The sequence below is a fragment of the Carettochelys insculpta genome, chromosome 1, assembly GCF_033958435.1.
Source record: "Carettochelys insculpta isolate YL-2023 chromosome 1, ASM3395843v1, whole genome shotgun sequence".
Classification (NCBI taxonomy): Eukaryota; Metazoa; Chordata; order Testudines; family Carettochelyidae; genus Carettochelys; species Carettochelys insculpta.
In genome coordinates this window covers 251,556,652-251,792,900 of record NC_134137.1, presented here as the reverse complement: position 1 = coordinate 251,792,900, position 236,249 = coordinate 251,556,652, and the positions used below count along the sequence as shown (strand labels likewise).

At 45.2% G+C, this 236,249-nt stretch overlaps 2 protein-coding genes across 3 annotated transcripts; both read left to right on the top strand.

Moving 5' to 3' along the window:
- The first annotated feature begins 28,745 nt into the window (after window positions 1-28,745).
- On the top strand, window positions 28,746-173,136 carry ABCC9 (ATP binding cassette subfamily C member 9). Of its 2 annotated transcripts, XM_075004625.1 has the most exons (40): window positions 28,749-28,993; window positions 32,518-32,744; window positions 42,469-42,641; window positions 45,407-45,548; window positions 48,601-48,722; window positions 50,274-50,440; window positions 51,746-51,988; window positions 62,602-62,799; window positions 71,970-72,128; window positions 73,107-73,262; window positions 76,968-77,102; window positions 79,531-79,693; window positions 80,414-80,454; window positions 81,552-81,694; window positions 88,301-88,409; window positions 89,525-89,635; window positions 90,642-90,714; window positions 92,155-92,260; window positions 109,704-109,805; window positions 112,049-112,133; window positions 113,361-113,441; window positions 115,017-115,154; window positions 115,761-115,886; window positions 118,106-118,202; window positions 122,273-122,520; window positions 123,571-123,719; window positions 124,465-124,534; window positions 127,857-128,014; window positions 134,542-134,634; window positions 140,134-140,236; window positions 143,608-143,709; window positions 148,709-148,829; window positions 149,930-150,060; window positions 151,583-151,661; window positions 156,139-156,247; window positions 156,490-156,593; window positions 165,470-165,603; window positions 165,964-166,026; window positions 168,925-169,071; window positions 171,233-171,371. In XM_075004625.1, the coding sequence occupies exons 3-39, from the start codon at window positions 42,497-42,499 to the stop codon at window positions 169,060-169,062; spliced, it is 4,644 nt and encodes a 1,547-aa protein (XP_074860726.1). In that variant the 5' UTR covers window positions 28,749-28,993; window positions 32,518-32,744; window positions 42,469-42,496; the 3' UTR covers window positions 169,063-169,071; window positions 171,233-171,371. The 2 variants fall into 2 exon arrangements, with proteins under 2 accessions (XP_074860731.1, XP_074860726.1); XM_075004630.1 differs by lacking the exon at window positions 168,925-169,071 and having other exon boundaries at window positions 28,746-28,993; window positions 171,233-173,136.
- Window positions 173,137-204,965: 31,829 nt separating this feature from the next.
- KCNJ8 (potassium inwardly rectifying channel subfamily J member 8) lies at window positions 204,966-215,531 on the top strand. The gene is made up of 3 exons (XM_074983722.1): window positions 204,966-205,502; window positions 207,020-207,468; window positions 212,786-215,531. The coding sequence occupies exons 2-3, from the start codon at window positions 207,104-207,106 to the stop codon at window positions 213,684-213,686; spliced, it is 1,266 nt and encodes a 421-aa protein (XP_074839823.1). The 5' UTR covers window positions 204,966-205,502; window positions 207,020-207,103; the 3' UTR covers window positions 213,687-215,531.
- Window positions 215,532-236,249: the final 20,718 nt, after the last annotated feature.

Sequence of the window (236,249 nt, the reverse complement as noted above, 5' to 3'; positions counted from 1 at the left end):
CCAGGCCCTCGGCCAGTTGAGCGAATGCTTCTGTGTGCCGCCGGTTGCTCCCCATCACGTGGAGCTCCTCCTCTTCCCCTCAGAGTCCCAGCTGGTCTCAGAGCTCGGCCTCCATCCAGGAGGGACCCCACCACTTTTTGGCCCCCCATTTGGCTAGAGGGGGTCCCTGGGTCCCCTTGAGGGGAAGCTCTGGGGGTGCTCTGGGGGCTGGCTGGATGCCGTGGCACTGGGTGGACGGGTCAGGGTCCATGGAGGGCATGCAGGGCTGGCACATGCGTGTGCTGTTGCCTGCACGCTCTCGGCTTCCTGCAACAGGAAATCTGGGTCTGTGGTGCTTTACGGGCTGCTGTGTACAGTGATCACAGAGCCCCGCAGGGGCTGGACAGTGCGTCTCAGCCTCTCAGCTGATTGCTGCCCTGGAGGACCCTGCTATTTTGAAGTAGCGGGACGCAGATTGTCTACACTGAACGTCAACATAGGGTGCTATTCCCATCTTTGGATAGGAATAGCGATTTCAACGTCTCACTGCCTAACGTTGATTTCAAGGTTGAAGTAGCACACGGCATGTGTAGACGTAACACGTGCTATTTTGATGTTGTGCTGGCTACTTCGAAGTAGCCGGCAAGTGTAGATGTGGCCTAACTCATTTTTACTCACTACAGGTTGTCAGGCAGCCATTTGCAGTCACTGCTGACGGAGAGGTATCTGCAGACCCTGTTAATTTTTTTATACTTTACAGTATATACCTTTCTCTGCTTAAGCTGCATGTGATTTCTCATCCTTCTAGTGAGGTAATTTAAGGACAGTCAGGTGGGCAGTACAGTCTTCCCCTGCCTTGTGAGGGTAATTCATCCCTGAAAAACCCCTCTTAGGGTGAATTCTCATAAGTCAAAAATGTAATTACCATTAATTTCAATGTGAAAAAATGTTATGCGTTCCTGGGCCCCAAAATTTACACCCATTTATGCTAAAACAACACCAAATTCATTAAAATGAACACAATTACTTCAATAGTTAACATTAGTTATCATAACACAACCTAACAAGGCATTTTCCCTTCATTAATTACTCTACAATATGGCTGTTTACCTGCTTTCGGTGGGCAGTCCCAGGTGCAGAGACAGGGCTGCGAGGGGAATGTAAATCGAAGAGCGCCTGGGAAGTGGGCGCAAAGTCAGGTAGCTGCCCGTGGCTGCAGAACTGGGGCCGGTGCAAGTGGGTGGGCAGGGCAGTGCAGGGCATGGGGAGGCAGCCTGGCCTGAGCGCAGCTTAGGTTAAGTGAGGAGGGGGCAGTGCCAGGGGGCTGGCTGCGTGAGGAGCTACGCAGGCACAGGGGACTCCCGGCTGGCAAGGGGTGATGCCTCACTTGTACGGGGCTCCGTGGCGGAGAGGCCCCGCCAGCGGTGGCCAAGGCAGCAGCGGCAGGCAAGCCAGGTACTAAATGGCATGTAATGCCGCAGGCGGCGAGCGGCGTGATCTACTGTCAGGACTCGGACAAGTCTACCACCCCACACCGCGCCGCCACCCCCCTGCACGGCCTCTTCATCAAGACCGATGTGGCTGACTCCATCCCCTTGGTGCTCGCCTACCAGAGCCGCCAGCCTCCGCTCAGCCCTGGCCTGCACTTCCAGCAGCACAGGGAGCCCGTGGCTACCGGCCAGTCCGAGGTGTGTCTCTACCGCAACGCTGAGGTGGAGACCCAGACCAGACATAGCAGTATCAAGGTAAAGGCGGACTGAGGTGCCCGGGGCAGCGGCTCCGCAGGTGGGCACTGTTCCCTCGTCTCCTGGCTCCAGAGGTGGGCTGCCGCTATGGCTGGCTGGGGGCTCCAGGAAACCGCCACCGGGCGCTGTGGAGAGATGCACCAGGAGGGCAGCAGCTGCGGGCAGCCGTTGCCTAGAGCTGCAGCCTTTCTCCTGCTGCAGGGTGGCCGCATCCCACTGAGGTGTGCAAAATCCAGATCAGTCCTCGTAAACACGAAGGAATGCCTCATACGCGGAAGTAGGGGTATTAAATGAAACTCCTTGTAAAGTCGAATTCTCATAACCTGAATGGGCATATCTCGGGGTATGACTATCTCTTCAAGTGAAATGACTTAGTTGTGCATTCACGTGATTCTGCTCCTTTTCCATGTAACCCCCCTACCCTATTTAAGCCTCAGGATGGATGGGAAAAGAATACAATAAAGTGCTGTTGTTTGGACTGGTTCCTATTTCCGATCTCATCCTCAGCTGACGACCCAGAGAGCAAGCTCTAGATAAAAAGCACATGCATACACAGAGTGTGGTTTTGCAGGGTCAGATACGTAACCCTCTTCAGTGCTTCACTACGAACATGTGAATCCCTACAGACTGCAAAAGAACAGAAGAGGTTTATATTCTCCTGATACCTTTGTAAAGCACTCTGTGGAGAAAACAACTGTCTTCTCCTCTGCCCCCATCCCCTCGCCCCCACCTCCCTGCTTTGGCAGTGGCCAGTCACATCTAAAAGTTCCCTCTTCCAGTGTTTAGCTTTCTCAACCTCAAGCTGTTTTGTATCATTTTGCTGAGGGGTTACACTCATTGAGACAGCTGCTGTGTATTAATAAAGTGGAATACGAAATTTACATCTGCACACGCAATCTTCCCATTTCATTCCTAAGGAAATTTAGCAAAAGTGGTTCTCACACTAGAACTGATGGTATCAAAACAAAAAGCAGTCAAGTAGCACTTTAAAGACCAGCAAAATAGTTTATTAGGTGAGCTATCGTGGGACAGACCCTCTTCTTCAGACCGTGGGTCTGTCCCATGAAAGCCCACCAAATAAACTATTTTGCTAGTCTTTAAAGTGCTACTTGACTGCTTTCTGTTTTGATAGTGTATAGAATAGCACGGCTTCCTCTCTGTCGCTATAGAACTGATGGTGTTAGAGGAGACAGCTTTGGAATGAGTCACAAAGGAAAGGTGTTGCTTGCCACTAGTGTTTGCAGTGTTGTATTAGTTATATTGGTCTCAGGATATGAGAGACAAGGTGAGTGAGGTAATATCTTTTATTGCACCAACTTCTGTTGGTGGAAGAGGCTAGCCTCCCAGGGCTGCGAAGTCACTAGCTGTCCATGAAAGTGGAACAGATTGGGAAGCACAATAGTTAACTCCATTGCTAGGAACCATTCAGAATGAAGTGGGCCATTTACACCTTTGCACTCATGCAAAAAAGACAATGAGGATCAACCAGTCCAACAACACCATAACGCTTGGAGGGGATGACCTGGAAGACGTGAAACAGCTCACTTACATGGGGAGTATTGCGGGCAGAGATGGAGAAGCAGACAAGGATATCAGTGTTAAAATAAGGAAAGCAACAGCTGCATTCAAGACTCTTCGTCCCATATGGGACAAATAGCATCTACGAAGACAAAACTGTGGGTCTGCAACACAAATGTGAAGAGTGTGCTCTTGTATGGATGCGAGACCTGGTGTATTGAAAAGTCTTCAAATCACAGGCTGCAGACATTCATACACAGATGCCAGAGGTACATCCTTCACATCAAATGGCAAGACTTGGTCACAAATGAGAAGCTTTGGAACAGAGCAGGATAAGAATTACTCGATGTTCAAATCAAGAGAAGAAAGTGGGGGGGTGACTAGGCCACACTCTCAGAAAACCATCCTCCAGCATAATTCATCAAGCTCTCAAATGAAACCTGCAAGGACAATGCAAAAGAGGAAGACCTCAGACAAAGTAGCGATCTACTGAGATTGAAGGACAAAAACTGGGATACTCCTGGGGTCAGTTAGAAGTTCTGTCCCGAGACAGAGTGAAGTGGAGGAGATTTGTAGACAACCTACACTCCACCTGGGGTGTATGGGGTGTCCAGGGAGGGGTAGCACCTCTGGTGTGGGGACTTGTCGTGTCTCTTCGGGGACAGTTCATGCACCTTTGGTCCCCACTGGGAACCCATCTCTCATCTGTGGCTCCAAGAAGCTTCACCCTGATAAACTACTTCGACAGAAGGGCTGAACCAGGTGAGGGTAGTGGGCAGGTCTGAAACCTGAGCTGAGATAAGGAATTGCCTATCCCGGCATGCAAAGTCAGCCCCGGCAGATTGGACGGATGAGATCAACAGCAAGATCCAACAACCAGGAAGGACAAGAGCAACAAAGCTGACTGTGGAAATTACTGGGGCATCTCCCTTCTCTGTACAGCTGGGAGGATCTTGGCTTGAGTCATCCTCAACTGTCTGATCACCAGCATCTCAGAGGAGAACCTACCAGAGGCACAGTGTGGTTTTCGCCCAGGCCGCAGCACCATTGATATGATATTTGCTGTTCTTCAGGTCCAGGAAAAGTGCACAGAGCAGAACTTGGATCTGTACGCTGTCTTTATAGACCTGACCAAGGCGTTTGACACCGTCAACAGAGAAGCCCTGTGGATTATCCAGTCAAAACTTGGCTGCCTGAGAAGATTTGTTAGCCTCAGACGCCTGTTCCACGATGACATGACTGGCTTTGTTCTTTCAAATGGCGAGTCCTCAGATTCATTTGAGATATCCAATGGTGTGAAGCAAGGGTGCGTGCTGGTCCCAGTGTTATTTGATCTCTTTTTCACGTGTGTCCTCAGCCACGCAGTTAGGGACCTGGACCATGGAGTCTACATTAAAAAAAGAGACTTGATGGGTCACTTTTCAACCTCCATCATCTGGATGCTAAAACCAAGACGTTTGAGAGGCTCATCCTTGAAGCCCTTTTTGCTGACGACTGGGCACTTATGGCACACAAGGAATCTCATCTCCAGCTCATTGTTAACAAGTTTGCTGATCCCACTCACCTCTTTGGTTTGACCATTAGCCTAGGAAAGACCGAGGTGCTGTTTCAACCTGCTCCAGGATCTGCTGTTCTCCCCGCTCCAATCTTTATTGAAGGAACAGAGTTAAAAACAGTAGAGGAGTTCAAGTACCCTGGCGGTGTGATAGCCAATGATGGCTCCCTTGACAGAGAAATCAATGCCAGAATCTGCCAGGCCAGCCGGGCACTAGGACGTCTGAGAGTCTGAGTGTTGAATCAACACGATATCCGACAGTCCACTAAACTGAAAGTGTACAAGGCTGTAGTCCTGACCAGTCTCCTGTATGGCTGTGAAACCTGGACCTTGTTCAGAAAACATATAAAGCTGCTGGAGCGCTTCCACACACGCAGCCTGAGGTCAATACTGCACATTTGATGGCAGGACAGAGTTACAAACCTGGAAGTCCTGGACAGAGGAGGACGCACAAGCATCAAAGCCATGATTCTGAAAGCCCAGCTTCGCTGGACAGGGCATGTCATATGAACGGAGGAGTCAAGAATCCCTAAGCAACTCCTCTATGGTGAACTCTCCCAGGGCAAAAGGAATCGAGGTCGGCCTCGCAAGAGGTATAAAGACTGCGTGAAGGCCAACATTGCTCATGCTGGTTTAAAACCAGATCAGCTAGAGCAGCATGCAAAAGACCGAACAGGCTGGCGTGCTCTCGTACGACACGCGTGTGACAACTTTGAAGAGCAGCAACGCGTACGCCTCATTGATTCTCGTGAGAGGAAGAGAACAGCAGCAGCAGCCGCACCAACAGAGCCAGGACAATTCCCTTGCCCCCGCTGTGAACACACATGTCGTTCAGAGCTTGGAGTCCTCAGCCACATACAAGTCCACAACTGATGAGCCTGTGCAAGCTCGAGACATCATCATTGGACACCACGGACTACTTACAATACACACTCCACCTGGAGCATACGAGCTTAAGTCAAGTCAAGTCACTCATGGAACAAAGCAGGTTTAGTGGATTATAAACTGTTGTAAAGAAATATAAAACCTTATCTCTACTGAGTCCATGATTTTTTATGTCTAGCAAGATTATGAATTTAAATTCCTATGTTCATCTTTTGAAAATGTTGTGCAGGTTGCCTTTGAGGAAGACGACCGAAAGGTCAGATGTACAGGGATCATTTTGTGACAGTGTTTGTCCACAGGAAAACACTGGCTGAAGAATTCTCAAAGGCATTGGCAATTTTCTTTAGGGCTTTTGGCGTTTGGAAGAGACAGAAAAAGGGTAAATATAGCATTTTTCAATAGAAAGTGAAATAAGGACAACTCAAGGAATTACAGATGTCACCTTAACTTCAGTACCCAAAAAATAATGGAGCACATAATCAATCAATTAGTGAGCACCTAGATAAAGAGGTGGTAGCTATCAATTTGGATGTGTCATTAACAAATCTTAAGCTACCCTAATATCCTTCTTTGACAAAATAACACATCTTGTGAAAGAGGGAAGCAGTAGATGTGATATAGCTTGACTTTAGGAAGGCTTTCAGTACTGTCTCACAAGATCATCTTGTAAATAAACTAAGGAAATATATCAGAACAAAAAAGCAGTAGAGTAGCACTTGAAAGACTAACAAAATAATTTATTAGGTGAGCTTTTGTGGGACAGACCCACTTCTTCAGACCATAGTCATACCAGAACAGACTCAATGTTTAAGGCCCAGAGAACCAAAAATAGTAATCAAGGTTGACAAATCAGAAAAAAAAATTATCAAGGTGAGCAAATCAGAGGGTAAAGGGGCGGGGGAGAGGGGAGCCAAGTATGCAAAAGAGCCCCTATAATGACCCAGAAAATTCACATCCCAGTTCAGACCACGTTAATGTGTTGAATTTGAATATAAAAGAGAGTTCAGCAGCCTCTCCTTCCAAAGTAGTGTGAAAATTCCTCTTCAGTAAGACGCAAGCTCTTCAGTCATTAACAGAATGGCCCACTCCATTAAAATGTCTGCTGACCGATTTGTGGATCAGGAGTGTTTTTGTGTCTGTTTTGTGCCCATTAACTCTTTGTCTAAGAGAGTTTGAAGTCTGTCCAATATACAAAGCATCTGGGCATTGTTGGCACATGATGGCATATATGATGTTAGCTGAGGAACAAGAGAATGTGCCTGTGATTCTGTGACTAACCTGGTTAGGTCCAGAGATGGTATCCCCAGAATAGATATGTGGGCAAAGCTGGCAGCAGGCTTTGTTGCAAGGAAAAGTCCCAGTACTGGTGTTCCTGTGGTATAGACTGTGGCTGTTGATGAGAATCCTCATAAAGTTGTGAGGTTGTCTGTAGGAGAGAACAGGCCTGTCACCCAGGGCCTTCTGGAGTGTGGAATCCTGATTAAGGAAAGGTCGTAGGTCTTTAATAATGTGTTGCAGTGGTTTGTGTTGGGGGCTGTAGGTAATGACCAGTGGTGTTCTGTTCTTGGCTTTTTTGGGACTAGCTTGGAGTAGCTGAATAATTGGCCCACAATTATTTCCGATTTGGCGACAATTTATACCTCTAGATTCGTGGAACTGCTATGGGCAACTGCATGGCCCCACAATATGCTAATATATTTATGGCTGACCTGGAACAGTGATTCCTCAGCTCTCATCCCCTATTACCCCTCCTCTACTTAAGATACATTGATGACATCTTTATGATTTGGACCCATGGTATAGAGACTCTAGAAGAATTCCACAGAGACTTTAACAATCTGCACCCCACCATCAACTTATGCCTCGATTACTCCACATGAGAGATACATTTCCTGGACACTACAGTACAAATCAAGGATGGCCTGATTGGCACCACACTCTACCAGAAACCCACTGATCACTATACTTACCTACATGCTTCTAGCTTCCATCCTGCACATATAACTAGATCCATTGTTTACAGTCAAGCCCTTAGGTACAATCACATTTGCTCTGATCCTACTGACAGAGACCAAAAGCTGCAAGATCTTTACCAAATGTTCATAAACCTGAATTACCCACCATGAGAAATAAAAAAACAAATTGACAGGGCCAGATGAATACCCAGAGACCAGCTACTTCAAGATAGACCTCCCCCTCTGCCCCTCTACTCTCTGATTTGCTCACCTTGATAATTTTTTTTCTGACTTGTCAACCTTGATTACTATGTTTGGTTCTCTGTGCCTTAAATATTGAGTTTGTTCTGGTATGGCTGTGGTCTGAAGAAGTGGGCCTGTCCCACATAATCTCACCTAATACATTATTTTGTTAGTCTTTGGCCGTGTCTACACGAGCCCCAAACTTCGAAATGGCCACGCAAATGGCCATTTCGAAGTTTACTAATGAAGCGCTGAAATGCATGTTCAGCGCTTCATTAGCATGCGGGCGGCCGCAGCACTTTGAAATTGACGTAGCTCGCAGCCGCGCGGCTCGTCCCGACGGGGCTCCTTTTTGAAAGGACCCTGCCTACTTCGAAGTCCCCCTATTCCCATGAGCTGATGGGAATAGGGGGACTTCGAAGTAGGTGGGGTCCTTTCGAAAAGGAGCCGCGCGGCTGCGAGCCGCGTCAATTTCGAAGTGCCGCGGCCGCCCTCATGCTAATGAAGCGCTGAACATGCATTTCAGCGCTTCCTTAGTAAACTTCGAAATGGCCATTTGCGTGGCCATTTCGAAGTTTGGGGCTAGTGTAGACGTAGCCTTTAAGTGCTATTTGACTGCTTTTTTGTTTTGATAGTATATTGTCTACCACGGCTTTCTCTCTGTCACTAAGGAAATATATAGGAACCTAGTATAAATTGAATGCACAGCTGATTGGAAAACCATGTTCAGAGAATAGTTATAAATGGTTCATGGTCAAGCTGGATGGACATTCCAAGTGGGATGCCATAGTGATCTGTCCTGGATGCACTTCTATTCATTGTCTTCTGAAATTTATTTTGACGATGGCTCAGAGAATACATTTATAAAGTTTGTGGACAGTACCATGCTGGGATTGGTTGTAAGCTCTTTGGAGGACAGGATTAGAATTCAAGGCAATCTTGATAAACTGGAAAAATGATCTGAAAGAAATACAACGAAACTCACTAAGGACAAATGCTAGTACTATACTTTGGAAGAAATAATCAATTGCACAAATACAAAATGGGAAATAACTATCTAGAAAGGAGTATTGCAGAAAAGATTCTGAGAGTTTAGTGGATTACAAACTAAATATGAGTCAACGATGTAATATTGAAGCAAAATAGGGAATACTGTTCTTGGGTATATTAGCAGGAGTGTTGTACGCAAGGCTAAAGATGTCATTCTTCCATGTTGCTCAGCATTAATAAGGCCTAAACTAGAGTCCCATGACAAGTTCTGGGCACCATCTTTGGGGAAAGAAGTGTTCACATTGGAGATGGCCCAGAGGACAACAACAAGGTCTTGAAAACCTATGGCCTATGAGGAAAGACTGAAGAGAAACTAGGTTTGCTTAGTCTGGAGAAGAAGATGTGGTATGAGGCATAATAATAGTCTTCAAATATGTGAAGATTGTTGTAGAACAGAGGGTGATAAATTATTCTCCTTAAACATGAAGGAGAAAATAAGAAATTACTTAGATTTTTTTGTGGAAACTCCACCATTGGAAGGTTTTTAAGAACAGATTAGGCAAACGCTTGGCAGGGATAGTCAATACTTAGCCCTGCCTCATTGCAGGGGAGTGGAATGGATTTATCAAGTCCTCTGGTCCTTCATTTCTAATATTCTATGATTCTTTGTTGGGAACACTTGGCCCATCAGTGAAATACAGAGCAAACATTTCCCAACAACGCTATACAGGGCAAGAAATCAAGAAAAATATAAAACTCAATTGAAAATGAAATTGTAAATGTAGGGAAACAAAGAACATAATTAACTTCATTGCATTTTGGCCAAGATACACGGACAATTAATAATCCCACTCCGTCACAAAATCTTTAAAGACTAGGCGTGGCCAAGACTTAGACCTCAGTTCCGCAAATCTGAAAGATGATAATTCCAGCATCTTCTATCCAGCACAATGCTAATTTACCCTAGTCACTGTCAAATTATGGTTCAACAATATAAATGATATTCCACTCCTTTAACACATAATTCAATGATATACAAAAATTCTAGCCTGCAATGCTGCTTCTGACAAACACAGAAAAGAAATAGTTATTGTTGGAGTGAGCACATCTGTAGGGCAGTCCTAAGTAAAGTGATGTACAATCTCTCTCTCTCTCTCTCTCTCACTTTCTCCCCTTTTGTTCTTTTTCGGCTCTTATAGTGCAACCAGCACAATATTTGAGCACCACATTCCCACATGGACATGGTCTGATTGTGTGGGTGGCCATGTGTCTGACATTTGGGGACCCTGAAGTGAATGCTCCTAACTCCTCTGGAATCTGGACAGTGTTCCCACCCTTGTTCCACCCCAAGTCCTACTCCCTGTCACCACCCACTGCCTGCTGCTCACCATTCTTGCTCATTCCTTTCCTCTGCCATGAAGGAGAGGAGTGAGCAGGAGGGCCTCAGGGGTGGACGAGAGGAGTGACATAATGTGCAGTGGGTGGTGTGGCCTCTGAGATGGGGGTGTGGAGCAAAGGAGCAATGTGGCAGGGGCTTTAGTTGATGGGGGAGAGGAGTGACTCAGTGAGAAGGGAAGGCCTTGGGGGAAGGGCAGAACTGGGTCAGGAAGAGGAGCAGCATATGCAGGAGGAAGGAGGACGAGCTGGAGCAGGGTGTTGGGGCAGAGCACAGGTTGGGCCATGATCCAGGCAGCTACACTCCCAAAGATGGTGGGTCAGTGGTTGTTTGGGGAGACTTGGCCACCCTTGACCCCTTGTACCCACAGCCTATGTCTGTTAGTTTGCTGTAATGCGCCCTGGCAATCAATGATAAAGACTGATAAAAATACATGTAAATAAGTTAAAGTAGATAAAGATAAAATGGGAACCAAGCCTCCGGTTCTGAGCACCAACTGAAGCTTCGTTTGTTTCAAATCCAGATATGAATTTTACGGACTGAATCCATCTTCGATTCCAGCTGGGCTGGTAGACGATGAACGGCTGAACACACACTACACATGCCACAATCTGCTTCTGGCTCTTCCGAGACTGTTTGGAGGAGGTATCAACTCACAGACTGATGCAGCATGATGTGCAATGGTCTCATGAACTGGCTTCCATACAAAAAACAGGGCCAAATGGATTTCTTCCATGCTCTCCGGACTGCGTCTTACTAAGCAGGACAGTGTTTCAAATGTAATGAAGAGGTGATTCTATTTTTCTGTTCATTCCCTTAATGATGAGATAGTATTGTCAGCCCAACCCAGAATTACGCCGATGGGACAAGACAAAGGGTCAGTACTGACGTAAGTATACTTAGTTTTCCATTACATTTCTTATAACCTCTCCTTTCTGATAGCACAGATGATGTCAATCTCTCTGTAAGCGTGTGACTAAACCTTAGATGACTGCCAACAGTCTGCCTTGGAACACTGTTAGATTCACTTTGGCTACATATACACTACAGCGATCTGTTGACAGAAGGTATTGTCAGAAGGGATTTCCCCGATATAACTTCTGTCCACGGATTGTCTCTACACTCAAAAGTGGCTCACTCTGTCAGTTTCTAGATGCGCAAGAAGACCTTCCTGGAGCTCTGCACCTGGCTCACCGCCACCTTCTGATGACAGGACGCTCCCTTGTGGCCCACCATCCGCCTCGAGAAGCAGGTCACCCTCCTGTGGAAGGTGGCCAGCCCCGACAGCTACCATTCCATGGGCAACCAATTTGGTGTTGGGAGGTTCACCACTGGGGCTGTGCTCATGCATGTAAGACACACACAGGCTGCAGGCTCTGCACAGTGGTGTGAGGGGAAGGGCAGAGGGGACAGGGTGGGGAGTCTCACCCAAGGGAGAGCCTTGTGAGGTGGGGTCGGGATGCAAGGGCAGCAGGGCTGAGGGGAAGCCCATCCCCAGGGGACTGTACTGCCCCACCCTCACATAGTCCTGCTACTGGGGCAGTGGGGGGCTTCCCGGGGTGGCTCAGAGAGAGCTTGGAGCAGGGAGAGGACAGGAGCTGGCAGGGGAGCCTGGCAGGGCCCAGGACGCGCTCTGTCCCTCAGCCTCTCACACGTGTGTCTCATCTCTTCCCTTCGCAGGTAGTACAGGCCATTAACACGCTCCTGCTCCGCAGACTAGTGCACATCACTGACCTGGATGCCATCGTGGCTGGCTTCAGTGCCCTTGGCTTCCCCAGTTGCTTCAGGATGAAAGACAGGACCCACATCCCATCAGGGCCCTGGACCACAGCAAAGCACAGTACGTAAATCAGAAGGGCTATTAGTCCCTTGTGCTGCAGGTCCTGGTGGACCACCGCACACAGTTCCTGGACATCTACGTTGGATGGATGGGCTGAACCCACAACGCCAGGGTGTTCTGCAACTCTGGCGTGTGCCAGAGGATGGAGGCAGGCACCTACGTCCCCCACCAGGAGCTGGATATCAGGGACGTGAACCTTCCTTTGTGCAGGGTGGGGGATGCAGCAGGACAGGGGGCCTGGGGAGCAGGCAGGGCCTGGGGGCAGGGGTGCTGGCCATGGCCATTGCCCACTGCAGGGCCTGCAGCACCACCTGAGACATGGGGTCAGGAGAGTCAGGGTCAGGAGGGGGAGCAACAGCGGCAGTGGAAGGGGGTTGGCAGGGGCTTTGGCTGGGCTGCCCTGGCTTCCCAGGTGGTGAGGAGGTGGTCAATCCTGGCCGACCACTGGTCCAAGCCCTGCACCCGCTCCCATTGCACTCCTGGTTCTCCTGCAGCCATTGCTCCAGAAGGTCATCTTGCCAATGGAGGGCAGCCACGAGCGCCTGCAGGGCCTTGTCGTCGTGTCAGTGATGGCCCCTCCGGCTGTGGCCCCTTCCTGGAGGTGGTGAGGTGCTGCTCCTGTGGGGCGCCACTCCCAGGCTGTCTAGCTCCAGGATCAGGATGGGACTGGCTGGCCCTCAGACAGTGCTGCTGTAAGGAGACGGGGGAGACAGTGAGTCCTTCCAACAGCACAGCCCCCAAGGCCCTGCCCCCACGCCCTATAAGCAGCAGCCCCCATCCCTGGGCTGTGGGACGGGGCTGTCCTGGGAGTGAGTGCCTGTGCCCCCTACATGGTAGGGCCTGCCACCAGGGGGCCCCATGGTGTCTTGGGGACCAGCCTGCTACGCTCGCCTCACCGCCCTGCCCCACAGGCTAGTGGCCTGGGGGGGTGTGTCCAGCCACAAAGGGTCCCCTCATGAGTGACAGGCAAGCTGGGTGCAGCCTGGCGCTCCCTGGGGCCTCCCCCCATGCTTGCGACCTGCAGTGCTGTCCATAGGGGTGAGTGCTGCCTGTTGCCTGTGGGCCAAGAGCCGCACCCCTCCATGGTGTGTCTGGGGTCAAGTCATCAACTGTGCTGCTGACCTGCTCCCAGCCATGGCAGAAGCAGGTGCCCCCGCCGCCCCCGAGTCATGGGGCTCATGCAGCCTCCTGTGGCACTGGCACTGGCACTGTGCTAGCGCTGATGCGCAGGGCTGCCTGCTGAGTGCAATTGGGACACACCAAAGTGCACATGGCTGCATGTGCTTGGCCCACGGTGTGGGTTCCAACCCAAAAGGGCTAGGTGAGGCTCGCGGCATGCCCCAGCTGCACTCCCCACAGCCTGGGGTGTGCGATCCATGGGGTACGCACCAGATTGTCCCCCAAAGAGGTCCAGAGAGAGCCTGCATGTTGCCTCATTGAAGGGCCCCAAGTCCAGGGCAATGGCCAGGGTCCCTTGGCTGCTCTCAGGGTCTAATAGTGGCTCTTGCTGGAGCTCCGGCAGTGTTCTCTGCCCCTCCAGGTCTGGCTGTGTTGTGGGCCTCCTCCACCATGCTCACAGTCTCTCAGCTGTGGGCTCTGTCCTCACCCCTGTGACAGGACGGGGCTTCTGGGCACAGCTAGAGAAATCACTCCAGGGTATCTTTGCTTAAAATCTGGGCTACTAGTAGCCCCAGTCTGGGATTTCCTTCTTACAAAGGCAGATCCAACCCACCACCACAGCCCCTCTGCCAGCCAGAAGCCACACAAGCAAACCCACAAACTTTTCAGCTGCTCTACCAGCCCAGACCAGCAATGCTCAGCTTTAGGTGTGAGGCTCTTAAGCCCGTTTCACCAAACACCACACAGATTCTTCCAGACCCCGGTCAAGATGTCCTTGGATCTTACCCGAACAACACGCTCACCAATTCCTTAGATCTAATCTCTAAGGGTTTATTAACACCAAAGAAAGAACAGGGTTAGAGAGAAGAATTGTTAAAGCAATACTTTACATTCATCAGTCATAACTACTGATGCAGGCCAGCGATGTTATTTGCTGATTTTTTGAGAGTCTCTGAAAGTTCATTTCAGGTTACATAGACTCAATCATTGGAGCATTTTAGATCCTGACCCGCTGGGGTCCACATGCTGGGACATGGACCCTTGGAGACCACAAGGCAAAAGATCCAAGATGGACACTGCTAAATCCACATCATCCCTCTGAGGGATGGGCCCCCAGTCCAGACAGGCTTAACTCATGAAGACTGAAGAACTCAGAAAGTACCTGCCAGGGCCCATCTTGTAGGCTTTCATATGCGGAGGGAAAATTCCATTCTTCTCCAGAGGTCTTGGCTTACCACCTGACCAGGTGGGTCAATGTGCTGAGTTTCCATTTGTGGCAGTCCCAGTAGGAAAACCCCACCATCACAAAATGGGTGTTGGCCTTCTTGGACTTTGCTCAGTCTATTGTCCTGGCTGTGTTGGAGCACCACCTCTTTGTGAACCTCAGCACTGAAACATTTCTCACACAGCTGCAGAGCTAAAACTCTATAATGTTACCTACACACGATACAGACACACAAGTAGCATACACAGATTCAGGGTGTCATTAGATTTCATTTGTCACCTCACTTGGCACCCCAGCACAACATTTGGGGCCAATAGCTACACTGGGCATATAAAATGGTTTCCAGATGCAATATAAAAAGTCCAGCCACGTGACAGCCCCCCCAGGAGCTTGTTGTAATAGTGGAATGTGTCTGTCCTTACCCCCAACCACCACCATGTGGCCCAGGCCCACATGTAGCCCCGGCAGAGCTTCTTCACTTCAGTCTACATCTGCTCCAGGGTGCGGATGGGATGGCCATGCTTACCCAGGGGTGTGGCAAAGCAGGCATACCCCGGGGCATTCCAACGCCTGGCCGTGGGGTTGAGGAGGATGGTCTCTTCGCCCCAGAAGGGCAGCAGGTCCCAGAGCTCCAACCCAGACCAGGAGGGGGCCCACTTCTTTGCCCCCTGGGGTGGGTCCTGGAACCCTTCTTCCCCCCACCCCCAACATATCCTGTGAGGGACCGGGGGGTCTTGGGCAGCATCACTCATTTTTCTCTGTTCAGGGAGAGGCTGTGAGGGCATGGAGTTGGCAGTGCCCTGGCCCTGCTGCTTGCACGTTCTCTGCTTCCTGCCGTGGGGTTTCAGGGTCTCCCTGTGCCTTTAAAAGTGCCCGGAGGCAGACAGCATAGAGCTCTGATTGTGGTGGACAGGGCACCTCCTAGGTCCAGCTGGCCGGCGCCATGGAGGACCTCTCTGTCGATAAAAGGGCCCCACAGAGCGTCTACATGGCTTTTTTGTCAACAGAAACTGTCGACAAAGGTGCTTTTCCTCATCCCAAAGAGGCAGAATGCTGTCGGCGGACGTGCTGAGTTTTGTTGACAGACTGTTGGCAAAACACATTTTGTCAACAAAAGCCTCTCGTGTAGACGTAGCCTTTACGTTTCTCCCTCCCCTCTTCCTAATGCATTACTGGAATAGTTATTTCCTCCTGGCTCGGGTATGGTTTTTTTCTAATCACTTATGCTGAACAGTATGACATTAAGATGATTTGTAATTGTACCATTTGTACTGTAATCCCACCTTCAGTCTCTCCATCCCTATATGAATCCCATAACGATATGGCCTGACTGCTCTCTCCAGGTAAGTAGATTCATCGTTTCCCAGGCCAAGAGAGACAATTGTGCTCATCTTGTCTGAGTTCCAATCAGTGCACTCTGTAAGATGAGCATTTGGGCAGCTGCACAGGAGAGACTCAGGTGCTGCCCAGCTGATTAGCAGAGTACCCATAGTGGTGCACATAAAAAAATTTATTCTGACCATGGATAGAAAAAATTAGAGGGAACTCTGCTTCCAGTGCAACTCAGGCCATAGAGCTTCCCCCGGACAATCCCGAGAGTTGATCTTTTCGACAAAACTTCCAATCTTCATTTAAAAATTGCCAGTGATGGAAACTCACAACCCTTGGTAAATTGTTCCAATGGTTAGTTCCCCTCACTGTTAAAATGTGTCTGCCTCATTTCCAGGCTGAATTTGTCTGCCTATGCTAGACTGAAGAGTGCATTATCAAATATTTTATTTCCCTTGTAGGTACTTACAGACAGTAATCAAGTAAACAGACTCAGGAGTTCAATCTACCATTCTAAATTGTGTTTTCTAATCCTTTAATAACTCCTGTGTCTCTTCTCTGAACTCTTTCCAATTCATTAACATCCTTGAACTGTGGACACCAGAACAGGACACAGTGTTCCAGCAGGCGTCACTGCAATGCCAAATATAGAGGTAAAATAGCCTCTCTACTGCTGCTTGAGAGCCCACAGCATGGCAGTGGGAGCTCACGTTCAGCTGATTGGCCACCAAACTCACATATCCTTTTCAGAGTCAATGGTTCCCAGAGTATAGTCCCCAATTCTATCAGCATGGCCTTTGCTCTTTGTCCCTAGATGTAAGGATTTACATTTAGCTCTATTACAACACTTAGGCAGTGGCCACACTACCCCTCCCTTTCAGAAGGGGCATGTTAATGAGGCAGTTTGGCAGATGCTAATCAGGTGCTGACATGAATATGCAGCACATCATTAGCATAATAGTGGCCGCCCACAATTTGAAAGTGCCGCTTTCTGAACACACACCGCCTGTATAGACGGGGGCCTTTTGAAAGGACAACTCCCCGGGACTTTGAAACCTCCTTCTTCCTGAAACCAAATAGGAGGAAGGGGCTTTCGAAGTCAGGGGGTCCTTTCAAAAGCCTCCCATCTACATGGGGGGGTGTGCGTTCCAAAAGCGGCACTTTTGAATAGCGCATGGCCTCTATTATGCTAATGAGGCGCTGCATATTCATGTCAGTTCCTCATTACCATCTTCCAAACTGCCCCATTAACATGCCCCGTCTCAAAGGGAGGGGTAGTGTGGACATACTCTTACTGTCTGTGCCCAGTTTGCAATGCAATCCTCTTGCTCCTGTGTCTTTCCAAAGCAAAAAACGCTTGGAGACCTCCTTGCAGTCAAACACCTCATGCAATTTATTTACCAAGTTGTCCCCAGTTGTCCCTTTACAAACTTGTGCATCTCTGTTTTGACAAGTCTACAGTCCTTAGCTCACTCAGCTAAGGAGAAGGGAAACAGGAGGTCTCTTCCCTCTAAAATATCTCATTTGACTCTCAAAAAAAGCCAGGCAGAGTATCACTCACCTAAGCATTTACTTCCTACGTCTTTTCTACTTTCTGGGCGGCTTAGCCTTGCTCTCCTCAGCCCATCCCCCTCCTTCAAGTAGGTACAGCTTGCCCCCTCAGGTTTATTCCAGGGCAACTTAATTGGTGATCACGTGATGAGTGTGCTGGGTACGGTTGCTGGTGGCCAGCACTCTCTCAAACAACTCAGTGAGGCTTCGAGACTCATCCGGGCCAGTAAGGAGTTCAGTCGCCACCCACTTTGCACTGGGAGCCTAGCATACTATGCTGCAGAGACTCACAGCCCCGACACCACAGCCGGCAAACAAACCTGCAGACCTCACCTGGGCTTTCATCCCCTAGACAGTTTTTCAGGGCAACCTCAGTGATTCTTCCAGCCTCAAGTTCTCCCCCAAAACCTCTTTCTACGGTGTCCAGTCCTTTTCACTTGAATGCTTGCAATACCATATTATGTTTGCTGCTTTTTCAAAAAAGAAAATACTATACTACTGTTAATTTGGTTGAAGAGTTTACTCTTCTGTTTGAAAAACTGTATTGGGATGGTTGCATGATCAGTTTATTTACACAGAGGAGATATGTAAGTGATACCAAGGAGAAGGAATTGGGATACAAACAAAAGTGAAAATACATTTAAGACTCAAGTCCGACCTAACAAACTAGAGTCTTGTTTTCAAGAAGGTCTCTCACCTATATTCAGTTTCCAGAGACTTTCAACCACCTTGAAAGTTCTGCATTTCTCAGATGTAGGGGAGCTCTGGCTTCTTGAATCTGCCCGGTAATGGATGCCAAAATGGTTTCTGTCCTTGCTAGGATTTTCCAAGATTCAGCATCCTTGCTTCAGAAAGCAGAAAGGCTTCTGTGGGTTCTATAGTCCACTGAAAGTGTTAAATAACTAATCTCCAGTTCACCAGTCTGAGGCACTTGAGCATGTTAAGTGATCTCCCCCATTTTGGTTTGTCTGATGGCTTTGCCTACAAAATTACCTTTGCATACTAATGTAATTTCATGGTCTCTTCTAGCTTAGTGTGCACTGGAGAAACATTTAAGCTAGGAGAACCACGGTACTTTATCTTGTCCAGGGTGATTTAAGTCATGTCTGCCAAACACTTTTAAGAGCGTATTTACCACACATATTCATAATTCTTCATATAACACTTTTGAGGCTCTGCTCCTGTGTGTTGTGTCAACATCAACGGGCCCAAAACCCCCAAATAAATCCATCTTACTCTTTATAAAAAGTTTTACACAGGAAAAGCTCATACAGTTTGTCTACTTTATCAGTGAAAGAGAGATATGCACAACTGTTGTTTCTCCCAGGTAACAGTCATTTACAATTGGGTTTGATAATAAACAAAAGTGATTTTATTCTTCTAGAAAGGTAGATTTAAGTGGTTGCAAGTGATGACAGAATAAGTTACTAAGCGGCAATAAAAAAAAATACGCCAACTAAACCCGATACACTAAGGCTACAGGTACACTAGCAAGTTTTGCCAACAACACTCCAGTTGTGTTGACAAATTGGTGGAACATCCACACACAAAATGCATTTTGTAGACAGTTGGTTGATAAAACTCAGCACTTTTGCTGTCAGCGTTCTGCATCTCAGCCATGAGGCATAATGCTGCTGTCTACAGATCCTGTTGACAAAAAAGTTGTATGGACTCTCTGAGAGGGGCAGTCTTCTGACAGACAAGGCATTCAGAACAATGGGGAGCCTTGTCTGCTGTGCTTCTAGGTGCCTGTTTTGTCAAGAGAGCAGCCGGGCAGTCCTGCCACTCTGTCAACGGAGCCAAGCGCTCTTCAGGTTGGCTTTTGTGTGTGACTGCACTCTGCGGCTGGAAGTTTTGACAGGAATTCTGTTCTGACAGTGACTTCTGTTGACAGAGTGCTGTAGTGTAACCGTAGCCTAAGAGAAATAGTTAGAAATCATAATTTCTTACCCAGGTCCTTATTTCAGATAAAGTTCTTCAGGCCAGCACTGATCTTTTCCTGACCTGGGCCCAGGTGCTTTCCTTCCTCCCCATCCATAAGAGTTCTTTGTTTCCTGGTTTCTTTGTGTCCCCTTGGGATGGAAAGCAGTTCTGAAGCCAGATGAATACTGTCATTGCTTGCTTTCCATCCCTTAAACAGAATTTCCCCAGGATGGGAACTCTTTGCACTCATCCCTCACTATGTGAGCACAGTTGGTTCCCAACTTTCTGCTCGTGGGCAAAAACTTGTAAGAGGGACACTAAATTACCATTAAAATACACATTAAAGTCTCTGATTGGTTCCTAGTGCTCCTAACTCAGGGAAGGAGTGGCAGCATGTGGCTCTGCTTTTGAAAGGTGAGTGAACCTTGGGTTTGGGGGCAGGGGTTAGAGAGAGTTAAAGGCTGGGGGGCAGTTTGGGACCATGAGTGGGAGGGAGGGTTAAAACCTGGTGGTGGCTCCAGTGGAGCAGGTGGCAGCTTGTTCTTCTAGGCTGCAGCAGCGGTACCTGTGAGGGATGCGGCGCGCCTGGGGGTTCAGAGACTGGGCCGGGGTGGGTGTTGGGAACGGGCCGAGGACTGCGTGGGGAGTTGTGGACCGAGGGAGTGTTGGGAGCTGGCTGGGCTAGGGCTGCAGATCTCCCCACCCCCCAGCCAGGACCCCACGACTGGCTCAGGTAAGCAGGGGAAGTTCACTCGTTTAGTGAACAAAGGTAGGTGTGTGTGTCCCTCATTTTAGCAAGTACTCATAAGTAAAGTACTCATTAAACGAGGGATGAATATATTCCATTCTGCCCCTCCCTTCCCCCAATGGAAGGGTACAAAATTCAAGATGAATTTCAGCACCACGTGACATTTTTGAGACTGCTCATTTGCACCAAGCAGCCAGCACTAGGGGTGAGTGTAGCACTAGCCAAAGCAAAATAGCATCTTGAGAACTTCCTTCTTAGGGGATCACTAAGGCCATGAGTACAATGAAGGAAAAGCTCAACACTAGAAGGCACCATGGATTGTAGAAGAAAACACAGCAAATGTATATTTAGTTTTGAATTACAGTTGGCATCAGGAATCACTCGGAACATTCTATTCAACTACAGCAGGCAATAGAAATATCTAGCGAGAGGCAGTGTTTTCTAGCAATAGTTGACAACTAGGAACCAAGACTTCTGGGTTCCACTGCTTAAGCCCAGTCATCCCCTGGTGACTCTGCATGTGGATCTTGCCCTTTGATTGTCCAGTTAACTCTTTAGTATTGCCCGCATCCAGTCACTCTCAAAAATACTGGTAAACTCAGGCATCTAAAGCTTGGGAGGGGGATGAGCCAGAAGTGAGCCTGGAGTCATTGGGAAATTAAAACTAAATGAGATCCCTGTCCAAATTCAATCACTGGGTACTGCACAATAAATAAAAGTACTCCTGGCACTCTTGTTTCCCTGACAATGCTACGTCCTCCTGCTCACATGCCATAGTTCCTCCAGAACTCTTTGATGTTGCTTCTTCCATGAGTGCTTACATTCATCAATGACTGCCCAAGGAATCCCTCCACCGCTGAAGGGCTTTCCATAGCATGTAGGGAGAAGTGTGGGCTTTAAAGGGTGATGAAAAGGATGGGAAAATGGATCCCGTCTCCAGAGGAGTTGGGATAAGGCAAGAGCTGTGTATCAGGGTCCTAGTCTGTCAGGGAGTTTTGTGACCTTGGATGGGCACAGCCTAGCATGGAAACCACTTTCAGGGATGAGGTGGTTCCATGGTTAGCTGTTGTTGGTGAAAAATTGGCAGCATAGTCCTCTGAAGCCATTGCAACTGGAGTAGAGGGAAGCAGCTCTCAGCAGCAATATGGAGGTATATCGCCTGAGTATAGGTAGTGCTGGCAACGTGACTTGACAAAAAGCTCCCATTTGACTTGTTCCCTTTTGGGTATTAGTCAACATAGCTCAACTGATTTCAGCAAAATTATGCTGACTTACACCAGCTGATGATCTGGATCACTGACTTCAGAAAGACAGTACTGTGCCCCTATCTGTTTAACTTTGTTTTTGTTAAAAAACAAGAAAATGGTACAAGAAGGCATGTGCAGAGAAATATAAGACATCAACAAAGTCTCTTAAGATCTCCTGGTTTAATACTGTCTGTTTGAAGACGAAACCACTATTCATGGAAATACAAAGAGCAAAGCATGGTGTTTTGGAAAATACATTGTTGAATTTAAGGGCTGATAAATGCCAGTGAATTTCTACATTTCCAATAAAGGAAATTCCCTTACGTTTTAGTGGTTCTACTTTCTTTAACTTTATTCTGCAATAAAATATGACATTGTTGAAATTCTAAACAAGCCGCAAAGTTACAGTCATGAGGGCCGTAGAGTGCATTGGAGCAAGGGTTAGCTGTGTTCTGCCAGTCCTAATAGAAACATGAAGTGTAATCTCAATTACATTCTTGCAATTGTTTCCATTTTTCATCATAGACATACTGGCTGTGTCACTTTACGCAGTAATAGCAGCCAACATTTGTGATACTATCTTGTGTTGTTTATTTTATTTTATTTTATTTTTATTTTTATTTTTATGCCAAGACCAAAATGATATAGGGTAAAATTTGGGGAAGTACCAAAATGACCCAGGAGCCTAAATCTGAAAATGGGAGTTAAAATACTCTGTAATTTAGATGGTTTTGAGGTTTTTTAAAATTCTGTTACATCAATGGGAACAAAAGCAGGGCAAGATTCTGTCTCTGAAAGGTTATTACCTGTTGTTGTCTTTCCAGATAAGGGTAAAATTAGATTTAGAAGGGGCTATTGATTTGCTACTGTAAAAAGAGGACATTGAGGACCTACCATAAATATTGTCCAAGCAATCTAAAAGACACTATCTAGATATGGCAGAGATGAAAAAAAGCAATGCTAGCAGTGCCACAAATGCATTTAAAAGATGCTCAGTGGGTTGTACTAAGTGGCAATTGGATATAATAGGATTTAAAAGAATAGCAATGCATAGTATTTTGGATGAACATTCATATGCTCAGAGGATACCTGAGTCATTTAAAAATTTTTAACGGTTCTTAACATATCTAACTTGAAAAAACTGCAATGTTAAAGGAACATCTGTCATGTTGAAAATCAAATATATGCTGTTGCCTAGCACCTTAGATTTTAAAAGAAATTTAAGCAGCTAATTTATTTTTCAGTATTTATACAGTTTATTTATTTATATTTCTGTCATCTTGGATTCTGAAAACAGACAACTCAATTTCACTTTTGTTTACCGTCACTTTTAAGTAAATTTGATGTTCAGGTATTCATGCATTAGTATAACACTACAATGTTTCAGTTGCAAACACCATAGAATTTTTAAAATCTATTCTTTTGGAATAATTGTATCTTCATATTAGTAGAACAATTTCTATTGATTTTAGGATTTATAAACCACAGTGAGGGATGAAGAGGAAGGAAAGGGATTGTAGGGATGATAGGTCTGCTTAAATTTGTTCTGATTTCAGCCATTGGTGGAAAGCTACTGGTGGTGGTGCACCAATGCAAATTACTAGTGTACAGTAAACCCTTGAGATATGCACAATCTAAGTGTGCGTCTGGTGTTAACATGACTGCAGCCCCTAACATGAGCAGGAAAGTGCTCCCGTAAGGGAATGCAGCTATAGATCAGGCTGCCGCCCCTGACAGGAGCAGTTTCCCACTCCCCACAGTGGTGGGGAGCTGGGAACCAGGCAGAAGCCTGGCACCCGGCTCCCCTCCATTTGTAGAGCTGGGAAACTGAGCAGGGCAGCAGCCCTGGTTAGTTTCCTGGTTCCACGGAGCAGAGGGGAGCTGGGAGCCACGCTGCCCCTGGGTCCTGGCTCCCCGCCACTGGCTGGAGCCAGGAAACTGTACAAGGCTGTTGCCCTGGCCAGTTTCCCCTATCTGCAAGCAGAGTGGAGCTGGGAGGCAGGCTGCTGCCTGATTCCCAGCTCCCCACTGCTTGCAGGACCCGGGAAACTGACCAGCTGGTCAGTTTCCCAGGTCCTGCAAGTGGCAAGCAGTGGGGAGATGGGAACCAGGCTACCCCCTGGCTCCAGGCTCCCTGCCCTCTGGGGGCCAGGAAACAGATCAGTCATGCTGGGCTGGTCAGTTTCCTGGCTCCTGAAAGCCCTGGGGAGCCAGGAACCAGGCTGCATCCTGGTTCTGTCTCCCCTCGACTTGCACAAAAATTCAAGTTATGCAGGGGGTTGCTGGAACACAACCCCAGCATAACTTGAGGGTTTACTGTAGAGGTAAACTGCTATAAGCCACAGTTTTTGCACCCATCTTAAACCCTGGCTAAGATTTAACAACACAAATGTAGGTTGGACCACACTGGTCTTGCACCCTCAGGACCTGACCAGTCATGAACAAGGGAATATGCTGAACCAGGGGACGTCCTCTGCCACAGAACCCCAGCCCAAACTAACACCAATTCTGACCCTAGCCAGCCCCCTAGTATTGGCCCAAGCCCCATTGCTGCCAGCCCTGGCCCTGTGACTGCTGTCTCTGGCCCCCATTGTCACTAGCCCCAGCCAGGCTGCCAGATGACGGACCCAGCCCTGCTACTGACTGCCCTGGCCCCAGCCAAGCTGTGAGATTCTGGCACCACTGCTGCAATCCCTGTACCCAGACAGGCTGCCAGATGCTGGCCCCAGTCTCAGCCCCAATGCAACCAGCTGTGGCCTGGTACTCTCTGGTGCAGGTACATTCATGATGCTACTGGAACATGGATGTTCCCAGACCAGAGAATCCTGGTTTTTAGAGGTACCACCTGTAGCAGCTGAGATGGTTACAGTATGTGTGTCGTTGTGTTCTTATACCATTGACTGATGGCATGGAGACAAATCCTCAACATTAATAAGGTTTTATCTCTTGGTCACTACCAATTCCTTATGGTGACTTCTGAGAAGAGGGATTTTCTCATGATTTTCCTTATTCAGTTCCTCGCTATTTAGACTGTACTTTCCCTTTTACTGCAGACAGCATACTTCCCCAAAATGTTTTCTCCAGAGAAACAATAAATAAATAAATAAGGCTATGGGAAATATTTCAAATTGGATTTTTGCTCTCTCGCTCTGCCAAGATCAGTCCCAATAAATGCTTAAAACAGTGATTCTCCAACAGTGGTTCGTGATACCTCAGGAGGCTGAGAGCCAGTTTCAGAGGCTCTGTGACAACATCCATCTTACTCCTGGGCCTCTGGCCTCTACTCAGTTCACTGGACCCACTTAAGGGCTCGTTGCCTTGCTGGGGTGAGGGGTGGTCTGGGTGGAACCCAGCCTCCACCCACTCATGCCAGATTCTGGCCCAGGGACCCTATGTGACTGCTAGTGGGAAGGTCTGACTCCCTTAGCCCTTGGTGCAACAGCTTTTCCGCCTGGGCCACTTCCCCAGACAATTCCCCCTGCTACCTTCTCCAGGCTGCAGCTGTAACGAGTCCCTCTTTCAATCCGCTGCAGCTCCCCACTCTCCCTCTGCAGTTCCTGGTGTTCCTGTTCCTTTCTTCTGCTCCTCTCCAACTTACTTTCTCTCACTACTCTGGTCTCCTCACCTCTCTCCACCTGCCTCTCACACTCTCTCCTGCCCTTCCCCCTGTGAATGGTTTTTAAAGGCCTCTTATTAGCCCAGTCATGGAGTCAGCTGGCCCCAGTTAGGCTGAGCCATCTCCTGCCCAGCTGCCTGTGATTGTCCTGCAGGCTTCGCTGCTTGTTTGGACTCCCTCTGAGGAGGCCCTCCACCCTGGCCCTGCCACAGCTCCATGAGTCCCAACGTCCCATGGGGCAAAAGTCCCAAGTCCATGGGCAGCTTTGGGTGGGCAGTACCTTATCCAGAGTGAAAAGTCCCAAGGCCAGTCTTGCATTACTCACCTGCTCCTCTCCCTGCTGCCAGGTCAGAGGCAGGAAGCCAGATCTGAGAAATGCAGGGTGGTTGTCTACAGTACAGCAATCTGTTCACAGAAGTAACTGTCAAAAGAGATCTACTGGCAAAACTGTGAACAGATCGCGTCTACACATAAAAGCAGATTGAAAGAGCAGTCCGCTCTGTCGACAGAGAGCAGCCAGACTGTCTGGCCCTCTCTCAACAGAATGGCTGGTGGGAAGCTCTGCATACCAGGCTGCCTGGTGAATTGGAAGCCCTCTTTGTCAACAAAAGGGCCCCAGAGTGTCTATACTGCACTTTTGTTGACAGAACTCTGTCAACAGAAGCATTATTCCTCAATACACACAGAGATAATGCTGTTGGGAGAAGTGTCCTGTTTTGTCGCGACTCTGTTGACAAAACCATTTTTTGTGTAGACACTCCAAGAGTTTTGTTGACAAAAGGCCCCTTTTGTCAACGAAACGGTAAGGTAGATGCAGCCATGCAGTGGGCAGCTGAAGCACTTCCCCATCTCCTGCTGGTGGTGCATGGTGCTGTGGCTGCTCCTCAGCAACTGACTCCCCTGACTGATTGTGTAGCTAGTAAGAGCCTCTTGGGCCAGGGGCCTGGCTCAAGGGCTGTCAGAGCCCTTGGGAAGCAGCAACCATAGAACCGTATCTGTTCTGGATTTGTGACATCTGTCAAAGAAAATAATCCCATAACTGGGACTCACTGCACCATCCACAGGCAAGTCTTGGCTGCTAAGACCCTTCCACATGATCTCTGTAATCTACTGAATTTGGCAATCAAAATTGTGAACTTTGTGAAGAGGAGCACTTTAAACACAAGTGTTTTTGCAGCTCTTTGTGCAGATTTGGGAGCTGATCATAAAGCTCTCTTGTGTCACCTGGCAGTCTGCTGACTCTTGAAAGGAAATATGCCGAGCCCACTCTATGAACTCAAGCATGATGTGTAAATTTTTCTTCAAAATCAGAAAAAAAGAATTGTAGGGTGTTTTCACAGATTAAATGTTTCCACTTTCACTGTGTACCTTGTGGACATTTTTGAGGCTATCAAGAACCGCAGTTTCAAGATGCAAGGAAGAAATGCAAACATCATTGCCCACTCCGATGCAATCAGAGCATTCATGGAGAAAACTCAGCTTTGGAAATGCCGATTTCAAACTTGAAACATTTTCCACACAGAGGTAGCTGTGTTAGTCTGTACCTCCACAAAACAAGAAAGCCGTCCTGTAGCACTTTAAAGAATAACAAAATAATTTATTAGGTGATGAGCTTTCTGATCAGAATTTTCCAGAAGTGAAGAAGTGGGTCTGTCCCATGGAAGCTCATCAATTAATACATTATCTGTTAGTCTTTAAAGTGCTCCAGGACTGCTTCTTTGTTTAATGGAAATCTTTTGTCATGCCCTCATCTCAATGAACCCCGATCTGAAAACAAAGACCTTGATCAGCAATACCAGGACCAAAAGAACAAAACTATGTCTCATCTGGATTGCCTTCCTAAGGAGTTCATGAGATATTTTTCAGATGCCACCTTGAATAATTCTGTTTAGAAACTGGTGTGAAATCCATTTCACATTGATGTGGATTCTGTGCCAGATCCTTTGCAAGAACAAGCCATCCGACTGAAGTGTGATTCAAGTGCAAAGGATAATTTCAAAACAATGGGTCTTGGAGTGTTTTGAGTAAAATACTTCCCCATTTACCACAAAATTGGAGAAGAGTTGCATTTGATCATTCTTCTACTTATCTTTGCAAAGCTGTTTTTTCAGCAATTGGCTGGGAGTGTAAAGTGTCTCGGTTGTGTTCTTTCATCTTTCTGACCTAGAATTTTTGAGCTTGTGAGAAAAAACAGTATCATCCATCTCATTAAATTAATTCAATTCAAATTGCTTTTATTTGCTTACATTTCTGTTTTTTTTAAATTTCTCTTTTATTTTCAAAAGTAAATTGAAAAAAAGTCATTCAGTTAACTGTTAACTACAAGTATGTTGCTGGTTCATTCTGTTTACTGCAGTTTAGTCAAGTTTTAGTGAGTTTTGAAATGGTTTGAATTGGAAGTGTTTTTGTGATATACTATATTATAAGTGTTGATTAAAATATATACACTGACATTATTCTTTGCTCATTTGGAATTTTTCACTAAAATAAAATAATATTTAATGTTTTATGCTGATTTTTCAATCTCCCCCATTTGCACCAGATAACTACGTAAAATAATTATGAGTTAGTTGATCATGAACAATAATATAAATATGAGTCCAAAGGGTTAACTTTATTTCAATCAAATATGGGGGGCATGAGAGTTTAGTGAAAACCAAAAGGGGGGTGTCATGTCAAAAACTTTGGGAGCCATTGATCTCGAGGGAGTCTAAGTGCTTGCCTGCACCAGGAAATTGATCAGCAAAGTTGTAGTGGACCACAGATCTGTCCTGTCCTTTGGATGGCTCAAGACAGCCAACTCAAGCCCTGTGCTTTGTGGGTGAGGGGCGTGTACAGGACCTAGGGATTTGGTGGAGCGGGGGCAGGCACCAGCAGCATAGGTTGGGCCTGGCCTTGCACTCACCAGCGGTGTTGGGAGCTGCAGGAAGCAGAGCAACCCAGCCCCAGGCCGCTCCCGCCAAGTAATGTAGGTGGGAGCTAGGCTTGAAGGAGAGGAGCAGGCTGAGGACATGTTGCTTCACTTCCTGCTGCTACAGTGAACCGGAGTGGCCCAGCTGGGAGATGGCAGAGCAGAGATGGTTCAGGCTGGGTTGCTCTGATTCCCATGGCTCTTGCCACCGCTGGTGAGTGTGAAGGTGAGCCTAGTGGGCCCAACAGCTACTGTGGGCCCTGGGGCATGGGTGGCGGGTGCAGCTCCGGGCCTCCAGAAGGGTGGAAGCATGGAAGGGGTGGGACCAAAAGCAGTCAGCCCTCAGTACTACTCAGGCCACTGCGCTGGGACCCCCCAGAGCCACTCAGAGCAGCAGAACAGCAGTGGCAATGGTCGGAGTTCCTGTCCCTTTCCCCCACCGGCCTCCGTGGGCCTGGGAGGTCCCAATCCCTGCAGCTGGTGCCAGGCCCCGGATCACCTCTTGGGGTCACCTGGCTGGGGGGGAGGGGACGCAGCAGAAGTGGGAAGAGGCGGAGCGAGGTGGGAGCTGCGGGGGGGGGGGTGGGTGTCCTGAGCCCCGCTCCCCCCCAGGGTGCCCCTGGTGGAACAGTCCAGGCGGCTGCAGGTCGGGACTCAGCCGGCGACTCCACCGCGGTCAGCCTGTGCGCACCAGGCGCTCTGGCAGGGCCGCGTTCTCCACCCGACCTGCCCCGTTTGCACCAGCGGCGGGCGGTGGGGGAGGGGGACGACGATCACCTCTGACTATGGCCCATTGACTCCACCCGGAGTGGGTCCCACTGCAATGCACCGTGTCACTCTGAGCTCGGCCTAATGCGCTGCTGGGGGGAGACCCCCGCCACGCTCCCCTCCCTGCGCGGGATGCCAACCCCAGCGCTTTAGGCCCGGGCCCCCTCCGCTCCGGGCGCTCTCGGGCGGGGGCAGCGCGCTCCGGGCTGCCCCCCGCCACCGGGCTGCAGCATCCCGCATCCATCCTCAGGAGAAAGGACCCGCGCGTCTCACCCACCGCCTTCCCACTCCACGCCGCCCGCCCGGGTGCCAGCTGCTGCCGCAGCAGCCGTCCGCCGCGCGCTGGGCCGGCTCTGACTCTTCCCCCGCTGCAGGAGGACACCGCCTCTCCCCCCCCGCCCCCGGCAAGCCCGGAGCCAGGTGCCCGCCCGCACTCCCGCCTGGCCTGCGGTAAGTCCCTGCCGCTGGGGGAGGGGCAGGTGGCTGGAGATGGGAGAATCAGACTGGGGAGGGTCGGGGAGGGGAGACAGGGAGCTGCCCACGAGAGATGGGAGAATGGCAGCTTTTTAACCCATTGGCAGCAGCATTGCATAAGGCAGGTTCAGCGCGCCTGCCCCTAAAACAGCCCCTGGCTTTGGGCAGCTTTAGCTGATCCCCGCTCCCTGCCCCCACCCGGAATCCACGTGTGGGAGCGCATGTTAAACACATGCTTTAAAATGCTCCGCGAATGGGAAACAAGCCCTCAGGTCGTTCCCCTGCAGGAATGGTGCGCCTGCGTGTGGGAGAGTGTTCTGATAGAGATTATTATTGTGATACACTGGGGCTGGGGGAGCCTGGAATTGACGTTCAGAGAGTTGTTTAGGCTCGTTGTTTGTGATAATAGAAAGACAACAATTCCTGCACTGCTTTGGAAGTGAACCCCCATCGCTGAGTATAAAACAAGTAGCACAGACTTTGGCAATGACTGAAGAATACATCACTTTGTTAGAGCTGGGCGGAAGAGGGCTTTCCCGTCCCACCCAAGCGTTTGACCCTCCCAGACACTTGTCCCGTCTGGGGCGCGAGGGAGACCCTGGTGCACATCTATGTTGAGTACGCCAGGTTGCAGCCCCTCTTCTGGCTCCTCCAGAACCTCCTGCTGAGGTTCTGGCTGCACTTCTCCCCACACCTCTTGATCCTGGCACACCCCATCCGTGGCCCCACCAAGTCACGGGACCTCCTCGTCAGCCTCCTCCTGTCTATGGCTAAAGTAGCCATTTATAACACTAGGGAGAGGAGGGTGGCTGAGGAGGAGACCTGTGATTGTGTGGTCTGTTTCCGCTCTGCCCTCTGCTCATGAATCTGAGTGGAGTTCCTCTGGCCCGTGTCAACTGGCTCCCTTGAAGCTTTTGGAGAGCAGTGGGCGCTGTCTGGGGTTCTCTGCTCTGTGTCCCTCTCTGGCTCCCTTGTTTTAAACCTCTGACCTTCACTCCCGTCCCTGTTTTTCTTTTTAGTTGTCCCCCGAATTTATTTGGGGCTATGTCTTTTTAGTGGGTTCCCCCTCATTTTGAGAGAGGCCTTTTAGTCATGGGCGGGCTGTGTCTGCCCACTCCTTGGTTCTCAATAGGACCCAAGTGTTTGACATATCAAGATATTTTCCCTTCCCACTGGTACAAAAAGGCAAAATCTTAGAAATTTTGCAAACTGAAAAAAAAAAAATCAGGGCCAAAATCTCGGTCAAGTCACCCAAAATATTTTGCTTCAGTAAATTTAAACGGTTTCTTTTCAATTCTGACTGTTAAAAAAAAACCCTAATAATTAGCTTAGATTTCAAAACAAAAAGTTGTTTCAAATCAGAAAACTGGAATTTTTAATTTAAAAATTGCCCATATGCAATATTTTTATGATTTTGGAACCTTTTTCAAAGTTTTTTCAAGTTGAAAAAATTGTCCAAAAAAAAAAAAAGAAAGAAAGAAAGAAAAAGAAAGTAAGAAGAAGAAGTTTGGTTTCAACAACCTGGCTTTTCCCCAGAGGGGGCGGGGGAATGCTGCATCAAAAAATTCCAAGCCGGTGCTATACTTCACTTTAGAGAGGTCTGGGGAGGAGGGGTGTTGACTGAAGAATTTTAAAGGACCTATTAAAAGGTTACAGAGGCGGCCATGGAGTTTCTCCACTTCTCATATGTTAAAGTATATCCCCTCTCATAGTCTTAAAATGGCAAATAAGTATACAGGGCAATAAGAACAGATCTGAAGGACTCCCATTTAAACTGAGTGTGAGTTAAGAAATGAAAGATTCAAGCATTTGTGTTGTGCATTAAAATGTGTCTCCATATCATATTAGCTCAGAAGCCGCCCTCCCAAGAAATGTCATGATCACACAGTACTATTTTAAACACTAAGGACAACATTTCTAGATTTTATTTTGATACTGTTAAAGGAAATGTATATACATTCAGAAATCCATGGTACAATCTTTCTTTCAAACACTCTCTGAACTTAAACAATGAAAAAAAGTGAAATAGCAAGGAAATGCCTGGTGGAAAATGATCATAGTAACTCATAGCTGAAGGTTTGATGATCAGTCATAAATAGAGGGAAACTAAGCATAATATCTCCTATGGACCAGAGGTTTCTACTGTCTTCTTCCAAAGTGACAGGGTAACAAAATAATGCCATTTTGTCATTTTTTTTGCCCCAAACCTTCAATGATACTATTACATCAGCGCACAAGCCCTTTTAACATACCCAAACCTTGGAACCTTGGAGTATTTGCCCCGTAAAAACCCAAGTTCAACATCTGGATCCTGCTGGATCTAGCCCAGGGGTGGCCAGTGCGTTTGCCACTTACCACATGTGGTGAATATGACATTGCATTGTAGCAAATACTGCTCTTGAGCCACAAGAGGATCTTGGAACCTTTAAATGTGGCTCCTCCTGAGAAGCGCAAATGGGGAGTACCATCTGCCTGCTCCATGCATGCGTTCCACCACTTGATGGGAGAAGCACATGGTTGTAGAGACCCTGGCTGCTTCCCAGGAGGTAGCTCAGGCAACAGGTCTGGTGAATTGCCAGCATTATTAGAACGTGTGTATGTATGTGTCTGGGGGTGCCTGGTCTGGGGGAGTGGGAGAGCATTTATTTAGAGCGGCAAGCGGTAGGGGGATGTGGCGAATATGGGAAGGTGACAACCACGAGTGTGGCAATCTTTGAATTCCTATTGGACACTGCTGTGCTAGCCAAATTTTGGCTACAAGCTCCCCAGTTCTCATTTCCTAATCAAGAACAAGTATAACCACTCCTACTGCACCGAAATATTCTCAACCGTAATGAATGCTGGCAGCGCTATAAAAAGATCCTGAATCTGACATCAGGGTTCAGCTGGATCTTTCCAAATGTTGGCCCCGAGCTCTACAATTTAAATAGAAAATAAGGATAGTTGCTTTTGCTTTGATGGAAAACTCTGAATCCTGATGCATCCCACTCAGTAGCACTGGAAAAGGTAGTGTATTTTAAACTATTGCAGTAAAACTCACGTAATCCGACACTTGGATAACCAGCATACTCTTTTAACCAGCATCTGCTGGGGCCAGCTGCCAGAGCAGGGCCTGGGCTGGCTGCTGAGGTTGGGGCTAGGGCCAGCAGGGACCGACTGCTAGAGTGGGGCTGAGGCCAGCTGGGGCCCTAGCTGAAACATACATAGCTATGTTCTTTATGAAGAAAATATTAAATTGAAGCCTGTTAATTATTAATACTGTTTCCCAAAGCTGCATTATTTATTGCCTTTTGACATTTGACCATCTTGGGGACATACTGATTATTTTAGAATAATCACCTGATCATCATCTGTGCAGTAGGAAGCAACCCCTGTATGTCTTAGCACTTCAGCCCAAGAAAATGAAAATAAAAACAATCTTGAGGAATCCCGGGGCCCCTGAGATTGGAACTTCAGGGGGTCTAAAAATTAGTCCCTATTGCTTGCTTGTGTTTTCCCAGTTTCCTGCCTTCTGGAATGTGTGAGAAAGACAAGAAAAGTTTGTTCACTTATGAAACTCGATAGGAGGCAGCAGCTGATCTTCCCATCACCGGGCTAAAAATAATCTGCTCCAGGGCTTGGAGCTGCATCACAAAGTGGAGTAGAATCCTGCCATCGGAATGACAGTGTTCACGTAGCACAACCAAAGGAAAACTGGGTTTGATGTGTTGTGTATGTATATATAAAGGTAAGCTACAGAGTTTGATCTAACATTCAGCAAAGAAATAGGGCTTGCAGCAACACCTCCCACTGTTTTCTCCCACTAACCTCCTCCTTCCCCTTTATATCGGTGGGGAAAGATTGCTCCTTACATTTTTCTGGGGATTACCAGTAAAATCTGTTTAACCTTTCCTTCCCAAACCAATATTCTCAGTTTTTAACTTTCTCTGCTGCTGCTGTTTTCTCTGTTGTTTGTGGGTTATGTTTCTTCTTTAACGGATTTCATAGTTGTCCTGTCCTAGTGTCTGAAGTGTAAATGCCAACTTGTTTCACAGCAGACAGTGTAGCATGCTAGCATTTGAGACTGCACAAGTTGCTGTGTTAAGAAGCTTCCAAAAGGAAGCAAACAGGATAATTCTGAGAGAGAGCTGCAAATATTTATGCTTTGTCAGTTTTATGTTTAGCTCAGCTTCAGCAACAGTATAATCCTCCATTTTGCTGAACATTAATATTTTCATAAACATATTATCTGTGCGTATGGGGCCTGATACAAAACCTCTTAAAGTCAGTGAAAATCTTTCCATTGACTTTGAATTTTTGTATATGCCACCAGCTGCTTTGAAAACAGTAGTGTAGCCAGAGTAATTAATTTGTTATGTTAGGCCCAGCATCATCTAAGCTGTGGTAGCGGGTTAGAAAATAGCACCAAATTACTTGCATCTTTTTGAAATAATGAGAAAAATAGAATACACTGAATCAGTTTTTATAGAACAAATAGCTCTCAAACTCTTAAGAACGTTACTTGTAGTCTCAGCAGGATTGAAATCAGAGAATGTATAGCTCAGAAATCTGAATCGTATGTAAAGTCAGGATGTATTTGGGGGAAAGTATTTTAAAAAAGTTTACGTTAGAAAAGAAAAAGGATTCTGGGAAATACTCTGCTCTTTGCAGATCGATCCTATGCACACTGAAATCAATGGGAAAACTCAGGATCAGGTCAACAGATAAATCCATGAAAAGCAATTGATTTCAAGATTTGCCTTTCTTTGTTAGAGCGCACCATAGACTTTTTTCTTCTGCTTTCCCATCACCTTCATATTGAGAAATACCTTAAAGATCTAGCTTTTTTATAAAGCAAAGATCTTGCTTTTTATAATGAATTATCTGGCTTGCAGAAGCAACCATTGAGTACTTTTGTAAACTGCTGCCTGTTATTCTATCCATCATATATAAAATAAAAACCAGAAAATGTACATTATATGTAAGGAAGAAAACAAAGGTTAAACAAACTAGAAAAAAAGCAGTGAGTACTCATGGATATATTTTGATCCTGGCATAAAAACATATTGTCTATTTTGTTAAAGATTAAAAGAAATACAAATGTTGACATAGATGTTCAAAGAATTTGTGCTCCAAGGAACAAGGATCTCTTTAGGGCCACATTTTATACTGTTTTCTCAAGAGTCACAAATGCCTTGAGGTTTATAAAGATCAGAATCACAATCCGGTTAAAATAAGACTTGTGAATCTGGAGAATGATACTCAGCATTTATGTGCACCTTTAAAAAAGCGCCCCCCCCTTTGAAAAGTTTTAGATTTCATAAATGTTGTATAATGCTGTATATTGTTCAGATAGAATTCCAAGGGCTTTTGCACTAATCTTGGTTTGATGTGTGGGCCTTAAATATTATCCACCTTTTCCTCATTGTCATATTCACAATCCTTCATGGAAAAAGATTTTTCAAAGTCTTGGGTGGCAGTCACAAACAGGCAGCCCTCTGAGTCCTGACAGAGACTATGGGGTGAGCAACCAAAGAAGAGGGTGCCTGACTGGGAAAGAACTAATTCTGAGACGTAGCCACAAATAGGTGCCACACTGGTGATTGAGCCCATCATAATTCTTAAGAGTCATCTTTCCATAAGCCTTAAATGAAGCCTGTTTTCAGAGTCACAAAGTTTATTCTTTGCTATGTTACCAAGTTTAGGATAAGAGTGACAGCACATTCATTATTATGTCTTTGTAATGAATAGGCTTTTCGTCCCCTCCTCAGTCTTTTAATTATCATCTGTGGCAACCATATAATCCTGAATCACATCTGTGGCAATTTTTGTTAAAACTATCAATTTTTGTACTTCTATCCAAAAGCAGAGGCCCTTCTTGCCAGCTAGTTTGAGTTTTACAACAAATTCTTGAATGTTTGGTGGCTGCAGGTTTATTTTAGGCACTGCAGGATCTTTCTGCCTCCCAGCTAATTTTCATTAAAGTAAACCAGGTAGGTATCAGATTTCACATTGAATAAAAGGAGAGCTGAAAGCATGTTGTCCCTGAAACCAGCCTGGGTCTGCCCTTTTCATGCTGCTCGCCTCTACCTCTACCTCCACCCTTATTTCCTTTTATCTTTTGAAATATTGCCCATCTGGTCAGCTAAGAGTTGATTGATTCAGTCTGAGCACTTGACCAAGGTAGAGACATAACATGGAACCAACTTCCAAAAATGATTTGTGTGATATGTCTTGCAGATAGAAACATGAGCAATACGGAAACATGGTAAAAGGCAGGGGCCGTACTTTTCCCCTTAAGGAGATTCTGAGTTGCCATGGAATATCCCCCTCAATTGAAAGGAAATTGAAACGTGCTACTGAGGAGTCAGTGGGCTTGACATTGCAAATCATGGAGATTGGGGGGGCATGGATTCTGCAGCCCTACAGAGAAAACTACTCTCTACAAACAGTAGTTGTGTACCTCACCTTCAGGTATGAGGTATAAATTTAGAAAATAACCCAAATAACTGGTTCAATTAAAAGCCCCTACCAGAGTTGGAGTTCTGGGAACGTAGAAGTCAGTTGGAGAAGATTTAAATATATGTGTTGTGTGATCATTGAATACCACACATATGTACCATTGAAGTTAAAAATTGTGCTAATGAATGCCAAAGATAGTTAGGTGTTTTGTGAAATGAACACTTGGGAATTGGGCTGAGCCCCTCAAACTCAGATGTTACAGTTCGTTTTTATTATTCAGCCTTTTTAGTACCATGAGTACCCAATCCATAATCCCAGATTTTCTCTGCCACTTCTTATGAGACGTTCCCTCTCCATGGATGGAACAGAAAACCACTCTCTGAACACTGTGAATGAATGGTTTGTACAAACTTTTGCAAATGATTACTTTCAGAATTTCATATAAAATTTATTCTTTCTCAACAGAGATCTTCTAAACACTACTACCAAATATATAGACTTTTTTTCATGGCCCCACAAATATAAACAGTTTATAAAAGTGATAAACGTTAGCTAGTGCTACAGCTGGGAGAAAATTTGCTGTCAAAACATCTTTTCAATAGAAATTACTTTTTGGAGAAAAGAATATTTTTTTTTCTGAAACGTTTTTGTTTTGGCCAAATGTAGTTTTGTTTCCAACAAAAATATTTTTCAAAAATTTGTTTCATTTCAGCAGGGAACAGGCCAATTCTTGTTCTTCTTTAAAAAAATAATCCACTGGCAAAAAGGGGACAAAAAGAAAAAAAAGATGGGAGGAGGGGAGATGTGCAGTGATCTCACTTTTCAACTGTTTTCTATTTTTCTATAGTGAGAGAAGTATGAGAAATTGTGGTGGGTTCTTTTTTCCTTACATTTTTCTACTTTTGAAAGCAAATGAAAAAATTGAAATGCAAAAATGTTAAAAGCATGCACTAAAACTCTCCAAAATGTATTAAAAAAAACAAAATTTTCAGTATTTTTACTACCTCTACTACTGTTTATTTATGACACTGCTGTTTTCTGGAGGGAACCTGAACTGCTCAACTGAGTAACATGAAAGCCTTGTACAAGTGACAGAAGATCTCAGGCTTTAAATGTCCGAGATTTTGGAGCAGAAGAATCTGAGTTCTATCTCTGTTCCCACCGTGGACAGCCAAATGGCTGTGCCTTGCAGCAGCAACATCATGGTAGGTCTACATGGAGCTGTTCTCCCAGCAGCTCCATGCTAAAGAGCAGCCTCACAATTGCAAATGGGTGCTCATTAGCATGGTGCCGTGGCTAATTAGCATAGCTGCGCAAGAACTTGCTCTCAGCAGAGGGGGATGCCCCTGCAGGCGAAAAGCTCCTCTGTCGCCAGCCCTTTATGCCTGAAAGGGACTGGTGACACAAAGGCTTTTTGCCAGTAGGGACCCATCCACATGGCCTCTTTACTACCAGCACCCTCTCTCTCTCAAGAGTGAGCTCTCGCACAGCCATACTAATCAGCCACAGGACCATGCTAATGAGCAGCCATTTGCAATTGTGAGGCTGCTCATTCGCATGCAGCTGCCGGGAGAGTGGCTCCCTTTTAGACCCAACCTCAGAGAAGCTGGCTGTCAGTTTAATATAACAGTGTTGCAAAATTAGGCTGAGATAGATACGTAGTTTCTTCAATATCATTGGGATATCTTTGTAAGTAATTTGGTGGGGGGTGGGGAGCCACAGCTCCTCCAAGAACTAAAAACAAAACAAACCAGGCAAAAGAGAAAGCAAAGTGAAGAGGCTTAGGGAGAAAGTGTGCTATAGCGGTATTATGGTTATTTTGGATCTTTTTGTGGAAACATCAAGAGTTGGCCACTGTCAGAGGTAACATACGAGGCTATACAAACTGTAGGCAGGTAGATACCCACTAGCTGAGGGAATGTTCACTTCACACAGTTAACATTCCACTCTCTCACAGAAACTTCTGGTCCGAACAGTCCATTTCTTGTCCAATGAAGGAAAAGTCCCCTCCCCCATTAGATTTCTAAGACATGGCTTCTTAGGTCACATTCCGTTTACAGTAAACTCTTTCATATTTCATATTCATATCTTTCATATTTGGTATTCTATCAACTGGAACTCTCAGCTGGCATTTTATCCATAAGTAACTTATAAATATGTTTTCCATAAGTACAGGATAGTGAAGGTAAATACAAATAAAAGCAGCAAATACAGTGGAAGTTTACAATATATAATGCCACTGTTGTTGGTAAAGAAAGTCCTCTCTATACATTTTTGTATGTTTCATAATATCAAATCTTGTTTTTCTTAGTGTTATGCATTGCTACATATACCTCTCTCTTAGCCAGAATATTCGAATATCCAGCAACCTCCCATTCCTGGGGCTGCCAGATATGAAAAAGTTTACTGTGCTTAGTTTTAGAATTGACTGATTGGAGGCCAGGGCCACAATGCTTCAATGAGCATTGGAACCCAGGGTGCTGTTGCTTTCTAGTTTGAAATTAATTAGCATGGCAGCCTTCTCAGCTATGTGAGAATCTAGTCTGTTGCTTGTGGGAAAAAGAAGAAAATTTCCAGCAGAACTCCCATGGAACTTCTGACCCTTCATAAACATTAAGAAATGGTACTTAAGATTTTCTGTAGATTATCCTTATGTTTTTCTTAAAAGGAAACATGCCCAAGTAACCTCTGTAAGTTTAAGAAAAGTCCATGTCTGCTGCTAATAACTCAGTAGATTATTGAAACAGAACATATTGTTAACATTATATTTGTTTTTCATTAACTACATACAGTTTGCATATTGGTTGCACTTTGTTCTTCATTGGCAGAAAAACAACATTGGCCACTGTACACTGTTGAATACACTCATCCCTCGTTAAATGAGTACTTTATTTACGAGTACTCGCTTAAAGGAGGGACACATATACTTACCTTTTGTTCACTGGACGAGTGAACTCCCTCTGCTAATACGAGACTTACCCTTTCCCCGCGGCTCCAACCCTCCGCAGCCTGACCCCCGCCCCGCCCCCACACCCCCCGCCGGCCCTACAGATACCAAACTGCCGAAACCTAAACCTCTCCGCTGGCCCTGCACACACCAAACCACCACAACTGAAAACCCCTCGCCGACACCACACACACCAAACCGCTGCAACCTTCACCTCTCCCCTCCACCAGCCCTGCATACCTAAACCACTTCAGCCTGACACCACCAGCCCCGCAGACCAAAACCGTCACAGCCTTAATTTCTCCCCACCCCCACCCGCTGGTCCTACAGACCCAACCTGCAGCAGCCTGAACCCCGCCTCCCCCCAGACTCAACCCACTGCCATGTTTTAACCCCCTCCTCCCACTAATGTCCCCAAACTGCCCCCAGCCTTTAACCCCCCCTACCCCAGGTTCACCTACCTCTCAAAAGCAGCGCCACCTGCTGCCGCTCCGAGCACTTGGAACCAATCAGAGACTTGTACATGTATTTTCATAGGAATTTAGTGTCCCTCTTACGAGTTTTCACCTATGAACAAAAAGTTGGGAACCAATTGTGCTCGTGTAGCGAGGGATGAGTATATAGGTGGTGGACCAATTTCTTCCATGAAATCTCACTGAAGATTGCGTGAGTATAAATCAGCATTTGATCTTAATCCTGCAACTTTTAAGCACCTGCTTAACTTTTACCATTGAGGGTAGTTCAGTTGATTTAAAAAAGATTACTTGTGTGCACAAAGTTAAGCCCATGCATATGAGTTTGCAGGATCTGGGACTTAATGGCTACGTCTACACGTGAAGCCAACGTCGAAATAGCTTATTTCGATGTAGCAACATCGACGTCTACACGTCCTCCAGGGCTGGCAACGTCGATGTTCAACTTCGACGTTGCGCGGCACCACATCGAAATAGGCGCTGCGAGGGTACGTCTACACGCCAAAGTAGCACACATCGAAATAAGGGTGCCAGGCACAGCTGCAGACAGGGTCACAGGGCGGACTCAACAGCAAGCCGCTCCCTTAAAGGGCCCCTCCCAGACACAGTTGCACTAAACAACACACGATACACAGAGCCGACAACTGGTTGCAGACCCTGTGCCTGCAGCATGGATCCCCAGCTGCCGCAGCAGCAGCCAGAAGCCCTGGGCTAAGGGCTGCTGCCCACGGTGACCATAGAGCCCTGCAGGGGCTGGAGAGAGAGCATCTCTCAACCCCCCAGCTGATGGCCGCCATGGAGGACCCGGCAATTTCGACGTTGCGGGATGCGGATTGTCTACACGGTCCCTACTTCGACGTTCAACGTCGAAGTAGGGCGCTATTCCGATCCCCTCATGAGGTTAGCGACTTCGACGTCTCGCCGCCTAACATCGAAGTTAACTTCGAAATAGCGTGCACGTGTAGACACAGCTAATGTGACCCACAGTCATTCCATTGCTGGCTTCCACTGAGCAGCATATTACCATTGTGTTTGAAAAATCATTATATTTATCAAACCCTTTTCAGAGGAACTCTTAGAAGTTGAATGAAGGGATTTCTTTTCAAATTAAGTTTTGCAAACCCTCCTAGCCCCTTTTTTATTTTTTATTAAACAAATTAAACTACGGATCTCACTGAGATTCACAGTATCCCCTTACACTTGTGAGTACACTTTAGAAACACAATGGCTACGTCTACACATGCAGCCAACATCGAAATAGTCTATTTCGATGAATAACGTCTACACGTCCTCCAAGGCCAGCAACGTCGATGTTCAACTTCGACGTTGCTCAGCCCAACATCGAAATAGGCGCAGCGAGGGAATGTCTACACGTCAAAGTAGCACACATCGAAATAGGGATGCCAGGCACAGCTGCAGACAGGGTCACAGGGCGGACTCAACAGCAAGCCGCTCCCTTAAAGGGCCCCTCCCAGACACAGTTGCACTAAACAACACAAGATCCACAGAGCTGACAACTGGTTGCAGACCCTGTGCCTGCAGCATAGATCCCCAGCTGCCGCAGAAGCAGCCAGAAGCCCTGGGCTAAGGGCTGCTGCCCACGGTGACCATAGAGCCCCGCAGGGGCTGGAGAGAGAGCATCTCTCAACCCCCCAGCTGATGGCAGCCATGGAGGACCCAGCAATTTCGACGTTGCGGGACGCGGATCGTCTACACGGTCCCTACTTCGACATTGAACGTCGAAGTAGGGTGCTATTCCTATCTCCTCATGAGGTTAGCGACTTCGACGTCTCGCTGCCTAACGTCGAAGTTAACTTCAAAATAGCGCCCGACGCGTGTAGATGCGACGGGCGCTATTTCGAAGTTGGTGCCGCTACTTCGAAGTAGCGTGCACGTGTAGACGCAGCTAATGTTTGTAATAATTCTAAGGAGATTCTCGAGCCAAATCTTGTTTGCTTTATTTATACAAATGATTCCATTTGAAGTCAACAGCCCTACTTGTGTGAGTTAGGCAAGCAGGATTGGGCCTGTTGTTAAGCCACCAAACTCAACCAACCTTGTTTTTTCTTACATTTTTTGAAGTCTGAGTAATTTTTTTTTTCGCGCAGATCATCAAGGTACTTGAGAATGTACTTAAGTTCCATTGACTTGAATGGGAATTAGGCATGTGCTTTGCTGATTAGTGATGTATCTATGAGCAAGCAAAAATGCTTTGCTGAATCAGGGACTTGCTGGCTTGTTTCCCCCAATGTCTTCAATTTAAAACAAAACTATTTTAAAAGAATTAGCAAGCGTTCGTGAATAATCCTACAATAACAAATTAGAGTTCACATGTTAGAGGGAAAGAAATCTCTAAGGAAGCATTTCATTTTCAGTCATGTTTGATTCTGTTAAAAAATTGTAATCAGTATCCAGTGCTTTTTGTTTTGTGTACAAAAAGAGGTGCTGGTACTTAGCTGGCTCCCCACAACTCCCCACTCTTGCCCCCTGCCAGCCAGTCCTGTGGCTGGGGCTGCTAAGGTGCCAGTACTCAGTACTGGTAAGTACCTGCACAAAAAAAACACTGATCAGTACTAAGAACCTGAGAGTCTAAGAATAAGTCCTGCTGACAGGGCAGGGGTAAAGGGAACAGCAGCCAAAGCAGAGCCCAAGGCAGTGCACTGCAGAAAGTGCTGGGAGGAGGGAGACGTGATCAATGTGGTGCCAAGGGCCAGCTGTCCAGGCCCTGGTCACTCCAAGTGTGGAGAGCCAGGCCCCCACAAACCTTGCCCAAGGGTCTGGCAAGACTGTTGGCTTGTCTGCTCAGAATTCAAAGGTACAGAGCTCTCATTGTAACTATGGAACAACAGATCACGTGAATGGAGACTGCAGAATATACGGTATGGCCTTTCTGAGACTCCATAGTTCCAATCCAACCAATTTGTGCTTAGCGTTAGGCCAGGGGCTCTTAAACTGGGGTTGAGACCCCTCAAGGGGTCGCAAAGATATGTGGGGGTTATGAGCTGTCAGTCTCCACCCCCTGTACACACCCTGCTTCACCTACAGAATTTAAAATAATGTTAAATTTTAAAAGGTGGTTTTGATTTACAAGGGTGGTGGGGCAGTATGCACTCAGAGGCTTGTAGTGTGAAAGAGGTCACCAATAGAAAAGTATGAGAAGCACTTCCAGGCACATGGAAATTTTTGGTAAAAACTGGAAACAAGATTTTAAAATGTTTGAATTTCCTGACCCTCTGCATGTTCTATTTTGAATATTAAATGTGCGCAATGACCTGTCCATGAATGAGGTGGTGACTCACATTTATTTGCAACATGTGTTCAGTGGATACTTTTACTAGCAAATGAGGCCCTGACCATGGAAACACTTACGCACACTTTAGATTGACTTTCAGCATGTGGATAAGAATTGCTGGATCAGAGTTTAAGTTTGTGTGATAAATTATTCTCTTTGAATTATTTTGTCTGTTCATATATAGGAAAACTTAAGTGTTGCTGTTTCAATTTTGTGTTTTGCTAAAAGAAACATAAGAAAGTCTGGTAATCACATTGCCGATTTTATTTACTGTGTGTCTCTTGTGTTTTGTCTCTAGTTTGTAACAGTCAGGCTGTTTGGAAGCAATGAAAGTCGCATTCTGTGGTAATGATAACACTTCTGCCTATAACGTCAGTGCTGGAGTCCTAAAAAACGTCTGCTTCGTCGATGCCCTCAACCTGGTTCCCCATGTCTTCCTGTTATTTATCACCTTTCCTATATTGTTCATTGGTGAGTAACCCAGCCATAGGCTCCCAATCCTAAAAATAATCATGCATAAGCTTCAAGTCAAGCATGCATACATGTTTGCAGGACTAGGACCTTATTATTTTATAGAACTGGTGCAGTCCATTCTGTTTAGTTATTTACATTACTGTAAGCATCATGAAGAAGAGATGGAAAGGAGATCCGATCAGTAGGGCACATGCTGAGGAGGAATTAATGCAGAGGTGGGCCTGAATTAGAGAGTTAATGTCATCCCTCTTTCATTTATGAGAATTTTGGATACAGGGTCTGAACTTTACAACATGGGCCCACCTTTAAAGGATGAAATGTAACCAGAAAATCAGATCCATATTCTTTCAACTTTGGAAGAGATTGTCTTAAGGCTTGAATTTGGCAGCTTGAGTCTATCTCTATTATTAGAAGACAAGAGTTAGGACAGGAGATCTGTCCTTGAACTTTGATGAAGTTTGGAACCATTACAAAATTTACATCTTGGGTCTGTCTCTATGATAAAGTATGTGAAGCACTGCAAACAGGGTAATTCATTCTCAGGCAAACGTGTAAAAACGAATAAGAGATGATACATTTATCCCTAGAACAATTTTAATAATGCAGTGGCCCTGATTTACATGCTTTTATGTGCACAGTCATTAATAGCTTGATGAGCTTTATCCTTGTAGATTTTATAGCTGTCTTTATAGCAGTGATCATCATTAATGAGGCACTGGAGATTGAAAAAACTTCAGAAGATTGTCAAACAATGATGAAGAAAATACATTGCAGAACATTCATCATAAAAATTGAGAGACTTCAGAACTGCCAAAAAATTAGTCCAAGGTGGAGGTATCTCTTTATCTTCTCCACCATGTAAAACCTTGAAATCAGGAATGGAAGTCTTTTTACAATACACTCATCCCTCATTAAACAAGTACTTTACTTAGAAGTACTTGCTAAAATGAGGGACACATATACCTACCTTTGTTCACTAGACAGGTGAACTCCCCCCTGCTAAAATGAGCCTTGCCCCCTTCCCTGCAGACCCAACCTGCCACAGCCTGACTCCCACACCAGCCCTGCAGAGCCAACCTACCACAGCCTGAAACACCGCTGGCCCTGCAGACCCAATCCGCTGCAGCCTGACCACCCCTCACTGGCCCTGTAGACCCAACCTGCTGCGGCCTGACCCCCCGCATTGGCCCCGCAGACCCAATCTGCTGCAACCTGAAACCCTGGCAGCCCCGCAGACCCAACCCACAGCAGCCTGAAACCCTGCAGGCCTCACAGACCCAACCTGTTGTGACCTTAACCCTCCCCACCCTCCAATGGACCCAGTCTGCAGCAGCCTTAACACGTTGCCCTCCCTGTGGACCCAACCCGCCACAGCTTTAACCTGCCCACTCGCCACACAGACCCAACCCGCTACCAGGTTTTAACTCTTCCTTCCTTTCATGGCCCCAAGTGCCCCCAGTCTTTAACCCTCTCCAATGCCCCGCAAGCCCAAGGTTCACTCACCTTGTAAAAGCAGCACCACATGCTGCCACTCCGTCACCGAGTTACAAGCACTTGGAATGAATCAGAGACTTTTACATGTATTTTAATGGGAATTTGGTGTCCCTCTTACAAGTTTTTGCCTATGCGCAGAGATTTGGGAACCAACTGTGCTCCTATAGTGAGGGATGAGTATATATGCTTTTGTTGAACGACATGTTCTTTGATTTGTTGCGGGAAACACTAGATGAATTTTAACATCCTAGGTTATGCAGAAAGGCTGACTAGATGATCACAGTTGTCCTTTCTGTCTTTAATGTTTGTGAATCATTGTGGTAATTAAATATTTTCTATATCCTCTCACTACATTCCACCAAAAGGCATGAATGCATAAGTTGCCATTTTATGTGTCATTTTTGTATTACCATGAAGAATACAAAGTTGTGTTGTGATCCGGACTAACCAGATCAATATTTTTTTCAAAAATATTTAGGAACTGAAAAAAATGACATTAGCATTTCAGTGAATGATGCTTTTCCTTTTGAGAGGGTATTGAGTCAATACTCTGATTGATTTTACAGAGCATTTGCTGATGGATTTTTACCACATGCTCCCAAAGTCCATATGCTATTTCTTTTTGTCTTCTTCAATGGAAAAGAGAGCGTTGGATAAGGAGAGAGCACTCACAGTGGTTTTGCCTCTCACTTTTATAGTTCAGTTTCCCTTTGAAATTGCATTTTCCCGAGGCCTAACCCTGGATGAAATTTACTGCTGCAACAAGGATGTAGACAAACGCATGGTGATGAAAGAAGGTCTGTGCTGTTGTCTGCTATGATGAAGATCAGTCTAAGTTCCTCCATCTTCCTTGCCAAAGAACATCCACTTGGTAGTCACAATTGGTGACATCTGCGTAAAGCCATCTGCATATCCTTTGTCTATGAGAAACAGATTTATGCAGTCACCAGATGTGTCTGGTAAACACACTTCAGTTGTAATTTCAGTGTATAACCTTATATATAATGTTACTGCACACAGTTTACCATGCTATTATTGACCAGCAAGTTATTAGTTTTCAAATGATATCTCACAATGTATATTCTGTTCAAAGATTATTACAGTGGCATCTAGGGAGTGAATACAGGGGTATGTTCTGTTATCACCTCCCATTGCACTTTTGTGTACATCCCATTCCATTCCCCAGATATGGGAACTAGATGTCTGAACTCCTGGGTTCTACTAATGACTGACTATGATTTTTTTCTTCTTTTAATTTTGTTTTACAGGCTGGGGAAGCCAAAGCTCAAAAGTCCAGATTCATCACAACACATGGCTGCATTTTCCTGGACACAATCTGCGGTGGATTCTGACATTCACCCTTTTGTTTGTACATGTCTGTGAAATAGCAGAGGGCATAGTTTCAGATGCGTAAGTGACTGTCCCTGCTTCCGAGTCTCGAAATTTGCATTAACTGTGTGACACATCTATTAATGAGGTGTAATAGATTATCCTAAAGAGAAGAGACTTTGCTTAATAAGCTTCCCAATTTTTAAAGGTATAAGGTGAATCAGTGTTATTTAATACTTATTGTCTCCCCTGCCCCTTGATATTACAGCATGAAAAAGCTGTCAACAGCTGAAAGTATTGCACATGGATACAGAATATTCTTTGAGGAAGTCATCACTGTGCTTTCAACTAGAGTAGTAGAACCTTTTGAGGGGATGTAGCAACACTCTTTCTTTTCTTTTAGGCATCACAAATGATTATGTCCCCTGCCTTTTTACTTTCCACTTTTTAGGTTTATCCTAGATTATATATTCTAGAACCTTTGTACCTCTCTGATGAAGTGACTCACTGACCGATGTACTGCTTTGTGACCAGGGACAGCAGCATGACGCTGGTTTTTTTGGCCGTGTCTACACTATCCCAAAACTTTGAAATGGCCATGCAAATGGCCATTTCAAAGTTTACTAATGAAGCGCTGAAATACATATTCAGCACCTCATTAGAATGCCGGTGGCTGTGGCACTTCGAAAGGACCCCTGTCTGGATGAGCCGCATGGCGGCAAGCCATGGCAATTTCGAAGTGCCGCGGCCGCCAGCATTCTAATGAGGCACTGAATATGTATTTCAGCGCTTCATTAGTAAACTTCGAAATGGCCATGCAAATGGGATAGTGTAGACGTAGCCTTTATCTTTGTAGTCTGGTAGATTGATTGTACCAGTCCAATGGTGGCCTTCTTTGCCTTGTGGCTTGGCCATCTGGCCAGATCACCTTAGTTTCATCCTTTCCAGGGCAAATGAGTGTTTTAATCTGGTAGTCCCAGAACCACACAACAGGTCAAGGCACAATAGTCCTTCCAATCCTTTGTGTCTTCAGTCTTCACCCCACTTTCCCTAATAATATTTCAGTTTGTCTTTCTGCCATTGGTTCCAGTCCAAGGACCCCTGTAGCACGCTGTTAAGATCTGTCTTGCGCCAGACACTTGCATCTTCCCTGTGCTACTTCCCACATCAGCCTGCCTTCTCCTCAAAAGTCTCACTCTGAAGGGCTACATCAACTGATATGCAGGTCACACCACTGCCTTCCTGCCCTCTGGGATGCCTCACCACCCTCTGTTGCTGGGCCAGAAGCTCTGGTCTCCCCAAGCCAAAGCACAATGTTGGTGTAACACCCCTCCAGCAGGGTAGTGCAGACACTGAAACAGCTCGGGTCTGGGAGAGCTCAGTTATAAGGCCATTGACAGTGTCCAGGAATGCAACTCCCCAGGGGACCAACTCCCCAGATAAATCCATCTTACTCTGTATAAAAATGTACATGGAGAAAGCTTATAAGTTTGCCCTTTTTATCAATGAGAGATTCCACAGTGATTGCCCCCACCACCACCTGCCTGAGTAACAAGTATTTACATTGGGCTTGAGAATAAGCAAAAGTGTTTTATTAAGTATAAAAAATGTAATTTAAGTGATTTCAAGTGAAAACAGATAGACCAAAGTAAATTATTAAGCCAAAATAAACAAAACACACCAATGAACCCTAATATGCTGAGAAAAATTGTTTCAAACTATGTTCCTGATCCTTTGTCCTTGGTTCAAGACAGAATTGTTCTTTCTCTCTGGCCTGGGTTTGCAGATTTTTAGAGTTCTTTAAAGTTCTTTGTTTTCAGGTTTCTTCATGTGTATCCTCTTCAAGTGGGGAGGCAATTTCAAAATGGCAGCTGAAGACAAAAGCCTGATTGCTTTCCATTAATTAAATAGACTAACCTTTTGTTTAGTCTCCCTATTCTCATGGAAAAATACCAGATTCAAGACAGATTCCAGTACCAGGTGGCATGGTGAAAGCTCCTGTTAGGACCAACCACAGTTTAGGCTTGCAGGAAAAAAAAATGTACATATTCGTACCTTGAGTACCAAGCCAGTATTGTTTCCAGTGTATCAGTAATGGCCTTCATTAGCATATTTAGAATTATAAACAGATCCACACTTCATATTTCTAACTTTACATACAAGAGTGATACATGCACAGAAATACAATGTAAACATTCAGCAGATTGTAAGTTTTAAAGTGATTATGTTATATATGGAACATTTTGCCCAAATCATCTTTGAGCTATGCATATTCATAAGCCAATTTTCGTAAAGCATGTGCTGGGGTGACACTCACTTCCTTGGCAGGAGTCAGCTTTGGGTCAAGCCCCAGTCCACAGCAATGAAAAGGACAATAAATTATCAGAAATAAGACAAGTGTCAGACCTTCCGTCCTTCCAGAATATGTCAGCCAAACATTGTATTGTTTTGTGCTCACAGACACATATGTCAGCTGGTTCCCTTTGCTATACTTCTCTCTGGATCCTGAGGATGACACATTGGTCCACCTCCTGACCTTGGGGGCATCTCAACTGTGGGCTGCTCCCTTTTAAGGCTCCATCTGCAAGTCTGGTATGCTTCACAGCTGTTGTGAGGCAGAGCCATCTGAGCCCTCAGCTGCTCTTTAACTCTTTCTTGTATAGCCAGAGATTTTGTAGATCCCATCACACCATCCAGGCAGTTTTGACCCAGAAGAGGGGATGGTGATGATGATGATGATGATTGATTGCTAATGGAACTCATCAAAGATGATTATAACACTTCATATCCTTTTTTTCAAACATTTCTACATTAAAAAAAAATAAAACCACTCCATAGCTGGTCAAACCCCAAAATTAAACAAATAATCAAGCAAAATCAGAACAAAAATGATAAATTTCACCAGATTTTTAATTAATCTTTTTCAATAAAAATTAATTGAAAATTCAAACTTAAAAAAAGTATGTGGCTGTTAAAGAAGTTTGCATGACTTCCACCTATTATGGCCTGGTGCTGTGGATGGAGGACTTCAATCCAGCTGGACACTCAATTCATATCTATTCATAAAAAATGGAAAAGGGGAAAAGACACCAAATCCCATTGCATTCACACTGTATTTCCTGTTTCTTTTCAGACCAATGAGTTCTCGTCACCTGCATCTCTTTTTGCCAGCAATGATGGGATTTGTGGCTGCCACCACAGCTATAGTTTATTACCATAACATTGAAACATCTAATTTTCCGAAGTTACTGCTTGGTAAGTTGCTTTTAGTATTTTGCCGTTTTTCAAGAAGCCACTAGTTTCTTTCATAATTTTTCAAAGTAAAGTTTCTGACCCTAAGAAGATTTATGAATCTCATTAAAAGCCAGTGAGAAATTTTTGGCTTAATTTTTTTCTCTTGGGCTATGTCTACATGGCAGGCACTGTTTCAGGATATGGTAACATCCCAAAATAGCTGCCCACATCTAAGAAACATGCCCATTGTCTTGAAACAGTTTCTGACATCCCACCATCCAGTTTCCAGGGATGCCTTGAAAAAGCACTTTATTTTGGCTTGTGGCGCTGGTTAGAAAGCACCATGTTCTGAAAAAGCTTATTTTGAGGCAATTTCCAAATAGGCTACTCAATTTGCATAGCTCAAATTGCCTAGCTTAGTTTGAGGTTAGGCCGTCATGTAGACACAGCGTTAGGGGCATATTGGCTACATCTACACGTGAAGCCAACATCGAAATAGCTTATTTTGATGTAGCAACATCGAAATAGGCTATTTCGATGAATAACGTCTACACGTCCTCCAGGGCTGGCAACGTCGATGTTCAACTTCGACGTTGCACGGCACCACATCGAAATAGGCGCTGCGAGGGTACGTCTACACGCCAAAGTAGCACACATCGAAATAAGGGTGCCAGGCACAGCTGCAGACAGGGTCACAGGGCGGACTCAACAGCAAGCCGCTCCCTTAAAGGGCCCCTCCCAGACACAGTTGCACTAAACAACACAAGACACACAGAGCTGACAACTGGTTGCAGACCCTGTGCCTGCAACATGGATCCCCAGCTGCCGCAGCAGCAGCCAGAAGCCCTGGGCTAAGGGCTGCTGCCCACGGTGACCATAGAGCCCCGCAGGGGCTGGAGAGAGAGCATCTCTCAACCCCCCAGCTGATGGCTGCCATGGAGGACCCGGCAATTTCGACGTTGCGGGACGCGGATCGTCTACACGGTCCCTACTTCGACATTGAACGTCGAAGTAGGGTGCTATTCCAATCCCCTCATGAGGTTAGCGACTTCGACGTCTCGCCGCCTAACGTCGAAGTTAACTTCGAAATAGCGCCCGACGCGTGTAGCCACGACGGGCGCTATTTCGAAGTTAGTGCTGCTACTTCGAAGTAGCGTGCACGTGTAGACACAGCTATTATTGCATACTGGACTAGGTGGGCTGGAGTATCATGGAAAATTGTCAACTGTGATTTTATCATGAGCTTTACAGTGTGGCTTTTGAATATTGGTCATGATTTCAGAGTCAAAGAAAGAAAAAATGTCTCAGCGAAACAGTGCAGGGCAAGCTTCTCACTCTCCAAATCGTTCCGTCTTGAAAAGCTTCATCACCCAACCACAACCCTTACAAGTTATCAGCCTAGTGGGCTACTGGATTAGGCCCTGTGGCATGACAGCTACAGCTGCAAAGAAGCAACACTCACAGAGTAATCCTAATTTGAGCGGCTGGATACAGATGCGTTAGTCCTGTGGTGCTGGTGTCATTAAAACACAATTCCTTAAAAGGATGTGGGTTTGTTTGTTTGTTTCACAGCTCTGTTTCTTTATTGGATAATGGCATTCATCACAAAAACCATCAAGCTGGTCAGATACTGTGAGGACGGTGTGCCTCTCTCTCAGCTGCGCTTTTGCATCACTGGAATTATGGTCATTCTCTATGGGCTGCTGATGGCTGTGGAGATCAATGTCATTCGAGTTAGGGTATGTATTCATTTATTAGGTTTTGACAGGACAGTCGTCAGTACTGTTTGGGGCAAACATAGGAAGAGAAGTGAATCCTGCATCAGTTACCAAATTTAGCCTCCAGTCCAGCTGAGCACATGTTTAGTTTTAAGCATACTAGTAGTTCTACCAGAGTCAATGCGGCCAATCACTTGATAAAAATTAAACATGCTTGCTGGATCAGAGCTTTACTGTCAGGAATGAATTTCCTCCTCATCCTTGTCTTTTATTCTCCTTCCTCTGGGTTATTGGTTAGGATTTAGAACGCTAATTGTATTGGGAAGCTCATGAGAACCTTGTTTTTTCTCCACTTTTTGTTTTTACTCTTTACTTTTACTCTTTACCTTTTACTCTTTTACTTTCTTCACATCTTTAGCCCATTGGGAAGGTAAGATGACAATGTGTTTATATAGAAAAGATGGGGGAGGTGGTATCTTTTATTGGACCAACTCTGGCTTTCAGGTTTTCGAGCTTTACACACAGCTCCTCTTTAGGTGAGAGTAATTTTCCAGGGCAAAGGAAACTGAGCTCTGTATTATGAAGGGAATGAGTAACTTCCCAAAAATCCTCCTCTTCAGTTGAGCAATGGAATTTTAAGGGTCCATTCATGAAAGTGCTTATGACGAAAAGATTTTTCTGTATTTTGCTTCCAGAGTGTAAGCGAGCTGGTTGAAGATATATGCTTAAAGGGAATTATCACATGGCTACCTCTAACACACATGTACACACACACACATTCTCTGTCTTGGTTATAGAAATAAGGGGATTTCAATGTGTGCCGGGGTCCTTTTGAAGTGCTGTGGCTGCCATTATGCTAATGAGATGTTGCCTATTACTTGCAGCACCTCATTAGCATACCCTGAAGTGTGTCATTAGCATCCCCTTTCGAAAGTTGGGGGGCAGGGTGAAGGCACAGCCTATGGCACACTAGCCTGCTGCTTATGACTGTGCTGTGTAAATTCTGCTACCCACATGAAAAGTTGCATAGTGCATTTTGGTTTACTTCTGTTTCAAACAAAAGTACGTCAGACCACACTATGGAATCTGTAGTGTGTGGTCAGAGGGCTCACACTGCAAGTTAGTATGTGGCGAGCTAATGTCACACAGTCAGATCCTGGCATGCGACACAAGTCTCCCTATTCACATACCTTAAATCAGCGTGGAAATGCCTCCAGCCATGGGGAAATTTCAGAGTTGTGAATCTATCCTAAATAGTTTTACTTTAACTAAAATGGCTGTGAAAGAAGATAATTTTTGATCATGTCATGTTTTTTTCCTGTGCAGAGGTATGTATTTTTTATGAGCCCTCAGAAGGTAAAGCCACCCGAAGACCTACAGGATCTGGGTGTGAGATTTCTTCAGCCATTTGTCAATTTACTGTCAAAGGCAACTTACTGGTGGATGAATACGCTTATTATATCGGCTCACAAGAAACCAATTGACCTGAAGGCAATTGGGAAGCTGCCAATAGCAATGCGAGCACTTACAAACTATGTCTGTCTGAGAGAAGCATATGAAGAGCAAAAGGTAAGCAATGATATGCATGTCAATATACAGCCTTTGTATTGTTAATGTGGTATCTTCACTTCCACCAGGAAACTCTGTTTTTAGGATTTGAAAGAGTTTGTTCCAAGGTGAAACTTGGATTATAATGTTTTGGTCCAAAAGTACTGTTTTTAAGTGAGTTTACGGCTTGGGATAGTTGCCAGCTTGAAACCTTTTGGAACTGGTGGCTTAATGGACAAATCTCTTGCGAGTTTTCATTCTAGAAGTCAAAAACAGTGTTTTAAATTAAACAACATCTTATCCAGTTTCAATGGGGAACGCCCTTTTGTATCTTCTGAACTTCTGTGGTGTATTACTGTGCACTGTGAAACAGCTACTGTCCCCTTTCCTAGATCATAATCATTTTTGACTGGGAGGGACCTTGATAGGACATCCAGTCCAGTCCCCTGCCCTGAGGCAGGTCTGTATATTTTTAGATATGGGCATAATTTGAGTAACTTCTTTCCCTGCTAAAGTATATGTATGGTATAGAAACTCATTTCAGAATTGTTGGGCTAAATTCTAGCTCTTCTGTTCAGACATATACTGAAAGTAAAGCAAAAGGGCTGTTTTGGACAGAAACATTTTGTCCAGGGTGGCCTGAGAGAAGCACTCCCAAAGCAGCACTTCCAAAGTAGCTTCTAATCTCGCTCACTCCAAGTTGCATACCTGCCTTCTGCTTGCTGCAGGACCTGATCGTGCCTGGTCACAGGTGGATATTTCCATGTGCAAATAAGGTGATTGTGAGCCTCACCAGTTTGGTCACACAGGTGGATGCATGTGCATATACAAAGGGGAGAACACACATATTTACAGCCCCTTTTGGAAAATGTCCCCCCATAGAGATCATGTATTGATCAGGGTTACTCACTTTCCTACACCCATTGTGTGAACTACTTGGCCTGCAATGCGGCAGTTGAGAATGGAAAGGCAAAAACAAGTTGGAGAGCAGCAGAAGATCAGTGCTCTCCCCTGTACAGGTTGCACCTTCCTTGTCCGTCATCCTCTGTACCTCAGTGGTCCCAAACAAGGGATATTGCCAGATCAGGGAGGTTTGTGCCCCCCAGTTGCCTCCTGCTGGCCCTCCGGCCATGGCACCCTGGCTTTCTAGCTGCAGCTTCTAGACTTCCCTGCAGCTGGCCCCCAGGCCCCAGCCTGGCACTCCAGCCCTGCAAGGCTGCCGGGGGACACCGATGCTCTGGCCCTGGTCCCCAGCTCCACACAGGGCTGCTGGAGGAAGACAGAGTTCCATCCCTGGTCCCTGCAGAGTTGTCGGGAACACTGCCTCTGGCCCTGGCCTTGCTGCCCCCCATGGGACTGCCAGCTCCTTGCTCTCCTGCTTCAGCTGTTTGATCCAGGAACATTCCTGGTTCTGCTAAGCAAGGGATGTTGCTGGGTCAGAGAGTGTCAGTTTTAGGAGGAGCAGTCTGCAATTGAAATTGCCTTAAAATATGGATATTTTCTCCAGGGGATCTTAGTACAATAGATTATGTTTAATATATTTAAGGCAGCTTTTCTTTAGTGATCTGCGTACTGTGTTTGATTTATCATGAGCCAGAGAGCCAAAATTCTCAGGTTGTGTAAAAGGATAAAACTGTGCTCTGTCAACGAATGGTGCCTATTTGCATCAGCTGAGAAGATTAAACATATCCTAGAACTGGAAGAGGTCATTGAGTCCAGACTCATGGCAGGACCTGTCATAATCCCTCACCTGCTTTTTTTTAATTTTAGGTCTAACCTATCCCAGGCGTTTGAAATGCCCCACAAGGACTGAGCTTACAACCCTGGGTTTGCAGGGCCAATGCTCTAACCACTGAGCTGTCCCTTCACCTGTGCAAATGTGCACATAAATTTTGTGTGTGTAGCAAAGTTGCAGCTTCAGTGTGCCCTGTGATGTCTGCTTGTGGCACTCTAGCAGCAGTGCCCCAGTTTGCATCTTGTGTTCTTTGGCCAAATCTGGCCTTAGGAGAGTGCCAGCCCTCTGGGCAAATCGCCTTCAAGAGTACGACTTCTTTGGGGGACAGTGTTCATGAACTAGTGCAACAGAAATGTAAAGGCCCCTAAATCTTCAGGTCCAGTTGGGCACTACTAGCCATCCTACTCTCTTACGGGTGACCCTGTGCTTTACTGAGGTACCTTTGCATAAGTCCAAGGGCTCCTGTGCCTCACTCCACCCCAGTGTCTCAGTCTGGCACAGTTGCTTCCCAGGGTTCAGGTAGGTCTTTATTCCTCAGTGTTGCCTGATCTTCCCTAAGGGCATGTCTTCACTCCTGGGAAGATCGAACAGGTCAGGGTCAATCTTCCAGAGTTCAGTTTTGCATGTCTGGTAAAGATGTGCAAAATTAATCTCTCTGGGGTCAGCAGTCAAGCCCTGTATTCCATACTATTCTGTGGCATAAAGGAGGTTGGTGGGAGAAACGCTCCCATTGACCTTCCTTAGTAAGAGTAGTCAGGTAAGTCAAATTCTGATACGTTGATTCTAGCTGCACAGTTGCCCTAGCTAGAACTGTGTATCCGAAATCGACTTATTTCCTTAGTATAGACATAGCCTTCAGTCTTCAGGCTCACCTATCTGCCCCTGCAGGCTTCTATCAGGACCCTTTCCAGACAGAGAATAAGCTGTATCCTAACCCTTCCTTTGTTCCCCAACTGACTTATGCTGTCTTCTTTTAAGTCCATGCTCTCTTTAATTCAAATGCAATCAGATAAGCTATTAGCACTCTTGGGCTCCCTTGGTCCTTCTTGTGCCTTGTGCGGAATTTACACCATGTCATCGTTTGCTAGACAGATGTAGACAGATACTTGATATGCATGTACAAATAGATATTTGGATGCTGGGCAGTCACTTAGATGCCTTATAGGTTATCTGTGCACATAAGTACTAAATATATTCATGCACAAACTTGATTTTAAAAATTTATCTTCCTTCACTTCGCTTTTCCTCCTCTTGGGGTCCAGAATTGTTTAAAGTCTATATACTGTCTTAGATTGAACTACCATCATGATGCTATTCCAAACCAGGCTGTGTGACTGGTGGCTCTGGAGCTTAAAACAAAATGGAACTCCGTAGATAACCTTAAAGTAAACCAAAGAGATGTAATCTGAGAAATGGTTTATGGCGATCCGGTAGAATTTAGTGCAGCTTCACTTCCAGAAAGGAAATGTTTTGCTTCTATGTAGACTTGGTTTAGAGAACATCAGCACATTTAGGAAAGTTCTTCAGGTTAAAATATATCACAGCCTGTGATCTAAAAAAATATGTCATTGTTTATGCTGCGATTGTATACTTTGCTGCATGAATTTGGCTATTAATCTTTCCCAGCTGGTGAGAAGAGCCCCTCACATCCATTGGATTAAATTGAGCTGTCCTCTTTACTAAAACTGGATATAGCTGAGCTTGAATGCATTCCAAACCACTGCAGAATGAAGGAGTGTGTTCCTTCCTGTAGCATTTTGTCACACCTTCTTAAAAGAGCCTGAAAATAACACCAGTAATGTTCCTTGTTACAAGGTGTGTGTGTTAAATACCCAGCAACTTGAATCTTTATTTGTATTATTTTTTTCAAGACAGGAATTAAAACCTGCAACGAGTTACTCTTTCCAAATATAAAATTATATAGCTGGCATAGGCTGAATTTTAAACATCCATTTCCCAAAAAACTCTAGCCTCACAACACACATCTCAAGCACTACAGGAGTAGGGATTGTAGGGGCCTGACTGAACATTAGGTTTTCCAGTGTAATGCTGAATGTGATAGAATTACACAAGTGTAAAATTTAAGTGTTGCAGTGACGAACCTTGCCTGTGAACATCAGATGGAGTGTTGTCTTCATCCCGCTGTGATCAGTGGGCCAATTCTTGAAGTCTTACTCCGTTTTTCATTCAGGCAAAATTCACACTGCGCTTTCTAATGGAGAATTTTGCCTAATTAAAGTCTGGGGTAGATATTCTTCATGAAGAATTTGTGTTCACAAAAGTGGGCCCTTTTTGTATTCAGAAATGAGCCTTGAACAAATGTTGGGAATTTCTTCTTGAAATATATTCTTGAATATTTAATAAATAGTTTGTGCAAATGTATTTCTGGCTATGGGAAGACCCCCGTCCCTTAAAATTGCTGCCAGAGTGCTGTGCAGTGCACTCAGGGCAGCACTGTGGAGAGGGGTTGCATGGTGCACCAAAAGAAGAACTGTACCTGGACTCTCCCCGACGGATGTAGTAAGCATCTAGATTTCTGTATACAATGCTTCCGGAGCTGTGCACAGGCTGAAATTATACACAAACAACATCAAATGAAAAACAATCTCAACTGTGCTGAACGCTATGCTGTCCAGAGTCTCAAAAATAACTTGGACAATATAATCAAACTAGCTGACAAAGGGGATGTTGTAATCATCATGAGTAAGTCAGACTATGAAACAGGAGGCAGCCAGACAATTTTCTAACAATACATTTTACAGACCTCTTTCCTCAGATCCCACTTTAGAATTCCAAAAGAAACTACACCATCTGCTTAAAGAATGACCTGCTTCAACCTGGGACCTTATTAACTCAGATATACCATCTGAGCCCCGAACCTGGATTTTTCTATTTTCTTCCTAAAATCCACAAACCTGGAAACCCAGGATGTCCTATCATTTTGGGTATTGGCACCCTTACTACCGGACTGTCCAGCTATGTAGACTCCCTCCTCAAACCCTCCCTCAACACTCCTAGCTATCTCCGAGATACCACTGACTTTCTGAGGAAATTGCAAAACATTGGAAACCTTCCTGTGACAGTTCCATCCTTGCCACTGTGGATGTAGAGGCTCTCTACCCCAAGGCCATGTCTACACTAGCCCAAATCTTCGCAATGGCCATGCAAATGGCCATTTCAAAGATTACTAATGAGGTACTGAAATACATATTCAGTGCCTCATTAGCATGCCGCTAGCTGCAGCACTCTGAAATTGCTGTGGCTTGCTGCTGCACGGCTCGTCCAGACGAGGCTCCTTTTTGAAAGGACCCCGGCAACTTCAAAATCTCCTTATTCCTATGTGCTGTTAGGAATAAGGGGATTTCGAAGTTGCCAGGGTCCTTTAGAAAAGGAGCCCTGTTTGGATGAGCTGTGCGGCAGTGAGCCGCAGCAATTTTGAAGTGTCGCAGCCGGCAGCATGCTAATGAGGCACTGAATATGTATTTCAGCACCTCATTAGTAATCTTTGAAATGGCCATTTGCATGGCCATTTCGAAGATTTGGGCTAGTGTAGACGTAGCCCAAGATTCCACATGAAGATGGACTACAAGCTATCAGGAATCCCATCCCTGATGTTACCATGGCAAATAGGGTGGCTGCCCTATGTAACTTTGTTCTCGCCAACAATTCTTTGCAATCTGGGGACAGTTTATACCTCCAGATTAGTGGCACTGCTATGGGCACCTGCATGGCCCCGTAGTCTGCTAACATTTTTATGGCTGACTTAAAACAATGATTCCTTAGCTCTTGCCCCCTGTTACCTCTCCTTTACTTATGCTACATGGATGACATCTTTATCATTTGGACCCACAGTAAAGAGACTCTGGAAGAATTCCACAGAGATTTTAACAATCTGCACCCTACCATCAATCTTAGCCTTGACTATTCCACACAAGAGATACATTTCCTGGACACCACTGTACAAATCACTGATGGCCACATCAACACCACTCTCTACTGGAAACCCACTGACTGCTACACTTACCTACATGCCTCCAGCTTCCATCCAGCACACACCACATGATCCATCATTTATAGTCAAGTCCTTAGATACATCTGCTCTGATCCTACTGACAGAGACCGAAAACTTCAAGACCTCTACCAAGCATTTATAAAACTTAATTGCCCACCAGGAAAAGTAAAAAAACAGATTGACAGGGCCAGACGAATACCCAGAAACTGGCTACTTCAAGATAGGCCCCAGAAGATCAATAACAGAACACCACTTGTCATCGCCTACAGCCCCCAGCTCAAACCCCTGCAACGCATAATTAAAAACTTACAACCTATTCTGGATCATGATGCCATGCTCCAGAAGGCCCTAGGTGACAGGCCTGTCTTCTTCTATAGACAATCTTCTAACCTAAGAAAGATGCTCACCAGCAATCACAGTAATACTAATCCTGGAACTTTTCCTTGCAACAAACGTTGCTGCCAACTTGGTCCACATATTTATTCTGGGGATACCATCACTGGACCTAACCGTGTTAGTTAGAAGATCAAGGGCTCGTTCTTGTGTACTTTGACCAATTTAATATTGATGCCATTATGTGCCAACAATGCCCTGCCACTATGTGTATTGAACAGACCGGGCAAACTCTTCACCAAAGAATGAATGGACACAGAGCAGACATCAGGAATCTCAATATGCATAAGCTGGTCAGTGAACACTTCAGTGGAGCAGCCATTCTTTTAAAGACCTGAGAATCTGTGTCCTAGAACAAAGAGACTTTAAAACAGATTACATAGAGAAATTTGTGAGTTGGAGTTCATATTCAAAGTCAACACATTAACACTTGGTGTGAACAAAGACAGCAATTACCTCACGCATTGTAAAAACTGTTTCCCTTCCTTTGATGCTCATAATTACCTCAGGCAAGACACTTAATATCCCCCATCCCTCACCTTCCTCCTTCTGTCCTATATATTTGATTTGTCAGTTTCTATTGCAATTTTTTTGGACCTGTGTACTTACAAATGTCAGTCTGTACTGGAAATGCTATTGATCTGATGAACTGGGTCTGTCCCAAGGAAGCTCATCACCAAATAAAGCATTTTGTTAGTCTTTAAAGGGCTACACTTCTGCTGTTTAGTTTTGTTAGAATACAGATTAACACGGCTACCTGTCTGTTACCATGGCTGTGTCTACACTAGCTCCAAACTTCAAAGGGAGCATGACAAGTAGGGTGTCAGGAGATTGTTAATGCAGTGCTGCGGTCCATATGCAGCACTTCTTTAAGTTAATTCTCTCCCGCAGCAACTTCGAAGGGTTAAATTTTGAAGAGCTGGCTTGCATGTAGCTGTGGCTGACCCACTGGTGCTTCGAAGTGCCTGGAGTACTTCAAGGTCCCTTTATTTCTCAAAATTGTGGGTTAGGGAGTAAAGGGACTTCGAAGTAGCCCAGGCACTTCGAAGTACCAGCGGGTTAGCTGCAGCTACACGCAAGCCAGCTCTTCAAAGTTTAACCCTTCGCTGTTGCTGTGGGGGCGAATTAGCTTAAAGAAGTGCTGCATGTGCACCACAGCACCTCATTAATTTCCTGACACCCTAATTACCATTCTCCCTTCAAAGTTGGAAGCTAGTGTAGACACAGCCTTTCTGGGCAGTTCTGAGAGCTGGATGCTCTTGGCTCTGCCCCTTTGTATAGTGTGGAGTGGGCCCCTCTACCCACACACCTTGCCCAGGGGCCTGTGGAAGTTTTCATCTCCCCTGGCTAAGGGCTATTCACTACTGTAGCTATGAGCACTCACTATTTGTAATTCAATATTTGAGTTGTGTAGTTGAGCACCTAAAGCACATGGGATTATTTTGAATTTCCTGACTGTAAAACTTCCATGCTGAAGTTACTGGGTGATATGTTACTAAAAAAGGTAACCAAATACAAAGCTGTGGCTCTGGCTCCTTCCGTTTGAGGGTGCAGCAGTTGTCTTAGATTAACAATAGAAAACATTGATTACTGAGTTTACGTAGGTGCACAGTAGTAAATGTTCTATGTTTTGTTCGTTTTTGCTATTTTAAATAATGCCCCTGATTTTGTCTCCTAAACGTGGAACTTTGTTAGATTATTCCTGCCTCTGTCACCTCCATCACTGTATTGCCCTCTGTATTGTGCCACCCTGGGTGACCATTCAGTTGCTGGATTTGGTGTGGAATTCTGTGGTCTACTTTTAAAGTTATGTTACCTGCTGTGATGCTGTCTGGTTAAAACATGGCCATAAAAACCATTACTGGTACCCCTGTTATATACTTGTATCAAATCTTATACCAAATATGACACATGGCCAGAGAAGGTTAAACATGTGCAGAGCCAGTGGGTAGAGACTTGTTAGTAAAAGTATGTAAATGGTAATTAGATGCATTCAAAACTAGATAGGCTGGAACTTTGAAATTCAAACTTGTGTTATTAGAAGTTAAAAGTAGTACTAATTATGTGTGTTTACTTACAGCTGCTAATCCTGGTTGGCACTCCACCAACACAATTGTCATGATGTGGACATGCCTCCCTGACTTAGTTGCAGCAGTAATTGGATGTTGATTTAAATTTAGATGACTAAACTCTGTAGCATAGACATGCCCTTAGACCAGTGTTTCTTAAGCTTTTTAACACCACAGAGCACGAAACAATATTTTTATGTGAAATTTCCATGGAAATTTTCTTCAAAAAAAGTCAGACCACAAAAAACAAAAAACAGCAAAAAAATCCTATCAACACATACAGCAAAAACAAAATGAAGTAATTTAATCAGGTATCACAGCAATGAAGAAATAACATTGTATCTGCTTTGAATAACAGAAAATATATACCATCAGTGTACAATATCGAAAAAGTGTCAGATACTTGTGGTGCGCCTGCAAGTTGTTCATGAAACACCAGTGTTCCATGGAACATAGTTTAAGAAACACTGCTCTAGATGTCTAAAGGTTCAGAGAGACACCTAAAGGGATTTGCCAGTGCCTCTAGGTAACTAACTCCCAGTGCCTGTAGTGGAAGTTAGGCATTTTTAAAAATCGCAGTAGGTGTCTCTTTGGCTTGGTCCATACTAGGGAACAAAGTTGATCCCAGATACACAATTCTAGCTATGCCATTAGGATTGACTTTGTTCCCTGGTATAGATCAGGGCTCTCTGGCTTGCGCCAATGTCCCTTACTCCACCAACACAGCAAAATCAAACTCCGGCAGATCGACTGTGGTGTGGCAAACACACAGTAAGTATAGACATACCATCTTTGTCTCTAATGTCTAAATATCTTTGAAAATCTGCCCCCTTGCAGCTGAATGCCAAACAAGTTTTCTGCTACAGTTATTACCCTTCCTTATATCAAAATGTAATTATTAATAAGAGGAGCTGAAAATAAACTAATCCTAATGGTAATAAGCATAACTACTTAGTTATACCCCCCTCCTTGAGCTGTATCTCTATCGGTACTGAATTTCTCTTCGTTCCTTTCTAGTTACACTAATCTGGTCACTTTGCATTTAGGCTCCGTTCTTCCAAGTGTTGGCTACCCCTCCTTTTTCAGCATTATCCACACATTATATCATGCTGAATTTGTTCCAAAGAAACACTAAGGGGAAAAAAAAAGACCAAACAAAGTGGCTGTGCACAGTGCCAAGGTGTACATGTTTTTTGTTTGTTTACTAGAGCTAGCTGGAAGTGTAGGAACACGGACAAAAGGCCTGGTCAGGATTACAACATGCAGGTGTCAGTACTGCTAGAAAAATGGCAGGTGCATTTATAGAGAGACAAGGTGCATGTGATAGTATCTTTTACTGAACCAGCTTCTACTGGTAATAGAAACAATTTTTTTTAGCTTACACAGAGCACTTCTTCAGGTCTGGGAAACTTACTGAAAGTTATCACATCTACATACAAGGTGAAACAGATTGATGAGCATAGGCTGTCAACATATTTTTCCAGGGACAATTCAAGGTGAAGTGCCCTGTTAATACACTCCAGTCATATGGAGGAAAGAAAAAGGGAAAGCAACTTGAAGGTTGCATGTGGGATTTGTTAGTAGGTTATAGATACAGTTTAATAAGCCTTTATAGTTCATGAGAAACAACTGCCTAGACCACATAGAAACGCTCTGTCGGGGACAGATCCACTGAATTAAACTCTTCCATAGCTCCAAAGGTCTTCAAATCTGTCTTATTGCCTCACATTGGCCACATAACTGTGTATGAAGATTTGTGCATTAGAACAACGGCTCATAGATTCTTAGAATGTGATGCTAGAAGAGTCCAGATCATCCTATCTGACCTCCTGTATCAGAGCCATTAGATTTCATTCAGTTAACCCTGTATTGAGCCCAGTAACTTGTGTGTGACTCAAGCATCATTTGTGTTAAGCTAAAGAACATCTAAAATGCATCCAGTCTTGAGACGAAGACATCAAGAGAGGGAGACAGTTTGGTGCATTACATATTGAAGAATAGTCATCTGTATTTTTCTGGGCCTGAAGTTGTAAACCCTTACTCACATCAATAATCTCTACTCTTCCAAGTACCATTAGCCTCACATGAGCAAGGGGTTGATGGATTAGACTATCTATGATACATACAAATGACAATGATCAGTAGCAGTCCATGGCGACATCTGAATATTTGTGGACCCAGAATTATGTTATAATTTCGGGAGAGAACTGTAACAAGCAAGACTGATGTGTTGTAGGGTAAGTTTTGTTGTGAAAATTATCTGAAAATCTATCAAATTGTCTATCTTGTCTGCTTACGTAATCTAATTTATATTCTCTCCATAAAACATTTAGACATCCAAAAAGATGTAAGAACAATAAAAAGTAAGTCGCCACAAGCTGACAGTGAGACTAATACTTGGTGCATTGATATCTTTGCTTTCCAGAAAAAGGTGACAAACCAGCCAAATCGGATTCCCTCTATCTGGGTAGCAATGTACAGAGCTTTTGGAAGACCAATACTTCTGAGCAGCACCTTCCGTTACTTGGCTGACCTGCTGGGTTTTGCTGGACCACTCTGCATTTCTGGCATAGTTCATGGCTTCCAAAAAAATACTAGCCAAAATGAAACCACAGTTGAAAAAGTAAGTTGTAAGTGTTGATTAAAAGACTTTGTTTAGCATTGGGTTTATGATGTATGTGAGGCTGCCAGTATTTCCATCTGTGCATTCTTACTGGCACGTGATTACATTTTGTTTCCTTAACTATTTCTTTCAAGTGAAACGACTGTATGTTGAAGGGGTTGCTAGAGTGTCAGGCTTGGAAGTTGATGTGTTTAGTTGTTAAAATATAAACACAGCATAGGCAGGGGCAGAGCAAGCTTCCCTATATCAGTCCACTGATGTCTGGCTCTGTCCGAACTCTTGGATAAGTAGCTGTGGGGCAGTCGCCCGAGGCTTGTAGGAGTAAGTTAGATAAAATGCTTGTAGGACTAGGAGCGGGAAATCCTGCTAGACACACAGGGTTAGACTACAGGACTCTGGAATTCTGCACTGACATGGAAACTCAGAGGGAGTGGGCTGGCTTGGTCAGACAAGACTTCTCATGTCATAGAGGGGAGATGTGCACGTTTTGCTGTGTGCAGACATACAGAGCAATGGTCAGGCAGCAACTCAGTTGTTCCATGAAAGGCCTGCAGAGCTCAACTTGGTCAGCTGGGATCCATGTCCAGATCCTTGCTGTATGAGTGTGGAGCACTCCAAAGGTGCATTGGGGGATGGAGACTGGTGCAGTCGTGTTGAGCAGACTGTGAAAATGAGGTACTTGGTAAACCATGACTCTTGTTAAGGGCTGGTGCATATCCAGTACCCCATTGTTCCATGAATCTCAATGCATGATAAAGGCTTTATCAAGCTGGATAGTTATCTAGCTGCTGTCCGGACCAAGTCCTCAAACGGTATTTTTGGAAAGCACGGATGAGATAAAGATGATTACTAGAGGTAGTCAAACACTGAAAAGAGTTACACCCAACTCTTCTATCACATTTTTAAAAACAATTTTACATTATCTGTGACTTTTTGCTTCTTTTGTACCTTATTTTCACAAATACAGCAGACACCATTTGAGTTTAGGTTCTAATTCTGGCTTTGCCACTCTCTCACTGTGTCACTTTGGGCAAGCAGCTTAGGGACTAATTTTCAAGGTGCTGATTGTCCACATGGGTGTAGGTGATTTAAAAACCAGTCCCATAATGCTTCTGCACCTAATGCTCCCATGGGTAAAAGGGGGATAATAGATATTATCTCATATTATCTTATTTATTATCATAATATCTTGAGGCTTATTTAATTAATGGCTGTGTATTAATGAGATCCTTGGATAGAAGACTCCATGACAGTGCAAAGTACTTTATTATAGCCATTCAAGAGCTATAGAAAAAGGCAAATGTCTGTTTGTTGGCTTCAGATGTGTTCAGGAGTGCTGTACTTGTGTATTATGTAGAACACTTAGGCTATGTCTACACTAGCCAGAAACTTTGAAATGGCATGCAAATGGCCATTTCGAAGTTTACTAATGAAGCGCTGAAATACATATTCAGCGCTTCATTAGCATGTGGGCGGTCACGGCACTTTGAAATTGACGCGGCTCGCCACCACATGGCTCGTCCAGATGGGGCTCCTTTTCGAAAGGACCCCGCCTACTTCCAAGTCCCCTTATTCCCATCTGCTCATAGGAATAAGGGGACTTTGAAGTAGGTGGGGTCCTTTCGAAAAGGAGCCCCATCTGGACGAGCAGCATGGCGGCGAGCCATGTCAATTTCAAAGTGCCACAGCCGCCCGCATGCTAATGAGGCGCTGAATATGCATTTCAGCGCTTCATTAGTAAACTTCGAAATGGCCATTTGCATGGCCATTTCGAAGTTTTTGGCTAGTGTAGACACGGCCTTACTGTCATATACAAGCATCTGTCAAATAGAAACTTGCGGAAAAATAGCGAAAGGTACAAATAGATTTTGTTAAGAAAAGAATTACTTATTAACTAGTTGTAGAAGAGGCAAGAGAAAGAAATGTTCGCACAGTGGGCTTGTAACATGGAAATATCTCCTGTAATGGGGTAGGCAAGCAGACCCCAGCTGGACAGGTGAAAGGCAGCTCAGGACCTAGCCCAGGCTAGGGGAAGAACAAAAACAGCTAACTGAGCACTCAGCTGGAGGCAGTAGGGAGTGGTGGCAGCAGGTAATCGGTGAGGGCCAGCTGACTTCTCTGCCGGAGTGCCCACAGAGCTTAAAAAGCAGTCCCAGCCAGGGGAGCAGGGAGAGAGCAAGTAAGGAGGTGCACAAGGTAGGGAAGTGGAGGAGCTTGAGATAAGAGAGAAGACAGATAGGGAGAACAAACAACATCTATAAGTGGAGGGACAGAGTACAATAAACCTTCAAGATACACCCAACTCAGGTTAGTGCGATTACTGCCCCTTACAGGACCAGGAAACCGCTCCTGACTCTTGCGCCCTGACAGGAGTGGTTTCCTACTCCTGTCAGGGCAGCAGCTTGATTCTCAGCTGCACTTCTGATAGAAGCAGTGTCCTGTCGGGGGGCAGCCATGAGTCAGACTGTCATCCCTGACTGGAATGGGGAAACCACTCCTGTTAGGAGAGGCAGCCTGACTCTCAGCTGCGCCCCTGTAAAGAGCGGTTTCCTGGTTCCTGGAGTGTTGGGGAGCTGGGAACCAGAGGGTAGCCTGGCACCCAGCTCCCCTCCACTTGCAGAGCCAGGAAACTGACCAGGGAAGTGGACTGACCAAGGAGTGGGGGGGAGGGGCTGCCCCTGATTCCTGGTTGCCCTCCAGTGGCTCGAGCCAGGAAACTGACCAAGGCTGCTGCCCTGGTCAGTTTCTCGGCTGTGCAGGGGAAGGGAGCCAGGAACCAGGCTGCCACTTGGTTCTCAGCTCCCTACCCCTTGCGGGACCCGGGAAACTGACCAGCCATGTGCTGGTTAGTTTCCTGGGTCCTGCAAGCAGTGGGGAGACAGGAACCAGGCTGCCCTCTGGTTCCCGGCTCCCCGTCACTCTGAGAGCCAGGACACTGACCAGCCCTGGTGGGCTGCTCAGTTTCACAGCTCCTGCAAGCTGAGGGGAGCCAGGAACCAGGCGGCAGCCTGGTTCCTGTTTCCCCTTGACTTGCTTGAAAATTTGAGTCGTGGGGGTTGCAGAAACGTAACTCCCGCTGACTCGAGTGTTTACTGTTGCCTCGGGCGAGAGTGCCTAGGCTTCCCTCTGCCAGTGAGACTTAAGCCCTGACTGTGGCCAAGTGGGGGGGCAAGAATGGACTGACCAGCCAGCCAGACTGGTAGAGGTGGGCACAGCCTAACTCCACCAGCAGAAGGGAGAGGCATGAGACCTTGGTAAAACCAGGGATACCCTACTGCACTCCACACACTTTTCACAGTTTAGCTATGGCTACACACTGCAGCCCTATATTTCAAAATAAGGTATTTCACAACGGCTATTTTGAAATATCTTATTACAAAATAATGTAACTACGCACAAATGTATTTCAAAATACCAGCCAGCTATTTTGAAATTGTGTTTCCAGACCCTTAGTGCCATTTTGAAATACAGGTTGAACCTCTCTAAACTGGAACTCTCTCATCCAGCAAACTCTGTAATCTGGCATGATTTTAGTTTGTTAGATGATCACTTGTCATGGGTGTGGTCAAGTTTCCTGTGGTCCCACAAAGTTTGTTTGCAGCCACCAGTTCTCAGTGTTCTGTGCAGTTATTTAATGGTAACATACCCCTGAATGGCTTCTAAGAGCCCAGTAAGTAGTGGGAGTGTTGGTAATGTGCTAGACAATATTGACCTCCCATGGTCCAGCAAATTCTCTCATCCAGCAGTGGTCAGGTTCTGAGAGTGCCGGACAAGAGAGGTTCAACTTGTAGTGCCATTGGAGTCCATTATGGCTTTTTTCGAAATAGCACCTATCCATGTCGGAATAGCACCCATTTCAAATACAAATTTCAAAATAGGCATTATTCCTCCTGCACTGATGATTACCAGTTTTGAAATAATGCACCTGCTATTTCAGTTTTATTTTGAAATTGCGTGTGCATGGTCTAGACACTAGCAAAGTTATTTTGAAATAACAGCTGTTATTTTGAAATAACTCTGTAGTGTAGCTGTAGCAAGGAGTAGTAAATGCATCAAAATCTATTAATAAAAAATTAACCTGTTTTGACAGCACTTCAAGAGTTTCCAGGCCACTGTGACCTCTCTGGCAGTGGTGTCAATTCTCCATTTATTATGAGTTCCTCTTAAATTCACGAGGTTCAAAAGGTGTTTGCCCCAGCCAGAGTTAATAAAAACTACAGAAAATTGATACATTGAAAAGCTCGCAGAGGATGAAAACAAACCCATTGTTTTCCAGATTTCAGAGCTAAATGTTATCAATTGCGCAGTGAAACACCTCACTCTTTGGTTGTGCAGTAAAACCAAATTTTAAGATTCTGAGGAAGAAAACATCCTTTGACTTTTGACTCTGTGGCTGTGATCCAATGCTTTAACATTCAGTGATGACAAAGAGCTTTTTCTAGCACTCCCACACTAGCAGTAATTAAATGTAAAACTCAGAGTAGTGGTCAAAAGACATGATCATGATTATACAGGCAAAGTATGAGACAAAGGGATGAGAATCAAACCACTGCCAGAGAAGTCAGATTTGCCTGGAAACTCTTGAAGTGCTTTCAAAACAGGTTAATTTTTTATTATTGGATTTTGATGCATTTACTACTCATTGCCCTAGTCATTTTGTTTCACTTTTAAATTCTCTCCAATTTTAATTAAACTCTTATTTCTCTTTCTCTTATCATGTGACAACATCCTAAGCTTTAATTCATTTATCTACTTAATACCTGTCCGATCCCTGAGGTGGGACTGTATTATTATCCCCATTTACATATCAAAAAAACTTATGTTCCTAAAGATGCAAATGGGATTCTCAAAAGTATATAAGCAGTTAAAGGGCCTAACTATCATTGGCTTCAATGGAACTTAGGTGCCGAATGTGCTTAGATGATTCTGAAAATATCAGAGGCCTTTGGTGGCATCTCTTGATGTCTAAATGCATTTGAAAATCTAGCCCTCTGTAGATTGCTCAAAGTCATATCGGAAGCCTGAGGCAGAGCTGAGAATTGAACCTGCATCTCTTGGGATTCAGTCAGTGGTGTAACCACATAATCAGCTTCCCTTTGGGTGAGATACTGTATATGTCAGAGAAATGGGTATGTGATGAGGCATGGGTAGAAGAAATGAAGTAAGCCAGCCTGCGTGGAGCAGAGTACTTCTTGCCTACAATCTAGTATCAGAGCATAGTAGACATGAATGATGAGAGAATCTTAAAAGGTCTACAGATATGGTCTGGATTCAGACTTTCTAAACCTCTTTCATCTGGAAATCAGGATGGAAATTTCGTGAGAACAGCCTTTTTGTAACAGTTCCAGCATGTCTTGCTTCCAGCTGAATTAGAAATACCACAAGGACAGCTTTTCTCACAGGATTTTGATACATTCACTGCTCTTCCTGGCTGAAACAGCAGCACAGGAAAGTATGAAAATGGGAAAATGCAAACAAAATGAGTTAAAGAAAAGTCTTTTCATCCTCACGAGGCATTCATGTCCCATGCATGGTGAAGGCTCTGCAAACCTATTCTTAAGTTATTCAAAACGGCTCTTCCAACTCTCACAGTCAGATTGTAAGTATAGATTTCCTTTGCTTATTTTATATTCCTGAAAGGAATTTAATTACATAAAATACAAATCATATCTCAGTAACCATTCCAAGATAATAGAAGTTATCTTCTGTCAGCTGTTCTGTGATCTAGGTGAAATGGGTTCCCAAAGTGTCTTCAGCCAAGAAAATAATATCAGACTGCACCAGAGAAGTCAAGGAAAAATGGGCCTGGTGAATAAACTACTCTCTTAACTCTGAGAACGTACATTGGTGGGACAGCTCAAGAAAGCTTGCACTGATGTTTTCCTCTGCTATACCCAAGACTGTCAAATCAACCCCTATGAACATGTTACTCACTTTATGAAGCTCTGTTGTACCTGTTGTGCAGTTATTGTTCCTGATTGGCCCCATTACTGCCAGAAGACACAGTGCTATGTGTTATGCCCAACAGATGTCAGAAACCTTAGTGCTTGTTTGTAAATGGAAGTTGTGTTGGTAATGATTTGAAAAAAAAAATGGTGAAAAATATTCAGCCATCTTTTTGTGCCACAGCATAGCTCTGTGATCCGTGGAGATATTTTTAAAAGAAAAGCTTTCAGTCTGCAGAATCTAAATATGTCACCTCTGCCTGCTACAGTCATCCAGGGGAGAGTGTTTGGCACCACTGATCAAAGGTATGGAACACTTAAACCCAGTTCCAGAGAGGGAAAAATAGCTATTTCCCCCCATTTTTCTTTTTTCGGCTCCAGCCCACAGATTTTTTTCATTGTGACTCTACCTGCCAAACTCAGACCTCCACAGTAAATCCCTCCAAGAGGACCATAGTGTGGTCTGTGGTACATACATGCTCATGAAAGTCAAAAAGCATTGTAAGGTATTGCCTTATGCTCTGCCATGGCCTACCTACTTTGGGATTCCAGTGTAAAGGAGGAGAACAGCAGCCCTCATTCTGACACTACTTCCCTTCCCACAGAAGGGGGCTGGAGACAAGCAGGGTGGGTGAGCCTTGACTCCTCCTTTCCCCAGGGCACCAGACAGAGCAGCTGGATTAATGCCAGGGCTAGGACTAGTGAAAATTATCTCTGCCCTGGAGGAAGGGAAGGGAAGGTGCCGGGCTTTTTTTCTGGACAAGTGGTAATTTAAAATAAGCCCTTAGAAGGAGGTCACAAGCCTCCTAAGCACAGATCCCAGGACCCAGACAGTCCCCTGCTGCAATCCCAGGCAGGAGAGCTCCACCCTGGTTCTCACTAGACCCCGCCCAAGCCTCCTAGTGGGAAGTGGCTGGCGCGGAAGTGTGAGACCAAGGACAAGGCAGTGATGGATGAAAACAAAGTAACTAGTTTATTAAGATAACACTATCAAGTAACAGACTATTTGTACTAAAACTTAACAACAACTACAGACTTACTATATACATCGTTTTCTTGGTGTGTTTCCTGGATAGGTTTACAATTTTTATTTGACCGGAAGGCAAAAACGGTAAATTATTAATAAGGGGAACGTAGAAGGAATGAGGATATTTTTAAATCCCTTCCGAAGACTTAATAGGTGGAGCGGGGGTGCTACTCCCCACTTCCAACTGGGGGCAGAGTGCTAGCCTGCCCCGAAAAATTGGCCCCGGAGCCGGTCGAGGTTACTCCTCTTAATTTGTGAGAGGCCTCCCGTAACTCTCTATGGGGTTCAATAGTAATGTGTTCCCGAGAGGCCCTTTGGCTGTTTACAGGACACAGAGGGTCAACGGAATATGGGAGGCGGGGAGGCTATGCCTTCACCCACAATTATGTGTAGAGAAATATAGGTATAAAGGGTATGGAATAAAACCTTCCTAGTAAAGGAAACTATCACTAGAAATATATGTACTTAATAATAATAATAATAATAATAATAACAACAATAATAATAAAGTTAACTAATTAATAAAATTAAATGTGCCATGTAGTTTGTCTGGGCAAATAGGCCTGGCCCTGAGGGTCAGGCCCTCAGGTCCTGTACTAACCCCGTCGGGTTTAGCACACCGTAGGGGTGCGACCCCTACTCCCCCACTGGGGGCCCCAATGTCCCAGGTGAGTTTTAGTGTATGTGTGCAATGTCAGTCCAGATGGATAAGTTACGTGTCTTGGAGAGAGTTTTGAAGTCCAGTCCGGTGAATGTCGTGTCCAGGTAAGTGAAGTAGCCGGTGGTCGATGTCACTCAAAATGGCGGCGCTGGTGAGGTGATTGCGGAGGTGTTAAAGATGGCGGCCTCTGGGTTTGGCAGCCAGATGCGCAGTACCCACCTTGCAGCGGGCCAGTTCGCCACCTGGCCGCCGCCCCACAGAGACTGCTTGCCGCTTGCGCCGCTTGGGAGTGCTGCTGCTTGAGAGCGCTGGCGGCGCTCGAGCCACTCAGCTCCGCAGTGATTTTACAGCTCAAGATGTGATTCAGCTGTCTTTGCCACTTGGGCTGACCTAAGGGCTCGGCGGATGCCGCAGATATGCAGCCAACACCTCCCTATACAGGGGCACAGAGTCCTTGCCTGTGCTCCCCAGGACCACAGAATGGCCTGAGGCACCTGCTTATATGCAGGGAGTCCATACATAATTCATGAGATGATTTGAATATTCATGATGCTACCTGCAGTTTTCAATTAGGTCCTCTGGGGCTTGGAAGGTGCTAGAAGTTCTCACCTCCGCCCAATCAGAGACCTAGAATTCAAACACTTTGTCATGAATAATTCATGAGTTCAGGTTACCGGGGAAACCAACTGTCAAAAAGTGACCGTTGGTAATGCTGCCAAATGGCAGCCTGTGAGACTTTGGATTTTTCATGTGCCTGTACTGATTTTTCATAGCCAAAGGCGTGTATTCCCTGGCCCACGGGGACGATAATGTCCTTAAATGTTATAAAATCATGACAGAAGGGAAAAGGAGCCACTAGAGCTGGTTGAGAGCATTTCAGATGCTTTGATTTTTCAGTTAAAAATAGAAACACATTTTTGCACAAAAGTCTGAAGAACTAAAGAATTTGAAGACCCTAAGAAAAGCACCAGATGTCCCTGGACTGGTGATAAAAATTTCACTGATTTTGTTTTGAATATGTGGATAGGAGCCTCATCTCCCTGTACCTGTTCTCTTGCCAAAGGAGATCAACAGCCAATTTGCTCAGCCCTAAGGCAGATGGGAATTGCTTCTTCCATGCTCCAACTGTCAGAATCGTGTGCCTTGGTATTCTGGCTTTATCCGTTTGTAGTGGTAGGTATTGTACTGAATTGTCTGTGCCTGTAGTTGAATTGCTGCTTTCAGTTAGGACTCAGAACTGTCTATCAGAGTTTTTGCTCTGCTGAAAGCAACCCTCTGCCATGAGATGTGTTAAATGGGTGCTTTCAGAACAGGAGCATCTGGATTCTATTCCTGTTGTTGCAGAAAATTTTCTGGCTGGTCCTCGCAGGCAACTTAGTCAGAACTGGTAGTTTGGTAGGTAGCTGGGACTTTGCTACAGTATTATTAATCCTAATGTGCCCTTGTGAAAAGAATCTTCTGATTTCCAATGTCCAGAGCGTCTTTCCAACCTATATAGTTGTCTAAAAACTTTTCTTCTTTTTCTTTTTGCTCTCAGGATCCTGCAAATGAATACCTCTCCTCCCAGGATTTTCTCAGAAATGTTTATGTCCTAGCAGTTCTTCTCTTTTTGGCTCTTATCCTGCAGAGGACGTTTCTGCAGGCTTCCTATTATGTTACCATAGAAACCGGCATCAACCTACGAGGTGCCTTACTAGTAAGTGCAGATGTTGTTTCTGAGGTTGGCATGCTGTAAAGTGCTCTAGTAATGGTTCCAAATTTTATTTTTTCACTTATATTGTCTTTTATCTGTGCAATGTTGAACGACAGCGGAGGATTGGTACCACAATATCTTCTGGAGCTTGTAAAGACAGCGGTGGTGGGACAAATTGTTTAGCAGGGATGTCGTGACCCATTGAACCAAACTATAAACCCTGGTTATGATGGAAACCACTTCAAGCCAGGGCATGCAGCAGAACCCCCACTGCCCCTAGTTTCAGCACCTAGGTGCAAAGCTTAGTATAGCTGATCTCTGCTTGTTTTGACTGCCTCTGTTGTAAACTGAAGGCATAACCTTTGTTTTACTCCATACCCTATATTCAGCTTTGGGAGTGCAGTTGCAAAATCTCTCCCAAACTCAGGTTCCTGTTTGTCTATGTGAAATGCTCTTCACCAAGTCACTCTCAGCCTAGCTTGCCTTTACTTATTGTTAACGTCTTGAAAATTTAATCTAAAACATGATAGAAGCTCATTTTATAATTGCAGCGTTTCCATCTACCAGTTACTGTAATTGCTCCTAATTTTAGATTTGTCTGAATTTATGTTAAACCTAAGTTATATTATTTTATCACAAATAAGCTATATTCCCTCTCCTCCCCATATGACACTTGGTTGCCGTCTTTATTATGTTCTTGATTTCATATGAGCACCACGCCTGCAGCCCTCACTCAGAAGAGCAGTCCCATCAGCCAAGTTCATTGCTGCTGAATGAAGTCTGTGTAGTCAGACATGGGAGATGTTTCCAGAATGATTGTGGAAGAAACAAAAAAAAATAGAGGCAATAATTTTAGAGTTTAACTCTACATTTAGAATCTCTGTTTGAAGACTGTGTGAATGGACAATCTCAAATACTGACATTTGCAATGTCTGGGTTTCTGTTGTAACTTTATATTCTGTATTTAATTCTTCCCTACAGGCAATGATATACAATAAGATCCTCAGGCTTTCCACATCCAACTTGTCCATGGGAGAGATGACCTTGGGACAGATCAATAACTTGGTTGCCATAGAAACAAATCAGCTGATGTGGTTCTTGTTTCTGTGTCCCAATCTCTGGGCTATGCCTGTTCAGGTAGAGCATCGAAGTAAGGGCCTAATTTTTAGAAGAAAACCCCATGAAAAAAAAGATTTTTTAACACAATATACAATTTTGAAGATATTTCAGAAGAAAGAAAGTGGAAACTATGGTGTTGGACTGTAGTTACAAATGAAGAGTTCTGGCCAGAAGGAGAACAAAGAATAGAATTGCTGTTCAGTCGTCTTCAATGGCTATAAAGTAGTATCACTACAGGCCAATGCAGTGGTATTTTCTGGGTAATATTTACAAGCCAGGGAAATAATATGTGAAATTTAGAATGGATTACTTGTCTTTCCGGCAGTTCCTATATACATCCTTTGTCTCATATTTGTTTTGCAACTGCCACAAGTAAATCTGTGCAGATGCCAGTGGTGGGACCCCAGGCAGACCAAAATAGTGATGTTTGTGCAGTATTCATTTGCAATTGTTTTATAAGGCATAAGTGAAGAGTGTTAGAACTGAGCCCTTAAGACTGTGACCCTGTATTGTAAAGAAGGTGTGGCATGTCAATGTTATAATGTCAAAACAGAACAATGATTTGGGTGTTGAGAATTCAATACGTACACTAGTTGCCATAAAATTCTAAGTTGTAAATATTTGGTTCTAATCCAGTCTGGACTGTGTAAAGCACAGGGACAGATGACTCAGAAGGAAGGAAAGAAAATGTTAGAGTTGGGGTAGCCAAATTTCAAATGTGAGGAAACAATTTAGGAGCCTAAGTCATATTGACTTTCTATGAGATTGAAGCTCCTAAGATATTTTTGAAAAATTTACTTTTGGCCTTGTAAAAGTGGGGATGAGTAGGTCATAATTTACAGGTATGATTAATAGTGATCACAGAAAAATAAGAGGAATAAAATTCATGGCACCCCTTATAAGTCATCCACTGTTTCTGTGTTTTTAGCCATTTGTTGATTTTTATGCTGATAAAAGAATGTGTGGTGAAAACACAGACTCAAAAGGCTGGTTGGCATAACTCTATTAGTAACTATACAAACATTTTCTCTTGCAAATTACTGCTTCAAATCCAGACTGGTTTGGAATTGTGCAACTTGAGTTACTCTATGAAGGTTTTTTGGTTGGTCTTTTTAATTGAATTGCTGTCACTCTCAAGCCGGTTATGTACAGCTTAAATTATCTCTAGTGTAATGGCCTTCTTTTTATCAGTCTCAGGAAAGTGGCAAGGACTGAATAGTACAGAAATATACCATATACTTGTCAGCTGATAAGAATAAGGGGATTTTGATGTTTACAGGGCACTTTCGAAAATGACCCCCGTGTAGACGAGATGTATGTGAGTGAAACGTGGCACTTTTGAAGTGCCGTGGCCAGCAGCATGCTAATGAGGCGCTGAATATTCATTTCAGCACCTCATGAGTATTCTTCGATTTGGCCATTAGCATGGCCATTTCAAAGTTTTTCCTAAGTGTAGACGTAGCCCAAGAGAGGAGAAACTGCTTTTATAGTTGGCCAACCACTCCCAGTCTCTGTTCAGTCCTTAATTGATGGTGTCAAATTTGGTAATGGATTGCAGTTCTGCAGTTTCTCTTTGGAGTCTGTTTTTGCGGTTGTTTCATTGCAGGATGGCAACTTTTAAATCTGCTACTGACTGTCCAAGGGGATTGAAGTGTTCTCCTACAGGTTTTTGTGTGTTACCATTCCTGTTATCTGATTTGTGTCCATTTATTCTTTTACATAGAGACTGTCCAGTTAGGCCAATGTACATGGCAGAGGAACATTGCTGGCACATGGGGGATATATATTACATTAGTAGATGTGCAGGTGAATGAGCCCCTAATGGTGTGGTTGATGTGGTTATGTCGAGTGATGATGTCGCTGGTGTAGATATGTGGACAGAGTTGGCACCAAGGTTTGTGGCAGGGCTTGGTTCCTGAGTTAGAGTTATTGTTATGTAGTCTGTCGTTGCTGGTGAGGATTTGTTTCAGGTTGGCAGGCTGTCTGTAGGCGAGGACTGGCCTGCCTCCCAAGTTCTGTAAGAGTGAAGGGTCATTGTCCAGGATGGGTTATAGATCACTGATGATGCACTGGAGAAGCTTTAGCTGGGGGCTGTATGTGATGATGAGTGGTGTCCTGTTATTTTCCTTGTTGGGCCTATCTTATAGCAGGTGGCCTGGGTACACATCTGCCTCTGTCAATCTGCCTCTTCACTTCCTTAGGTGGGTGTTGTAGTTTCAGGAAAGCTTGGTAAAGGTCTTGTAGGTGTTTGTCTCTGTCTAAGGGATTGGAGCAAATACAGTTGTACCTCAGTGCTTGGCTGTATACTGTGGATTGTGTAGTGTGCCCTGGATGGAGCTGGAGGCATGTTGGCAAGCAAAGTGTAATTCGTTGGTTAACTGAAAAGGTGAAATAAGTACAGGCAGGGAACCAATCCTGCATGTCCTTTCTGACTTGAGTAGCCCTTATTCCTGTCAGTACCTCCCCTGGCCCTGATTCTCTATTACAGATGACTTACTGTGGCAGGGCAGAGATACCTTAAGTTGAAGGTAAATGTAATTTATACCCACTTTATCACCCCTTTAAGTGGTATGGGAACTTGTGTGCAAATCAGAATTTAGCCAACTGACTTCAGAGTAGTGCTGGCTTAACTATTTCTATATCATTGTGTGCATGACCCTTTGGAGCAGGCACTGTATTTTCATTCTGCTTGTGCAGCACCTAGCACAAGGGTGGCCAACGTGTGGCCCATGGGCCAGAATCTAATCTGTGGAGCCTTTTCATCTGGCCTGTGAAGCCGGCAGCTGTGCCATTTTGAAAGCTGGGTGAGCAGCTCAGAGCTGCATGTGGTTCTTAAGGAGCCATTTGTGGCTCCGGATGCTGCCACTGCTCACTCTTCCTCTGGTTCCCTGCTCTGCTGCATTGAAAGAGTAGAACTTAATTAATTGGCTTAATGGCTGGCAGGAGGGATCTGGCTGTTAAACTAATTAAATTGAGTCCCATTATTTCAGGGTGGCAGGGCAGAGAGCTGCATGCACTGTACGTGGGGGAAGGGAGTAGGAGGACTTGGGGGAGCCACACAGGCACGGTGAGGAGGAGATAGCAGCAGCCAGTGAAGGTGCAGTGTGGAGGGGGGGGCAGCAGCATATGGAGGTCCTGTGTGAGGTAAGGTTGGGCTTGGGGCTGTGAGGGGTTAAGTCTGGGGATGGGGGTGGGGGTGGGGCTGTTTGGGACTGCAGGGGGTTAAACCTGTTGGTGGGGGGTGGTTTGGGTCTGCAAAGGGTTAAGCCTGGGGGTGAGGGGTGGTGGTTTCAGGTTGCCAGGGGTTAAGCCTGGGGCTGGGTTTGGTGCTGCGAGGGGTTAAGCCTGGGGTGGGAAGGGTGGGTTTCGGGCTATTTTGTGTTTGGCCCCCAGAACATGTAAAAAATGGACATGTGGTCCTTAATGAAGAAAGGTTGGTCACCCCTGACCTCACACATTAGAATCCTTGTCCATGGCAAGGGGAGCTAGGTGCTGCCACAATGCCAACAAATAAAGATGATAAAGGTTTGTAGAAACTTTCCCTAGAATCTCAAATATAACTGCCAAAGTAAATTTCAAGTGAGGTTTTATTTAAATTAATGCACATTCTAAGTACTTTTAAACTATGTAGTTTGAGATGTTTGTTTGTTTGTTTGTTTGCCTTGTTGTCTTGCACTATTTCTGAAATTTACTGCCTTTCCTATGTATGTTTTTCCTCCTTAGATCATAATGGGTGTGATCCTCCTCTATAGATTCCTTGGAGGAAGTGCATTGGTTGGTGCTGCTGTTATTGTATTGCTTGCTCCAATACAGTATTTCATAGCTACAAAGCTGGCTGAGGCTCAGAAGAGCACACTCGTAAGTAATTTATTTTAGTGATGCCCGTGGTCCAGTAGTTAAAGTAGAGAATCAGGAATCAGGAGTTCTGGATTCTATTCCTAGTTTTTCAAATAATTTGCTGTGTAAATTTGAGGAAGCCATTTCATCTTTTGTCTCTCAATTTCCGGAGCTTTAAAATAAAGGGAGTAATATTTTCTGACTTCACAAGTTGTTTGCAGTTATTTGGGATCCTAAATGAAAGGTGCTATAGAAGAACAAAGTACAGTGCAAACTTTATTATCTGGCATCCCTGAGAAATCAGGGATGCTGGACAATAAAACATGGCAGTTATTAGAGCCGGGGCTGGCAGGCAGCACCACTCTGCCCCACTTCCTTACCTCTGGCCTAGGCAAGGGGAAACCAGCCCCACTCCACCCTCCCCCTACCCCCTGCCATCAGCTGAGCAGTAGGCAGCTGGCCCTGTGGCAGTGGGATGCCAGCCCCATGGCAGCTGGCCTGGCCTGGCCTGGCCACCAGCCCTGGGCACACCAGTTAACCAAATGTGCCGGTTATCCAAATGCCAGATAACTGGGCTTTTGCTGTATTACTACTAAAAACAAACCAAGAACCATCTTTTGAGAATGATTATTATTAATTAATTCAACCACATAATTAATTTTGATTTTTATGTATCTGTGGGCTGATATCAAATAATTTGAATGTAATAAAATGGTTACTGTACGACGGTAACACTTGCAACTGTCTTGAAGAGGTGCACTAAATGTACTATACACACTTTCATTGGTGTAGTCCAGGAGTGCCCAACCTTTTTTCATCAGGGGACACATGGCAATTTTTTACATGTGCTGGGGGCCAAACACAAAAGAGCTCCAAACCTGCCCCACCCAGCCCCAAGCTTAACACCCCTTGCAGTCCCAAACCACCGCCCCCTGCCCCCAGTTTTAAATCCCTTGCAGCCCCAAACTGCCCCCTTACCCCCAAGCTTAATTTTGCACAGCCACAAACCATCCCCTCTGCCCACAGGCTAAACTCCTCACAGCCACAAACCCAGAATTAATTTACCTTACACAGGAGCTTCTCAGTGTGGCTGTGTGGCTCCCCTAGCCCTGCTACCCCCTCCCCCATCTGCAACGCAGGTAGTTCCCTACCCTGCCACGCTGTAATCGGACTCAATTTAATTGGTTTAAAGGCCTCATCCCTTCTGCTTGCCATTAAACCAGTTACATTGAGTTCTATTCTTTCAGTGCATCAGGGCAGGGAGCTGGAGGAGGTGTGAGTAGCAGCAGTGGCAGGAGCCACAAATGGCTCCTCAAAAAGCCACGTGTGGCTGGTTAGCCAGCTTTAAAAATGGAACCGCTGCTGGCTCGGCAGGCTGGATGAAAAGGCTCCATGGGTTGGATTGTGGCCCACAGGCCAAGTGTTGGCCACCCCTGCTGTAGTCAATACACAGAGTTAGACTCTTCTGATATTCCTGATTACTCCTGAATTCTGATTGTTTATATAGCCTCTTCAGGCATAAGGAGCTGGCGAGAGGGGAGGTTTTAGTTGACAGAGGCATGTCTACATGGCCTGTTTTACTGCCAGCAACAGTCTCTTCCAGGAGGAAGCTCTCATGCAGCTGTGCTAATGAGCTGCATGATTATGCTAATGACCAAACATTTGCAGTTGCAAGACTGCTCACTAGCATCAAACTACTGGCACTAGGGGTCTGTAGACACAGCCACTATGTGAAGCCTCTGTATGCAATCCACAGCTGGTCTTTTTGAGGCAATATCACATTGCATCCTCAACTGTAATATTTTGTCTATCACCAATTGTCTATCTTTTTTCAGTATTATCACTTTCTAAGGTTTATTCTACATTTAGGTACATAGGTTTCAGATTATTTTCCGCAAGATATATTACCTTTTTTCTAAATTCAGAATCCTTTTATTTACTTGCTATGACTGTAAAGTCTCTAAAATCTTCAGAGAACAATGACATTGTATGTAATTTCATGATGGGTGGTGCTTAGGTGTACATATAGGTTGAATCTCTCTCATCCAGCGCTCTCTGTCTGGCAACATCCGTAATCCAGCATGATTTTAGATTCCTGGGGACAAGTTTCCTGTGGTCCCATAAAGTTTGTTTACAGCCACTAGTACTGGCTCTCAGTGTTCTGTGCTGTTTTAGCTGTAATTTACTCGCAAGTGTCTTCAAAGAGCCCAGTGTGCAGTGGAAGTGTTGGTAATGCTGCTAGATAATATAGATCTTTTATGGTCTGGCAAATTCTTTCATTCATCACCGGTCAAGTCCCGACAGTGCCAGACTAGATAGGACCAACCTCTGACCCTTGACAATATTTTGGTTAATTTTAGGACCAACATTATGGATAAAAGCATTCTTAATAAAATAATTTTTAAAATTAATTATGTAATTTTTAATTTCTTATTCTCTTAACGTAAAGGATTATTCTACTGAGAGACTAAAGAAAACAAATGAGATCTTGAAAGGCATTAAGTTGTTAAAGCTGTATGCCTGGGAGCACATATTTTGTACCAGTGTAGAGGAAACAAGAACGAAGGAGCTCATAAGTCTCAAAACCTTTGCGCTTTACACATCTCTTTCCAGTAAGTAATTCTCTTGTGGGAGCAATATTGTTTGCAACATAGCTCTTAGTTATGGGTTTAGCGCTCAACAGTAAATTCCTTTGGATTTCAGCTTAGGCACTATGTGTCTGTACTTATGGCTGTAGCTATTTTGCTATGGAACATGAAGGAAAATAAAAGACATTGCAGTTAAGACAGAGGAAGAAACTTGAAATTGTATGGTGGAGTCTGTTACTATTATTGTTTAACTTGTATAAAGTTTTCTATAACCTTAATTACAAGATTTTACATTTATATGCACTGAGATAACATCAGCAGGTGTGACTGGGAACAAGATAAACTAGGAACTAAAATAAATTTAATTCTTTGTAAAGAGGTGGAGTTGAGGGAACGGGCCCAATGGTTGTGGTAAATTGTTTCAGAGCAAATTTGTGGTTGTGATACACAATTCTGCAAATCTTATGAAAATATTTCAATTTATTGAAATATAGAAGCTATAACATATCTTGGTTTTGTTGTATATTTAAGATCTAAGTCAGTCATGGAAGGAAATTCTTCATGCTGAGGAGTACTCCTTGAGGAGTTTTAACCATTTTTGTTAACCATTTGTGGTTGCAGTCCTCAACTAATGTATTATTTAACAGACTATACTTGGGTTTGCTGTAAAGTATTGCTATTTAAGATTAAGATTATTTTTGCACAGCTCAAATAGTCTAATACATATTGTATTTCTTTCCACAGTTTTTATGAATGCAGCCATCCCTATAGCAGCTGTTCTTGCTGTAAGACATAATTTTTCTTCTTTATCTGAACAGAAATTTAAAAAAAATGCCATTATTTATATATGGCCTGCTTTTCATAGAAATATATGTGAATTAGTATGTTCCTGCTAGCTGCCTAGCAGTATCACACTAAGGCTGCATCTATGCTAGCCAGTTCTTTTGAAAAATTTGGCCCTTTTTTGAAAGAACACGTGGAGCGTCTGCACACAAAATGCACTCTTTCGAGCTGAAATTGAAAGAACATGACTTTTCCTCCGGAAACCCTCTTCTGTTCCTGGATCAGGAAGAGCTCCTTCTTCTGAACGCTTGTTTTGAAATAAAGCATGTGTAGACACTCTGCGGACCCTTTTTTTGAAAGAGCAGTTCTCATGGCACAGGATTTTTCAATCCCTGGCCTTTTCTTTCGAAAGAGTGGGGGTTCTGTGGACACTCTCTATTGAAAGAGCGGATTGCTTTTTTCTTTTGATCCGCTTTTTTGTGTGTGGATGTGCTCTTTCGAAAGAATTTTTTCAGAAGAGATCTTCTGGAAGAACTTCTTTCAAAAGCTCAGTGTAGTGTAGAGGTGGCCTAACAGACCCAATACCCAAATGTGAACTTACCACACGTAAGATGTGGACTTGTGAAAAAGGAAGCAAATAGGGAGCAACATTAATTTCAGTCACCAGCAGAAACCAAACAGGAAATCAAAATTTAATTGAACTGGAAAGGAACAGACTGGATTTGACAATATCTTATCTTGGGCTTTGTGTTTTGAGGTGTTGCTGTACCATTGTCATTGAGTGACATTCATTCCCATACATGGGCACAGTAGAAGGCCCAGATAATTTAAATTCTCAAGATAAGTCATAAAGTTGGACTGAAGAGAGATATGTTTGTACTAGGCCTCTGCACAAAAATAATTTTTTTGACTAATGTGCTTTTACCCTTCATGCTGGGCAGTAAGAAATATTTATGTACCATACACTGAGGTCCTTATTTAGTTTGTACTCAGCCCCTACAAAGGCAAAATATTTTGATAGGTATTTTTCCCTTGTTTAGAGTCGCACAATGTAGCATGATTTTTTTTAATTAATCTTTCTCTTGTTTCACTGTGACAGACCTTTGTGACCTACGAATATCAAAATGTTACAACACCGCAGCCAGCAGATGCCTTTGCGTCACTGTCATTGTTTCACATCCTGGTCACACCACTGTTCCTGCTCTCTACTGTGGTTAGATTTGCAGTCAAGGCCATCATAAGGTAAGCAACATAGCCAAGTTAGTTTCTCCAACAGGATTCAGAAAGCCTTGAACCAATACCTGGCCTCATTCTGTCACGTGGAAGGAAAGACAGCTAGTGGAAAGTCTGCCAAAAAGCCAATGGGGTGACTGGACAATTCAGGTGGAAAAGGAGCGCTCAAGGAAGACAAGGCCGCTGTGGAGCAGCAAAATGTATTCTTTGCCTTGGTCTTCCCTATGGAGGAAGTGAGGGAGATTCCCACATCTGAGCCTTTCTTTTGAGAAGACATACTTGAGAAACTGTCCAAGACTGAAGTGTCATTACTGCAGGTTTTAGAACAAATTGGTTAAACAGAAAAAAATCACCAGGACCAGATGGCATTCAACCAAGAGTTCTGAAGGAACTCAAATATGACACTACAGAACTACGAACTGTGGTATATAACCTATCAATTAAACCAGTTCCTTATCAGATGACTGGAAGATAGCTAATGTGATGCCAATTCTTTTTTTAAAAAAGGGCCCCTGCAGCAATCCTGGCAATTACTGTTTGCTTTGGCCAGCTTCAGTATGAGGCAAATTGGTTAAATGTTAGTAAAGAAAAGAGTGATCAGACACACGCATAAGCATAATTTGTTGGGGAAGAGTCAATAATGAAATCATGCATCATCAATCTATGTAAGCTTGTTGGGGGCTCAACATGTAAACATGTAAAAGGGAGATCCAGTGGATATACTGTGCCTGGACTTTCATAAAGCTGTTGACAGCGTCCCTCAACAAAGGCTTTTAAGCAAAGTACACATTTGTGGGGTAAGAAGGAAGAGTCATGAATGACTAACGGGTGAAAAGACAGGAAAGAAAGGGGAGGAATAAATGTTGAGTTTTCAGAAAGGAAAGAGATAAACAGCAGGGTCCCCCGAGGAACTGTACACTTGAACATATTCATAGATGATCTGGAAAAAGGGGTGAACAGTGAGGTGGCAAGATTTGCAGGTGAGACTACAAGGAGTTACAAAAGAATCTCGCCAAAGTGAGTGACTAGACAAAGAGCTGATGGAATTCAGTGGTGACAAATGCAAATATACATTGGAAAATGTAATGCTAACTGCACATACAAAACAATGGGTCCAAATTACGTGTTGCCACTTGCAAAAAAAATCTTGGAGCCCCTCTGGATAATATGCTGAAAACATCAATCAGTGTGCAACAGCAATAAAAAAAGAAAACAGACCACTACAAACATTAGACAGAAAATGTCAAGCCTCTGTATAAAGCCATGGTATGCCCACACCTGGGATACTGCATGTAGGCCTGGTTTCCACATCTCAAAAATGTGTATTAGAAATGGACAAGGTACGGAGATGGGCAACAAACATGATTAGGGCTTTGGAACAGCTGCCATATGAGGAGAGATTTACAAGACTGGGACTTTTAAGCTTTGAAAAGAGAGGACCAAGAAGTAATATGGTAGAGGTCTATAAAATTACAAGCATTGTAGAGAAAATGAAGAAGGAAGTATAATTTATCCTTTCACATAACACAGGAACCAGGAGTCTCCTGGTGACGTTAATAGGAATTAGGTTTTAAACAACCAAAAGGAAATACAAATAGGTCCACCAGTGGCTATTAGCCAAGATGGGCAGGGATACAACCTCATGCTCTGGCTCTGACTGCCTCTGACTGCCAACTGCTGGGATTGGAACACTGGAGATATTTGAAACAAAAAGCAGTCAAGTAGCACTTTAAAGACTAGCAAAATGGTTTATTAGGTGAGCTTTCGTGGGACAGACCCACTTCTTCAGACTACAGCCAGACCAGAACAGACTCAATATTTAAGGCACAGAGAACCAAAAACAGTAAGCAAGGAGGACAAATCAGAAAAAGATAATCAAGGTGAGCAAATCAGAAAGTGGAGGGGTGGGGGGGGAAGGTCAAGAATTAGATTGAGCCAAGTACGCAGACAAGCCCCTATAGTGTCTCAGAAAGTTCCCATCACGATTTAAACCATGTGTTAATGTGCCGAATTTGAATATAAAAGCCAGCTCAGATGATTCTCTTTCTAAAACGGAGCGATAATTTCTTTTCTGTAACACACATACCTTTAGGTCATTGATAGAATGCCCCATTCCATTAAAATGTTGACTAACTGGTTTGTGGATCTGGAGTGTTTTGATGTCTGTTTTGTGCCCATTGACCCTTTGTCTAAGGGAGTTAGAAGTCTGTCCAATATGCAAAGCATCTGGGCATTGTTGGCACATGATGGCATATATGATGTTAGTAGAGGAGCATGAGAAAGTGCCCATGATTCTGTGAGTAACCTGGTTAGGTCCAGTGATGGTATTTCCAGAGAAGATATGTGGACAAAGCTGGCAGCAGGCTTTGTTGCAGGGAAAGGTTCCAGGGCTGGTATTCCTGGGTTATAGACTGTGGTTGTTAGTGGAGATATTTGCTGTGTTCTGTTCGTTCCTTTTAAGTTTCTGGTATAGGTTGCTGTGAGAAAACTGAGCTAAATGGACCATTGATCTGACCTGGTATGGCCGTGCTTATGTTCTTGTATTGAAGAGATCTCTTTAACAATTGTCTGGGAAAGAGACGGGATTCAGCTTGGTTGTTCAGAATCATGCAAAGGCATAAAGACAACAAATCCATCTTACTGCGTCATATGAGAACATGGAAATGGTCAATGACATTAATAGCTGGAAAAATTATTGTTGGAGCAAATCTTGAAGTCCTGACTGTGGGCCAGACTGTACAGACTTGGGTTGTAGCTCATATTTTCCATCCTAGCTTTACCTGGCATGCTATGGCCAGCGACAATTGCTCCCAGCTGGCTAGCAACAGCAGAAGGAGAAGAGAGGGAGAAGCTGGCAGGTAAACCAAGTAATAGCTTTCTAACAGGTCTGGTCCTTAGCATGAAGGTCAATAGCCTACTTCTGTTTCTCCCCATTGTAAATGGGAATAGCGACTGTAACATGTTATAAGTTCTTAACCATGTTGTCTCCAAACAAGTATGACTCTATGAGCCACTCCTTTTTACAGTTTGTCCCTGTAGCAGCTCATGACTCAGCACCATGACACCTCCTGCTGGCCTGTCTGAGAATTAGCATATCTTTGGCCCCAAAGTGCCCTCTTCTGGACAGTGACTTCCTGTCTTTACTTTCTTCCTGTCTCTACCACTCATTAAGCCTGCATCCCTCCTAGACAGCAATGCCCCTTACCCTGGGCCCTGCCTTCCAGGTGGTAAACACACCCAGATTCGTCACCAAAATCCAGCTTACCTCAGTGACCCACTGCTATTCATCATCTGTCCCCTACCTACCGGAGCAAACTGCAGTCTGAACTGGCCATTTTCTCACTGGCAAGGGCAGGTTTGACCTGCTGCCTCTTCCTACCCTGCTGGCCCTCTGCAGGCCTAGTGCTCTTGCAGGGCCCTGTAACAGGACCTCAGCCTGGGCCGTAGTCTGGTCTGGCTTCCTCAGACTTTCCCATCACTGTTGTGTCCAAGGTATCTCCCTTTAGTAGGCAGCTCAGTCCATTTCCATCCAAAGCTGGAATGAGACTGAGCTCCCTTTGGCCAGCCACCTTTTTATACTGCCCATCTGGGCCCTGCTTAGCTACCTCAAACCCGCTTGTGATTGGCTCCCAGCCTCAGCCCTTTCCCAGAGCTGTTTTAACCCCTTATGTGCCCATTTGGGGTAACCTGCCTGACATAGTCCCTTTGATCTTGTCCTCATTTAGCTGGTGGCCAGTGGAAGAAGGTTCCCTCCTCAGGGTGAGGATTCAAAAGGCTGAGTTCTTGCATAACTGAGCATGGTGGGGGGAGTACTTTTGTAAAGAGTTTCTCCTAGAGATTTCCTGGAAAAACTCCTTAGCTTTAAAAGTTCATTCTTGTCCAGATCATGGTTTCAAATAGTTCTTTGACACTCATAACACTTCTCATTATATTAGTCATGTCCTCTCCCTAGAGACATTACATACGATCCCACAATAATACATAAACTTTTTCCTTTTTCATACAAAGAATGGTTAAACTTAATTTAGTAAGATTTGCCCAGGATATAGGAGGAAATTGCCATCTGTTCTACAGGAAGAACCACTAAAGGAAAACCACAGAAGTCACAAAATCTGGGATTTTATCAAACTTTGCCAAGTGTGACATTTCCCAAAATGTAGAGCCAGACAAAACAACTCCCCCAGTGCTGGCTGACAGACAATTCCTCTCTAGTTTGCTGGTTGTTAGAAACTGAAAGGTATTGCCATCTGTTAACTCCTCAGTGGCCTATGTGAAAGGAATTGCTGTCTCAACATAGTTACTAAGGTGTACGTATCACAACTCCCACATTACTGCCCACGCAGATTGACACCTTTGCTGACAGAAATGCCATCCACTGACAGGATCTGAAGACTGCGCTAAATTTCCCACCCTCATACGTAGCTTCTCCAAGTCACTGTTGAGGCACTCTGGCAAAGCATTGTTGCTGCTGCCTCTGATGGCAGATAACAACAACTATAACAACAGAACATTAATCTTCTCAGCCATCCCATGCCATTCACCAGCAATCAGTTCCCTAATAAACAGCCAGTATTTTGTGTTTCTGAAAGATGTGCAGGGACACCTCAGAGATTTTTCCTGGGTTTAAAATAATTTTTGATGGGTGGAAAGTTTCATGCTCCTTTATACACCACTCTAAGCACCCCAACACTCCTCCTCCCTCTGGGCTATGCTTAGTGCTGTCTTAATATCAAAATGGTGTGTGTTTCACTTGGCTATCCTTAGCCACCCCAAAGGACATTCTTCAGATCCCTATTTGCCACAACAAACCTCGCCTACTGGAAAATTTATGTCCTATCATCTTTCTGCTATGAACCTAGCAACTCCCAAGTGCCAGGGCATGAGGAATGTGTGATTGGCCGCTCCACAGTCCCCACCATCAATCATTTAAATTGATATGATTAAGTGCTTTTCTCTACTATGAGGAAGTGCTTATACTTTGACCAGACCCTTTATTTCACTTTGAGGATCAGCGTAGCTGATTGACTGTGGCTGAAGGAAATGTCTGAGGTAGTAGGTCAATACAGTTGCATGTTCCTATAGTGCATAGGTGCACAAAGTGAGAGGCAGGCCCCCTCGGGAAAGCGTGAAATTTCACAAGAGGGGCACAGCACAGTCAGCTGCTGGGTCTCAGGCTCATCCCTCTCATTACAAATGTTGAAGTAAGTTACTGTTTTTATGTCTGTGTATTCACAGTTGTATGCCCATTAATGTTTTTACATTCTACAGACTTATTTGCTTACATGTGCTGAAAGGGTTTGTTTGGTTTTCTTCATATGAACATAACTGAACTTTCCTTCAGTTTCGATTCCATTAGACAGGTAGGGTGCGGGGGACTGCAAACTGCAAGGACAAAAAGTGGGACCCAGTGTAAAAAGTTTGCTCAGCCCTGCTGTGTTAATCACCGCTGTACATTCACACAGTAAGAGTTACATTTATCAGTGTGCCCATTTCTCATGGTGTTGGTTCAGCTTTCTGCTGCCCACTGATGAAGAGGCCCCTGTAACACTGTGTGGTGATTAACTCTGGATTTGGGTATTCTGTAAGGGGCTTTCACTCTGCTACATGCCCCTGGCATGAAGTGAGGATTGAGGCAGCCTAAAAAGGCTAATGAGTAGCTATACCGATCTTCTTTTTAAAAGAATAGCTTAGCAAAAATAGCACGTGCTATGCAAACCACCTTTGATCCACAGAGCTCTTGCTGGTGGTCTGTAGAGAGCTGGTTGGTACCATGTTGTTGGCTCTTCTCATTTCCAGAAGCTTTCATTGCAATAAAATAAAGTTTTAAAATGCATTGACTACTTTCATATGTTTATTTGCAATGCAAAGGCAGTCCAGACGGGAGTGGAGGTGGTCTATGTCAGGGTTCCGATAACCTTTCCGATAACATGGCACACTTCAGCGAGCCAAACAATTCCACAACACACCCACTTTTTTCATCTGAATTGATTGCTCAAACATCACATTCACTTACATTTACTATGGTTATGGTCTTACTAGCGAGGTTTACAACATAGCAGTGCATACAACGAGCTAAGGAAGGATCAAATGCATTAATGTTTCAAATCCACCACAGAATACATGGTCTTAGACAGTGAGTACAGATACATTTTCAAAATCTGCTCAGTGCCAGGCTAGGGATGGTGAGTAAACCACTGAAAGCAGGCTCTCCTCCCCGCCAGCCCGTTGGAGCCAGGACGCATCGTTTAAACCATGTCCCAGTTCCAGCAGTCTCCCGCTCTCTCTACCACCCCCTTGCGACAGCAGAGGGTGGGGATGGGCTGGTTCAGGCCAGGAAGCAGCATTTCAGCTGCTTCCCGGCATGAACGGGGTCTTGCAGGGTCAGCATTTCCCTTCATGGTGGCTCTACAAAGAGCCACCGGGAGGGGAAACTGACAAAATTTCACAGCACATTTGGACAGTTCTTGCAGCAGCACAGTGTGCCATGGCACGCTGGTTGAAAACCACTGATCTATGCACCCATGAAGTCAGAGTATTCTGATGAGGTGGTGGAGGGCAGATCGTTACCAGTTTACCCACGGAAATCTGACATTCACTCACTGCCTTTTTTTAAAGTGTACAGAAGCTGAATGAATTTCTCCTGAGTGATGAGATTGCAGAGGACAGCTGGAGAAGTGCAGAAAGCTCTGTGACCTATGAATCCTGTAAGAAGCATACGGGACTTGTAAGTTCTGTTTTCTGACATAGCAGCTCAAAAAGGGGGAGGCAGCAGGACCAAAGGGGAGCGCATGGTGCTATGGGACTGAGGAGATCTGTGCTTTAAGCTTGGATTTGCTACTCATCAGCTGTCTGACTCAGGGAAGTCACTTCACCTTGTTATGCTTCAGTTTCTTTCTATCCTTGGCCTGTCCTTGTCTGCTCAGGGTGCGAGCTCCTCAGGATGGGTCTCGCGTTATGTGTTTTTACAGCAGAGCAGATCCCTGCTCTTACATAAGCATTAATAAAAAAGAAAAACTTTAAGAAATTACTTGATTGATGTACTGTTCAGTTGGCCCTCTCAGTTTTAGACTGTTGCTCTAAATATACCATGTCATAGTGTTATACCTTCATAGTGTTTCAAGGGCTGAATTCTTTCTTTCTTTCTTTACTGTGCCATCCAGTGTGTGCCAGATTCGTTCCAGACATTCACGTAGGGGCAGTTACTTCTGCGAGGAGATCAAAGTCTAAAAACAGGCAGGCAAAGATTAGAGTGGGAGTGGCTTAGAAGAAGCAATGTATGGAGAAATCTGGTTGATTATCTGTAAACAGCCTGGCAAAAGTGAGTCTTGACGAGGGACCTGAGATGGGAGGAGCTTTGCGGACTAGCTCAGGAAGGTTGTGCCATGCCTAAGTGGCCATGTGGAAGCAGCTACAGAGGTGACTGCCCAGGAAGCTAAGGTGACAAAAGGGAGGATGAGTCTGGGTAGATTTAGAGGGAACAAGGAGCAACACTGAACTTAACAAAGGAGGATGAGGAGGGATGGGGCAGAATTATGTAGAGAACTGAAGATGATCACAAGAAGTTGAAATTAGTGTAAAACACGGGGAGTATTTTAAAGGACACTGGTGACTTCAGAAGCAGTTGTGAATATTCAGCACTATATGAGAGGCATTTAACTCCTTGCACTATTGTGCATTTGTAACAAACACGTTGATATGCCTGGTTACTATCCACATGTTCTTCTTTGGACCTAGACTGGTAGGAGGGAAGGGAAGGGGCTGTATTAGGGTCAGAGGAACCTGCCTTTTGTCATCTTATGAAAATTTCAACTTCTTTTCTTTCTGTCCTTTTTTATCTAGTGTACCAAAGCCATAAACAGAAAACAGCCCTTACGGCATCAGCTGGATAGCTATGAGCAGCCATCGAGGAGGCAGCCACGCCCCTTGGAGATAGATGATGTTGCAATCAAGGTAGTTTGAATTCATAAGTTCATCCTTCACATGGAGGGGAGCCTCATGACTGTAATAAACTGGTACCAAGTGTCCAGATCGTGCAATCCTTCCAAAAGTAAATCTCTCACTGCAAGACCTGGTTAAAATGTTTAGATAAGAGTGCTTAAAATATGCTTACACCAGACTATTTGCTGGAAATCATCAGGTGCCTTTGATTCCACCAGTTCTTTCAGGAGCAAGTGATACTGTGTTTCTGAAGGAACAAGATCTTCATAATCAAATATACAGAGATTAGTAAAGGTCCTTCTTTCAGTTCCCCCTGCTAGCCCACTTCCAGGCTCAGAGTTTCATTTTCCACAGTCATTGCTGATGTGGATAAAGCTTTTGTTTGACTATTCCCATGGGTTTTAACTAAGTTCATACCAAACAGATGCACATCTTTCAAACATGTCCTTTGGTCCAAGTTCTACTGATGCATGCCTTTCTTGCGTGAAGTAGAATAGCACAGTTAATTTCAAATGGACTGTGCAAATACAAACACAAAATATGGCCCCTAATGTCTGTCTAGGAGCACTTTTTATCCACTGTAAACTTTGGGAGTATCCTGTTTATATTCTGAGTGCTCCATCCTTGATAGACCACAATATCATACGTACGGAACTATCTCTGTTCTGATAAACTGTTGTATCTTACTTAGCACCTGTAGCTGCCATTTCTGGAAATAAATCTCTTCCTTTGATATAGCGCTACATGTGTTTTACTCCAAAAGAGATGATTGGGCCCATGTGTACCTTGAGACTTTAGTAGAGGGATTTTCATACAATATATGCAGGAGTTGTTTTTCTTTTACAATCTTTGATTTCTTTGCCATATCCCATTATTTGACTATCCTTATTTTCACATGACCCTGCTTGAATTTGTTTTATCAAATTTTTACTGACCTTTTCTTTTTTAATCCAGAACAGACTGTTATAAATTATTTATTGAAATGTTTGCACTTCTAATATATAAATTTATTTTGTAGGTTACTAATGGATATTTTTCATGGGGAAGCAGCTTAGCCACACTAACGAATATAAATATTACAATCCCAACAGGTAAGATTAATGTGCATCTTAAATGCTAATCGGGTGAAATCCTTCCATATATAGAGCAAACCACAGAGACACATAAGACAGGAGGGGACCTCAGAGGCCATCAAGTCCAATTTCCTGCTTTCATAGGCAGCTTAACCGTATTCATAAATTTACTAAGCTCCATCTTGTGATGAGTTAGGTTGTTTGCCCCCACTACTCCACCGAAAAATAAATGATCAGACTGGTGTCAAGAAATCTAAAGACAAGGATTTTAAAGAATTCTAGTTCATGTAACAATATCATAGCTCTAAACCACCAAAAGATAATGGATAGAAATAAAAATATCTGCACTAGTTCAGACCAAAGGTCTGTCTAGCCTAGTATCTTGCCTTCTAAGAGTGGCCTATGATAGATGAGTCAAAGGCAATAAATAGACCAGATAAATCAGGTGATCCATTCCCTGTTGTCCAGTCCCAGCAGCTGACAGTCAGAGACATTGGAACATCCAGAGCATGGATTTGCATGCCTGACCGTCTTGACTAATAGATATCGATGGGCCTATATCCATGAAATTCTCTACGTTGTTTTTCAACTCAGTTATAGTTTTGGTCTTCTCAGTATCTGATGGCAATGAGTTCCACAGTATGTGAAGAAACTCTCTACTCCAGCACTCTCTTGTCCAGCAACATACATAGTCCGGCATGATTTTAGTTACCTGGACAACCACATACCATGAGTGTGGCTGAGTTTCCCATGATCCCATAAAGTTTGTTTCCAGCCATCAGTCCTGACTCTCAGTGTGCTGTGCTGTTATTTAGCTGTAAGTTACCCCTACGTGCCTTCTAAGAGCCCAGTAAGCAGTGGAAGTGTTGGTAACATGCTAGAAAATATTGACCTCCCGTGGTCCAAAAAATTCTCTAGTTTGGCACAATCGCATCCTGAGGGTGCTGGTCTAGAGAGGTTCAGCCTGTAACGAAAAATAGCCTATTTGAAAACAATTTGTCTTCTTGGCCATCAGTGCACGTGTATGTCAATAAAACGGGCAACACCATAACTAAGGCCACTACTGAGAGGATTTTTAAACAGACTGATCACAGAAAACAGTACTTATTAAAAAGTGGACAGCGGTGTTAAAGTACCACCCCACCCCCAACTCCATAAACACACACACAATTTGACCAGGCAAACTCACATGGAGAACTGGGGTATTGTTATTTATTTTAATAATTATTACTATAAAATTTTGGTTCCTAAGATCAGTTTCTCAGCAGGGTTGTACAGTACTCTTACATCATGGAGATACTGTATTCCTTGCCAAATTAGCACACAGATGAACGTGGAAAATTGTCATTCACAAAATATGAAGGGTGGCAACAACTGCTGCTAGCTATGTCAAATTTAACCGGATTAGTTTTCGGTCATTTGGTTGTCCTCTCTTTATTTGTTTTCTGATTCTTATAGGTCAGATGACAATGATTGTGGGTCAAGTTGGCTGTGGGAAATCTTCCCTTCTTCTGGCTATTCTTGGCGAGATGCAGACCCTGAAAGGAAGAGTTCACTGGAACAAGTAAGTTTACAATCACTTCTAAGCGCTGTTTTAATTTTAAGTACATGCACCTCATAATAAGAAATATAGGTCATGTTAAATCATCATCCAGAATCCTCCCTGCAAGCTTTCCCATCACACTCACATGAGGTCTTCTACGAGCAGCTGGCAATGTTTTATTTATGACAGGAAGTGAGACCGTGAGCTGGGCACATAATTGATTTTTCAGTTCAACTGCAGTTCTGAAAAAATGATCTTAAAATATTTGGATTGAACCAAATCTGAAATATTTCAGCATTTTTGGTGAATCAACAAACGCCTGTTCCAGAGTGCAAATGTGAATTTAGGCCTCCTATATCCCAGCTGAAAGCTCTCGCAACTGGGGATGATACTGGGGATGCTGGGGAGTGGAGGGAGAGACAGCAACCAGCACCGTCAGCACCACCACTCTTCCTCCTCCAACCACTTTGTGAACAGCTGTTAGCCGATGGTCAGGTGTGATGCCACTATGCCCTTGTATTAATATGAGATTTCAACTGCCAGGGCAGAGCTCACTAGTGACCAGGCTGAGAGCCGCTGAAAAGCAGCTAGGTTCTTTGTTTTGTGTTCGGGCTTGCACAAGGAGGAGTCAGGTTACCATTAATCAATTACTTTGTTTATTTATCTAACAAGTTACTCTCTTACTGTTACAATGTTGCTTTGTTTGTTTACCTAGTGAGTTAAGCTCTTGTGGTTACAATTGTTACAAAGTTTATACTTTGATTACAAATAGCTAGCATACACTCTAATTCATAGATCTATACTTGTTAAATTCATAGATCTATACTTGTTGAATGCGCACAAAAAGGAATGAAAAGTAAAATACCTAGCAGGTCTTATTCTTACCCCTGCATTAGCAACATGGCTTGGCCAGTTTTTCTCTCTCAATCCCTTGGGAAGAAGTCCTTTGTCCCTTTTTTCCAGGAGTCGGGCGTCCCCTCTTTTATACACACTGGGTCATGTAGGCTTCTTCCTTGGTTTAATTGAATTAAACTGTCTGATACTGGTTCTCACAGGGAGTTCAAGGGTGTAGTTCACACCTGTGAGGTAGACAATTGAGGGCATTTGTGTCTTAATGGGCTGGAGATTTTTCCTGGTGTCTGGGACAAGTGTCCTGGCGAATCAACTGATGGTAATTAGCCAAGGGCAGTCTGAGGCCTGGCTGTTAATTAACCTGTTGTTCTTAGCTTTGCTCCAGAGCTTTGGCTAAGATAAGCTGATCTGTGCTCTCCGGCCATATTCAGCGCTTCATTAGCATACGGGCGGCCGCGGCACTTTTGTGCTCTGAAGCACCTAGGGAAGGCAAGATGGAGTAGAGCAAAAGTGGGGGTTCTGTCTGGCTACAACAGCTGAAACTATTTGTATCAGATTCATGAATAGCCTTGGGCTCATCTGATCAGTATTTGTCATCGATTAAGCCCTTAGTCTGAAGAAAAATAATTCACCCAGCCCCAGGGGTTGATCTACAGGGTGGCACTTGAAGGAAGAAATGGAAGGGGAATCTGAATACAATTAAAAGCATTTGAGTAGTTAGTCTTGAATACACTAATCTCATTTTATGACCGAACTGGAAAAGATCAATAACTCAATAACTCTATGGCTATGTCTACAGTAGGCAAAAACTTGGAAATGGCCATGCAAATGGCCATTTCGAAGTTTACTAATGAAGTGCTGAAATACATATTCAGCGCTTCATTAGCATGCGGGCGGCCATGGCACTTCGAAATTGGCGCGGCTCGTCCCGACGGGGTTCCTTTTTGAAAGGACCCCGCCTACTTCGAAGTCCCCTTATTCCCATCTGCTCATAGGAATAAGGGGACTTCGAAGTAGGCGGGGTCTTTCAAAAAAGGAACCCCATCGGGATGAGCCGCACGGCAGTAAGCCGCGTCAATTTTGAAGTGCCGCGGCCGCCCGTATGCTAATGAAGCGCTGAATATGTATTTCAGCGCTTCATTAGTAAACTTCGAAATGGCCATTTGCATGGCCATTTCGAAGTTTTTGGCTAGTGTAGACATGGCCTGAAACGTGCTGTGCAGTGCAGTGTAATGGGGAGAAGTCCTAGTTCCGTCGAAGCCAATGGTTATTTTGCCATTTACTTCGGCGGAGTCAGGACTTTGCCATTCATGTGTGATCTTTTATCTGTTGAGCATTCTTTCCATATCCATTCCATCTCAGACTTACCATGATGCAAATACGTGGCTTTATGATTTGCCTTAGCAAACAGTGACAGCAGTGGCGATAGCATTGCTTCAGACACTTTTAAAAACATCTTTACATTCTTGTGGCTTTGTATGGCTAAAGGCTGACGTGTTTTTTGAAATTTCATATTTCAGTGAAAAAAAATATTTTTTGTCAGCTCTGCTTTTCATACAAGTGTCCTTACCCATTTATTTCTGCATCCTGTGGCTGTTTTGATGCATAGCTTTCTTGCTCCTACACCATTTCTGGGTGTATTTGTTCACCACACTGGAAGTCAGAATAGGTCTTAAGGTGAGTACCACTTACAACTTGAAGCAGATCTGAATAGATGCAAATGGTATAAAAGTTCAAAGACTGATTTGGATCCAAAATTTGTTGATGGCCCTGTCATTTTAAAACAGGCTAATTCAGAATCTTGGATCCAATCATATGCAGATATTGGAAAAGTTTGGAGTGAGCACTCAACACAAATTTTGTGTCTCTGGCCCATCTTTATTTTTAACTAATGCTATAATCAAACATTTACTTATAGTACAGGGTACGCATTTATGTACTGACTGCTGATCTTATCTTCGAACAAGGAGGAAGATGTGAACTGCGGTCATTGTTTGATGCTTTCAAATGACATGGTTTGGAAGTATGTTTCACCAGATGGCTTTGCTGACCAATGATGTTTCACACAGTGCTACTCCAGCCTATGAAATGGTTGTGAAAAAAATTTCTCCATCTCCACCAAAGAAAATGAGGACAAATGAAACAGCTGGGTTATTTAACAAAGATAAAGGAGAAAATCATATTCTTGTTTTGGATTAATCTCTAGACCAGGGGTTCTTAACCTGTGGGGTGCGCCTCCCCAGGGGAGGTGCAGAGTGGATACAGGGGAGGTGTGAGGTGCCTCCCAGAAAATTTATCGCAATTGCTTTCTCACTGTATAAAATTCTGAAGTTTAGAATTCTTCATAATTAACATTATGAATTAAAATTATTAACATTAATTGCTTATTAATTAAATATAGGGGAACTTGGGGTGAGATCGGATACTTAAGAGAATAATGTCTACTTCTTCTTTGAGTGGTCCCCGTGGGTGCTCTACATTAGGTGTCGGGCTTGCCCAGTGCCGCAGATCGGAGATTTCCAAGCTGTATCTCGTCGGGTCGCACATGCGCCAATGCACACCGGTCCTTCGTGCGCTTTCGGTCACATGCGTGATCCGGTCCATGCCAGTTCCTCTCAACTGCCAGTGGCTGCAGATGGAATTCGCTTCGGCTCCAACACCGAAGACAGATAAATATGTTACTAGTACCATTATCAGTTTTCTCGTTAAATTCATTTTCTTACAAAGTGTTTTAAAGTTTTTTCCTGTATATAGTTAAAAAAAAAAGTGGGGAGAAGAGAGAGAAGGGGCAGGCACCTCTGCAGCCTGCTTATCTCTACAGACTGTTGAACTTTATCTGCTTTTAGTAGCTGTTAAGTACCTTGTTAAAGTTGCAAGTTGTTAAGTACTTCTGAGAAGGAGATGTCTCCGCTGGGGTTAAGAAATGGGACTCCTGTGGCAAAGCTATGCCTCTGATGGCCGTAGCAAGTGTATTCACTGCCTGGGAGAGACCCATGCCACACAGAAATGTCCTCACTGTTTTAAGCTGATGGCCAGAGCGAGAAAGAACAGGGAAATGAGGCTGAAAATGATTTTATTTGACAAGGCTCTTCAGCTTGAGCCATCTGAGACATCCTAAGGGGAAGGGCCCTCAGGGCTGCATAAGCGGAAGGCAACCTCTCTGACCTCCTCAGTGCATAAGAAAAAGAAAATATCCCCTACTCGATCCTTGCTGGTACTACTTGCGAGCAGGACGAGTGAGGCACAGGGCCAGGAAGCACTTGCTGTCAAGGGCAGCGCAAAGGCCGCAGAATATAAGATAGTGCCTGGGGCTCAGACTGACAATGAGCTGGCACCAAGGACCCTGCAGGCGCCTAAACAGCAGGCACCGGAGGCTGTGGCACCGAGACTCCCAGCACGGGAGCTAGGCATACCGGCATGGGGTCCGACGGTGCCGGAGGGTGCCATGTTTGTGGAACTGCAGGCAGAAGCATCGGGCATGGCACCAATGGCACCGGCACCCGTACTGAGATCTGAGGCACCGGGCGCATCAGCACCGACTAAGCAACTGCACGAACCGGGCAAGGCAAGGTCTAAGACCTGGCACTGAAGTTCATCACCGGACCTTCTCATCATGCCACTCTTGCCCTGTTCTCCTCCTGAGGTGTGCATCCCAGAGCCGCCGTTAACACTGCCATCCCCCCTCCTTAGGCCCCCATCTCCACTTTTACAACCACGTTCTCCCTGGCTCAGGCACCCCTCACTGGTTGCCTCACAGGAGCTGCATAAACATCTCTGTAGATCCTCTCCTCCAATGTCCACATCATCCGGGAGATCACACTCCTCTTGGAACTATAGATACAGACATCACTCATGTTCTAGATCTTGATCACCAGGTCCATGCCCTTGCTATTACAGTCACTCATATCATCGCAAATATCATGGGCACCAGGGTTCAAGATCAAGGGATAGATCCCCGCTCCAATCTTCGTCAGACAGACATTTCTCACCCCTTCCCTTAAAAAGAGCACATGTCTCTCCACCAGGGATGGGTCCAGAGTCAACCGTAGACCTCCTCCTGGAATCTTTAAGGGAACGGGCACAGGAAGTGTCTGAGGAACAAGTGGAAGCATATCAGACCAATGCCTCCTGGTCCTCCCCAGACAAAGTAGTCGTCCCAGGAGATGTATCTCCCCCAGATGATCTTAAGCAATTTCAAGAGCTCTTTGAAAGGGTAGCACAGTCCCAAGACATACAGATCGTGGAGATGCAGGAAAAGCAACATAAGCTCCTCAAAAACCTAAGACCTCCTACAACATCCACAATTGCCATTCCACTAGATGAGGCCATCATGGAGGCTGCCACAAACATCTGGCAGACCCCAGCATCTAGTCCACCTACCAACAAGTGGGAGGACAAAAAGTGCTTTGTCCTGTCTGGGGGGATGGAGTTCTTGTTCAGCCACCCCCAACCGAACTCCCTCGTGGTGGAGTCCTCCCAGCACAGATCAAAGACACCACAATACAAATCCACGGGGTCCGACAAGGGTGCCAAGAAACTGGACTTATTCGGAAGGAAGATGTATTCTTCCTCCACCCTACTGTTGCGCATGGCCAACTATGCCGCACATTTATCTAACCATAATTTTGACAACTGTACAAGATTTACCTCACTCATGGACTTCCTCCCAGATGATAAGAAACCCGTCTTGAAGGTGATAGTCCAGGAATGCTATGTGGCCTTGTGTACAGGTGTCGAAATTGCCTTAGACATGGCAGACACAGCAGCATGCTCTACAGCCACCGCAGTGGTGATGTGGAGAGAGTTGTGGCTCCAAACATCTGGCATCCCCAAGGATCTACAAAAGAAAATCATAGACTTCCCATTCGACAGGGAGAAGCTGTTTGTTGACTCCGCAGACTCAGTCCTCCACTCCCGCAAGGACTTGAGAACTACGCTTAGAACGCTGGGAATGTACACCCGTCCTTACAGGAGGAAAAGATTCTACCCACACCAAAGATGTTACACATACCAATACCAGCACCCACTATACCAGTGAGGCTACGAACAAGGGCGCCACCAGCAACAACAACAACAGCAAAGGCCACCTAGGCAGCATTCCCAGCAAGGCCGTACATCGGTGGCACAGACTCCAAGGCAGCAAGTTTGACTGCTATGTTGAGGACTGCGACATCACGAGCACCCTTCAGTGCCATCCACAACATACGTTCCATCACCGCCTCAGACCCTTCTACCGTCAGTGGGAAAGTATCATTGTAGACAAATGGGGACTGGAAATTGTTGCCAAGAGGTACACCATCCCATTCCGATCCATGCCCCTACCAAAACCCCATACCCAGTCCCTCCTCAGGGACCCCTGTCATGAGATTATATTAAAGCAGGAGATGGACCACCTCATATCCGTAGGGGCGGTGGAAAGACACCTGGACGAGTTTCAAGGGAGGGGTTTTTACTCCCAATATTTTCTGATGGAGAAGAAAATTAATCCCTCTGGAGGTCTCAGTTCCCACAATTTTGGAGTTTTTACTGGACCTAAAACAGGGCAGACTCACTTTACAATCACTAAAAGTCCACCTTGCAGCTCCATCAGCATTCCGCCATATGGTGGATGGGTCAACTGTGTTTGCCCACCCCATTATGGCACAGTTTCTGAAGGGCCTTGCAAACTTATACCCGCTGTGGAAACTTATCACCTTCATGGAACTTAGATCTGGTCCTTGACACACTGTCTAGGCCACCCTTCGACCCACTGGCCACCGTCTCCCTCCATCTACTTACCATGAAAATGACCTTTCTTCTTGCGATTACGTCGGCTTGCAGGGTGAGCGACCTGGCAGCAATAATGGCGATGCTGCCCTGTACAACTTTCTCAAAGGAAGCGGTGGTTCTGCGCCTACACCCGGCATTCCTTCCAAAGAGCTCAGAGTCCTACATTAATGAGCCAATAGTTCAACCATCATTCTACCCGAGACCACACGCCTCGAGTAGGGTAGTACTTCTGCATTCACTCGATGTGAGAAGGGCACTAGCCTTTTACATAGACTGAACTAAACCCTTCCAAAAGATGGATAGGCTACTGGTGTCTCTTGCACCCAGATGGAAAGGGGAAGGGCTATCATCACAAAGAATTTCAAATAGCATCGTATCCTGCATAAAAATATGCTATGAGCTCCGTAAGACCGCTCTGCTAGTTCTGCCCAGGGCTCACTCCACTAGAGTGATGGCAGCCTCAACAGCCTTCTTTAAAGGAGTTGCACTAAAGCCCATCTGCAGAGCTATGACATGGTCATCCTATGACTCCTTCACCAGACACAAAGCGATTCACCAGGTGTTGGAAGAGGATACATGTCTATCAACAGCAGTCCTTTCAAGGGCAAGCTGCACATAAATCCGGTATCCACCTCCATTTTTCTGGGGTTACTGCTGGGTAGTCACCTAATGTGGGGCACCCACGGGGATCACTCGAAGAAGAAAGAGAAGTTACTCACTTGTGTAGTAACGATGTTTCTTCGAGATGTGTCCCCATGGCTGCTCCACTACCCACCTGTTCCTCCTCGCTTCGGAGTTCTGCTTTATATTTTTCAGGAGCACCCAGGGCGGTTGGTCGAGGAACTGGCGTGGACTGGATCATGCACGTGACCGAAAGGCATGAAGGACCAGCGCGCATCGGCGCACACGCGACCCGACGAGATACAGCTTGGAAATTTCCAATCTGTGGCGCCGTGGCAAGCCCGACACCTAATGTGGAGCACCCATGGGGACACATCTTGAAGAACCATCATTACTACAGAAGTGAGTAACTTCTCTTTTCACTGTTAGAGCTATTTTGTGTGAGGCTTTTTGTTCTTTGCTCTGTTAACTCGTATAGTCGTGTACTTTGCCCACACACACTGGTTCAGTTACCAGTCTGTCCTTGGTGTGGGTAGTTGTTTTTACGTTTAACTCTACCACAATTGATAGTTTAGTTTACATTTTTGCGTCCCCTCAAGAAGATGAGAAAATGTCAAAGAAAACGAAATACTGTGAGGATTAAGTGAAATTTGGGTTCATGTTCTGTCTTGACCGTGAGGGAACCGAAAAAACTCTGTGCTTTTTATGTGCAAAAGTTCACTGTAATGATAACATGAAGCCTGCCAAACTCTGAGAGCATTTTGCAAATGTGCACCCAGGAAATTCTGGAGACTCGCTGGAGCTGCTGAAGCAGAAGAAAGCTCAATTCTACTCATCAGGCATTTTACCCTAGTTGGGTTTTGGATCTACTCAGAAGCCTCTCCTTGAGGCCTCCTACAAAGTGGCATATCTCATCGCAAAGAACAAAAAGCCTCACACAATTGGTGAGACTCTGATCAAGCCCTGTCCCCTTCAAATGGTCGAAGTTGTTCTCGGAAAGCAACAGAGGAAACAGATTGCTGAAATACCTCTGTCAAACGATGTCATCAGTTGTCAAATTTTGGATATGTCATCTGATATGTTGGATCAACTCATGGAGGAACACAAGAAAGTGACTGCCCTTTGGACTTCAATTGGATGAAAATACTGATGAGGGTCAATGCAGTCACCTCTTGGTTTTTGTGAGATACACCATCAAAACGTGTATCAAATAAGAGTTTTTGTTCTATGAACCCCTGTTGGCTACCACAAAATCTGCTGATGCATACCAGCTAATCAACGAGTTCTCTTCAAAAAATGGACTGGACTGGAAGGTGAAATTGGGCTTCATATACACTGAAGGTGCACGTTCCATGCTGGAGAAGAAATCTGGCTTTGGAGCTTTGGTGCAGGTGGAGGCCCCACAGGTGGAGGTCATCCACTGTTTTCTACATCGCTATGCATTGGCGTCAAAAACTCTTTCTCCAAGACTGAAATCAGCCATCGATACTTCATCTGGTTTTGAGTTTTGAACCACAGACTCTTCAAAATATTCTGCCTAGAAGTTGGAGCTGCTCATGAAGTATTGTTGTATCACACAGAGGTACGCTGGCTTTCACATGGAAGCGTCTTCACTCGTGTTATGGAAGTTAAAACTGAGATAGCCATGTTTCTTCGAGAAAAGGAAAACAAACTGTGTGAAGAGTTTGAAACCCAAGGTTTCATTGTGTCATTGACCCATCTTACAGATATATTCTCACAATTGAATGACCTCAACATTTCACTGAAGGATCAGAAGTGACTGTTCTGGATGTATATGAGGAGATTGCTGCCTTCCAGCAAAAACTGGCTCTTTGGAAGAGATGCGTGGTGAAGAATAATTATGCAGATTTTCCTACTATGGAAAAATATTCTTCTCTCTGGAGAGGGTTTGTTAGAGACGGTCCCAGATTTTATTCAAGGTGATATTTTGAGGCATCTGGAAAATCTCATGGACTCTTTTGATAATAACTTTGTTAATGACAAATTGAAAAATAACAAGTGGATTTGAAATCTTTTCACCTTTAATTTGGACTCGATGAATGATGCTGACATGCGGAAGGATGACCTCATCGATCTGCAGAGCAAAGCTTTGCTGAAGAAAGGATTCGCTAATCAAAATCTTGATGAATTTTGATGCTCTCAAATAGCTGCCTACCCAGTTTTGGCAAAGAAAGCTCTTTCAGCCTTGATCCCATTTGCTACAACCTATCTCTGTGAATCTGGATTTTCAACATTGGTCAGTGTGAAGACAAAGGCTAGAAATCGGTTGGATGCCAGGCATGACATGCGCCTAGCATTGTCCAAGACTGTCACTCGAATTGCTGTCCTTACTGACTGAAAGCAGCAACAGCCATCTCATTAAGGTGGTCCTGAAGAACTTTTTAATTTATGTATTTTTACATTTTTTGTGTATCTGAGGAATTGACTAGAAATTAAATCCCTTTATCATCCTAATTATGTCTCGATTGGTTCATTGATTAATTTGGGGAAGCATGGGAGGTGTAAACATTATGTTCACTTTCAGGGGAAGCGTGAGGGCAAAAAGGTTAAGAACCCCTGCTCTAGACCTATGTAGGCTTTGCAGCTTTTACATTACTGTGCTACAGATAGCATGTAACGGAGGGCATGCTGAAGTCTCATTGAATCATATGTGTTCAGGGGCCTGTGCCTGCTTGTTATCAGAACAAAGGAAATAAAGGATGCTATTCCTAGCTGGGTTTGTTGGAACTGATGTCTGTGGAAGTGGAGCAGGGGGATACCCACATCCTCTCTGTGTGATCGGGGGGTGGGGAGGGTGCCTCTTTATCAGCTGAGAAGAGGCAATTGAGGAGAAAGCAGCTGGGTTAGATTGGGGGGGGGTGGAGTCATACAGAGCTGGGGGTCTAAGAATCCCATGTAGGGGGCTCAGGAGGGCAGCAGCCACTACTGCGGCTCATAGTTTGGGAATGTGAGTGTGGAGGGGGTGTGCCGCCTCCCCACTCCATGGCTTGTGAGTTGGAGATGAGTCCTGCTCTCCCAGCTCTCCCATCCAAAGCTCATGCCCTTGAGTTTGGTCTCTGGAAGGGGGCATGAATTTCATTCATAGTAATCAAAATGGCATGACCCATTCTTTGAATACTTATCTCTTTGATCATTTTCCCAAAATGCCACTTTCCAACAGGGTGACCATCCATCCTGTTTTCGGCAGGACAGCCCCTTATTTCGGGTGCCATTCTGGTGTCTGATTTATTTTGCAAAAGGGGCTAATTGCCCCATATTTCATAGGGTTCACCAGCTTCTCCCACCTGGGGGAGCCAGGAGCCAGACTGTGTGGTGGCTCAGCTGCTGCCCATCTTCCCCCAGCAGGGGCTGGAGCTGAGTCAGGGTAGCCGGGGTAAGAGCAGGAGCCACGGGAGTGGGTGAACTGGGGCTGCAGTGAGGTTGGATCTGGCGCCTGGGCAGTGGGGGTTGAAGTGGGAGCTGAGATTGGAGCTGGAGCTGCTGGGGGTTGAGTCAGGCCACAGAGGTTGGAGCGGTAGCCCGGTCCAGGGGAGTGAAATTGAGTAGGGCCACTGGAGCTGGGGCTGGTGGGGCTGGAGCTGGAGTGACGGGGGGTTGAGCCAGGTTGCGGACGTTGGAGCAGAAGCCGAGGCTGGGGGTCGGAGGGTTGGAGCAGGGCTGCTGCAGCTGCAGCCGCTGGGGGTTTGAGCCAGGATTGGGGGCTGTGGGGGTGAACCGTGGCTGCAGTGGGGTTGGATCCAGAGCTGCCTGGCTTCTCCCAGCTTGGGCAGCCAGGAGCTGGACCTGTGCAGCGGTGTGGGCTGCCACCCACAGCTCGGGGAAGCCAGGAGCCTCACTGGTGGGACGGCAGCCCTGTTCCTGGCACCCCAGGTAGGGTGACCATCTGTCCCATTTTGGCTGAGACGGGTCATTCCCCATGTCCCATATTTGGCTGGGGGAGATACAGTCACCCTGCTTTTGAAGCGTTGCAGTTTTCTTCGTCCTGTCCAGTGTGGCAGAAGCAGCGGCAGCCTACTGCAGTCCTAAGCAGGAATATGCCCCCCACCTTTCCCTCAACACATAATAAAAAGCAAATAAGAGCTCCCTTCACTTGTGTGGGACCCTCTGCAATTGCTTAGTTTGTTTATGCCTAGCATTGGCTCAGATGTGTGGCATTGTTTTGGTTCCTTAGTCGTACATCACTATCCGCCATGCTAACACACGTGATCTCCTAGATTTAATGTGGTGGTTTAGAACCCTCAGAAGAATAAATGTTGTTAAAGGAAAGAGAAGTAAAGAGTTGGATGCCAATTAGAAGGTATGACATTGATAATAAAACTAGTCACCATTTATTTATTTTAAATGTTGAAGGAGAACATTCCTTTAGGATGTTATTTTGTTTCCATGAGGTGGGAGAAGGGAAGAAGCAACTCATAGCATTCCTGTAAATGTCTTCAAAAGAGTCATCTGATACATTCTGATACACTAGGTACATCTTTAAGCAGCTAAATTAAATCATACTGTCTGAGCTGGAATTCTGACTAATAACAAGCAAGCGCTATAATGCTGCATCTCTAAGAGACCCAACTTCAGTCCAGGCTCGGCAATCTTAAAGAAGTTGCTATTTCATCTTTGTACCCACTCTTGACAGGCGCTGAACATGTGTAACTTCTTCTTCATCCTCTTTACCTGAGATGCATGTCCTCAGTTCTTTTCAGGATTGGTCCCTAAAGTTGTAACTGTTTCCAAGAGTTGTACCTTTTGAAATAGCAGTGAAGGTGAATGGATAAGAAAACAATCACCAGGGAAATTGTGCCCAGTCAGTGATACAGGCAGACACTCAAGATCACATCACTTTTGTTTCTTGTAATGTTCACTTGATACAGTCTTCCCCCGCCTTACGAGGGTAATTTGTTCCTGAAAAACTCCTCTTCGGGCGAATTCTTGTAAGTCGAAAATGTAATTACCATTAATTTCAATGGGAAAAAATTGTATGCATTCCTGAGCCCCAGAATTTACACCCATTTACACTAAAACAGCACCAAATCCCATTAAAATGAACACAATTACTTCAATAGTTAACATTAGTTATCATAACACAACCTAACAAAGCATTTTCCCTTAATTAATTACTCTATAATATGGCTGTTTACCTGCTCTTGTTAAGTTCTTTCATAACTATTACGCACCGTGCACTTATCACTGCTATAAACTATCAAACCACAAGTACTCTGAGAGGATAGCTCAACGCAACGTGAACCAACTACTGTATACAACTGCGAACGACAGAGTAACTTCTACATTTTAATTCCAAAGCAGGCCAATCACATTGTTTTTGTCATAAGTAAGTAGCATAATTTATTGGCAGCCAATGAGCCCCCAAAAATACATTTCTTTCCAATACGATCTTTAAAATCTAACATGCCACTGTTCCAACTTTCTGATGCAAGTTACAATGGACACTTGAAAGTTCAGATTTTGTCACTTGTTGCCAAACAGATTCCATAAAGTGAGGATCACTAGAAATTGAATTTGTTTGTAAGGACATAAAATAGCACCAGACTCAGAAACGTCGGCATAAGAGAAAACCATTTGCCCCTCACAGATGTTTAATGCATTGCCAGCTTGACTTGTTACAGTTCTGTAAAATGATGGAGGACTATGAAGAAATTGAATAAAAATCCATTGAAGGATTACTATATTGCGTGGGGAGGGGACGGTGCCAGGGGCTGGCCATGTGGGGAGCTAGGCAGGCACAGGGGGCCCCTGGTTGGCGTGGGGTGATGCCTCACTCGTGCAAGGCTGCACAGCAGAGAGGCCCCACCAGCGGTGGACGAGGAGCTAAATGCAAAGCAATGCCACAGGCGGCAAGCGGCGCCCAAGGCACAGCTGCACAGGGTGGGCAGCGACGGCTTCCTAGCCAGCCGGGGGGCGAACGGCAGGGGTGGGGCCAGGATGGGCTGCGTGCCGAGCAGCCATGTCTCGCGGGAGTGCCTAGGAGCCCGCAGCCGCCAGCTGGGCCAGGGCGCGCTGCTGCTGCAGCACTGAGGCAGAGACCCACACCAGCCACAGGTAAAGGCTGGGCCGGGGGCTCTGGGAAAATGCCGCCGAGCGCTGCAGAGATGAGCTGGGCGGGATGGAGCTGGGGGAAGCCGTTGCCTGGAGCTGCGGCCTTTCTCCCATTGCAGGGCATCCACATCCCACTGAGGTGCACAAAATTCAAATCGGTCCTCGTAAATTCAAGGAAATGCCTTGTAAAACTAAGCAGAGGTTTTAAATCAAACTCCTCTTAAATTCGAATTCTTGTAACCCGAATGGGTGTATTTCGGGGTATGACTGTAAGGCATTCTGCATAAAAATGTTCTGTCACTGTGGTATTTAAGAGCACCAGTAAGATTGTTGCGTCTGTGAAAGCAAACAGGTTAACTCAGCCATTAAAGAGTATCTGAAGCCCTTATGACTGTCTTCTTTGATCATTACAGCCTATAATTTGGTACTGTGATATAGCTCACACACATGGTTGTGTTTTGCTGATAATTACAGACTTCCTGACAGAGAGGTGAATACAGGAGGATATCTCAGGTATTGAATAAATTAATCCTGTTGCTGTATTTCACAAAATAATAGAAGTTCTAATGACTTTCTTCATTCCCTTTCCAAGTAATTGTGCATGCATGAGTTAATACATATACGCTGATCCAGAAATATGCAAAGCAGTGAAATACAGACCACGTGAATTCCTTAGAAACATCAGCAGTTACAGCAAACAGGTCCTCATTCCAGGAATTGCTCCAATAATAGTTTCGTCAGGCCCCAGACTTGGGCTCCCAAATTTACTGTCCACACCCAAGTTTCTGCACCAGTTTAGACTAGTACTCAGGGAGCAACTGCTCTTACTTAATGCAGCCTGCCTGGCTTCTCTATTGCACTGTGCCTGATGTCTTCTCTCCTGACTTCCTGCTGATATCATTCCATCTCCTGGGGGGGCAGGGCCTGGTTCACTTTCTGCAGGCTGTGGGCTCCTGCTGACAAGGAAAGTACCCTTTTCCTCATGCACTCTTTCACACATCTGCTACTCCAGGTTATCCACTCCTATAGCTGAGAATTGTCCAAGTTGGAAGTGAGTTCATATGTAGCAGGGGCTGCAGCGTGTCAAAGTTCTAATACTCTGGGAAGATGCTAAAGATGTGGATCTTCTATTAATAAGACTCTGTTATCAGAAGTCTATACCCTTTGCCAGAATTGGAGATTCTGTTTAACACTGCAGCAGCTGCTATTTCTAGGTTGGCAGGCAGACTGTCATTTATATCTCATCAGTAAAATATTTCATCCTGAGGATCCAATCTGAACACAATATGCTTGTGAGCTTTTTTCCTAATTGTGCAAATAAAGTATTTATAATACCATTTTCAGCCCTCCTAATATCTGTTTCCATTTGCTTGGCGTAATCTTCCTCTTTTAGGTTGTACAACCTAATGCTTGCAGTATAGCATCATCATTCCTCACAAAGAGTGGAATTACCATCCCTGACCTCCTTTGACTCTCATCACATAACATCAATTCTGTTGACGCCTTAGGTTGAACCTCTCTCATCTGGTACCCTTGGGACCTGACCACTGCTGGATGAGAGAATTTGCCAGACCACAGGAGGTCAATATTGTCTAGCACGTTACCAACACTTCCATTTCTTGCTGGACTCTTTGAAGATATTTAGGGGTAAATTACAGCTAAATAACAGCACAGAAGACTGAGATAGGACCGGTGACTATAAGCAAAATTTATGGGACCACAGGAAACTTGGCCACACCTGTGATAAGTGGTCGTCTGGCTAACTAAAATCATACTGGATTGTGGATGTTATCAGATGAGATAGTTACAGGTTAGAGAGGTTCAACCTGTATAAAGGGGAGAACTCTTAAGTCATACATATCACGATTGCGGTTGGATGCCCTTGAAAATCTACTGTATGGATATGTTCTTTAGAGAATTTGGGCTGTGGAGAAGGGGAGAGGCAGTGGTGTAAGTGGGCTAGTACAGCAGCATTTTTATCTCTAGTAGGCTGTGTTTGAAACCTAGACTGGCTCACAAGTGAAGCCCATTTGTGTGCACGTCTCAGAATGAGGCAGAATCTGCCGTAGTTTGCCATTTGCTCATTGGCCTTTTAGGGTTAAAACAGCAGCAAGGTTTGTTTTTTGATTTTTGCAGTACATCAACCAACTTAAGTGATACTGCTTGCCAACCTTACATATGTTCCAAATGAGTGATAATTGTCCTTTACTTTAATAGGCCCTAAACTACAATGATCATTTCTAAAGTAATATTCTGATTATACTCAGTTGTGTGAATTCAGTTGTAATCTTATACAGGTATGTAATAAGGCACAAGAGGAAAGCTACAATTCCCTCACACACAGCCAGTGCAGCCATTAAATGAAATAACTGGCTATGCTAATTAGATTTTGCCTATTTTACCTTTAAAAGAAAAATCAAGGGAGGACTGCAGCTGTTAAAGTGTGAACCTAACTTATTTTACCCCATATGTGAAATCTGCACACAAAAAGTTACAGTATTTTTTCCTGAATACTGAACATGATTTACCATAATTTACAGCATAAATGAAACTGACTGTACTTGTGAAGCAACCAGAAGGTATTATTTCCATTTGCAGTGTATTTGAGTGGAATCATTTGCTTCCTCAAAATCTCCTTAAACCTCTGGCTGTGTATTTTTCGGTCATTGCCTTGTCTCCTGCCCACATGTGTGGTCACTTTCTAAAAAGTTAACTAGCAGCTATGTTAAATGCAGTAGTTCCCAATTGTTTTTTTAGGCAGTTATGCTGGTGCACCTGTTTAAAAGCCTGCCCATGAGTGGTGCAAAACCTTTCCTCAACTCTCCTTGACATCACAGAGTGTTTAAGGCACTCAGCATCCAGTAGGATGGGGCCTACAGATGTTCTATTGTAATGCTGACTGATGTCTGCAGCCTCATCTTTGTTTACATGTTCTGTAACTAGCCTTGAATCCTGTGCTGCTTCGAATCCTAGGCACGCAATTGTGCACACAATGAATGCAGGGTGAATGGCAACACCCCATTTTTATATGGGGCTCCTCTTTAGGGGGCCAGTCTTGTTCCTCTTCAAGTCACTTTGGGGATGCAGTAAAGAATACCTGTCACAAATGGCAGAAGTACTATATCAGCAGTTGCGCTCGTATTTGTGCTTGGGAACCACTGTGTTACTTGATACCTGATAATCAAAGGAAAAATATTAACAGAGTGGAGTAGCTTTCTAGGTGCTCTACGAGTTATTATGCTGAATGGTTCTAACTGCTATTTCCAACAGTATAGCGCCTTTCCTGTGTGTAGGAGACCACAGATGCCTACTACGTTAAATTAATGGTAAGGGCATAATCAGAAACAACATACTGGCAGACAGTGATAATTAAGCTTGACATTTCATCACTCAGTTCACAGATGCTTACCTCAGTATTGCAGAAATCTTAGAAAGGCAACTGATGTCACATAATCATATCTGCCAGAATATATAAACAAAACAGTGAGCGTAAAGGGCCCGGTGGTCACACACCTGCTGTGTAACTATCTCTGTATATTGAGGCACATTAACTTGACAGACCATAGTGATTCCTTTGGAATTAATACAAAATTGTTCTGCTTTAGTGTATCATGTTGATCCATTGCGATATTAACATGGGCCTACATATAACAAAAATACCATCTGCTGAAAAATTGTATTGCAAGCAAATGGTAATTTAAAATAAAAACTACACTAAAAGGCCATTTGGTACACTGCTTTCCAAGTAGGTGGTTTTAAAGTTAGAAAACCCTATACTACTCTGGTACTTCTTTATTCTTTTAATTTACATTCATAATTTAACAATGAATGGAATGGCGGTTTTAGACATTTGCAGTTTGTTATTGGACTTAAATTCCTTATATTACGTCTCGCCCAGTAAAAAGTATTTAAAGCAGGGTCTGTAATAGCATTACCTAGAACACAGACCTTTCACTTTAGGACAGAGAATGGATGCCTCTCTAGTGCAAGCTCTTCCTTTAAAGCTGTTGTTTTTTCTTTTGTTACTGTTCTTTTTTTGTTGTACCTTACCTTTGGCATTTGGTTTTTTTTTAATCTAATCCACAACTTTAACTCTGATCACAAGACACTTCGAGATAAATCTGTTTTATTGGTGGTGTTTTAATTTTTCCAGTAGGAACAGATATTCAGTGGCTTACGCCGCACAGAAGCCATGGCTGTTGAATGCTACAGTGGAGGAAAACATCATCTTTGGGAGTCCTTTTAACAAACAGAGGTAATTAGCAAATTCCTTAGTATTAGGAAACCTGAGGGTAAACCCCTCCTTGCCAGAGGAGGAGGGGAGCAACAGGGCAGAGGAAGAAGGGTAAAAAACACAAAACTTACTGAAGGGATTTTTCTGAAGAGGACAAAAAGGGGCAGTTGCTGAGATTTTCACTCTCAGAGGTGGACTGCTGCAATGAGAACTGCTGAGGTGTTGGGCTCGGGAGCAGTATAACTTGGGTGGAGAGGAAGGAGAGGTAGAAACGGCTTTCAGCTTCTGAGTCCATTCTTACAGATTATTGGTCCTGGGTCTTGTGTAGCAGGGAAGTCACCCCTTGTAATGGCTGGGGAGAATGGCAGCTCCTCTCTGAGGATGTGCTCCCTTTGTAAGTTCTTCTGGAATTGGCTGGGCAGACAGACAGTACAGGCATCTTATGTGCTCCCATTGTGTACTGGGGAGATCTGTGAGGGATTGTACCTCTAATGATCCTCGCAGAGCACTGCAGTTCATCACTGTCCTCGGCATGGACCAGTGGATATGAGCCACAGTCAGGGTGTTAGGTATAGAAGTTTCCAGAGAACCACCTGCTTATTCTTCTGGGTCCCAAGCAAAAGTACCATTGTGCTCTGAGGTTAATGCCACGTGCAGGGCCAGATTAGGTCAATCTTGAGGCACATCCAGCATGGATGCTCCCCACAGCTACTCCATCCCAGCAGTGAGTAGACACAGGACGACGGTGGGAAAAGCAGCAGGATCTCTGCTTCCTGACCAAGAAGTGGAAGAGTAGCCCCTCTGTGAACAGCACAACTACTTTGCTCCCACAATAGGTCTGGAGCTTCCTTCCTGGCTCTGACTGGTTATTGATCCTTTTCCCTGTGGGGGGCTCAGAGCTTGCCTACCGGCAGAGCACTGCTGTGGCGCAGCTGCACAGCTGTGGTGCTTTGTGAGGATATTAACCACGCTAGTGGGAGAGCTTCTCCAGTAGGCATAGGTGTTCTCTTTCCCAAGAGATGGTGGGTATGTCAATAGGAGACGCCCTTCCACTGACCCAGCTCTTGTCTGTGCCAGGGGTTATGTCAGTACAACTACATTGCTGAGGGCTTGCGGAAGAGCAATAGATCAATTGGTGGTTGATCTTCCGGAGTTCAGTTTCGTGTGCCTGGTAGAAATGTACTAAATCAAACTCAGAGGGTGCCCCAGTCAGTGCTGGTACTCCTGCTCCTTGCAAGGAGTATGGGAAGTCCTCCTGCAGTGGACACCCCATGGAAGAGCAAATTAAGGTACGTCAGCTCCAGCTGCATTAATTAAGTATCTGGAGTTGCGTGTTTTAATTCGATCTTCCCCATTAGTATAGACCTGGCCTGAGAGTGTGGATTTCCCACACCACTGAGCAGTGTGGTTATACCGGCATAAGTCTGTAAAATACACCAAGCCTTAGACACATAAATCAGTATCTAAATCGGCAGCAGCTGGAGCATGTTTGCAAGCTCTTCTTGGCAATTATGGCAAACTGGAACACTATTTTTAAAATTAAGCTGAGGTTCTGATGTCATATGACTCTGAAGCAGGGACCTGGGCATGATCCTGTTGCATTCTTGCCTTAATCCAGTCCTGTTCTAGAGATGAGAGCATTATGTTACAAAACATCATAGAATTTCATATCACTGTGCTGATGACAGGGCTACCTGCCCAGCGCCTACCTTAAAGTCAGTGGCAGTTAGTGCCTCAGTGAAAACAGGTACTGGAAGTCAAAACAGATCTCTCTTGTGTCTGGTTCTATGTCTTCTTACCCAACACTTATTTTCAGTCTTTATTTAAATAGTCAACCAACAAATACGTGGGAAAAGTGACTTGATTTTAGGAAAACAAATTGCTAAAGTCTTGGCATTTATATTGGCAACATGCACTTTGCTTTAAGTCATTAAAAAATAAATTACGTTTCTCTCTGTGTATGCTTTCCTATGACATGCCACTCAGTTTGCTTGAAAGCAATTAGTAGGGGGCAGAGCTCACAAAATACCTATAAGCATCCACAAATTCAGGGACCAGATTCTCAGGTGGTGTAAATTAGCCTACCTTCATTAAAGTCATAGTTAAAGATGGCCTTTTGTAAAGGCGTTACTTGAGTCCATTTTAAAGTTAGGTAAACTTTTTTGAACTTCACCAATATATTAAGTCCAAGTTTAGGAGGAGTCTTTGTTTTATCCCTTCTGGTTGCCTTTACATAATACCTACGTATATTGTTTTCTCTGCAGGTACAAAGCTGTTACCGATGCATGCTCTCTGCAGCCAGACATTGACCTATTACCATTTGGTGATCAGACAGAAATTGGAGAAAGGGTAAATAAAGAGGTGGAAGTTTTTATGACAGCCTGCTTTGTGTGATCGATATCACGTTTCTAGATTGCATTGAGCTGCAAGCCTGGTAAACATTAGTAATAGTTGTATTTTATTAATACCTCTTATGATTCTATATTAATGTATACACCATCGTAGAGAATCATGAAAGCTAACAATCTGAGAGTTCCAGCTATTCTGTGGCTAGTCAGCGTTGTCATGTGCTCCCTAAGGCACCTTGGCCTAGAATCAAATTTTAGATACCCGGATATAAATCTGAGTAACTCTGTTGGCGTCTCAGCTCAGAATCTGGCCCTGTGCGTTTATTCTTTCTGTAAGTGCTGTGGAGCTCCTGCATTCTTTTGATGATGCATCATGGAAAATGAAGTCATTAGGGAGACTAGTACTGTTCAGGCTCAAGAAAAATAAGGGGAAGGAGTCACTCCTGATATAACCGTACTCTGTTCGTTTTACACTGCGGGCCTGATTCTCGTTTATATGGTGGCCACTCTGTCCCATTCAGGATGGGTAAAGGGGCTTTCAAGAGGCTGTACATGTAATTTATACACAATCCATGCCCCTTCACACTGCTAGAAAGGAGCAAAGTGGCTCATTGTATAAATAAGAATGAAGTCCTGTGTCTACACTGCGCGTAGTAGTGCATAAAAAAAAGTCAGGATCTATGCCACTGACATTAGTTCAGTGGTAGTTTTACTTCCAACCTCTTACACTAACACTCTAAACTTAAATATTGTTAAACTGATGAACAGTTTGCCTATAAAACACCATTTTACATAGCACCATCATGACTTTTTATTCTTTTAAATCTGCCAGAGATGGGGGAGAGTGGAAGGAGGGCTTTCTCCCCGGCTGCACTTCAGAAGGCTCTTCTGATCTTGCGTGTTTTCCTGCCATAATCTGATGCCAGTATCTTTTGAAATAAACAGCCACAGACAGTCCTGCTCTGCTGGGAGATGAACTTTATAACTTTTAAGGTTTTTGTGGTTAGCTTATATGACAATGCGTGGATAACAGTTTCTTTCTCAGGAGGTTATATTCTGCCTGTGTTTGTCTGCCAACATGATTAGGCTTATCTCCAACACTCAGAAAAATTCTAAAGAATCTTCTTTGGGAGGTTTAAAAAATACTGGCACTTGTCAACATCTGGTCATACACTAATTATTTTGTTTAGTCAACAGACCCATTATTATCACCTGTTATATTCATTAGGGGATAAACTTAAGTGGAGGCCAACGACAGAGAATCTGCGTAGCTCGAGCACTCTATCAGAACACCAACATCGTCTTCCTGGTAAGACTTCTTTAAATAGGCAAACTTCACATGAAAAAATTGTTGCCTTTATATTTAGTGTTCCCACTGGGATCTCTGTCTACTCTGGAGTCCAGTCTGTAGAGACAGCAAAAAGAAAAAATGAAATAAATAATGACTAGAGGCAGAAGCAGAATATATTTGGAGGTTGGCAAAGGAGAGGCCTGCTGCTTAGTTCAACATAAAAAGATTGGGACAGGATTCTCAAGCCCATACTCACACTGAGTAACATTCTTATTACACACATTAGCTCACTGAAATCAATTGGACTTTGAAACAGAGCATTGCACTTCAGCTCTATGTGGGGAATAAATGGACTTAGGGTTTAGCAATGGGATATAGGGCCTTTCACATTTATGTTACTAGGCCCAATTCAGTTCATGTAGAGGGTTTCTGAAAGTCATCACCCATGTGATGGCTGTTTGATCCCTACACAAAATAAATTGGTGAGCACATCTTAATTCTTAGAGAACAGGCATTCACATACAAAAATTTACCAGAACGATTGCCATCCTTGCTAGTAAAGTCAGTGGAAAGAGGCCAAGGAATGGAGTCCTTATAGGTACACTCTCCAGCTACGTCTACACTTCCAAAAAAATTTCAAAATGGCCATGCTAATGGCAAAATTGAAGAATACTACTGAGGCTCTGAAATGAATATTCAGCGCCTCATTAGCATGTCGCCGGCTGCAGCACTTTGGAAGTGCCGCATTTCACTCACCAGCGGCTCGTCTACATGGGGACTCTGCAAACATCGAAATCCCCTTATTTCTATCAGCTGATTTCGAAGTCTGCAGGATCCTTTCAAAAAGGACCCCTATGTAGATGAGTTGCAGGCGAGTGAGGCCAGCGGCATGCTCATGAGGTGCTGAATATTCATTTCAGTGCCTCAGTAGTATTCTTCAATTTGGCCACTAGCATGGCCATTATGAAGTTTTTTGTGAGTGTAGACATGGCCTCCAAGTGGAAGTATGGGCATATTAATGAGTGAGCTTTGGGGGAAGCTTGCATTGGCACTGGCTCTGCTGTATCTGTTCTGTAGAAAAACTGAGGACAACAGTTATCTGTTGAGATGGATTCAGGTTTAAAGTTTGAATCTGGTTCTGAATTTCCACAAATGTGTGGGGAAGGGTTTCAGCCCTGGTGTTCTAATTTAGGTCCATCTCTGGTTTCCAGGACTGTCAGTCTGAGACCTGCACTAAAATAACTCAGAAACAGAACATAAGAACGGCCATATTGGGTCAAACCAAAGGTCCGTGTAGCCCAATATCCTGTCTTCCGACAGTGGCCCGTGCCACATGTTTCAGAGGGAAAACCAAAAAGTTACCGGGAGAATCTGAATGATTTAGTTGAGGTCTAAGAGTAATGAGTTATCTTTCTTTTTGTTTTCCACTTTAGCCCTCTAACTGAAGATGGTAAAGATTAGCATTAGTGCAATAAATAGCACTGTAGTAATTTCAGCTGTTTTCTTTTGTAGACTATGTCAAATGTTTCAAAGAACTAACTTTAACTCTGTTTCATACCCCTTTGCCCCAATTTTTATTTTATCCATTTGCAGGATGACCCATTCTCTGCTCTGGATATCCACTTAAGTGATCATTTGATGCAGGAAGGTATCTTGAAGTTCCTCCAGGAAGACAAAAGGACACTTATTCTGGTGACACATAAATTACAATATCTGCCACATGCAGACTGGGTAAGAATGAAACCACCACTTGCCATCAAGTCACATTGTAAGGGCCGCGACCATCTCCATAAGTCCCTGAGTGGGATCTGGCTGAAGCCTGATCTGTAGTGCTTATAACGATTGTTCTGCTAAGAGCCATCCCACCATCTGTTCATGCAGTGGGCACAGAGTTCCTACCCCCACATTCCACTTGTATATCTGCAAGAGTGATAGCTATGGAGTAAAAGCATTTTATTTGAACCTTTCTTCTGTTCAACCATGGACAAATAAGGCTCATAGCTTAGAAATCAGAGCTGCTTATGATTTTTGGTTGAAATGTACTGTATACAAATATGAATTGCTCTGTTAGTAATTATACCTTGCCCTCTTCCTTTTAAGAGCAATGTGTCTACAACAACTATTGCCTGTAATAGTTTCACTGTAAGATATACATTGACAAAATAATTTGTAAAAGCTATGGATAAAATGCGCGGCCATTGGGTAAAATGACCATGAACATTGAAATTAGCCTAGTTGTGAATTATAGCTTGTTCACACTGAGATCTGCTGCATAGTTCTAAATGTAGTGATAATGCCATGTTGTTGAGCAGACCTATTAATAATCCTCCTTTCTAGATCATAGCTATGAAGGATGGTTATGTACTCAGAGAAGGGACACTAAAGGACATCCAGACCAAAGATGTTGAACTGTACGAGCACTGGAAAACTCTGATGAATCGTCAAGACCAAGAATTAGAAAAGGTAATTACAGAGGGTGGTGCAAAGGTCAGTTGTAGGCAAAGTACTGCCTCTTGAGTGTTGATCCATGTTTGAAACCATTCTAATGGAGTTGGGATGAAATTCTCCTCTCAGGGTCCGTGTCTACACTAGCCAAAAACTTCGAAATGGCCACACAAATGGCCATTTCGAAGTTGACTAATGAAGCACTGAAATACATATTCAGCACTTCATTAGCATGCGGGCGGACGCGGCACTTTGAAATTGAAGCGGCTCACCGCCACGCAGCTTGTCCAGACGGGGCTCCTTTTCGAAAGGACCCCGCCTACTTCGAAGTCCTCTTATTCCCATCTGCTCATAGGAATAAGGGGACTTCAAAGTTGCCGGGGTCCTTTTGAAAAGGAGCCCCGTCTGGACGAGCTGCGTGGCGGTGAGCCGCTTCAATTTCAAAGTGCCGTGGCTGCCTGCATGCTAATTAAATGCTGAATATGCATTTCAGCGCTTCATTAGTAAACTTCAAAATGGCCATTTGCATGACCATTTCGAAGTTTTTGGCTAGTGTAGACATAGCCAGGATGATTGATGGATGAAACTCTGCATGTCAGCACACCTCATGGGAGAATTTTGAGCTCAGTGATATGGCAGTCTTGGCTCTTCATGGAGCCTAGAAATGTAGCCTTCAGTGTTACCTCTCTGCCTCAGAAAGTGAGAGCTTTGCTGAAACAAACTGTCAGTTCCCTGCCACATCTGTCTATCCACTTCATCAGCAAACTCCTCAAGGTTCTGCCAGTCTAAGCCTTTCCTGCTAGGTAACATTTAGTGAACACCAGTTCACCAGAGATGCCTCCATGCAGTATCCGGTGCTTTCATTTGACTATCACACAAATTGTTAAGTCTGCTGTCTTCAAAGAGACAATACAATACAATAACATGTTAGCTCAGCTGAGGACACATTCTCTACCTTAATAAACAGCACTGAGGTGGTTTATAGTTAAATTAATCATAAGTTTAGAGGAAAGAACATAGATTTAAGTGATACTAAGCAAGAGCAATAGAGACAGAATTGGTTACAAATGAGGTAAAATATGTTTTCTAGAGTCTCAAATTTAACACATTTACAATAAACCCTTGATTTAACACACTAAAAGGGAAGGAGGGGTGTCCATTAAACCTGAAAGTCTGTTAAATACGAGGGTTTACTGCCCACCAGCAGGTTCCCCTGCGCCCCAGTCCTCTCTCCTGAAAAAAGCTGGGGACTCACCGGACTGCTGTCTCTGGTGTCACTGGAGTAGCTGCAGGACCCCACTGCATGGCTGGAGCAGCTCAACTACGCACAGCTGGAGCTTTTCCGCTGCATGGCTGGAGCAGCCGCACTGCACGCAGCTGGAGCTTTTCTGCACGTGCAGCTGGGACCCCGCTGCATGGTGGGAGGGGCTAGAGCTTTTATGCTCTGCACGGCTGGGATCACCCCACCGCGTGGGGCTGGAGCTTCTCCACCCTGCCACATGGCTGGAAGAGTCACCACCACCCTCAGAGCAGCCACACGCTCCTCCCACCAGGGGTGGGGCGCATATGCGAGTACCATCTGCCCATGTATGTGCCCCACCCCTGGGGGGAGGAGCACATGGGAGCTCCAGGTGGCAGCAGTCCAGGCTGCTGTGGAGGGTTCAGCTGCAGCAGGCAATGGCAGCTGTAAGCGGTGCCCTGTGGGGAGAGTGGAAGGAGGGCTTTAGGGTTTTACAGGCCCTGATTAAGTGGGCTTCAGGGACAAGGGGGGCACTGGTGGAGATCGATTGTTCCCAAAGTCCACTAAATTGGGGTCCGTAAAATCGAGGGTTTACTGTACAATAGTAGTCTCAGGCAACTTCTCATCTACAACCAGTTCTCAGCATCTTCAACCCATATGGCAGCAGGATCCTTCTTTCGTGTTTTTCAAGAGTGCTGTCTTCTTTTGGCTTTCTTACATGATAGATAGCTAAGGGGATCCCCCCCCTTCTTTTTATAGTCATGTAAACCTTTGATATGTCTTCTTTTGAAGTGAAACCCCAGGTATTGTCATCTCTCCTGCCGTGTGTGCTCCAGGAAATTGATTTCATCCTGTCTTCCTCCCGCTCCCCTCAGTTTGCTTTTTCTGAGGACTCAGATGCAGATGAACTTCTACTGTCTCTGGCAAGACCTTCCTTACACCAAAATAATGATACTATAATAGTGGGTTGGCCTCTCATGTTAATATAATGTTACAGGATATGGAAACAGACCAGACTACTTTGGAAAGAAAAACTCTCCGAAGAGCAATGTACCCAAGAGAATCCAAAGCACAACTGGAGGATGAGGACGAAGGTACATTATATCTTTTCACACTGGGTAGACTATGAGCCCTTGTCATTCATATGTATCCATATTCTTAATACATTGCTGACTGTATTAAGAATACACATGCTTTAGCCTAGTTGTGAATGAGATATGAAAATGTTGATGACAATTACTCTTTTGGGTAATAACGCTGGGAAATCCAATAGGTTAAGCTTTTCAGAATTAGATCTATTTAACAGATTCTTCGTGAAGTTTTCCAAACAATGTGCAGAAATAAGGCTGGAGGAGAGCTAGTTAGAGAATTATCACACTTCATTTTCTAGAAATAGTAAGAGAGAAAGGGGGGAAAAGCTACACTGAGAAGTTCTCGGCCAGATCCTCAGCTACTGTTAATCAGCATAGCTCCTTGGAAGTATTTGGTATTATAGTGTGCATTTACACTTGCAGTCCTCTTTTGAAAGAAGTATGCAAATGAGGTAAACTGAAAATGCAAATGAGGTGTAAATTTGCCTATTGGGCACCTCATTTGCATATTCTTATTTTGAAAGAGCTTCTTTCGAAAGAAGAAAGCCAGTGTAGACGATGGTCTTTTGAAAGTAAACCCCATCTTCAAAGGAATCCTTCTTCCCATTAAATAAAGGATTCTTACTTCAGTATTGACTCTGGTGTGCGGCAAGGGTGTGTTTTATCACCATTCTTGTTCCTTTTGACGGTGGACTTCATTATGAGGAAAGCAACGTGCAGGATGAATTTTGGTATCTCTTGGGAAAACCAGTGCCAGCTCACAGATCTGGACTTCGCTGATGATATCACACTGCTTGCAGAAACAGGCGAATGCTTGCAGGACATGACAAGAAGTTTAGAAAAAGAAGCAGGTGAAGTTGGGTTGAGGATAAACAGCAATAAAACAAAGGTGATGCGGATCAGAAAAGCTCAGGCGAACACGCCAATAACGGTCGAAAGTCAGTCCTTAGAAGATGTCCGGCGGTTCACCTATATTGGCAGCACTCTGTCCAACGATGGGAATGTCGAGGCCGATGTCAACTGCAGAATCGGGAAAGCCTCGGCAGTGCTCCAAAGACTATGCCCAATTTGGTCTGTGTCAACAATTGGCCTTGCTACAAAGCTTTGACTCTATAGTACTATTGTCATGTCCACTGCAATCTACGCCAGCGAAACATGGAAAAACACTGCAAGAATATCACATAAGCTGAATGTGTTCCGCCAACGATGTCTGCATAAGGTCCTTGGTGTTACCTACATCGATTGCATTACTAACGAAGAGATTCTATGAAAATGTGGTCTGCGGAGACTGCAGGATGTTGTGGCAGAGTGTAGATTGCATCTTGCTGGACACATCTTGCGTCTTTCAGATAATCTTCATCCAAAGGTAGCAATGCGATGGACACCAGCTAAAGGAAAGAGAAACAGGGGAAGACCACTGAAAACGTGGCGAAACATGGTTAAAGAAGACTTTAAGAACATTGATATAACGTGGGAAGAAGCGGAAACAGTGGCATCGGACTGAAATCTCTGGACAGCACTTGTTGCCCAATGTGCCCAGATGCACAGGTGGACCTAAGTCTAAGTCTAAGTCTTTTGAATATGGGTTTACTTTCGAAAGAGCAGCATCTACACTTGCTTTCTTCTTTTGAAATCACAATATGCAAATGAGTTGTCAAATATGCAAATTTATACCTCATTAGCATTTTCAAATTGACTCATTTGCATGCCTCTTTCGAAAGAGGAATGCAAGTGTAGATGCATCCATACTGTTTTGCATGAGCTGAGGCGCTAATCTTCTGTCACCAATTTTGTCACAGAATTAGTTCTGCATGGCTCCACTGATCCTGCCTGTTGAGCTCCTCCCCAGAGTCTCCATAGACATAGCCTGTAGTTATTTTCAAATTCTTTTTTAAGGAGAACATGATTTTTTTAAACTAGAGATGGAGCCTTTCTAGATCTATCTAGTTATTGGCCACCCCATCACCCAACTTACCTTTTTTGTCTCCACCAGTTCCTATGTTTTTGGATGCAGGGATCTGAATCTAAATCACTTGTTCACTGTGGGGGTTGTAGGCTTCTGGCCACAGCACCTATCAAGAACATTCCTGGGATTTGTGCACCCATTAGGGGATATTCATTTTTGTCAACTGGGGGAATGCTGCCAGAGAGATAAAGGGATTAACTGAGTGTATCATAAGCTTAGTGGAGTGCTGAAATATCCCAAGGGGTCTCACTGACAGGCAGAGTTATTGACTGGATTGACTATCTAATTCAAAGCTGTTGTTTATGCCGGTGGCATGGTTCATCCGGTTATACCCCCTGAGGACTATATGGTGTTTTCTAAGGCTCATGATGGCAGGGTGGGTCGGTATTTTAATGACTCTCCAGAAGCTGAATATAACGCTTTCTGAACATGTGCATTCTCCAGTAGTCTTGAGGATAGAAACAACAAGGTCTTCCCATACTTCTAATTCTGGACTACAGCAGTAATGCCATGCCAGTAGGCCTACCCTATAGCCTGGATACAGGTATCTGCTTCCTTCAGTAAGGTATAAAGAATAGGGAATGAAGGCCCTGTGGGAACATATATTTCAACAGAACACTCGTATCCAACAACTCCAAATTTTTCAGGGAAAACACTCAGTCAAGGTGGTAAACTGTATATCACTAACATCAAGGATAACATTTAACAGGCAACTGTGCTCCAGTTCATTGTTATCCTGGTTTTGATATTCACTGACTGGGTGATCTTGGAAAAGTATTTAAACCCTTCGTTTCTTAGCACACATGGAATTTAAACTTCAGAGAAATTATTTCAGAAAAATAATATTCAGAATTACATAAGTACTTCTGAGACTGTCCGTTCAGGGCTGCCAAGTTAAAATTATATTAGGAGACTCCAAGTCGGCATTCTCCTCAAGCGTGCATACTTGTAGTATTGTGGGCTTCAATGCTTTCATTGTGTCTCAAAGCTAAAAGTTCACAATATAGTATTTTCTCAGCAGCATATTGTGGTACATAAGCGTGGCACAACAGAGTGCAACCATCATCTTATGTTGCAATGTGATTTGCTTACGCATGATAGTGTCCTCTTCCATGAAGATAAAGCTTGTAGTGATTGCAGGTAATGTTAAAGCAGAACTTCTGCTAAGCAACACAAGACAACTGTCTTGGCAAAGATGTCTGTAGTTTTCCAAGCAATCAGTAAGAGTCTTGCTCCCCATCTGATCATTTAAAGACAAGCTGATCAGTCCAGAAAGCTTTTGGTAATTCTAAAACTAGTTTGAATTATTTGAATGTGTCACATGAAGAAGACACCCTTTACTAAAGAATTACTGTGTTAGCAAAGCTTGAGCTGGTCTAATAAAAGGGAACGAAAAATCATGATTTTGTGAGGGCAACATTTACCCTTTCCTAATTTTCAAAAATTCCAAAAATGTTGAGAAGCTGTAAAGAAAAGAGTGAAAAGTCACAAAACACATAGGCTATGTCTACATGGCACTCCACCCAGTGCCACTGCTGGCAGAGCTATGCTAAATGAGCTTCTCAAGATTGCAAATGACATGCTATTTGCATACTCATGAAGCTCATTACCATAGAACTGCGAGAGTTTGGCGTCGGCAGAAGGGTGTCCCAGCGCTGCAGAGGCCATGTGGATGTGCCTCTGCCCGCTAACCCCCGCCCCAATTGCCAGTCCTTTATGCCTCAAACATTTGAGGCATAAGGGACTGGCGACAAACATCCACACGGCCTCTGCAGTGCTGGCACCCCCTTCTGCTGACGCCAAACTCTCATGGGGCTATGGTAATGAGCTTCATGAGTATGCAAATGGCACGCCATTTGCAATCCCAAGAAGCTCCTTGTGCATAGTCCTGCTGGCAGCAGCACTGGGCAGAGCTCCATGTAGACCCAGCCAGTGACGAAAAGAGTGAAAAGTCAAAAAAACACATAAAAATTGTTGCTATTTTTCATCAAAAATGTCAGATTATCTTTCAAATGTCAACATTCAAAAAATGTTAACCATCTCCAGTCAAAACCTGAATGGTCATCACTGTGGTGCTGAATACAGTGTAACTGGTTTTAAATCACAGAAGAAGAAGAGGAGGAAGATGATGATGATAACATGTCAACAGTAATGCGGCTTAGAACAAAGATGCCTTGGAAAACCTGCTGGAGATATCTTACCTCTGGAGGATTTTTCTTACTGTTTCTGATGATTTTCTCCAAGCTCTTGAAACACTCCGTCATTGTAGCTATAGATTACTGGCTGGCAAGATGGACATCCTCAGACAATGAAAATAAAACCATGGATTCCACAGACCTGAAACACTCAGACAAGGTTGGCCATAACTTGAAGGTTGTCAGACAAAAATGTTCTGGAATATTTGAAATAGTATCCTCTGCTACCCTATTAATTAGCTAGACTGGGAATGTAGCTAATATAGGTACTATGCCATAATTTTTTAAATAAGATGTGTGAATTGGTTAATATCATTAAAAACAATCTAAACCTTAAACTAAATGACAAACTGAAACTAAAACTTGTTTGAGGTTAGAACAACTTTGCTCCATAATTTTCAAAAATAAAGGCATAATAGGCTCCTAAATCCATATTTAGCCACCTCAATTAATGCCCAGATTTTCAGAAGTGCTGATCTCCCGGCAATTCCCATTGACACTAACAGAGAAATTAACCCAACAGGTTTGCTATTGAAACTGGATCTGGCAGTGGTTCAGTTTGGAGAAGTATCCCAAAGTTCAGATGCTTCTGAAAACTTAGTAAAAGAACCTCTTATATCCAGCCAGAATTCAGTGGCAGATTCTTAGCTGGTCTAAATTCTTATAATTCTGTTAGATCAGCCCCTGGCCTGCAGTGGTACTTGTAATCAATATTGTTTTCATTTTCTTTTCTTTTCTTTTCTTTCTAAAATTATCCACACTCAATTCCTGCCACATCCTGTTCGACTTCAGTCTGAGTTTTGGGGACCTTTGCATTTATTCAAACTAGCTCACCTATCTAAGTCGCTAGACTTTGGCCAATTCCTGCAAAGTGCTGAATATCCTCAACTCAGGACTTCAGTATAATCACCTTTAGTGGCTGCAGTGAGCTTGATTAAGTATCTTTATGTGACAAATTAGGACCCCCGAATTAATCACCAATCTAAAAATCTGCTGCACCAATGTATAGTGAATTTCAGGATCAGGGCTATGGGTAGAAAAGTCTGTTTTTAATATTATAAAAAAGATCACATTAATTTAAATATACAGCTCATATCATGTTTATATTGAAGCCTTTTGGATTCTGACCCACCAACTGGTCAGTGCTATGAGCTCTAAAAGAACATTCCTGTGTGGATTTCCAAGGTTAACATATTTGTTCTTTTATTAGTCTTACCACGTAGCTGTATTCAGCATACTTTGTGGAGCAGGGATCATCTTTTGCCTCATCACATCCCTGACTGTTGAGTGGATGGGCCTCACAGCAGCCAAGAACCTTCACCACAATCTTCTCAATAAGATCATCCTTGGACCGATCAGGTACAGCAAAAGTGATTTGTCTGCTTAGGAGCCATATACCACAGAACACCTGCTGTGCTGAGAGGAGCATGGCTTGGTCCTCTGTTGCCCTCAAATCCTGCAGAACCTGAAAGTGCCATTTGATATACTCAGGAAATTACCCTCTTCATGATGGAAAATATGCAGTTTCAGATTCTGCCTGGTTTTCATCTGAAAGTAATTTAAAGTTACAATTTTCAGGCAGTTTAAAATCTATCTTGACGTTTAGGGGCCTCAGAAATGTCAAAGTGTGGTAGAAATATATCATTTCCAATGCCCAGAGGCTGGGGACACCACATTCACTGTGGGCCAAAGAGACAGGTTCTACATAAGCTTGACACAAGCTGGCACAGCGGGTATGCTGTCCCAGGGTGAGATTGCATGCATGGAGTAACCGCAGTTCCCACCAAAAAAGTGAGCATGTAAGACAGTGTCCTGTCGAGGCCCTTAGTTGGCATCTTAACCCAGGACAACGGGATGGATCTTTCAAGTTGAGAGAGCCAGAGAATGGACAGAGGAGTTAAGAGAATAAGCACTGACAGTTTTCCAGGGGGTTGTGGGAGAGGAAACTTAAAAATCTGTGGCTAAGTTAAGATTTAGATAGCGTTCCAAATAAAGATGTAAGGCTAGTATAGTTCTCATGTTTACTAACAGGCTCTAAGGGACAATCTTTCAGCCAGAACCGGACTCTCTTCATACAGGTTTTTGTTTCTCTTTTGTTTCATAGATTCTTTGACACAACTCCTCTAGGGTTGATTCTAAATCGATTCTCTGCTGATACCAATATTATTGATCAGGTGAGCACAGTGGCCCACTCATTCCAAAACATCTTGCCCAATTAATGCTACCATTTTGGAGAAGACCTACTCCTTTTGTTAATAGGGAGCCGAATAGGTGGTAACTTACATACAAACAGTGGCACCAACAGCCTTTTTGATCCCCTGGGCAAGGAGGAGGGGCCCTACTCTGCACAGCCAGAAGGGGTGTGGCCTCCAGCAGAAGGGGAGGGGCTGGGGCAGCCAGTCCTCAGTACCACCCAAACCACAACACGCCCTCCACCCCCAACTGTGCTGTTTGGAGCATGCCACATGGGGCTTTGGCAATGATATAAAGGGCCTGGAGCAATTGTAGGCAATTATATCACCAGGCTTCATTTGCAATTTCCCCATTTGCCCCGCCTCTTGGTCAGCAGATCTGCATCCAGAACAGATGGTGGGACAAACTCTGAAATGTAAAACGAACTTCCAGGCAAAGCACCTTTTATGGAGACTGTTGTCGAGCTCACCAAAATTCAAATACATTCAGGGGTACAAATATAGAGCTCCTGAAAATGTTGACCTGTGCTTCCTCCAGTGGGCTCCAGGAGAATCTCAGCCCTGGATTGAAGTGATAAAGAATGGAAAGATAAGAACATAATTAATCTCACTTAATAATGCTTGATGGAAAATTGTTCTTGGCTATCTGACTGCATTCTCTAATTTGTTTTGGAGTTTGGTTTATAAAGTAGCTGCATAAATGCAATAGACTTTGGTAAGGCATTTGACAGAGTACTGCATGACATTCTGCTTAAAACTTAGCCCTAGGCAATATCTGTAGAATTCACATTAAATGGATGAAAAACTGGTTAATTTCCACCTCAAAAATGCAGTTTTCATTGGAGCATTGGTGATGGAACTAAGTGCATGTGTGGCAGGCTGTTGCACCCCTGGGCTTGAAGGAGTTTCCATCATATTCAGAGTTTATGGTTTAGTTAGAGCAACCATATCTCCCTGTCCCAAACACAGGACAGGGAGATATGGAGCAGGGAGGGGCATCTCCTCCAAGCCTCTGGGAGCCAGGAAGGAGGCAGCAGCTGCCAGCCTCCCTGGGAGCCCTGGAGAAGCTGCCACCCCTGGCACTCCATGAGCCCTGGGGATGTGTCAGCTGCCCACACTTCCCCGAGGTTATTGGGAGGATGGCCCAATATGGGACAATTCATCCCTTTTTAAAAAAAATGTGGGATGCCTTTTTGATATCCCAAATACGGGAACGTCCCGCCCAATACGGGACAGATGGCCACTTTAAGTTTAGTTCACAGTCTTTCAGAACCCCCATTATACAAATTCCCTCCTGTGGGGAATTTTCACTGAATGGGATTGTTTGTAGTGAGGTTCTGCAGGGTGGTACTAGGCCCAACACCAGAGAACACTGTCCTCAGTGATACAGAAGTAAATCCAAACTTGCGGCGGATGAAATTTGCAAATGACACCAAGATTGGCAGAGCAGTAAGCAATGGGAACAGGGCAGTCATGGCATAATCCCGACCACATGGCAAACTGGGCCCATTCAAGCAAAATGTGTTTAATACAGCAACTTCAACATTACACAGGTGGGAACAAGGTATGCCGGCCACACTTACGGAAGGGAAGACCTATATCCCTGAAACCAACAATTTGGGAAAGGAGAGACAAGCAACTCAGCTTAGTGGATGAGCAACTCAGTATCACCTGCCAATGAGATTCTGTGGCAAAAACAGATAATGCCATTCTTGGATGCATAAATAGAAGAGAAATGAGTAGGAAGATGTGGAGGGGGAGTAGTATTCCCATTATTTTTTTCCAACCACGGGTGGAACAGATTTTGTTATAGGTGCACCCAGGCATGTGGGAATGTGCAGCACCAACAAAAACACGTGCTGCCCACTAAGAGTGGCTGGGAGTGCTCTGCTCGTCGTCTGGGCAGCACCTGAATATCTCCTGGGCGGCTGCCCGAGCTCTCAGTTTACAGGGAACACTGGTGGGGAGGTGATTTTACTTGTGTGCAGGGCAATGGCGAGTGATACTGTAATACCAGCAGGGAAAGGCACACAAAAAAAAACAGTGTTGGAAGCTGAAGCCAAACAAATTCAAAGGAGAGACCAGGCATGATTTTTAACAGTGAAGGTCATTAACCACTGGAATAACCTAACAAGGAAAGAGGTGAATTCTCCATCTCTTGCTATAGAGGCTGGAACTAGCGAGGGTGCTGGGTGCTGTTACTCTCCTGGCTTCAAGTGCTTTCCATAATGCACACAATTTACAGTTCGGTGCAGGGGCTTTCAGCTCCTACCCCCCCCCACACGTTACACACATGTTGTTTTAGTGCTCATGTTTCTTGGTGTTTCAAATCAAGACTGGATGCCTTCTGGAAGTTATGTGCTAGTCAAAACCCAGTCACTAGACTCAGTACACAGGTAACTGGGTGACATTCAATGGCCTGTGATACACAAGAGGTCAGAGTAGGTAATCTAAATGTTCCTTCAGGCCTTAACTATTATGGCTATATCTGCACTAGAAGCATTTATCTACAGAAGTTATCATCAGAACAGATGTTCCGACAAAACTTCTGTTGACAGATCGTGTCTACGCATAGAAGCAAATCGATCTTTTGATCCACTCTGTTGACAAAAGGCCCCCTGGAGCATCTACACAGCTTTTTTGTCCACAGTTTCTGTCTACAAAACACATTTTTTATGTGGACGCTCCGTGAGTTTTTTCAACAAAACCCCAGTTGTGTTGACAAAACTCTAATATACACGTAGCCTACGAGTCTATGTAAAATGTCATAATGTCTGACAGTCAACTAAGAACAAATTTCAACAAAGGAGTTATTTGCATAGCTTCCACTACTTCTGAAACCCCAGATCCTTAGGGGATAGGAGATTCTGAATGCTTTATGTTGTAGCACATGCTTAAAGGAGAGTGATTATGGGGCTCTCAGAAAAGGATACTGTCTGTGGGACAATAGGAGAAATCAAGAGTGCTTCTAAATTATATGAGGTCTCAAAGAAAAATTCCTTTTCTTGTTTCATAATGAGGGGAAGCAATTGTCTTTTTCTTCATGATCCTGGGAGGTACTGAGCATCTGCAAGATCCCACTGGCCCTAATTCTGGCCTCTACTGGTACCCCTCTGCACTGGCTCTAGATTCATAGAAACAGAAAAGCCCCTGGGAATTCCCCAGGCATAAAAGCCGCTCCTGGTGGTTAAGGGAAAGCAGAATGGCCATAGACCAGTCTCTCTCTTCACCCCATACCTGGCAGATATCATTTCCATATCGCTGAGGTCTTTCTAATGCGTATTTTATTTTATTTTTGGAATAGCACATTCCCACTACTCTGGAGTCTCTCAGCCGGTCCACTTTACTCTGCCTGTCTGCTATTGGAATGATCTCATGTACCACACCATGGTTCCTTGTTGCTCTTGTACCCCTTGGAGTTGCCTTTTATTTCATCCAGAAATACTTCAGAGTGGCTTCCAAGTGAGTATTAGAAAGTTGCTGTGTACATTTCTTTTTTAAACCCCTGTATTTATGCTTTATTCTATAATATAACTAGAGCTGGTCAAAAATAGAAAATCAATTCCTTGGTAAATTCCATAGACACATATTTCCATTTTTCATTGAAGTGCTTGATATTTCTCTATCTGCGTTAGAGATGATTGAAAAGTGGAAAAACTTTCCACAGAAAATCTTGTCTACATTTCAGTAACAATTCCTACCTTTGAAACAATGCTGACTGCCTCTAAAGCCGAAGTGTTCTACATACTAGCCACTGGCCACATATGGCTGTTTGGCCAATTGAGTGTGTCTGCTTGGCTTGAACAATAAGTATATTGTTCAGAATAATGTGACTTGTTTGCTATAGGTATAGCTGCTATAGTAATGCTTCAGACCTGGCTGGACACCACGGCTCTAAGATTATGCTTTTCTGGGGGTGGGGGAGTTGCAGAATTTTCTAAAATCACTCTTGCTTGGAGAATTGAGTGGCTCAGGGGACAACACAATGTGAAACTTTCACATTTGAGTCATTGCTTCAATTCTAGGCCATTATAGGAAAACATTCTTACTCAAGAATACACTAATTTTAAACATGTGCTTCATAGTTTCCCAAATCAGGTGATTATCTTATTCTATTTCTTAGTGGCTTGATATCTGTGTCACAAAAATCATAATCACAGATTGGCTCCAGCCCTTGATAATAGTCATAGTGAATTGGCCAATGTCTGAACAGGTCAAGGTTTAGGCACCTAGGGCTATGCCTACATTAGACATAGAGGTCGACCGCCGATATGCAATTTTAGCTACAAGTATCAGAGGGGTAGCCATGTTAGTCTGTATCGCAAAAAAACCAAGAAGTGCTGTGGCACCTTATAGACTAAGGCTACGTCTACACTACAGAGCTCTTTCAAAAGAAGCCTTTCCGGCAGATCTCTTCGGAAAGAACTCCCTTCGAAAGAGTGCATCCACACACAAAAAAGCAGATCAAAAGAGCGATCTGCTCTTTCGAAAAAGCGTCCACACAGCCCCCCGTTCTTTTGAAAGAACAGGCAAGGGATAGAAAAATCAGATGCCATGAGGACTGCTCTTTTGAAAAAAAGGGCCCGTAGAGCGTCCACACACATTTTTGTTTGAACGAAGCTTTCAAACGAAGGTGCTATTCCTGAAAATGGAGAGGAAGGGCACTTTCGAAAGGAGTACCACGTTCTTTCAATTTAATTTTGGAAGAATGCTTTTGGAGTGGGTAGATCTTTCCACAGTAGTGTGGCTCTAGCGTCAGTGGGGCAGTGTAGGGGGAGGTTTGAACTGCCACTGTGCGTACTGTATCTGTTTTGTTAATAAACACAGATATTTCAGACTGAGAGCTGGAACACCCTTTTTCAATGTCGAAAGACTCTTCCTGAAATACTTTAGAGCTAATAGTCTCTGTTAAAAACAGTGGAGCAGACCTGGGCCTCAAAATTATCCACAACAAAAAGTGATTGTAACTTTGATTAATTGTGACCTATTTTCTTCAGCTTGAGACAGCACATGAGTTTTTAAGAATTATCAGTATGAAACTGTTGATAGCAAATTTCTGAATTTTGAATTTTTGAACAGAGGATCAACATGTAATGGTCTGTAATTCTGGAACAGTTTGATGTATTTCCATTTCATGCCTCAGAAACAATCTCCTTCCCTACTAACTTTCTATACCAAAGTTGTAAACAGTGCTAAAATAAGTCTTGTGGAGGCGGCGTGGTCTAGTAGATAGTGCACGACTGCTCTACAGGAGACCTTGCTTCCATTTCTGATTCTGCCACTGACCTGCTTTGCCCATTTTCCATGTTTCCCTTTGTCTGTCCTACCTTATTTACACTCTTCAGGGCCAGGGCAGTCACTCACTGTGTATTTCTACCAGGCCTCCGTAATAATTTATCATGGAACTCGATAGCAAACTGATTTACAGAGAGAGTACTGCTTCCCTAAGCTCTTTAAAGAGTCCAGTAAAATCAAATGGCATTCTTAGCTGAGACTCACAAACAAATTAGTGGTCAATAGTGGTCTCGTGTATGTTACACAGTAGTATAGGAAGATATGACTCTGCGGGTGCATCTGCACTAGCCCCCTTCTTTGAAGGGGGAATGCTAAGCAGGCAGGTGGGAGAAGGCTAATGAGGTGCTGCTACACATATGCAGCACCTCATTAGCATAATGGTTGCTGCGGGAACTTCGAAGCTGCTACCTTCAAAGTGGTGACAGGCAATGTAGCCGCGGGCGCTTTGAAGTATGTGCCAAACTTCAAAGTTCCCTTACTTCCAAAAAGTTACTCCATGTCAGCACTTCGAAGTTAGCAGCTTTGAAGTTCCCGCTGTGGCAATTATGCTAATGAGGTGCTGCACATACATCTATGAGGTGCTGCATATGCATCTGCATATATTGCACATGTTTATTTTGAAGCTCTGGTTTCTTTCCATAGTTTCCTGTACGAGAGCACAAGCAAATGCTGGCCCAAATTTTCAGTTTAGTGCCCCCAGTTTTCCAACATGCGCTACTGGTTTCTGTCCACAAGCTGCAGGGATGTTACACAAACTACACATGTGCATATCTTGACTCATGCACATGCATTGGGCATTGCAGGTGAAGATGGTTGTCATCCACGTAACTATACATCCTTTTTCATCCACACTTTTGAAATTTAGGGTCAGCAAGAGACATTTTTGTGTTACATATTTTGAACTCCATTTAATCCCTAGTTAGAAGGTCTGGTTTCTTGTGCTTTACAATAGAAATGAGGCTGGAAGAATACAATCATATCTGTAAAAGTCATGCATATGAAACTGTGAAGGAATAGCATATTAACATACACAGCACGTAGGCTGGAGTCTTATCTAGGCACATAATCACCGTTAAGTTTCAGGAACACAAATATTTACAGTATTTCCTGTAACACTTTCACCCCTTATCATGTTTTCCACTACATCCCTCCAAAATTGCATTATATTTTCCATCATAAATTGGTCATACTTCAGCATATTGTCCCTATGCTTCAGTAAACATTCTTGTTGCAAGATATTCGATTTGTAGGCCTATGACCTAAAATAATCTGAGTGTATAATTACTTAATGACTGACTGAGGAAATCTGACAGATTTATGACAAGGGCTTCAATTCTATAGAAATAGTCTATGCATCTCAATTGAAATCAGTGCTAGAACTAAAAGACTATACTTCTGCATTGCTTTCTTGTTCAGTATATAATGGTAATGGCAAACATTAGAGGTATTGCTGAAGAATTATTGGCCAGCGGATGTGCATTTTTACAGATGAATAGCTCAGTGTAATATACCAGCAGTACACATACACATCTGCCTTAATTTTAGGCTAAGCTTCAAGATTCTGGAACGCAGGATCTGGTCCAAGAGGTAACTGTTACTGGACCGCTTGGAAATAGTGACCACAATATAATAACTTTTAATATTCCTGTGTTGGGAAGAACACCGCAGCGGTCAAACACTCCGGCATTTAATTTCAAAAAGGGAAATTACACTAAAATGAGGAGCTAGTTAAACAGAAACTAAAAGGTAGAGTAACTAAACTAAAATCCCTGGAAGCTGCATGGAAACTGTTTAAAGACACCATACTAGAGGCCCAACTTAAATGTATACCCCAAATAAAAAAACACAGTAAGAGACCTAACAAAGAACCACCATGGCTTAACAGCCATGTTAAAAAGGCAGTGAGAGAAAAGGGTAGCTTTTAAAAAGTGGAAGTCAAATCCTAGTGAGGAAAATAGAAAGGAACACAAACACTCCCAAATTAAGTGTCATAATGTAGTAAGAAAAGCCAAAAAAGATTTTGAGGAACAGCTAGCCAAAAATTCAAAAAATGACCGTAAAATGTTTTTTAAATACATTAGAAGCAGGAAGCTCGCTAAAGAAGCAGTGGGGCCCTTGGACGATAAAGATATAAAAGGAGCAATCAAGGAAGACAGTGCCATTGCGGAGCGATTAAATGATTTCTTTGCTTCAGTCTTCACGGCTGAGGATGTTACAGAGGTTCCTAAATCTGAGCCAACCTTTTTAGGTGACAAATCTGAGGAAATCTCCCAGATTGAAGTGACATTAGAGAAGGTTTTGGAGTTAATTGATAAGCTGAATAGTAACAAGTCTCCAGGACCAGATGGTATTCACCCAAGGGTTCTGAAAGAACTCAAATGTGAAATTGCAGAGTTATTAACAGTGGTTTGTAACCTATCCTTTAAATGCACTTCGGTACCCAATGACTGGAAGACGGCCAATATAACGCCAATATTTAAAAAAGGCTCTAGAGGAGACCCTGGCAATTATAGACCGATAAGTCTAACATCAGTACCAGGCAAATTAGTAGAAACAATAGTAAAGAATAAAATTGCGAGGCACGTAGAAGAGCACAAATTGTTGGGCAAAAGTCAGCATGGTTTCTGCAGAGGGAAGTTGTGTCTAACTAATCTATTAGAATTCTTTGAAGGGGTTAATAAACATGCGGACAAGGGGCACCCAGTGGACATAATATACCTAGATTTCCAGAAAGCCTTTGACACTGTCCCACACCAAAGGCTTTTATGTAAATTAGGCGGTCATGGGATAGGAGGAAAGATCCTTTCATGGATCGGGAATTGGTTAAAAGACAGAAAACAAAGGGTTGGAATAAATGGTAAATTTTCACAATGGAGGGGGGTAACTAGTGGTGTTCCCCAGGGGTCAGTGCTGGGACCGATCCTGTTCAACTTGTTCATCAATGATCTAGAAAATGAGGTAAGCAGTGAGGTGGCAAAGTTTGCAGATGACACCAAGTTGTTCAGGACAGTCAAAACCAAAAGGGATTGTGAAGAACTACAAAAAGATCTCAGCAAACTGAGTGATTGGGCAGCAAAATGGCAAATGAAATTTAATGTGGGTAAGTGTAAGGTAATGCACATTGGAAAAAATAACCCAAATTACACGTACAACATGATGGGGTCAAATTTAGCTACGACAGATCAGGAAAGGGATCTTGGAGTTATAGTGGATAGTTCTCTGAAGACATCCACGCAGTGTGCAGCAGCAGCTAGTAAAGCAAATAGGATGTTAGGAATTATTAAAAAAGGGATCGATAATAAGACAAAAGATATCATACTTCCCCTATATAAAACTATGGTACACCCACATCTTGAGTACTGCGTGCAGATGTGGTCTCCTCACCTCAAAAAAGATATATTGGCATTAGAAAAGGTTCAGAAAAGGGCGACTAAGATGATTAGGGGTTTGGAACGGGTCCCATATAGGGAGAGGCGAGAGACACTGGGACTTTTCAGTCTGGAAAAGAGGCGATTGAGGGGCGATATGATAGAGGTATATAAAATCATGAATGGTGTGGAGAAAGTGAATATAGAAAAACTATTTACCTTTTCCCATAATACAAGAACTAGGGGACACCAAATGAAATTGATGGGTAGTAGGTTCAAAACTAATAAAAGGAATTTTTTCTTCACACAGCACACAGTCAACCTGTGGAACTCCTTGCCGGAGGAGGCTGTGAAGGCCAGGACTCTATTAGGGTTTAAAAAAGAGCTCGATAAATTTTTGCAGGTTAGGTCCATAAATGGCTATTAGCCAGGGATAAAGTATGGTGCCCCTAGCCTTCAGTACAAGGGCAGGAGGTGGATGGCAGGAGATAAATCACTTGATCATTGTCTTCTGTTCTCCTTCTCTGGGGCACCTGGCATTGGCCACTGTCGGCAGATGGGATGCTGGGCTGGATGGACCTTTGGTCTGACCCAGTATGGCCATTCTTATGTTCTTATGTTCTTATTCAGGTTCATTGATGAATCAGAGGCAGGGCAAGAGTTTGGGTTTTGATTCTGTGGCATCAGCTTCTCTCAAACTTCTCTGATGATAATTCTAAGGATTGCCAAGATTTCTACCATCTTGAATGGGGGCTAGCGTGACAGTAGCCATTTCCGTGACATTTTGGCTGAAACAAAATGGGAGTAGAAAACAGATCCCTCCCAGGTTTGGATTTGACCTCAAGCCAGAAGAGTAAAGGCAGTTTACTGCGATTTCCTGAAAATTCTAATGAAGAGATGTGAGATTGCTGTGCCATCCCCCTGTGGTATAAATTTAGTGTTGTATAGTTCTGATAAAAATGTTCACAGTAAAAAAACTACAGTAAAATATCCATTAAAATGTTTTGCATAGTGACAAGTAAAAGAGGGGTAACCAAGTTAGTCCGTATCTTCAAAAACAACAAGAAGTCCTGTGGCACCTTATAGACTAACAGATATTTTGGAGCATAAGCTTTCATGGGCAAAAACCCTCTTTGTCACATGCATGAGGCAGATCTGATGAAGTGGGTCTTTGCCCGTGAAAACTTATGCTCCAAAATATCTCTTAGTCTATAAGGTGCCACAGGACTTCTCATTGTTTATCAAAATGTTTACATTTCATTTGCTTTCTAGTCCTGACCCATTCTTGCTTTCACATACCTCTTGTTTTGTTCCTCTTGATCACAGGGATCTCCAGGAACTTGATGACAGCACCCAACTACCTTTACTCTGTCATTTCTCAGAAACAGCTGAAGGCCTCACCACCATCAGAGCATTTAGGTATGTAAACATGCACTTCCTGTTTGGCACCTGTTCTCTCAGAGCGGTGCACATGTTTTGCAAATAATTTAAGAGTTTGGGTTTTGAAAGAAGCCACCCATCTTCATGTGTTTGGTGTCTTATAAAACCACCATGCCTAATATGGGCAGGGAAGTCACCTGAGCAGCAAGCTGGGCTCTGTTGTTAACTCAGTGTTTGATGTTGGGCAAGTCATTTGTCCTGGCTGTGCTATAATTAATTCCACTTGCATCGTGTTCTGTTTTATTTGTTTATTTTGATTCATGCAACTAAGGAAATAGCTCCTATCCATGGCCCTGAGTAGACAGATTTTTAAAATTGCCATCTAATTTGCTGCGTTAATCCATGTGGGACTTGTGTAGATTTAGCAAGACAGCTTTTTCTGTCTGTGGCACTTAAACTTTCCAGGGGTTTCGTTCAAACAGCAAATCATATATGGCCAACATTTCTTCATCTTGTGTGGAATTCTCATCATTTGGAGCCTGATCCAGCATTATGTGTGCAACCAGAACTCCCATTGCAGGATTGTGCCCTTTTGTGAATGAGCTATCCATTTTGATACTTACAATCTTCTTTATACAGGGACACTTAAGAAAATTAATATGAATTAATAAAAGGTGTGTATTTAAAGAGGATTTGTTAAACTTAATTAAAATCTTGTGTAGACACTCTTACTCAGAATTAAAGTGGTCTTCATTTGATTTAGCTTTCTTCACTTTGAAATTGATTAAACTAAAAATGTTAAATTCATGTGGATGAATTTTCTTGAGTGTCTCTATGTAGACAAGCCCTTATGTATTTATGTGACTGCCAGGACCTGAGCACCTCCCACTCTTTAATGTATTGAACACCCTCGCGGGGTAGTAAAGTATTATTATGTCCATTTTACAGTTGGGGAATGGAGTGACAAGATGTCTTATAATGAAATTTGTAGCAGTGCAAGGGACTGAAACCAGGTCTTCTAAGTCCCAGAGTAAAGCCCTATCCATTGGACAGTCACTTTTCTCTGGTATTTTATGTGTTTGTAGACCTGATTGGCAGTAAGTCTTACATTTATGATAGCTGTGTCTTAGCACACTGTCTGTACTATTGGACTGACTTCAAAAGTGCTCCAGGAATGAGTCATATCTTAAGCAAACAAATAGCAGATGTTAAATGAAAGAAAATATAGGTCACCAGGGGATCAAGAACATGCGTGATAGCAGGAAAGATCATGGCTGGACTGGATAATGCAACACTGATTATTAAATGACTCTATTAAATTAAGCAACAGAATCATAAAGCATGCAGCCACTTTGAGGAGCTGAATGATGTTAGCAGTCATTCCCACACATAAGACATTCACAGAAACTGCCACTTGTCTTATCAATGGAAAATAGAAATATGTCATTATTTTTGAAATAGGGCCTCTTTTCTTCTTTAAGGTAAATAAATGTAATACACACAGGAGGCAAAGAAGATGAATGACTATGTAATCTCTTTCCAAGCAGACTCTTCAGTCTTTCCAAGGCATATATTTGTTTTCCAATTTCCATTAAACATGCTTGGCGAAATTCTACTCTCAAATGCCCTAGTGTAAATACAGAGAGTGACCCCATAAAAGTCCCAACTTGATTAGCAACAAATACCAAATTAGTGTAAATTGTGCTTGTTTAGCACACCATAGAATCCCAAATCAGTGCCAGTTGCACTATGTTGCCTCTAAAGCATGCTTTTTGACCAAATTAGGCCCAATATGTAACCTAGATCAGTGGTTCTCAACAGAGGGTACACATATACCTGGGGGCACACAGAGGTCTCCTGGGGTACAGCTACTCATCTTGATACATGCCTAGTTTTACAATGAGTTACATAAAATGTGATAGTGAGGTCAGGGCAAACTATAATTTCATTCAATTAACATGTTTATACTGTACACTCAAATGTAAGAACAATATTTATATTTCAATTGATTTATTTTATAACTATATGCTCAAAAGAGAAAGTTGCCAATTTTTCAGTGTAAGTGCATTATGGCCCTCTTGTATTTTTACGTCTGATTTCGTAAGCAAGTTGTTTTTAAGTGCAGTGAAATGTGGGCATAGATAAAACAAAGAGGCACAGCAGGCTTGGAAAATTGAGAGTCACTGACCTAGATCATCTATTCTACCACTACTGGATTTGGCCCAGATACTTCCACTATAGTTAAGAAGCTTTAGGGCATAACTTGGGCCCCTATGTATGTTTCCACTAGATAAGCTGATAAGCTAAGGAATACTCCTTCCAAAATGCTGACCTGGGTAGGCAAAATTCAAAATACCATGATTTCCATGCTAGGTGAACGTAAGAATGGCCATACTGGATCAAAGCAATGGTCCACGTAGCCTGTGTCCTCTCTTCTGACTCTGGCCAATGCCAGGTGTTTCAGAGAGAGTGATCAGAGCAGGGCAATTCAATGAATGATCCACCCCATCATCCGGTTGCAGTTTCCAGCAGTCAGAGGTATAGGGACAACAAGAGCACCATCTTGGCTAAGACTATATCTCCACCGCATTTGAATTGATAAAATGTTTGTTGCTCAGGGAATATGAATGCCCACACCCTTAAATGACAAAAGTGTTACAGATGAAAAGCAATGGTTTAGACTGCACTTTTTTATGGGAGATGGTCTCCCATTGACAAAACTACCACCCCTCCTCGGAGTCAGTTTTATTTTACTGGCAGGAGAGAGATCTCCTGGTGACAAAGAGCAGGTACATTATGTGCCTTCCAGTGGCAAGATTTTAGTGGCCACTGTAAGCTGTATATTGTAGACATAGCCACTGACAGATTTGTCCTCCAAGAACATATCTAATTATTTTTATATCCAGTTATTACTTCATGATATACCCTGGCAAAGAGTTCCCATTGGTTTGCTATACACTGTGTGAAGAACTACTTCCTTTTGTTTGTTTTACAAACTGCAGTCTGTTAATTCTGTTGGGTGACTCCTGGTTTATGTGTTATGTGAAACAGGAAATAACACTTAGTATTTTTTTCAAGATCATTTATTCTTTTATCTACCTCTATCATATCTCCCCTCAGCCTCCTTTCCAACTGAACAGTCCCAATCTTCTTAACATCTCATATGGAAACGTTCCATACCCCTAATTATTTTTCGCCCTTTTCTGTGCTTTCTTTTAATTCTAATAATTTTTGAGATGTGATGACCAGAACTGCACTCAATATTCAAAATGTGGATGTAATACTTATTTATATAGTGACTTTAGATTTTTTTTTTGGACTGCTTCTCCACATTAAGCAGATACATTTGTCTTGAGTCAACCCTACCTCCTGATCCATGGAGCCTAACGGGATTAGAAATCAAAGAATGGCAGGCTAGAGCCTCCTTAGAAAGCTCTCAATCTTGTCTAGCAGGCCACTAGGCTTACACGACCCTTAGATAGGCCACAATATAAACTTCATGTAAGCGGGCAAATGACAAGCAAACAAGCAAGTTCACAGCCAGTGAGACACCAGTGATCTCTCACCACCACAATAAATGGAAGTATCACCTGGTCTATTCCATCACTCAGTGACGGTTCTCACTCCAATAATATTAAATCAGTGTACTGGGAGAAGAATGGATGGAAGGTTGCTTCAGGGCTGGCAAAAGTCCTTTTGCTTTGGCAGCAGAAGAGATATTAGGTTGTGTAACCAGAGCCCTAAATTCAAAATGCAGTCCTCAGTGTTATCAGTCTGGATGACCTGCTAACACAGAGGAGCAAAATTTGGGCCTAGCATTGCAATGTACACTCCTGAGCATTTCTGAGTATCCTCACCTCACAATACCATCAATGGAAGGTAAGCATGCAGAGCTCCTCTCAGGTGAAGCTGAGTACATTGCAGGATCAGTCCTTTTATTTTAGGAAACCAAAGTGGGCTGAGCATGGCAGGGGCCAAGGGGCAGCCCTTCAGAAGCTTGAAGCATCTGATTGGAAGGATCACACTGCTTAGCTGAATTTATCACAGCCCTTGGTGAGACTCAAAGCCATTCCATTTCATTCATCTATTTCTCCCTGTCGAGTCAGCCTTCCACCTCCTGGATCTTAAGGTTTTCTCAGCGTACTAATGTTTTCCTATTATTCTGTTACTCACCCTCTGCATTCTGAGTTCTGTGCTGGGAGTACCGCAAAACACGACACTTAAATTAGATTGAGATTTCCATGGCCTTTCTTTTTCATCATCGGACAGAATAAAAGTCTAGGAACATTCAGAAGATGAGCTGGGTCTGGATGAAAATTGAGTGTGTCAGAGTTTCCGTTAGGAAAACAGGGGGGTTGCTGCCAAATAGAAAAACAGTAAAAATGTGATCGTTGTACTTTCACCCCGCCTGCTCACTGCTATGGCAGAAAGTTCTTTGTCTACCACATTTACAAAACATGTGAAATACAACCAAGAAAAAAACCTGGGTCAACTGGGAAATAGCAAAGGTGGCCACCAACCACCAGTGTTATGGTCTTGTCACTGCAAGGTCCTAAACTTTTAAGTATTAATTGTTTTGAATGTGATGGGTTTGCAGTGGTAAAATAGCTTATGAAGTGTTGAGTGAAGTTTGGCTGTTTTTTGAAGTAATAATATTTAGGACTTGAATAAGTCGTGTCCGAAGCAAGAAACGGCTGCCAGGTTGGGTAAACACCCAGGGCCAGATGAGCAGCAGTAAATCATCATAAATGCCTTTAACTCAATGGAACTTGGCCAATTTACACCAAGTGAGAATAAGCCCCACCCCCAAAAGTAGATGTGTTGCGTACATAATCTATCAGTATTCTACTGAGCACCTTATTGATTTCTAAACATCATTGCTATCACACAGGAGGGAAAATCAACGGAAAGCTGAAACAACCTATTTGTTGTACTTTAGAAAAAATGTATACAGGTTTTCAAACATTTTGTGGCTGTCTTAGGAAATGGCTGAGGTAAATGGCTGGATGGTAGGTTAATCTGCTGAATGCATGAAAAGCATGGGCTCTGTTGAAGGACTCAAACATTTGGCTTCAGAGTCAAATTGTGTTTGAAATGGGACATCTCTGCTCCACCCTTGCTCTAGGGTGTAGTGATTCGCTGCTGAGTTATATCATTTGGTAAGTATTTTGGGATGAAGAGGGGAACCAAGGCTCTGCCTGTTTCCTTCCTATCCACCAGGTTTTGTGGGTATTAGTGTGGATAAAGAATTCATGCTTACTGTTGCACACCCTGTCTGGTGAGCCTGCACAGGGACATAAAGTGGCTTCTTACTTCCCCTTATTGTGCCTCACAGACATGCACTCTGACCCACAACCCAACTCAGTTCTACCATCTGTAGAACCAGGTACCACTCAGTGTAGGGTGTGGCTCTAAGGGGAGAATTGTGTCCTGAATTTAGTAAAAGACATAACAAATTCAGCAAGAGGTCGGGTTTTTTAGAATGACTGAAACTTTTGTGCATGTGTGTGCTATAATCTGCCACTTTGCTGTCTGCAGGCATGAAGCCAGGTTTAAACAACGTATGCTGGAGCTGACGGACACAAACAACATTGCCTACTTGTTTCTGTCGGCTGCCAACAGATGGCTGGAGGTCAGGACGGTATGTACGGTTTAATCCCTGCTGTGGTTTTGAAACCTTGGAAGCAAACAGAGACTTCGCCTGATGCAGAGAGGGAGATAATAGATTAAATTTATCTTAAAATGAGATATAGCAGTTTTGTGTACAGTGATCCTTAAAATAGCTCGAGGTTGTTTATACTATAGCAGCCAGGAGATTTTTGGCTTTCTTGGTTTGGAGTTAGAATATAAAAGGCTCCTTCATACTTTGGTGTTGGTATGTTGATTGAAAAGACTGAAAAAAAAATAACCCTCAGTAACATGAAATAAGACTTTCTGTTCACAGAAATAAATGCTTTTACTACCATGCAGCATCTAAGGACCTGCCCAAGTGGAAACTATTTTCAACGGGAATTAGATAGTTTGCAAACTTTGTAAACATTTGGGGCTTTTTTGGTTTTCATGTCACCTTTCATCTCTCGGGACCCCAAAGCACTTCACAATTAATGGGCCCAGATCTGGGGAGCACACTCTTAGCCATGTTTTGTCCAGATGCCCTTCAAAGTCCATAGGGCTATTTGTGTAGGAAAATACTGGTTGACTTGCATAAATATGTGAGAACTGGGCCCTGAGAAAGGAAGAGCTAGGAATTTGGCAGCAACACACAACACCAAACTGAGGGTCAGATTCTTGGCCCTGATATAAGTTCTCAGTGAGCTGGCATAAAGAGTGGCCCTCCATATTCATGGCTTCATAAGAGTCAGACAGAATTATTACCCTTTCCCTACTCAGCTGGCGTTCCAAAGAAAGGCCGAGGAGTAGGCAGAGCCTTGTCCTGTCCCCCTGCGCCACAGCCTAAGAAAGGTTTAGTGTCAGGGACACTTCACTTCCACCTTGAGGCCTCTGTGGGGCATTCTGCCTCTTTGGGTTTCCTTGGGGCAGTATGGTTGTGCTCCACATCTCTGCATGGGTGGGATTTGATGCTGAATAAGAACCTCTGGGTTCAGATGTGTACAGTATCAATGAACTGCTGTGATTCCCCGTTTGTATCCAGTAGAAGAAAGAGGAAGCTGAATGGCAAAATCTAGCTCTGGTATCAGCTGTTGCAACATCCATAAAACTCTCCTGATGTTAGACCGGCTGTATGTCCATTTTCTCAAAAAAATACATATCCCTTTTGTCAGTTTTTGTGGATTTTAAAATACAGGTGGAGGAAAGCAGACCTGCCAAGAAATAGCTAATTTGGTTGTGTCCAGTGGTGGTGTTATCATACAGAGCCATATGGATTTCAGATTGACTATAGAGCTCCTGTTCCTACAACTGATGGAGAACCAAGCACATTGTACATCTAAGCACTTTCTTGTTATAAATACTGGGTGAGAGGCCAGCATAATCTTCACTTATCATTTCCTACAAGCAGATTAATTGATTAGTATTCATTGTGAGTCATACAGGGAAAGATTCTTGGAAGAAAAAGGGGAGCAAACTCAGAAGTAAATAATGCAGACTATAAAAAGCACGGGGAATTGCAGTGCCAGATGATAGAATTTAGTTATTAATGACCTGATTGTATCCTCAAATTCCATCTGGTACCAAAAAATCTGCAACTGATCATTTTCATGTGAATTCCTGACACTAGCTGCAAAACTTTGATAATAAATTTAGAAGACAGATTCAGGCTTCTTTTAAAATGTGAGGAATCCAGTTTTTAATCCATCTCTAAAGCCGTGTCTACACATGCACGCTACTTCGAAGTAGCGGCACTAACTTCGAAATAGCGCCCGTTACGGCTGCACGTGTTGGGCGCTGTTTCGATGTTAACATCGCCGTTAGGCAGCAAGACGTCAAAGCCGCTAACCCCATGAGGGGATGGGAATAGCGCCCTACTTCGAAGTTGAGCGTCGAAGTAGGGCACATGTAGACGATCCACGTCCCGCAACATCGAAATAGCGGGGTCCGCCATGGTGGCCATCAGCTGAGGGGTTGAGAGATGCTCTCTCCAGCCCCTGCGGGGCTCTATGGTCACCATGTGCAGCAGCCCTCAGCCCAGGGCTTCTGGCTGCTGCTGCTGTAGCTGGGGATCCATTCTGTATGCACAGGGTCTGCAACCAGTTGTCGGCTCTGTGGATCTTGTGTCATTTAGTGCAACTGTGTCTGGGAGGGGCCCTTTAAGGGAGCGGCTTGCTGTTGAGTCTGCCCTGTGACCCTGTCTGCAGCTGTGCCTGGCACCCTTATTTCGATGTGTGCTACTTTGGCGTGTAGACGTTCCCTCACAGCGCCTATTTCGATGTGGTGCTGCGCAACGTCGATGTTGAACGTCGATGTTGCCAGCCCTGGAGGACATGTAGATGTTATTCATCGAAATAGCCTATTTCGATGTCGCTACTTCGAAATAAGCTACTTCGATGTAGGCTTCACATGTAGACGTAGCCTAAATGTCTTGAATTCTACAAAACAGAAAGGCTGCACCTTTGGGGTGAAGTACAGGTTGAACCTCTCTTGTCCAGCACTCTCAGGACCTGACCAGTGCCAGACAAGAGAATTTTCCGGACGACAAGAAGTCAATGTTTTCTAGCATGTTACCAACACTTCCAGTGCTTACTGGGCTCTTAGAAGACATTTAGGGGTACATTACAGCTAAGTAACAGCACAGAACACTGAGAGCCAGGACTGGTGGCCGTAAGCAAACTTTATGGGACCGCGGGAAACTTGGCCACATCCATAATAAGTGGTTGTCCAGCTAATTAAAATCATGCTGGATTACAGAGTTTGCTGGACGAGAGAGTGCTGGACTAAAGAGGTTCAACCTCTATTTCTATCAGCAAATGGAAAAGTACAAACTTTAGCCTATATGCTGCATTATAAAATAACTCATTTATTCTACCTATCTCTCTCTCTGTCTCTCTCCCTGTTTTTATAGGAGTGCTCCTCGCTCTGGTAATTGAGCAACTTCCACATACAAACAATATCAATAGCGAAGTCCCTAGTACTCTTCATGAAGTCTCTAGCACGTCTGCCTGTTTGGGGTCAAAACTCTGCTGGGGGATTAGGACAAAAGGGGGTGTCAGTGTTGAGTGTCATTTTTATGATGGACAGGATTTTCCAAAGAGGAAGGACGTTTAAGTGACTAGTCATTTTGAATACCTGCTTTTTGATGTCTAATTTGCAACACCTTAAATAGGTCCAATTTACAGAAAATGCTTATCACTTGTCCTCTGAATATCAGTCTCCTTCAAAGTGTGTCAATTTGGTCATTAACCGTGGCTGATCCCTTCTGAAAACTTCAATGTCTGAACCAATAACGAGGGAAGCACAGAAGCTGTTTTATGATATTATAAGGCTTTGTCTTGTCACTGTATATTAATCCAACTTGTTTTATGGGAGCTATCTTTTTCTTCCTTTCTCCCCTTTTAGGACTATTTGGGTGCTTGTATCGTTCTTACTGCAGCTGTTACTTCCATCACCTACAAGCCTGATTCTGGGCTTCTGGGGCTGGGTCTCCTGTACGCACTGACGGTACGTATCAAAACAAACATCAAGAAACCTGAGACCAACCTACTTGGCTTATGATAGTTTAAAAATACATATACACAGTTATCGTCCAATTTCTCTTAATCTTGAAAGAAACAATTTTGGAAATAATGGATGCCAGCCAGAGCTGAGCGAGTTCAGGACATCTTGGACTTGCTTCAGATTTTCTGAGCCAATTTAATAAACCAAAACGATTCCCAGGCCCCATGTGCCCCCATGGATAGAAAGAAAGTTAAAAGTGCATATTAGACTCCTTTCTGCCCTTTGTTTTGCATTACACCATGTGGTTAAAGTTGTGAACTGTGAAACCTGTTGTGAATGATGATCCAACAGGTTTTGCGAAGTCAGTGGCATAATCAAGGTGCAAAAATTGCTGGCAAATTTGAGGTGAATTAGGATTAGAGATGTATTGTCTCCACCTTTTGATAACCTACCAAATGCTGAGTCTTGTGTGTCCAATTCTGAAAATGAGTCCTGACACAGAAACATGGCTGGATTTGGAGTCTCGAGAGCTGGAGATGGAGTGATCAGATGTTTTTGTGCAGAGTGAGAAAGCAACTATGCCTTGGACCAGAGTTCCTGTAAGATGGAGAGGTTGATTCATTTTTGTTCTAGTGAGGTTATTGTTTTTTTAATGTAATCTGGAGCGACAGATGTATTTTTGAAAAATTGTCACAGATGCCCAAGGTATGTCACAAGTTTAGGGTGGGAGTTCCTACAGTGGTGATCAGAAAAATAATTAACAAATAAATGGAGGTGATTAGGAAATAGACCATAGGAGGAGGAAGAGTCTCATGAATGGGGTGGTAGGAAGCAAACGACAGTGTGCCAGTTATGTAGCATGAGTGTTAAGGAACATGGCTGGGATTCAACTGGAGTGGAGAAAAAATGGGTATAGGTCTAGTACCAGGACATGGCTTGATGGTTGGAGGGAGACTAGTCTGAACTGTCAGCATGGGACTTCTTAGCGACTGTCTTAAAGGCAACTTTAAATCTCTTTTTATTGCCGTATCGGCAAAAAGAGGGCTCACCAGTTGCCCTGGATCTGCCCCCAACATGTTACATTAATGGCACCTTCAGAAGATTCTTTCTAATGCTGTTTAGTTGACAAAGAAGCTCTGAGATGTATGTTTAAGTTTTATAAATACTTTGTATTAGTGCCATGCATGCAAACAGATGGGAAAGAGTCAGCTGGTAACCCAAGTTTAAGATTATTTAAGGACATATAAAAAAAAAGTATCTCTAACCTGTTATGCCTTAGGGTATCACTTGCAAAACTTTGGAGGTGGTTCAGTAGTTAGCTCCCTAACTTGATAGGTTTTCAGTTGTCTCTGTTTGGGAGCCCAGTGGTGATGATGCTTGGAAGTGGTTGAAAGTAAAGTGCTCATCCTGCTGCTTCCTTCGTTGCTCATAATCATACCCCCAGACCCTTCCAAAAGCATGGAAGCATCCAAGTTTCTGGTGATTACACAACCCTGAGGCGGATTCAAATGAAATGCAAAGTTCCCTGGATGCCAGGCTTTTATATCAAATCTGTCATCATTAGGATTGCAATTTATATTTCCCCAAGCAGTACATTTGTCTGTAAACACAGTAAACCTCCAGCCTAGAAAGCTGAGCATGGAGCTGGGTTTGTAAATAGCAAGAGAATGCCTTCTTCCTATCTCTGTTAATTATTCTATTATTTTGCCTTACCGCTGAAGACTCTTGAGTGACATTAAAACTTATTTCACAATGTCATTATGAAGTGATTACTATAAAACTCCATCTCTTGATTACTTGTAACAATGTTTGTCCAGTGGAAAATAGGAGAAATTGAGTGACTGATTCATAAAAAACTTTTTATGTGGCAGATTGATCCCTCTTTTCTATTTGCAAGTGAACTACAAAGTATTTCCCCACTTTTGATAGTTCATGGGATCATTTCACAGCCTGTGAATTTAGCTCTATGGAAATGAACACCTGAAGTTCAGTTCCTTCAACTGTATTGAGGCCTCTAAATAAGTGGCCTAATTGTCAAACAAACCCAGCAGCTTCTACTGAGGTCAAGCTACTTATTTAAGCACCTCAATGTGGATGTGACACCCTGGCCTTACACAGCCCCTTTATAAACCTTAGCTTCTTATTTATTCATTCTTTGCTAAGCATAAATTCACCTAAATGACTTGGTATTGTTTTCTCACCTTTGCCTGGAGCGCTGAAATTTTCTAAATTGTGAAGTACAAAAAATATCAATGCGCAAATAACTTTAGGCATGGCTGGCTTGCTCTTGCCTCTGTTCAAGCCCACTAATGGCTCAGAGGACCTTTGGTTACTAACACATTCCATGCCATTTATTTGCAATATTTTTTTCAACTACCCGGGCACAATCTACTGCCTTACACCTACAGCCGTGCGAAGACCTCAGCTTCTGATAGAGAGCACGAGAAGGCATATGTGCATGCAAGCATGTGTATGTGTACATATATTCCTATGTACACACAAACATTCACTCTTTCTCCTTCCCCTCTCGCATTCCCTTCCTGTGCCTTTTCTATCTCTGGCCTAATGGGCTAATTAGTTTCTTAGTTCTCCTCAGCCCATCAGTTAGGCAGAGCTCGTCCCAGTGAGGTCTACTCTTGCATAAATAGAGTTGCAGTGATAAACGTGTAACCAACAATATATCATGCTCATGCTTCAATGCATGTAGAGTAAACTCTTTCATACCTGCAGCCCCAGGACCGGATGTTGCCAGATATTCAAATATTCTGGATAATAGAGAGGTATACCTAGCAATGCATAACACTAAAGAACAAGATTAGATATTAACAAACAAGAATGTGTGCAGTGTTATTTATTTACCAACAACAGGACTATTGTAAACCGTAAACCTATATTGTATTTGCTGTATTTATTTGTATTTACTTTCACTATACTGTACTTAGGGAAAATGCAACTAAATTTTTCTTATGGTTAAAATGTTGGTTATTTGAGAGTTCTGGATGATAGAATGCCAGATATGAAAGAGTTGACTGTATTCACTCAAATAATAGCTCATGTGTAAACAGAAGTTAGTTATATAAATATTGATGGAAAAACACAATAACTTGAATATGACCAAACTGAATTGCAAGTCACATTTTTGGAAAAATAGTCTACGAACAAGGCATAGTCTTCTTATTTGACTACTTCTAAAAACTAGTTTAAACTGTTCCCCCTCCCCAACATATGATCTTGGAGGGATTTAATATTTTTATTTTAATTTCTAAAGCTGTATTATTGAATGCTATAATATTAAGTTTTATTCACCTTTTAAAATTTCTGTTGCTGTTGTTTTTATCTTTTGCATTAGGAATCTTACCTGAACATAATGTGTTACAGAAAATATTGGTATGCTACTGGCATTTTTTGCAGAAAGCAAGACTATATGTAGCATTGCACCAAACAAAATAGTATGTGACATTGCTAAAAGCAAAAAGACTAGTATATTAAGGAAGTAGTGCAACTCCAACAATCTGTTCCTTAGAAGTCAAGCAGATGACACCATAGATTTGGTTGATTAAATGCACTCTCTCTATACACATGAACATCACACATCATTTTAAACCTTATCATGTTTTCTTTAAGTTGAAGTATGATGTAGAGCTGTCAAATGGTGCTGTTACCAGAGCAATTAGGGGAAGCAAAGAAACCATCAACATGCTAAAACAACCACTGTTGGTTTAATATGTTTGTGTATTAATTCAAGGCATAAAATCAGATTTCTTTGTCACTCTAAAACATCACAACAGTCTATTGGTTAAAATAAAATCTAATAATAAATTGCTTCAGGTCTCATTGAAATGTAATGGCACTGGTGACATTTCTAGTCAACATCACAAACATCAGGCTGTTCATCATATGATCATGAGAGTATAGGAAAGATAGTTCTGAAAACAGACACAGCTGATTGTGCAGCAACCTCTACTGGTCTAGGCTAAAGCTAGGGAATTTCTAGAAGCTCGCATGCCCTTAGGCCCTTGAAGACTATTCCATATTTGTCCATCCATGTTGCAATGGGAAGCCAATATCTGGTTTGCCTATGTGTGAAGACATCCAAATATATGTTTGCCAAGATATTTTTTGACATGCATCTTCAAATGTTCCTCAAATCTGATCTCACATGGTGGGAGTTTGGCAGATCCTGTGTACTTTTTGATGGCTAGAATGAGGCATAAGCAATTCAGGTCTCTGTAGCTCTCCTTTCTTTCTCCCAGTGGTCATACTTGGAAATTTTCATGAAAAAGTTTCTATTTTTGTTGACAATTTGGGCGGCGGAGACAGGGTTATTGAATTTATCTCCCCCGCAAAAATCAGTTTTCAGTTTCCAAAAATACAAAAATTGATTTATTTTTATAAATACCTGAAAAATTCTCATGAAAAATTAAAAAAAAAAATTCTTATGAAAAATAAAAATATCATTTTCATAAAAAAATTGAGGGGAAAATCTGCATTTGAGAACCTTTGCCTTAGTGATTTTTAAGACCAGGATTTGGAACTGTTTATTCTTAATTCTACCATTGATTAGTGGCCTGGACAAATTATTGAAAACAACTTTTTCAGATGCAGACACTGCTTTTATTTTCCTCAGATTTTAGCTGTCCAATGTAAGGTTTCTTCAAGTACTGAAAGCTGGGACATGTGCTTAAAATCAGTGTACAGCTTTTAAAATGCTGCCAGTAAAATGCTTCTGTGTCTCAAAACAGGGAGAGCAATGCTGAACGCTAAATGACTGGGCCACGATACATTAATGTGAAGGGTGGGATGGAAAAAATGGAGAAAAAGAGCGTGATTTAGCATGCATTTGTACTAATTGTAGCCTGGGGTAACACCATTGAAAGTAGGCCCTCTGCAGGAAATCAGGCCCAAGCCTTCTTCAACCATGCCAAAACTCTATCCAACAGTGTAACAATTACCAGACAAATTGTGTTTGAAGCTTTTCCCCATTTCTTGTCATGTGATGCAGATAACCAACTATCTGAACTGGGTGGTAAGAAATTTAGCTGACTTGGAAGTGCAGATGGGTGCTGTGAAAAAAGTGAACAGCTTCCTGACCATGGAGTCTGAAAACTATGAAGGCACTATGGGTATTGTACTATACATCTTTTTTTCACATTTTCTGTGAGTACCATCAGAGCCAGCCCACTGCATTTCTTTCATTCATGATCATGCAAAAACCAGAGATTTGGGGCCCGATTCTGTCCTCATATGCATATTGAGGTGGATTAGGTTGTTTTTGGAGCCCTGGGACAGAGCAAATGGGGGCTCCTTCCCCCAACCCCAACCACTTGCCATCCCCCATATTCCACCCCAACACTTCTGATGGGGAAATGGGATCAGGAAACTGGGGCTTGCCCCATCCCATTCTCCCACCTGGCACTGTTGTGCTAGGGGCATGGGACTTCCCTCACCTGTCTAGTGCTCCTCTTGGGGAGCAGGTTCAGTGTGTAGTTTCTTACCTTACTCGCATTCAGGAGTGCCAGGCAGACAGAGCAGGAAAAGCCCTTATTCTCCTAACCTGCTTCCCAGCAGGAGCACCAGGTGGCTGGAGCAGGTCAGGGAGTGGAGGTGCCCCAATATGTAGGAGCCGCTGGGTGTGAGCCCCACTGGCCCAGTAGCTAAGCTGCCACTGTTTCTAAATGTTCTTTAAATGACACGGAGAGAACCTCACACAGCAGTGCCAACACCTGCTGCAGGCTCCAGGGCGATATGGAAGGCGGGCACGACGCAACATCCTGTAGGGGCCAAGAGTGCGAGGGTGGGGCCAAGAGCAGTCAGCACTCAGCACCACCTGGACCATGGTGCTGCCCTCGCACCACCACTGCTTTACAGCCACAGGTAGCTGGAGCAAGACTGCTGTGGTGTTTCCGAGGGGTGTGGGGCAAATATCCCCTTTGCCCGCCACTCTCCCGTCAGCAGGCCTGACCTCACAAACGTAGCCACTCATCCTGTGCGTCAAGTTCTAGAAGTTTAGTGCTAATGTACCTGTGCTGGCATTCTCAGCCGCCCCAGGATTCCAGCAGCAGTTCAGGATGTGGTCTCAGCAGGTGCCACTCTGCCTAGCCCATTTGTAACAGAACAAAGAAAGGATTCCTAATGTGACTACAAACAGATGTATAGTAAAGGGGAAGTGCCATGAGGGTGACTCAGTGGTAGCATTTGCCTTTGTCTACGCTAAATATTTCAGATCCTTCTCAAGTCCCAGAAGACTGGCCACAAGAGGGGGAAATCAAGATTGAAAATTTGTGTGTCCGATACGAAAATAACCTGAAGCCTGTTCTGAAGCATGTCAAGGCATACATCAAACCAGGACAGAAGGTGAGCTACCATCGTGACTTAGGGCTGATATCTTTCTAGCAGCTTCTGTCATTCGTGAAAATGAGGACTCCTTACTCAAGTTGGCCCATTAATAAGAACAGGATCAAAAATACTCAAATGTATAGATGTGCAACCAAAGCCAACATTCTTTGCTGCACTCAAAGGATGACCTTATAGCTAAAAGCAAAGGGTTAAGATGTATTTCCATGTATTTCCATGACCTATGTATTTCCATCTTCATCACCGATTTCTTGTGTGGCACTGAGCAAGTGATTTAACTGCTCTATACTACGTTTTATCTTACTTGTAAAATGAGACTGAATTAGACTTAGCAACCTTGCAAATGTCAATATTCATGATCATTTATAAAACAGTGGGGCTATGCCTACGCAGCAGTATTATACCTGAATAGCTTATTACAAAACAGCACAGCTACGCACAAAATGCATTTCAAAATAACCCTCAGCTATTTTGAAATACAGCGTTTATGCACAATAGAGCCTATTTCAAAATAGAGCCATTGGACATACTATGGCTTATTTCGAAATAAGGTCTATTTTCTTCCTACACAGCCCCTATTTCAAAATACGTGTTTCATAGTAGGCACTATTCCTTGTACAGTGAGGTTTACCAATTTTAAAATAAGGTATCCACTGTTTCAAAATAGCGACTGCTATTTCAAAACAACTTTGCTGTGTAGACATACCTTAGGAAATCCGAAAGTGGAAAGTGTTATAGAATAATGTTATATGATATTATAATGCTGTATAGTATATTAAAATTATTAATTATTATATAATCATTTTTATAAATGCTTGAAACAGCAGCAGCAACAATTATTGTGCACATTAGGGATTTTCACTTTTATATTGGCTATAAATATCTGCTACTGACCTTTTCAATTGCCTATGATGGGGAGAAGAGGAGTCCCTAGGGCCCCAGTGCAGCAAAGAACTGAAGCATGTTTCTACATTTAAATAGATGAATATTCAATATTTAAGGGCCTTGTTAAATCGAGGCCCTGGTGGGCAAGCTAACCCTTTGTGTCGGAATAAGAGTCATCATGATCAAGCATCGATCCAGTTTAGACCCTGAGCTCTCGTATTGCTTTGCTCATATCTAGCCCCTTAAACCCATGGACTTTAAAGCACACATTCACTCCTGATGTCCCCTGAAGAAGTGCACTGGTGAACAGAGGGTGAGGCCACAGTTACATACATGTCCCCATCACCATCACCACTGGATCTGTTAGCAATGAAGGCAGTCATAACTATCCCATCAATGGGCTCCCCAGCTGCTAGAGGAAACCTCTTACGAATGCTCCATGTGGGAGTGCCCGGGGGAGAGCCCTCTCCCCACTCCTTTGGAGCCGTGGTATGTTTGTCACATTGTTTTGAAGTTGGTTTGGGGATTTTATCCATATGAGTTAAATTTCAAATTTCCTTCCTGGGCCTCTGAGTTTAGTTTGTAGTTCACTCCTCCTCAGGGGCTTCCAAGCAATGACAGTTTCCTTTGTTTGCAGGTTGGGATCTGTGGTCGCACTGGCAGTGGAAAATCATCACTGTCTTTGGCTTTCTTCAGAATGGTAGACATATTTGATGGTGAGTTGTTATGGAGCCTCACTAGAATCAAGAGTAGCTATGAAGCTGCTGTCCCATTTCCCATTCCTTGTCTTCAGAAGCCAGCAAGCAGATTTAAGGTTTATGTCTAGGCTTTCTGTCCTCTCAAAACACTTGTTGGGCTCAGGTGTGTAATGCCCACGCCTTCAAATTGCAGAGCACCTCTGGACAGCAGCATTCAATTCTGCAGGAAGTGCTCAACTCATCACGGATTCTGATGCTAGGTCCTTGTTTGGTGGGCTGAAAGAATACTGTACTGTGTCTAGGTGGGAAGAGAAAATACAAAATTGTCTGGTGCCTATAGATTTTTCCCCACAGAATAGACCTCAAGGAACCTGGTTCAGCGTGAGTAAAACAGAAATGGGTGTTCAGTAAATGCAGTTCCTCAATATTTATCTTTTACTGTACTCTCACTCTAAAGGCAGTCCATCCTTTCTGCCCAGATGTGATTGTGTATCTGGAATGCCTGCCTGTGAAATCCAGTCAGATATGGAAAGATAAATAAATCAGATGCTCTTAATTTTAAGAACCTGGGGATTACAGTGGATAAGAGGCTGGATATGAGTAAACAGTGTGCCCTTGTAGCCAAGAAGGCTAACAGCATATTAGCTGCGTCTACACGTGCACGCTACTTCGAAGTAGCGGCAGTAACTTCGAAATAGCGCCCGTCACGTCTACACGTGTTGGGCGCTATTTCGAAGTTGAAATCGACGTTAGGCGGCGAGACGTCGAAGTCGCTAACCCCATGAGGGGATGGGAATAGCGCCCTACTTCGACGTTCAACATCGAAGTAGGGACGTGTAGACGATCCGCGTCCCGCAACATCGAAATAGCGGGGTCCTCCATGGCGGCCATCAGCTGGGGGGTTGAGAGATACTCTCTCTCCAGCCCTTGCGGGGCTCTGTGGTCACCGTGGGCAGCAGCCCTTAGCCCAGGGCTTCTGGCTGCTGCTGCTGCAGCTGGGGGTCCGTGCTGCATATACAGGGTCTGCAACTAGTTGTTGGCTCTGTGTATCTTGCACTGTTTAATGAAAGTGTGTCTGGGAGGGGCCCTTTAAGGGAGCGACTTGCTGTTGAGTCCGCCCCGTGACCCTGTCTGCAGCTGTGCCTGGCTCCCTTATTTCGATGTGTGCTACTTTGGCGTGTAGACGTTCCCTCGCTGTGCCTATTTCGATGTTGGGCTGAGCAACGTCGAAGTTGAACATCGACGTTGCCAGCCCTGGAGGACGTGTAGACGTTATTCATCGAAATAGCCTATTTCGATGTCGCAACATCGAAATAAGCTATTTCGAAGTTGGGTGCACGTGTAGACGTAGCCATTGGGATGCATTCGGAGAGGCATTTCCAGCAGATCTAGAGAATTTATTATTCCCCTCTACTCAGCACTGGTGAGGCCACATCTGGAGTATTGTATCCAGTTCTGGGCCCCCCAGTGTAGAAAGGATGTGGATGCAGTGGAGTGGGTTCAGTGGAGGGCAACGAAAATGGTTAAGGGGTTGGAGTGCATGACCTATGAGGAGAAGCTGAGGAATTTGGGCTTATTTAGTTTGCAGAAGGGAAGAGTGAGGGTCGATTTGATAGCAGCCTTCAGCTTCCTGAAAGGGGACTCTAAAGGGGTTGGAGAGACACTGTTCTCAGTGGCGACAGACAGCAGAACAAGGAGCAGTGGTCTGAAGTTACAGAAGGAGCGGAGTAGATTGGATATGAGGAAAAACTATTTCACCATGGGGGCGGGGAAGCACTGGAATGCCTTACCAAGAGAGGTGGTGGAATCTCCATCCCTACAGGTTTTAAAGTCCCAGCTTTACACAGTCATGCCTGGGATGATTTGGTTGGGGTAGATCCTGCTTTAGGCAGGGGGACCTCCTGAGGTCCCTTCCAGCCCTAGAATTCTATGATTCTACAGTTCAGTTTTATGCCCATCTTTTCCTCTCCATCTTTCTGATAGCTCCTTTCCATCTCTCTTTCCTTTTCCACTCTCCCTGCATCTCTGATTTTCCTATCTTTGGAAAGCATTGACTTTCTTTTCATATATGCTCAACTCCTCCATAGTCTCCATTTACTCTCCAGTATTTCTCCATCTCTCTTTCTCATGTTACATTCTGTCTGGTCCCTTTGCTCCCACTTCTTCATTCAATTGTTGGCAGAGCTCTGGTTGACTTCAGTGGAGCCATGATTTCCTCCTCTGTTTCCATCTTGCTTCCTCGTTCTATTATTTCTTTACACTCACCTGTATTCTTCACTGACTCATCTGTCCCACCAAGGGCCCCCAGCTTTCTCTTCTTCTTTGGGAGCTCGCTTCTTTCACCCACCCTCACTCTTTTCCCTGGCATTCTGCCCTAATATCCCCTTACTCCTCTCCCTATCTCTTCTCTGCCTATCTCCAGACAGGACCGCCAGGACTCTCCATTTCCTCTGTTATTCTTCCAGACCTCCCCAGAGTCTTCCCCCCACTCCCAAGAGCCTGTTTCCTGCATCCCACACTCCCTATTTTGCATGTGAGGAGGCAGAGAGGGTTAAGTTGATGGTGCCACAGCTCAAGGCTAGTGATCTAATTTTGTCCCACTGAAAGTGTAAGATAATCAGATTTTAAACACTGTGGAAGAAATCCGAGTGCCAGTGAACTCTACACATGGGAATGATCCCATTGCAGGTAAGTTAAGCATGTGCTTCGGGTCAGGGCCAAAGCACTCAGCACCTTGCAGGATACAGTCTTGTATGTTTTTCAAACTACAAGAGGATGGAAACTGGAAATGGCACAGGTATTTTGGAGTTAGAATTTCTGTTCATTTGTCACAGCCTGGGTGAGATCTGTTTTTTCTAACTGTTAGTAAGGCTACAATTTAACCACTGATACTTTTTGTAAAAGTCATGGCCAGGTCATGGGCAAGAAACACAAAATCATGGCCGTGACCTGTCCATACATATCCTAAATGAATCTTGAGGGAAGCCTGCAGCACCAGCTGTGAGGTGGGTGGAGCCCTCAGGGGACTCTTCCTGGGGGGGAGGGGTCGGGGACCAGCAGCTGATCCTGCAGTCCTTGGGACCAGCTGCATCAGCTGCTGTTCAGCTGGTCTCTGAGGCCAGCTTCCTGGGGTTGCCAGGCTGGCTGAGGAGCCACTCCAGCAGTAGCCAGTATTGCTGTCCCCAGCACTGCCTTGTCCTGCGTCAGTCACACTGGCACCTGCAGAAGTCACTGGAAGCCACAGAGTCCGTGACTTCTGTAACCTCTGTGGCAAACACGGAGCCCTAACTGTAGCGATGGGGCTAATGGGTTCACTTCAAGCCTATCCCCATGTTGGGTGCAGCCCGGAGCAACACACAAGCTCATGGAGAAATTGTGCATCACAGAGTAAATGGCCCTATTGGGGCTTCCCAGTACAAATGCAGATGGAGACGGATGGCCGCATCCCTCATCTGAGTCCATTCTGTGCACCCACCTGATCTCCATAGGTCCTGTGCTCTGCGAAGCTCAAGGATTCCCCTTGTACCTGACTGCAGTGCATGGACTTAAGGGGAGAGGTGCTTCTCCTCCTTTCCTGTTTGCAGAGCAGCCCCTAACAACTTCGCCTGTAATTCATTATTTTTTTCCTCTAAATACCAAAGGTTGCCACACCGTGTGGCTGCTTTCCAAATGAAAGCAATACACTCACTGATTCAAGGCGGTGGCGAAATACCCTTTACGTTAGTGAGCATTCCAGTTGTTACATGCTGCTTCTTTATCTGGCTTGCCAGGGCTGCAGGGTGATTAATACAATTGTTCCCATCACTCGTAGAGCATAGCTGAACAATGTGCATTGTAATTCATCTCTTACGTTATACTTAGACGACACTGATCTATGGAAGCTGACACTAATGGGAATAAAATTCCTGAAAGCTGGGCATGTTTTTAATTTACTCAGCTACCTCCTATGAAAAAGTCATTCCGTGTAGATAAATCTTTCCGAAGCTCTGCGTGTGCTTTGATATTTCACGTTATGGCTACTTGAGTGCGCTGCACAAAGTAAACAGGCATAAATTTGAAACAAAGGCCCCAGTCCTACTCCAGCTAAAGTCAGTGGGCCCAGAAGAGGCCAAAATACAAAAACTACATTGGCTGCTCTTGTTCTCTCATCCTCTAGTTGGCTGGAGATCCGAAGGTGTTCACAGTAAATTATCCTTTTAATGGCTTCATCAATCATGCAGCACAGAAGCATAATATGTTCTTTAGGGGAAAAAGGAAAAAAAAAGAAGGGAAGACAAAAGAAAGAAAGAGGCAACAGTGTCTGGCTATTATTCTGCCTGTTTTCCTCCAGGTTGTGTTATTATATATGATCACCTTCCACGTGTGGGTAGAACCAAAAATAGCTGAAGGCACATAGGCTCAGACAGTTATGTTTAATCTTTCCTTACATCATCTTCTCATCTTACAAATAGGATGATGCCTGTGGTGTCCTTGTTTTGTGTGTTACTTCAAACAGGGAGGATTGTGATTGACGGAATAGACATCTGTAAACTGCCCCTGCACACCCTCCGGTCCAGGCTCTCGATTATTCTCCAAGACCCCATACTCTTCAGTGGTTCCATTCGGTAGGTGTTGATTCTCACTGTACAACTTACAGGGTTGCAGGGGCATGCCTGGGAGATAAGACCACGGAAGTAGCTATGGGGTATGGTGAAATGCAAGGGGAGGGACCTTAAATGCCTATTGCTGGTTCCACAATCTTCTCATAGAGCTCCAATAACATAAAGCCACAATGTGGCCTGGGAGTAGACCAGCATGCTGGAATAGAACAATAATTTCTGGATTTTTGTCACTCTCTCCTTTGCAGCTTTAATTTGGATCCAGAGTGCAAGTGCACGGATGATAGGCTTTGGGAAGCTCTGGAGATTGCTCAGCTGAAGAACATGGTCAAATCATTGCCAGGAGGTCTTGGTATGTCTAAATAAAGCCAAGTATCCATGAGTCTATGCTGATCCATAAAAAAGAGCCATAACTATATAAATACAGAGAAACTGTTGGACTGCTTAATGTCTCTCTGTCAGACAATGCATTCGGTACTTTGAGTCTCCCTATAATAGATGGCAAGCACTTGGGCCCAGATCCTAAGATGTAGTTAGATGCTTAACATTAGACACTTAAATACCTTCTAGGATTTGAACCCTGATGAGTATTCCAACAGTATACCAGAGAGAATGTGCATTCTGTGCTGCTGAGTGGTGTTTTAGCCTTTGACTTATTTCAGTGAAACAGTGATGTGACACATCAAGAGGTGGGGTGAGGGACCTGTTGTCAAAGGGTTAAAAGCTTTTAGAACGGTCTTGTAGCAAGGGCACCACTAGAGGAGGGGGGGGCAAAAGGACTGAAGCCTCCCCTCCCCCACTGTGTTTTGAATAAGGATACTGCTTGCTTATCTCTTGCCTCCTCTTGCTAACCAGGAGCAGAGGGAATGGATGCAGCTATCTTGATTTACTCCTCTTCCCCTCCTACTCCCTCTCTCACCCCTCACCTGCCAGAATGAGAAGAACAAAAGGGCCAGCCCATGCAAACTCCTGCTTGGCTCCTGGCTGAAATCAGGAGTAGCAGGGTTAGAATCAAAGGTTATGTCTACACTAGGCGAAAGTAAGTCAACTGCAGGTACGCAATTCTAACTACAATAGTTGCATAGCTATAATCGCTGTATCTGCACTTGGCTTACCTGGCCGAGTTTCTCCCGTAGATCTCCCTTACTCCATGTGGCTATGTCTACACTACCAGATAAATTCGATTTTATTACATTCAATTTTATAAAGCTGAGTTTTGCAAATTCGATTTTGAGTATCCTTGAGTACCTGCGAGTGGTGGGCACCCGTGAGCCAGGTGCAACAGCAGCAGTCAGCCTCTGGAGGCTAATGAATTTGATCCAAAGACATGGCGCTTACATACTAGCCTTCATTCGAACTGTTAAATTTTAGCTTGACGCTACATGCAGCCAGTCCCGACACTAGTATGCTATTGACATTAGTGCTCCTTAAACTGAGCTAATGGTATTTACAGAGAAGACAGTCACTTGGTACAATCGAGCTAACTGCCTTCAATTCGAATTTCTCTCAGAGTGTAGATGTAGCCTGTGTCTCCCGAGGAGTACAGGGGTTGACTGCAAGCCCTGAGGAGTCAATTTCACGTGTCCCTGCCAGGCACATGAGATCAAACCCCAGGAGATCAACCGTGAGCAGGTCGATCTTCCAAGCTAGTGTAGACATAGCCAGAGCTCTGGAGCTCTTGCTTGGCAAGAACTGAACTGCAGCAGCAAAAGCAAATCACAAAGCTGACAGCAGCAGTCACACCGCTTCCTTGCCTGCCTTGCTCTTCTCCCCTCACCAGCCAGCAGCTAAAGCTATGCTGCGTCTTCCTCTTCTGTCTCGCCTCATCCACACTGCTTGAAACAGTAGCTCTCTGTTCATCTCCCTCCCCTCCCTGGGCTGGCTGTTCTTTGCTCTACCAATGGAAATGCAGACGTGCATCCGGCAGAGCCAAAAGCAGGGCCAGGAGCTTCTGCAGCACTTTTTTTCAAATTCATTGAAACCAGCAAGGTGGGGAAGGAAGCTTTGTGCTTAGTTCAGGAGACAATTGCTGCAAATTCCCTCAAGAACTGCCCCTTGCCTTCACATGTTGCCATGTTACAATGACTGGCAGGACCAAGCCCCTTTGTGACAACGGAAAATGCAAGGCTTCTCAGGCAGGAGAGTGGCCTGCTGCCCCACCCACCATCAGGCTAGCCCAGTTTTAGATGTTTCAGTGCTTCACTGCAACAGCAGCAGAGCTAAAGAATGACCACCTGGTATCTTTCCCTGCTGTCAAGAAACAAACATGAGGGGTCACATGACAAACATTACTTGAATTACATTTAAAACTTCCCTATTTTTTCCAACACTCCAAGTTTTGGGAGAGTGGCATGGCCCTCTGTTCTTCCAGTTAGTCCCATTTGACTTTGAGAATTGTATCCTTGGCTACAATTGTCTTTGGATAAAGTTACCAGGTAGGACAGATAGGCTGTTACATTCTCCTTAGTGGTCACTTGATAATGAGTAGGGCATCTTCATGCTATTCTCCTATTTGTGAGTCCATTGAGGGCTGACCAACCCAATTCTGCAGCCACGGGTCTTATCACAGAAGGGGCAGGAGTTGGTAGGTGGTGGACGGGCTCAGGGGAGTTTTTGACGCTCTTTTCTCTTTCTCCGCCTCTCTGTCTGCATTGTGGCAGGACTCTCAAATTATGTCACGCACTCACGGATCACTGCTACAGGCTGTTACACACTAGTGATGATTCCCCTGTGAAAGCCTTGATCTTACCAAATCTGCCCAGGGTTGCACTTTTTGATTCTAGGTCGTTTTCTCAGAATACTTTTTAAGGGCCATGTCTACACTAGCCAAAAACTTCAAAATGGCCATGCAAATGGCCATTTCGAAGTTTACTAACGAAGTGCTGAAATACATATTCAGCGTCTCATTAGCATGTGGGCGGCCGCGGCTCTTTGAAATTGGCGTGGCTCGCCGCCGTGCGGCTCGTCCCGATGGGGCTCCTTTTCGAAAGGACCCCAGCTACTTCAATGTCCCCTTATTCCCGTCTGCTCATAGGAATAAGGGGACTTCGAAGTAGGGGGAGTCCTTTCGAAAAGGAGCCCCATCGGGATGAGCCGCATCAATTTCGAAGTGCCGCGGCCGCCTGCATGCTAATGAGGCGCTGAATATGTATTTCAGCGCTTCATTAGTAAACTTCAAAATGGCCATTTGAATGGCTATTTCGAAGTTTTTGGCTAATGTAAACACGGCCAAGGAGATGCTGCTCCTTTACATGTGCAGGTGCAGGCACATGCTGCCCTAAGTGCCCATTTTATAGCTGTGTGTCTGCCCTGCTCTTCCAACTGGAAAGTAATCTTCACTTCTGTTTACTTACTTTTTAGTACTTTTGAGGGTGGCAGAGTCTCACACACTTGAGTACCATGCATAAATTTCATTGAAGTTATGCACAAAGTGGCACTTCTGAATTTATTAGGTCATGAGCTTTCATGGGTCAAAGCCATAACTTCAGAAGGGAAGTGATGTTCACTCTCAACTCCTGCCAACTTAATCCTCTATATTTATCATAACTGTTTCTAAACACCCAAACCAATATGAACAATTTGTAATCCATAATTTATTGTAGCTCCATCCTGCTAATATTCGTCATTTAATAACATGCTATCTAGTGACATTTTAAGGTTGTCTTTTTTAATTTGGTTTAAGTTTGGTACCTTGTCTACTCTTGAGCAATCATTAATTTCATCACCCTTTCATTTGCTAATTAATGGACATACATTGTCTCTCATACTACTTTCCTCCTTGATAAACTTTAAGGTGTTAATCTTAACATCTGTAGTTTAGCCTCAGCTGATTTGTTAGTAGTGAAGACACTACACATCACAACACATCCATCTGATTTTGTTTGTAATGAGGAATTAAAAAGTTCTCCAAAAATATCATGCCCAAGAATAATCTAGAGAACATGCAGCCATTGTGCTGGCTCAGTATATGATCAAAACCACTTCAAGCCAGGGGGTGCCTCATCCCCCACACCTTTGGTTGAAGCATAACTGTAACTTTAAATAAAACTCAGTTATGAAATCTGAGGCTACAAAAAAGGTGCCAACCCCTTTGTAAAAAGGCTATGCAGCTGACTGAAAATAGTTTTTGGACCAAGATTCTTAGGCAGCATTTCAAACCCAAACATTGGAGCATTAGGATATTGAACGTGAAATGAATTAAAGGTCGTGGAACTGATAATTCTTCAGTGTCTGTACTTAGCTAAGTGGAGAAAATAAAGTACAGCCGGGCTGCATGAGCAGTGCTGCGGAACAGGAAACCTGTAGTTTTCCCCTGCTCTGAAGAAAGAAGCATGAGCAGCCAGCACCACAAATATTATTTAAATTACATGTAAAACTTCTGAATGTTTTCCAACTCTCTCAATGTTGTGGTGAATGGCAATGCCCCATTGTGGCCATTTGTTCTCCCATTGGGTACGTCGACACTACAATCTTACTTCCAAGTTAACTTCAAAGTAAAGGGGGGCTGCTCGTAGTAGCCCACAGAGCATCTACACACACTTTTCCTTACTTCCAAGTTAACTATTCCATTCCCAGGAATGGAGTAGTGGCTTATTTTGAAGTTTAACTTCGAAGTTAAATGTGTGTAGATGCTCTGCACTCTTTATTTCAAACTAAGGAGTCCTCCAAGGAGGGGGCGCCCCCCAGAGGATGGAGACAGAGGAGGGGTCTGAGGGCTCACAGGGCCTGGGCAAGGGCCGTGCCAAGAGGAGACCCTCCTGGACTGAGGAGGAGCTGAAGGACCTCTTTGCTCTGTGTGGGGAGGAGGAGTTCCTTCGACAAACCAGTGCCTGCCAGTACAATGCCGATGCCTTTGACTGGCTGGCCAGTGGCCCTGCCACCCGAGGCCACCCCGACCACACCGGCAGCAGCATCCGCATCAAGGTGAAGGAGCTGCACCAGACGTACATCAGGGCCCGTGGTGCTGCCAACTGATCGGGGGCTTGGCCTGTGCACTGCCCCCACTACCAGGAGCTGCACAGGTTCCTGGGGCCGAGGGAGGCAGCCAGCCTGGAGCACCTCATGGACACCGCTGGCCCCCAACCCCATGGACAGCGGCGAGGAGGTGGGCTCCTCCAACCCCTACGCAGAGACTGGCCCACCAAGACCAAGGGCAACGATGAAGGCTCCAGTGATGGGACCCTCATCATCGCCCTCCCCTCCTGGACACCAACCCAGGTGTCATCGAGCTGAGCCTTGCCCAAGCCTTGGGAGGTCACGGCTGGTATGTTTGGGGCAAGCAGGACATCGCAAGGGGACCGGGCCCCCCCAGAACAGCCCCACAGCCCTCACACCTGAGGATGGGGGAGCGGGAGGGAGCATGAACTGATCCTTGCCAGGCGGGAACCCCTGGGCATCCGGGATCTAATGGGCCTTCGGGTGGCAGGGGAGCAGGGCAGGGGGCAAGGGAGAAGGAGCCCCAGCCATCCCAGGATTGCAAACCATCACTCATGGTCTGTCGCCTGTCCCCTTCTCTCTCCGCAGATGCCTTGCCAGTCAGCCGACACCGCAGAGCTGAGCGGGCCGCGGTTGCAGAAGGCCGGGAGGCTGCCCCATCACCCCAGCCTGCACCCTCCCATGGCCGCAGCCGGCCCTGTCAGAGACGGTGGTGGAGGGATGAGGAGGCGGCTGCCACCCCGGTGGTTGTGCAGGAGATGACCGGGGTGCATTGGGAATGGCTGGTGATGGAGTGGGACGTGTGCGTGAGGCTGGCCAGCAGCATGGACACGGCGCTCCAAGCCTTGGCTGCCCACCTTGCGCAGCCTCCTGCCCCCTCCCACAGCTGCCCTCCAGCAGCTGCCCAACAGATCCCCACCGTGTGGCAGACCTGGCACCGGTGAAGCGCCTCTAGCTGGCCCGATGGCTGCTGGCCGAGGCAGGCACACCTGGCCCAGCCCCAGCGGCCCCCCCGCACACTGTCTGGGAGCAGAGCCCACAGCACCCCCACCCCAGCCCTACTTCCCCATGGTTCTGGCACCGTTGCAGCCCTGCAAGGGGCCCCAGACCCTGAGCAGTAGGGGCAGCTATGGCCAATGTGACTCCTGGCTCCCCATGCCTCTGGCCGACTGACCCTACTCCCATCCCAGCCCCACTCCCATTTCAGTACCCCACCCAAGCCCCCACCTCCCCACTGCCATCTGTTCCCCTCGTGCACACCGAAGGGTACCGTGTTCCATTCTGTGTTGTAATGTATTTTATTTCCCCCTTTATAGTGTGTTGTTCCCACCCTAACCCCGTGTCCCTGGTGCTTTGTGGGGCCGTGGGTGGAGGTGAGGGGCACGGGCTTGGTGTGGTGTGGTGCAGTGTGTGGCTGTGGGGGGTGGGGGCAGGTCAGGGTTGGCCCTGTATAAAGGCCCAGCACAGGGCATCCCAGACATTGACCCTGTCTCTCTGTGTCTCACGACACCGGGCAGTGGACGGATGCTCATAACCGGCCCCGGGTCCACAGCTCAGCCCTGGATAAAGGGCTCCCAGCAGCCTTCCACAAGGCTGTGGAGGGCACAGCAGGCAGCGATGACCACGGGGAGGTTTGGGAGGCTGACATCCAGCCTGGTGAGGAGGCAGCGAAACCTCCCCTTCAACCTCCTGAGCGCCTGCTTGACTGTGCCCCTGGCATGGTTGAGGCTGCCGTTAAAGGTGTCATGGGCTGGCGTGGTGTGTCTGGTATAGGGCCGCATGAACCGTGTGTGCAGCGGGTACGCGGCGTCGGCCACGATGCAGGGGGGCATTGTGGCATCCCCAAGTGGGAGCTCCCATGGGGAGGGGACATATGCGCCCTCCTGCATCCAGCGTCCCAGCCATGAATTCCAGAACACCTGGCTGTCATGGGCCCTGCCCGGCCACCCCACACACACGTCCAGGAAATGGCCCCTCATGTCCACCAGGACCTGGAGTACCACTGAGTGGTACCATTCCTGTTTATGTAGGCGCCCCCCACTGTGGTCCAGAGCCCGGATCGCAACATGTCTCCCATCCAGGGCTCTGAAACAGTTGGGGAAGCCCAGGTCTGCGAATCCAGCAAGGGCAGCGTCCAGGTCCCCCAGGGTCACAACATGTCACAGAAGCACTGTGTTGATGGCTTGGACAACCTGCAGGGGGAAAGAGGGGACATCCATGAACAGCAGACCAGGAGGCCCCCTGCCCCCACACCCCTGCCACAGACAGCCCCCCAGCCTCCTCACCAAGAGCCCCCTGCCCCCCAAACAGGGGCCACCTGCCCCTTTCCCGGTCACCCCCACCCCAGGGTGGGTCCATGGTGGGGGCTGGCCATACCTCACTCAGCACTGCTGTGATGGTGGCCTTACCAACGCCAAATTGGTGGCTGCTGGATCTGTGGCTGTCGGGGGTGGCCAGCTGCCATTGTGCGATGGCCACCCTCTTCCACAGCGGGAGCACTGGCCACATGTGGGTGTCCCGGTGCTGGAGGACTGGGGCAAGCCAGTGGCAGAGGTCCTCGAGTGTCTGCCAGGTCATCCTGAAATTCCTCAGCCACCGTTCATTGTCCCAGTCCTCTAGCACCATTCGGTGCCGGTGGTGTAGGCCCACTGGCGCCGGCTCAGGGGAAGGGGCAATGGGGGAGGGGCAGCAGGGTCATGGCAAGGGCCTGGGGGCTGGCGAGCCCCCTGTGCTGCTGGTACTGCATGGTGAGCAGCACAGCCAGCAGGCTGACCAGGGTCGAGAGGGCATCATCCTCGGGGAGGGAGGGAGCTGACGTGGTCTCTGGCTGTTCCCCCCACACGTGCTCTGCTGCTGTCCTTACCCTGTCAGCCTTGGGCACATGCAGGCTGTGGGTGTTGGGAGGGGCCCTTTAACGGGTCGGCTGGCTGCGAGCCCGGAAGGGCTTGTCACCCATGCGCTCCCATGCCTGCATCATTTCCTGGCCCCTTACTTCGAAGTAGGGGTTGTTTGTGTGTGGACGTTTGACTTCGAAGTTTCGGGGATCCTACTTCAAAGGGAGGGAGGGTGTTTTTTGTGTGTGGTCGCTCTACTTCAAAGTTGCTAACTTCAAAGTTATACTTCGAAGTAAGCAACTTCCAAGTTATTTTGTAGTGTAGACACAGCCATTTAGTCCCATTTGGCTATGGTAATACAGAAAAATATTGATTCCTCTGTGAATACCTGGATTTTACCAACTCTCCCAGAGTGGAGTTGCAGTTTTTTAGGACCTTTTTCCAGGCTACCTTTTGAGGAGCTGCTGCCCTAAATTGCTGCCCTTTTTTGCAGCATTCTGATGTAGCTCCTCATCCAGCTAGTAAATATTCTTCTCTCTTTTTGTACTTATTGTTTACCATTTCTGCGGATGGCAGAGTCTCACAAATTTGAGTACAATCATTGAAGTTCAGGAAGCTGATGATTACGTCCTCAAACCCTTACAGCAACACATTAGAAACCTCCTTCCAACTTAGTTCTTTATATTTATCATAACCATTTGTATAAACCCTTCAGTGAACATAAATCTGAGACAATCAGAACAATTTGCATGATTTGGCTGCCAAAATATGTTTGTAATAGATCTATAAATGGTGCTAACATCCATCATTTTATTATACCCTAGGTATTGATTGTTTTCAAAGGTATAGATGGTAGTGTTAATTGAAGAAAAAAAGCTTAAATAAATGGATCGGGCTAGTTTGTGGCTAACTTTTAAGTTACTATGGGTAATTGACACAGCAGAAAATAGACCTGGGAATCAAGGTTAGAGCTGGTCCCCCTCAAAAAAACATTAAAATGGCACCCATCTTGCAGCAGCAGTTCTCTGAAGCTCTAACAGCTGTGTCTCCTAATTATGTCACCAAACGAGCATTTCCCATCCCATTTCAGGCCTGGTTCATGAAAGAAAATCTTTATCTACATTCCATATTATTAAAACATAACACTAGGCCTTCCCAGATGTGTTAACTCCTTACTCCACAATCATGTGAGATGGTCTGTGGTTCTCACGGTGATGTTCCCAACAACTGCATTCAGTTTCCTGAATACAACTTTATTCCAACACTGTGCAGAGATGATATTCCTGGTATATTGCAGGGGTATTATTGATGGTTGAACAGCTGTTCCACAGAGGTCTTCTGGTAAATTGAAAATAATTTCTGACATTTGTTTGCTCTGTCATTTATTTGCCCAGTTGAATAACCCCCCAAGACCACAGTATTTGGATGGCATAATCCTTAAATCTAACTATGTTAACAGATGCAGTGGTAACAGAAGGGGGAGAGAATTTCAGTGTGGGTCAAAGACAGCTTTTCTGCCTGGCCAGGGCCTTTGTTCGCAAGAGCAGCATTCTCATCATGGATGAAGCCACAGCTTCTATTGACATGGCCACAGTGAGTATATCAGTCACATTGTGATTACTTGCTTAGGCTTTTAAGAGGAAAGAAGACATTGGAAGGTGAGGGGTTGTGTTTTTGGCATTGTCTATCCCCCGTGCTGCCATTCATGGCACCCAGCCAAGAGAGACTGATAACTTTTTTAACCTTTCCATTAGTTTTTCAGTTATTTTAGTCTTAATTTTGATTTCCATGGTGAGGGGCAAAGGGTTGAAGAAAAATCCTGCAGCTAACCTATGTCACACTGCATCAGTGAACAGACAGAGGGCAATATCCTGCATAGTCCTGAGTCTTTGACAGTGAAGGGCGCAAAGCATGTAAGAGAACTGAATAACTGTGGAGCCTTTTCCTTGACAGGAAAACATTTTGCAGAAGGTTGTGATGACTGCCTTCGTGGACCGCACCGTAGTAACGATAGCCGTAAGTATTGACTCCAGTGGATTCTCCTCACGCCCTCATTCTTGCTGCAGTTATACTTGCTTTTCACCAAGCAGTTGTTGCTATGAAAATAAACTAAGATTCAGGCTCAAACCTTCATCTGGTTCCACAGTTTTGCAAATACTTAGGTGGGCCAAGTGAAAACCCTCACATCACAATGCTGGAGTGGAATTTGGCCTCTGAATCTGGATCCTATTACAAATATCCTTTTACGTTCAAACACTCTAATCAGCTGGTTGGTCAATTTCCCCTCTCAGAGGTTTTGCAAAGCAGCTGCAGGAACAAAATTGATGACCCCCTGCTAACTGGGACTCCTTGATGCTTCAGCACCCAGCTGGCACTGGGTGATAAATACCCCTCCCCCAACTCTGCAAAGGAGGGGAGTGGAAATTAACCAACCCTGGGTGGGCTAGGGGCTCAAGCAACAAGGCTGCCTGATTCCCAGCTGGTGCGGGGTTGGTCAATTTCCCCTCAAAGGGGCTTTGCAAAGTGATTGTGGGAGGGAAATTGACAACACGCCATCTGGGACTCAGGCAGCCTTGCTGCTTGAGCCTCCAGCTGGCAGGAGCATCAATTCCCCTTCCCCCTGCCAAGGCTCTGCAAAGAGTCGGGGCGGGGGGGGGAAATTGATCAACCATGGCTCAAAGGAGCTGCTGGGGAGGAGAACCTGCTCTCTGGAATCATAAACAGCTCAGTGGTTTGAGCATTGGCCTACTAAACCCAGGATTGTGAGCTGAGCCTTTGAGGGGGCCGGTAGGTATGTGGGGCAAATAGAACAGAAGGGGGCAAAAAAAGGGGATGGTGCTTGGCCCCGCCAAGAGGGCAGGAGACTGGACTTGATGACCTCCCAAGGTCCCTTCCAGCTCTATGAGATGTGTGTGTAACTGCTGAAGTTTGCAGCTGTCACTCCGATCATGGTGGACGTTCACACAAAAAAGTGGGTGTGCCGTGGAATTTTTTGTGTCATCAAAATGTGCCATGTTACTGAAAACGTTGGAAGTCACTGATGTAAAGAAACCCAGACTACAGGCAGACCTACACACACACACTTTCTGCACTGAAATCTTGGGTGTACATCTACAGAATGCCAGTGTACCATTGGAACAGGGAACTTGGAAGGCCCAACAGCCTACTGATTTGAGTACTTGACTTCCACAACCCTTCTTCTGGGGTTCAGACTGCCTCAGTCTTTAAGGTAGGCTGGGGTGGGGAGACCCAGACCCTTCCACTCCTTTGGATTCCAGCCCTGGGTTCTATGTAAGTCAGCTGCTAAGTAGGAGATCTCCCAGTGGAGCGTCTACGCCCACTACCATGGGCTGTTTCCTACTGTTGCTCCTTATAGTCCACATTGCAGTAACAGGTTCTCTGGTAGTTCCACCTTGTGGACACTGGGTGGTAACCTGCTGCAGTGCTAGATCCCTTCAGGCAGGGCTAGAACCCCACTAAGGCCTCTGTGCTTTGTCACTCAGGTTCCTGTCAGGCTGAGTGCTCCCAGGCCTCTTTCTCCCTCCCTTTTGGCCAGGAAGACAGTGCTTATTCCTGATGGCTACCTTGTCTAGCAGGCTAGTGATTTTTCTTCTCAGGTGGGGAGGCAGCTAACTAGGGCCCCTTCACCAGTCAGCCCCAAATTGAGCCAGGCTTGCTCCTTTTCTCTTCCAGCACTGGCTGCAGGTAAAGCAGCCTGAAGCTAGCTGGACCCAAAGGGTCTTTTTAACCCTTTCCATGCTGGTGGGTTGTTTGTCTATTTCAGTCTTCATTCTCAACTCAGTTCCCCAAGTATGCTTTTGACGTACGGCTACAAACTCCAGTACATCAGTGCTCACTAGGGAACATTTCATGTGCAGCAGAAGGGGCCACATGGACAGTTAGCGTGTACTGAGCTGTAGTGCTGTAGGTTTACGCCTCAGTTTGCCATACATTAAGGCTGTTTCTAATATGCTAATAAACAGCCTGAAATATGCTAATGAGGCATGGATGTAAATTCCCCTCACCTCATTCGCATAAGGTCACATGATTTGGAGTCCGGAAGACACTCTTCTGGACTCCAAAACAGCATGTAGAAGCGCGGCCCCTGGGGAGGTCTTCCAGAAGGAAGTCCTCTTTCTGGAGGCCCTTTCTTCCCCAAAATTTTCAGGAAGAAGGGGCCTTCTGGACTCCAAATCATGTGACCTTATGCTAAAGAGGTACGGGGAATTTACATCAGTGCCTCATTAGCATATTTTGGGCCATTTTAAAGTGGCATGTCTAGAAACAGCCTAAGTGTCTGTGTAGATCAGTCTTATGTGATCTGGTACTTACTTTCAAATTCTATGACTCTACTATATATATAAAAGTACCTTAAAGTAGTTTTATCGTGTGATATGCTTAGTTGGCAGACACTTGTTTTGTGTTTGAAATAAACTTTTGCATCAGTAGCTTTTTCACTTGCCTTGTCTCGGGTATGATCGAGTTCTTAACACAAGATTGGAGTCAGTTCTACTGGGTTTCATTTCCAGCTGTACCAGTTACTTATGGTGGTTTCTTGGTAACCTCGGATACATGGTGGTATCTTAGGAAAATTACTTAACCTACTTCATGTATAAAGTACTTTAGAACCTCAGATACATAAAAGCATAACACAGTAGGAACAGACAAATTCCCATTCAGAAAACTGTTGTTCCAATTCATGTCTGATTCGTACTGTTTCTCTCCCTAAAATACTGCTTGTCTATGGGCTCCTCTTTTCCACACCCCTGTTTGAAAAAAAATAATAATGTGTTTGTATTTGGCTTTCTTCTTCCTCACAAACCATTTTCCTTCAACTGGTTTCATGTTCTTTCTTCCTTTGTGGCTGATCCTTCCTCCTGTTTTTTCTCCCCACCTTTCTGTTCTTCTTTTCAGCACCGAGTGTCTCAGATCTTGGATGCAGACCTTGTGTTAGTCCTTTCTGATGGTTTTCTAATTGAGTGTGATACTGCTTCAAACTTGCTCCTCAAAGAGGATGGCCTGTTCACCACTCTGGTGAAGACTAACAAGTAGACTCTCTAGGTATACACTGCTTGCAAGATATCTGGCTGTTCGGTAGTTACCTTTAGCTCTTCAGTTATCTTACCTCTGCTACAGTTCTCCTGCTCTGAAATGACAGAACGAAGGGCCATTCACTACACTATACAGGTTGAACCTCTCTATTCCAGCTCTCTCTCGCCCGGCAACATCCGTAATCCAGCATAATTTTAGTTAGCTGGATGACCACTTATCAGGTTATGGCCAAGTTTCCTGTGGTCCTATGAAGTTTGTTCACAGATACCAGTCCTGACTCTCAGTGTTCTGTGCTGTTATTTTGCTGTAATTTACCCCTAACTGTCTTCTAAGAGCCCAGTAAGCAGTGGAAGTGTTAGTAATGTGCTAGAAAATATTGACCTCCCATTGCTGGCAAATTCTCTCATTGGGCAGCAGTCAGGTCCCAAGTGTACCAGACTAGAGAAGTTCAGTCTGTGGTACTTTCAAATGACGTTTCTATGTAAATTCAAAATCCCATATTAATGAATGCACTATCTTTGAAAGAGTAACCAGTCTAATATTATAGTAATACACATTATAATTTATGACATAATAAATAATTGCTTTTGAAAATAACATTTGAAATGAGTTCCATATCTCTGTCCAGACCTTGATGGACATGGGTCCACATCACAGATGACAATTTTGTTGGCAGTCTCAGAAGAGATACCAATGACTGAATTAGCTTGGAAACTGAATTACCATCTCACCCCTAAGGATGTCCCCTCAGATTGGGACTGAGCTATACTGACAGGACAGCCTAGGGAAGAACTTGCACAACCATTGTTCATGTTGTGTGGTTAAATGTCCGAGGTCATTCATTCTCCATCTCTGTCACTCATACCCCAGTGCTAAATTAGGCACAAAAACAAGCAAAACAAAGCAAAAATGCATTTGAAGTAAGGAAGCATAAACTTTTTAGTCTCTTAATGCTATTGTTGCCACTAGGACTTGAGCCAGGACACAGTTCCATATAAGTATGAATGAATGCTAGTAGCTATAAGACACAGTTTAGTGGGGTAAGCCTGTGGCTCTCAACCTTTCCAGGCTGCTGACCTCCTTTCATGAGAGTGATTTGTCTTGTGTACCACCAAGTTTCACCAAACTTAAAACCTACTTGCTTACAAAAATCCAACATAAAAAATTGTCACAGTACACTGTCCCTGAAAAATTACTATCTCACTTTATCATATAATTATCAAATAAACCAATTGTAACAGAAGTATTGTACTTACATTTCAGTATATAGAGCAGTATAAACAAGTCATTGTCCAGATGAAATTTTAGTTTGTATTGACTTCGCTAGTATTTTTTATTTGGTCTGTTTTAAAACTAGGCAAATTGCTAGGTAAATCCATGTATCTTCTCGATGACCACTTTGTGAGCCCAGGGTATGTGTACCCATGTTTGAGAACCACAGGTTTAAGCTTCAGTCTTGCCTGAAATGAAGAGTCCAAATCACAGCAGAGCCAACCCAGCCCAGGACCTTCTTTGGCACAAAAATTGAGGTCCATGCAGTGTGAGTGGTTTTAGTACAAACCCAAAATTCCATGCCTCATCTAATCTGCATGATCACAGAAAGTACAAATGGTACTTTTTATGAGTGCAATTTGTCTGGATCCTTGGTCAAGTCCTTCCAAAGGGAAAGGTGTATATTAGTGGTTGTGTACCTATATGTATCAGGGCTTATTCCTGGACCCACATGCACAAGTTTAGTTCAAAATGATCAGTTCCTTAGGGCCCAGTCAGGAAGGATACTGAGAACTTTCCACATCAGTGAGTAGGGAGTGTGTTTCAGTCCCTTCGGGGGCTGTTCAACACAATGGGGCTCAGTCTTGCAGACACTCAGGAACATGCTTAATTTAACACATCTGAGTAGGCCTATTTTGTTCAAAAGGGCCCCTCACACACTGAAAGGTAAGCAACTGCGTACATATTTTCAGACTTGGGGCCACAGTTGCTAAAGTGCTTTGAGATTCCGTAGGATTAAAATAGTTGAATAGGGCCTCAACTAAAACCCATGGAAGACAATAGCATGCATACCACTAACTTTAAGAAGCATTGGATCAGGTACCATTATTGTATCTGTATTATTATAATTGGGCTATTATTGTAATGAGAATTTCTGTATGCTTTTGTTTTACCACAGCATCGGGTTCACACTATTCTGACTGCCGACCTGGTCATTGTGATGAAGCGAGGGAACATTTTGGAAAATGACACACCAGAGAACTTGCTGTCTCAGGAAGATAGTATCTTTGCTTCTTTTGTCCGGGCTGACATGTGAAAGGTCGCTAAATCACATGCTGTATTTTTAATAGCTGATTTTTAAACAAAGGAAATCCAAATATTTTCTATTCAATATAGCGTCACATTAGTCTCTTCAGAGGTTTTCTTTCTCCGTGTTTCTATGTTTAAATAATAAAGCCCATTGCAATCTATGTATGCCTCAAAACAATAAAAATGTCATTGTATCCTCTCCCCACGTGCCAGCACACAAGCACACACGTATTTGCAACAGTTTGATTTCTTGGGAGTCAGGCATTTTCCTCGGAAGTCATCAATGACATTTTTCTTTCTTGTAATGAGCAAATGCATTAGCTGCTATTAGGAAAGGCATATGTTATATTAACACCAGAGATCAAATGGTTTAATTGGTACAGAGAACTTAAAGGGCCCCTGGGGTATTCTCCCATAGGGTGAAAAATAACTACATAACACATGGTGTGAGCTGATGCATTGCACAGACTTTGCCTGCCAAAATATCTCTTTACACTAAGTATAACAGCCTTCCCTTGAAAGCATAATGTAGAAGCATCCAAAAAGGGAAATCCTACTCTCCTCCACTTTAATTCACATGCACTAGGTTAGTACAACGCCATCTTTTAAACACTATAGTGGTTACCCTCGAGATAGCTACCGTAGATGCTTGGACTTTAGTACGCTTCCCTTATGTTATAATGGCTCTTGTTCTCTTTTTGATGTGCTTGTGTTTTTTTCATTACATGCTGGTGTACTGTAAGGATGACACGGACATCTACTCTTCCCAATGATGATGGCAAAACAATATCAAATTGAAGTAAAAATTAAGCTCAGTATTTTCAAAGCGTAGGCTCTTAAATCTACATTTTTTCTGGGGCCTCTTGAAAGTCAAAAGGCCAGAATCATCCCTTGTGTCATCATAGTGGCTTCAATAAGCTGACACCAGCGATGAATTCTATTCAGTATGTTAAGGCTTAGTATTCAGGTAAATAGGAACTTTGAATCCTGGCTGAAACATCCCAGTTAAATATGTAAGGTCTGACCTTACAATTAGACAATCATTAGGAACTATGCATGAGTCTTAATCTTCTTGTGGTATTCTCTTATTGTGAACCTCCATTTGCTTCTCCCTACCCCCCAAAAACACGCTTCATATTTCTACTTCTTAATCAAATCCTGAGCTTGGGGGAATGGGTTTCAAAGCAGTCTAGAGGATTTTGATACATCTCAATGAAAGGTATGAATCTAAATTCTTTTATGTGCCTTCAAAAGTTTCAACCAGAAATCCCCCTACAACTGACTACTATTTAGGACTAAATTTTACACTTCTGTTTGTGAACATAAATCCCACTGTACAAATGAGAAATTTTTATACATACTTCCAAAGGCAGAATCTGGCCCATACACTTTTTGGGGGATTGGTACTATTCAACATGCCTCATATCTATCCACTACTGTCAAGGAAAGAAGGATGGTGCTATCATGATCAATGTAGAGGTAAGTCGGAGGGAGGAAGAAACTGTCTCAATAGTTGAGATTTTGAGGTGGTTTAAGATCTGCATTCAACTTTTGCAGACTTGTCCTGATGGTGTAAAGAGCCAGCCATTTACTAGTGATCCAGCTTGACTATATGAAATAAATATGCATGGATCACTTAGCCAGCCCAAAGAAATCATTCAGGAACATTTCCTGAGGTGCATCACTTCTGACAATTCTTGTTGTTTGCTGGATAAATTCATGGTGTTGACCTCTGTCATGCAACTAAATAAATAAATAAATAAATAAAGCAGATGTTTGCCACATAGGAGCATGTTTATTCTGCAGGAATCCAAGAGACACAGTCATTGTTGGTTTTATTACATTGAGGCTGATGAACTTACAATAGAGAGGAATTAGAGTCACCCTGTTTAGATGCAATGTTAAGAGGAAAAGCCATTAGTTTTGCTGACCTCATCCATTCATTGAACTGTCTATGCAGTATTGGTTTAACACTTTCCAAGTGGTCCAGTCCAATTGACTAGGCAATAAAATCCTGGCATCACTGAAGTTAATGGTAAAATTCCCAACTGACTTTGAAGGGCTGGGATTTCACATGGGATCATGGAAAGCCTGATATGAACAATTCACAAAGCACTCCTACTACATTTGCTCCAAAGTCATGACAGAGGACACAGGGCAGGTTCTTGCCTATGCAATACCTCTACCATGCTTGCATTTACTAGATGCTTCCTTTCTAATATGTGAAGGAGAAAATCATATGTAATGGACTGTGAAGGACTTCCCAGCCAGCCAGTTCGTCAGGACTGTCTGGCAAGATATTAACTAAATGTAGCAAACATAGTTTGTAATAGTAATATCTTATGGATTCATTATTGTACAGGGAGCTTATCTGCATAAGGAGCTATGCAGTCATTTGGAAGTTAAGAGACTAATTTTCTCTGTTTTCAGTACTTCCCTTCCTTGCTGTGTGGGGCCTACTGTCTCCCTCCATCCTCCTTCCCTTCCTCGCTGCCTCATACTACTTTCCTGTTTGAGACATACCCCTGTGTGCCCGCTGAGGCCTTCCTCCATTTCCAGACAGCTCCACACTTACCCTTCCTTCTCCAGCCTCCCCTTCTGGCTGCCAGACATAGCTCCCCACTTCATCTCTTAATGAAGATATTTGTTCAGGTAAGTACCAAGTAGAAGGGGACTAGGTCTGATATTAAATGGCTAGTAAATGACAGTAAAACGATGTTTGTGTTCTGACTACCGCAGCTGGAACTACCTACATGCTGCCAGTTGGTTGTTCTTTCAGGGAGTCAGAAATCTGATAATTACCTGGACTTGATATTTCCAACAATATTGTGCATGAATGAGAAGGTTAGTTGAGATTTTTAAACGAAAATAAATCAAGCCAAGGGTGAGGTGGGTTTCTAACTCCCATCTGAATGGGCTGTTCTTCGAGTGTCCCCGTGGGTGCTCCACAATAGGTGTCGGGCTTGCCCGGCGCCGCAGATCGGATCTTCCAAGCAGTTTCTGCCGGACCGCGCATGCGCCGGCGTGCGCCGCTCCCTTGCACGCTCCCGGCCATGTGCGCGATCCAGTCCCCGCCAGTTCCTCTTAACCGCCGTCGGCTGCAGACAGAATCCGAACTAGGCTAAGGCCAAGTAGCGTATTCAATGACTTTAACTGTTTTTCTTTAAAGTTTTTCAAGTACTTAGGCTACTGCAAGTTAGCCGGTTGTTATTTTTGCAAAAAAAAAACAAAAACAAAAGCAACAAACAAACTACAAGCGGGACAGCTTCAATCCAGTCCCAGTAACAAGCGCTGGAGGCCAGGAGCATAGGGCCATCAGCCCTCCTGCTGCGGCAGGCCATCGGAAGGGGAAAACAGCACAGAGAAGGTGCTAAGTACCCGTTTAACAACTGAAAGACTCACCAACAATGTCCTCTTCGGGATTTAAAAAATGTGAGTCCTGCCGAGAGGCGATGCCAGCGTCCGATGGGCACAGTCTATGCATAAGGTGCCTTGGGGAGTCCCATGTTGCACAGAAATGCTCCTTCTGTGCTAAATTAACAGCCAGAGCAAGGAGAGACAGGGAGATACGGCTTAAAATGCTGCTTTTTGATAAGGCCCTCCAGCCAGACGTGTCGGAGCAGCCGCAGCAGGAGGGACCCTCCGGGGCCCATAAAAGGAAAGCTGCCTCCCTCACCCCATCAGCGCAAAAACGGAGGAAAGCCTCCCCAGCCCGATCCCTGCCGGCAGCAACAGCGAGCAGGACGGGAGGAGCGAGCAGCCCCCAGCCGCAGCAACAGCTGATCAGCGGCAGCACGGAGAGCCACGTGGAAGCGGCTCAGCCTCCGATAATCAGCCAGCCGCCCCGCACCGCAGGCAGGGCAGCGGCTAAACAAGCGCCGGTACCGGCGGCACCGCAGGCAGCGGCACCGACCCCCGGGGAACCGGCGGTGCAGAGCGCGCAGGCACGCAGCCTGCAGGCACCGAAGGACACCGCACGTGCGGCACCGCCTTCGAGCGTGCCTAGCACGGTGCGGATGGGGCTGGGATCCCCTGTGTGTCAGGGGGCGGAGTTACCTCCTCCAGGGAGGGGGAAGGCTGCACACAAGAGGAGGCATTGCAGCCCCTCTCCGGACAGGGCTGTGGAGTTGCTTTCTCACAGCCCTCCGCTTATGTTGCAGACTCCAACCAGAAGGCAGGGGTCCCCCCTAGCCTACCCGGAGCCCCCTTCTCCATTTTTGCAACCAGACTCACCCTGGCTGGGACCACCTTCACCCTTCCTGGGGTTTGAACCGCTGGACTATTATGCAAAATCGCTCTCTCCAGTGTCTCGACGATCTCCCTCCCCCAGACGCAGAGGGTACGCACCAAGGGAGTGGTCTAGGTCACCTTCCCAAGAACAGTGCCTATACTGCCATGGTCGCCCCTACCACGCGGGGCATAGACACCATCGGCAATCTACTAGGGAAAGATCCCCACAGACGATCTCGTACCCCCGAGGGCAATTGCGACCGGGGACAGAGACTCAAGCATCTCAGGGGGGACTGGTTATGGAACCCCGAGATTTTCCCTCGCAAACCTCTAGCGAGAGGGTGTACCATCACCAGCAGGAACCGGAAGGGTCCAGAGAGACGTACCCCAGCGGTTCCTCGCTCTCCTCCCCGGACGAGGCTACGGCCCCGGGGGACGTCCATCCTCCGGACGATCTCAAACAGTTTCAAGAGCTGTTTAAGAGGGTGGCCTTCACGCAAGGCATCCAGACAGCAGAGGTGCAAGAGAAACACCATAAGCTCCTCAAAAATTTGAGACCTCCGGCCTCCTCCAGAGTAGCAATACCGCTTGATGAAGCGATCTTGGAGTCCGCCACTACGATATGGCAGACCCCTGCGACTATTCCGCCTGTCCAAAAGAGAGCGGATAAGAAATACTTCGTGCCGGCGAAGGGCATGGAGTTCCTGTTTAGCCACCCACAGCCAAACTCCTTGGTGGTGGAGTCCTCGCAACAAAGATCAAAGACATCTCAATTCAGGACAGGGGGAACAGACAAAGACGCCAAGAAGCTAGAGCTGTTCAGCAGAAAGGTCTACTCCTCCTCCACTTTAACGTTGCGAATGGCAAATTACGCAGCGCACTTAGTGAACCATAATTTCGACAACTATTCCAGGTTAACCTCCCTCATGGACTCGCTTCCAGAGGACAAAAAGCCGGTGCTCAAGGCCATAGTGCAAGAAGGCTACACGACCTCGAGGACGGGAGTTCAGATCGCCCTGGACGTTGCGGACACAGCAGCACGTTCCACAGCAACGGCAGTGGTGATGCGAAGGGAGTCCTGGCTCCAGACTTCGGGTATACCGAGGGATCTGCAGGCGAAGATAGTTGACCTTCCCTTCGACTCGCAGAAGCTGTTTGCTGAATCAACTGACTCGGTCCTTCATTCCAGTAAAGATTCAAGAGCCACACTCAGGACCCTGGGGATTTACACCCCTCCATACACAAAGAAAAGGTACTACCCTCAACAAAGACGGTACCAGTACCAGCAACAGCGCCCCCAGTACCACAGGGGTTATGAGCAAGGGTGACATCAACAGCACCAGCAGTACAGAACTCCCAGGCGACGTTCACAACAGAGCCGTGCGTCCTCGGGGCGGGGCCAAAGGCCACAAGTTTGACATACAGATCCAGGGCTGCGCCATCACTACCATCGCACAAGGTCATCCGAAGCGACTATTCCACCATCGCCTCCGACCATTCTACGACCAGTGGCAAAGGATCACCACAGACAAATGGGTGCTGGAGATCATAGCCACGGGGTACGCCATCCCCTTCCAGTCGCTCCCACCGTCTCGACCTCCACCCAAGCCCCACCTCCAGGAGGCCTCCCATGTAGCGAGGCTCAGGCAGGAGGTGGACCATCTCATGCTCATAGGGGCAGTGGAAAGAGTGCCGGAGCAACTGCAAGGGAAAGGGTTCTACTCCAGGTACTTCCTCACGGAGAAAAAGACAGGAGGCTGGAGGCCCATCTTAGACCTTCGCGGCCTCAACAGGTACCTGCGCAAGCAACATTTTCGGATGACCACAATTGCCTCCATCCTTACAGCACTGGACGATGGAGACTGGTTCGCAGCCCTCGATTTACAAGACGCGTACTTCCACATAACTATCCATCCGGCTCACCGGCGATTCCTCCGGTTCATGGTAGGCAACGAACACTTCCAATACAAGGTCCTACCGTTTGGCCTCTCCTCGGCCCCCAGAGTCTTCACCAAGACCTTGGCAGTGGTGTCAGCCTACCTGCACAGACAGGGGGTATTTATTTTCCCGTATCTGGACGACTGCCTGCTCAAAGGGGCCTCGAAGGGGGAGGTTCTGCGCATGATACACGTCACAGCAAACACGTTCTCTTCACTCGGCCTGGTTATCAATCTGGCAAAATCAAAAATAGACCCCACACAGGACATAGAGTTCATAGGGGCTCGCATAAACTCGGTTACAGCGAGAGTTTATCTACCAGAGGCTCGCTTTCGGGCCATTGGTTCCCTCGTGCAGGTCATCACCTTCAGCCCTACGGTGCCGGTCTTGACGTGCTTGCAGCTGCTGGGCCACATGGCAGCGGCGACGTTCGTAGTACAGAATGCCAGGTTACACATGCGCAGCATGCAGCACTGGCTGGCGAGTGTATACAAACCGGCAGTACACACCGTTCACAGGGTGGTGTCGCCCACAGCCGGGGTGCGCAAATCCCTACAATGGTGGGTAAACCCCAGGAACCTGCTAACAGGGGTACCCTTCCATCAGCCGCAAATATCGTTTTTTCTCACTACAGATGCCTCCGTCATAGGGTGGGGAGCGCACATGGGCGAAGAGGTGACTCAAGGACTGTGGTCACCCACGGAACAGTCACTACACATAAATATACTGGAGCTCAGAGCAGTGTTCAACGCCTGCAGACACTTTCGAGACCACATACAAGGCAAAGTCGTCGGGATCAGTACGGACAATACCTCCACCATGTTTTACATAAACAGGCAAGGAGGAGCTCGATCCCGTGCCTTATGCGCGGAAGCAATCCGCTTATGGAACTGGTGCATCGCCAACAATATAATCTTGAAAGCCTCATACTTGCCGGGTGCGCACAATGTGAAGGCAGACCAGCTGAGCAGGCGTTTTGCACTCACGCACGAGTGGCAGATCCGTCCCGATCTGCTACGGCCAATTTTCCACGCATGGGGTTTTCCCCAAATAGACCTGTTTGCCACTCAGCACAACAAGAAGTGCCCACGATTCTGCTCCAGGGCAGGACTGGGATGGGGGTCCCTGGGGGACGCGTTCGCGATCCCGTGGAGGGGCCCCCTGCTTTATGCGTTTCCTCCCACAGTGCTGATCCACAAAGTCTTGCAGAAAGCCAGGAGGGAAAAGGCCCGGATGATCCTGATAGTCCCAACGTGGGATCGACAACAATGGTTCCCCCTACTCCTGCGCATGTCGGACCGTCCACCGATGCCTCTTCCGGTGGTGCCGGATCTGCTCACGCAAGCCAAGGGGTCCATAGTGCACCCGCACCCCCAAAGCCTGCGACTGCAAGCGTGGTTAATCCATGGCTCAGCTCCCTAGAGAGCACATGCACAGTGGAAGTACAGCAAGTCCTAGAAAGTAGCAGGAGGACTTCCACCAGGAAGACCTACAAGCAAAAATGGACTCGCTTCACGGCTTGGTGTTCTACCAAACAGCTGGCCCCCTTTTTGGTGCCTATACCTACAATACTAGAGTATTTACTGGACCTCAAGAGAGGAGGACTCTCGCTATCCTCGTTGAAGGTCCACCTTGCCGCCATCTCAGCGTTCAGACATGAGGAGGAAGGGCACACGGTGTTCGCCCACCCTATGGTTACCAGGTTCCTCAAAGGGTTGGTAAACCTATACCCCCCTCGGAAACCAATTCCACCTTCGTGGAACTTGGACCTGGTGCTTACCACGCTAATGGGACCACCGTTCGAGCCCTTGGCCACGGTTCCCCTCCGCCTCCTTACAATAAAGACTACCTTTCTTCTTGCAATTACGTCAGCTCGTAGGGTGAGCGAGCTCGCGGCAGTCATGGCAACGCCACCCTGCACTGTTTTTTCCAAGGAGGCGGTAACCATACGGCTGCATCCAGCCTTTGTTCCCAAAGTTTCTTCCGAGTTTCACATTAACGAACCTATTGTTCTACCCTCGTTTTATCCAAAGCCTCATAACTCCAACGAAGAGGCGCGCCTACACCTCCTGGACGTGAGGAGGGCGCTAGCCTTCTACGTAGACAGGACCAAGTCCTTCTGGAAAACGGATAGACTCCTAGTCTCCCTCGCTCCCAAATCGAAAGGAGAAGGTCTCTCCTCGCAGAGAATCTCAAAGCACATTGTATCCTGCAAAAAAATGTGCTACGAGCTCAAAAAGACTCCTTTATCGGCCACTCCCAGGGCTCATTCCACTAGGGCGGTGGCGGCATCAACAGCCTTTTTCAAGGGCGTTACGTTAAAAGACATTTGCAAAGCGGCGACCTGGTCATCCTACGACACCTTCACCAAACATTACGCCCTTCACAGGGTATTCCAAGAGGATACCCGTCTCTCTGCAGCGGTCCTCTCGGGGACAAGCTGCACATAATCCGATTACCCACCTCCTATCTTGGGTTACTGCTGGGTAGTCACCTATTGTGGAGCACCCACGGGGACACTCGAAGAAGAAAGAAAAGTTACTCACCATAGTAACGGTGGTTCTTCGAGATGTGTCCCCGTGGGTGCTCCACTACCCGCCCATCCTCCCCACTTCGGGTCTCTGTTAGTGTTTTGCAGGGGCACCCGAGGCGGTTGGTCGAGGAACTGGCGGGGACCAGATCGCGCACATGGCCAGGAGCGCGCAAGGGAGCGGCGCGCGCCGGCGCATGCGCGGTCTGGCAGAAACTGCTTGGAAGATCCGATCTGCGGCGCCGGGCAAGCCCGACACCTATTGTGGAGCACCCACGGGGACACATCTCGAAGAACCACCGTGACTACGGTGAGTAACTTTTCTATTTTTTTCCTCTGTCTTACACTCTTTTCAGAAATACACAGTTTGAGAGGGGTCTCTGCCTAATTGCCACCCTCTTGCTTTGCTTGTTTTGGTTTCTCTAAAAACTGGGGTAAGTGTGTTGTATAGCACAAAAGTATCTAGCAGGTTTCTTAGCTGGACCATTGGCAACTGGTCGTTTATCTCCATCAGCGAAAGAACTGGAAAAGACATCTCCATGAGGGTCTCCTGATGAAACCCTTCCAACTCTTCCTCTCCCCTTCCCAAAAACGTGTTGGCATCAACAAGGTTTGTCCTCATGGAAATGGCCTTTCTACAACAGGGCAGAGTCCCGTGTAGAGACCTGCCCCCAGCTCCCACCTCCTTGCCCAGCAGGATCCCACACCTGGCTCCCTGGCAAAGTAGAAGCTCCTAGGATCACTGGGGTAATGCTGGGGACAGGGAGGGCTATGTGAAAGAAGAAGGAATGTTATTTGCTTTGTTTCCAGAGACCCAGGTGAGGGACATCTACAGGCCTCTCCACCTCCAGTTCTCCCCTCAAACTTCACCCATGCGTACAATCCAGACTACAGAGAAACCGCTGCAGATTCTGCACCAGGGAGCATAGGATGAAGCCAGCAGTGTCACCCCTTCCATGTGGATCAGTAGAAGAGCCTTGGTCAGTCACTGTGTACATAGATACACAGAGCTCAAGCTGGCCCAATATTCTGTCCATGTTAAATACTGCACCTGTGGCACAGGATCAAAGATCAAGCCTCCAATAGGCTGCAGACTCCCCATCTTCTCCATAAGCAAAAGATCAGAATGTATATTTTGTACTGTGGTGGGATGGCTGCCCCGCACATAGACTCATCGAATACTAGAACTGAAAGGGACATCAGTAGGACCAAGATCTATCTTGGAGATTATGCCTGACAGATATTTGTCTAACCTGCTCTTAAATATCACCAACAAGGGAGAGTCCACAACCTCCCGAGGCAATTTATTCCTGTGCTTAACCACCCTGACAGAAGACCTGCCATGACGTGCCTGATGAGGCCACAGCCAATTATTCATGACAGAATGCAGAAATCCTTGCCCAGTTGTGAATGACTGTAGCAGTATGGGCTTGGAGGTAGCAGGCATGGAGGCCTCTGGGGTACCGTGAATGGTGGCAAAGGAGGTCCCAGCTACTTGACTTCATCCGCCTCGCATGAAAGTGATTGCAGTCCAGAGTCGATTCTGGATACTCTGGTCACAGACCACTGTAGGAGGGGACTGCTGCCACACCCTTGCTCATGAGTCAGCCAGAATGAGACCTCTTCTTATGGGCCGTGTCTACACGTGCCCCAAACTTCGAAATGGCCACACAAATGGCCATTTCGAAGTTTACTAAAGAAGCACTGAAATGCATATTCAGCGCTTCATTAGCATGCGGGCGGCCACGGCACTTCGAAATTGACACACCTCGCCGCCGCGCGTCTCGTCCAGACGGGGCTCCTTTTCGAAAGGACCCCGCTTACTTCGAAGTCCCCTTATTCCCATGAGCTGATGGGAATAAGGGGACTTCGAAGTAGGCAGCGTCCTTTTGAAAAGGAGCCCCGTCTGGAAGAGACACGCGGTGGCGAGGCGCGTCAATTTCAAAGTGCCGTGGCCGCCCGCATGCTAATGAAGCGCTGAATATGCATTTCAGCACTTCATTAGTAAACTTCGAAATGGCCATTTGCGTGGCCATTTCGAAGTTTGGGGCACGTGTAGACGTAGCCATGATGAGATATTTGTCCTGGTAAAAAGACATATGACAGTTGGGATTTTCCTGATTAGCCAGGATGAATTCCCCTGAAACAATCAATGTGCCCTCATCTCCACAATTCAGAAGACAGAGCATCTGGGGGCTCATAGGTGGAAGAGGGGACACACGGCAGATCAACCAGGGGCCCTGAAAGGACAAAGTGGACTGAGTATAGCGAACTAGGGTCCAGGCCCCTAGCCCAAAGGACAGAGAGAAGCCTAAGGCCCCCAGTAGGTGTTATACATGTGGGAAGTTGGGACACATGGCACTACACTGCCCCAACACCAAGAAACATAAGGAGGTCTGGGCACACCCATGTTTCCTTACCTACTTTGTAGGGGTCACATTAGCCTTGAATAAATACAGAAGGCCAGTAATATAGGGCATAAAGACCAAAGCAGTTGTAGACTCACCCTTATCTCAGGGAAGCTAGTGAAACAGCAAGCTACTACACAGGTGATGTGCATCAATGAGGCAGATAGATATCACTCCACCAACCCAGTGGGAAATGAGATTCAGGGGAACCTTACTGGTAAGGTAAATGTAGGCCAAAAACTCCCATATCTCATAGTCATAGGGAGGGATTTCCTAGGATTTAGCAGCTTACTCCCTTCAAAAGGATTGGAGGAAGGGGAGCGGGGCCTGATGCCAATGATTCATCCCAGGCAGTATATCATCCTCCTGCTAAATCCTAAATCCACATTCTGTGGCCTCTTGAAAGTCAAAAGGCCAAACTCATCCCTCGAGTCATTATAGTGGCTTCAATAAGCTGACACCGGCAATGAATTCCATTCAATATGTTAAGGCTTAGTATTCAGGTAAATAGGAACTTTGAATCCTGGCTGAAATATTCCAGTTAATATGTAAGGTCTGACTTTGCAATTAGAGAATCATTAGGAACTACGCATGAGTCTTAATCTTCTTGTGGTATTCTCTTGTTATGCACTTCCACCTCCTTCTCCCTACCCCCCAAAAACATTCTTTACATTTCTACTTCTTAATCAAATCCCTGAGCCCAGGGGAATGGTTGTCAAAACAGTCCAGAGGATTTTGATACATCTTAATGCAAGATATGAATCTAAATTCCTTATGTGCCTTTAAAAGCTTCAACCAGAAATCCCCCTACAACTGACTACTATTTAGGACTAATTTTTGTACTTCTGTTTGTCCAAAATTTTCGCCGAAATTTCCTAAGCTCTGTTTCCTGTTTTGGGGAAGACCCAGAAGAATAGAAAAGAAGGAAGGGTAGTGAGGGCCTTAAGACCTGGAATTCTGACCTGGGGCCAGAAGACCACCTTCGTAGGCAGGTGGACACAGGAACCAGATAAAAAGACTGCCTTGGCAGAAGATGAAATGGAGGCTGGTTCCATCTGTGACAGCATCAAACCATTGGAGGAAGCAGATGCCAGCCCTCTGGAGCTTGGACAAATCAGCCCTAGCAGGAAAGATTTTGGGTGAGACCAGCCAGAAGACCTTAGGTATGGCAATGCCAGGAAAGAAGTTGCTGTTGCACTGGATCATCCAGATGCAGGACCAGGAGATACTACAGCTCCTGGTGACATGAAAGTATCAGCGTTCCGTATTAAGCCTGGCACACAGTCACTTTTTTGAAGTGCACCTAGGGGTACAGAAGACCCAGGCATAGATCCTGCAAAAATTCTTTTGGCCAAGAGTTCATGAAGGCATCCAGCAGTTGTGCACCTCCTGTCAGAGAGTCAGCTGCACAGCACTCACCCATACTTAAGGGCCCCTTTGGTACCTCTGCCAAAGTTAGAGATCCCATTTGAGCAAATAGCCAGGGCTTTGGTGGAGTTGCTAGACAAGATGACATGAGGACACTAACCTGCTCACTTTTTGGGATTATGCAACCCAATACCCTGAGGTCATTCCCCTGAAAAATATGGCTTCCAAAACAATAGCTACGAAACTAGTGGATATTTTTGCCCACATAGGACTACCCATTTGGTTTGGGAAAAATGTGGCTTTCGAAATCAGGGGGTCCTTTTGAAAGGCTCCCATCTACATGGGCGGCATGCATTTTGAAAGTGGCACTTTCGAATCATGCGCGGCCACCATTATGCTAATGAGGTGCTGCATATTCATGGAAGTGCCTCATTACTATTTTCCAAAATCCCTCATTAACCTGCTCCCTCCAAAAGGAGGGGCCTAGTGTAGACACAGCCCCTGTATGAGCTGTTGAGCCTTTGCTTTGTGCCCTAAGCAAGGGACAGCACTTAGCAGCATTAACTTGGGAAAAACAGTCAGAATTAATAGTGACTCAAAGCTCTGTGCTCTTCTGCTTGGGTATAGCTTGCTACAAACTCATCATTGTGAATGACCAAAAGTAGAAGGGATAGTGGTATACCCATGTTAATAAACACAAAAACAATGACCATCATAGCCAGCCAAAGGGGAAAAGAGACCACAGACAAAGAAAATTTTTCTACCTAACTGCAACCATAACAGGAAAAAAGTTTCACTGTAATGGAACTACCTAGGAATTTTTTATAGCTCCTTTGTATGCAGAAAAGTGGTGAAAGGAAGAGACAGCATAACAACAGCTGCCCATTTTCCAGGCCTTGGAAGAAACCCTACTCTGCTGCAAAGGGGAGAGTGTAACATCACAGACACATATGACAGAGTACTGATGCCTTTTTCGAAGGCACAATAAGCAGAAAGTGCCAATGTAATGTCTACCATTTTGGCCAACACCCCAGACTGAAGTGGATACATCCAGAGCTAAGTATGAGGCCCTATTGATTGACCTAAAGATCCAGGATTTCACACTGAGAACTGTAATAGGTTCACATTTCCTATGAATTGGACACAGAGAAGGAAACCTAACACACTTACATCTACACTACAGAGATCTTTCAAAAGAAGCTCTTCCAGAAGAACATCTTTCAAAAGATTGCATCCACACAAAAAGGCGGATCAAAAGAGTGATCTGCTCTTTCGAAAGAGAGCATCCACACAGCTCCCGCTCTTTCAAAAGAATGGGCCAGGGATCAAAAATGAAAACCGTTCATTTAAAAGAAGGGCCCTGCGGAGCGTCTATACCCGTTTTCTTTCCAAAGAAACTTTCAAAAAGGGCGTTTTTCCTAAAACAGGAAAGGAAGAGTGATTTTGAAAGGAGTGCCAACATTCGTTCAATTTACTTTTGAAAGAATGCTTTTTGTGTGTAGACGCTCCATGGGCTCTTTCAAAAGAGACCCCTTCTTTCGAAAAATATTTTGAAAGAGCTTGCTAGTGTAGATGCAGCCATAGATTGATGGATTACATTATCTTATTGGAGGGCAACATCTTGTCAGAAAAATCAGGATGGGTAAAAGAAGAATCAGTGTACCTATTAATTATGAAATTGTGGCAGGTTGAAATGTGCTGCTTTGTGAAATTGAAGTTAAGGCCTTGCTTTCCCATCAACATTACAAACTAGGGATTTAGGAACAAACAATTAAACAAAGAGGAAGACAAAGACAGGCATAAATAGGGTGTGGGTTGTTACAAATCTAAGTCTGCTGTGCGTGCGAGTAACATGGGTGTAGTTTGATGCAGTCATCTCTGTAGGGAAATTAACTTAGCACTGACGCGGAGAAAGAGTAGAAGGTATTCTTTGGAACATGGGGCTTTCTGGTTTTTGAACTATCCCCTTTTCTGGCTTATCCAAGTCCCTGGAGTAGAGGTGGAGTTAGGGAAGGAGAGTGTAAAGGATCTCCTTTTCATAAATCAGATAACTCTAGAATTTATGTGTTTTGGAGGCATTAACCTTTCTTAGAGATAGACTCTCTGGCCTACAAAAGAGCCAAAGATCAAGCTGTTACAACTAAAGAAGGCATTGTCTGTCTTCCGGTGCGGCAGGAGAGAATTGTGAGTCTGCTCTCATTTCATTCGCTCTCTAACCTTTCACAGAAATGAAGTGGTTCTTCTTCGAGTGTCCCCGTGGGTGCTCCACATTAGGTGTCGGGCTCGCCCGGCGCCGCAGATCGGATCTTCCAAGCAGTTTCTGCCGGACCACGCATGCGCCGGTGCGCGCCGCTCCCCCGCGCGCTCCCGGCCATGTGCGCGATCCAGTCCCCGCCAGTTCCTCTTAACCGCCGTCGGCTGCAGACGGAATCCAACTAGGCTAAGGCCAAATAGCGTATTCAACGACTTTATCTGTTTTTCTTTAAAGTTTTTTTCAGGCACTTAGGCTACTACGAGTTAGCCGGTTGTTATTTTGTAAAAAAAAAAAAAAAAAAAACAACAACGAACAAGCTACGAGCGGGACAGCTCAGCCAGTCCCAGTAACAAGCGCTGGAGGCCAGGAGCTAGGGCCATCAGCCCTCCTGCTAAGGCAGGCCATCGGATGGGGAAAACGGCACAAAGAAGGTGCTAAGTACCCACTTAAAAACTCAAAGACTCACCAACAATGTCCTCTTCAGGCTTTAAAAAAAAAAAAAAAAAACGTGAGTCCTGCTGAGAGGCGATGCCAGTGTCCGATGGGCACAGTCTATGCATAAGGTGCCTGGGGGAGTCCCATGTGGCACAGAAATGCGCCTTCTGCGCTAAATTAACAACCAGAGCACGGAGGGACAGGGAGATGAGGATAAAAATTAGTAGAAACACTAGTAAAGAGTAAAATTGCAAGGCACATAGAAGAGCACAAATTGTTGGGCAAAAGTCAGCATGGTTTCTGCAGAGGGAAGTCGTGTCTGTCTAATCTATTAGAATTCTTTGAAGGGGTTAATAAACATGCGGACAAGGGGCACCCAGTGGACATAATATACCTAGATTTCCAGAAAGCCTTTGACACGGTCCCACACCAAAGGCTTTTATGTAAATTAGGTGGTCATGGGATAGGAGGAAAGGCCCTTTCATGGATCGGGAATTGGTTAAAAGACAGAAAACAAAGGGTTGGAATAAATGGTAAATTTTCACAATGGAGGGGGGTAACTAGTGGTGTTCCCCAGGGCTCAGTCCTGGGACCGATCCTGTTCAACTTGTTCATCAATGATCTAGAAAATGAGGTAAGCAGTGAGGTGGCAAAGTTTGCAGATGACACCAAGTTGTTCAGGACAGTCAAAAGCAAAAGGGATTGTGAAGAACTACAAAAAGATCTCAGCAAACTGAGTGATTGGGCAGCAAAATGGCAAATGAAATTTAATGTGGGTAAGTGTAAGGTAATGCATGTTGGAAAAAATAACCCAAATTACACGTACTACATGATGGGGTCAAATTTAGCTACGACAGATCAGGAAAGGGATCTTGGAGTTATAGTGGATAGTTCTCTGAAGACATCCACGCAGTGTGCAGCGGCAGTTAGTAAGGCAAATAGGATGTTAGGAATTATTAAAAAAGGGATCGATAATAAGACAAAAGATATCATACTTCCCCTATATAAAACTATGGTACGCCCACATCTCGAGTACTGCGTGCAGATGTGGTCTCCTCACCTCAAAAAAGATATATTGGCATTAGAAAAGGTTCAGAAAAGGGCGACTAAGATGATTAGGGGCTTGGAAAGGGTCCCATATGGGGAGAGGCTAGAGAGACTGGGACTTTTCAGTTTGGAAAAAAGGCGATTGAGGGGCGATATGATAGAGGTATATAAAATCATGAATGGTGTGGAGACAGTGAATATAGAAAAATTATTTACCTTTTCCCATAATACAAGAACTAGGGGACACCAAATGAAATTGATGGGTAGTAGGTTCAAAACTAATAAAAGGAAATTTTTCTTCACACAGCGCACAGTCAACCTGTGGAACTCCTTGCCCGAGGAGGCTGTGAAGGCCAGGACTCTATTAGGGTTTAAAAAAGAGCTTGATAAATTTTTGCAGGTCAGGTCCATAAATGGCTATTAGCCAGGGATAAAGTATGGTGCCCTAGCCTTCATAACAAGGGCAGGAGATGGATGGCAGGAGATAAATCACTTGTCTTCTGTTCTCCTTCTCTGGGGCACCTGGCATTGGCCACCGTCGGCAGATGGGATGCTGGGCTTGATGGACCTTTGGTCTGACCCAGTATGGCCATTCTTATGTTCTTATGTTCTTATGTTCTAAAAATGCTGCTTCTTGATAAGGCCCTCCAGCCAGAAGCGCCGGAGCGGCCGCAGCAGGAGGGACCCTCCGGGGCCCTTAAAAGGAAAGCTGCCTCCCTCACTCCATCAGCGCAGAAACGGAGGAAAGTATCTCCAGCCCGATCCCTGCCAGCAGCAACAGCGAGCGGGACGGGAGGAGCGAGCAGCCCCCAGCCGCAGCAACAGCTGATCGGCGGCGGCACGGAGAGCCACGTGGAAACGGCTCAGCCTCCGATACTCAGCCAGCCACCCCGCACCGCAGGCAGGGCGGCGGCTAAACAAGCGCCGGTACCGGCGGCACCGCAGGCAGCGGCACCGACCCCCGGGGAACCGGCGGTGCAGAGCGCGCAGGCACGCAGCCTGCCGGCACCGGAGGACACCGCACATGCGGCACCGCCCTCGAGCGTGCCGAGCTCGGTGCGGACGGGGCCGGAATCCCCTGTATGCTCCCCAGCCCGATCCCTGCCAGCAGCAACAGCAAGCGGGACGGGAGGAGCGGGCAGCCCCCAGCCGCAGCAACAGCTGATCGGCGGCGGCATGGAGAGCCACGTGGAAGCGGCTCAGTCTCCGATAATCAGCCAGCCGCCCCACACCGCAGGCAGGGCGGCGGCTAAACAAGCGCCGGTACCGGCGGCACCGCGGGCAGCGGCACCGACCCCCGGGGAACCGGCGGTGCAGAGCGCGCAGGCATGCAGCCTGCCGGCACTGGAGGACACCGCACGTGCGGCACCGCCCTTGAGCGTGCCGAGCTCGGTGCGGACGCCGGAATCCCCTGTATGCCCCCCAGCCCGATCCCTGCCGGCAGCAACAGCGAGCGGGACGGGAGGAGCGAGCAGCCCCCAGCCGCAGCAACAGCTGATCGGCGGCGGCACGGAGAGCCACGTGCAAGCGGCTCAGCCTCCGATAATCAGCCAGCCGCCCCGCACCACAGGCAGGGCGGCGGCTAAGCAAGCGCCGGTACCACCGACCCCCGGAAAACCGGCGGTGCAGAGCGCGCAGGCACGCAGCCTGCCGGCACCAAAGGACACCGCACGTGCGGCACCGCCTTCGAGTGTGCCGAGCTCGGTGCGGACGGGGCCGGGATCCCCTGTATGTCAGGGGCGGAGTTACCTCCTCAAGGGAGGGGGAAGACTGCACACAAGAGGAGGCATTGCAGCCCCTCTCCGCACAGGGCTGTGGAGTTGCTTTCTCACAGCCCTCCGCTATGTTGCAGACTCCAACTAGAAGGCAGGGGTCCCCCCCCAGCCTACCCGGAGCCCCCTTCTCCTTTTCTGCAACCAGCCTCACCCTGGCTGGGACCACGCAGGGCATAGACACCATCGGCAATCTACTAGGGAAAAATCCCTACAAACGATCTCGTACCCCCGAGGGCAATTGCGACCGGGGACAGAGACTTAAGCATCTCAGGGGGGACTGGTTATGGAACCCCAAGATTTTTTCCTCGCAAACCTCTAGTGAGAGGGTGTACCATCATCAGCAGGAACCGGAAGGGTCCAGAGAGACGTACCCCAGCGGTTCCTCGCTCTCCTCCCCGGATGAGGCTACGGCCCCGGGGGACGTCCATCCTCGGACGATCTCAAACAGTTCCAAGAGCTGTTTTACGAGGGTGGCCTTCACGCAAGGCATCCAGACAGCAAAGGTGCAAGAGCAACACCATAAGCTCCTCAAAAATCTGAGACCTCCAGCCTCCTCCAAAATAGCAATACCGCTGATGACGCAATCTTGGAGTCTGCCACTATGATATGGCAGACTCCTGCGACTATTCCGCCTGTCCACAAGAGAGCGAAAAAAAAAAAAAAAATACTTCGTGCCGACGAAGGGCATGGAGTTCCTGTTCAGCCACCCACAACCAAATTCTTTGGTGGTGGAGTCGTCACAACGTGGGGGAACAGACAAACATGCCAAAAAGCTAGAGCTGTTGGGCAGAAAGGTCTACTCCTCCTTCACGCTACTGTTGCCAATGGCAAATTACGCAGCGCATCCAGCGAACCATAATTTCGACAACCACATTAGGTTAACCTCCCTCATGGACTCGCTTCCAGAGGGCACGAAACCAGTGCTCAAGGCCATCATCCGACCATTTTATAACCAGTGGCAAAGGATCACCACAGACAAATGGGTGCTGGAGATCATAGCCACGGGGTACGCCATCCCCTCCCAGTTGCTCCCACCGCCATGACCTCCACCCGGGGCCCCACCTCCAGGAGGCCTCCCATGTAGCGAGGCTCAAGCAGGAGGTAGACCATCTCATGCTTGTAGGGGCAGTGGAAAGAGTGCCGGAGCAACTGCAAGGGAGAGGGTTCTACTCGAGGTACTTCCTCACGGGGAGGTCCATCTTAGATTTTCGAGGCCTCACCAGTACCTGCGCAAGCAACGCTTTCGGATGATCACAAACGCCTCCATCCTTACGGCACTAGACAATGGAGATTGGTTCGCAGCCCTCGACTTACAAGGTCCTACCGTTTGGGCTCTCCTCAGCCCCCAGAGTCTTCACCAAGACCTTGGCAGTGGTGTCAGCCTACCTGCACAGACAGGGGGTATTTATATTCCACTGGATGACTGCCTACTCAAAGGGGCCTCGAAGGAGGAGGTACTACGCATAATATGTGTCACAGCAGGCACGTTCTCTTCGCTCGGCCTGCTTATCAATCTGACAAAATCAAAGATAGACCCCACACAGGACATAGAGTTCGTAGGGGCACGCATAAATTCTATTACAGCGAGGGCGTATCTACCAGAGACTCGCTTTCGGGCCATCGGCTCCCTCGCGCAAGGCTTCACCTTCAGCCCTATGGTGCCGGTTCTGACGTGCTTACAGCCGCTGGGCCACATGGCAGCAGTGACGTTTCGTAGAACAGAACGCCAGGTTACACATGCGCAGCATGCAGCATTGGCTGGCGAGCGTATACAAACCGGCAGCACACACTGTTCACAGGATGGCGTCGCCCACAACAGAGGTGCGCAAATCCCTGCAATGGTGGGTAAACCCCGGGAACCTGCTAACAAGGGTACCCTTCCACCAACCACACGTATTGGTTTTTCTTACTACAGATGCCTCCCTCATAGGGTGGGGAGCACACATGGGCGAAGAGGTGACGCAAGGGCTGTGGTCCTCCATGGAGCAGTCACTGCGCACAAATATACTGGAGCTCAGAGCAGTGTTCAACGCCTGCAGACACTTTCGAGACCAAATGAAAGGCAAGGTAGTCGGGATCAGTACAGACGATACCTCCACCATGTTTTATATAAATCGGCAAGGAGGAGCTCGGTCCCGTGCCTTATGTGTAGAAGCAGTCCGGTTGTGGAACTGCTGCATCGCCAACAATATAACCTTGAAAGCCTCGTACTTACCAGGCGCTCGCAATGTGAAGGCAGACCAGCTGAGCAGGCGTTTCGCACTCACGCACGAGTGGCAGATCCGTCCCGATCTGCTGCAACCGATTTTTCCACGCATGGGGTTTCCCCAGATAGACCTGTTTGCTACTCAGCACAACAAGAAGTGCCCACGATTCTGCTCCAGGGCAGGACTGGGACGGGGGTCCCTGAGGGACGCCTTCGCGATCTCATGGAGGGGCCCCCTGCTTTACGCTTTCCCTCCCACAGTGCTCATCCACAAAGTGTTGCAGAAAGCCAGGAGGGAAGGAACCTGAATGATCCCGATAGTCCCAACGTGGGATCGACAGCAATGGTTCCCCCTACTCCTGCGCATGTCGGACCGGCCACCGATGTCCCCTCCGGTGGCACTGGATCTGCTCACGCAAGCCCAGGGGTCCATAGTGCATCCGCACCCCCAAGGCCTGCGACTACAAACGTGGTTAATCCATGGCTCAGCTCCCTAGAGAGCACATGTACGGAGGAAGTGCAGCAAGTCCTAGAAAGTAGCAGGAGGACTTCCACCAGGAAGATCTACAAGCAGAAATGGACTCGCTTTACGGCATGGTGTTCTACCAAACAGCTAGCCCCCTTTCGGTGCCTATGGCTGTGATATTAGAGTATTTACTGGACCTCAAGAGAGGAGGACTCTCGCTATCCTCGTTTCAGGTCCACCTGGCCGCCATTTTGGCGTTCAGACACGAAGAGGAAGGGCACATGGTGTTCGCCCATCCCATGGTTACCAGGTTCTTCAAAGGGCTGGTAAGCCTATACCCCCCTCAGAAACCGCTTCCACCTCCGTGGAACTTGGACCTGGTGCTTAATGCGAAAAGGGGACCACCGTTCGAGCCTTTGGCCACGGTTTCCCTCCGCCTCCTTATGATGAAGACGACCTTTCTTCTCGCAATCACGTCAGCTCGCAAGGTGAGCGAGCTTGAGGCAGTTATGGCAACGCCACCCTGCGCTGTTTTTCCAAGGAGGCGGTAACCATACGGCTGCATCCAGCCCTTGTTCCTAAAGTTTCTTTCTGAGTTTCATACTAACGAACCTATTGTTTACCCTTGTTTATCCAAAGCCTCATAACTCTAACAAGGAGGCGCGCCTACACCTCCTGGACGTGAGGAGGCGCTAGCTTTCTATAGGGACAGGACCAAGTCCTTCCGGAGAACGGATAGGCTCCTAGTCTCTATCGCTCCCAAATCGAAAGGAGAATGTCTCTCTTCGCAGAGAATCTCGAAGCACATCGTATCTTGCATAAAAATGTGCTACAAACTCAAAAAGACTCCTTTACTGGCCACGCCCAGGGCTCATTCCACTAGGGCGGTGGCAGCATCAACAGCCTTTTTTTCAAGGGCGTTGCGCTAAAAGACATTTGCAGAGTGGCGACCTGGTCATCCTGTGACACCTTCGCCAAACATTACGCCCTTCACAGGGTATTCCAAGAGGATACCCGTCTCTCGGCAGCGGTCCTCTCGGGGACAAGCTGCACATAATCCGATTACCCACCTCCTATCTTGGGTTACTGCTGGGTAGTCACCTAATGTGGAGCACCCACGGGGACACTCGAAGAAGAAAGAAAGGTTACTCACCGTAGTAACGGTGGTTCTTCGAGATGTGTCCCCGTGGGTGCTCCACTACCCGCCCATCCTCCCTGCTCCGGATCTCTGTTTAGTGTTTTGCAGGAGCATCCGAGGCGGTTGGTCAAGGAACTGGCGGGGACCGGATCGCGCACATGGCCGGGAGCGCGCGGGGGAGCGGTGCGCACCGGCGCATGCGCGGTCCGGCAGAAACTGCTTGGAAGATCCGATCTGCGGCGCCGGGCGAGCCCGACACCTAATGTGGAGCACCCACGGGGACACATCTCGAAGAACCACCGTTACTACGGTGAGTAACCTTTCTATTTGGTTGTCCACTCAAGGATCCTTCTCAGGTAGTAAGTGAGCCTAAATACCATTGTACCACCTCCTATGAAACACCTTGTGATCAGTGCAAGGATGACAATGAGCATCCAATACGACCAATTGCAAGAAGTCAATGTTGCAGAGGACAATGCTTCAGAATACCTCATATACATCTTCCCACATCTCAGGAGACTGGTGTTTGGTTCCTAATGCTATCACTAATTTGGGTGAGTCATTCTGTTTCCTCTCCCGCTCTTTTTCTTGTTTATTATAGTACGGCAGTAGCACCAAGACAGTTAAGGGTACAGCAGGATTTCCATGTTGTTAGGGTTGATTAAAGTCTATATTGTAGGTCTTACCCATGAAAGCTCATTAATAAAGAGTCTTTAAGGTGCTACAGGACTGCTTGTTTTTATAATGCTACAACCTAACACGGCTCCCAATCTGAGTCTATGTTTTGAGTAGAATGAGTTGAAAATTTCACATTAAAAACTTTTTTCAGCGGAAAAATAGCTTTTTTGGCTCTTACACTGCCCAAAGACACTTAAAATGCCCAAGAGGGATTTGCTTCCATCTCCAGCACATACCCTGAAGTAATGTGCCCTCAATATGAGCCAACTTGTTCTGATTCTCAAAACATTGCAAGCAACTTTAGCAATGTTACCAACACACAATTTTCCAGATGAATGGGCTGTGGGACAGTGAAACCATAGAATAAGAGCTCATTATTAAGGTTTTGTGTAACCAGGCAAATTGGATTAATATGGCATATTGGAGATGGAACTTTGTACACATTATGACCATGGCAAGGAATTCTGAAGGTTTTTGTCCTTTTAAGATGTGTATTTCCATGCTTTCCAGGCTTTAAATGAGTGGAATGAGTTCGGATGCAACTTTAATTATCACTAAAACATAGTTTTTTGTTTAAATTTTGATTGCAAGCATTATGTGTTTGTACAGCCCAAGCACAATTGCAGTTGGGGTCTAGAGTATTACGAATGGTCTTATTCTGATGAGAGAGTGATCATACATCTGAAACTCTAAAATCCTACATGTTCTGCACATGGTTTTCAAAGCTTCATAACTCAATTAACAAATCTCATCCAGCACAAAGGCATTTCTCCTTAGGAGGGCTCTTGCTTTGCCAGGCTTCAGCTTTCAAATACCAACCATTTCAACTGTCAAGTTGCTCAAGTAATGGCTGGGCAGACATTTTTAGTAACAAAAAAAGTATTTTTCCCAATTATCTTCCCATTTCGCATTGTCTGAATTCCTTTGCTTAAACTTTAACTAAAATTCACCTTTGCACATGGAGAATTTCAGCCTCAAAGATGAACTTTTCAGAAAACTGAGTTACAATGGAAACAGTTTTGTGATTTCTACCTATATCTGTTGCTGTTGCCCCTGCAAAATTAATTAGAAGTTCATACGCACTCCATACTAGACGTAGAGCTCAAGTCCTGGTCCCAACCTGGTAAATTTTCAGCATTTCAATAGTACAGAGGGGGGCAGATCTGCATGCAGGAAACCACCACCAGAGTTATGGGGCTTCCCAAGAAATATAGAGATAACAGGGTGCAGCTCTGGAGACATCCTACAGAAGGAAGCAAGTTTGGTGTGCATGGGAGCTAGTGTACATATTATTTGTCTGGCATATAGTTGTTTCAGATATATTTTCTAGCTGCAAATTAGACCTTTAGGGGGTCTCTAAATTGTTCTCAACTGGAGCAGAACCTATTCAAAAATCTAAGTAGCATTAAGAAATATCTGCAGAATTGAATCCACAGTCTTTTCCTAAGCATTTAACTGAGCAGAGCTCAGTGGCTGCCTGAATTTGGTCCACAAGCTTTGCATATGACCAATAACACTAGCATTGCAAATGACTGATCATTTGGTGGAGGCAGGTAGGAATTTCCACTCTGTGGTGCATAAAAGGGCCAGATATATTTGTTATTTACCAAGCAAATGCTGTTGGAAGCCAAACAGTGTGGAGACTTAGAATATACTGTCTTAGAACAAGGAGCTCCAATTCCTAACAATGTTCCCAGTCAGAATAGTTTATACTCTGAGAGGGATTTCTGCAGTAATAGTGGTAATTCTACGTTTTTAATTCCAGGACCGCACGCTCTCTATTCATATCTGTATATGTATGTACATATATTCCTTAAAACCCTCTATTCAAAACCAAAGGCGCAAGACAACTATAAAAGACAGAGCTAGCTGGAGTGAGTAGTTCTCCCTGCAAATAAAGAACATGATGCAGCGCTGTACAGCTTGTATAATTCTCAAACTCTGCGATCATTTCAGTAAGAAACATTCCTAGAGCTGCCAAAACACGGCAGTCCATTTGCACACTTCGTCTGGCAGTTTACATTGCCTCTGAGAAGGGCCTTAACACTTGTCACGTGACTTTAATGATAAGTACTATTTTTGTCCTCTGGCTGCTGCTGAGTAAGCCTGAAGGAAGCTGGTGCTGGATAAACCATGCACTTAGTTTGGAGTTTCTGTTCCTTCATGTGTGGTGAATCCACTGCCCACTGAACTGAGACCCAGAATATGTATTTTTGTCAGCAGTGTGGCCTGGTAGACTAGTGTTGCACCCATGACATCTTTGAAAGTCTGCAAAGGGCACTTACCTCTGAGTGAACTTCCTATGCCTGAGCAATTACACTTTCTAAACTGCAGCCAGGGGCTGCACCCAGACAGTGTGACATGAACTGCAGCTGTCTTTTGTGGGAACACTTGCATGGCCTTCACAAGGGCTGCACTCCAGTTCCCATTGACTTCAATCAGAGTTGGAGTAAGCTCTGCATTGGCTTTTACAGGGAAAGGCCTTAAGGATTCAAACTTGCAAAGTGCTCCAGCCCCCTCATTTCTCATTTCCAGCAGTGGTGTTTGAGAGTGCTAAGCACCATTCAGGATTAGGAACAAAGCAATACTGGATCAGATCCAAGGTCCACCTGCTTCAGTACCTTGCTGCATACAGATGCCAGATGCTAGCAGAAGGTGTAAAACAACCACATATTGCCACATTAGCTCACCTCCTGATCTCTGATAGCTCAAACTTGGCCAATGCCATGAAGCGTGAAGTGTAATCTTCCTTCCACAGAATTCTTATCAATGATTGCAATAACTCTGTTTCTACACAGCCGAAGAGTGGAGATACCACCTTTGCGCTCATCCTACTATAAAACTACGATGAATTATACTGAGATTTGACATTTTTACTGGGCATCTAAATTGAAGTGTTGGAATGAGATTAGATTAGGGCTCATACAATTGCAAAGGCAGCCAGATGGCTACTATTATGTCAAATGCTCAGAATTCGGGGATATCCTCTTCCAGGGAATGTTGGTTTGCAACCATCTTTACATAAAATACAAACATCTCCTTAAAATAGTAAATAAAATTACATGTCATTTAGACATATATATCTCTGACCTCTTCTGCAGGGACAGGAGTAATTTCTATCTTTGGGAAGTTGTAATCACGGTACAAAGGAGCTACTTTGTTTACTGAAAGTAAAAGCAGGCATTTCTGGGAGATTTTGCTAGATGATTTTGAACCACAGCTGGCAAGTGGAAGATTTGAAAGGAGAAAAGGTAAAACTGTTCCTACACATACATTAAGAACAGCATGAGGTGCCCAAAATGAGATCTGACTTTCATTTACTTTGCCAGAGGGAGGTATGTCTTGTTAATAAAGGTACTGGGATGTTTTAGTGGCCATGGAAGATTGAGAACCCTGAAAGATTTACTGGGTGTTTCATCAATGTGCTCATCTCATGGGTGACAGAGCACAAGCTTCCTCTTTCTACTATGAGGAATTATCATATAGGTGGAGATAGATAGAAGGGTTTTTCCACTTCTAGACTTTCCTTGTATGGTGGGGCAGAAGCCACAGGCTCCATAGATCAGCCAATTCCCTCACACCATCCACATCTTCTGAACATAAGTATCAGAGAGGTAGCCGTGTTAGTCTGTATCTTTGAGAACAACAAGAAGTCCTGTGGCACCTTATACACTAACAGATATTTTGGAGCATAAGTTTTCGTGGGCAAAGACCCGCTTCATTTGATGCATCTGATGAAGTGAGTCTTTGCCGACGAAAGCTTATGCTCCAAAATATCCGTTAGTCTATAAGGTGCCACAGGACTTCTTGTTGTTCTTGACCACAATAAGTTAGCTGATAACGTATCCTGTTTGATTGGTTTGGAGCTCTATGATCACTTCCTAGCCTCTATAACAAGGATCGAAAAATCAGGCTGAGAAAGGAGACACGAGCCTGGACAAAGCTCCATTCAGATCGAAATCCATTTTGGCTTCAGCTGGGACAATCAGTCTGTCACTTTCACTTCCAGGGGAGCTTGGATCTGCAAGTTAGCACCTCATGGCCTGCAGCACTGGCATTACTACTATCAACACAAATGAGTGCTGTGAGTCAGCCCCAGAGAGACTGACAGCTTCTGTAGGTCCCCAAGCAAACTATGTGCGGGCAGTTGTGTGTCCCCAGAAGGGGCAGGGCCTTGGGCAGAAGGGGCAGGAACACAGAATGCAACCCTCAGTACCACCTGGCGTGCAGTGCTGGGTGCGCCTCCCCAGTCCTCAGAGCCCTGCCGAGTGCACAGTGTGCTGTTCCAGCAGCAGTTTAAAGTACCCAGGGCTTTGTCCATCATAGCTGCTGCAGTAGCAGCAGCTGAGGGCCCTGGGCCCCTTTGAATTGCCAGGCCCTAGAGCAATGGCACCCTTTCCTCCTCCTGTTGGTGGGCATAGTCAGGCCCAAAGACAGTCCCATATCCTGTTGCTGCTTGTGTGCCTGACTGGTTTAGAGATCTGAACAGAGGAAAAGGAAGTGAGCCTAATATTGGGAGGGTAATACATTGGGCAACTTGTAGGCTTAGACAATGGCAAGCAAACTGATGCAAGGCTATGTCTTGGGGTGTAATGCCCCACATGCTGTCTATCAATTCTTGTATTTCAGCAATAAACTTGTAAAAGAATCATGCATTGGGAAATCATACACTGATCTTGTGACAAATAAATTACTGTACAGTGCTACCCTTGAGTTATTAGGTATTTTACCTTGTAGTTTTCACGTAGTTTTTTATGTATGGTGGAGGGTGGATGGCCCCATAATGGCCTACTTCCACCCTAATTTGGCTCAAACATTTTATGGAAGCTTAAAAAATCACCAGCTAGTTTAAAATCTATTGTTTAACACGTGAGCTAATGGTGCTGTTTATACACCAGGGAGCTCTAGAGCTGCCCAGCTGAGCGCATTTTACAAAAAGCATACCAAATAAGCACCCCCTTCTCCCACACAGCACTGGGCTCGCCTATCTCTCTTGTTCTTAGAGTCTCAAAAACCCTGTACATGTCCAGGAATAATTTCAACCTCTGAACTACGGCCTTGCTCCCGCGAACATGTTGTTACACACATGAATAGCTTTAAGCATTCAAACACTCAGCAGCAGTTCAGGTGCATACAGTCAAAAAATAACCAAGATGCATAATAATTTATGAATCCGTATCAAACCTCAGATGTATTATACTAGTCCCATAAGAACAGCCATCCTGTGTCAGATCAAAGGTCCATCTTACCCAAAATCCTGTCTCCCAACAGTTGCTAATGTCAGGTGCTTCACGGGGATGGAACAGAACAGGTAATCAAGAAGTGATCCATCCCCCTGTCATTCATTCCCAGCTTCTGACAGGGTGTAGGCAAATACTCATCTGTGGACCTATCTTCCATGAACTTACTTAGTTCTTTTCTGAACCCTGTTACAGTCTTGGTCTTCGGAATATTTTCTGGGAAATACTTCCACAGCTTGACTGTGCCTTCCGTACCTCTCTGTTGCACCAGTCACTTATTCACTTAGTCATCATTGGTGCCACCTGCCTCTCTGTGGAGACCTCTGCACATCTGTCTCTTAGGCTTGGTCTACACTAGGCATGTAAGTCAATTGCAGATATGCAATTCTAGCTACTGCAATTGCATGGCTAGCATTGACTTATCTGCAATCGACTTATCTGGTTGTCCTCATTAATAAAGGTTGATGGGAGATGCAATAGTGAGGAGCACAGGGATTGACTGCTGACCTTGATAGGTTCATCTTCTGGGTAATGTAGATGTGGCCTTAATAATTATCAGATGTTTTGAGGCTCAACAGAAACACTGCCCCCTCACAGGTGATTTCAGCTCTCAGTGATTTTTCAGCTCACAGTTGGAAGGGCAGAAACACAGTCCTAACACAATTGATTTCAGCATGGACTGAGCATTTAACATAAAGCAGCTCCTAATGAAGCTTATTTTAGCTCCTCCTTTGAACAGTGTGTCTGGAAAGAAGGGCTTAAACCAAGCCAGAGAATACTCTTGAAAAAGAGTGACATCTCCTAGCTGCACTACCAGTCCCCACCCCTCTTATTTTCACTGAGGTCTGGCATGCAAGCTCTTGGTTCAAGAAGGTCCTTTCAGCTGAGGGTGACCGCACATTTGGGACAGATTAAGCACAGTCCTGGTTCCCTGTATTCATAACACAATGAAACATTAAAACAGTATTTCACTACCCTGCATTCAGCACTAAAGTGATTTGTAACCCAATACCTGCCAAAATGTATGCTCTATGAGCAACATCACTCCCTCTGCTAGATAGCTAAGCAAACTATGGGTGTTCATATACATAGTTTGGACCTAAAGCCTTTCCACTGCCCAGTTAGCTGCCAGAGGGATTGTTTCAGACCATGCTTAAAGACAGTATAATATTCCCATTCAAAAGAAAGGTATCAGAGAGGGTAAGTTATTTCACTCCAATCTAAAATAACTAACTGGTAGCACTGGGATTGGAACTCCGAAATACCCGATTTCCAGTAGCCCTGCTGCTGCAGAGATTAATGCTTGTGCTTAATTTTAAGCTGATGAATGAGTACCCTAGTGGGTCTGTTATCTGCTTAAAGTTAAGTGCATGCATAAGTTTTTGCTGATCTGAGGCACAGCACAGAGAGAGCGAGCAGTGAACACTGGGCTACGTCTGCCCTACAGTGATCTGTCGACAGAAGTGACTGTCGGAAAATATCATCTGGCAAAACTTCTGTCAACAGATCACTTCCGCACACAATAATGGATCAAAAAAGCAATTTGCTCCATCAACAGAGAGTGGTCAGACTGCCCAGCTGCTTTCTTGATGGCACTGACAACTGGATGCTCAGCAAACAGGGCTGCCTGGCCAACAAGAAGCCCTGTCTGTTGACAGAGGGCTCCCCAGAGCATCTACATGGCTTTATTTCACATCATGGAGAGGCAGAATGCTGTCAGCAGACATGCCAAGTTTTGTCAACAGACTGTCAACAAAACGCATTTTGTGTGTAGACACTCCATGAGTTTTTTCAACAAAACCCAGTTTTGTTGACAAAACTCTCTAGTGTACACATAGGCTATGGGTACAAAGGACTCAGTCAGACACAATGCAGAGTATCATGGTACACTACTTCATTATAATCTAAATTTAGATCTTTTAAGAAGCTGGTCTTCTATTTATTTTTCCTACAGGAGTAGAAAAAAATCTCAAATTTCTAGAAAATAAGTTTCCATTAAACATATGAATCTGAGAAATTGTCAGAATGACAAACTTTAACTTTGAGGGAGAGGGGACGGAATTTTAGTTATTGCATTATTTGTTTTTAAGTATCCCTGTCCCTGCAGCCGTTCTCCTATGCCCACCTCATATTGCTCACCACCTGTTATGCCTACCAAACATGAGAACAGACCATTGCACCCCCACCCCCAATTCAAATGAATGGGAGTTTGGTACTGTTAAAAGGTCTTGTACTGCAGCAGCAGAGTATGCATGTATCTACACAATGAGATAAAACTGAATTTAAAGGAATTAGCTTGATATTAAAATACCATTAGCTCCACTTAGTGAGCCCTAACACCAATAACAAAATGTCGATATCACTGGATTTAGAATTTCGAATAAAGGCTAGTGTGGAAGCACCATGTCTTTAATTTGAATTTATCAGCCTCCAGAAGAGTCTCATATGTATCCCACAAAGCTGCGTGGTGACCTTCCAGGTATGGCCACTTCCTTCTTTGCTGCTCTCCAGCTAGGTGCGCAGGAAGAAGTTCACAGGAAGCGCATGAATTTTTGATTGAATTAGAATTAGAATCAGAATTCTGTAGTACCCAGGCCTGCAAATATAAAGGTCCAGACACACAGCTGATGGAGGCAGACATGGCTGGACAGGGCTGATAGCATAGCTGCCCATCGCTATGCCAATGTCTTCAGAGGATGCACAGCTCAGGGGACTCTGGCAGGTTTGGGGGAGGGCTGAATTCTGTTACTGGGTGCTATGAATTCTGGGAAAGTGCTTTGCACTCTGGGATTCTAACATGAAACACCCATTAGCAACTGGGGCTAAGGCAGTGTGGGATAGGTACTCACAATGTCTTGCTCACGCTGTCAAACTTGCATAGGGCAATGAGGACGCAGAAACTTGACAAGGAAAAATGGGGTGCTGAATTTCAAGAAGGTTTGTGAACACTTAAATTCAAATTCATAAGAATGAGGTTAAAAATTAGAATGTATTAAAAATCAAATTTATCATGTAGTATAGACACAGTCAAAGTAATGAAGTCAGTGGAAAAGGAGCAGCAGAAACACTGACAAATTCTGGACTCCCTCCAGCAAACATTTGTGCAGGTGCTTAATTTTACAAATGTCATCAAACTCAGTAACAGGGTTTGCACAGAAAGAATAAAGAGTCCACCAGTTTATGAAGAGCAAACCCCTTCCCTGGCCAGCTAGCAAGAGAAATAAAACATATTTCGTAGTTATGCTTTGAGACGCAAGAAAGTGAAAGCTATTGTTAAAAGAGCTGCATCCTTTAAGTGAGGCCTGACTTGAAGTAGAGTTCTGCACAGCTCAAAGCAGATTCCACTTGACTTCAATGGCCTTTGGAGCAAGCTTAAAGTGTGACATATAGGCTACGTCTACACGTGAAGCCTACATCGAAATAGCTTATTTCGATGTAGCAACATCGAAATAGGCTATTTCAATGAATAACGTCTACACGTCCTCCAGGGCTGGCAACGTCGATGTTCAACTTCGACGTTGCGCGGCACCACATCGAAATAGGCGCTGCGAGGGAACATCTACACGCCAAAGTAGCACACATCGAAATAAGGGTGCCAGGAACAGCTGCAGGCAGCGTCACAGGGCGGACTCAACAGCAAGCCGCTCCCTTAAAGGGCCCCTCCCAGACACAGTTGCACTAAACAACACAAAATACACAGAGCTGACAACTGGTTGCAGACCCTGTGCCTGCAGCATGGATCCCCAGCTGCCGCAGCAGCAGCCAGAAGCCCTGGGCTAAGGGCTGCTGCCCACGGTGACCATAGAGCCCTGCAGGGGCTCGAGAGAGCATCTCTCAACCCCTCAGCTGATGGTCGCCATGGCGGACCCCGCTATTTCGAAGTTGCGGGACGCGCAACGACTACACGGTCCCTACTTCGACGTTGAACGTCGAAGTAGGGCGCTATTCCTATCCCCTCATGGGGTTAGCAACTTCGACGTCTCGCCGCCTAACGTCGAAGTTAACTTTGAAATAGCGCCCGGCGCGTGTAGCCGTGACGGGCGCTATTTCGAAGTTAGTGCCACTACTTCGAAGTAGCGTGCACGTGTAGACACGGCTAACCTCACATATAATTCAATTATTTGATTATATTTAAAGTGTCTTGCCACAGAAACAATATTATCTGACTGGGTCTTTAAATATACAAGACAGTATTACAACATAATCAACATAAATGAGACTATACAAATATAGGATTGACAAGAGGGTTATTTTTTTCAGATTTGTGGTTGATTAGCTGGGTTTGACAAGTCTTTCAATTAGATAAGGAAAACAACAATAATATTCTAAAATATAATCAACATAATTCTATTTCATTCTTCCTATTTAAAATTATTTGCCAGAGCTTTAACATTCTTAGTCAACTTTTTCATTCCAGGTTTAGTGCCAAAAATTCATTTTCAAAAATGATTTAGGAACTTAAGAACCTGGGTCCTACTGATGTTCAAGGGAAACTGAAGGCTCTATAGTTACCGGGATTTTCCAACCTGCCTGCACAGAATTGTTCAACTTTTCATGGTATTTCAACTCCTTACTCACTTCTGGAAATGGGATTTAAACTGCAGTGTCATGTAGGTGCTTCTGACAATGTTACCCTTCCTTATCATAGGACTTGGAGAAGAGCATTTATGGTCAGCCCTTACAGCAGTGGTTATCAGCGTGGTCTGTGGACCACTAGTGATTTTTGACCATCGTGCAGGTAGAGAGCAGGGAGGACTCCCCCACTGCACTCCACAGCAGGAAGCCCACTCTGGCTCTCCTCACCTTCCCCACCTCCCCCATTATAACTATATAGCTAGATTTTATGCTCTAATCGACTAATATGAACAATTTAGTGTTTAAGGTATTTAGATATAAGCATGTGCACTTTGTCATCATGGGTGGTTGGCTGGTGATCTGCAGAAAGGTTTGCATTGACCACAAGCCAAAAAGTTTGAGAACCCCTGCCCTATAGTCTTTACCCAGGCAAATCTACCCTGTAATAGCCTGGGCTATAATGACACTATAATTTTGTCAACAAAACTGGTGAAGCGTCCACACACAAAATACATTTTGTGGACAGTATGTCGACAAAAATCTGCACTTCCACTGACAACCTTGTCTCTCCCAGATGAGGAAGAACGCCTGTGTCACCAGATTCTGTCAACAAAAAAGCTGTGTGGATGCTGGGGGGGGAGGTTCTCTCGACAGACAATGGGCAGCCCATCTGCTATGCTTCTGAGTGCCTGTCTTGTCAAGAGACTGGCCAGAAAGTCCAGCCACTCTGTCAACAGAGCCAAGTGCTCTTCCGATTGGCTTTTGTGTGTGGTCAGACTCTGTTGAAAGATGTTTTGTTGGGAAATATCTTCCAGCACTGACTTCTGTTGGCAGAGCACCATAGTGCATGATAGGGGCTCTTTTACATACTTTGCTTTACCTAATTTTTGACTCCCCCCCCCCTTCTGCCCCTCTGCTCTCTGATTTGCTCACCTTGATGATAATTCTTCTGATTTGTCAACCTTGATTTCTATTTTTGGTTCTCTGTGCCTTAAATATGGAGTCTGTTCTGGTCTGGCTATGGTCTGAAGAAGTGGGTCTGTCCCATGAAAACTCATCACCTAATAAATGATTTTGTTACTCTTTTAAGTGCTACTGGACTGCTTTTTGTTTTCATAGTATCTAGACTAGCACGGCTAGCTCTCTGCTACTATTGGTATCCATGGAGCTTTGCCTGAGCGGGGTCTGCAGGATCAGTGCCCTGTTACCCTCTGACCTTTACAAGCCAAAAAAGAAATCAAATCCCCCCGTGCAGGATGGAGTTCTGGGCTCCAGAGCAATCCCCGTCCTTCCCCCTCAGGAAGGATTTAAGGTCTTTTCTGCCTCCACGTCGCGCAAACCCTAACCATGACAATTAAAGTGAGTATTTTATTCTGTGCAATAACACACCCACGCCTGGTGCTTTGCACACTCACTCGGCACCACCCCGCCCCGGTCACCTCTCGGGGGACCCCCCAGCGGGGAGCGGCGCAAAAGTGTTGGGGGCGCGGGGCTGCGCTCTGCCGCTCTTGCCTCTCCCACACCCAGTCCGAGCGCTCACTCCCCTTTACTTCCGCCGGCGGCCGCCTGCAGCTCCCGGCCGAGCCGCCACAGACAGCAGCTCCCGCCACGCGCAGGCGGACAGCGGCGCATCACCGCCCCGGGCTGCCCGCCGAGAAGGGGGCCGCCCTGGCGGGCTGGACCCGCACAGCGCCATCAGCTTCCCGCGCTCGTCTCGCAGCGCAGCGCAGCACAAAGCCGGCCGCGCCCCCGCCACGGCTCGCTGCTGCCGGCTCTTGCGAGGGCGGCCGCCGCCCCGGTGTGTCCGGCGCTGGGCTGGGAGGCGGCGCTCGGCTCCTGCGAGGCATTTTTGTAAGTTCCCCCTTTCCTTGTGGGGTCTTTGCACTGCCCCGTCACAGATCTCCTCCCCTCCCTCCCCCGCCGGCCGCCGAGCGCGGGCGGGTCAGGTGCCGGCGGGCCCCTTCTCCCCGGAAAGGGCAGGCTCTTCTGCAGCAGCCGCACGCTGGGGCGCTTTGTCGCCCGGGAAGCGCCGGAGGGGACTCGCGCGGCCGTGTGCGGTCTCTGGAAACTCACTCTTTGCTCCCTTTGGATCGGGCGGGAAGCGGGGTGGCAGTGGTTGGTGCTGGGAATTTGCACGTTGGTTTAGAGGTGCAGTCTATATATTAGTGTCGGGGGGGTAGCCGAGTTAGTCCGTGTCTTCAACAACAGCAAGTCCTGTAGCACCGTGTAGACTAACAGATATTTTGGAGCATAAGCTTTCGTGGGCAAAGACCCACATCGTCAGATGCGTGTCATCTTGGGTCTTTGCCCACGGAAGTTTATGCTCCAAAATATCTCTTAGTCTATAAGGTGCCACAGGACTTCTGTGTATTAGTAACATCTAAGCAACGCACCCCCCCCCCCGCCCACCTCAAAAAAAAAACAAGAAAGAAAGAAAAAGAAAAAAGAAAACCAAAGGAGTGTGCATGGTTATGGTGCTGAGTGGGTGTGCAAAATCAGGCCAGCTTGCTAGGATTTTAATCTCATGTATATTTTATTACACTGGTTTTGTTCTTAGTGGACTGATTTGGAAGCAGGAAAGACAGTAACATAATATCCCCCCACACATTTGTTTTAAAAAGAAGTACATGGTGGTTTGAGAACAAGTCCTGTGGCACCTTATAGACTAACAGATATTTTGGATCATAAGCTTCTGTGGGCAAAGACCCGCTTCGTCTTTGCCCACGAAAGCTTATGCTCCAAAGTATCTGTTAGTCTATAAGGTGCCACAAGACTTCTTGTTGTTCTTGTTGATACAGACTCACACGGCTACCTCTCTGATGATGGTTTGAGAACAGACTGTGCAGCTGGCCATGTTAGTGAGTAACATACCAGTTGTCCTACTGACTTCAGCAGGGCTGTCAGGAAAGGCTCACCTAGGTGTTCTCAAATGTCTGGCCCTCGTTAAAAAACAGTCAGATTCTGCAAATTTGTAAGCATGCAAATAACACTTTGCTCACAGGGTACTCCCGTTCAAGAGAGTACTCACATGCTTGCAGTTGCTTGCATGGTCAAATGTCTCAGCAGGATCTTAGAGTATGGATCGTTGTTTACTTTTGGTCCACAACTTTCTGTGGCTTTCCTCTCTCTCTCTGCCAATGTCCAGAATAAATCATTATTTTTACTGGTTTTAGGATTTGGCCCTGACTGCTTTTAAAACAATCACCATCTAAAATGAGCATATAATGGCACTGTAGAACAGTCCTATAGTGACATTTAACTTAATAGTTGCTCTCATGGGGACCGTCTCCTCCACATGCCTATCACTTTATTGTCTGGGAAAAATGGAAAATAAATGGCTAACCTGATCTTATTCTTTCTTTCCTCAGGAAGTAGAAGGCCCGATAAGGGACAAAAGGGAGGCCAGTGGAAAAGCACGTGTGTCCTGTTAGGTGGACTATGGTAGCAGGAAGATGTTGGCCAGGAAGAGTATTATCCCTGAAGAATATGTGCTGGCACGGATTGCTGCTGAGAACCTTCGCAAGCCACGCATCCGGGACCAGCCCCGCAAAGCTCGTTTCATTGCCAAGAGTGGGGCGTGCAATTTGGCGCACAAGAACATCCGTGAGCAGGGGCGCTTCTTACAAGACATCTTCACCACCCTCGTGGATCTGAAGTGGCGGCACACGCTGGTGATCTTTACCATGTCCTTCCTGTGCAGCTGGCTGCTCTTTGCCATGATATGGTGGCTTGTGGCTTTTGCCCATGGAGACATGAATGGTAGCACAGAGAACTGTACAGGCAGTACTGACTGGACACCATGTGTGACATGTGTCAGGTAAAGTACAATAGGAAGTATAATGAATTGCAATGATGTGAATGCCAGGCTGTCCAAGCCTAAAACTAGGCTTTGGTTTACTTAATCTGTTCTGTGGAGTGTAGACAAATGAGAAGTTTAGCGTTCTCCAATAGATTCCACCAAATCTTGCAGCCCTCCTGGGCTTGGAAAACATTGTAGTGTGCCTGTAAAGAAAGAATCGTCTTCAACAAAGTGGCCCTTAGGTATGTGTTGTGAATGGTTTAGTCCTATGTACACCAATGACACCATCTTGAACATGGTGTGGTACGTAGTGAATTTAACACCCTGATACACTGTACAACAGGAAATGGCTTATTTTGAGACCTATATTTTAGCTTCAAGATATCAGTCCAAATTTTCAAAGCTGACTGATGAATTTGGGTGCTTCATTTGCTGGGTTTTCCAACTGGAGAAGCTTGATTTCCAGCAAATGGGAAGCCTCTGAATATTAGGCCTCTTTTTAGGTGTCTCTAGTTGGGAAGCCAAAAATGGAAGTACCCAAAAGCATTGGTCCATTACAAAGATATGGGTCATTTTGATTACAGGACAAGCGTTGTGACGCACTGCATCAGTATTTATCTCAGATCACAAGAACTGCTGTGTAAAACGCTACCAGAGTATTATGATAGGGGTCACAGGAGCACGTTTTTTTGTTTTTACTACCTACACAACTCCCAGAAGCCTGGCACTTTCTAGAACATCAGTCAAATGATGGATCGGGAAGGAATTCCGTTTATAGAGAGTGTGTTTACAGGCTCCAAAGAGCAAACGTTAATAGGAGGTACGGCAATTAATAGAAAGCAAGCAATGAGACCATTCTGCCATATGTGCAAAAAGATCCTTAATTACAGTACTTATTCTTTGACCAGAAAGGGCCTGACTCATCATTGCCCTGTTGTTTACACCAGGGTAAGGTGGGTGTAAAAAGCTACTCAATCATTTTGCATACACTTTGCATTGCTGTAGGAATCACACAAGGGGCAAGGTGGTGTAGAATTAGACTGATAGTATCTGTACAGTTGAGTTGACAGATTTGCTAGGCTGCTGGGCATGGTGCTGGGGGAAGCTCCACACTCCCAGAAGGGGTGGGGCCTCGGGCAGAAGAGGCAGGGTTGGAGGCAGCCAGCCCTCAGCACTGCCCAGAGCATGCTGCATCCCTGCTCCTCCAAGGCGGCCTTTAGAGCCACCTGGAGCATGCTGCACCTCTGCTCCAGTGGTGATTTAAAGGGCCTGGGGCTCTGCCACTGCCGTGGTAGCAGAGGTGCATCTTGGGCCCTTTTGAATCACTAGGCTCTGGTGCAATTTTCCCTTTGCAACTCTTTCCCCCTTCCCCACCACTCCCCGAGTTGGCAGGCTTGTATTCGAGTGTCCATTTTATCTCCCTCTCCGTGATGCAAATGCCATGGCAGCACTCACAAAACACTGAATGGCATTATTTCTGGCCTAAGAAGGATCAGGTTCTGCCCTCCTTTCGTAGTGTTTAATGCTGCTTTCTTGTGTAGAGCTATTCCCCCTTCAAGCTGGACTAAACTGATTGATCTTTCGTGTATTTATTCTTAGGAACTGGCTGCAAGCCAGGGTTTCTGAAATGAGCTATTATGGCTCAGATGGCCTCTGGGAGGGAACTCTGTCAGACTCCTTTTTCATGGCATCTCCTTGGTATTCTTAAAGGTGGACCAGGGTTTGCCACCACACAATGGTCCCCACCCACAAATCTGCTGCTCTCAGGAGATGCCCTGTAGGAAAAGGCCATTTGATCACTGAGCATTCCACATTAAGCTGTGGACGCTCTGACTTGTGTTTCAGCTTCGAAGCAACAGCACAGCTCCACTGGAGCCCCTCCTCTGGGGCTTTCTTGCTGGCTGCTACCCCAAGTTCTCCCATTCCCAGAGGACATTCCATTGTATGGAATGCAAATGCACTGAAGTTCACACTGACTCCGTATTCATTTTTTGAGTGGAATCCACACGATACTTGGCCTTACGCCAGCTGGGGCTTTTAAAGCCATGCCTCTGGCTGCCAGTTCCTTACCCTGGGAGAGTGCTTAACTATCTGATTCAGGCTGTCTTATGGCTGCTTTCCGCCACCAAAGTGGTGCAAAGGGACTATGTCCAGACCAAGATTCTGGCCCTTTCTGTATTCCATTCACTGGCCTTACCATTGATAAGCTTCCACCTAATCCATGCAGGATTTAAGATACAAAATCCTTATTCAGACAGTAATTCCAACAAGGTCACAACGTTTTGCTGAGAAAGGAATGTGAAGGGTTACCATAACTCACTGAAGTGAATGAAGGATTAGCATAACTTTTTGCTTGAGCACATGACAAAGAACACATATCATTTGGGATTAGTATCTGTACTGTTTCAGGCCAAAAGGTAGACAATCATATATCTTCTAGTCATGAAAACTGTTGTTCCTTGAAAGTCAATGATTCTGTCCTGTTAAAACTGGCTACCTGTTCCAATGAAGTTATGGAACAAAAATACTATCACTAATTTTTTTTAAAAAAAAAGAAACTCTGATGACCTGATCTAAAAAGAATATTTGGTACTGTCAATATGTACAGTAATAATAATAATTAATAATAGCTGAAATGTTAATACCTGTGTGCCTAAAGTGAAGTTCTTAAACGCATATTAGACATATAACTGTAAGGTTTCTGTGTAGGTGCCACAATGTGGCTTTAAGAGATGCTGGGGTTTGAAAATTGTAACCAGCACTTAGAGCCCATATATTTTCAGAGTGCTGCGTAACTGTTAATCGCACCCTTCTGTGATGGGTAAATATTGTTCTCCTGCCTATTTTCCAGACAGGGAAATTGTTGCCAAAGGTGAAATGAGAATTAGTGACAGATTTTAGATTATTACAGTTAGGAACTCCCTGGCTTTTACTTCTCTGTTCACATAGTCAGCCTGATAGACCACAGTTTCTTAAAGGGCTGCGTTTACACTATAAAAATGTGGATTCTTTTTAAAATAAATCATTGTTAAAGGAAATTGGAGTATCAGAATTACTTCCTACTTCACTCTGCATGTGGTGAATATGCATCACCATATTAACCCTTTTGCTAACTCCATTAAATCCTGAATCATCTCTGAATTCTTTAAAATGATATGAAAAAAAACCCAAAAAACACAAACACCTCCCCCCCCCAAAAAAGCACACTTTGATGGTGGCTCCCAAGAATGAAGAGCTTTTAAAAACCCCTGTTTTTAAAATACTCGTATCGAATTTGGATTAGAGCCAGTAAGAACTCAACGGTCTTGTTATTGGGAATCACTGTCTTTAAGATGTTTTCTCTTTCCATAGAAAAAGTCTCCCTGACTTTGTATGTGCTACAAAGCATTTTGGATTCTCTTCATGATTACTAGGAGTTCAAAGGACAGTTCCAACTTATCCTGAAGACACATTCAAAGAGTTAGTTAAGAGTTGATCAGGTTTTGTTCTCCCTTGAAACAAAGGGTGACTCAGATCTACCTTTGTGGAAAGGGCATACATAGTTCATTAAGAGATTGCTCTTTTATGTATGTAGATGTTACATCTGGGTGAACAGTAATATATGAAAGGAGCTATTGCTGTATTCATTCATGTGCCTCAATATCAGATTCCATGTATGGCATGTCCATTAAGTAATCCACATACTATTTATGTAACCAGGCCCACTGACAGGGTGGAGGCAGAGGGCAGTTGCCCACAGGCCTGGTGATTCAAGGGGTCCAGTGCTCCCATCCACTGGTACTGTGTCATGCAGTCCCCGTGGCTCAAAGGGCTGGGAGAGTGCACTGCAGTCTGAGTAGCACTAGGGCTGGCTGCCCCAGCCCTCCTCCTTCCCTTGAGGCCCTGCCCCTTTTGGAGGGGTGGAGCCAGGCCCCCAAACATGCACCTTGCCCAGGGGCCCGCAGAGGATGTCGGCTCCCCTGTGCCTAACATTCACATATAAGTTACAAACCTTGATCCAGACTAGAATTTTGCAGCTGGCCTAATCTTGAACCATCCCCAATCTTTGGGAGCTGAAGGAACGAGGGTAGAGGCCTCTCTGATTTACTGTCACTTGTGAACAGCATGGTTGCTGCAGGAGACATGGTTCTAGACTTTCCACTAGTGTGACTGTCCCCCGTAGCCCTCTCACGGGGCTACAGGTGTGGGGGAGGCAGTAGTATAAGTTAACTCAGGCTGTACTAATGGCACAGTTTCCCCACTCTGGTTTGGAGAGTAGGAGAGACTAGATGAGTCAGTTGTCTCCCCGACTCTCTTTCCTCCATGCCACTGCCAACTCCGTGGAATTGGAAAGTGTGGAGCTCCTCACATAGAGGCATCACTGGGTGGAGGGAAAGAAAAGAACACTCCAAAGGTAGGTCTGCACAGCAAAGTTATTTTGACATAACAGCTGCTATTTTGAAATAACTTTGCTAGCGTCTACGCAACACAACCGTTATTTCAAAATAATTTCAAAATAGTGGATGGCTTATTTCAAAATTGGTAAACCTCATTGTATGAGGAATGGTGCCTATTATTTCAAATAGGGGCTGTGTAGACAGGTAAAAGAGCCTATTTCAAAATAAGCCAAAGTGCCTGCAATGGCTCTATTTTGAAATAGGCTTCTATTTCAGAATAAGATTTGCATATTTCAGGGCTTTCCTATAGTGTAGCTGCATTATTCTGGAATATCTTATTTTGGACTAATAACTAAATAAGCTGTTCCAGAATAACTTTGCTGTGTAGTATCAGAGAGGTAGCCATGTTAGTCTGTATCTTCAAAAACCACAAGAAGTCCTGTGGCACCTTATAGACTAACAGATATTTTGGAGCATAAGCTTTCGTGGGCAGAGGCCTGATTCATCATATGCATACTGTTTCAGATGCATCTGATGAAGTGGGTCTTTGCCCACAAAAGCTTATGCTCCAAAATATCTGTTAGTCTATAAGGTGCCACAGGACTGCTTGTTATTTTTGATGTGTAGACGTACCCCTAAGAGTCAGAGCTTTCTGCCTGCTGGCGTGGAGAAGAACATGGACAATTAAGCAGAGGGGTTTGGAGAATTGTTCAAGGCCAGAGAGAGACTCAGTGATGGTATTCAGGATTTCCAACTCTCAGGTCTGTCCTTTGCCCATTAAACAGGGGCTCTTGTTCCTGCAAATGTTGAGCATGCAAAGTGCCATTGAAGTTAATGGGAGTTTTAAGTGTGCAACAACTGCAAGAATGAGCCCTTCAGTTGTTTCGTATTCAGTGTATGCAGTTAACTTTTCTATTTGAGGTATTGGGATAACTAACAGTATGTATCTTTTTCTGTAGGTCTTTCACTTCTGCTTTCCTCTTCTCCATTGAAGTACAAGTGACCATTGGTTTTGGGGGCAGAATGATGACAGAGGAATGTCCCATGGCCATCACTGTCCTGATACTGCAGAACATTGTAGGTTTGATTATTAATGCTGTCATGCTGGGCTGCATATTTATGAAAACTGCCCAGGCTCACAGAAGAGCAGAGACCTTGATTTTCAGCCGGCATGCAGTGATTGCCGTTCGGAATGGAAGACTTTGTTTCATGTTCAGAGTGGGAGACTTGAGGAAAAGCATGATCATCAGTGCTTCTGTGAGAATACAGGTCGTGAGGAAGACTACTACACCAGAAGGGGAGATCATCCCTATACATCAGGTAGACATCCCAGTGGATAATCCTATTGAAAGCAACAATATTTTCCTGGTGGCCCCATTGATCATTTGCCATGTCATAGACAAACGAAGCCCCCTCTATGATATCTCTGCTAGTGACCTTGTGAACCAAGATTTAGAACTTATAGTGGTACTTGAAGGAGTAGTAGAAACCACTGGCATTACCACACAAGCCAGAACGTCTTACATAGCAGAGGAGATCCTGTGGGGCCACCGCTTTGTGCCCATCGTAACAGAAGAGGAAGGAGTGTATGCGGTTGACTACTCCAAATTTGGGAACACGATCAAGGTAGCAGCCCCGCGGTGCAGTGCTAGGGAGCTGGATGAAAAGCCTTCCATTCTCATCCAGACTCTTCAGAAGAGCGAGCTGTCTCATCAAAATTCTCTGCGGAAACGCAACTCCATGAGGAGGAACAATTCCATGAGAAGGAACAACTCCATGAGGAGGAACAACTCTTCCCTTATGGTTCCCAAAGTGCAGTTTATAACGCCTGAGGGGAATCAGAGTATGTCCGAAACATGATATACAACCTCACATGAGGTTGGTTCTTTAATAAAGGTTGAGGAGCCGAAAGTGGTTTTACAGAAACATATGCAAAATAGAACTGTACTGGAGCTATTTATTCTATTACTCAATGAAAGCATCACATAACAGCGATAGAAAACACTATAGCACAAGGCATGTTAATTAATGGCACGCCAAGTAAAGGCCGCACTCATGTTATGAGTTCACTCATGTTATGTATTTTGTTTTAATATGTGTGTCAAGGGCATGTTATTTTTTTCCTTTAAAGGAAATTTATCTGATGTTTTTCCACAGACTCATAACCTTTGTTTTACTTTTTATTTTTGGATTATACACTGCCAGACAGTGGGCTGATTTTCAATAGCACTGTTCTCCCAACTTCCAATTATTTATGTGGGATGTATTACCACTCATGGAAGATAGGCCGTGACTTTGGTAAATTACCCCAACTGTAAAAAAGTATGCCTTATTTCCAGTCTGAATTTGTCTAGCTTCAGCTTCCAGCCATTGTATCCTGTTATGTCTTTGTCTGCTCGACTGAAGATCCCATTATCATATATTTATTCCCCTTGTAGGTAAATATAAAATTTCCTCAAGTTACCGCAATCTTCTCCTAGATGGACTCAAGCACCGCAGTTTGTTTAATTTATCGCTATGAGACATGTTTCCTAATCCTTTAATCATTCTTGTGGCTCTTCTCTGAACCAATTTATCGACATCCTTCTTAAACTGTGGGCATCAGAATAAGAAGCAGCATTCTAGCAGTAATCACAGCCATGCCAAATACAGAGATAAAATAATCTCTCTACTCTTCTTCAAGATTCCCACTTTATGTGTCCAAGGATCACATTAACCCCAGTGGCCACAGCATTGTTTTTTCAGAAATTATGTAAAGAGCTCATAAACAAGTCCCATTATCTTTCAGTGTAGTCTGATTACATTTTTCTTCCCATCTGATTTGCCTCAGAATTGTATTCAGCTCTGTGAAACTGGTCCTTTTAAAGCATGAAGTGCATGTCTCACAAGTATATATATGCACACACATTTGCATATAAAAATAACTATAACTGGTTTGGAGTTTATTCTGTTTGCCCATTATAAAGTCTGTTGGAAGAAGGGATCCGAATATCCTGACTCCACAGAAGTCAATGACAAAACACCCCAATGAAGCCAGGATTTCACTCCCAATTTTTAAAATCTCAGTCCCAGTGGTTTATGAAAAAGTCATTAATGACAGAGACTCAAACAAACTAAATTAAAGCAATAGAAACTCCATTATCTAGCGCTCTTTGGCAATTTCAGTACTGACTGACCACAGGACCACAGTTTAAATGTAGTTGTGCCGTGACCCCAACCCACCAACTCTGTGGCCTATGAAACTTTGAGCAAGTCCCAAAACCTGGTGGGTAAGGGATGATGTCCTCCATTCCCTGATCCCTGTACTTGGTGCCAGTCTGGGTTCCTGTATCTCACCACCTTGCATCCAAGCCCACAGCTATCAAATTGTTCACAACTGTTTGTTTGCCCATTTGCTTACTAAGCACCATTCTATCAGCTATTGTATGAAAACAAATCTACCATAAAACAAAAGAATAGTTATAGTGACTTACTTTGCCTCCCTGGGGTTTTTTCCCCTCCCTTCTTACCCTTTTCCTCATTCTATTCACTATTCTTCAAGCTGTCTTGATTGTTCCTTTCTTTGGCCTTTGCCAGGGTCTCTTAGTTTAATGATTCTATATCATTTTACTCCCTAAATATTTTTGCTGAGGTTTACTGTTTTCTTCAAAACCTTCCATCTCATTTTGTACTCCAGTTTGGGTTCTCTCTCTCTCTCTCTCTGACCGCTAGTATAGTCTCTCTCATTCTCCTTTCCCATCAGCCCCATCATTCTACCAATATCATGTTGATTGTTATTTACCATTTGTATTGTGGTAGCACCGAGGAGCCCCAGCCACGGACCAGGACTCCATTTTAGCAGGCATTGTACAAACACCGAACAAAAAGACTCCCATTTCAATCCCTCCCTGCGCCTCTTCCCATTCCACTTCTAGCATTCTGGGTGCTCTGCCTTCTCTGGAATGAGACCCCCTGCCCAGTCCAGTTCATCCTTCATATATAGATGGAGAGTATATTTTAGAGGGTGAGTTAGAGACACTTGGTAACTTTGCAGGTGGCACCATCAAAATCCAGGTGAACTCAGCCAGCAGGGTGACAGCACTGTTCCTGAGTGAGCAATGTAATGCTGGGTGAGAGTGCTTTAGGGAGCAATGCAGAGATGCTGGCATAGCTCCCACAGCATTCAGGACAACACCAGAGATCCATGAGGTTCGGGGTAGCTTTCCCAGCAGACCATAGGGGATCCACACGGATTCACACACTGCCTCACAAACCACAACCTGCTGAGGAGGACTGAGTTGGCCACTCCTATGCCACGGTCTCTGAAGAATTTTTTTTTTTTCACCCTGCCACTGGTTTTGCTCCTGAGAAGGGTTGTTTGGCCCTCTATCAAGCTTCAGGTCATATGCAGGGAAAGGGCACCATCAACTTAAAACTCAGAGTGAAGATTTCAAAAACCTGGTGCTTGTTAGCTTCCAATGTCCTAGTAGGGACCTAAGTCAGCAGCCTGACTTTTAAAAGTTTGGAGCATCCATCAGCACCCATTGAAGTCAGTGCTTTTGGAAATGTGTCCATTTACTTAGTCGTCTAAATATGAACACACGTCGCTCTGAATTCTTTGTGCCCAGTATTATCATTCCTAACACATTGGGTTAGTATAAGTGAAAGATATTAAAGGAAAACTATCAGTCTTTCTTTTTTCCAGCTCATTTAGATTATGTATTTGACAGAACTTTTTGTGTAATAAAAGTGAGGGTACTTAGAATGGTCAGTCAGATTTCACTGTCTTTGGTTTAGTCTTTCACACAGCAGCAGGGGGAGAGGAAAACATTTCAGAAGAGAGTGAAGTGTGATTCCAAAGCCACAAAAATTGGCTAGGGCATTCAAGAGCAGATGTAGTATCTTTAAACTCTTCTCTTGAATTACATAGATATTTATTCTGCCCCTTTTAAAATAAATGTAAAGAAAGAATATCATCTGCATGGAAAACAAAACATCCAAGGTGGCAAAAGTAATTTTTTTTCAAATCACCTAAAGTTTGGAAGGGTTACAAAGCCTAATGCTTCAGGGTATACACAAATCTCTGAGTAACATGGTGAGGAGGAAATTTCTCCTGATGTTTTGTGCACTTTCCTTTCAACCATTTGGTACTGGCCACTGTTGGAGATAGGATCCTAGACTAGATGGAGCTTGGGTCTGAGCCAGTCTGGCAAATTCTATGATCTGACTGTGGTAAGGGGTATGGTAAAATGCAAATGTAATGGAAATGTGTCTGCTCGGCTACTGCCATCATATCCTTTGGCCTTAAATGTTTTCTTCTAACATCGGTAACAGTGGATGCCTGGAGTGTTAAAAAAATGCCAGATTAGTGGAATGGTTCCCACAGGGTCAACAAGGCAGTTCAAAGAATGCCTGGAATGGTGCATGGATTTTGAGAGGGAGGCATTATCATTTAGGGTGTCAGGTCTTTAAAAATAAAATCCGAAGAGCTAGGTGGTGGCTTTGGTGCCAGAGCCCTGAGCAGAGGCTGGTGAGGGAGCTGAACCTCCAGAAAAGGCAGCACAGAGCTTGTGCATAAAGCAGGAAGAATGAACTAGAGTAATAAAGTTAGTGCTGGAAGATGCAGATAGGCTCTTAGTGGGATTTTCAAAAGCACCTAAACAGGTTAGACACCTATCTGCAAATGTAGGTGCCTAAATAACTTTGTACATCTGAGCTAATCTTAGTGCTGCTGTGTGTGCACAGAGAAGAGATGAGGAACCTTTTTCAGGTCAGGAGTCACTGACCCATAGACTAATCAGACTTCACTGACGTGGCCTAAAACTGGGAAAAAAAGGCATCCCCCTCATTCCCCTCACAAATCAGCCCCAATGCATGGGGGAGCCCAGAGTAGTAGATTTTGTGGGCCCCTCTAGTCTCTGTGACTGGTGTGTGAGGGGAATGAGGGGTTCAGTGTGGGAGGGGGGGCTTCCAGGAAGTGGGCTTGGCGTGTGGAGTCTGGGAGGAGGGAGGGTGCAGGAGCAGGCTGGGGGTGGGTGATTTGGGTAGGAATGAGGTGCAGCAGTGGGCTGGAGTGCAGGGTCCGGATGAGAGGAAGAGTAAAGGAGGGTTTGAGATGTGGCATCTGGAAGGAAGGGGTCAGGGAGAGGGAATAAACAGAGTTTGGATGGGGAGATGGGGTGAGAAAGAGGGTGGAGGAAGGGGGGTGTAAGTGTGGGTCTGGGCAGGAGGGAGGGAGCAGGAGTGGTGTAAGGGTGTGGGGTCTGGGCAGTGGGAGTGCAGTTTCCCTGGGCACCACCCCAGGATGCAGATGGCTCTGCCCCCACCACCACCACTCCCAGAGACCTCTGTCCACTGTTCTGATTGCCTGCATAAAGCCTCCAGGAAGCCCTCTGCTGCTGCTCCCCGCCCCCACTCGGCACTGTACAGAGTCACTTCCTGCCCCCTCCCCAGTAGAGCCTGTGGCCTGGAGCTGACCCTGGCTTCCCTGATGTGGTCTGTGAGGCTCAGGGCTCCCCACCCCACACCCCACTGTGGGTCAGATGCTGGAGAGGGGAGCCCCGAGCCTCAGTGTCTGGATCCAGACAAGCTGCAGTCTGGATTCAGACTACAGGCTGGGGGTTCCCCATCCCTGGATAGATCATGAGGGCAAAGTGGTATGTACAGTCGGTGCACCAGGCCCTTAGTCGAGAGCAGATTGCTCACGCTGGTATAGTGGCCCCACTCCAGCCCTGAACAGGTTTTCTATGACCCCTAATGCATACTAGGTACAGAAGTATATCTAGTTCCAGGCAAAGTCTGATTTGTTCACTAGCCCTTCATTTTAACACAAAGTCTCAACTATTATTTACATTTTTCACAACGCATGGGACAGCATGCGCCTCATGCCTGTCTTTACTTATTTTCGAGGAACACATGGCTTCATTTTATTATTAAAACTGATTCCTGCAGAACATTATGTTTTTCTTTATGCTTTTAATCAAGATAGTGGTATTCACATAGTCTTCACTGCTGACTGGAGCACCAATTTTGGATATCTTTTCTTCCACAAGGAAATAAGCTTGAGGACATTTTGTGAAATCATCTTCCAAATTCTTAAGGGCTTATTATTAGTAAATGATTGCTGAAAAAGCTGTTAGTATGAGACCAGAATGGAGCTTTGGCTGGACCGAAACTTTTTAATAAATGACAAAAGGAAGACAACTTTCATTATTTCTGACAAATTATGTTCTCTACTATTCTCTAAGGAGCGTCTGGTGTTTCTAAAGATTTGGAAGTACACTCCCAGCAATAAACCGTACACAATTAAGCTTCGGTTTTTGTGCTGAGCAATCGTTGTGTGCCGTTTCACAAGAACAACATGTCCATTTCCAGCATTTTGAAGAAAAGCTGTGTGGTACAAGTGGACCACGTGCTCATGTTTTATCAGAAAAAAGACACATGCTTAATCAGAATTTTTCAAACCTTCTTGCTATGACAGAAAGGATGGCTCTGGGATTCACAATGAATGAGGAAGCTATTCACTTACAGAGTTTTTTTGAGTTGCAGCCAACACGGGTCCATAGGAATGGAGATACCAAATGGGAACAAAGCATAGGGCCATGAAAATGAAACTGAGGGTACATCTACACTAGCCAGTAGATCGACCCAGGGTTCAATTTTGCATTCCTAGTGGGGACGTGCAAAATCGAACTATCGGGTCAATAGTCGACCCATGTACGTATCATAAAGAGTAATGGAGGTCAATGGGGGAGTTTGTCCAGTTGACCTCCCTCAGTGAGGATGGCCAGGTAAATCGATCATAGATAAGAGGAATAAGCTGATAAGCAATTGCAATAGCTGGACTTGCATATCTATGATCAACTTTAAGCTCTAGCATAGACCTGGCCTGAGGGTCAAGAACACCTAAATTCTAATCCTGGCTTGGTTACCAATTTACTACGCATTCTTCACCAATTCCAGACCAGAGATGTTCTAAGTGAGGCAACCCAGAACAGAACAGGGTTACCCAATAATGAGAAGGCATTCAAGAAATGGCCTCAGAAGTGCAGAGGAAGGCCAGACTGCATGGAAGCTAATCTAAGAATTGCTGCAAGCAGATTTGGATGTCTGAGTTCCTGGGGAGAATAGTAGGAACCAATGACAAAGCAATGTAACTGGACACTTGAGAGTGTCAGCCAGGACCTGTATTTAATCATATTGCCAGGAACCTTGAGAAAGTGTAGTATAGATATTGTTTCAGGTATCAAACCAGGAAGATTTATATTAGAAGTCTAGCAAGTTCCTATATGGGTAATATGTCATTAATCCTACGCAGAGGTTACTAGAAATCATTCCTCTGTATAAAGGCCATATAGACTGCTAACATAAAATCATCCTGCATGTAAAGATGGTCTCTTTTTTTTAATGATGTTTGCATAGCCAAAATAGTAATTAACCCCTTTTTCTTCCTAACTTCCCCCTCACTTTAGGTTTTAATGTGGTAATACATTCAACGCACTCCCAGACAATAACCTCTCCACCCTCTGAACCTGCCTATGTATTTAAACTGTGTTTAGAAAAGAATGCTTTCTTGCTTCCCTTTAAGTCTTGTTTGAACGTGAAGAGGAAGACCTCACATGAACAATCATATGAACAGGTTTTGTACCAACTCTTCCCCCATACATTGTAATTATAGTTTAATGGGAAGAGTGATTATCCATTGGATTATATGTCTTTTGAAGTCTTCATATCAAGATGGGATGCCTTTTGGGAAGCTATTTTAAGCCAAACACAAATTCATGGGGTGAAATTATGTGATCAGTGTTATACAAGAGGTCAAACTATATGAGCTAATGGTTCCTTCAGGCCTTAAAATCTGTCTGACCCTGTGGAAAAATTCCCTTTTACTTTAATGTGTTTTGGATTAGGATCTTACTGGACTAGTAACTTAATACAGGTTGAACCTCTCTAGTCTGTCAACATCTTTAATCTACCATGCTTTTAGTTAGCTGGGTGACCACTTTTCATGGGTGTGGCCAACTTTCCCTTATCATGGGTGTGGCCACATTTCCCATACTTCCACAGTCTGTTTGCAGCCACCAGTCCTGGCTCTCAGTGTTCTGTGCAGTTATTTAGCTGTAATTTACCACTAAATGTCTTCTAAGAGTCCACTAAGCAGTGGAAGTGTTGGTAATGCTGCTAGACAATTCTTCCCATGACACTCCCCTTCCACCAGGTAGACCTGCCAAACTCTCTTGTTCAGCACTGGTCAGGTCCTGAGGGTGCAAGACTAGAGAGGTTCAATGTGTAACACAATTAAGATAACCCATGATTATGCATCACCCAATTGTTGATATAGTTTGATAAATTTAGTTCAGTGGCTTTGCTCCCTGGACATCCCGGTCCCTTGTCCCAGGGGGTGTTGGTCACTGCTCGTGGTGGGAGGCACCACCTCAGGGGATGTGTTGCGTGAATGATTCACAGCATGAAGGAGTAGGCCATGTCCCCCATGATGAAGGTGGGCATCTGCACATCGCCAACAGCCAGCTCACATCAGGGGATGAATGTGCCTGACTCCAGCTTCTGGCACAGGCTGGAATTGTGGAACACGTGGAGGTCGTGCGCCCTGCCCGACCACCTGACATAAATGTCTACGAACAGTCCATGGTGGCTGACCAGGGCTTGCAGCACCATGGAGAAGTAGCCCTTCCTGTTGATGAACTTGGTTGTGCTATGCTCCAGGGCATGGATTGGGATATGGGTCCCGCTGATAGTCCCAATGCCGTTTGGGAGCCCCAGGGCAGCAGATCCAGCCACAACCTAGTCAAGGTCCCCCAGATGGATGACCCTCCACAGCAGGATCAAGTTGATGGTCCTCATCACCTGCAGCGGGAGGTGAATGAACACACATGTCAGGACTGAGGGAGGGAGTGCCTGGGCCCTTGGGGGGGTTTCCCAGCCCCTTACCATCCACTCCCCCCAAGCTGTCTGGGACCCACCCTGTGAGACTGTCCCCCAGCAGCAGGGCTGTGTGAGGGCGGGATGGCATGATCCCTTGGGGATGGGGCCTCACCTGCACTCTCCTCCACCCTTCACACCCTCCAACCTCGCTGCCTGAGGGTGCCTCCTTAGCAGGGCGTGGCCCCTGCCCCTGTGCAGACTGCAGCCCAAGGCTGTGTTACCTTCATGAGGATGGCCCTGACGGTGGACTTCCCTACACTAAACTGGCTGCCAACCAACCAGTAGCTGTTGGGGGTGGCAAGCTTCCAGAGGGCAATTGCAACCCACTTCTCCTTGGGGATGGTAAGCTGCAGCTGGGTGTAGCATCTCCAGCGGGCAGGGGTGAGTCAGGCACAGATCTCAAGGTGGTTTGGAACCAGTGCTCGTCATCCCAGTGGTCCATGACCTGCTGGCCCCACCAGTCTGAACTGGTACGGTGCATCCAGAGCCACCTTTGCACCGGGGAGGGTGGATGCAGGTGTGTAGTTCCTGCAGCCAGGGTGAGGGCCCACAGGTGATCTCCCACCGAGGAACAGGAGGGCGGTTGCCAGAAAGTTCAGCACAAGCTGCAGCATGTCTGTGTGGGGCCATCACAAGCTCAGGGGCAGCTCAGGCCGCATGGCACCCAGGGACCAGCTGTGTCACCATCAATGCTGGGCAAGCACAGCAGGCACTGTGAGAGCTCTGCTGTACCTCACAGGGGTAGACAAGCCCACAGCAAGGTCAGGGAACAGCTGCCTGGAGGGGTCCCTTTAAGCATGAGTCTCTGCAGGGCTCCAGCACCTGCTCTTGGAATGAACTGGTAACCGGCAGCCCTGGGTGACGTGGTTGTGGGTGGTGGCTTTGCAAAGACAGCTGCCAGGGTGGCCTGCTCTTTCAATGAGCCCTGGTGTCTGAAAGCGATCTGTTGACAGGCGTTTTGTCACAAGATATAACAGGTAAAGCTGGTCTTGCATTGAAGTCACTGGGCTGAATCTAAGAAAATCTTAATTCAGTTTTAATTCATGCCCTTCCTTGAACAAATAATTTAATAATTCATTTTTTAAAATTCCAATTAAAGGAAGTTCCTTAAGGAATGTTTAGTGTCTGGGACATACAGCCAAAAGCACAGACCACAAAGAATTAAAAGCAAAACTCAATTACAAAACCAGCACACTTCTTGTCATTCTCCTTGTTAGTGTAGTGGTAAGTATTCCCACCTGTCAGGTGGGAGACTGGGGTTTGATCCCCTGATGGGGAGGCAAGTGTGTTTTTAAAAGAGGCTGAATGTCTTCCACTTGCGCTGCCTCAGGCTCATCCTTGGAATATCATGGAAGGACAGAGTGACCAACACCGCTGTCCTTGAGCAAGCTGGAATCCCAACCATGCACACCCTCCTCAGGCAGCATCGACTCCGCTGGCTTGGCCACGTCCACAGGATGAATGATGGAAGGATTCCAAAAGACATCCTGTATGGTGAGCTAGCCTCTGGCAAACGACCTCCTGGATGCCCCCAGTTGCACTACAAAGATGTCTGCAAGAGAGACCTCAGGGAGGTAGACATCGATCTGGACAACTGGGAAGAACTAGCAGACGACCGCAGCAGATGGAGGCAGGGGTTACACAGGGGCCTTCAGAAGGGCGAGAGGAGGATCAGACAGCTAGCAGAGGAGAAGCAAGCACACAGAAAGCACACTAAGGACTTGCCAGACACCCACCACATGTGCAAGAGATGCAGGAAGGACTGTCACTCTTGTGTGGGTCTTCATAGTCACAGTAGATGCTGTAAATGAAGTCCTCAATTTAAACTATAAAGGGTGTGATCCATAGTCTATGCAAACTGAAGGATGCCTACTATTGTACAGTCTCCCAATGTACTAATCATTGCTAAGATGGCCTAACGAGGATTAACAGTCACACCCCCTCCTCCCCATTTCATGTTCCTGAAACCAAGAAATTCAACCTTCCAATTCATTAGCCTCCTCCTATGTTTGCTGGAACTCGTGGGCAATGTAGCCTTCCTAGAAGGTAAGAGGCTTGAGCTATTTCAGATCAAAGTTGGGAGAGCATTTCAAGGGGATAGGTAATTAAAATGAGTATATTTCCCTCTCCAAAGAAATTGAGAGGCTTTGTGGGACAAGACAATTCTTGTTAGGTTTATTTTTTCTAAAAATACACAGAAAAGTTTTTGTTGCTGGTGTTCAGAAGGCCCCAGACTGAAAATGAAACATGAACTGGAGAATACCTACCACCAAATCTTGCCTTGCAATGACTTTTGTCTTTTATTTACATAAATGTGAAATTAAATCAGCTTCTCTTTGTTGATTTGAAAATATACACCAGAGTTAGTTAAGGAATGTACTGCTGTATTAATAGTCCTCTGCAGAAAGTAGAAAAAGGAAAGAATGTAATAATATATACAACTGTATTAAGTATGAAAGCACCATAGAGCTCTGTCCCTAGCTTGTATCTGTGATTCCTGGTGACGTGAAACTAGATTGTTGGGCACAGCCAATCACGTAATGTGCAGAAAATAATAATAATAAAAAGATGGTTAGTTATGGCTAAGGAAATAGAATCATAGAGAGAGGTGGACATTGGAAATCAGAAAGATCTGTTAAATCGTCTAACTGATCTCGGCCAGATCAGGATGACGCTCTCTTGTACTTCTGCAATTGCTTTGCCCAGTCAAGTCTTCAACATCCATAGCAATGAGTCTTCTACCAATCCCACTTGGAAGGTGATTCTTCTGTTCACTAGATCTCACTGTCAAAAAAAGTGTGATGGTAGTTATCTTAACTTCGCCTTTTCTTAGTTTTATGCCCTTGCTCTGAGGAATTGATAATCCTAAACAACATTAATCAGAGACCTGAGCCAAAGCTCACTGATGTCAACAGGTCGCCGGACGTGTGGTTGCCAAACACATGCCATTTCATCTTGCTGTTTTGAATTAGTTACATCTTTGAGAAGATTTAATATGTAATTTTGCACTGCTTGATATATGAGTGAGGTTACCTTTTTTGAAAAGCTAATCCAAAAGGGCTCAGCCATTTTCCTGAAGGAGGACAATTAAAAAGAAATCACTGAACACCATCCACCCTCGGCTGAACAAGAGAGTGTCCAGTGCTTAGGTATTTAAAAATTCTATCAAAATGTATTCATACAAGAGGGCAGAAATATAGTTGCTCTGGCAATCTTAATTCTGGCCTCTGTTCTGCAACTTTAATAACATTCTTCTTATTCTGTTTTTGAATAAATATATTATATCATTGTAATGTACTGCATAATTAGCTTTTCTCCATCAACTTTGCTTGCGTCATTTAGCACTTGATTCAGCAAAGCACTTAAGCAGAGTTTAAATTCCAATGTGTCTTAGAACTTTTCTACACACATTTAGCTAAACCAATGTAAGAGTGGCCTCCCAAGGGTATTACATTGATTTAACTAACTTGGGGTGAACTGACTTCAGTGGGCCTAAGATTTCACCATTGGTTTCAAAGCTGGTTTAATTAAATTGGTGAAAACCTTTGTCTATAGACGAGGTGTTAAGCCTTACCTTGAAGGTAAGCACATTTTTAAACACTTTGTAAATAGGGATGGGATTATTCACATGCTTAAAGTTAAGCAGGAGCTTAAGCATGTAGATGAATCAGGGACTAAGTAATTACAAGTGGCCATCAATGTGGATATTTGGGGCCACCAGTCACTAATAACCAACAGGCATTTCATGATCTAATTTATCTACAGAGAATCAGCATGTTGGAAAGAAAGACGATATTAATGCTGTTGATCACAGAACTTCGAAGAATCACTGTGTTGCTTCAGAAGCAATAACACTGTAATCATGCAATTCTGGAAAATATGAACTCACTCATATATTGATTTTGTTGTACTATTTTTAATCACAATATCTGAACTACTATCTGAGCAGATGTGCAGTATTATTCTTACAGGAAAAAAAAATGACTGCCAGTGAGACATTTAGAACCACACTTGGAAACACAAATGCTCAGAAAAAATATCAGTTATTTGAAAGGCTAAAACTTTTTGGTGGTATTTTTGCAGCCATGTAAGTCCCAAGATATGAGAAAGACAAGGAAGGTGAGATAATATCTTTTATTTGACCATCTTTCATTGGTGAAAGATACAGGATATAAACACCGAGTTTAAATTAATTTTCCTGGCCAAACATTTTGCAAAAGGCAGATTCAGTTTTTGCATTAATTTTTTTGTTGTTTGTGTCCAAGTGGTGAAAAGTGTCTGGTGTACAGGAAGGATCTGTTTCAGAGATCTTATTATTTCTTTTTCATAGCTTCCATTAATCTAAAATGAAAATAATTTAGACTGAGAGAGACTGTGTATGGAAAAATAACATTTACAACAATCAATTTAATCTGATCTGTCATGACTATTCTCTTGTTTATGCCATTCAGAAACACTGGCTAAGGCTGACCATAAACTGTCTCTTCTTATAACGTATAAATCTGGAAATAATGTGAAATCTAAAATTGGCCACCCATGCAACTAACAATTATCAAACATGCTAAAAAATGTTTCAGTGTCTATTTTGTCAAAAAAACCTTGCAATCTATACATAGTCTGAGTGTTTGCAGGATCTGGCTCTATTAAAAAAAAAAAAAAAAAGTTTCTGTGAACCTCAGTGCGAGATCCAGGACTTATATAGGAAGACACCACAGAGGCTGACAAAATAAAAGTAATACATTAAAAAAAAATTACATACAAAATTTCTGTGTAAATCATTATCAAATTTAAAAGTACAGTGTTGTTTGAAGCTGTGGATTTTCTTTCCCCCTCCATAGAAGTTATGCTATGAAAAAAGATAGGAAACTCATTTAGATACTGGAGCTAAATCAGCATTAGAAAAGTATTTCAGTAATCAAGCAAATGTGCTTTTTTCCCTCTACCTTTTACATCCAGATTCAATGCTGGTTTTGAAATCATGCAATGAAGTCTCCCGCCCAGTAATGACAGAGTTTTGGCCACTGCAGGACAGGTTGGAACCATTTGAAATAACAAAATGGATGTGATACTCCACTGATGCAGCTGGATACCTTTTAGCAAAAGCCCCTGCTTCCTTTAAAAAAATAAAAGAAGGAGAGTTATTAATGACTTGTAAGGAACGCAAGTCAATTAAAAGGGGATGCATAATTCCATTGAATAACATTTAGAAGAATCATGTCAAGGAGGGAGAAAATTTGCCAGCAGGTTAAAAAGGTAAATGAGAGATTTCAAAAACTGTGCCATTAAAAATGTACTTTAAGTTACACTCTTTCTGTAAGATTATACTGTTCATGGACTAATCGTGGAAAAGTTTCCATTTCCAGAGGTGCTCTTCATTTTTACATTCCTTTAAATGCTAAGTCTGTGATTACTTTAATGCTCGGCTTATTGGAAAATCATACTGGTGACTCATGGCTGAATTACACTAGTCTGCAGTCATTTCTGATATGAATCCTGTTCCTACAGCTTGCTAAGTACAATGAAAATGCATTTGTATCTACTGTTTGGTCTGTCTTTTCAGAGCCCAGCTTTCTCTCTGATCTTTCTATGTGCCTCCTGCTACCTTTATGAGTGCAGGCAATTAATTAGAAAGTCCCTTTTCCCATCTAACTCAGAGAAGAACATAGATTAGATCTCAGTTAGATAACCCTGATCTAATCTCAGACACTTTTTCTAACCTATGGTTCTTCAGCCCTCACTGGCACAATTTGCCCCTATAAATAAAGGACTTGAGTCTGCAGAGCTACAATTCTGACAACTTTAATTAATCCAATTTGCTAAAACTATGTTATGTTTTCCATAGATAAGAAATGTATTTTCAGTCATGATGAGTTTTATATCAAAGAAAAAACAAATGAGGCTAGACTTCAAGTGTAAATCAGCATAGCATGTAGGATTGTCCCCCACAACCCACTTCCAAGGTGCCCCCAATGCATTGAGATACCACTTTGATCCCACCTGTTCCACCAGCCTGGGCTTGCTTACAATGTCTTGTTGAGCCAGGCACTCTCAAACATGCTCCAAAACACACACTCATAGGGACACAGCCAGCTGCAGAAAGACACAGACACTGAAGATAGCACTGCATGGGAAGGCTTCAGCTAAGAAATTGCTCAGCACTCAAGTGCCATCCCCTGTGGAGCATAATCCCAAACCCTACAAGGTCTCTTGCCCTGTGCAGAGAACTGAACAGCATAAACTCACGAGATCTACCACCTCCCGCATTGTGGAGGAAGATATGGATAGCTTTTTGCCCCGCCTGTTATGAATTCCACAAACTAGTTTTAGAGAAAACAAAAACAGGGTTATTAACTACAAAAGATAGATTTTAAGTAGTTATAAGGGACAGCAAACAGATCAAAGAAGATTACTGAACACATACAACACACCCTCAGCTTAAAGAAACTGGTTACGAGCAGTGGTTTCTCACTCTAATTGCTGTGTTAAGCAAATCATAGCTTCTTTAAGGTCAACTTCTCTTTATCGGAGTTTTCAGCTCCTGGTATTTCTTTCACAGGCCAGACACCTTGTCCAGCCTGGGCTCACTCCTTCTCACCCCTCTCTGCCACATTGTCTTTGTTTCTTGGATGTTCTCTTCTGTCATCTTGGGTGGAGTGTCAGTGAAGAATGACCCCCAACTATCTCACATCCCTGTCTTATATAGGTTTTACATATGATGGGAAATCTTTGTTTACCAGTGTGCATCCGCCCTTCACCTCCACCCCCACACAGTGGAAAAGTACTGGTTTTCCATCATGGAGTCCACTAATAGGTACTTAATCATATGGCCTTGAAGCATCAAGTCAGCGATGAGTTTGCCTGTAGCGTCCCAGGAAAGCTTCTGAAGAAGGTGAGAGATGAGCGTCTTCAAAGATCAATTATTCTCCATAATGGTCCATTGACTTGTCCCCATGTAGCTAGCCAAACTGATTGCATTTTGTCTGGCAGGCATTCCTCAGGTGCTCTCTTGTAGCACAGAGGTATAGTCAATATTTCTAACTTTAGAGGCCAAAATAATAGAAACCGATATACAAATAAGATACTCGTATTCTGTAAAACATAATCTTTCAAATGATACCTCACAAGACCAGTCTTGCAAAAATGTATCTCTGTCATGCTATAATCATATTATAATAATATTTCTAATAAGACTAGGGGGTCTAGGGTCACACATAGCTCCACTAATGTTGCCATTGCTATTCTGAGACCAGCTGAGGATGTGGCCCAGATTCTTCTGGAGAAAATGTGACATCTGCCAGGTGATCAATGCCTATGACAGAACAGGGGACCTCCAAAGCCAAAAATATGAGTCTCTCCCAAAGTCTGAACTGAAGATTCAGGCTCTTGAGAGAAGAAGTGTAACAAACTTATGTCATCTGTGGATTGGGTACTGGGGAGGACACGAAACACTCACTTACCAGTAAGTTACATACTTCTGGACAGAGCATGCTCCTTCCCCCCCAAGATTCTGAGGCCCAGGCAAGCCGTCACGTACATGATGGCCGTCATATTGGAGGATGCACCAGTGATTGAAACATAAGTATTTCCAAAGTCAGAAGCATCATAATCTAAAGCTTGGAATAGCTCTGGAAGCAGGCGACTTTCCTAAAGTCACAATCTCTGTGGATTGCACACTTTAGGGGATATGTAACACCATCAGTGGATTGAAATTGCACAGTGTGTATGACTCCCTCTAATGGTACTTACCTTGGTCTCAAAGCAAAGAGTGGCTGTGTAGATTCATCCTAAAAAGTGGAAGAAAGAACAGTATAGTTAAGCACCTACATACGCCACCAAATGTGAAAGAAAAAAAAACCTATTTGTGTCACATGAGTAATGCAGAGGAATCAAACAACCCAAAGAAGAGCTTCTATAATTGCAAAAGCTCATCTCTCTTACCAACAAATATTGGTCCACCCACAGTGTGTATCTAAGAATCAAAAGTGTCATTTGAGAAGCAGAGCTTCAGACAAAATTTGGCTCCAGAGTTCTGAAAATTCCCAAAGGAAGAAAGAGACAGATTTCTCTTCAGATGAATTCCCAGCAGCAGAAAGCAAGGACATCACACTTTTACATAACAGAAAACTGAACTGAGCCCAAAAATAATAGCTGGATGAGGACTTTCTGTGTGGATGTTTTCCCCCTTGTTATCTAGTTCACAGGCCTTAAAAGAAAAAATAATAACGTTTATTTTGGTGAAGTTTCCCAGATGTCATGTTTTTCCATTTGTCTTTTAAAAAAGAAGGACTTGTCTTATAACTTCAGTGTGGAACCTTGTCCAATAATGGGCAGGAACAAATTTCACACATGAGCCCATTGCATGCATGACCCCAATGCAAGTATGTCACTGGAGATGAGGATGTAGATATAATGGACAGGTAGTGAAAGAAATGGTGTCTTTGGATGTTGATGAATTTTGTTCTGCTAGATGTTCTGAGATCCAGAACTGGGAGCCTTATGGAAGCCCTTTGTGTTAGCTAAATTGGTGGCTGTTGTGTAAGTGAGAATTTATCTGTGATCTAAAACGTCTTATTTTGATGCATTGTTTGCTCACTAAATGAATGATTAGCCCTTGAAGTGCTGAGGACGTGTACAGTGCACTTTTCCTCAGCTATCTTTGCTGAAGTACTGTCGAAAAAATGCTTCCCCAGATAAACCCTTTCTCTTCACTGTAACCCAGCCACCTTTCCTCTTTTCACAAACACCCACAACAGTACTCAACTTCTTCCTCTGCGTACTGTCAGCTTTGCTCTTTCCCTCCATCTGTCTCTACTGTCCAGTCCCAATTAAGCGACACTTTATTAGCAACTTGGGGGTAGGAGGTGGCTTAGGCCAGTTCTTCTACTGGATGAGGAGTAGAACAGAGCATATGTGTGCAACAAGGTGCTGTCAATCAGCTGAGCTAAAAAAATCCAAAGACACAGTTTATTTCCAATAAACATCCACCATGTTGGTTCCAATTAAGAGTCCAAATCTCACAAGAACATTTTGGGGGGTGGGGTCAAGTTTGACTTCCATTTCTTCTCTCTTGCTGTTCAGGCTTTTAGTGCAGGATTTGCTGTGTTTATTCCTAGATGAGATGGGAACTCTACGTCATGCTGCCAAGCAACTCTTCACAGAATTTCTTCAGCTAGAAATGGAATGGGAATCTCATAAACATAAGCAGGATTCAAATGTCACCCAGCTGATTCAGAGTGATCACAATGAGGTTTTTCGTATCTACTTGTGGTGCATATTTGCACAAGTCTCAGTACACATAAAATGCATTCCACACATGGGTGGAGAAAATCCACGCATGCATATTAGGGGAAACATTGGCAGGGTCTCTAATAAGTTTCTATAATTTTTATTTCCACCTAAAATCAAGAATCATAAATGTGGAGAGAAGGAGGAGACAAATAGAAATGAGTGTCTTCTCAACCTCTAAATATGTTTGGATTCATGCTTGAATCTTAGTTGAAAATTTCAGATATTTCTTATGGTTTTCATCTCAAAGCTGGCCCATCATTTGTACAGTCCAGCTGGGAGTCTGATAGAAACACAATGAATATAGCCAAAGATAGGTCTCCATTACTGTCAGTGGGCAGTACTGGAAGATAGTCGTCAGAGAGGGTTTTACCGTAAATCAAGCCATGTAAAAATCACACAGGTTCCCTTTGGCCCAAATTGCATAATGTTTGATGAACAGAGGTGCAGAATACGAATGCCACAGTGTTACATAGGCTACATCTACACTAGCCCCAAACTTTGAAATGGCCACACAAATGGCCATTTCGAAGTTTACTAATGAAGCGCTGAAATGCATATTCAGCACTTCATTAGCACGCGGGCAGCCGTGGCACTTCGAAATCGACACGCCTCACCGCAGCGCGGTTCGTCCCGACGGGGCTCCTTTTCGAAAGAAGCCCGCCTACTTCGAAGTCCCCTTATTCCCATGAGCTCATGGGAATAAGGGGACTTCGAAGTAGGCGGGGTCCTTTTGAAAAGGAGCCCCGCCGGGACGAGCTGCACGGTGGCGAGGCACGTCGATTTCGAAGTGCCGCGGCCGCCCGCGTGCTAATGAAGTGCTGAATATGCATTTCAGCGCTTCATTAGTAAACTTCGAAATGGCCATTTGCGTGGCTATTTCGAAGTTTGGGGCTAGTGTAGACACGGCCATAGAGGCTACGTCTACACGGGGATGCTACATCGAAATAGCTTATTTCGATGTAGCGAAATCGAAATAAGCTATTTCAATGAATAGCATCTACACTTCCTCCAGGGCTGGTGCCATCGACGTTCAACGTCGACGTTGGGTAGCACCACATCGAAGTAGGTGCTGCAGGGGAGCGTCTACACACCAAAGCGGCCCAAATCGAAATACGGGTGCCGGCAACAGCTGCAGACAGGGTCACAGGGTGGACTATTACTTCCCGGGCAACAGCAAGTCACTCCCTTAAAGGGCCCCTCCCAGACACATGCAGCCTGCACAGCACGCGGTCTGCAGAGCCACAAGCACGCACACCCCATGGAAGCACCATGGAACCCCAGCAGCAGCAGCAGCAGCAGCAGCAGCAGCCAGAGGTCCACACAGCTGCCCCTGGAGGAGCAGTGCTTGCCCTGCTCAGTGCCATGCAGGAGGCAGCTGACCATCTTTTATTTGAGGAAGATGAGCTGCCCCCAGGGGATGAGGAAGCAGGCCCAGACCTTGCTGCCCTCCCAGCCCCCGCTCCCCCCCACCCCCCTGCTGCACACACTGGACTGGTGGGAGCAGCTGGTGCTCGGTGAGTGGGACAATGACCACTGGCTCCGGAATTTCTGGTTGAGCCAGCAGACTTTCCTGGAGCTCTGCCAGTGACTCACCCCTGCCTTATGGCACCAGGACACCTCCATGCGACGTGCCCTCACTGTCGAGAAATGGGTTGGCATCGCTGTCTGGAAGCTGGCCACTCCAGACAGCTACCGATCCATAGGGCAGCAGTTCGGCGTGGGCAAGGCCACCATTGGGGCTGTCCTCATGGAGGTAAGAGGACCTGGGGGGGGGAGCCCTGGGGGGGCAGCCCTCGGGGGGAGGGAGGAGCCCGGGGGGTGGAGGGCCAGACACACCTTGCACACCCCTCACTGGTGCTCTCTCATGTCCTTCCCCTGCAGGTCATCTGTGCAATCAATGCCCTGCTCCTCCACAGGCTCGTGCAGCTTGGGGACCCAGATGCTGCCATCGCGGGGTTTGCCAGCCTGGGTTTCCCAAATTGCTTTGGAGCTCTGGATGGGACCCATATCCCCATCCATGCCCCGGAGCACAGCGGAGGACGCTTCCTCAATAGGAAGGGATACCATTCCGTGGTCCTCCAGGCCTTGGTGGACAGCCGGGGCTGCTTCCTGGACAATTATGTTGGCTGGCCTGGCAGCACCCATGATGCCCGGGTGTTCAGAAATTCGGGCCTGTGCCACTGGCTAGAGGCGGGGACCTACATCCCCCAGCGGGAGATCCCTGTGGGGAACACCACCATGCCCCTCTGTGTTGTTGCAGACGCGGCGTACTCCCTCCGGCCCTGGCTTGTGCACCCCTACACAGGCCATGTCACAGCCAGCCAGGAGCAGTTCAACATGCGCTTGAACCATGCGCACCAGGTGGTCGAGCGCACTTTCGGCCGCCTCAAAGGGCACTGGAGGTGTCTCCTCACCCGCCTGGATGCAGGCCTCACCAACCTCCCCCAGGTTGTGGGCGCGTGCAGCACACTCCACAACCTGGTGGAGAGCAAGGGAGAGGCCTTCTTCCAGGGCTGGGCTGTGGAGGCTGGCACGGCTGACATCCAGCCACCCGCTGCCCCCAGTCGCCAGGTCGACCCTGAGGGGAGCCGGGTCTGGGATGCCCTGCGGGTCCATTTCGACCAGGCTGCAGGGTGAACGCTGGCAGGGCCAGCTGCGGGCGAGCCACCCACTGCACCCCCCCCATCCTCCACAACACTCCCTGCCCCCACGCCCACACCATAGAGCACCAGAGAGTGCACACCCCCACACTTTTCTTTGAAATAAATGGAAATGTTGTTTCAAACAAAACTGTGCAACCTTGTTATTAACAGAAGAAAAGGGGGGAACTATGTACATGGGGGGCAGCTACTAAAACAGGGGTCCAACAAAAACTATTTACAAATGGGGGAATATGTACAAAGGGGGGGTGGGCCACGTCCTCAGCCCCGCACCCTAATGTCCAGCGCCCGGTGTTGGGGGGCACGACCCATGTCTCGGCCGGAGCCCTGGTCGAGGCTGGATGGGGGCCGGGAGAACCGGCAAATACAGCCGGCTGGTGTCCGCAGGCCCATGGTCCCCCTTGGCGGCAGGCCCCAGGGTGGCGGACGGTGCAGGGACGGCAGGTGGAGTGGCGGGTGGCGCAGCAGGCAGAGCGGCGGGCGGAGCAGCAGGCAGGGTCAGGTGCTGCGCAATGCGGTTGAAAGTGCACATGAAGGCCCTCCAAGCCTCCTGGCGCCAGGCCAGCGCTGACTCCTGGAGCTCTAGCCACCACTCCTCCACCTGCAGGTGCCGCTCCGACACCTCCAGCTGACGGCGGAGGGTCGTGAGCAGCTGGGGGTCCATGGCCGTCCGCAGGTGGCTCCTCCATCGGCCTCGTCCTGGGGCTGGTCGGTGCTCCGCCGAGGGGCTGGCCTGGTGGGATGGCCCCGGTGGGCTGTCTGGGACCACGGACACCTCGCCGGTGCTCTCCGGGCCCTCCAATGGTGCAGCTGCAGAACACAGGGGGGAACAAGAACGGAGACAGCCGTTAGTGTGGGCCCTGACCCGTGGCCCTTGTCCCCCCACCCCTCTGCTACTGGTTCCCCATCCCCTGGAGATGCTGCTGCTGCTGATGGGTGTCCCACCCCCCCCACAGGGGACCCTAGGTTCCGCTCCCCCCATCCCCAGGGATGGAGCATGACGCTGTCCTGCTGGGGGGGAAAGGGGCTGATGCACTCTTCTGAGGGACATGCCATTGCTGTCCTTGGGGCCATTGTCATCTGGGCGTGTGGAGGGCCCTGGTCATGTCTCATGTGTGCACCGGGGGGGTACATACCTGACAGTCCGCTCCCATGTTCGGGGGACACCCATTGGGCGGACGCCCTGCTGGAGCTGCGGGACGGGAGGGCAATGCGGAGCCCCCCATCACTGGCAGACTCCCCCTCCTCCTCCTCTGGCATCCCAGGGGTGGGCTTCGGGGGGGCCCCTGTGGTGCAGGGCTTGCCTCCGGGGTGGACTCCGTCTCTGGGGCCTGCTGGGTCTCGTCGGCTGAGGTGTCAAGAGTGGCCAGGTGGCAGGAGGAGGTGTACTGGAGGCCCAGGATGGCCCTGAGCTCCCTGTAAAAGGGGCAAGTGGTGGGGGCGGCCCCAGATCGGCTGGCCACATCCCGGGCCCGGGCGTAACCCTGCCGCAGCTCCTTGACCTTACTCCTGACGTGGTCAGGAGTGAGGGTAGGGTGACCCCGGGCAGCCAGGCCCTCGGCCAGCCGAGCGAACGCATCTGCGTTCCACCTCTTGCTCCCCATTACCTGGAGCACCTCCTCCTCGCCCCAGAGCCCCAGCAGGTCCTGGATCTCGGCCTCTGTCCAGGAGGGGCCCCGCTGCCTCTTCCCCCACTGGCTGCCAGCCTGGGAGCCCTGAGTCCCCTTGGGGGGGGTGCTCTGGGGGCGCTTGGGGGGCTGGCTGGCTGCCATCAGTGCAGGGTGGCGTGCTGCTGCTACTGAGAGACGTGCAGGCTGAGCACGTGGCTGTGCTGTTGCCTGCATGAGCTCTCAGCTTCCTGCACAGGAAATAAGGGGGCAGGGAGCTTTAAGTGGCTGCTGCACGCAGCAACCATATAGCTCAGGGGCTGGAGAGAGCGTCTCTCAACCCCTCAGCTGATGGCCGCCATGGAGGACCCCACTATTTCGATGTTGCGGGAAGTGGATCATCTACACGTGCCCTACTTCGATGTTCAACGTCAAAGTAGGGCACTATTCCCATCTCCTGTTGGGGATAGCGACTTTGATGTCTCGCCGCCTTACGTCGATTTCAACTTCGAAATAGCGCTTGCCACATGTAGACGCGGCGGGCGCTATTTTGAAGTTGGCACGGCTACTTCGAAGTAGCCGGCTCGTGTAGACGCGGCTAGAGAGACAAGGTGGGTGAGCTAATATCTTTAATTGGACCAACTTTCAAACTTATAGGCTACGTCTACACTAGCCCCAAACTTCGAAATAGCCACGCAAATGTCCATTTCAAAGTTTACTAATGAAGCACTGAAATGCATATTCAGTGCTTCATTAACATGTGGGTGGCCGCGGCACTTCAAAATTGACGTGGCTCGCTACCGCGTGGCTTGTCCCAACGGGGCTCCTTTTCGAAAGGAGCCCGCCTACTTCGAAGTCCCCTTATTCCCATGAGCCCCGTCGGGATGAGACGCGCTGCAGTGAGGCACGTCAATTTCGAAGTGCTGCGGCCGCCTGCATGCTAATGA

Excerpts from the sequence above, each read along its gene's own strand:
- KCNJ8 (XM_074983722.1), top strand. The coding sequence starts at position 207,104 with ATGTTGGCCAGGAAGAGTATTATCCCTGAAGAATATGTGCTGGCACGG. Across the intron at positions 207,469-212,785 it reads CCATGTGTGACATGTGTCAG|GTCTTTCACTTCTGCTTTCC; the intron begins GTAAAGTACAAT and ends CTTTTTCTGTAG.
- ABCC9 (XM_075004630.1), top strand. The coding sequence starts at position 42,497 with ATGAAAGTCGCATTCTGTGGTAATGATAACACTTCTGCCTATAACGTC. Across the intron at positions 79,694-80,413 it reads GCTTTACACATCTCTTTCCA|TTTTTATGAATGCAGCCATC; the intron begins GTAAGTAATTCT and ends TTCTTTCCACAG. Across the intron at positions 148,830-149,929 it reads AAACTATGAAGGCACTATGG|ATCCTTCTCAAGTCCCAGAA; the intron begins GTATTGTACTAT and ends TAAATATTTCAG.